The following is a 223,565-nucleotide window of genomic DNA, read 5'->3' on the forward strand; positions in this document are numbered from 1 at the left end:
TCTTGTACATAGGGGGCAGTATTATAGTAGTTATATTCTTGTATATAGGGGGCAGTATTATAGTAGTTATATTCTTGTACATAGGAGCAGTATTATAGTAGTTGTATTCTTGTATATAGGGGCAGTATTATAGTAGTTGTATTCTTGTATATAGGGGCAGTATTATAGTAGTTATATTCTTGTACATAGGGGGCAGTATTATAGTAGTTATATTCTTGTACATAGGAGCAGTATTATAGTAGTTATATTCTTGTATATAGGGGGCAGTATTATAGTAGTTATATTCTTGTACATAGGGGGCAGTATTATAGTAGTTATATTCTTGTACATAGGGGCTGTATTATAGTTGTTATATTCTTGTACATAGGGGGCAGTATTATAGTAGTTATATTCCTGTACATAGGAGCAGTATTATAGTAGTTATATTCTTGTCCATAGGGGCAGTATTATAGTAGTTTCATAAGACACTGACACACTGAATACAAAGAATAAACATGTCACTTTATTTGGTGTAACATTGCACTATAATAACACATATTATATACCTTTATTTTCAGAACCACAATATAGAACATAATCTCCAGCCTTACACGTTCTGTACTGAACACTGACATTTCCCATTTATATCAGCAGCTCAATAAATAAATGATAGGTGACCCTTTCTTAATCCTGGGCGTCATTTACAAGGACCAGGCGTTAGGCAAGCAGCCAATCACAACCGTCCTGTAATTCTGGACTCTGATTGGTTGTTAGCGGCGCCGTGCGCAGTTTATAAATGAGGTTTAGGAACATTAATTTTTGTTTTTTATGGAGAATATGCTGAAAAATATCTGGATAATTTATAGACTTTCTCTGTTAAATATAGATTTTATTGTAAAAAAATAGGACCCTGCTATAAAACTCTGGAAAGCGCGGTGCGATATTTATATATATACTGTGTATCACATTCAATAATTTATGATTACGGGATTATTTTCGGCTCTTTATGTGCTTTGAAAACCAATGGACCTGTTGAATATATATATTTAAAAAAAAAAAAAAAAAAAGCGAAACGCGTTTCTTCATCATCGACGTTCACATTCCCGGTCGGCATGCGGTCGAGTCCGTCACATATCTTAGCACACAATTCACACATGTCACACGTATCACGAAATGCAAGCGATTGACACCCTGAACCCACACGCGTTTCACGCTCCTGCATTCCCTTGCTGTATGCATATTGCACTGATAAACGAGGCCACGGAAAGCGCTGAGCTGCTATTTGTTTTCTTGTCAAGGTATCACCTCGGACTAACTGTGATCTGAAATCATCTGATGTCCGAGGCTCAGTTAAATGCCTTTTATCTCCGCCATACTTTACACTACAGCCCTGCTCGTTGTGCATAGTGTGTTCTAGTGTGTGTACATTATAGGAGGTGGCGGTGGCTTTATGCACTGCAAACAAATTTAAGTCTATGAAAAAGCAAAGCAATTCGGGCGATTAAATGACCCCTGAAGTTACAGTATTCAAGGGGTCTCAGATGGACACGGAGATGCTGAGCTGCTCTACAACCGATCCATGGATCCCATGAGTCCTCAGCCCGAAGGATCTTGTAAAGTCAGTAAGTCTCTTCCTGGCACTGACCACTGCAGACGCTCGTCTCCCCTCTCTACCTTCGTACCGTTCTCCCGAATCTTTGATCTTTAGTGATTCCGCTCCTATTATTGGATTTTTTCCTCGTTTTTAACCTCTTCTCCTCCGCCATCCTTCCATTTAGTCTCTTGTAACTTACTTTCTAAGCGCTGAAGTTTGGCAAGGTTTTCTCTCAGTAATTTGCTGTCGGGGTCCAGCGTGGCGGCCTTCTTATAATAGGTTCGGGCAGCGTTATAATCCCCCTGGAGGACACATATATAGTGAGAAGGTCAAAAATGTAATAAAGTGAAGGCGTCTGTACAAGCTGTATGGATCTTAAGCTACATTCACATCCAAAGCTGCAAGAGAAGATCAGCTCTGCCAGCAAATTTTGTCTCTATCAGGAACGGTTACCCCTGTAACTTGGGCTCTTATGAATGCCCAAGTTACAGTAGAAAAAATGCACCGTAAAGTAATAAATATGGGGGGGCGATGCATCAAGATCGGCAATTCTCTCACCGGTCTTGATGAGGGGGCAGTTTGGATCAGATGTTCCTGATTTAGTAAGAGGCGTCACAAAAATATAAAGGGTTTTTTTAAAAAATATTTTATATATATATATATGAACTTCTATATACCACATGCAGCTTTGGAAGTGACTGAGGTACAGGCCACTACGAGACTCAAAATCCCTAAGAAACAAACTGTAAAGTTGTCAGGTTATTTCTCCATTAGATGTTCCCACATGATGATAAAAGCCAATAGCATAGGAGAAACAGTCAGTAAGCTGGTATCAGATTGGTCTTTAGGGTTTACCTGAATGTGCTTGATGCCCCCCATATTCATCCAGGCCTGGGCTTGTTTGGGACTCAGATCAGTCACACGACTGTAGCTCTAAGAGTCAAAAGGGAGAAAATGTCACCTGGAGCGTTAGAACTGTAGATTATAAGGTGATTGTAATACACCGGGGGGAGGTACCTGGAATGCCTCGTCCAGCCGGTTCAGCTCCCGCAACTGATTCCCTTTGGTGAAGTACAGCTCTGAGATTATTTTAGAATCCTGAGATTTCATCTGCAGAGCAATGTCAATCATGTCCAGAGCCTGAGGAAAAAGAGAGGAGAGGGTCCATCAGAGAGAGCAGAGTCTGTCAGAGAGGAGGGTCCATCAGAAAGACGAGCGTCCGTCAGAGAGGGAAGAGTCCATCAGAGAAAGGACGGTCCATCAGAGAGAGGAGGGTCCGTCAGAGAGAGGAGGGTCCGTCAGAGAGAGGAGGGTCCGTCAGAGAGAGGAGGGTCCGTCAGAGAGAGGAGGGTCCGTCAGAGAGAGGAGGGTCCGTCAGAGAGAGGAGGGTCCGTCAGAGAGAGGAGGGTCCATCAGAAGGAGGAGGGTCTGTCAGAGAAGGAAGGGTCCGTCAGAGACGGAAGAGTCCATCAGAGAGAAGAAGGTTCATCAGAAGGGGGAGGTCCATCAGAAGGAGGAGAGTCCGTCAGAGAAGAGGGTCCATCAGAAAGGAGAGGGTCTGTCCTAGAGAGGAGGGTCCATCAGAGAGAAAAAGGTCCATCAGAAGGGGGAGGGTCCATCCTAGAGAGGAGGGTCCATCAGAGAGAAGGTCCGTCAGAGAGGAGAGTCCATCAGAGAGAAGAAGGTCCATCAGAAAGGGGAGGGGTCTGTCCTAGAGAGGAAGGTCCATTAGAGAGAAGAAGGTCCATCAGAAGGTGAAGGGTCCATCCTAGAGAGGAGGGTCCATCAGAGAGAAGAAGGTCCATAAGAAAGGGGAGGGTCTGTCCTAGAGAGGAGGGTCCATCAGAGAGAAGGTCCATCAGAAGGGGGAGGGGGTCCGTCAAAAAGAAGAGGAGGGTTTGTCATAAAGAGGAAGGTCCATCAGAGAGAAGGTTGCCCTCTATCGTGCTAAAGCATGTCAATGTGAAACACATGACATATGAATAGCAATACGGCTTCTGAATACTAGGTAAAAAAAATATGAGACACTTTGCACATAATTTGGCCAAATCATGCCTGCCCATCAACCAACGTCAAGGTGGTCTAAAAAAAAACTGATGGGTCCCTACATGTACGAATACCTCTCCTAGGCTGATGTCTGAATTCCTGGGTGAGTGTGGACTCCTCTCTCAGCAATGTCTTTATGGGTAGGTAGGATCCTGCTGTAATTAAAATCACCACCTGGTGAGAGGCGGAGTGCTCGGTCAGAGAGCCAACATACAAAGGACTGACTGGCACATCCAGACCAGTGTGAATAGACCTAAGAGAAGTATTCATACACGTAGGAGCCCACCAGTTTTTTGAGACCACCTCGACATTGGTTGATGGGCAGCCATGATTTGGCCAAATTATGTGCAAAGCATCTCATATGTCTTTCCTGGTATTCAGAAGCCGTATTGCTATTCATATTTCATATATTTCACATTGACATGCTTTAGCACGATAGCGTGGAACCTATATTTGTATATTGTATATGGAGGCGCCTGCGCATGGTATGCAACTATTCAGACTAGTTTGGATGTGCCAGGCAGTCTTATGTTATTCAGAGAGAAGGGTCTGTCAGATTGAAGAAGATTAGTGAAGGAGAGGAGGGCACGTCAGAAAAAGAAAGGTCCTGTCATTGGGATAAGGTGACAGAGAGGGGCCAGAAGATTGAGGCATCAGGTTTCCTAAACTCCTGCACTGGTTAGCGTACTTCACCATCTTATTAAACGGTGCAGATGTTTTCCTTGCTGGCAGTGCAAGTGTTATTCAGTTCAGTGGAGTTCCTGGAGCTCTCCTACCTGGATTGTCTCAGTTGTTCAGTGCTGGCCACTTCCCTCTGCTATATAAGCTCACCTCTAACGCTTAGGAATTGCCAGTGTTATTTCTTACTGCCTGGTTCTGGAATTGGAGGTGGCGTTTAGAAATTTGTTCAGGAGATTGTTGCTTGGAGTTTTTGCACATCCTCATCCTCTATTTGGTTTCTTCTTCCTTTAACTCCCCTGTGTCCCAGTCTGTTGTTTTGTGAGTGTATTTTGTATGATTGCTATTTTCATTTATCCCTGTCCATCTTCCCTTGTTTGTCTGGTTAGTGTTATCTTATACACTTCAACTTCCCACCACCCTGGATGGAGAAGGGGACAGATAAGGATTGATACAGGAATGTAGCAAGGAATGAGAGTCCGGTGTCTCCACCTTCAGGAGTTATCCGGGGGACAGGGATAAATTAGGGCGCCCCTACTCCTACAGCCAGGTAAGCGCTCACAGTCCCAATTCACTGCATGACAGGTCCATCAGAGAGAAGGGGCTGTCAGATTAAAGAGAATTAGTCAGAAAGAGGAAGGCCCGTCAGAAAGTGGGGCATCTGTCAAAGAGAGGAGGGCCCATCAGGGAAACGAGGGCCCACCAGAGAGAGAGGAGGATCCGTCACAGAGAGGAGGGCCATCCGACACATGATGGCCCATCAGAGAGAGGCAGCAACTTATCCCAGCTCCCTGTTGCCGCTTATCTTCGGTGCATTATACAGAAAATCACAGCAATCAGATATGATCTGTTGGGAAACCTGGCAGCAAGTGCCCAATTTCACGACCCCCCATAGGTGAAGGGAAGTATTATATGCCCCTAGAGAAATAATGAGCTGTATATGTCGGATCCAGAAAAAGATGTTCTGGCTAATAGATGGGGGGGGGCAATCCGGACCCCTAAGTTAGAATATAAGTTAGTGGTGTCTACGACATTTGACAGAAGATTCGTCACCTTTGAGTGTTCTTCTTGTTTGCTGTAGATTGCGCTAAGCAGCCGGAAACATTCAGTACAGTCAGGAACCTCATCCGCTATGTGACGGGCAAGACCCTCGGCCTCATCTGTCAGACCCATCACAGCCTGGACCTGCGCCTGCAAAAATCCACAATACAGGGGTTACCTCAATACCAGGCAGACTGTGCGCGGGTAACAGCCACACCCAGCTGTCAGCTCACCAGTGACAGGCGTAGCTGCACGCTATGGGGGTGAAACGCTGTCGCCTCCTTGTACAGACGCAGAGCTTCATCGTATTGTCCTGTGTTATAATATAGAGCTCCAAGTGGGGCGATCACATCAATATCCCGGGATAACTGCAGAGCCCTATAGTGAGAAACGAGCAGAGAAAGTCACTAGATGGAGCCAAAATCTTCACGTCTCTATGTAAGCAGTGTGCTCCCCCTAGTGGTGGCTGCAGACAGGAGCTTATCATGTATCTCTGTATACAGGGGGCTCCCCCTAGTAGTGGCTGCAGACAGGATGTTATCATGTATCTCTGTAAACAGGGAGCTCCCCCTAGTGGTGACTGCAGACAGGATCTTATCATGTATCTCTGTATACAGGGAGCTCCCCCTAGTGGTGACTGCAGACAGGATCTTATTATGTATCTCTGTATACATGGCGCTCCCCCTAGTGGTGGCTGCAGACAGACAATCCTCCATAGTTCTTACTTTTTGTACCACATCTCTGCCTCCGAATTTTGGTTGAGGGAACGATACAGGCGACCAAGATTGAGCATAGCCACGTGATGATTGGGGCGCAGTTGTAAAGCAAGAAGATAATGAGAAACACCCTTTTGTGGAGCTCCTGGAAAATAACATCAGCTTTGTAAGTGAGAAATAATTTGCGTTTACAATGTATTTAACAGTCTAATCCCATCCAAACCAGCAAAAAAAAAAAAAACAAAAAAAAAAACTCCCACTCACCCACATCCACAAGAAACACCCCATAATTATTCTGCAGGTCTGAACTCTCGGGGCAGTTCTTGATTCCAGCCAGATACACCTCCTCAGCTTCCTCATATCTCTTCTGGGTAGGGAATAAGAAATAACAGTAAAAAATTTGGAAGCCTGATGGGGGACGTAGCAGAAATTTAGATTTTTCCCCTACCCATGATTCCTTGTATTTGACATGACCCAATATATCAATATTCTCTTTAAACAAAACACCTAAACAGTTACTCAGGGGTGGAGTTTGCCTGTAGTGAACCTCCAGGGAGGTCTCATTCTCACCCAATAGTGCTATGTGATTGGATGTTGAGGTGAAGGGGACGGACAATGGATGTTACTGATGGGAGTTAAGACTGAAACATTGAAGTCAGAAGTAATCCCCCATTTTATACACGAGGTACATAGCTACTGCGTACTAGGGGAGTACGTTCACTTCCTCTTCATCAATATTGTATCATATCAGTGATGCTTCTGAGACAATTTTATTATTACATTCCTTATGGTAGTCTGTGTATAGCATGGGTTGCTCCTCGGGGGCGGGCATAAATCAAGCAGGAAATGCTGCCACCCTGGAGGTCATAAAGAGTGTAAACCATAGAGTCTGGTATGTTAGAGAGAAGCATAAGAGTTTTTTAAATCCTCAGCCAACAACTCATCCTAGACGCAAGTGCTTCCTGTTTGGTGGTAGTCCTCTGCTCCTGCAGGGAGGGTCGACGACACAATTACATCATCAGCAGGAGGAGGAGTCAGCACAACATACAGGGCTGAATATACAGACGCGCGTCGCAATCTCACCTGATCAGCCAGCAGAGACCCCAGACTGGAATATGCATCGGCAAAGTATGGACCATGGAGAAGAGACTCCTTCAGAATGACCTCAGCTTCTTCATTCCTGCCCTGAGTCCTGCAGAAAATATGCATAGGCTGCACTACTGAGAGATTCTGATGACAGCATACTTCATTACAGGCCCAAAGTCTGAGGCTGCACTACTGATTGTAAAGACAGCATATCTTCCTACAGACACAAGGCAGCACTACTACATCCTTCTGAAGGCAACCTATCCCTATACCGGCCCAAAGCTTGAGGCTGTACTACTGAGATTATTAGGACCTAATATTATTTTTCATGTCCTAAGTTTAAAGCTGAATTTCCGAAAAAAATTTATGACATCATATTACCTTCCATGTCCAACGCCTGAGGCTGCACTACTGAGAGTTTCTAATAGCAGAAAAGCCTAAGGCTGCACTACTGAGAGATTCTAATAACAGAAAACCCTGAGGCTGCACTACTGAGAGATTCTAATAGCAGAAACGCCTGAGGCTGCACTAGAGAGAGATTCTAATAGCAGAAACCCCTGAGGCTACACTACTGAGAGATTCTAATAGCAGAAAAGCCTGAGGCTGCACTACTGAGAGATTCTAATAGCAGAAAAGCCTGAGGCTACACTACTGAGAGATTCTAATAGCAGAAAAGCCTGAGGCTGCACTACTGAGAGATTCTAATAACAGAAAACCCTGAGGCTGCACTACTGAGAGATTCTAATAACAGAAAACCCTGAGGCTGCACTACTGAGAAATTCTAATACCAGAAAACCCTGAGGCTGCACTACTGAGAGATTCTAATAGCAGAAACGCCTGAGGCTACACTACTGAGAGATTCTAATAGCAGAAAACCCTGAGGCTGCACTACTGAGAGATTCTAATAGCAGAAACGCCTGAGGCTACACTACTGAGAGATTCTAATAGCAGAAAACCCTGAGGCTGCACTACTGAGAGATTCTAATAGCAGAAACGCCTGAGGCTACACTACTGAGAGATTCTAATAGCAGAAAACCCTGAGGCTGCACTACTGAGAGATTCTAATAGCAGAAACGCCTGAGGCTACACTACTGAGAGATTCTAACAACAGAAAACCCTGAGGCTGCACTAGAGAGAGATTCTAATAGCAGAAAACCCTCAGGCTACACTACTGAGAGATTCTAATAGCAGAAAACCCTGAGGCTGCACTACTGAGAGATTCTAATAGCAGAAAACCCTGAGACTGCACTACTGAGAGATTGTGGGGTCAGGAGGGGGTCTTTGATGAGTCGCTTACCTTAGTAAATTTCCCAGATTAAACAGTGCCCGGCTGTGATGCGGGCTGATCGCCAGCGCTTTCCTGTAATATTCCTCAGCCGCTGTAACACTGGAGGTCAGGGTGCCAAGGTTGTTGAGAGCGCTGGGGTGCTGCGGATACAACCTACGGCGGAGAGGAAACCCATCAGAAAACAATCTGTACACTGAATTTTTTAATACTGACTCCAGTCATATCCACAGCTGAAGTCACAATGCTGCTGCCTTCCTGTTAGCTCTCAGGACAAACACCTGATAGAATGCAGAGCAGCGTCGATCTGAACCTCAGCGTTGTATCGACACATTCGCGACTTTTGAATGCAGTTTTGGTGGTGACTGGAGCAGTGAGCTTGATTGTAAGCTCTATGGGTGACTAGCGGCCATGCTTGTACCTTAGGACAGTTTTGTAGTGTTTTATCGCCTCCTCCTTCCGATTCTGGTCCTTAAGGAAATTGGCGTAGTTGTAATGCGCTTTAGCGTTATGCGGCAGCGTCTGAACTCCGGATCTGCGGCAGACGAGAGTCACCGATGAGCGATGACGGCAGCACGATGCTGCGTTCTACGGCTCCACTACATACCTGAACAGCGACTCCCGGGAGCGCCAGCACTCGCTCTGCGACACCGACTTACAGGAGAAGAGGACGAGGAGGAGGAGGAAGCTGAAGGTGGTGGCAGACGAGCCTCCAGGACCCGCCCGGGCAGACAGTCTCTTCAGTCCATGGACACAAAGAATACAGAAGCCCATGCTGAAGATGGAAGAAGCATAGACCATGATCACCCCAACAAAAGTATTCATACCCCTGTATATAGTGCGTCCCAAATCAGATCCCTCCCCCCCCCCAAAAAAAAAAAAAAAATCCATGCACTTTGTAGTCCGGCTCAGACTTCTGTATCTTGTGTCGCAGGTTTTCAGACTTTGAATAAAAATAATTAATGTTTTCATTCACCGACAGCAAGCAGAACTTTACCTTGTCAATTCGTACCTGGGCATGTAGAGGACGCGTTCGGCCACCACGAAACCAACCCTGAAGAAAAGATTACTGGCCGGTAGGAAAGGGAAAATCAGGAAAAGAAGGCCGACTGTGACTTCCCGATGGCCCGTCCTCTGAGGAATGTTCCAGAAATACTTATTATGTTACAGGAGGTCATAGAAAATACTCAACATTTTTATTAAGTCTTGGCGAAGGATAATATGTAATATACACATAGATGTGAAAGTCACATCACACAGTGATTACCGGATGGATCCTCAGGGGTGGAGCTTGGGCAGATTTGCATAAAATTTGGCATGTTTGGGTAATCAGGCAGAATTGTGAAATATATATATACATATATATACACACACACACACACACACATATATATACCACACCTACATATGTATATGGATCATATCTTCCATGATGTGCCTTATTACATCATTATGTGACAAGAATAATAAAAAAAAAGTGTATTTCTCTTACCCTATAATATAATAAAAAAAATCTGAATTGTTCCGCAGCGAACAGGCATTTTAGGCAGTGATACACTGACATATGTTATATATACACACACAGCAGAACATTCACAGCAGAACATTAAAGATATGATCCACGTATGGATGTCATAGTCCTACTACTCCTCAGGGGAGGAGCTTAGGGAGATTTGCATAAAATGGGTTTTATCTGGGAATTTGGCAGTATTACAGTCAGAAAGATGAAGTTATATTATATACCCCCCCTTTGGGGGGTGAAAAGGAAGTAGAGACATTATTTGTTTTTATGAATATACATACACACAACATTCTAGAAAAACTTATTATATTCCAGAACAATATGAAAAATACACACACCTTTTATTTATTCTTGGCAAAGAATGATGTAATGAGGCACAACTCTGAGGATAATATAATTCACAGTCACAGAAATCAGTCATACCACCTAATAATTGTCCGGATGGAACCTCGGGGGTGGGGCTTGGGCAAAGTTGCAATTAATGAAACATAGCTGAAAATCTGGCGACATTTCAGTCTGAACGGGAGAGTTGTATCATGGTGTGTGTGTGTGTATGTATATATACACACACACACTGTATATATATTTTCATTCCTCATGTATCAGTATAGTACTACTCATATTTGCTTTCCAGGAGTACATGAATGATGGGTGACATTAATTGTATTACATTCTGAAGAAATTCTGATAAACTGCTCGCTTAGCAGGAGAGAAGGTGGGTGTGAATACAGTCAGAGCAATGCCTTAAGAGCCGAACATAACCAGATCATCACGCGGCAGTGACCCGGGGTCGAGGTTATTAATACAAACACCAGCGGGCGGTGTCCGCACCAATCAGATAAATTCTGTAGAGGGTGTTGGAAAATATGGAGTTTACAGGCAGTTATTTAACAGCATGAACTCTGCTTCCTGCTCAGACAATAACGATCGCATACGAGAAGGAAACTCAAGAGAGGAAGAATTGATTCTTCGGGTGGTTATTCACTGGCGGTGGCGCTATTGGTCAGGGTGTGTTAATTACAAGTTATACACAATTCCAGCATGTAAAATAACCTTAAAGGGACAGTAATCCTAAAAAGAAAGGAGAAAATCTAATAAAAGTATTGTAAAGAAAAAAAAAAAATGTATGCTCAATTTGCAGAGAATATGTAATCAACTACAATACACATTTCTGCCACTAGAGGGCAATATAAAGGGGTTCCTGTGTCTCAACAGCACACCCCATGGTTAGGAGTGGTATTGCAAGTATTGTAATCAAATGTCTCTTCCTGCAGATCTGATGATAATAATGCATTAAAGAAATAAAAAAATACCTTGCTCCCAGTCAAGCAGCGCAGGCCGAGGGAGAGGAGGACGGCTAGCAGCAGGAAAGTAGACATGTTGCGGATGTCCAAGATGGAGTGGACGAGGGGGATGCTGCCCACCTGCCAGTCATAGCATAGAGTGAGAGGGCCGAGCAGCAGACAGGCATTGAACACAAGGAGGTAGGAGAAGGTCAGGAATCTGCAACACAAAAGAAAATGTGATAGAAATGAGTACACCCCTAAGTGAAAATGGCCAAAGTGTGCCCAATTATCCAGTTTCCATCCCTGGTGTCATGTGACTCCGAGTTACAAAGTCTCAGGTGTGAATGGGGAGCAGGGATGGTAAGTTTGGTGTTATCGATCTCATTTTGGTCACTGGAAGTTCCACATGGCTCATCATGACAAAGAACTCTCTGAGGATCTGAAAAAAGAATTTCTGCTCTATATAAGACAAGTAGACTAAGGACATAGACTGCTGGAACCATGTCCTCTGGTCTGATGAGACCAAGATAAACTTATTTGGTTCAGATGCTGTCAAGCGTGAGTGGCAGCAATCAAGTGAGGAGCACAAAAGACAAGTGTGTCCTGCCTACAGTCAAGCATGGTGGAGGGAGTGTCATGGTTTAGGGATGCATGAATGCTGCAGGCTGTGGGGGGACTACAGTTCATTGAGGGAAGTATGAATGCCAACATGTACTGTGACATACCGAAGCAGAGCATGATCCCCTATCTTCAGAAACTGGACCACAGAGCAGTATCCAACATGATAATGACCCCAAACACCTTCAAGACCGCTGCCTTGTTAAACATACTGAGGGTACTGGCCAAGCATGTCTCCAGACCTAAACCCTATTGAGAATCTGTGGGGCATCCTAAAACGGAAGGTGGAGGAGCACAAAGTCTCTGATGTCCACCATCTCCGTGATGTCGTCATGGAGGGAAGAAGATCATGTGAAGATCTAGTGACTTGCATGGCCAAGAGAGGTAAGGTAGTGCTTGAAAATAATAGTGGCCACACAAAATATTCACACTTTGGGCACTATTTGGCCATTTTCCCTTAGGGGTGTACTCACTTTTGTTGCCAGTGGTTTAGACTTTAATGATTGTGTGTGCATTGTATCACAGGGTCAGATCTCCAGTGTTGTCCCAAAGAACAAAAGATTTTTTATAAAAAGGGTGAGGGGTGTACTTATTTTTGTAATATACTGTAGAAGTAATAAGATCTATATTAATTTTGTCTCTGACGAACATGGAGATTATCATTGGTTGCATCAGGTTACACACTGTACAGCACACCATTGTACGGTTTTATTCACACCCGGACATTACTGGATTACACGTCCCACTCCCATTCCCAGAACCTGCAGTGACGAGACGGCTCTCACCGCACAATGAGAATCCATGCTGGACGCCGGCCACGTACCTGCTGAGGAGGTAAGGAGAGAAGGAGGCCGGGTTGTCCTGCTCCGAGAACAATGGCATCGACCCTCCCATGATAAAGACACGGAAACCCAACACCACAATCACCTGCGAGACACAAACATCAGTGCAATGTAAAAACCATTCAAGTAGTTATATTCTTGAACATAGGGAGCAGTATTATAGTAGTTATATTCTTGTGCATAGGGGCAGTATTATAGTAGTTATATTCTTGTACATAGGGGCAATATTATAGTAGTTATATTCTTGTACATAGGGGCAATATTATAGTAGTTATATTCTTGTACATAGGGGCAGTATTATAGTAGTTATAATCTTGTATATAGGAGCAGTATTATAGTAGTTATATTCTTGTACATAGGGGCAGTATTATAGTAGTTATATTCCTGTACATAGGGGCAGTATTATAGTAGTTATAATCTTGTATATAGGAGCAGTATTATAGTAGTTATATTCTTGTACATAGGGGCAGTATTATAGTAGTTATAATCTTGTATATAGGAGCAGTATTATAGTAGTTATATTCTTGTACATAGGGGCAGTATTATAGTAGTTATATTCTTGTACATAGGGGCAGTATTATAGTAGTTATATTCCTGTACATAGGGGCAGTATTATAGTAGTTATATTCTTGTACATAGGGGCAGTATTATAGTAGTTATAATCTTGTATATAGGAGCAGTATTATAGTAGTTATATTCTTGTACATAGGGGCAGTATTATAGTAGTTATAATCTTGTATATAGGAGCAGTATTATAGTAGATATATTCTTGTGCATAGGGGCAGTATTATAGTAGTTATATTCTTGTACATAGGGGCAATATTATAGTAGTTATATTCCTGTACATAGGGGCAGTATTATAGTAGTTATATTCTTGTACACAGGGGCAGTATTATAGTAGTTATAATCTTGTAGATAGGAGCAGTATTATAGTAGTTATTTTCTTGTACATAGGGGCAGTATTATAGTAGTTATATTCCTGTACATAGGGGCAGTATTATAGTAGATATATTCTTGTACATAGGGGCAGTATTATAGTAGTTATAATCTTGTATATAGGAGCAGTATTATAGTAGTTATTTTCTTGTGCTCTGCGTTTTATGAGGGTGAATGACTGAACAGAAACCAATATTGCACATTGCACTCACATGGAAGGAAATCAGCAGAGCTCTCTTCAGGAAGGGAGCAGCCACATCCCACATATTTCTGGATTGTTGAGCAGATGAGGCCCTAAATGTCAGAGTGAAGGATAGGGCTCGGTGAGCCGTAAAGACAAATAGCATGTCAGAAATACAGAGAATTCTTTGAGACGTCTTTATTTATTTCTTATATCTGTTTCTGGCCTCCACTACAGCTTAATAATAATAATAAATTTTATTTTTATAGCGCTGACATATTCCGCAGCACTTTACATTTCAGAGGGGATTTGTACAGACAATAGACATTACAGCATAACAATAATCACATACAGTAGATTATAACAAATACCAAGAGGAGTGAGGGCCCTGCTCGCAAGCTTACAGTCTATGAGGAAAGAGGTAGACATGAAAGGTGGGTGGTAACAGTTGCCCTGATTGTAAGGACCAGCCATAATGTTAAGTGTGTAACAGTACGGACACAGAGGGCTAATGGATGCATAAAGCATGTGGGAACATGATGCTGGGAACCTGGTTATGGTAAAACTTTTGGCTGTGCCACACAGGGATAGATTGGGTTAATGTGTTGAGGCGATAGGCCAGTCTGAATAAATGCGTTTTCAGGTCACGCTTAAAATTGTGGGGATTGGGGACTAATCGTATTGACCTGGGAAGTGCATTCCAAAGAATTGGCGCGGCACGTGTAAAGTCTTGGAGACGGGAGTGGGAGGTTCTGACTATTGTGGATACTAACCTCAGGTCATCAGCAGAACGGAGGGCACGGGTAGGGTGGTATACTGAAACAAGGGAGGAGATGTAGGGTGGTGCTGAGCCATGGAGGGCTTTGTGGGTGAGGGTAATAAGTTTATACTGAATTCTGGAGTGGATGGGTAGCCAGTGTAATGACTGGCACAAGGTAGAGGCATCGGTGTAACGATTGGTGAGGAATATGATCCTGGCTGCAGCATTCAAGACAGATTGGAGGGGGGAGAGTTTGGTAAGAGGGAGACCGATTAGAAGAGAGTTACAATAGTCGAGACGAGAATGAATAAGAGAAACAGTAAGAGTTTTTGCAGAGTCAAAAGTAAGAAAAGGTCGAATTCTAGAAATGTTTTTGAGGTGCAGATGACAAGAGCGAGCCAGTGATCGAATGTGGGGGGCAAAGGAAAGCTCGGAATCAAGTATGACCCCAAGACAGCGGGCATGATGCTGGGGAGTAATAGTGGAACCACACACAGAAATGGCAATGTCGGGTGTAGGTACATTAGTAGCGGGAGGAAACACGAGAAGTTCAGTCTTTGACAGGTTCAGTTTCAGATATAGTGAGGACATGATATTAGACACAGCGTTTAGACAATCGCCGGTGTTTTCTAGAAAGGCTGGTGTGATGTCAGGAGAAGAAGCGTATAATTGGGTGTCATCAGCATAGAGATGGTACTGGAAACCAAATCTACTGATTGTTTGACCAATAGGGGCAGTGTACAAGGAGAAGAGAAGGGGGCCTAGAACCGATCCTTGGGGGATCCCAACAGTAAGGGGAAGGTGAGAGGAGGAGGAACCGGCGAAAGATACAGTAAAGGAGCGGTCGGAGAGATAGGAGGAGAACCAGGAGAGAACGGTGTCCTTGAGGCCAATGGAACGGAGCATAGTGAGGAGGAGCTGATGATCCACAGTGTCGAATGCTGCAGAGAGATCCAAGAGAATTAGCATGGAGTAATGACCATTTGATTTAGCTGTTAGCAGATCATTAGAGACTTTAGTGAGGGCAGTTTCAGTGGAGTGTAAAGAGCGGAAACCGGATTGGAGAGGGTCGAGAACAGAGTTTTCTGAGAGATAGCGGATAAGACGGGAGTGGACCAGGCGTTCCAGGAGTTTACAGATGAAGGGAAGATTAGAGACAGGTCTATAGTTAGCGGCACAGTTTTGGTCGAGGGATGGTTTTTTAAGTAGTGGATGTATGATGGCATGCTTAAATGAGGAGGGAAAAATACCAGAAGAGAGAGAGAGAGGTTAAATATTTTAGTTAGGTGAGGGGTGACAGCAGGGCAAAGGGACTGGAGGAGATGTGACGGAAATGGGTCACTGGTGCAAGTAGTTGGGCGAGAAGATGCAAGGAGCCTGCTTACTTCTTCTTCTGTGACTGGTTCAAAATGAGAGAGTGAGTTAGATGCAGTGGGGGAGGGAGGACAGTGCATGGTATGAGGTGACTGGGAGATAATTTCCTGTCGAATCTGGTCAATTTTTTCTTTGAAGTAATTGGCCAGATCGTCAGCTCGGAGCTCCGTGGTTGGGGCCTGCACTCTTGGATTGAGTAGAGAATGAAAAGTGTCAAAGAGACGTTTCGGGTTTTTGGACAGTGAGGTGATGAGGGTGTTGAAATAGGTTTGTTTGGAGAGGTGAAGGGCAGTGTTGTATGTTCTAAGCATAACCTTAAAATGGATGAAATCTTCGTGTAGATTGGACTTTCTCCATGTAAATCAGCTTTCCTAGCAAACAAAGAATGGAGTGAGGAATGTATCGCTGAACAGTGTGGACCAGGGTCGGACTGGGGTGTCCGGGGCCCACAGGGGGAGCTGACTCTAGGGGCCACACTACAACTATATGCAAATACCTGTAAGTCGTTATCTCCATTATGGTGGATCGTCGGCTGTAACACACAGGCGGCTCCTGCACATCGACTGTGCGTCACCTTATCTGAGATGTACAATTACAGTAATTTGCATTAAAACAAGTTATCACTGATCCATGGGCTCCACAGGAAAGGTGATTGCTGAGGTCCGACCATTAGAGACTGCACCGATCGGATGCAGGTGGGATGTCTGACCGCAGCTCCATTCATTCTCTTTGGGGCTTCCAGTAAAAAAAACAAGAGCAGCAACTGAGGGAATGAATGGATCATAAAGAATCTTCTCCTAATATCAGAGAGAACAAATGACCGCCATACACAACACAATCCCCTATACCAAGACCAATAATACCACATACAGGGAACAAATACCGCCATACCATGACTAGACCACATATCACCACAAAGTGACCTAATAAACTACATATTACCACCACACCAAGACCGAATACCACATACAAAGAACAAATACCGCCATACAGTGACCAGACTACATATAACCACCACATAGTGACCGAATAATACCACATACAGGAGACAAAGACCACCACACTATGACTGGACCACATATATCCATCATTAGTGATGGTACATATCCATCCTGGTCCCGCCATATATCCATCCTGGTCCCGCCATATATCCATCATGTCCCCCCCTATATCCATCCTGGTCCCGCCATATATCCATCCTGGTCCCGCCATATATCCATCCTGGTCCCGCCATATATCCATCCTGGTCCCGCCATATATCCATCCTGGTCCCGCCATATATCCATCCTGGTCCCGCCATATATCCATCCTGGCCCCCCATATATCCATCCTGGCCCCCCATATATCCTTCGTTGCCTCCCATATAACCATCCTAACCCTCATATATCCATCCTGTTTTCCGCACCATGCCGCATCCACAGAAGTAAGAAAAAAAGTTCCACGTTAACTGCCTGCGCTTCCGGCAAAGTATGGCGTCCTCCTCCTCTCCAGAACCAATGCGATCATGCACAAATGGCTGCCAACCTAGCAGAGGCTGGCAGCTGACGTGAGTGCGCCTGTCGCAGGCAACATCACTGTCATACGCCGTCTGCAACGGGTGCGCGCACATAAGTCAGCTGTCTGCCTTAGCTGGGTCGGCAGCCTATTGTGAAGGAGCAATACATGCAGGCCCTCTGAGTCTTGCTCGGGGACTCGCCAAAACCTCAGGGCCCACCAGAGACTCCTCCAGTGTCCCGGTGGGCCAGTCCAACCCTGGTGAGGAAGAATAGTTATTCAGAACTTTAGCTAAGCAAAGTGAAGAGTCATATGGGGTCTGTATAGGCGGCCATATTATCAGTCTTAATATTAGCATATTAATAGACTTATAAGCCGCGATTATCATTAATGGTTGGAAGAGACAACTCCGGTACATTCTAATAGAGAGCTCCGACCCAAGCAAAATATCCAAACACCTTCTCTGACAAACCTTCGAAACCTTCTCAGACACAGGATTTGGAGATCGTACACCACACAGACCCCAAACACCGTGACACCCGTTTCCTTCACCAGCATGGCGCAGGTCCCCAGGAACAAACTGAGCAGCAGGAGGAGGGGAGAAGAAGTACCGGGGAAACAATTGTGGGGAGGATTGTCTTCTACGCTCCTGGAAAAACAATATAGTAGTTATATTCTTGTACATAGGGGCAGTATTATAGTAGTTATATTCTTGTACATAGGAGCAGTATTATAGTAGTTATATTCTTGTACATAGGAGCAGTATTATAGTAGTTATATTCTTGTACATAGGTGGCAGTATTATAGTAGTTATATTCTTGTACATAGGGGGCAGTATTATAGTAGTTATATTCTTGTACATAGGGGGCAGTATTATAGTAGTTATATTCTTATACATAGGAGGCAGTATTACATTAGTTATATTTCTGTATATAGGGGCAGTATTATAGTAATTATATTCCTGTACATAGGAGCAGTATTATAGTAGTTGTAGTCTTGTACATAGGAGGCAGTATTACAGTAGTTATATTTCTGTATATAGGGGGCAGTATTATAGTAATTATATTCCTGTACATAGGAGCAGTATTATAGTAGTTGTATTCTTGTACATAGGAGGCAGTATTATAGTAGTTATATTCTTGTACATAGGGGGCAGCATTATAGTAGTTATATTCTCGTACATAGGGGCAGTATTATAGTAGTTATATTCTTGTACATAGGGGGCAGTATTATAGTAGTTATATTCTTATACATAGGAGGCAGTATTACAGTAGTTATATTTCTGTATATAGGGGCAGTATTGTAGTAATTATATTCCTGTACATAGGAGCAGTATTATAGTAGTTGTATTCTTGTACATAGGAGCAGTATTATAGTAGTTATACTCTTGTACATAGGAGCAGTATTATAGTAGTTATATTCCTGTACATAGGGGCAGTATTATAGTAGTTATATTCTTGTACATAAGGGGCAGTATTATAGTAGTTTACTCTTGTACATTAATCTCGTTGTACCATTTATCTAGTTCATTATCCTACAGCAGGATGACACGGAGCACAGAGATGTCCTACCTTATGTAACAGAGAAATGCCAATAAGAAAAGTGCACAAGACATGACGTCCGCTCGACCAACAATTCCAGCCACCTGCAGGGAACCGAAAAAGAAATTTAAGATCTTGTTATTTTTATATTTTGGATATTACTTTTTTTTTATCATTGTTGTACTATAGCAGTTTACATGTGACATATATGAACATTCAATTTACTGAAAAATGTCGGTTTTATTTATTAGTCTTCTTTTCCAGAAAGATATAATGTAGTATCCACAGATTTTACTGTACTTACCGCCTCTGTGTGCACGGGGTGAACAGCGAAGAGCAGGGCTGAGGCCACCGCTTGCCTCCCGTCATCAAACACGGCGGTTCTGCAGACGTACCCCAGCAGAGCGCTCACCATACAATGTAACGCCACATTCACTGCATGGAAATAAAACGGCTCCAGGCCGCTCCAGTACACGTTTACTCTGAAGGAGAAAGGAACAGAAAAGTTATTATTGGCTACTGGATGATGAATTTACTATGTTGTTCTCCTGTGCAATTGACGATTTAGAGAGATTTTCATAACACTTCTTTTATGTGATGGATAGGAACCCGGTCGCTGATACTTTATGGCTGACAAAGTGGGTGGGGCTAATACAAGCAGTGTGGCTTATTATTACACTACTATTGCAACAATGTTAAGATCTCTCCACAGGGGATCAATGGGATTTAGATCCCGACTCATTGCTGTCACTTCAGAATTCTCCAGTGCTTTGTTCCAATCCATTTCTGGGACCCATGACCGAGGACGGAAGCCCAGCTTTCTAACTACATTGCCACCCAAAATCCTTTGGTAATCTTTATATTCCATAATGCCTTGCACACAGTAAAGTGCCAGAGGCAGCAAAACAACCCTAAAACATCTTGATCCTCCACCATATTTTACTGTAGGTATTGCGTTCTTTTCTTTTTAATTCTCATTATGTTTTCGGTAAATAGTGCTTTTTGGTAAATTACATAATTATACTATCTTGGTCTCATCTGTCCACAAGATGCTTTTCCAGAAGGATTTTGACTTACTCATGTACATTTTGGCAAACTGCAGTCTAACTTTTTTTTTTTTCTTTTCAAATAATTTTATTGCTTTTTTTTTTAGAAATAAACAGGATAGGGAAAGGAAGGTAGGTAGGAAGGGGGGGAAAGGGAGTGGGGAATAAACAACCTTGTACAGGTACAGAAAAAAATTTAAAAACTAGAGAACCCACAAATAGGCATAAAATACCATATCGAATAACAACATAAAAGGAAAGAAAAAAAAAAAATCGACAATCCTTATTATGGGGTAACATTCTTGGAGTCTAACTTTTTTTTAAATATCTGTGTCAGCAGTGGAGTCTTCCTGGATCTCCTGTCATAGTGTTTCATTTAATTCACATGAGGATGGATTGAGTCAACTTCTCCCCTGTTTATCTGGTTTCAGGTGTGATTTTCATATTTCCCACACCTGTTACTTGCCACAGGCGAGTGTGAACGAGCATCACATGCTTGAAACAAAGTTGTTTACACACAATTTTGGAAAGGTGCCAACAATTTTGTTCTGTCTAATTTTGGGGTTTTGTGTGAAATTATCTCCAATTTGCCTTTTTTTCCCTCTGTTTTTTTTTTTAAATTTGTTGTTCTCATACATAAACGAAATAAATATGTGTATAACAAAACGTGTGCAATTGCAATAATTTTCTGGGAAAAAATAGTTCATTTTCTCGAAGAATTTTGCGGGTGCCAACAATTTTCGTCATGACTGTAAATGGATGAGTTGAGAATTGTCATTATTATTTGATATACGGAGGGGCCGGTCTGGTGACACCTGGAGTGGAACAAGCATCAGCTTTCACAGACGCGGGATCTTGTTACGCAGAGGATAAAACCCGATACCATGTTACCTGGAGGCGAATCATGAGTCAGGAGTCACCCAACTCATCTGCAAAATCGGATCTTCCCTTCTTTCCGATCGGTTGCTGATTTTAACCCCTTAAATACGGGGTCATTCAATGACAGCAGCATGTAAGGCTTAGGAGTACATCGGACCCCACCAGCAAATGGAATCGCAGGGTACAGATGGGTTGCCATTGGAAGAGGTACCATGCACCATATTGGTCCACCTGGGGAGCCCAGCTACACCCTTAGGGAGACTTAAAAAAAAAAAAATAAAAAGTAACACAAATACAAACAACATAAAACTTTCCTTTACCTTAAGCATTAAGTAAAAAAAATGAATAAAAAAAACAATAATTAACATTAAATATAAAATTGTTCACGCATACTGTACGTAAAAAAACAACGTTACGGCTATTTTTTTTTTACACTGCTTCTCCCATAAAAAAAGGTTTTTTTAACTCACTAAAATACTAAAACTTCGGTATGATCACCGTAATACTGACCTGGAGAATAGAAGAATCGTGTTGTCAGGTCATTTTTACCCCAAAAATGAAAACCATAAAAAGAAAATTCCACAAAAAAACAATAAAAATTCAGGTTTTTTTTCTATTTGGAATTTTTTTCACATTTTATGGTAATGTGAATGGCGTCATTCGAAACTACAACTCGTGCCGTAAAAAAAACGAGCCCTCGTACGGATGGATCTTGGAAGACGGGGAGTAAAAAACAACTAAAGGAAAAAATGGCCGAGTCCTTAAGGGGTTAAGAAGAGATAAATCAACAGTGGGAGCGCTCTAAGGCTGTGTGCACACGCTGCGGTTTTTGCTGCGGTTTCACACCTTTAACATAGTAGAGGTGTGTGAAACCGCAGGCCAAACCGCAGGTCACTTTACCTGCGGATCCGCGCGGAAAAACCCGCAGGTGAAACCGCAGCATGTGCACATAGCCTAATTCTGGTGCTGGTACAGGGGCAGCGCAGGGGGTTAACTGGACAAATATTTCAGAAATGTAAGCATGGAGGACGCTGGCGTTCTGGAGTGAAAGGCTCGGCCTCCTCTACAAACAAACCCCATATTTTTACTAGTCGATAACCGGCCTGCGCCGCCCCTTTAAGTGGTTGCAGATGTATTTTGCTTCTCTATAAACAATCTCTTCCCCCTTCTCTACTGGAGACTTTTATGTCTGCACCAAACCCTCAGCTGTGAGGAGACGGGGTTTTAGGTGGATATTTAGCATCTGGGGCAAAGCAAACTTGTTCCTACTGACAGCAAGCAGAGATCTTGAAAATAATAAACATGGAAGTTTAGGCCTCACTTCTCTAATAGTAAAACATGCCTTTACTGCCCATAACAACCAATCGGATCGCAGCTTTAATTTTTCCACAGCTGTTTAAAAAATGAAAGTTGAGCTCTCATTGGTTGCTATGGGAGACAGATCCCAGAAATGAGGCCTAAATGTCAACAGATCCCAGAAATGAGGCCTAAATGTCTACAGATCCCAGAAATGAGGCCTAAATGTCTACAGATCCCAGAAATGAGGCCTAAATGTCTACAGATCCCAGAAATGAGGCCTAAATGTCAACAGATCCCAGAAATGAGGCCTAAATGTCAACAGATCCCAGAAATGAGGCCTAAATGTCTACAGATCCCAGAAATGAGGCCTAAATGTCTACAGATCCCAGAAATGAGGCCTAAATGTCTACAGATCCCAGAAATGAGGCCTAAATGTCTACAGATCCCAGAAATGAGGCCTAAATGTCAACAGATCCCAGAAATGAGGCCTAAATGCCTATAAATCCGCACACACCGGAGATATTGCTGTAGTTGGCGAGTCAGGTTCTTCTCACAAGGTCTCCATGCCAACACTGCACCTGACAGGAATCTCTCAGTAGTGCAGCCTCAGGCTTCAGGCCTGTAATTTCATGTGCTCATTTTTCAGCCTAGAAATAAGATATTAAGGCGCAGTTTCCACCGTACAGTAATGGAGTCACATCCTTTTGTCACGCTGTGGCCGTATGTCGTCATATAGTCCGACAATATATAGGACTTACTTCTGGGAACTTTCGGGCCTCGTGTTTTCACCCCATTGCCCCATTTGTGAAATATCACTTCCTCAAAGCCCCCTCTAATCCTCTACCATGCTCCCTGAATGTGACTCTGCCCCCCACACCCACAATACGTATAGAAAACCTTACAGACACAATGTCTTCCAGGAGATTTTGGTGGTGCCTAGTTCCTCGTGGAGTCCTGGAGGTCTCGACTTTTTCTACTACAGGGGGATGTAGTATTTGCCCATTACTAGTTCGATGCCCACCCTGACCCCAGTGCCCAGAATTACCTGAAGCTGAGGACACACAGGGGTCGGTAGGACTTATGGCTCGTGTTGTCATCCATGGCCTTGCCCCAGAAGTCATTCTTAAAGATGGTGGACAGGTTGGTCTCTCCTCGGCTGTCCGGATTATTGAGTATCGCCCATACATCATCATGGACGAACTCGCCAAACAAAGACCGGGCAAAGCATAGACCGGCAACAACAGCTGGAACTGCAAAAACCCAGATGCCAAGGTTCTCCACCATTGGAGGTTCTCCAGTCCTCCTGGACATCCCTTTGGAATCGGCAATTTGGGGTCGACCCATGTACTGGGTCTTGGATAATCCATTGGTGGTGGGTTTTGGTGTCATTCCACCACCAGTGTGACCTCCATGGGTGGTGCTGGTGATACTGCGCCCGTTTCCAGGGGGCAACATTCGGAGGTTCTTATGACTTCTGTGGTGGGCGCCGTTGCTCGATACTTGTCTTTGGCTGTTGTTTCTTCCATCGTTGGCCATGTTGTATGGTTTCTCCTTAACAACGTCTTGCACTTGATCATAGGAGACATTTTCAAGGATGACTTGGCCAACACTTCTCATACTCTCCAAGGTAGGTGTTGTCTCACATATTGAGGGGGAAGTGTCCTTCATCCATCATGATTTTTTTCACGTTCGGAGGTCTACTTCTGCTCTCCGAGGAATGAACCCAAGCGTCTCATCCTCGAAACCACAGGGTACATCTGGTGCCCAACAATTCGATCGTTACCCTTCATCGGCATTCCAGAATTTGCACCTGAAAAATATTATATCTTATTATCAACTCTCTTAAAGGGGTGTTCCACATTAAATAATTTTTGTTGCATGGTGACGTCTCGTGAACCAGTAGCTTCCCACCTTTCCATGGATTCCCAAATCTAATGCTGTTGAAAAAGTTTCTAAACCCCTTCCTGTCTAGCCAGAGATTCCCATTATTCAACCCACAACTCTTCCAGACATAACTGTTCTGCTGTCTCCCTTATTCTGGGTGGCTACCACAGGACAGCTGTCTACGGGCGAGATGTCACATATGATCATCAGACACTTCTAAAGGAAAGCTGTCTATGAAATAGGATCACTCTAATCCTCAGCTGCCCTCTCTGACACCAGTTCTGACTTTACTGTCTCTTTAAATCAGCTGTCAGCTCTTCATAGTCCAGCTGTCTCTACAGACAACCACAATATACACATATATACCTCTATGTATACAATGTATCAGTGCTGTCTCTCCAGCAGTCCTTATATATACACAATGTATCAGAGCCGTCTCTCCAGCAGTCCTTATATATACAATGTATCAGTGCCGTCTCTCCAGCAGTCTGTATGTACAATGTATCAGAGCTGTCTCTCCAGCAGTCCTTATATATACAATGTATCAGAGCCGTCTCTCCAGCAGTCCTTATATATACAATGTATCAGTGCTGTCTCTCCAGCAGTCCGTATATACAATGTATCAGTGCTGTCTCTCCAGCAGTCCTTATATATACAATGTATCAGTGCCGTCTCTCCAGCAGTCCTTATATATACACAATGTATCAGAGCCGTCTCTCCAGCAGTCTGTATGTACAATGTATCAGAGCCGTCTCTCCAGCAGTCTGTATTTACAATGTATCAGAGCTGTCTCTCCAGCAGTCCTTATATATACAATGTATCAGTGCCGTCTCTCCAGCAGTCCTTATATATACACAATGTATCAGAGCCGTCTCTCCAGCAGTCCGTATATACAATGTATCAGAGCCGTCTCTCCAGCAGTCCTTATATATACAATGTATCAGTGCTGTCTCTCCAGCAGTCCGTATATACACAATGTATCAGAGCCGTCTCTCCAGCAGTCCGTATATACACAATGTATCAGTGCTGTCTCTCCAACAGTCTGGATATACAATGTATCAGAACTGTCTCTCCAGCAGTCTGTATGTACAATGTATCAGAGCCGTCTCTCCAGCAGTCCGTATATACAATGTATCAGTGCTGTCTCTCCAGCAGTCCTTATATATACAATGTATCAGTGCTGTCTCTCCAGCAGTCCTTATATATACAATGTATCAGTGCTGTCTCTCCAGCAGTCCTTATATATACAATGTATCAGTGCTGTCTCTCCAGCAGTCTGTATGTACAATGTATCAGAGCCGTCTCTCCAGCAGTCCGTATATACAATGTATCAGTGCTGTCTCTCCAGCAGTCCTTATATATACAATGTATCAGTGCTGTCTCTCCAGCAGTCCTTATATATACAATGTATCAGTGCTGTCTCTCCAGCAGTCCTTATATATACAATGTATCAGAGCTGTCTCTCCAGCAGTCCTTATATATACAATGTATCAGAGCCGTCTCTCCAGCAGTCCTTATATATACAATGTATCAGTGCTGTCTCTCCAGCAGTCCTTATATATACAATGTATCAGTGCTGTCTCTCCAACAGTCCTTATATATACAATGTATCAGTGCTGTCTCTCCAACAGTCTGGATATACAATGTATCAGAGCTGTCTCTCCAGCAGTCCTTATATATACAATGTATCAGAGCTGTCTCTCCAGCAGTCTGTATATACAATGTATCAGTGCTGTCTCTCCAGCAGTCTGTATATACAATGTATCAGAGCCGTCTCTCCAGCAGTCCGTATATACAATGTATCAGAGCTGTCTCTCCAGCAGTCCGTATATACAATGTATCAGTGCTGTCTCTCCAGCAGTCCGTATATACAATGTATCAGAGCTGTCTCTCCAGCAGTCTGTATATACAATGTATCAGAGCCGTCTCTCCAGCAGTCCGTATATACAATGTATCAGTGCTGTCTCTCCAGCAGTCCGTATATACAATGTATCAGAGCCGTCTCTCCAGCAGTCCGTATATACAATGTATCAGAGCCGTCTCTCCAGCAGTCCGTATATACAATGTATCAGAGCTGTCTCTCCAGCAGTCTGTATATACAATGTATCAGTGCTGTCTCTCCAGCAGTCTGTATATACAATGTATCAGAGCTGTCTCTCCAGCAGTCCGTATATACAATGTATCAGTGCTGTCTCTCCAGCAGTCTGTATATACAATGTATCAGAGCCGTCTCTCCAGCAGTCCGTATATACAATGTATCAGAGCTGTCTCTCCAGCAGTCCGTATATACAATGTATCAGAGCTGTCTCTCCAGCAGTCCTTATATATACAATGTATCAGAGCCGTCTCTCCAGCAGTCCTTATATATACAATGTATCAGAGCCGTCTCTCCAGCAGTCCTTATATATACAATGTATCAGTGCTGTCTCTCCAGCAGTCCTTATATATACAATGTATCAGTGCTGTCTCTCCAGCAGTCCTTATATATACAATGTATCAGTGCTGTCTCTCCAGCAGTCCGTATATACAATGTATCAGAGCTGTCTCTCCAGCAGTCCGTATATACAATGTATCAGTGCTGTCTCTCCAGCAGTCCGTATATACAATGTATCAGAGCTGTCTCTCCAGCAGTCCGTATATACAATGTATCAGTGCTGTCTCTCCAGCAGTCCGTATATACAATGTATCAGAGCTGTCTCTCCAGCAGTCCGTATATACAATGTATCAGTGCTGTCTCTCCAGCAGTCTGTATATACAATGTATCAGAGCCGTCTCTCCAGCAGTCCGTATATACAATGTATCAGAGCTGTCTCTCCAGCAGTCCTTATATATACAATGTATCAGTGCTGTCTCTCCAGCAGTCTGTATATACAATGTATCAGTGCTGTCTCTCCAGCAGTCCGTATATACAATGTATCAGAGCTGTCTCTCCAGCAGTCCGTATATACAATGTATCAGTGCTGTCTCTCCAGCAGTCCGTATATACAATGTATCAGTGCTGTCTCTCCAGCAGTCCGTATATACAATGTATCAGAGCCGTCTCTCCAGCAGTCCGTATATACAATGTATCAGTGCTGTCTCTCCAGCAGTCTGTATATACAATGTATCAGTGCTGTCTCTCCAGCAGTCCGTATATACAATGTATCAGTGCTGTCTCTCCAGCAGTCTGTATATACAATGTATCAGAGCTGTCTCTCCAGCAGTCCTTATATATACAATGTATCAGTGCTGTCTCTCCAGCAGTCTGTATATACAATGTATCAGAGCCGTCTCTCCAGCAGTCCTTATATATACAATGTATCAGTGCTGTCTCTCCAGCAGTCTGTATATACAATGTATCAGAGCTGTCTCTCCAGCAGTCCTTATATATACAATGTATCAGTGCTGTCTCTCCAGCAGTCCGTATATACAATGTATCAGAGCTGTCTCTCCAGCAGTCTGTATATACAATGTATCAGAGCTGTCTCTCCAGCAGTCCTTATATATACAATGTATCAGTGCTGTCTCTCCAGCAGTCCTTATATATACAATGTATCAGTGCTGTCTCTCCAGCAGTCCGTATATACAATGTATCAGTGCTGTCTCTCCAGCAGTCTGTATATACAATGTATCAGAGCTGTCTCTCCAGCAGTCCTTATATATACAATGTATCAGTGCTGTCTCTCCAGCAGTCCGTATATACAATGTATCAGAGCTGTCTCTCCAGCAGTCCTTATATATACAATGTATCAGTGCTGTCTCTCCAGCAGTCCGTATATACAATGTATCAGTGCTGTCTCTCCAGCAGTCCGTATATACAATGTATCAGTGCTGTCTCTCCAGCAGTCCGTATATACAATGTATCAGAGCTGTCTCTCCAGCAGTCCGTATATACAATGTATCAGTGCTGTCTCTCCAGCAGTCCGTATATACAATGTATCAGTGCTGTCTCTCCAGCAGTCCGTATATACAATGTATCAGTGCTGTCTCTCCAGCAGTCCTTATATATACAATGTATCAGTGCTGTCTCTCCAGCAGTCTGTATATACAATGTATCAGTGCTGTCTCTCCAGCAGTCCGTATATACAATGTATCAGAGCTGTCTCTCCAGCAGTCCGTATATACAATGTATCAGTGCTGTCTCTCCAGCAGTCCGTATATACAATGTATCAGTGCTGTCTCTCCAGCAGTCCGTATATACAATGTATCAGTGCTGTCTCTCCAGCAGTCCTTATATATACAATGTATCAGTGCTGTCTCTCCAGCAGTCTGTATATACAATGTATCAGTGCTGTCTCTCCAGCAGTCCGTATATACAATGTATCAGTGCTGTCTCTCCAGCAGTCTGTATATACAATGTATCAGAGCTGTCTCTCCAGCAGTCCGTATATACAATGTATCAGTGCTGTCTCTCCAGCAGTCCGTATATACAATGTATCAGAGCCGTCTCTCCAGCAGTCTGTATATACAATGTATCAGTGCTGTCTCTCCAGCAGTCCGTATATACAATGTATCAGTGCTGTCTCTCCAGCAGTCCGTATATACAATGTATCAGTGCTGTCTCTCCAGCAGTCCGTATATACAATGTATCAGTGCTGTCTCTCCAGCAGTCCGTATATACAATGTATCAGTGCTGTCTCTCCAGCAGTCCTTATATATACAATGTATCAGTGCTGTCTCTCCAGCAGTCTGTATATACAATGTATCAGTGCTGTCTCTCCAGCAGTCCGTATATACAATGTATCAGTGCTGTCTCTCCAGCAGTCTGTATATACAATGTATCAGAGCTGTCTCTCCAGCAGTCCGTATATACAATGTATCAGTGCTGTCTCTCCAGCAGTCCGTATATACAATGTATCAGAGCCGTCTCTCCAGCAGTCTGTATATACAATGTATCAGTGCTGTCTCTCCAGCAGTCCTTGTACTGTTGTCTCTGACTGTCTGTCGGTCTCTCTCTCCTCTCTATATAGTCCAGACTGTCTCTATGTGCAGTCCCTGCAGTCCATAAACTGTCCCTAGAGAGAGCAGTCTCGCTGCTACATCAATGTCTCTCTCTTCCTATAGGTGCAGTCTCTCTAATGCCCGTGCGTAACCCTGCAGTCTCCTCATCCAGGTGAGGTCTCTCTACCGCAGCCTCTGTCTACAGCAATGTCTTCATGTCGGTGCGGTCTCTTCCATGTAAACGGTCTATATCCAGTGCACCTATTGTGCTGTCTCTCGATGTAGGTGTCGTCTCTCCTGTGACAGTCAGCTCTCTGTGATCTCTGTGGATACCTGCAGTCTCGGAGCTGTCAGAGGTTACGGTGCTGGCTGCAGTGTCGCAGGTGTCTCGGTGCAGGTAGAGGCCTCAGAGGAGTCTCTGTGGGACCTGCAGTCTCGGTGCTGTCTCTCTCTCTCTCTTCTCCTCCCCGCACAGCTGCAAACACATCAGCCGCCTCCTCCCCGCGCATCCTCAGTGCAGCCTGTGCAGGGGCCTGGACTCAGGAGCTGTGCGGGAACTACAAGTCCCAGCCTGTGTCTGTGCGCCCTCTATATACAACTACAACTCCCAGCCTGTGTCTGTGCGCCCTCTATATACAACTACAAGTCCCAGCCTGTGTCTGTGCTCCCTCTATATACAACTACAAGTCCCAGCCTGTGTCTGTGCGCCCTCTATATACAACTACAAGTCCCAGCCTGTGTCTGTGCTCCCTCTATATACAACTACAAGTCCCAGCATGTGTCTGTGCTCCCTCTATATACAACTACAAGTCCCAGCCTGTGTCTTTGCTCCCTCTATATACAACTACAAGTCCCAGCCTGTGTCTGTGCTCCCTCTATATACAACTACAAGTCCCAGCATGTGTCTGTGCTCCCTCTATATACAACTACAAGTCCCAGCATGTGTCTGTGCTCCCTCTATATACAACTACAAGTCCCAGCCTGTGTCTGTGCTCCCTCTATATACAACTACAAGTCCCAGCATGTGTCTGTGCTCCCTCTATATACAACTACAAGTCCCAGCATGTGTCTGTGCTCCCTCTATATACAACTACAAGTCCCAGCATGTGTCTGTGCTCCCTCTATATACAACTACAAGTCCCAGCATGTGTCTGTGCTCCCTCTATATACAACTACAAGTCCCAGCATGTGTCTGTGCGCCCTCTATATACAACTACAAGTCCCAGCCTGTGTCTGTGCTCCCTCTATATACAACTACAAGTCCCAGCCTGTGTCTGTGCACCCTCTATATACAACTACAAGTCCCAGCATGTGTCTGTGCTCCCTCTATATACAACTACAAGTCCCAGCATGTGTCTGTGCTCCCTCTATATACAACTACAAGTCCCAGCATGTGTCTGTGCTCCCTCTATATACAACTACAAGTCCCAGCATGTGTCTGTGCTCCCTCTATATACAACTACAAGTCCCAGCATGTGTCTGTGCTCCCTCTATATACAACTACAAGTCCCAGCATGTGTCTGTGCTCCCTCTATATACAACTACAAGTCCCAGCCTGTGTCTGTGCTCCCTCTATATACAACTACAAGTCCCAGCATGTGTCTGTGCTCCCTCTATATACAACTACAAGTCCCAGCATGTGTCTGTGCTCCCTCTATATACAACTACAAGTCCCAGCATGTGTCTGTGCTCCCTCTATATACAACTACAAGTCCCAGCATGTGTCTGTGCTCCCTCTATATACAACTACAAGTCCCAGCCTGTGTCTGTGCTCCCTCTATATACAACTACAAGTCCCAGCCTGTGTCTGTGCTCCCTCTATATACAACTACAAGTCCCAGCATGTGTCTGTGCTCCCTCTATATACAACTACAAGTCCCAGCATGTGTCTGTGCTCCCTCTATATACAACTACAAGTCCCAGCATGTGTCTGTGCTCCCTCTATATACAACTACAAGTCCCAGCCTGTGTCTGTGCTCCCTCTATATACAACTACAAGTCCCAGCCTGTGTCTGTGCTCCCTCTATATACAACTACAAGTCCCAGCCTGTGTCTGTGCGCCCTCTATATACAACTACAAGTCCCAGCCTGTGTCTGTGCGCCCTCTATATACAACTACAAGTCCCAGCCTGTGTCTGTGCGCCCTCTATATACAACTACAAGTCCCAGCATGTGTCTGTGCTCCCTCTATATACAACTACAAGTCCCAGCATGTGTCTGTGCGCCCTCTATATACAACTACAAGTCCCAGCATGTGTCTGTGCTCCCTCTATATACAACTACAAGTCCCAGCATGTGTCTGTGCTCCCTCTATATACAACTACAAGTCCCAGCCTGTGTCTGTGCGCCCTCTATATACAACTACAAGTCCCAGCCTGTGTCTGTGCTCCCTCTATATACAACTACAAGTCCCAGCATGTGTCTGTGCTCCCTCTATATACAACTACAAGTCCCAGCACGTGTCTGAGCTCCCTCTATATACAACTACAAGTCCCAGCACGTGTCTGTGCTCCCTCTATATACAACTACAAGTCCCAGCATGTGTCTGTGCGCCCTCTATATACAACTACAAGTCCCAGCCTGTGTCTGTGCTCCCTCTATATACAACTACAAGTCCCAGCATGTGTCTGTGCTCCCTCTATATACAACTACAAGTCCCAGCACGTGTCTGTGCGCCCTCTATATACAACTACAAGTCCCAGCCTGTGTCTGTGCTCCCTCTATATACAACTACAAGTCCCAGCACGTGTCTGTGCGCCCTCTATATACAACTACAAGTCCCAGCCTGTGTCTGTGCTCCCTCTATATACAACTACAAGTCCCAGCATGTGTCTGTGCTCCCTCTATATACAACTACAAGTCCCAGCACGTGTCTGTGCTCCCTCTATATACAACTACAAGTCCCAGCACGTGTCTGTGCTCCCTCTATATACAACTACAAGTCCCAGCATGTGTCTGTGCTCCCTCTATATAAAACTACAAGTCCCAGCATGTGTCTGTGCGCCCTCTATATACAACTACAAGTCCCAGCCTGTGTCTGTGCTCCCTCTATATACAACTACAAGTCCCAGCCTGTGTCTGTGCGCCCTCTATATACAACTACAAGTCCCAGCATGTGTCTGTGCGCCCTCTATATACAACTACAAGTCCCAGCCTGTGTCTGTGCTCCCTCTATATACAACTACAATCCCAGCATGTGTCCGTGCTCCCTCTATATACAACTACAAGTCCCAGCCTGTGTCTGTGCGCCCTCTATATACAACTACAAGTCCCAGCATGTGTCTGTGCGCCCTCTATATACAACTACAAGTCCCAGCATGTGTCTGTGCGCCCTCTATATACAACTACAAGTCCCAGCATGTGTCTGTGCGCCCTCTATATACAACTACAAGTCCCAGCCTGTGTCTGTGCTCCCTCTATATACAACTACAAGTCCCAGCCTGTGTCTGTGCGCCCTCTATATACAACTACAAGTCCCAGCCTGTGTCTGTGCGCCCTCTATATACAACTACAAGTCCCAGCCTGTGTCTGTGCTCCCTCTATATACAACTACAAGTCCCAGCCTGTGTCTGTGCGCCCTCTATATACAACTACAAGTCCCAGCATGTGTCTGTGCGCCCTCTATATACAACTGCAAGTCCCAGCCTGTGTCTGTGCGCCCTCTATATACAACTACAAGTCCCAGCATGTGTCTGTGCTCCCTCTATATAAAACTACAAGTCCCAGCATGTGTCTGTGCTCCCTCTATATACAACTACAAGTCCCAGCCTGTGTCTGTGCTCCCTCTATATACAACTACAAGTCCCAGCCTGTGTCTGTGCTCCCTCTATATAAAACTACAAGTCCCAGCATGTGTCTGTGCTCCCTCTATATACAACTACAAGTCCCAGCCTGTGTCTGTGCTCCCTCTATATAAAACTACAAGTCCCAGCATGTGTCTGTGCTCCCTCTATATACAACTACAAGTCCCAGCATGTGTCTGTGCTCCCTCTATATACAACTACAAGTCCCAGCCTGTGTCTGTGCTCCCTCTATATACAACGACAAGTCCCAGCCTGTGTCTGTGCTCCCTCTATATACAACTACAAGTCCCAGCCTGTGTCTGTGCTCCCTCTATATACAACTACAAGTCCCAGCCTGTGTCTGTGCTCCCTCTATATACAACTACAAGTCCCAGCATGTGTCTGTGCTCCCTCTATATAAAACTACAAGTCCCAGCATGTGTCTGTGCTCCCTCTATATACAACTACAAGTCCCAGCATGTGTCTGTGCTCCCTCTATATACAACTACAAGTCCCAGCATGTGTCTGTGCTCCCTCTATATACAACTACAAGTCCCAGCCTGTGTCTGTGCTCCCTCTATATAAAACTACAAGTCCCAGCCTGTGTCTGTGCTCCCTCTATATACAACTACAAGTCCCAGCCTTTGTCTGTGCTCCCTCTATATACAACTACAAGTCCCAGCCTGTGTCTGTGCGCCCTCTATATACAACTTCAAGTCCCAGCATGTGTCTGTGCTCCCTCTATATACAACTACAAGTCCCAGCCTGTGTCTGTGCTCCCTCTATATAAAACTACAAGTCCCAGCCTGTGTCTGTGCTCCCTCTATATACAACTACAAGTCCCAGCCTGTGTCTGTGCTCCCTCTATATAAAACTACAAGTCCCAGCCTGTGTCTGTGCTCCCTCTATATACAACTACAAGTCCCAGCCTTTGTCTGTGCTCCCTCTATATACAACTACAAGTCCCAGCCTGTGTCTGTGCGCCCTCTATATACAACTACAAGTCCCAGCATGTGTCTGTGCTCCCTCTATATACAACTACAAGTCCCAGCCTGTGTCTGTGCTCCCTCTATATAAAACTACAAGTCCCAGCCTGTGTCTGTGCTCCCTCTATATACAACTACAAGTCCCAGCCTTTGTCTGTGCTCCCTCTATATACAACTACAAGTCCCAGCCTGTGTCTGTGCGCCCTCTATATACAACTACAAGTCCCAGCACGTGTCTGTGCTCCCTCTATATACAACTACAAGTCCCAGCCTGTGTCTGTGCTCCCTCTATATACAACTACAAGTCCCAGCATGTGTCTGTGCTCCCTCTATATACAACTACAAGTCCCAGCACGTGTCTGTGCTCCCTCTATATACAACTACAAGTCCCAGCCTGTGTCTGTGCTCCCTCTATATACAACTACAAGTCCCAGCCTGTGTCTGTGCGCCCTCTATATACAACTTCAAGTCCCAGCCTGTGTCTGTGCTCCCTCTATATACAACTACAAGTCCCAGCCTGTGTCTGTGCGCCCTCTATATACAACTACAAGTCCCAGCCTGTGTCTGTGCTCCCTCTATATACAACTACAAGTCCCAGCCTGTGTCTGTGCGCCCTCTATATACAACTTCAAGTCCCAGCCTGTGTCTGTGCTCCCTCTATATACAACTACAAGTCCCAGCATGTGTCTGTGCTCCCTCTATATACAACTACAAGTCCCAGCCTGTGTCTGTGCTCCCTCTATATACAACTACAAGTCCCAGCACGTGTCTGTGCTCCCTCTATATACAACTACAAGTCCCAGCCTGTGTCTGTGCTCCCTCTATATACAACTACAAGTCCCAGCATGTGTCTGTGTGCCCTCTATATACAACTACAAGTCCCAGCATGTGTCTTTGCCCCCTCTATATACAACTACAAGTCCCAGCCTGTGTCTGTGCTCCCTCTATATACAACTACAAGTCCCAGCATGTGTCTGTGCTCCCTCTATATACAACTACAAGTCCCAGCCTGTGTCTGTGCTCCCTCTATATACAACTACAAGTCCCAGCATGTGTCTGTGCTCCCTCTATATACAACTACAAGTCCCAGCATGTGTCTGTGCTCCCTCTATATACAACTACAAGTCCCAGCCTGTGTCTGTGCTCCCTCTATATACAACTACAAGTCCCAGCCTGTGTCTGTGCGCCCTCTATATACAACTACAAGTCCCAGCCTGTGTCTGTGCGCCCTCTATATACAACTACAAGTCCCAGCATGTGTCTGTGCTCCCTCTATATACAACTACAAGTCCCAGCACGTGTCTGTGCTCCCTCTATATACAACTACAAGTCCCAGCCTGTGTCTGTGCTCCCTCTATATACAACTACAAGTCCCAGCATGTGTCTGTGTGCCCTCTATATACAACTACAAGTCCCAGCATGTGTCTTTGCCCCCTCTATATACAACTACAAGTCCCAGCCTGTGTCTGTGCTCCCTCTATATACAACTACAAGTCCCAGCCTGTGTCTGTGCTCCCTCTATATACAACTACAAGTCCCAGCCTGTGTCTGTGCGCCCTCTATATACAACTACAAGTCCCAGCCTGTGTCTGTGCGCCCTCTATATACAACTACAAGTCCCAGCATGTGTCTGTGCTCCCTCTATATACAACTACAAGTCCCAGCACGTGTCTGTGCTCCCTCTATATACAACTACAAGTCCCAGCCTGTGTCTGTGCTCCCTCTATATACAACTACAAGTCCCAGCATGTGTCTGTGCTCCCTCTATATACAACTACAAGTCCCAGCACGTGTCTGTGCTCCCTCTATATACAACTACAAGTCCCAGCCTGTGTCTGTGCTCCCTCTATATACAACTACAAGTCCCAGCCTGTGTCTGTGCGCCCTCTATATACAACTACAAGTCCCAGCATGTGTCTGTGCTCCCTCTATATACAACTACAAGTCCCAGCACGTGTCTGTGCTCCCTCTATATACAACTACAAGTCCCAGCCTGTGTCTGTGCTCCCTCTATATACAACTACAAGTCCCAGCATGTGTCTGTGTGCCCTCTATATACAACTACAAGTCCCAGCATGTGTCTTTGCCCCCTCTATATACAACTACAAGTCCCAGCATGTGTCCGTGCTCCCTCTATATACAACTACAAGTCCCAGCATGTGTCTGTGCTCCCTCTATATACAACTACAAGTCCCAGCATGTGTCTGTGCTCCCTCTATATACAACTACAAGTCCCAGCCTGTGTCTGTGCGCCCTCTATATACAACTACAAGTCCCAGCCTGTGTCTGTGCGCCCTCTATATACAACTACAAGTCCCAGCCTGTGTCTGTGCGCCCTCTATATACAACTACAAGTCCCAGCATGTGTCTGTGCGCCCTCTATATACAACTACAAGTCCCAGCATGTGTCTGTGCGCCCTCTATATACAACTACAAGTCCCAGCATGTGTCTGTGCGCCCTCTATATACAACTACAAGTCCCAGCATGTGTCTGTGCTCCCTCTATATACAACTACAAGTCCCAGCATGTGTCTGTGCGCCATCTATATACAACTACAAGTCCCAGCATGTGTCTGTGCTCCCTCTATATACAACTACAAGTCCCAGCACGTGTCTGTGCTCCCTCTATATACAACTACAAGTCCCAGCCTGTGTCTGTGCGCCATCTATATACAACTACAAGTCCCAGCACGTGTCTGTGCTCCCTCTATATACAACTACAAGTCCCAGCATGTGTCTGTGCGCCCTCTATATACAACTACAAGTCCCAGCATGTGTCTGTGCGCCATCTATATACAACTACAAGTCCCAGCATGTGTCTGTGCTCCCTCTATATACAACTACAAGTCCCAGCATGTGTCTGTGCTCCCTCTATATACAACTACAAGTCCCAGCATGTGTCTGTGCTCCCTCTATATACAACTACAAGTCCCAGCCTGTGTCTGTGCTCCCTCTATATACAACTACAAGTCCCAGCCTGTGTCTGTGCTCCCTCTATATACAACTACAAGTCCCAGCCTGTGTCTGTGCGCCCTCTATATACAACTACAAGTCCCAGCATGTGTCTGTGCGCCCTCTATATACAACTGCAAGTCCCAGCCTGTGTCTGTGCGCCCTCTATATACAACTACAAGTCCCAGCATGTGTCTGTGCTCCCTCTATATAAAACTACAAGTCCCAGCATGTGTCTGTGCTCCCTCTATATACAACTACAAGTCCCAGCCTGTGTCTGTGCTCCCTCTATATACAACTACAAGTCCCAGCCTGTGTCTGTGCTCCCTCTATATAAAACTACAAGTCCCAGCATGTGTCTGTGCTCCCTCTATATACAACTACAAGTCCCAGCCTGTGTCTGTGCTCCCTCTATATAAAACTACAAGTCCCAGCATGTGTCTGTGCTCCCTCTATATACAACTAAAAGTCCCAGCATGTGTCTGTGCTCCCTCTATATACAACTACAAGTCCCAGCCTGTGTCTGTGCTCCCTCTATATACAACTACAAGTCCCAGCCTGTGTCTGTGCTCCCTCTATATACAACTACAAGTCCCAGCCTGTGTCTGTGCTCCCTCTATATACAACTACAAGTCCCAGCCTGTGTCTGTGCTCCCTCTATATACAACTACAAGTCCCAGCATGTGTCTGTGCTCCCTCTATATAAAACTACAAGTCCCAGCATGTGTCTGTGCTCCCTCTATATACAACTACAAGTCCCAGCATGTGTCTGTGCGCCCTCTATATACAACTACAAGTCCCAGCATGTGTCTGTGCTCCCTCTATATACAACTACAAGTCCCAGCCTGTGTCTGTGCTCCCTCTATATAAAACTACAAGTCCCAGCATGTGTCTGTGCTCCCTCTATATACAACTACAAGTCCCAGCCTGTGTCTGTGCTCCCTCTATATAAAACTACAAGTCCCAGCCTGTGTCTGTGCTCCCTCTATATACAACTACAAGTCCCAGCCTGTGTCTGTGCGCCCTCTATATACAACTACAAGTCCCAGCACGTGTCTGTGCTCCCTCTATATACAACTACAAGTCCCAGCCTGTGTCTGTGCTCCCTCTATATACAACTACAAGTCCCAGCATGTGTCTGTGCTCCCTCTATATACAACTACAAGTCCCAGCACGTGTCTGTGCTCCCTCTATATACAACTACAAGTCCCAGCCTGTGTCTGTGCTCCCTCTATATACAACTACAAGTCCCAGCCTGTGTCTGTGCGCCCTCTATATACAACTTCAAATCCCAGCCTGTGTCTGTGCTCCCTCTATATACAACTACAAGTCCCAGCCTGTGTCTGTGCGCCCTCTATATACAACTACAAGTCCCAGCCTGTGTCTGTGCTCCCTCTATATACAACTACAAGTCCCAGCCTGTGTCTGTGCTCCCTCTATATACAACTACAAGTCCCAGCCTGTGTCTGTGCGCCCTCTATATACAACTTCAAGTCCCAGCCTGTGTCTGTGCGCCCTCTATATACAACTTCAAGTCCCAGCATGTGTCTGTGCTCCCTCTATATACAACTACAAGTCCCAGCATGTGTCTGTGCTCCCTCTATATACAACTACAAGTCCCAGCCTGTGTCTGTGCTCCCTCTATATACAACTACAAGTCCCAGCACGTGTCTGTGCTCCCTCTATATACAACTACAAGTCCCAGCCTGTGTCTGTGCTCCCTCTATATACAACTACAAGTCCCAGCATGTGTCTGTGTGCCCTCTATATACAACTACAAGTCCCAGCATGTGTCTTTGCCCCCTCTATATACAACTACAAGTCCCAGCCTGTGTCTGTGCTCCCTCTATATACAACTACAAGTCCCAGCCTGTGTCTGTGCTCCCTCTATATACAACTACAAGTCCCAGCCTGTGTCTGTGCGCCCTCTATATACAACTACAAGTCCCAGCCTGTGTCTGTGCGCCCTCTATATACAACTACAAGTCCCAGCATGTGTCTGTGCTCCCTCTATATACAACTACAAGTCCCAGCACGTGTCTGTGCTCCCTCTATATACAACTACAAGTCCCAGCCTGTGTCTGTGCGCCCTCTATATACAACTACAAGTCCCAGCATGTGTCTGTGCTCCCTCTATATACAACTACAAGTCCCAGCACGTGTCTGTGCTCCCTCTATATACAACTACAAGTCCCAGCCTGTGTCTGTGCTCCCTCTATATACAACTACAAGTCCCAGCATGTGTCTGTGTGCCCTCTATATACAACTACAAGTCCCAGCATGTGTCTTTGCCCCCTCTATATACAACTACAAGTCCCAGCATGTGTCCGTGCTCCCTCTATATACAACTACAAGTCCCAGCATGTGTCTGTGCTCCCTCTATATACAACTACAAGTCCCAGCATGTGTCTGTGCTCCCTCTATATACAACTACAAGTCCCAGCCTGTGTCTGTGCGCCCTCTATATACAACTACAAGTCCCAGCCTGTGTCTGTGCGCCCTCTATATACAACTACAAGTCCCAGCCTGTGTCTGTGCGCCCTCTATATACAACTACAAGTCCCAGCATGTGTCTGTGCGCCCTCTATATACAACTACAAGTCCCAGCATGTGTCTGTGCGCCCTCTATATACAACTACAAGTCCCAGCATGTGTCTGTGCGCCCTCTATATACAACTACAAGTCCCAGCATGTGTCTGTGCTCCCTCTATATACAACTACAAGTCCCAGCATGTGTCTGTGCGCCATCTATATACAACTACAAGTCCCAGCATGTGTCTGTGCTCCCTCTATATACAACTACAAGTCCCAGCCTGTGTCTGTGCTCCCTCTATATACAACTACAAGTCCCAGCCTGTGTCTGTGCTCCCTCTATATACAACTACAAGTCCCAGCATGTGTCTGTGCTCCCTCTATATAAAACTACAAGTCCCAGCATGTGTCTGTGCTCCCTCTATATACAACTACAAGTCCCAGCCTGTGTCTGTGCTCCCTCTATATAAAACTACAAGTCCCAGCATGTGTCTGTGCTCCCTCTATATACAACTACAAGTCCCAGCCTGTGTCTGTGCTCCCTCTATATAAAACTACAAGTCCCAGCATGTGTCTGTGCTCCCTCTATATACAACTACAAGTCCCAGCCTGTGTCTGTGCTCCCTCTATATAAAACTACAAGTCCCAGCCTGTGTCTGTGCGCCCTCTATATAAAACTACAAGTCCCAGCATGTGTCTGTGCGCCCTCTATATACAACTACAAGTCCCAGCATGTGTCTGTGCTCCCTCTATATACAACTACAAGTCCCAGCCTGTGTCTGTGCTCCCTCTATATAAAACTACAAGTCCCAGCATGTGTCTGTGCTCCCTCTATATACAACTACAAGTCCCAGCCTGTGTCTGTGCTCCCTCTATATAAAACTACAAGTCCCAGCCTGTGTCTGTGCTCCCTCTATATACAACTACAAGTCCCAGCCTGTGTCTGTGCGCCCTCTATATACAACTACAAGTCCCAGCACGTGTCTGTGCTCCCTCTATATACAACTACAAGTCCCAGCCTGTGTCTGTGCTCCCTCTATATACAACTACAAGTCCCAGCATGTGTCTGTGCTCCCTCTATATACAACTACAAGTCCCAGCACGTGTCTGTGCTCCCTCTATATACAACTACAAGTCCCAGCCTGTGTCTGTGCTCCCTCTATATACAACTACAAGTCCCAGCCTGTGTCTGTGCGCCCTCTATATACAACTTCAAGTCCCAGCCTGTGTCTGTGCTCCCTCTATATACAACTACAAGTCCCAGCACGTGTCTGTGCTCCCTCTATATACAACTACAAGTCCCAGCCTGTGTCTGTGCTCCCTCTATATACAACTACAAGTCCCAGCACGTGTCTGTGCTCCCTCTATATACAACTACAAGTCCCAGCCTGTGTCTGTGCTCCCTCTATATACAACTACAAGTCCCAGCATGTGTCTGTGTGCCCTCTATATACAACTACAAGTCCCAGCATGTGTCTTTGCCCCCTCTATATACAACTACAAGTCCCAGCCTGTGTCTGTGCTCCCTCTATATACAACTACAAGTCCCAGCCTGTGTCTGTGCTCCCTCTATATACAACTACAAGTCCCAGCCTGTGTCTGTGCGCCCTCTATATACAACTACAAGTCCCAGCCTGTGTCTGTGCGCCCTCTATATACAACTACAAGTCCCAGCATGTGTCTGTGCTCCCTCTATATACAACTACAAGTCCCAGCACGTGTCTGTGCTCCCTCTATATACAACTACAAGTCCCAGCCTGTGTCTGTGCTCCCTCTATATACAACTACAAGTCCCAGCATGTGTCTGTGCTCCCTCTATATACAACTACAAGTCCCAGCACGTGTCTGTGCTCCCTCTATATACAACTACAAGTCCCAGCCTGTGTCTGTGCTCCCTCTATATACAACTACAAGTCCCAGCATGTGTCTGTGTGCCCTCTATATACAACTACAAGTCCCAGCATGTGTCTTTGCCCCCTCTATATACAACTACAAGTCCCAGCATGTGTCCGTGCTCCCTCTATATACAACTACAAGTCCCAGCATGTGTCTGTGCTCCCTCTATATACAACTACAAGTCCCAGCATGTGTCTGTGCTCCCTCTATATACAACTACAAGTCCCAGCCTGTGTCTGTGCGCCCTCTATATACAACTACAAGTCCCAGCCTGTGTCTGTGCGCCCTCTATATACAACTACAAGTCCCAGCCTGTGTCTGTGCGCCCTCTATATACAACTACAAGTCCCAGCATGTGTCTGTGCGCCCTCTATATACAACTACAAGTCCCAGCATGTGTCTGTGCGCCCTCTATATACAACTACAAGTCCCAGCATGTGTCTGTGCGCCCTCTATATACAACTACAAGTCCCAGCATGTGTCTGTGCTCCCTCTATATACAACTACAAGTCCCAGCATGTGTCTGTGCGCCATCTATATACAACTACAAGTCCCAGCATGTGTCTGTGCTCCCTCTATATACAACTACAAGTCCCAGCACGTGTCTGTGCTCCCTCTATATACAACTACAAGTCCCAGCCTGTGTCTGTGCGCCATCTATATACAACTACAAGTCCCAGCACGTGTCTGTGCTCCCTCTATATACAACTACAAGTCCCAGCATGTGTCTGTGCGCCCTCTATATACAACTACAAGTCCCAGCACGTGTCTGTGCTCCCTCTATATACAACTACAAGTCCCAGCATGTGTCTGTGCGCCCTCTATATACAACTACAAGTCCCAGCACGTGTCTGTGCTCCCTCTATATACAACTACAAGTCCCAGCATGTGTCTGTGCTCCCTCTATATACAACTACAAGTCCCAGCATGTGTCTGTGCTCCCTCTATATACAACTACAAGTCCCAGCCTGTGTCTGTGCGCCCTCTATATACAACTACAAGTCCCAGCATGTGTCTGTGCGCCATCTATATACAACTACAAGTCCCAGCATGTGTCTGTGCTCCCTCTATATACAACTACAAGTCCCAGCATGTGTCTGTGCTCCCTCTATATACAACTACAAGTCCCAGCATGTGTCTGTGCTCCCTCTATATACAACTACAAGTCCCAGCCTGTGTCTGTGCTCCCTCTATATACAACTACAAGTCCCAGCCTGTGTCTGTGCTCCCTCTATATACAACTACAAGTCCCAGCACGTGTCTGTGCTCCCTCTATATACAACTACAAGTCCCAGCCTGTGTCTGTGCTCCCTCTATATACAACTACAAGTCCCAGCCTGTGTCTGTGCTCCCTCTATATACAACTACAAGTCCCAGCATGTGTCTGTGTGCCCTCTATATACAACTACAAGTCCCAGCATGTGTCTGTGCTCCCTCTATATACAACTACAAGTCCCAGCATGTGTCTGTGCGCCCTCTATATACAACTACAAGTCCCAGCATGTGTATGTGCTCCCTCTATATACAACTACAAGTCCCAGCACGTGTCTGTGCTCCCTCTATATACAACTACAAGTCCCAGCCTGTGTCTGTGCTCCCTCTATATACAACTACAAGTCCCAGCCTGTGTCTGTGCGCCATCTATATACAACTACAAGTCCCAGCCTGTGTCTGTGCTCCCTCTATATACAACTACAAGTCCCAGCCTGTGTCTGTGCGCCCTCTATATACAACTACAAGTCCCAGCCTGTGTCTGTGCTCCCTCTATATACAACTACAAGTCCCAGCCTGTGTCTGTGCTCCCTCTATATACAACTACAAGTCCCAGCATGTGTCTGTGCGCCCTCTATATACAACTACAAGTCCCAGCACGTGTCTGTGCTCCCTCTATATACAACTACAAGTCCCAGCCTGTGTCTGTGCTCCCTCTATATACAACTACAAGTCCCAGCCTGTGTCTGTGCTCCCTCTATATACAACTACAAGTCCCAGCATGTGTCTGTGCGCCCTCTATATACAACTACAAGTCCCAGCATGTGTCTGTGCTCCCTCTATATACAACTACAAGTCCCAGCATGTGTCTGTGCGCCCTCTATATACAACTACAAGTCCCAGCATGTGTCTGTGCTCCCTCTATATACAACTACAAGTCCCAGCATGTGTCTGTGCTCCCTCTATATACAACTACAAGTCCCAGCATGTGTCTGTGCTCCCTCTATATACAACTACAAGTCCCAGCATGTGTCTGTGCGCCCTCTATACACAACTACAAGTCCCAGCATGTGTCTGTGCTCCCTCTATATACAACTACAAGTCCCAGCATGTGTCTGTGCGCCCTCTATATACAACTACAAGTCCCAGCATGTGTCTGTGCTCCCTCTATATACAACTACAAGTCCCAGCATGTGTCTGTGCTCCCTCTATATACAACTACAAGTCCCAGCATGTGTCTGTGCTCCCTCTATATACAACTACAAGTCCCAGCATGTGTCTGTGCTCCCTCTATACACAACTACAAGTCCCAGCATGTGTCTGTGCTCCCTCTATATACAACTACAAGTCCCAGCACGTGTCTGTGCTCCCTCTATATACAACTACAAGTCCCAGCCTGTGTCTGTGCTCCCTCTATATACAACTACAAGTCCCAGCACGTGTCTGTGCGCCCTCTATATACAACTACAAGTCCCAGCATGTGTCTGTGCTCCCTCTATATACAACTACAAGTCCCAGCATGTGTCTGTGCGCCCTCTATATACAACTACAAGTCCCAGCATGTGTATGTGCTCCCTCTATATACAACTACAAGTCCCAGCACGTGTCTGTGCGCCCTCTATATACAACTACAAGTCCCAGCATGTGTCTGTGCTCCCTCTATATACAACTACAAGTCCCAGCATGTGTCTGTGCGCCCTCTATATACAACTACAAGTCCCAGCATGTGTATGTGCTCCCTCTATATACAACTACAAGTCCCAGCACGTGTCTGTGCTCCCTCTATATACAACTACAAGTCCCAGCACGTGTCTGTGCGCCCTCTATATACAACTACAAGTCCCAGCATGTGTATGTGCTCCCTCTATATACAACTACAAGTCCCAGCATGTGTCTGTGCTCCCTCTATATACAACTACAAGTCCCAGCACGTGTCTGTGCTCCCTCTATATACAACTACAAGTCCCAGCATGTGTATGTGCGCCCTCTATATACAACTACAAGTCCCAGCATGTGTCTGTGCTCCCTCTATATACAACTACAAGTCCCAGCACGTGTCTGTGCTCCCTCTATATACAACTACAAGTCCCAGCATGTGTCTGTGCGCCCTCTATATACAACTACAAGTCCCAGCCTGTGGCTGTGCTCCCTCTATATACAACTACAAGTCCCAGCACGTGTCTGTGCTCCCTCTATATACAACTACAAGTCCCAGCCTGTGTCTGTGCTCCCTCTATATACAACTACAAGTCCCAGCCTGTGTCTGTGCTCCCTCTATATACAACTACAAGTCCCAGCCTGTGTCTGTGCGCCCTCTATATACAACTACAAGTCCCAGCCTGTGTCTGTGCTCCCTCTATATACAACTACAAGTCCCAGCCTGTGTCTGTGCTCCCTCTATATACAACTACAAATCCCAGCCTGTGTCTGTGCGCCCTCTATATACAACTACAAGTCCCAGCACGTGTCTGTGCTCCCTCTATATACAACTACAAGTCCCAGCACGTGTCTGTGCTCCCTCTATATACAACTACAAGTCCCAGCATGTGTCTGTGCTCCCTCTATATACAACTACAAGTCCCAGCATGTGTCTCTGCGCCCTCTATATACAACTACAAGTCCCAGCATGTGTCTGTGCACCCTCTATATACAACTACAAGTCCCAGCCTGTGTCTGTGCTCCCTCTATATACAACTACAAGTCCCAGCCTGTGTCTGTGCGCCCTCTATATACAACTACAAGTCCCAGCATGTGTCTGTGCTCCCTCTATATACAACTACAAGTCCCAGCCAGTGTCTGTGCGCCCTCTATATACAACTATAAGTCCCAGCATGTGTCTGTGCTCCCTCTATATACAACTACAAGTCCCAGCACGTGTCTGTGTTCCCTCTATATACAACTACAAGTCCCAGCATGTGTCTGTGCTCCCTCTATATACAACTACAAGTCCCAGCATGTGTCTCTGCGCCCTCTATATACAACTACAAGTCCCAGCATGTGTCTCTGCTCCCTCTATATACAACTACAAGTCCCAGCATGTGTCTGTGCACCCTCTATATACAACTACAAGTCCCAGCCTGTGTCTGTGCTCCCTCTATATACAACTACAAGTCCCAGCCTGTGTCTGTGCGCCCTCTATATACAACTACAAGTCCCAGCATGTGTCTGTGCTCCCTCTATATACAACTACAAGTCCCAGCCTGTGTCTGTGCGCCCTCTATATACAACTACAAGTCCCAGCATGTGTCTGTGCTCCCTCTATATACAACTACAAGTCCCAGCATGTGTCTGTGCTCCCTCTATATACAACTACAAGTCCCAGCCTGTGTCTGTGCGCCCTCTATATACAACTACAAGTCCCAGCCTGTGTCTGTGCTCCCTCTATATACAACTACAAGTCCCAGCCTGTGTCTGTGCTCCCTCTATATACAACTACAAGTCCCAGCCTGTGTCTGTGCTCCCTCTATATACAACTACAAGTCCCAGCCTGTGTCTGTGCGCCCTCTATATACAACTACAAGTCCCAGCCTGTGTTTGTGCTCCCTCTATATACAACTACAAGTCCCAGCATGTGTCTGTGCGCCCTCTATATACAACTACAAGTCCCAGCCTGTGTCTGTGCTCCCTCTATATACAACTACAAGTCCCAGCACGTCTCTGTGCTCCCTCTATATACAACTACAAGTCCCAGCATGTGTCTGTGTGCCCTCTATATACAACTACAAGTCCCAGCATGTGTCTGTGCGCCCTCTATATACAACTACAAGTCCCAGCCTGTGTCTGTGCTCCCTCTATATACAACTACAAGTCCCAGCATGTGTCTGTGCTCCCTCTATATACAACTACAAGTCCCAGCATGTGTCTGTGCTCCCTCTATATACAACTACAAGTCCCAGCATGTGTCTGTGCTCCCTCTATATACAACTACAAGTCCCAGCACGTCTCTGTGCTCCCTCTATATACAACTACAAGTCCCAGCATGTGTCTGTGCTCCCTCTATGTACAACTACAAGTCCCAGCATGTGTCTGTGCTCCCTCTATATACAACTACAAGTCCCAGCATGTGTCTGTGCTCCCTCTATATACAACTACAAGTCCCAGCACGTCTCTGTGCTCCCTCTATATACAACTACAAGTCCCAGCATGTGTCTGTGCTCCCTCTATATACAACTACAAGTCCCAGCACGTGTCTATGCTCCCTCTATATACAACTACAAGTCCCAGCACGTGTCTGTGCTCCCTCTATATACAACTACAAGTCCCAGCATGTGTCTGTGCTCCCTCTATATACAACTACAAGTCCCAGCACGTCTCTGTGCTCCCTCTATATACAACTACAAGTCCCAGCATGTGTCTGTGCGCCCTCTATATACAACTACAAGTCCCAGCATGTGTCTGTGCTCCCTCTATATACAACTACAAGTCCCAGCACGTGTCTGTGCTCCCTCTATATACAACTACAAGTCCCAGCACGTGTCTGTGCTCCCTCTATATACAACTACAAGTCCCAGCACGTGTATGTGCTCCCTCTATATACAACTACAAGTCCCAGCATGTGTCTGTGCTCCCTCTATATACAACTACAAGTCCCAGCATGTGTCTGTGCTCCCTCTATATACAACTACAAGTCCCAGCACGTGTCTGTGCGCCCTCTATATACAACTACAAGTCCCAGCATGTGTCTGTGCTCCCTCTATATACAACTACAAGTCCCAGCACGTGTCTGTGCTCCCTCTATATACAACTACAAGTCCCAGCATGTGTCTGTGCTCCCTCTATATACAACTACAAGTCCCAGCACGTGTCTGTGCGCCCTCTATATACAACTACAAGTCCCAGCACGTGTCTGTGCTCCCTCTATATACAACTACAAGTCCCAGCACGTGTCTGTGCTCCCTCTATATACAACTACAAGTCCCAGCCTGTGTCTGTGCTCCCTCTATATACAACTACAAGTCCCAGCCTGTGTCTGTGCGCCCTCTATATACAACTACAAGTCCCAGCCTGTGTCTGTGCGCCCTCTATATACAACTACAAGTCCCAGCATGTGTCTGTGCTCCCTCTATATACAACTACAAGTCCCAGCACGTGTCTGTGCGCCCTCTATATACAACTACAAGTCCCAGCACGTGTCTGTGCGCCCTCTATATACAACTACAAGTCCCAGCACGTGTCTGTGCGCCCTCTATATACAACTACAAGTCCCAGCACGTGTCTGTGCTCCCTCTATATACAACTACAAGTCCCAGCCTGTGTCTGTGCTCCCTCTATATACAACTACAAGTCCCAGCCTGTGTCTGTGCTCCCTCTATATACAACTACAAGTCCCAGCCTGTGTCTGTGCGCCCTCTATATACAACTACAAGTCCCAGCACGTGTCTGTGCGCCCTCTATATACAACTACAAGTCCCAGCACGTGTCTGTGCTCCCTCTATATACAACTACAAGTCCCAGCACGTGTCTGTGCGACCTCTATATACAACTACAAGTCCCAGCATGTGTCTGTGCTCCCTCTATATACAACTACAAGTCCCAGCACGTGTCTGTGCTCCCTCTATATACAACTACAAGTCCCAGCACGTGTCTGTGCTCCCTCTATATACAACTACAAGTCCCAGCACGTGTCTGTGCGACCTCTATATACAACTACAAGTCCCAGCATGTGTCTGTGCTCCCTCTATATACAACTACAAGTCCCAGCACGTGTCTGTGCTCCCTCTATATACAACTACAAGTCCCAGCACGTGTCTGTGCGACCTCTATATACAACTACAAGTCCCAGCATGTGTCTGTGCTCCCTCTATATACAACTACAAGTCCCAGCACGTGTCTGTGCTCCCTCTATATACAACTACAAGTCCCAGCACGTGTCTGTGCTCCCTCTATATACAACTACAAGTCCCAGCCTGTGTCTGTGCGCCCTCTATATACAACTACAAGTCCCAGCCTATGTCTGTGCTCCCTCTATATACAACTACAAGTCCCAGCCTGTGTCTGTGCGCCCTCTATATACAACTACAAGTCCCAGCACGTGTCTGTGCGCCCTCTATATACAACTACAAGTCCCAGCACGTGTCTGTGCTCCCTCTATATACAACTACAAGTCCCAGCACGTGTCTGTGCGACCTCTATATACAACTACAAGTCCCAGCATGTGTCTGTGCTCCCTCTATATACAACTACAAGTCCCAGCACGTGTCTGTGCTCCCTCTATATACAACTACAAGTCCCAGCACGTGTCTGTGCTCCCTCTATATACAACTACAAGTCTCAGCCTGTGTCTGTGCTCCCTCTATATACAACTACAAGTCCCAGCCTGTGTCTGTGCGCCCTCTATATACAACTACAAGTCCCAGCCTATGTCTGTGCTCCCTCTATATACAACTACAAGTCCCAGCATGTGTCTGTGCTCCCTCTATATACAACTACAAGTCCCAGCACGTGTCTGTGCTCCCTCTATATACAACTACAAGTCCCAGCCTATGTCTGTGCTCCCTCTATATACAACTACAAGTCCCAGCATGTGTCTGTGCTCCCTCTATATACAACTACAAGTCCCAGCACGTGTCTGTGCTCCCTCTATATACAACTACAAGTCCCAGCCTGTGTCTGTGCGCCCTCTATATACAACTACAAGTCCCAGCACGTGTCTGTGCGCCCTCTATATACAACTACAAGTCCCAGCACGTGTCTGTGCTCCCTCTATATACAACTACAAGTCCCAGCCTGTGTCTGTGCGCCCTCTATATACAACTACAAGTCCCAGCACGTGTCTGTGCGCCCTCTATATACAACTACAAGTCCCAGCACGTGTCTGTGCTCCCTCTATATACAACTACAAGTCCCAGCACGTGTCTATGCTCCCTCTATATACAACTACAAGTCCCAGCATGTGTCTGTGCTCCCTCTATATACAACTACAAGTCCCAGCCTGTGTCTGTGCTCCCTCTATATACAACTACAAGTCCCAGCACGTGTCTGTGCTCCCTCTATATACAACTACAAGTCCCAGCCTGTGTCTGTGCTCCCTCTATATACAACTACAAGTCCCAGCACGTGTCTGTGCGCCCTCTATATACAACTACAAGTCCCAGCATGTGTCTGTGCTCCCTCTATATACAACTACGAGTCCCAGCCTGTGTCTGTGCTCCCTCTATATACAACTACAAGTCCCAGCACGTGTCTGTGCGCCCTCTATATACAACTACAAGTCCCAGCACGTGTCTGTGCTCCCTCTATATACAACTACAAGTCCCAGCCTGTGTCTGTGCTCCCTCTATATACAACTACAAGTCCCAGCCTGTGTCTGTGCTCCCTCTATATACAACTACAAGTCCCAGCCTGTGTCTGTGCTCCCTCTATATACAACTACAAGTCCCAGCCTGTGTCTGTGCTCCCTCTATATACAACTACAAGTCCCAGCACGTGTCTGTGCTCCCTCTATATACAACTACAAGTCCCAGCCTGTGTCTGTGCTCCCTCTATATACAACTACAAGTCCCAGCCTGTGTCTGTGCTCCCTCTATATACAACTACAAGTCCCAGCACGTGTCTGTGCTCCCTCTATATACAACTACAAGTCCCAGCCTGTGTCTGTGCGCCCTCTATATACAACTACGAGTCCCAGCACGTGTCTGTGCGCCCTCTATATACAACTACAAGTCCCAGCACGTGTCTGTGCTCCCTCTATATACAACTACAAGTCCCAGCCTGTGTCTGTGCTCCCTCTATATACAACTACAAGTCCCAGCCTGTGTCTGTGCTCCCTCTATATACAACTACAAGTCCCAGCCTGTGTCTGTGCTCCCTCTATATACAACTACAAGTCCCAGCATGTGTCTGTGCTCCCTCTATATACAACTACAAGTCCCAGCATGTGTCTGTGCTCCCTCTATATACAACTACAAGTCCCAGCATGTGTCTGTGCTCCCTCTATATACAACTACAAGTCCCAGCCTGTGTCTGTGCTCCCTCTATATACAACTACAAGTCCCAGCACGTGTCTGTGCTCCCTCTATATACAACTACAAGTCCCAGCCTGTGTCTGTGCTCCCTCTATATACAACTACAAGTCCCAGCCTGTGTCTTTGCCCCCTCTATATACAACTACAAGTCCCAGCCTGTGTCTGTGCGCCCTCTATATACAACTACAAGTCCCAGCACGTGTCTGTGCGCCCTCTATATACAACTACAAGTCCCAGCCTGTGTCTGTGCTCCCTCTATATACAACTACAAGTCCCAGCATGTGTCTGTGCTCCCTCTATATACAACTACAAGTCCCAGCACGTGTCTGTGCTCCATCTATATACAACTACAAGTCCCAGCACGTGTCTGTGCTCCCTCTATATACAACTACAAGTCCCAGCCTGTGTCTGTGCTCCCTCTATATACAACTACAAGTCCCAGCATGTGTCTGTGCTCCCTCTATATACAACTACAAGTCCCAGCATGTGTCTGTGCTCCCTCTATATACAACTACAAGTCCCAGCATGTGTCTGTGCTCCCTCTATATACAACTACAAGTCCCAGCCTGTGTCTGTGCTCCCTCTATATACAACTACAAGTCCCAGCCTGTGTCTGTGCTCCCTCTATATACAACTACAAGTCCCAGCATGTGTCTGTGCTCCCTCTATATACAACTACAAGTCCCAGCCTGTGTCTGTGCTCCCTCTATATACAACTACAAGTCCCAGCACGTGTCTATGCTCCCTCTATATACAACTACAAGTCCCAGCCTGTGTCTGTGCTCCCTCTATATACAACTACAAGTCCCAGCCTGTGTCTGTGCTCCCTCTATATACAACTACAAGTCCCAGCCTGTGTCTGTGCACCCTCTATATACAACTACAAGTCCCAGCATGTGTCTGTGCGCCCTCTATATAAAACTACAAGTCCCAGCACGTGTCTGTGCTCCCTCTATATAAAACTACAAGTCCCAGCATGTGTCTGTGCTCCCTCTATATAAAACTACAAGTCCCAGCCTGTGTCTGTGCGCCCTCTATATACAACTACAAGTCCCAGCATGTGTCTGTGCGCCCTCTATATAAAATTACAAGTCCCAGCATGTGTCTGTGCTCCCTCTATATAAAACTACAAGTCCCAGCATGTGTCTGTGCTCCCTCTATATACAACTACAAGTCCCAGCATGTGTCTGTGCTCCCTCTATATACAACTACAAGTCCCAGCCTGTGTCTGTGCTCCCTCTATATGCAACTACAAGTCCCAGCATGTGTCTGTGCTCCCTCTATATACAACTACAAGTCCCAGCATGTGTCTGTGCTCCCTCTATATACAACTACAAGTCCCAGCATGTGTCTGTGCTCCCTCTATATAAAACTACAAGTCCCAGCATGTGTCTGTGCTCCCTCTATATAAAACTACAAGTCCCAGCATGTGTCTGTGCTCCCTCTATATAAAACTACAAGTCCCAGCATGTGTCTGTGCTCCCTCTATATAAAACTACAAGTCCCAGCATGTGTCTGTGCTCCCTCTATATACAACTACAAGTCCCAGCATGTGTCTGTGCTCCCTCTATATACAACTACAAGTCTCAGCATGTGTCTGTGCTCACTCTATATAAAACTACAAGTCCCAGCATGTGTCTGTGCTCCCTCTATATAAAACTACAAGTCCCAGCATGTGTCTGTGCTCCCTCTATATAAAACTACAAGTCCCAGCATGTGTCTGTGCTCCCTCTATATAAAACTACAAGTCCCAGCCTGTGTCTGTGCGCCCTCTATATAAAACTACAAGTCCCAGCACGTGTCTGTGCTCCCTCTATATAAAACTACAAGTCCCAGCCTGTGTCTGTGCTCCCTCTATATACAACTACAAGTCCCAGCCTGTGTCTGTGCTCCCTCTATATACAACTACAAGTCCCAGCCTGTGTCTGTGCTCCCTCTATATACAACTACAAGTCCCAGCATGTGTCTGTGCGCCCTCTATATAAAACTACAAGTCCCAGCACGTGTCTGTGCTCCCTCTATATAAAACTGCAAGTCCCAGCATGTGTCTGTGCTCCCTCTATATACAACTACAAGTCCCAGCCTGTGTCTGTGCGCCCTCTATATACAACTACAAGTCCCAGCATGTGTCTGTGCGCCCTCTATATAAAACTACAAGTCCCAGCATGTGTCTGTGCTCCCTCTATATAAAACTACAAGTCCCAGCATGTGTCTGTGCTCCCTCTATATACAACTACAAGTCCCAGCATGTGTCTGTGCGCCCTCTATATACAACTACAAGTCCCAGCATGTGTCTGTGCGCCCTCTATATAAAACTACAAGTCCCAGCATGTGTCTGTGCGCCCTCTATATAAAACTACAAGTCCCAGCATGTGTCTGTGCGCCCTCTATATACAACTACAAGTCCCAGCCTGTGTCTGTGCTCCCTCTATATACAACTACAAGTCCCAGCATGTGTCTGTGCTCCCTCTATATACAACTACAAGTCCCAGCATGTGTCTGTGCGCCCTCTATATACAACTACAAGTCCCAGCCTGTGTCTGTGCTCCCTCTATATACAACTACAAGTCCCAGCCTGTGTCTGTGCGCCCTCTATATAAAACTACAAGTCCCAGCATGTGTCTGTGCTCCCTCTATATAAAACTACAAGTCCCAGCCTGTGTCTGTGCGCCCTCTATATACAACTACAAGTCCCAGCATGTGTCTGTGCGCCCTCTATATACAACTACAAGTCCCAGCCTGTGTCTGTGCTCCCTCTATATACAACTACAAGTCCCAGCCTGTGTCTGTGCGCCCTCTATATAAAACTACGAGTCCCAGCATGTGTCTGTGCTTCCTCTATATACAACTACAAGTCCCAGCCTGTGTCTGTGCGCCCTCTATATACAACTACAAGTCCCAGCATGTGTCTGTGCGCCCTCTATATACAACTACAAGTCCCAGCCTGTGTCTGTGCTCCCTCTATATACAACTACAAGTCCCAGCATGTGTCTGTGCTCCCTCTATATACAACTACAAGTCCCAGCATGTGTCTGTGCTCCCTCTATATACAACTACAAGTCCCAGCATGTGTCTGTGCTCCCTCTATATACAACTACAAGTCCCAGCATGTGTCTGTGCGCCCTCTATATAAAACTACAAGTCCCAGCATGTGTCTGTGCTCCCTCTATATACAACTACAAGTCCCAGCACGTGTCTGTGCTCCCTCTATATACAACTACAAGTCCCAGCATGTGTCTGTGCTCCCTCTATATACAACTACAAGTCCCAGCCTGTGTCTGTGCGCCCTCTATATAAAACTACGAGTCCCAGCATGTGTCTGTGCTCCCTCTATATACAACTACAAGTCCCAGCATGTGTCTGTGCTCCCTCTATATACAACTACAAGTCCCAGCATGTGTCTGTGCTCCCTCTATATACAACTACAAGTCCCAGCATGTGTCTGTGCGCCCTCTATATAAAACTACAAGTCCCAGCATGTGTCTGTGCTCCCTCTATATACAACTACAAGTCCCAGCACGTGTCTGTGCGCCCTCTATATAAAACTACAAGTCCCAGCACGTGTCTGTGCTCCCTCTATATACAACTACAAGTCCCAGCACGTGTCTGTGTGCCCTCTATATACAACTACAAGTCCCAGCACGTGTCTGTGCTCCCTCTATATACAACTACAAGTCCCAGCATGTGTCTGTGCTCCCTCTATATACAACTACAAGTCCCAGCATGTGTCTGTGCTCCCTCTATATACAACTACAAGTCCCAGCCTGTGTCTGTGCACCCTCTATATAAAACTACGAGTCCCAGCACGTGTCTGTGCTCCCTCTATATACAACTACAAGTCCCAGCATGTGTCTGTGCTCCCTCTATATACAACTACAAGTCCCAGCACGTGTCTGTGCGCCCTCTATATACAACTACAAGTCCCAGCCTGTGTCTGTGCTCCCTCTATATACAACTACAAGTCCCAGCACGTGTCTGTGCGCCCTCTATATACAACTACAAGTCCCAGCACGTGTCTGTGCGCCCTCTATATAAAACTACAAGTCCCAGCATGTGTCTGTGCTCCCTCTATATACAACTACAAGTCCCAGCACGTGTCTGTGTGCCCTCTATATACAACTACAAGTCCCAGCACGTGTCTGTGCTCCCTCTATATACAACTACAAGTCCCAGCATGTGTCTGTGCTCCCTCTATATACAACTACAAGTCCCAGCCTGTGTCTGTGCACCCTCTATATAAAACTACGAGTCCCAGCACGTGTCTGTGCTCCCTCTATGTACAACTACAAGTCCCAGCATGTGTCTGTGCTCCCTCTATATACAACTACAAGTCCCAGCACGTGTCTGTGCGCCCTCTATATACAACTACAAGTCCCAGCCTGTGTCTGTGCTCCCTCTATATACAACTACAAGTCACAGCATGTGTCTGTGCTCCCTCTATATACAACTACAAGTCCCAGCCTGTGTCTGTGCTCCCTCTATATACAACTACAAGTCCCAGCATGTGTCTGTGCTCCCTCTATATACAACTACGAGTCCCAGCACGTGTCTGTGCGCCCTCTATATACAACTACGAGTCCCAGCACGTGTCTGTGCTCCCTCTATATACAACTACGAGTCCCAGCACGTGTCTGTGCTCCCTCTATATACAACTACAAGTCGCAGCATGTGTCTGTGCTCCCTCTATATACAACTACAAGTCCCAGCATGTGTCTGTGCTCCCTCTATATACAACTACAAGTCCCAGCACGTGTCTGTGCTCCCTCTATATACAACTACAAGTCCCAGCACGTGTCTGTGCTCCCTCTATATACAACTACAAGTCCCAGCATGTGTCTGTGCTCCCTCTATATACAACTACAAGTCCCAGCATGTGTCTGTGCTCCCTCTATATACAACTACAAGTCCCAGCCTGTGTCTGTGCTCCCTCTATATACAACTACAAGTCCCAGCATGTGTCTGTGCTCCCTCTATATACAACTACAAGTCCCACCATGTGTCTGTGCTCCCTCTATATACAACTACAAGTCCCAGCACGTGTCTGTGCACCCTCTATATACAACTACAAGTCCCAGCACGTGTCTGTGCTCCCTCTATATACAACTACAAGTCCCAGCATGTGTCTGTGCTCCCTCTATATACAACTACAAGTCCCAGCACGTGTCTGTGCTCCCTCTATATACAACTACAAGTCCCAGCATGTGTCTGTGCTCCCTCTATATACAACTACAAGTCCCAGCATGTGTCTGTGCTCCCTCTATATACAACTACAAGTCCCAGCACGTGTCTGTGCTCCCTCTATATACAACTACAAGTCCCAGCATGTGTCTGTGCTCCCTCTATATACAACTACAAGTCCCAGCCTGTGTCTGTGCGCCCTCTATATACAACTACAAGTCCCAGCACGTGTCTGTGCTCCCTCTATATACAACTACAAGTCCCAGCCTGTGTCTGTGCTCCCTCTATATACAACTACAAGTCCCAGCATGTGTCTGTGCTCCCTCTATATACAACTACGAGTCCCAGCATGTGTCTGTGCGCCCTCTATATACAACTACGAGTCCCAGCCTGTGTCTGTGCTCCCTCTATATACAACTACAAGTCCCAGCCTGTGTCTGTGCTCCCTCTATATACAACTACAAGTCCCAGCATGTGTCTGTGCTCCCTCTATATACAACTACAAGTCCCAGCACGTGTCTGTGCTCCCTCTATATACAACTACAAGTCCCAGCACGTGTCTGTGCTCCCTCTATATACAACTACAAGTCCCAGCATGTGTCTGTGCTCCCTCTATATACAACTACAAGTCCCAGCATGTGTCTGTGCTCCCTCTATATACAACTACAAGTCCCAGCATGTGTCTGTGCTCCCTCTATATACAACTACAAGTCCCAGCATGTGTCTGTGCTCCCTCTATATACAACTACAAGTCCCAGCACGTGTCTGTGCTCCCTCTATATACAACTACAAGTCCCAGCACGTGTCTGTGCTCCCTCTATATACAACTACAAGTCCCAGCATGTGTCTGTGCTCCCTCTATATACAACTACAAGTCCCAGCATGTGTCTGTGCTCCCTCTATATACAACTACAAGTCCCAGCATGTGTCTGTGCTCCCTCTATATACAACTACAAGTCCCAGCACGTGTCTGTGCTCCCTCTATATACAACTACAAGTCCCAGCACGTGTCTGTGCTCCCTCTATATACAACTACAAGTCCCAGCACGTGTCTGTGCGCCCTCTATATACAACTACGAGTCCCAGCACGTGTCTGTGCTCCCTCTATATACAACTACAAGTCCCAGCATGTGTCTGTGCTCCCTCTATATACAACTACAAGTCCCAGCATGTGTCTGTGCTCCCTCTATATACAACTACAAGTCCCAGCATGTGTCTGTGCTCCCTCTATATACAACTACAAGTCCCAGCACGTGTCTGTGCTCCCTCTATATACAACTACAAGTCCCAGCACGTGTCTGTGCTCCCTCTATATACAACTACAAGTCCCAGCATGTGTCTGTGCTCCATCTATATACAACTACAAGTCCCAGCATGTGTCTGTGCTCCCTTTATATACAACTACAAGTCCCAGCATGTGTCTGTGCTCTCTCTATATACAACTACAAGTCCCAGCACGTGTCTGTGCTCCCTCTATATACAACTACAAGTCCCAGCATGTGTCTGTGCTCCCTCTATATACAACTACAAGTCCCAGCCTGTGTCTGTGCTCCCTCTATATACAACTACAAGTCCCAGCCTGTGTCTGTGCGCCCTCTATATACAACTACAAGTCCCAGCATGTGTCTGTGCTCCCTCTATATACAACTACAAGTCCCAGCATGTGTCTCTGCTCCCTCTATATACAACTACGAGTCCCAGCCTGTGTCTGTGCTCCCTCTATATACAACTACAAGTCCCAGCATGTGTCTGTGCTCCCTCTATATACAACTACAAGTCCCAGCCTGTGTCTGTGCGCCCTCTATATACAACTACAAGTCCCAGCATGTGTCTGTGCTCCCTCTATATACAACTACAAGTCCCAGCCTGTGTCTGTGCGCCCTCTATATACAACTACAAGTCCCAGCACGTGTCTGTGCTCCCTCTATATACAACTACAAGTCCCAGCATGTGTCTGTGCGCCCTCTATATACAACTACAAGTCCCAGCACGTGTCTGTGCTCCCTCTATATACAACTACAAGTCCCAGCATGTGTCTGTGCGCCCTCTATATACAACTACAAGTCCCAGCATGTGTCTCTGCTCCCTCTATATACAACTACGAGTCCCAGCATGTGTCTGTGCTCCCTCTATATACAACTACAAGTCCCAGCACGTGTCTCTGCTCCCTCTATATACAACTACAAGTCCCAGCCTGTGTCTGTGCGCCCTCTATATACAACTACAAGTCCCAGCACGTGTCTGTGCGCCCTCTATATACAACTACAAGTCCCAGCATGTGTCTGTGCTCCCTCTATATACAACTACAAGTCCCAGCCTGTGTCTGTGCGCCCTCTATATACAACTACAAGTCCCAGCACGTGTCTGTGCTCCCTCTATATACGACTACAAGTCCCAGCATGTGTCTGTGCTCCCTCTATATACAACTACAAGTCCCAGCACGTGTCTGTGCTCCCTCTATATACAACTACAAGTCCCAGCCTGTGTCTGTGCTCCCTCTATATACAACTACAAGTCCCAGCCTGTGTCTGTGCTCCCTATATATACAACTACAAGTCCCAGCCTGTGTCTGTGCTCCCTCTATATACAACTACAAGTCCCAGCATGTGTCTGTGCTCCCTCTATATACAACTACAAGTCCCAGCACGTGTCTGTGCTCCCTCTATATACAACTACAAGTCCCAGCCTGTGTCTGTGCGCCCTCTATATACAACTACAAGTCCCAGCCTGTGTCTGTGCTCCCTCTATATACAACTACAAGTCCCAGCATGTGTCTGTGCTCCCTCTATATACAACTACAAGTCCCAGCCTGTGTCTGTGCGCCCTCTATATACAACTACAAGTCCCAGCACGTGTCTGTGCTCCCTCTATATACATCTACAAGTCCCAGCCTGTGTCTGTGCGCCCTCTATATACAACTACAAGTCCCAGCATGTGTCTGTGCTCCCTCTATATACAACTACAAGTCCCAGCCTGTGTCTGTGCGCCCTCTATATACAACTACAAGTCCCAGCATGTGTCTGTGCTCCCTCTATATACAACTACAAGTCCCAGCATGTGTCTCTGCTCCCTCTATATACAACTACGAGTCCCAGCCTGTGTCTGTGCTCCCTCTTTATACAACTACAAGTCCCAGCATGTGTCTGTGCTCCCTCTATATACAACTACAAGTCCCAGCCTGTGTCTGTGCGCCCTCTATATACAACTACAAGTCCCAGCATGTGTCTGTGCTCCCTCTATATACAACTACAAGTCCCAGCCTGTGTCTGTGCGCCCTCTATATACAACTACAAGTCCCAGCATGTGTCTGTGCTCCCTCTATATACAACTACAAGTCCCAGCATGTGTCTGTGCTCCCTCTATATACAACTACAAGTTCCAGCCTGTGTCTGTGCTCCCTCTATATACAACTACAAGTCCCAGCATGTGTCTGTGCTCCCTCTATATGCAACTACAAGTCCCAGCCTGTGTCTGTGCGCCCTCTATATACAACTACAAGTCCCAGCACGTGTCTGTGCTCCCTCTATATACAACTACAAGTCCCAGCATGTGTCTGTGCGCCCTCTATATACAACTACAAGTCCCAGCACGTGTCTGTGCTCCCTCTATATACAACTACAAGTCCCAGCATGTGTCTGTGCGCCCTCTATATACAACTACAAGTCCCAGCATGTGTCTCTGCTCCCTCTATATACAACTACGAGTCCCAGCATGAGTCTGTGCTCCCTCTATATACAACTACAAGTCCCAGCCTGTGTCTGTGCTCCCTCTATATACAACTACGAGTCCCAGCATGTGTCTGTGCTCCCTCTATATACAACTACAAGTCCCACCATGTGTCTCTGCTCCCTCTATATACAACTACGAGTCCCAGCACGTGTCTGTGCTCCCTCTATATACAACTACAAGTCCCAGCATGTGTCTCTGCTCCCTCTATATACAACTACAAGTCCCAGCATGTGTCTTTGCCCCCTCTATATACAACTACGAGTCCCAGCCTGTGTCTGTGCTCCCTCTACATACAACTACAAGTCCCAGCATGTGTCTGTGCTCCCTCTATATACAACTACGAGTCCCAGCCTGTGTCTGTGCTCCCTCTATATACAGCTACAAGTCCCAGCCTGTGTCTGTGCTCCCTCTATATACAACTACAAGTCCCAGCCTGTGTCTGTGCGCCCTCTATATACAACTACAAGTCCCAGCATGTGTCTGTGCTCCCTCTATATACAACTACAAGTCCCAGCATGTGTCTGTGCTCCCTCTATATACAACTACAAGTCCCAGCCTGTGTCTGTGCACCCTCTATATACAACTACAAGTCCCAGCATGTGTCTGTGCTCCCTCTATATAAAACTACAGCTCCCAGCCTGTGTCTGTGCTCCCTCTATATACAACTACAAGTCCCAGCATGTGTCTGTTCTCCCTCTATATACAACTACAAGTCACAGCATGTGTCTGTGTGCCCTCTATATACAACTACAAGTCACAGCATGTGTCTGTGTGCCCTCTATATACAACTACAAGTCACAGCATGTGTCTTTGCCCCCTCTATATACAACTACGAGTCCCAGCATGTGTCTGTCTGCCCTCTATATACAACTAAAGTCACAGCATGTGTCTTTGCCCCCTCTATATACAACTACGAGTCCCAGCATGTGTCTGTGTGCCCTCTATTTACAACTACAAGTCACAGCATGTGTCTTTGCCCCCTCTATATACAACTACAAGTCACAGCATGTGTCTGTGTTCCCTCTATATACAACTACAAGTCCCAGCATGTGTCTGTGCTCCCTCTATATACAACTACAAGTCCCAGCATGTGTCTGTGCTCCCTCTATATACAACTACAAGTCACAGCATGTGTCTCTGCTCCCTCTATATACAACTACAAGTCCCAGCATGTGTCTGTGCTCCCTCTACATACAACTACAAGTCACAGCATGTGTCTGTGCTCCCTCTATATACAACTACAAGTCACAGCATGTGTCTCTGCTCCCTCTATATACAACTACAAGTCCCAGCATGTGTCTGTGCTCCCTCTACATACAACTACAAGTCCCAGCATGTGTCTGTGCTCCCTCTATATACAACTACAAGTCACAGCATGTGTCTTTGCCCCCTCTATATACAACTACAAGTCCCAGCATGTGTCTTTGCCCCCTCTATATACAACTACAAGTCACAGCATGTGTCTGTGCTCCCTCTATATACAACTACAAGTCCCAGCATGTGTCTCTGCTCCCTCTATATACAACTACAAGTCCCAGCATGTGTCTGTGCTCCCTCTACATACAACTACAAGTCACAGCATGTGTCTGTGTGCCCTCTATATACAACTACAAATCCCAGCATGTGTCTTTGCCCCCTCTATAAACAACTACGAGTCCCAGCATGTGTCTGTGCGCCCTCTATATACAGCTACGAGTCCCAGCCTGTGTCTGTGCTCCCTCTACATACAACTACAAGTCCCAGCATGTGTCTGTGTGCCCTCTATATACAACTACGAATCCCAGCATGTGTCTGTGCTCCCTCTATATACAACTACGAGTCCCAGCCTGTGTCTGTGCGCCCTCTATATACGTACAACTACAAGTCCCAGCATGTGTCTGTGCGCCCTCTATATACAACTACAAGTCCCAGCACGTGTCTGTGCTCCCTCTATATACAGCTACGAGTCCCAGCCTGTGTCTGTGCGCCCTCTATATACAGCTACGAGTCCCAGCCTGTGTCTGTGCTCCCTCTACATACAACTACAAGTCCCAGCATGTGTCTGTGCGCCCTCTATATACAACTACAAGTCCCAGCACGTGTCTGTGCTCCCTCTATATACAACTACAAGTCCCAGCATGTGTCTGTGCGCCCTCTATATACAACTACAAGTCCCAGCACGTGTCTGTGCTCCCTCTATATACAACTACAAGTCCCAGCATGTGTCTGTGCGCCCTCTATATACAACTACAAGTCCCAGCATGTGTCTCTGCTCCCTCTATATACAACTACGAGTCCCAGCATGTGTCTGTGCTCCCTCTATATACAACTACAAGTCCCACCATGTGTCTCTGCTCCCTCTATATACAACTACGAGTCCCAGCATGTGTCTGTGCTCCCTCTATATACAACTACAAGTCCCAGCCTGTGTCTGTGCTCCCTCTATATACAACTACGAGTCCCAGCATGTGTCTGTGCTCCCTCTATATACAACTACAAGTCCCACCATGTGTCTCTGCTCCCTCTATATACAACTACGAGTCCCAGCATGTGTCTGTGCTCCCTCTATATACAACTACAAGTCCCAGCATGTGTCTCTGCTCCCTCTATATACAACTACAAGTCCCAGCATGTGTCTTTGCCCCCTCTATATACAACTACGAGTCCCAGCCTGTGTCTGTGCTCCCTCTACATACAACTACAAGTCCCAGCATGTGTCTGTGCTCCCTCTATATACAACTACGAGTCCCAGCCTGTGTCTGTGCTCCCTCTATATACAGCTACAAGTCCCAGCCTGTGTCTGTGCTCCCTCTATATACAACTACAAGTCCCAGCCTGTGTCTGTGCGCCCTCTATATACAACTACAAGTCCCAGCATGTGTCTGTGCTCCCTCTATATACAACTACAAGTCCCAGCATGTGTCTGTGCTCCCTCTATATACAACTACAAGTCCCAGCCTGTGTCTGTGCTCCCTCTATATACAACTACAAGTCCCAGCATGTGTCTGTGCTCCCTCTATATAAAACTACAGGTCCCAGCCTGTGTCTGTGCTCCCTCTATATACAACTACAAGTCCCAGCATGTGTCTGTTCTCCCTCTATATACAACTACAAGTCACAGCATGTGTCTGTGTGCCCTCTATATACAACTACAAGTCACAGCATGTGTCTGTGTGCCCTCTATATACAACTACAAGTCACAGCATGTGTCTTTGCCCCCTCTATATACAACTACGAGTCCCAGCATGTGTCTGTGCTCCCTCTATATACAACTACAAGTCCCAGCATGTGTCTCTCCTCCCTCTATATACAACTACAAGTCACAGCATGTGTCTGTGTGCCCTCTATATACAACTACAAATCCCAGCATGTGTCTTTGCCCCCTCTATATACAACTACGAGTCCCAGCATGTGTCTGTGCGCCCTCTATATACAGCTACGAGTCCCAGCCTGTGTCTGTGCTCTCTCTACATACAACTACAAGTCCCAGGATGTGTCTGTGTGCCCTCTATATACAACTACGAATCCCAGCATGTGTCTGTGCTCCCTCTATATACAACTACGAGTCCCAGCATGTGTCTCTGCTCCCTCTATATACAACTACAAGTCCCAGCATGTGTCTGTGCGCCCTCTATATAAAACTACAAGTCCCAGCATGTGTCTGTGCGCCCTCTATATACAACTACAAGTCCCAGCCTGTGTCTGTGCTCCTTCTATATACAACTACAAGTCCTAGCATGTGTCTGTGCGCCCTCTATATAAAACTACAAGTCCCAGCCTGTGTCTGTGCTCCCTCTATATACAACTACGAGTCCCAGCATGTGTCTCTGCTCCCTCTATATACAACTACAAGTCCCAGCATGTGTCTGTGCGCCCTCTATATAAAAGTGCAAGTCCCAGCATGTGTCTCTGCTCCCTCTATATACAACTACCAGTCCCAGCATGTGTCTGTGCTCCCTCTATATACAACTACAAGTCCCAGCATGTGTCTGTGCGCCCTCTATATAAAACTACAAGTCCCAGCATGTGTCTGTGCTCCCTCTATATACAACTACAAGTCCCAGCATGTGTCTGTGCACCCTCTATATACAACTACCAGTCCCAGCATGTGTCTGTGTGCCCTCTATATACAACTACAAGTCCCAGAATGTGTCTGTGCTCCCTCTATATACAACTACAAGTCCCAGCCTGTGTCTGTGCTCCCTCTACATACAACTACAAGTCCCAGCATGTGTCTGTGTGCCCTCTATATACAACTACAAGTCACAGCATGTGTCTCTGCTCCCTCTACATACAACTACAAGACACAGCATGTGTCTCTGCTCCCTCTATATACAACTGCAAGTCCCAGCATGTGTCTGTGCTCCCTCTACATACAACTACAAGTCCCAGCCTGTGTCTTTGCCCCCTCTATATACAACTACGAGTCCCAGCATGTGTCTGTGCGCCCTCTATATACAACTACAAGTCCCAGCACGTGTCTGTGCTCCCTCTATATACAACTACAAGTCCCAGCCTGTGTCTGTGCTCCCTCTATATACAACTACAAGTCCCAGCATGTGTCTGTGCTCCCTCTATATACAACTACGAGTCCCAGCATGTGTCTGTGCGCCCTCTATATACAACTACGAGTCCCAGCCTGTGTCTGTGCTCCCTCTATATACAACTACAAGTCCCAGCCTGTGTCTGTGCTCCCTCTATATACAACTACAAGTCCCAGCATGTGTCTGTGCTCCCTCTATATACAACTACAAGTCCCAGCACGTGTCTGTGCTCCCTCTATATACAACTACAAGTCCCAGCACGTGTCTGTGCTCCCTCTATATACAACTACAAGTCCCAGCATGTGTCTGTGCTCCCTCTATATACAACTACAAGTCCCAGCATGTGTCTGTGCTCCCTCTATATACAACTACAAGTCCCAGCATGTGTCTGTGCTCCCTCTATATACAACTACAAGTCCCAGCATGTGTCTGTGCTCCCTCTATATACAACTACAAGTCCCAGCACGTGTCTGTGCTCCCTCTATATACAACTACAAGTCCCAGCACGTGTCTGTGCTCCCTCTATATACAACTACAAGTCCCAGCATGTGTCTGTGCTCCCTCTATATACAACTACAAGTCCCAGCATGTGTCTGTGCTCCCTCTATATACAACTACAAGTCCCAGCATGTGTCTGTGCTCCCTCTATATACAACTACAAGTCCCAGCACGTGTCTGTGCTCCCTCTATATACAACTACAAGTCCCAGCACGTGTCTGTGCTCCCTCTATATACAACTACAAGTCCCAGCACGTGTCTGTGCGCCCTCTATATACAACTACGAGTCCCAGCACGTGTCTGTGCTCCCTCTATATACAACTACAAGTCCCAGCATGTGTCTGTGCTCCCTCTATATACAACTACAAGTCCCAGCATGTGTCTGTGCTCCCTCTATATACAACTACAAGTCCCAGCATGTGTCTGTGCTCCCTCTATATACAACTACAAGTCCCAGCACGTGTCTGTGCTCCCTCTATATACAACTACAAGTCCCAGCACGTGTCTGTGCTCCCTCTATATACAACTACAAGTCCCAGCATGTGTCTGTGCTCCATCTATATACAACTACAAGTCCCAGCATGTGTCTGTGCTCCCTTTATATACAACTACAAGTCCCAGCATGTGTCTGTGCTCTCTCTATATACAACTACAAGTCCCAGCACGTGTCTGTGCTCCCTCTATATACAACTACAAGTCCCAGCATGTGTCTGTGCTCCCTCTATATACAACTACAAGTCCCAGCCTGTGTCTGTGCTCCCTCTATATACAACTACAAGTCCCAGCCTGTGTCTGTGCGCCCTCTATATACAACTACAAGTCCCAGCATGTGTCTGTGCTCCCTCTATATACAACTACAAGTCCCAGCATGTGTCTCTGCTCCCTCTATATACAACTACGAGTCCCAGCCTGTGTCTGTGCTCCCTCTATATACAACTACAAGTCCCAGCATGTGTCTGTGCTCCCTCTATATACAACTACAAGTCCCAGCCTGTGTCTGTGCGCCCTCTATATACAACTACAAGTCCCAGCATGTGTCTGTGCTCCCTCTATATACAACTACAAGTCCCAGCCTGTGTCTGTGCGCCCTCTATATACAACTACAAGTCCCAGCACGTGTCTGTGCTCCCTCTATATACAACTACAAGTCCCAGCATGTGTCTGTGCGCCCTCTATATACAACTACAAGTCCCAGCACGTGTCTGTGCTCCCTCTATATACAACTACAAGTCCCAGCATGTGTCTGTGCGCCCTCTATATACAACTACAAGTCCCAGCATGTGTCTCTGCTCCCTCTATATACAACTACGAGTCCCAGCATGTGTCTGTGCTCCCTCTATATACAACTACAAGTCCCAGCACGTGTCTCTGCTCCCTCTATATACAACTACAAGTCCCAGCCTGTGTCTGTGCGCCCTCTATATACAACTACAAGTCCCAGCACGTGTCTGTGCGCCCTCTATATACAACTACAAGTCCCAGCATGTGTCTGTGCTCCCTCTATATACAACTACAAGTCCCAGCCTGTGTCTGTGCGCCCTCTATATACAACTACAAGTCCCAGCACGTGTCTGTGCTCCCTCTATATACGACTACAAGTCCCAGCATGTGTCTGTGCTCCCTCTATATACAACTACAAGTCCCAGCACGTGTCTGTGCTCCCTCTATATACAACTACAAGTCCCAGCCTGTGTCTGTGCTCCCTCTATATACAACTACAAGTCCCAGCCTGTGTCTGTGCTCCCTATATATACAACTACAAGTCCCAGCCTGTGTCTGTGCTCCCTCTATATACAACTACAAGTCCCAGCATGTGTCTGTGCTCCCTCTATATACAACTACAAGTCCCAGCACGTGTCTGTGCTCCCTCTATATACAACTACAAGTCCCAGCCTGTGTCTGTGCGCCCTCTATATACAACTACAAGTCCCAGCCTGTGTCTGTGCTCCCTCTATATACAACTACAAGTCCCAGCATGTGTCTGTGCTCCCTCTATATACAACTACAAGTCCCAGCCTGTGTCTGTGCGCCCTCTATATACAACTACAAGTCCCAGCACGTGTCTGTGCTCCCTCTATATACATCTACAAGTCCCAGCCTGTGTCTGTGCGCCCTCTATATACAACTACAAGTCCCAGCATGTGTCTGTGCTCCCTCTATATACAACTACAAGTCCCAGCCTGTGTCTGTGCGCCCTCTATATACAACTACAAGTCCCAGCATGTGTCTGTGCTCCCTCTATATACAACTACAAGTCCCAGCATGTGTCTCTGCTCCCTCTATATACAACTACGAGTCCCAGCCTGTGTCTGTGCTCCCTCTTTATACAACTACAAGTCCCAGCATGTGTCTGTGCTCCCTCTATATACAACTACAAGTCCCAGCCTGTGTCTGTGCGCCCTCTATATACAACTACAAGTCCCAGCATGTGTCTGTGCTCCCTCTATATACAACTACAAGTCCCAGCCTGTGTCTGTGCGCCCTCTATATACAACTACAAGTCCCAGCATGTGTCTGTGCTCCCTCTATATACAACTACAAGTCCCAGCATGTGTCTGTGCTCCCTGTATATACAACTACAAGTTCCAGCCTGTGTCTGTGCTCCCTCTATATACAACTACAAGTCCCAGCATGTGTCTGTGCTCCCTCTATATGCAACTACAAGTCCCAGCCTGTGTCTGTGCGCCCTCTATATACAACTACAAGTCCCAGCACGTGTCTGTGCTCCCTCTATATACAACTACAAGTCCCAGCATGTGTCTGTGCGCCCTCTATATACAACTACAAGTCCCAGCACGTGTCTGTGCTCCCTCTATATACAACTACAAGTCCCAGCATGTGTCTGTGCGCCCTCTATATACAACTACAAGTCCCAGCATGTGTCTCTGCTCCCTCTATATACAACTACGAGTCCCAGCATGAGTCTGTGCTCCCTCTATATACAACTACAAGTCCCAGCCTGTGTCTGTGCTCCCTCTATATACAACTACGAGTCCCAGCATGTGTCTGTGCTCCCTCTATATACAACTACAAGTCCCACCATGTGTCTCTGCTCCCTCTATATACAACTACGAGTCCCAGCACGTGTCTGTGCTCCCTCTATATACAACTACAAGTCCCAGCATGTGTCTCTGCTCCCTCTATATACAACTACAAGTCCCAGCATGTGTCTTTGCCCCCTCTATATACAACTACGAGTCCCAGCCTGTGTCTGTGCTCCCTCTACATACAACTACAAGTCCCAGCATGTGTCTGTGCTCCCTCTATATACAACTACGAGTCCCAGCCTGTGTCTGTGCTCCCTCTATATACAGCTACAAGTCCCAGCCTGTGTCTGTGCTCCCTCTATATACAACTACAAGTCCCAGCCTGTGTCTGTGCGCCCTCTATATACAACTACAAGTCCCAGCATGTGTCTGTGCTCCCTCTATATACAACTACAAGTCCCAGCATGTGTCTGTGCTCCCTCTATATACAACTACAAGTCCCAGCCTGTGTCTGTGCACCCTCTATATACAACTACAAGTCCCAGCATGTGTCTGTGCTCCCTCTATATAAAACTACAGCTCCCAGCCTGTGTCTGTGCTCCCTCTATATACAACTACAAGTCCCAGCATGTGTCTGTTCTCCCTCTATATACAACTACAAGTCACAGCATGTGTCTGTGTGCCCTCTATATACAACTACAAGTCACAGCATGTGTCTGTGTGCCCTCTATATACAACTACAAGTCACAGCATGTGTCTTTGCCCCCTCTATATACAACTACGAGTCCCAGCATGTGTCTGTCTGCCCTCTATATACAACTAAAGTCACAGCATGTGTCTTTGCCCCCTCTATATACAACTACGAGTCCCAGCATGTGTCTGTGTGCCCTCTATTTACAACTACAAGTCACAGCATGTGTCTTTGCCCCCTCTATATACAACTACAAGTCACAGCATGTGTCTGTGTTCCCTCTATATACAACTACAAGTCCCAGCATGTGTCTGTGCTCCCTCTATATACAACTACAAGTCCCAGCATGTGTCTGTGCTCCCTCTATATACAACTACAAGTCACAGCATGTGTCTCTGCTCCCTCTATATACAACTACAAGTCCCAGCATGTGTCTGTGCTCCCTCTACATACAACTACAAGTCACAGCATGTGTCTGTGCTCCCTCTATATACAACTACAAGTCACAGCATGTGTCTCTGCTCCCTCTATATACAACTACAAGTCCCAGCATGTGTCTGTGCTCCCTCTACATACAACTACAAGTCCCAGCATGTGTCTGTGCTCCCTCTATATACAACTACAAGTCACAGCATGTGTCTTTGCCCCCTCTATATACAACTACAAGTCCCAGCATGTGTCTTTGCCCCCTCTATATACAACTACAAGTCACAGCATGTGTCTGTGCTCCCTCTATATACAACTACAAGTCCCAGCATGTGTCTCTGCTCCCTCTATATACAACTACAAGTCCCAGCATGTGTCTGTGCTCCCTCTACATACAACTACAAGTCACAGCATGTGTCTGTGTGCCCTCTATATACAACTACAAATCCCAGCATGTGTCTTTGCCCCCTCTATAAACAACTACGAGTCCCAGCATGTGTCTGTGCGCCCTCTATATACAGCTACGAGTCCCAGCCTGTGTCTGTGCTCCCTCTACATACAACTACAAGTCCCAGCATGTGTCTGTGTGCCCTCTATATACAACTACGAATCCCAGCATGTGTCTGTGCTCCCTCTATATACAACTACGAGTCCCAGCCTGTGTCTGTGCGCCCTCTATATACGTACAACTACAAGTCCCAGCATGTGTCTGTGCGCCCTCTATATACAACTACAAGTCCCAGCACGTGTCTGTGCTCCCTCTATATACAGCTACGAGTCCCAGCCTGTGTCTGTGCGCCCTCTATATACAGCTACGAGTCCCAGCCTGTGTCTGTGCTCCCTCTACATACAACTACAAGTCCCAGCATGTGTCTGTGCGCCCTCTATATACAACTACAAGTCCCAGCACGTGTCTGTGCTCCCTCTATATACAACTACAAGTCCCAGCATGTGTCTGTGCGCCCTCTATATACAACTACAAGTCCCAGCACGTGTCTGTGCTCCCTCTATATACAACTACAAGTCCCAGCATGTGTCTGTGCGCCCTCTATATACAACTACAAGTCCCAGCATGTGTCTCTGCTCCCTCTATATACAACTACGAGTCCCAGCATGTGTCTGTGCTCCCTCTATATACAACTACAAGTCCCACCATGTGTCTCTGCTCCCTCTATATACAACTACGAGTCCCAGCATGTGTCTGTGCTCCCTCTATATACAACTACAAGTCCCAGCCTGTGTCTGTGCTCCCTCTATATACAACTACGAGTCCCAGCATGTGTCTGTGCTCCCTCTATATACAACTACAAGTCCCACCATGTGTCTCTGCTCCCTCTATATACAACTACGAGTCCCAGCATGTGTCTGTGCTCCCTCTATATACAACTACAAGTCCCAGCATGTGTCTCTGCTCCCTCTATATACAACTACAAGTCCCAGCATGTGTCTTTGCCCCCTCTATATACAACTACGAGTCCCAGCCTGTGTCTGTGCTCCCTCTACATACAACTACAAGTCCCAGCATGTGTCTGTGCTCCCTCTATATACAACTACGAGTCCCAGCCTGTGTCTGTGCTCCCTCTATATACAGCTACAAGTCCCAGCCTGTGTCTGTGCTCCCTCTATATACAACTACAAGTCCCAGCCTGTGTCTGTGCGCCCTCTATATACAACTACAAGTCCCAGCATGTGTCTGTGCTCCCTCTATATACAACTACAAGTCCCAGCATGTGTCTGTGCTCCCTCTATATACAACTACAAGTCCCAGCCTGTGTCTGTGCTCCCTCTATATACAACTACAAGTCCCAGCATGTGTCTGTGCTCCCTCTATATAAAACTACAGGTCCCAGCCTGTGTCTGTGCTCCCTCTATATACAACTACAAGTCCCAGCATGTGTCTGTTCTCCCTCTATATACAACTACAAGTCACAGCATGTGTCTGTGTGCCCTCTATATACAACTACAAGTCACAGCATGTGTCTGTGTGCCCTCTATATACAACTACAAGTCACAGCATGTGTCTTTGCCCCCTCTATATACAACTACGAGTCCCAGCATGTGTCTGTGCTCCCTCTATATACAACTACAAGTCCCAGCATGTGTCTCTCCTCCCTCTATATACAACTACAAGTCACAGCATGTGTCTGTGTGCCCTCTATATACAACTACAAATCCCAGCATGTGTCTTTGCCCCCTCTATATACAACTACGAGTCCCAGCATGTGTCTGTGCGCCCTCTATATACAGCTACGAGTCCCAGCCTGTGTCTGTGCTCTCTCTACATACAACTACAAGTCCCAGGATGTGTCTGTGTGCCCTCTATATACAACTACGAATCCCAGCATGTGTCTGTGCTCCCTCTATATACAACTACGAGTCCCAGCATGTGTCTCTGCTCCCTCTATATACAACTACAAGTCCCAGCATGTGTCTGTGCGCCCTCTATATAAAACTACAAGTCCCAGCATGTGTCTGTGCGCCCTCTATATACAACTACAAGTCCCAGCCTGTGTCTGTGCTCCTTCTATATACAACTACAAGTCCTAGCATGTGTCTGTGCGCCCTCTATATAAAACTACAAGTCCCAGCCTGTGTCTGTGCTCCCTCTATATACAACTACGAGTCCCAGCATGTGTCTCTGCTCCCTCTATATACAACTACAAGTCCCAGCATGTGTCTGTGCGCCCTCTATATAAAAGTGCAAGTCCCAGCATGTGTCTCTGCTCCCTCTATATACAACTACCAGTCCCAGCATGTGTCTGTGCTCCCTCTATATACAACTACAAGTCCCAGCATGTGTCTGTGCGCCCTCTATATAAAACTACAAGTCCCAGCATGTGTCTGTGCTCCCTCTATATACAACTACAAGTCCCAGCATGTGTCTGTGCACCCTCTATATACAACTACCAGTCCCAGCATGTGTCTGTGTGCCCTCTATATACAACTACAAGTCCCAGAATGTGTCTGTGCTCCCTCTATATACAACTACAAGTCCCAGCCTGTGTCTGTGCTCCCTCTACATACAACTACAAGTCCCAGCATGTGTCTGTGTGCCCTCTATATACAACTACAAGTCACAGCATGTGTCTCTGCTCCCTCTACATACAACTACAAGACACAGCATGTGTCTCTGCTCCCTCTATATACAACTGCAAGTCCCAGCATGTGTCTGTGCTCCCTCTACATACAACTACAAGTCCCAGCCTGTGTCTTTGCCCCCTCTATATACAACTACGAGTCCCAGCATGTGTCTGTGCGCCCTCTATATACAGCTACGAGTCCCAGCCTGTGTCTGTGCTCCCTCTACATACAACTACAAGTCCCAGCATGTGTCTGTGTGCCCTCTATATACAACTACGAATCCCAGCATGTGTCTGTGCTCCCTCTGTATACAACTACGAGTCCCAGCATGTGTCTCTGCTCCCTCTATATACAACTTCAAGTCCCAGCATGTGTCTGTGCGCCCTCTATATAAAACTACAAGTCCCAGCATGTGTCTGTGCGCCCTCTATATACAGCTACAAGTCCCAGCATGTGTCTGTGTGCCCTCAATATAAAACTACAAGTCCCAGCATGTGTCTGTGCGCCCTCTATATACAACTACAAGTCCCAGCATGTGTCTGTGTGCCCTCTATATACAACTACAAGTCCCAGCATGTGTCTGTGCTCCTTCTATATACAACTACAAGTCCCAGCATGTGTCTGTGCGCCCTCTATATAAAACTACAAGTCCCAGCATGTGTCTGTGCGCCCTCTATATAAAACTACAAGTCCCAGCATGTGTCTGTGCTCCCTCTATATACAACTACAAGTCCCAGCATGTGTCTGTGCGCCCTCTATATAAAACTACAAGTCCCAGCATGTGTCTGTGCGCCCTCTATATAAAACTACAAGTCCCAGCATGTGTCTCTGCTCCCTCTATATACAACTACAAGTCCCAGCATGTGTCTGTGCGCCCTCTATATAAAAGTGCAAGTCCCAGCATGTGTATGTGCACCCTCTATATACAACTACCAGTCCCAGCATGTGTCTGTGCGCCCTCTATATAAAACTACAAGTCCCAGCATGTGTCTGTGCGCCCTCTATATACAACTACAAGTCCCAGCATGTGTCTGTGCTCCCTCTATATACAACTACAAGTCCCAGCATGTGTCTGTGCACCCTCTATATACAACTACCAGTCCCAGCATGTGTCTGTGCTCCCTCTATATACAACTACAAGTCCCAGCATGTGTCTGTGCGCCCTCTATATAAAACTACAAGTCCCAGCATGTGTCTGTGCGCCCTCTATATACAACTACAAGTCACAGCATGTGTCTGTGCTCCCTCTACATACAACTACAAGTCCCAGCATGTGTCTGTGCGCCCTCTATATACAGCTACGAGTCCCAGCCTGTGTCTGTGCTCCCTCTACATACAACTACAAGTCCCAGCATGTGTCTGTGTGCCCTCTATATACAACTACAAGTCCCAGCATGTGTCTGTGCGCCCTCTATATAAAAGTGCAAGTCCCAGCATGTGTATGTGCACCCTCTATATACAACTACCAGTCCCAGCCTGTGTCTGTGCTCCCTCTATATACAACTACAAGTCCCAGCATGTGTCTGTGCTCCCTCTATATACAACTACAAGTCCCAGCATGTGTCTGTGCGCCCTCTATATAAAAGTGCAAGTCCCAGCATGTGTATGTGCACCCTCTATATACAACTACCAGTCCCAGCCTGTGTCTGTGCGCCCTCTATATACAACTACAAGTCCCAGCATGTGTCTGTGCGCCCTCTATATACAACTACAAGTCCCAGCATGTGTCTGTGCTCCCTCTATATAAAACTACAAGTCCCAGCATGTGTCTGTGCGCCCTCTATATACAACTACAAGTTCCAGCATGTGTCTGTGCTCCCTCTATATAAAACTACAAGTCCCAGCATGTGTCTGTGCGCCCTCTATATACAACTACAAGTCCCAGCATGTGTCTGTGCGCCCTCTATATAAAACTACAAGTCCCAGCATGTGTCTGTGCGCCCTCTATATACAGCTACAACTCCCAGCATGTGTCTGTGTGCCCTCTATATACAACTACAAGTCCCAGCATGTGTCTGTGCGCCCTCTATATACAACTACAAGTCCCAGCATGTGTCTGTGCGCCCTCTATATACAACTACAAGTCCCAGCATGTGTCTGTGCTCCTTCTATATACAACTACAAGTCCCAGCATGTGTCTGTGCGCCCTCTATATAAAACTACAAGTCCCAGCATGTGTCTGTGCTCCCTCTATATACAACTACGAGTCCCAGCATGTGTCTCTGCTCCCTCTATATACAACTACAAGTCCCAGCATGTGTCTGTGCACCCTCTATATAAAAGTGCAAGTCCCAGCATGTGTATGTGCACCCTCTATATACAACTACCAGTCCCAGCATGTGTCTGTGCGCCCTCTATATAAAACTACAAGTCCCAGCATGTGTCTGTGCGCCCTCTATATACAACTACAAGTCCCAGCATGTGTCTGTGCTCCCTCTATATACAACTACAAGTCCCAGCATGTGTCTGTGCACCCTCTATATACAACTACCAGTCCCAGCATGTGTCTGTGCTCCCTCTATATACAACTACAAGTCCCAGCATGTGTCTGTGTGCCCTCTATATACAACTACAAGTCACAGCATGTGTCTCTGCTCCCTCTATATACAACTACAAGTCACAGCATGTGTCTCTGCTCCCTCTATATACAACTACAAGTCCCAGCATGTGTCTGTGCGCCCTCTATATACAACTACAAGTCCCAGCATGTGTCTGTGTGCCCTCTATATACAACTACAAGTCCCAGCATGTGTCTTTGCCCCCTCTATATACAACTACAAGTCACAGCATGTGTCTCTGCTCCCTCTATATACAACTACAAGTCCCAGCATGTGTCTGTGCTCCCTCTACATACAACTACAAGTCACAGCATGTGTCTGTGCTCCCTCTATATACAACTACAAGTCCCAGCATGTGTCTGTGCTCCCTCTACATACAACTACAAGTCACAGCATGTGTATGTGCACCCTCTACATACAAATACAAGTCACAGCATGTGTCTGTGCTCCCTCTACATACAACTACAAGTCCCAGCATGTGTCTGTGCTCCCTCTACATACAACTACAAGTCCCAGCATGTGTCTGTGTGCCCTCTATATACAACTACAAGTCCCAGCATGTGTCTTTGCCCCCTCTATATACAACTACGAGTCCCAGCATGTGTCTGTGCGCCCTCTATATACAGCTACGAGTCCCAGCCTGTGTCAGTGCTCCCTCTACATACAACTACAAGTCCCAGCATGTGTCTGTGCGCCCTCTATATACAACTACGAGTCCCAGCATGTGTCTCTGCTCCCTCTATAAACAACTACGAGTCCCAGCATGTGTCTCTGCTCCCTCTATAAACAACTACAAGTCCCAGCATGTGTCTGTGCGCCCTCTATATAAAACTACAAGTCCCAGCATGTGTCTGTGCTCCCTCTATATACAACTACCAGTCCCAGCATGTGTCTGTGCTCCTTCTATATACAACTACAAGTCCCAGCATGTGTCTGTGCGCCCTCTATATACAACTACCAGTCCCAGCATGTGTCTGTGCTCCTTCTATATACAACTACAAGTCCCAGCATGTGTCTGTGCGCCCTCTATATAAAACTACAAGTCCCAGCATGTGTCTGTGCTCCCTCTATATACAACTACGAGTCCCAGCATGTGTCTCTGCTCCCTCTATATACAACTACAAGTCCCAGCATGTGTCTGTGCGCCCTCTATATAAAAGTGCAAGTCCCAGCATGTGTATGTGCACCCTCTATATACAACTACCAGTCCCAGCATGTGTCTGTGCTCCCTCTATATACAACTACAAGTCCCAGCATGTGTCTGTGCGCCCTCTATATAAAACTACAAGTCCCAGCATGTGTCTGTGCGCCCTCTATATACAACTACAAGTCCCAGCATGTGTCTGTGCTCCCTCTATATACAACTACAAGTCCCAGCATGTGTCTGTGCTCCCTCTATATAAAACTACAAGTCCCAGCATGTGTCTGTGCGCCCTCTATATACAACTACAAGTCCCAGCATGTGTCTGTGCGCCCTCTATATACAACTACAAGTCCCAGCATGTGTCTGTGCGCCCTCTATATACAACTACAAGTCCCAGCATGTGTATGTGCTCCCTCTATATACAACTACAAGTCCCAGCATGTGTCTGTGCTCCCTCTATATACAACTACGAGTCCCAGCATGTGTCTGTGCTCCCTCTATATACAACTACGAGTCCCAGCATGTGTCTCTGCTCCCTCTATATACAACTACAAGTCCCAGCATGTGTCTGTGCCCCCTCTATATACAACTACAAGTCCCAGCATGTGTCTGTGCTCCCTCTATATGCAACTACAAGTCCCAGCATGTGTCTGTGCACCCTCTATATACAACTACAAGTCCCAGCATGTGTATGTGCGCCCTCTATATAAAACTACAAGTCCCAGCCTGTGTCTGTGCACCCTCTATATACAACTACAAGTCCCAGCATGTGTATGTGCTCCCTCTATATGCAACTACAAGTCCCAGCATGTGTCTGTGCACCCTCTATATACAACTACAAGTCCCAGCATGTGTATGTGCTCCCTCTATATACAACTACAAGTCCCAGCATGTGTCTGTGCTCCCTCTATATACAACTACGAGTCCCAGCATGTGTATGTGCTCCCTCTATATACAACTACAAGTCCCAGCATGTGTCTGTGCTCCCTCTATATAAAACTACAAGTCCCAGCATGTGTCTGTGCGCCCTCTATATACAACTACAAGTCCCAGCATGTGTCTGTGCTCCCTCTATATACAACTACAAGTCCCAGCATGTGTCTGTACGCCATCTATATACAACTACAAGTCCCAGCATGTGTCTGTGCACCCTCTATATACAACTACAAGTCCCAGCATGTGTCTGTGCGCCCTCTATATAAAACTACAAGTCCCAGCATGTGTCTGTGCGCCCTCTATACACAACTACAAGTCCCAGCATGTGTCTGTGCTCCCTCTATATACAACTACAAGTCCCAGCATGTGTCTGTGCGCCCTCTATATACAACTAATAGTCCCAGCATGTGTCTGTGCGCCCTCTATATACAACTACAAGTCCCAGCATGTGTCTGTGCTCCCTCTACATACAACTACAAGTCCCAGCCTGTGTCTGTGCGCCCTCTATATACAACTACGAGTCCCAGCATGTGTCTCTGCTCCCTCTATATACAACTACAAGTCCCAGCATGTGTCTGTGCTCCCTCTATATACAACTTCAAGTCCCAGCATGTGTCTGTGCCCCCTCTATATACAACTACAAGTCCCAGCATGTGTCTGTGCTCCCTCTATATACAACTACAAGTCCCAGCATGTGTCTGTGCGCCCTCTATATACAACTACAAGTCCCAGCATGTGTCTGTGCTCCCTCTATATAAAACTACAAGTCCCAGCATGTGTCTGTGCGCCCTCTATATACAACTACAAGTCCCAGCATGTGTCTGTGCTCCCTCTATATACAACTACAAGTCCCAGCATGTGTCTGTGCGCCATCTATATACAACTACAAGTCCCAGCATGTGTATGTGCACCCTCTATATACAACTACCAGTCCCAGCATGTGTCTGTGCTCCCTCTATATACAACTACAAGTCCCAGCATGTGTCTGTGCGCCCTCTATATAAAACTACAAGTCCCAGCATGTGTCTGTGCTCCCTCTATATACAACTACAAGTCCCAGCATGTGTCTCTGCTCCCTCTATATAAAACTACAAGTCCCAGCATGTGTCTGTGCGCCCTCTATATACAACTACAAGTCCCAGCATGTGTCTGTGCGCCCTCTATATACAACTACAAGTCCCAGCATGTGTCTGTGCGCCCTCTATATACAACTACAAGTCCCAGCATGTGTATGTGCTCCCTCTATATACAACTACAAGTCCCAGCATGTGTCTGTGCTCCCTCTATATACAACTACGAGTCCCAGCATGTGTCTGTGCTCCCTCTATATACAACTACGAGTCCCAGCATGTGTCTCTGCTCCCTCTATATACAACTACAAGTCCCAGCATGTGTCTGTGCCCCCTCTATATACAACTACAAGTCCCAGCATGTGTCTGTGCTCCCTCTATATGCAACTACAAGTCCCAGCATGTGTCTGTGCACCCTCTATATACAACTACAAGTCCCAGCATGTGTATGTGCGCCCTCTATATAAAACTACAAGTCCCAGCATGTGTATGTGCTCCCTCTATATACAACTACAAGTCCCAGCATGTGTCTGTGCTCCCTCTATATAAAACTACAAGTCCCAGCATGTGTCTGTGCGCCCTCTATATACAACTACAAGTCCCAGCATGTGTCTGTGCTCCCTCTATATACAACTACAAGTCCCAGCATGTGTCTGTACGCCATCTATATACAACTACAAGTCCCAGCATGTGTCTGTGCACCCTCTATATACAACTACAAGTCCCAGCATGTGTCTGTGCTCCCTCTATATAAAACTACAAGTCCCAGCATGTGTCTGTGCGCCCTCTATACACAACTACAAGTCCCAGCATGTGTCTGTGCTCCCTCTATATACAACTACAAGTCCCAGCATGTGTCTGTGCGCCCTCTATATACAACTAATAGTCCCAGCATGTGTCTGTGCGCCCTCTATATACAACTACAAGTCCCAGCATGTGTCTGTGCTCCCTCTACATACAACTACAAGTCCCAGCCTGTGTCTGTGCGCCCTCTATATACAACTACGAGTCCCAGCATGTGTCTCTGCTCCCTCTATATACAACTACAAGTCCCAGCATGTGTCTGTGCTCCCTCTATATACAACTACAAGTCCCAGCATGTGTCTGTGCCCCCTCTATATACAACTACAAGTCCCAGCATGTGTCTGTGCTCCCTCTATATACAACTACAAGTCCCAGCATGTGTCTGTGCGCCCTCTATATACAACTACAAGTCCCAGCATGTGTCTGTGCTCCCTCTATATAAAACTACAAGTCCCAGCATGTGTCTGTGCGCCCTCTATATACAACTACAAGTCCCAGCATGTGTCTGTGCTCCCTCTATATACAACTACAAGTCCCAGCATGTGTCTGTGCGCCATCTATATACAACTACAAGTCCCAGCATGTGTCTGTGCGCCCTCTATATACAACTACAAGTCCCAGCATGTGTCTGTGCGCCCTCTATATAAAACTACAAGTCCCAGCATGTGTCTGTGCTCCCTCTATACACAACTACAAGTCCCAGCATGTGTCTGTGCTCCCTCTATATACAAATACAAGTCCCAGCATGTGTCTGTGCGCCCTCTATATACAACTAATAGTCCCAGCATGTGTCTGTGCGCCCTCTATATACAACTACAAGTCCCAGCCTGTGTCTGTGCGCCCTCTATATACAACTACAAGTCCCAGCATGTGTCTGTGCTCCCTCTACATACAACTACAAGTCCCAGCCTGTGTCTGTGCGCCCTCTGTATACAACTACAAGTCCCAGCATGTGTCTTTGCGCCCTCTATATACAACTAATAGTCCCAGCATGTGTCTGTGTGCCCTCTATATACAACTACAAGTCCCAGCATGTGTCTGTGCGCCCTCTATATACAACTACAAGTCCCAGCATGTGTCTGTGCTCCCTCTATATACAACTACAAGTCCCGGCCTGTGTCTGTGCGCCCTCTATATATAACTACAAGTCCCAGCATGTGTCTGTGCGCCCTCTATATACAACTACAAGTCCCAGCCTGTGTCTGTGCGCCCTCTATATACAGTCAGCTACAAGTCCCAGTATGTGTCTGTGCACCCTCTATATACAACTACATGTCCCAGCATGTGTCTGTGCGCCCTCTATATACAACTACAAGTCCCAGCATGTGTCTGTTCTCCCTCTATATACAACTACAAATCCCAGCAGGTGTCTGTGTGCCCTCTATATACAACTACTAGTCCCAGCATGTTTCTGTGCTCCCTCTATCTACAACTACAAGTCCCAGCATGTGTCTGTGCGTCCTATATGTATACATACCTCATAGGACACTCTGAAACTCTGCTGAATATACACCACATAGGAGACACTGAGACTTCTGAATGTATATCACATAGGAGACGCCATGACTGATGCATATACATCACATAGGAGATACTGAGATTCTGCTGTGTATGCATCACGTAGTAGACATTGATACTGCTGAATATACATCACATAGGAGACACAAGACTGCTGTATATACATCACATAGAACACACCCTGACTGCTGTGTATACATCATAGGAGACAACGAGACTCTGCTGTATACTAAGGAGACACGGAGACTGCTTTATTTACATTACATAGGAGACACTGAGACTGCTGTATATACATCACATAGAAGACACTGAGACTGATATATACATATCACATAGGAGATACTGAGACTGCTGGTATACATCATATAGGATACACTGAGACTGCTATATATACATCACACAGGAGACATTTAGGCTGCTGTACATACATCATTGGAGACACTGAGATTGCTGTATACATCATAGAATACACTGCTGTATAAAACAGATAAGAAATACTGAGACTGCTGTATATACAAAAGTCTTAGTGTCTCCTATGTGAGTTATCCTATGATGTATACATCACATGGGAAACACTGAGACTGCTCTATACACATTACATAGCAGAAACTGAGACTGCTGTTTAGACAACACATAGGAGACACAAACTACTGTATATACATCACATAGAATAAACTGAGACTGCTGTCTATACATCATATAGGAGACATTATGTGATGTATATACATCAGCCTCAATGTCTGCTACATGATGTATAGACAGCAGTCTCAGTTTCTTCTATGTGATGTATATACATCAGCCTCATACATCACATATACATCACATAGGAGACACTCAGACTGTTTTATACACATCACATAGGAGACACTGAAACTGCTGTATATGCCTCACATAGGAGACACCTAGACTACTGTGTGCATATATATATATATATATATATATATATCACATAGGTGACACTGAGAAGCTGTTGTATATACAGTACATCACCTAAGAGCCACTGAGACTTTTCTGTATATACATTACGTTACATAGGGAACATGATGCTGCTGTATCCACAATCCATAGGAAATATTGAGACTGCTGTAAGTGTATTCTAGTGTAACCTATGTGATGTATATAGATTATATAGGAGATACGAGACTGCTGTGTACATCATGCGATACACTGAGACTGTGGTATATAGACTCACTCAAACCCTAGAAACGCAAAGCTACGGGGCTACAGAGCGGCAATGGTGGGAGCGGGACAACCGAACAGAGCGTGTTAAATCCATCCTCAAATTAAGTCCTGAAGATTGCACTTTGGAGTCTCAGACGAAATCCAGTCTTCTGTGCGTGCACAGTTCTCTCTGCAAAAATGAAACAGCCGGAAGTTGAAAAACTGAGTCTGCGGCCCACTATGCGTTTAAGCATTGCAGTCCATTGGAAATCTGTCTTGGGCTGCATTAACAGCCATCTTGGGTAGTGTGTGGACCGCGGGCCGCAGGTTGCACACCCTTAGTGTAGACATTGCTGTGATAAACATTGATAAATATGAGAATATGCTCAGGAGCGGTCTTAGAGGTGTGGCCATTGTATTCAGGAGTGGGGCTTAAGTTTAAAAAGACCCACCAGAAAAGCTGAGGCCAAAAAATATTCAAAAGTCAGTGCAGTTTAAGTAAAACCAAAAAAAAAAAAAAATACAAATCACTTAGAAGAAAGAATGGTGAAAAAAAAAGCACAAACATCCCTAGTTAAGGTTTAGGTGCAGAGAGACACATCTGACCCTCACTTGTTCAGACCCTCGTGCTTCTTGGATCATGGTGGTTGGCAGGACCTTCTATAACAAGGGTCCACTCTTTCAGGCTATGGGCCCAACTTGTTTATTTAACAAAAAAATGAGAACTTAGAAAACTAGAAAGTAGATCCTTAACCCATCCTACTTGCCATTTTTTTATGGTTTTCTTATAATTTCAACCCACATAAAACACCATATAGTATACATCTTCCAAGATCGTTATTTAATACCAACATGGCTAGATGTTACCAGGGTCACTAAATACTGTCATGGGTCATCACGTCCTATCCAAACTAGACCACAGGACAGATACTGCCAATACCACTAGATACCACCAAGACCACTAGAAATTGCCAAGACCACCAGATATTGCCAAGACAACCAAATACTATTGGGACCACCAGAAATTGCCCAAATAACTAGATACTACAAGAACCACTGGAGACTGCATAGACCACTAGATACTACCACCACGTGCTTTTAAGACTGCTAGACACTACCGCAACCACTAAATGCTTCCAAGACCACTAGATTATATATCAGGACCACCAGAAACTGTCAAGACCACTAGATATTACAAGGACCACCAGATGTTTACAAGATCACTAAATACTACAACGACCACTAGAAACTGCCAAGACCACTATATCCGACGACCTGATAATGCCAAGACCAGTAGACGTTAGAACTACCAGCAGATATTATTAGCACCACCAGAAATTACCAACACCATTAGATCCTACAAGGACCACCACATGCTTCCAAGACCAGTAGATACTACCAGAAGTACTAGAAAATGACAAAGCTTCTAGCTACTACCAGGACCAACAGATGCTTCCAATAGCATTAGATACTACCAGAACATCAGAAACTGACGAGACGGCTAAATACTACCCAGGACCATCAGATACTTCCAAGATCGCTAGATACTACAACAATCACCAGATACTTCCAGGTCCACCAGAAACTGGAAAGACCAGTAGATACCACCAGGACCACCAAAAACTGCCAAGTCCACTAGATACTACAACAATCACCAGATACTTCCAGGTCCACCAGAAACTGCAAAGACCAGTAGATACTACCAGGACCACCAGAAGCTGCCAAGACCACTAGATACTACCAGGATCACAAGATGTTGTCAAGGCCAGTAGAAGTTAGACCGACCACCAGATACTATTGGACTTACAAAGACTATGAAATAATGCCAAGGACATCATAATCTACCATGTTTAATAAAGACCACTTGATATTTGCCAGTACTATGAGGTACTGTAAGGTCTACTACACATAACATAATATCAAAGTCGGACACTACCTTGATCAGGAGATGTTGCCAAAATGAGGAGAGAGTACTAAGACTATCAGACACTAGGACAATGAGATGAAAATCAAGGTAATCACGTTATCAGGTCCACCAAGGGAACATGGTATGTAGACTACTAGATACCACCAGGATAGTCAGCTGCTTTTAAGACTAGTAGAAACTACCAAGATCACTAGATACTATGAGAACTGTGAGAGAAACCCCAAAACAAGTCAGTGCAGTTTAAGTAAAACCAAGACACAAGAAATGAGAAGTGACGTGCAACAGTAGAATCCGACAGAAGGAACTTTATTGTAGAGTAAAAACTACAATCCAGAGTTTTCTGTGATCGACAGATCCCGAACGCGATGACGGAAAAGTTACCACATCTAAAAGTCACCATATTTACAAGCAGAGATGTAACCGGCCGTCCTGCAGCTCCATCTCCCCCTCTCCCCTCTTGCACATTAGTAGAGACCAAGAGTCCTGAGCATCATCCTCTCCACGCCGGTCATCTGATAGCCGTTCTTGTTAGCTGGAAATGTAAAGGATGGAGTTAGAAATATGCAAATCCCGAGGTAAGCCTCGATATCTAGGACAGCACGATGTAAACCAATGTGGCCGCCATTGCTGCTCCTACAGAGGTTACCACTTACATGTTCATCATGGAAAGTCTGCCAGTTAACTGCTAAACTAGGACTAATTCCCAGAATGCACTGAAGTAAATATGACCCCTCGGGGGCGGCGTAGAGTGGTGTGATGTCATCAGGAGGCGGAGCTAGTGCCACAACTATATGTCATCTAGACTACATCAGGTCTATATATATGACCAGAAGGGATGAATGTCTTACCGTATGCAGAGCTGCTGAATCCCCACCTGTAGAGGGAGGGACACAGGATTAGATACACAGCTCATCTGCTGCATCACACAGGATAGGATTAGATACAGCAGCTCAGAAGCCACAGGTCCTATACTAACCAGTCCCAGCATCCGTTGGGGTTGGACAAGTTGGACTTGGCCTGAGGATACAGGATGATGAAGTTGTTCAGATCGGCCACCTGGTTGTACCCGGTGTATCTGGCGTATTTGTCACCAAGTTTTTCCCTGTAAAACAAAAAGAAATGTGTCTTGTAATTATGCATCATCTGCACCGAAAACTGCTATGAAACTACAACTCCCAGGATACACAGAGACCACGACCTAAAAGGGATGTGTCATCAGAACGTGAACTATTCTTTAGATGATGTGATGTCACAGCTCACCTCCTCCCCCTCCTGTAATGACTGATAACACCTTTATGTACAGTAGATAACAGGATTCACTATTCACAATAGGTAATGTCACAGCTCACCTCCTTCTCGTAATATAATGACTGATAACACCTCTACATACAGCAGATAACACAGGATCCATTATTCACAATAGGCGATATCACCGCTCACCTCCTCCCCCTCTTGTACAATGACTGATAACACCTCTATATACAGTAGGTAACATTGGATCCATCATTCAGCACAGATAATATCACAGCTCACCTCCTCCCCCTCCTGTACAATGACTGATAACAGCTCTATATACAGTAGGTAACATTGGATCCATCATTCAGCATAGATGATGTCACAGCTCACCTCCTCCCCTTCCCTTCACAATCCCCTTTGCCCAGATTACAGTTTGCCCAGTTCATACTTGTATCTCAGTCAGTCTTTTGCTTCTAATGTCTCTGTACAGAACATGAAGTACGAGTCCAACAAATCATGTCAGGGCTGTTCTCACCTTCCTTGCAGGCAGCCGTGGAAGACAATATGGAGTTTGCATTCTGAAAAAAAAAATACAAATCACTTAGAAGAAAGAATGGTAAAAAAAAAGCACAAACATCCCTAGTTAAGGTTTAGGTGCAGAGGGACACATCTGACCCTCACTTGTTCAGACCCTCGTGCTTCTTGGATCATGGTGGTTGGCAGGACCTTCTATAACAAGGGTCCACTCTTTCAGGCTATGGGCCCAACTTGTTTATTTAACAAAAAATGAGAACTTAGAAAACTAGAAAGTAGACCCTTAACCCATCCTACTTGCCATTTTTTTATGGTTTTCTCATAATTTCAACCCACATAAAACACCATATAGTATACATCTTCCAAGATCGTTATTTAATACCAACATGGCTAGATGTTACCAGAGTCACTGAATACTGTCATGGGTCATCACGTCCTATCCAAACTAGACCACAGGACAGATACTGCCAAGACCACTAGATACCACCAAGACCACTAGAAATTGCCAAGACCACCAGATATTGCCAAGACAACCGAATACTATTGGGACCACCAGAAATTGCTCAAATAACTAGATACTACAAGAACCACTAGAGACTGCATAGACCACTAGATACTACCACCAGATGCTTTTAAGACTGCTAGATACTACCGCAACCACTAAATGCTTCCAAGACCACTAGATTATATATCAGGACCACCAGAAACTGTCAAGACCACTAGATATTACAAGGACCACCAGATGTTTACAAGATCACTAAATACTACAACGACCACCAGAAACTGCCAAGACCACTATATCCGACGACCTGATAATGCCAAGACCAGTAGACGTTAGAACTGCCAGCAGATATTATTAGCGCCACCAGAAATTACCAAGACCACTAGATCCTACTGGGTCGCCCTCCCAGGGCTGTGGGGTACTCGGTATCGGGCCGGTGTCAGGGAGATGTGTCACAGCAGCAGTGACCCGGTCCGTGGCCCTGGGCGCCCAAATCAAGGGTGGTTTTCGTGGTTAATGGAATTGTTCGTGACGCCACCTGTGGTGTTCGGCAAAGGAGGTGTTAAGCCGACGCTGCATGCAGATCCGCTGGGACTGATAGTGTGGTGCAGCAAAGATGGTGCAGCTCCCCACAGGTGGAGCTGTAGTCCCAGGGCAGTGTAGATGTGATTGGCACGGGGATGTAGCAGTGCCGACAGGGTAGGAAGCAGACAAGACACAGCGGGGTGAAATTTCTGTACCTTTACTTGATAACTGCAGACCAGGGTCCTGATTACAGATGGTAACAGAGCAGGCTAGCCTGGAAGCAACTCAGGGATTCTCGCTCACAGAAGGGCTGTGCAGTCTCCTTCCTAGCGCCTTGTAGTGTGAAGCACTCCAGTACTTAGTTACTCTAGAGTTCCTCCTGTCAGATGTTCTCAAGAACCTTACTTGCACGGCAGACAGCTGTAGCCTATCTCGGGGGCTCCTTTCTCCTGAGTCCCGGCTCTCTATCCAAGCTGCTGTTGTGCCTCAAGTCTTAGATGGGAGCAGGGCATTTACAGCTTCCTACTCCTCTGGTGTCTGTTGCAGGACCTTTAGTATCCATACAACCATGGAGACCAGGCTCCAGTTCATGCGCTCTCAAGCTGAGGGAGCTCTCCTTCCTAGCTCAACCTCCAGCTTCTCTCTCCACGTCTGCACACTTCACCCCCCGCAGACTAACTACTCCTTCCTCCTGGCCCACAGAGAACTCCTCCCCTTAATCCTGGTTCAGAGTTACCCCTGCTGGCCTGGAGTGGAACTGTGTTGCATGTATGGATTGACTGTGAGAGAGACCCATCATTGCCTCCAAGCCTGGCATTACCCTCCCCTGGAGGAAGGCAAAGCCACTGTGGTGGCCATACTCCTGGGGGCGCCACATTACCAGGACCACCACATGCTTTCAAGACCAGTAGATACTACCAGAAGTACTAGAAAATGACAAACCTTCTAGCTACTACCAGGACCAGCAGATGCTTCCAATACCATTAGATACTACCAGAACATCAGAAACTGCCGAGACCGCTAAATACTACCCAGGACCATCAGATACTTCCAAGACCGCTAGATACTACAACAATCACCTGATACTTCCAGGTCCACCAGAAACTGCCAAGACCTGTAGATAAAACCAGGACCACCAAAAACTGCCAAGTCCACTAGATACTACAACAATAACCAGATACTGTACTTCCAGGTCCACCAGAAACTGCAAAGACCAGTAGATACTACCAGGACCACCAGAAGCTGCCAAGACCACTAGATACTACCAGGATCACAAGATGTTGTCAAGGCCAGTAGAAGTTAGACCGACCACCAGATACTATTGGACTGACAAAGACTATAAAATAATGCCAAGGACATCATAATCTACCATGTTTAATAAAGACCACTTGATGTTTGCCAGTACTATGAGGTACTGTAAGGTCTACTACACATAACATAATATCAAAGTTGGACACTACCTTGATCAGGAGATGTTGGCAAAATGAGGAGAGAGTACTAAGACTATCAGACACTAGGACAATGAGATGAAAATCAAGGTAATCACGTTATCAAGTCCACAAAGGGAACATGGTATGTAGACTACTAGATACCACCAGGATAGTCAGCTGCTTTTAAGACTAGTAGAAACTACCAAGATCACCAGATACTATGAGAACTGTGAGAGAAACCCCAAAACAAGACCATGAGATACTACCAGGACAATCAGATACTGTTTTAGGCTTCTGATAACCACATTCCACCAGGGACTCTAGACACTATCAAAGTTATAAGACACTGCAAAGACCATAAGATACTGTCACAACTATCAGATACTACCAGAACCATAGGCTAAAACACTATGGGCTAAAAAACCATGGTGTAAAACAATGACCAGAAGATACTATCAGGACAAACAGATACAACCAGGATCATTAAATAACACAAACACCATCAGATGCTACCAGGAGGAGCAAATATTACAAATAACATCAAGCAACACCAGGGTCAACACAAGACATTTACATGTCCGCCACAATTCAAACCACCAGTCACTGTGTCGCGGTGGTAGCACACACACATTCCCAACGCCGTGCTACTAACTGTGTTTGCTGCTCTGTTCCTCCCAGTGTCAGGCTGCCTGCCCTGAGTCTGCATGCTGAAGTCCTTGTCTCGTTTTCCATCTTTCTGACTTGGCTGGTTTACGCATTGTGTCTGACCTCTCCACTCCTTACCCTGGCTATGCATAGTGAAACTGTTCTGCCTGCCCCGTCCTCTGAACGTCTGACTACGCTTCTGTATCGCCTTTCTGTACCTCGTATACCTGCTCTCGCCCCTGGGTTAGCTGCTGCAGGTCCGGGGACTGCCCTGGAGTGACAACTGATTACTACCTGCAGCAAAGCCTATCCTCACCACCAAATGTAGTAACTTAGTCATGCCACTCCAGTGGAAGCCCGACCCATGGCCCAGTGATTCCACACCCATCGCCATCACATTCTGCCACCAAAGTCAATCCCTTACGCGCTCCACTCTGGCATGATGAAGGAACGTAGACATATCCAGCAGTGTCCATTCCGTAAGTTGAAGGAGCAGCAAGTTTAAAGAATTCGACCTGGTCAAACAAGATCAGCTGCAAGACAAAAGACAGAGAGAGTTGAAGAATTCTGAAGGACAGGAATGAATAACTAACGTCTTTTAAGGTCTCTCAGACAGACCAGATACAGAGGCTTTCCACCTACAAGTATTAGTGTGGCAGTAAGAGACAGAAAAAGTCCTGCTAAGACTCTGCCTCTGTCTCTGTCAACTATTTAGCGCCTTTATATACTGTGGGTAGATATTGTAGATTTCAACCAATAATCATTAGTGATAAATTTGTGGATAATGATGAAGAATAGTTAAAGCCAATAAGATTTCCAATTAGCACCAAGTACTCTGCTTCTTCTTCCTAAGGAAAGGGGTTGTCTTCAATAGTTGCTCTTTAAGGGGCTATACTGTGAATCATGGTTCCCTGGATAGATAAGCAACTGTTTTTGGAAGAAGGCAACCATAACCATTGCCCACCACACATGCGTCTATCGATCCTCTTTTAGCTTCATTAAGCAGTGCAGAAACTGTTCATAGGACTCATTGCTCTGTTTCATACGAATGTGGAAGAGTCCTTTTTTGTTATGAGATAGATGAGGGACTGACTTCATTTCGGTACCTAATCTGGACTTCTATGGAGGTAGATCCCGCTTAATCAACAAAAAAAAGTTCCAGAACAACCACAAAATTAGAACGATGGAGGCGGTCTCTTTTTCATAGGTGGATTAGAAATCTCAACATCAAGGTTTTACATTTAAATCTGGGATAAACTAAACTTCCTGATAGAGAATCTAGGTATTTTGGGTAGAGTTGTTTCTCGAAATGCTAAGTCAGACACAATCCTTCTGATAGAACTTTTTACCTGTCCAGTAAATGCTGCTCCGCTGCTTGGTTTCTGTGATGAGAAAAAGGGCAGAAATATAAGTAATACAGCTTTGTCTCAACATAGACCTTCAAATCATACAGAGATCGAAGACCTCCTCACCTGCAGCCCCCCTCCATAGATATGATTGAGAGCCTCATAAGCCCCATTATAGTTACAGTTGTTGATGTAATCGAGGTTTGTTGACTCGCAGACTCCTCCGTAGCTGTCCGTGGGCTGTAAGCAACCATAAATACCAGAAATCATTAACTACATTACTCACGAATGTTCATTCAACGGTAATGAAAAGAAGCTTATCCCAAAAGGAAATATAATTAATTCAACCTGGAGTGTCCCTCAATAGGTTCCACCCAATGTCAACCCCATTAGCGCATAGATATAGGCGGATACGACTCTCACCATTCCATGCTGAGCAGCAACGTCGTACACAGTCTTGAGAGCTCCGGAACTGGTGATGTAGGATGCGTAATATTCCTCCAACTTTTTCACCACACCTAAAATAAACAATAGTGGATCATTTGGCATCACCTACAAATAAGGTTCCTTCACCTAGAAGTAGCTCCTCACATGCTGCTCCCATGCAGAAGGAAATAATCTAAAAAAAAAGTGGTCCAGACCAGACAAATCTGTCTGAAGAATAGTAGAAGAAACTACAAAATAAACCATAGACACTTCATAGAACTTTGAGGGTCTACTCATTGCCCAAAAGGAAATTAATAAACCCTGGTATCTTATCGGGGTTGATTGTATATAGGCAGCCCTAAGACAATTAAGGGTTACCTCTTCCACTACAAGTAGATGATGGACTCCAATGGCAGACGTCTACGTGAATAGCAGATATTCTAGGGTATACACTCAGCTAAAATTGGTTGCCCATGGTTGGGTCAAAGAAGACTAAAAATGCATCTTTATTATTTTACTCACCTGGAACTACTATAGTATCACGTGTTCCAGAAAAGATGTACACTCTGCTGTTGGCGAGGTTGGACAAGGGGTCGAGGAGTCCACTGTTGGCGTACGTTTGAGTCTTGGACTTCAATGTGGCGACGTTGATGCTTGCGGGTAGTTTCATACAAGCATTAGTTGCAGTGAGCATGTTTCCTTGTGCACAATAGTATGGTCCTGTGGGGACATCGAAAGAGAAGGTATCATCAGAAAGAACCTTACCTATATAATAGCATAAAAGTGTGACATTCCCTTGAAGGATATTCTTTGTACCTCCAGCAAAGAGGCCAGCTCCAATGACTCGTTTAGACTGGGCAACATGGAACTGGTTAGCCATGTAGGATCCCGAGGACAGTCCAGATACAGACAAAGCACTTTCGAGATTGTACTTGGCTGTCAAAAGAAATATTAAGTTTAGGACACGGCATTTAGAAGCAGAACCATTTCACTTCGGGTATTGAAATTGACTATTCCTTCTAAACACAGAAAAATATAACCTACCAAGCTTTGACTGCCCATAGCAGATGCCAACCAGAGAGAGCAAGATGATGAAAGCCTTCATGTTTTCTGCCTTAGGATTCTTTGAGGAGAAAGTCCTGGCTAATGAAAGAGATATAGGGTTTTATATAACGGTCAAAACAAGTCTCAACCTTGTCGCGATAAGGACCTGATTTGAAGTCCTTGAAAAACATCTGTGTGAGCAGCTTTAGCTTTAAATATAGGTTCATTCTGATATAAGATTGAGGAAAGTAAACAAATAATCCATACTCATTAAAGGCACATTAATCTTTTCTGTCATGGGGTTGATAAAACAAATTTGAAAGCAACCAGGAAATTTTAGTTTAACAGAAATTGTTTTTTTTTTAATGAGTTAAGATATCTCAAGTTCTTTGTAGGTTGTTATAGTCCATGAAACTTTTCCAGTAAATATTTACAGTATGAACTATTCCTTTTCTATTACATGGTATAGCTACCGACATAGCATAAAACCATAACAAAGGTTAAATTCTATTCACAATTAGCAAATAGAGGATTTTTGAAGGATATATCACAATTGCAAAGTAGCTGGATTTGTTATTTTGTTACTTTTTTTGTATATATATAGCAGAACAGGCATGTGGTATGATCCCATTGCGGTTCCATGTTAGTAATTCCTAACTTATACCTATCCATGATATCTTAAAGAGAAAAATGTAATTGCATTTCATAAATTATAGCCAAATCTATAACGATGTTCATTACTACTATACTCAGAGTGTGTATTAAATCTGGCAGCATCAATATTATTTCAACTCCTATTTTGGTGAAACAATTATCTTGTTTGATTACACTCATATTTTACTCATAATCAGTAAAAAGAGACCTGTTGTAAAGGTTAATTTCACCCATAAAATGTGCACTTAATTTATTTTTCTGTGTTTTTGTGATAGAGTAGGTGTGTGGTTTGATCCCATTGCGGTTCCCTTTATGTACCTCAGACCTTATATCTGTACATAATAAATCTACAGCAATGAGCGAAATATACTTAATATTGACTGATCAATGTTCTTCATCATCTACTTACCCTTCTGTGGCCTCCTGTATATATAGAGCTCTTCAAGCCTCCTTTTATGCTAGCTGATTGACTGAATTGGTAATACAACAGTCTATTAATACCTACCCAACCTTGGATCTAAAAATACAATGCATTATATAGTGCATTTTTATTACAATTTAACTGGTCCTGCTAACACACAGATAATTATCTGATCCCTTCCTTGTAAACTGATCCATATTAGATGTGCACCATTAGGTTGTTGTTGGCTTTGTCTTGTATTGGTATATGTCTTTACAAGAAGGATATATCAGGATCACCACTCTATATATTTTTCAGGCAAGCTCTGAAGAAAAACCTTATAGAGGGCCTCCAGATGTACAATTTATTTTTTCTGTCTTAAGTGATGGAGAAGTCAAAAACTTGAGCTCAGTATCCCACTAAGTGAAGAATACATACAATTTGCAACTCCATCACAACTGGTTCAATAGTGGTCTGGGCTGGAAGAGCGAAGGAGGAGACTGTCTTTTCTAGGTAAGATGGAATTTCACTGTTGCAACCTATTATTTGCCGCTGGCAAATAGGTAGAAAAGGAAGCGAGGAGATCAGAAGGGGACACGTCAGTCTACCTCCTTGGTCAGCCAATCATAAAGCTCCAATCCCAAGTGTAAAAAAATAAAAAATAAAATAAAATAATAAAGACTATTAACTAAATATATCTGTCTCATGAGGAGGTAAGCTGAAAATTACCTCCAATTTCCTCTTGAAAAAAATATATTAAAATTCAGATACATTTGAGACTTGGAACATCTTTTTTTTCCATTATTTATATTTTTAAATGTTTACTATATTGAAAAAAAAAAAAAATAGAAAAAAAAAAATCTTCCCATGTGAACCATTCCATAGAGAAACAAATACTGAGCAGGTGTAACGAGGCCACCATACATTGCTCCTTATCTGTAAATTACAACCTTGATGGCCTCATTAATGAGATACCAATTCCACGCTTTTGATAACTTGCAGTCAGACCCCACTGATCCCAAGAACGGAGCCTTAAAATGCCTTGTCCAAATGTACCGTTGACCGCTCATGTGCACCACCGCTCCGTTCTTTCTTTATGGGACGGCTGCCACCCTACTCGCTGTGGTCATCGACCTGATCTCCACAGTCGCGGGCTGTCTCGCTAAGCTGCCTTTTGTAGCATTTCCAACACTGCTACATCCTCCTGTTGCTGTTAAGTCTCCAACTGGCTATAGTAAGGCACGGCCACTTCCTACAGGCATTTAGCCCCATCTTGTCCTGCAGAGTTGAGATCCTCTTGCCTATCCCCAAGCGGCAGGGATTTTATTAATTTTATTAGACAGCTCTTCCACCACTCCTCGCCTGATCTAAGGTTCTAGTTCAGTCTCTGTCTAGATTCTTGTAAAGGTCTGTCTTGTTTTGTCTCTCCTATTTTCTGACCCGACTTGACTACCTGTTTATCCTAACCTCTCCGCTCCTGACCTCGGCTACATATATTGAAGCCGTGCTGCCTGCCCTGACCTAGGATTGTCTGACCACGTCTTTGCCTCATTACACCTGTACTTCGTACCCATGTCTCTGACCTTCTGGTCAGCTGCTGCAGACCTGGGAACTGCCCTGGAGTGGTGCATGGTGGCTACCGTCAACCAGGTCTATCCCCACCATCAGAAGCTCTAGTGAATACCTGATAGTCACGACCCTCCAGGGTAAGCCCGTCACGTGGTGCAGTGGGTTTTCACCCACCAGTGTTACAGTTCGATCACGCCATTGACCCGGCTGACAATTCAGAACCCATAATTCCATAATTCCCAAGTCTAATGTGCAAGTATTATACAAGGAGGTCTGCTCTCAACAAGGATGGCAGGACTAGATGATTCAGGCTATCAATATGATGGCAACCCGGTTGTAGGGTCATTCTGCCGCCATGTCCTCCGCCTCAACGATGTCTCACCAACCCTCCTCAGGACTGTCAGTTTTCTCGATGAAACTGCCTAAAGCCTGTTTCTGGTGGAATTGCCAAGCTTCAGCTTCCACTTCCTTCCTGCTATAATGGAGATTCCAGGGAGAGCCGCAGCTCCATTAAACTATGTCTTATCCATTTCAAACTGTGCATTCACCTCTTTTCTTCTGACCAAGATAATCTAATAGATAAAAAAAGGGAGACACAAAGCGCAATAGTGTCTTATCCGATAGTAAGTTAGCACTTTTTAAGTAGGAAGCTGCTCACCTGGTATTAGGTGGTTAAAGCACATGTAGGAAAGGCTGCCGCAGATCCACAGGTCGGTCAATGACCCGACAATACCATACACTGAAGAGAAGATGTGGATTCCAGTCCCCGCTGGCCAAATAATAGATTTCCAAGACGTAGAAACAGTTATGAAGTGGTTTAATCGATGCGCTTCAGGGTGAATACCACCCCTTCCTCAGGAAAATACCACATACCATATATAGCTTCAGTTTTGCACCACCCCGATCCCAACAAGCAGTTTCTCATGGAGGTAGAAGCCTCTTCTATTAGTGCTGGGGCAGTGCTCCTGCAAAGATCTTCTTTGGGGAAGTCTGTCTCTCACGATTTTTTTCTCCAAAATGTTTTTGCCGGCCGAGTGTAACTATACCACTGGGGATCGTGAGCTTCTGGCCAATAAGATGGTGCTCGAGGAAGGGCGACATCTACTGGAGGGCACAAGCTCTCTGGAAGTAATATGCACGTGCTTCTCACAAAATTAGGATGTCATCAAAAAGTTAATTTAATTCAGTTCTTCAATACAAAAAGTGTCTGACTTCTGGACATGTCAGGTCAGCAGTCTTCCCCATGATTGTGGAGCTAAACAGACTAAGGAACCTTTATAAACACTTAGGAGCCTTTACAGGTGTTTATTGTTAATTATTCTAATTTACTGAGATAATGACTTTTGGGTTTTCATTGGCTGTAAGCCATAATCATCAACATTACCAGAAATAAACATGTGAAATAGATCACTCTGTGTGTAATGACGCTATAGAATAGAGGAGAGTCACTTCTTGTATTGAAGAACTGAAATAAATTCACTTTTTGATGATATTCTAATTTTGGGAGAAGCATCTGAACATGGACCATGAAAATCTGACCTTCCTTCAGTCCACCCAGCGATTAAATCCTCGTCAAGCCAAGGAGGCACTCTTTCGCTCTTTTCACGTAACTCAAATTACTCTTCCATCCTGGAAAGTATGTCAAAGCAGATCCTCTGTCTTGATCCTTTGATGTGACCGATTCTCTGGAGGATCCTCAGCACATCATTGACCTGGACAGGATTATTGAAACAGCTCTGGTACTTTTAAAAGACATTCCTTCAGGCAAGACTTTTGTCCCTACTGCTAGGACAAGGGGAATTAGGTGCTGGGGACACGACGTTGGCTGGTCATATGGGCATATGCATATCTACTGAGCCAATTGCTCTCCACTTCTGATGGTCCTTGCTGGTAAAGAATGTCCGGGACTTTGTAACGGCCTGTCCACAACATTGCAGATGCAAGTCTTCCAGGATTTAATCACAGACCTGCCTGTCTCTGAAGGCTGCAACACCCTCTGGGTCATGGTGGATCGGTTCTCTAGGATGGCTCGCTTCTTTTCACTGGTCGGCCTTCCCATCGCACTTAGGCTCACCATGCAGTTCTTCCAGCTTGTATTTAGTCTCCATGGCCTTCCTCTCCACATAGTCTCTGACCATGGAATTCACTTCACTTCAAAAGTCTTAAAAACGCTTTGCAAGCTGATGAGCATACAGCTGGATTTTTCCTCTTCCTCCACGTACCATCCACAGTTCAAAAGGCAAGTGGTATGGGTTAAACAGATTTTTGAAAATAACCTTCACCACTTTATCTCTGCCCATCAAGATGACTCCGTACAACATCGCCTCTCGGCGGAAGTTTCCTACATCAACCACATTGGAGAGTCTTCCACAATTTCTCCATTCTTCATTGTATACTCCCAGCCTCCTCAAGTGCGCTCTCCTATGTTTACTCCTCAGTAACATAGCTACCGGAGGAACAGAGGGTGCGGTCACCCTGGGCGCCGAGCTCAGAGGAGCCCACCCGGAGCTATGCAACCCTTAACTGTATCGGCGTGCAGAGGCGCCAATACAGTTAATCTCCATGGCAGAGCAGAGAGACACAATCTCCCCGCACTACCGCGCTGTTCTGTAGACCACAGAATGTTTTACCCTGCGGTCTACAGAACGTCCGAGGCGCCAACGCACGTGAAGGAGGCCACATTCCCGACTTCGTGAGGTCATAAAGCCTCGCGGGAACTCTGTCATAGCAGCAAAGCACACACAGGATGTCAGTGTGTGGGTTTGCCGGAGCCTCGTGTTTGTAGTGGAGCTGTGGAGACATCATAGGTCGGGATCACACATGCGACAAAACACGGCCGAGACTCACATGTTAATACCCGGCACTCGGGAGCGGAGCGTGCGGCTGCATGTATTGCTATGTGGCCGCACGCTCTGATCCGAGTGGCGGCGGCAGTTACGGGAATTAACATGCGAGACTTGGCCTTGTTTGTCCCATGTGTGATCCCGACCATACTCTGTATAAGGGAGGTGTGGGCCCACCATACTGTGTATAGAGAAGCTGTACATTGGGGGACACAAAGGACATTATTAAAAGTTAGGTGGGCACTTAAGAATTATTGTTATAAGGGCACTTACATAATTGTGGCCGTCAAAGGGATACAATGTGGACACTTATCAAGGGGCATTAATATTTCCTAGGGAGAAATTTTACCATCTACAGCAGAAGACACAAAGGAGGCATTATTATATGGGGAGCTAAGAGGAGCGCTGTTATTGTGTCAAACTACAGGTGCAGTAATAAGGACACGTGAGCAGCGGCTCAGTATTGTGGTAATAGTAGGATCACGCATTTGTGCAGGTTGGGGAAAGATGAGGACGGTCCTGGAAATATGACAAATCAGATGTGTCTTTGTTGTAATCTCTGCAGACCAGTGGTGACTGGAAGAAACTGCCATGTCGGTCTGGGCCAGGTGGAAAAGACGGGAAAAGTGATCGATTCCATCAGAACGTCAGCTGTAAGTTGCACGTATAACTGTAGGGTAATCACTACTATAATACTGCTCCTATGTACAAGAATATAATTACTATAACACTGCCCCTATATACAAGAATATAACTACCATAATACTGCCCCTATGTACAAGAACATAACTACTATAATACTGCCCCCTATATACAAGAATATAACTACTATAATACTGCTCCTGTGTACAAGAATATAACTACTATAATACTGCTCCTATGTATAAGAATATAACTACTATAATACTGACCCTATGTACAAGAATATAACTAGTATAATACTGCTCCCTATGTACAAGACTATAACTACTATAATACTGCCCCTATGTACAAGAATATAACTACTAGAATACTGCCCTATGTACAAGAATATAACTACTATAATACTGCTCCTATGTACAAGAATATAACTACTATAATACTGCTCCTATGTACAAGAATATAATTACTATAATACTGCCCCTATATACAAGAATATAACTACTATAATACTGCTCCTATGTACAAGAAAATAACTACTATAATACTGCTCCTATGTACAAGAATATAACTACTATAATACTGCCCCCATATACAAGAATATAACTACTATAATACTGCTCCTATGTACAAGAATATAACTACTATAATACTGCCCCCTATGTACAAGAATATAACTACTATAATACTGCTCCTATGTACACAAATATGACTACTATAATACTGCCTTCTATGTACAAGAATATAACAACTATAATACTGCCCCTATGTACAAGAATATAACTACTAGCATACTGCACCCTATCTACAAGAATACAACTACTATAATACTGCCCCCATGTACAAGAATATTACTATAATACTGCCCCTATGTACAAGAATATAACTACTATAATACTGCCCCTATATACAAGAATATAACTACTATAATACTGCCCCCTTTCTACAAGAAAATAACTACTATAATACTGCCCCCTATGTTCAAGAATATAACTACTATAATACTGCCCCTATGTACAAGAATATAACTACTATAATACTGCTCCTATGTACAAGAATATAACTACTATAATACTGCCCCTATGTACAAGAATATAACTACTATAATACTGCCCCTATGAACAAGAATATAACTACTATAATACTGCCCATATGTACAAGAATATAACTACTATAATACTGCCCATATGTACAAGAATATAACTACTATAATACTGCCCATATGTACAAGAATATAGCTACTATAATACTGCTCCTATGTACAAGAATATAACTACTATAATACTGCTCCTATGTACAAGAATATAACTACTATAATACTGCTCCTATGTACAAGAATATAACTACTATAATACTGCCCCTATGTACAAGAATATAACTACTATAATACTGTCTCCTATGTACAAGAATATAACTACTATAATACTGCTCCTATGTACAAGAATATAACTACTATAATACTGCCCCTATGTACAAGAATATAACTACTATAATACTGCCCCTATGTACAGTCATGGCCAAAAGTATTGACACCCCTGCAATTCTGTCAGATAATACTCAGTTTCTTCCTGAAAATGATTGCAAACACAAATTCTTTGGTATTATTATCTTCATTTAATTTGTCTTAAATGAAAAAACACAAAAAGAATTGTCCTAAAGCCAAATTGGATATAATTCCACAACAAACATAAAAAAGAGGGTGGACAAAAGTATTGGCACTGTTCGAAAAATCATGTGATACTTCTCTAATTTGTGTAATTAACAGCACCTGTAACTTACCTGTGGCACCTAACAGGTGTTGGCAATAACTAAATCACACTTGCAGCCAGTTGACATGGATTAAAGTTGACTCAACCTCTGTCCTGTGTCCTTGTGTGTACCACATTGAGCTTGGAGAAAAGAAAGAAGACCAAAGAACTGTCTGAGGACTTGAGAAACCAAACTGTGAGGAAGCATGAGCAATCTCAAGGCTACAAGTCCATCTCCAAAGACCAGAATGTTCCTGTGTCTACCGTGCGCAGTGTCATCAAGAAGTGTAAAGCCCATGGCACTGTGGCTAACCTCCCTAGATGTGGACGGAAAAGAAAAATTGACAAGAGATTTCAACGCAAGATTGTGCGGATGTTGGATAAAGAACCTCAACTAACATCCAAACAAGTTCAAGCTGCCCTGCAGTCCGAGGGTACAATAGTGTCAACCCGTACTATCCGTCGGTGTCTGAATGAAAAGGGACTGTATGGTAGGAGACCCAGGAAGACCCCACTTCTTACCCCGAGACATAAAAAAGCCAGGCTGGAGTTTGCCAAAACTTACCTGAAAAAGCCTAAAATGTTTTGGAAGAATGTTCTCCGGTCAGATGAGACAAAAGTAGAGCTTTTTGGGCAAAGGCATCAACATAGAGTTTACAGGAGAAAAAAAGAGGCATTCAAAGAAAAGAACACGGTCCCTACAGTCAAACATGGCGGAGGTTCCCTGATGTTTTGGGGTTGCTTTGCTGCCTCTGACACTGGACTGCTTGACCGTGTGCATGGCATTATGAAGTCTGAAGACTACCAACAAATTTTGCAGCTTAATGTAGAACCTGCAGGGCACAAATCAGATTATCTAAAGCTGAAAATGAGCTGAGGCTTGCAAGAGATGTCAAAAGCAATAATAAAGGATTTTGGGGATATGTCAAAAGTAAAAGAAAAGTCAAAGATGCTATAGGATTTTTACAGGATGAAAATGATGAAATGGTAAGACAGGATGTTGAGAAGGCTGAACTTTTAAATTCCTATTTTGCATCTGTTTTCTCTCAGAAAGGAAATGCAACATCAACTGTTATTCACTGTCCTATTAAGGGAATAGAAAAATCCAGGATATCTATAAACAGATAGTGAGTAAACACTTAGCTAACCTAAATGAATTCAAGTCTCCAGGTCCAGATGAATTACACCCCAGAGTACTGAAGGAGATAGCAGAAGAAATTTTTGAACCCCTCTCCATAATCTTTTAAAATTCTTGGAGAACAGGAGAAGTGCCAGAAGACTGGAGAAGAGCAAATGTTGTTCCTATCTTCAAAAAGGGGAAGAAGGTGGACCCAGGAAACTATAGGCCGGTGAGTCTGACTTCTATACCAGGAAAGATCTTTGAACAAATTATTAAACAACATGTATGTCAATACCTGGATAAGAATGAAGTGATTAAACAGAGTCAGCATGGGTTTGTAACTAATAAGTCATGTCAGACTAACTTAATTTCCTTCTATGACGGTATCACTGATTGGGTGGATCAAGGAAATGCTGTAGATATAGTATATCTTGACTTCAGCAAAGCATTTGACAAAGTCTCTCATACAATCCTTATTGAAAAAATGACTAAGTATGGAATGGACAAGGCAACTGTTAGGTGGATTCATAACTGGCTTAGTGATCGGACCCAAAGAGTGGTTGTAAATGGCTGCACATCCAGTTGGAAGAATGTCTCAAGTGGGGTACCACAGGGCTCTGTCCTGGGCCCTGTATTGTTCAACATCTTTATCAATGATTTAGATGAAGGAATTGAGGGTAAACTGATTAAATTTGCTGATGACACAAAGCTAGGAGGGATAGCTAATACTAGAGAGGAGAGAGGATTCAAAAAGATTTAAATAAACTGGAGAAGTGGGCAGCAACTAACAGAATGGTTTTTAACAGGGAGAAATACAAAGTACTACATCTGGGCAATAAAAATGAAAAAAGCATATATAGAATGGGAGGAATAGGGCTAAGTGACAGCACATGTGAAAAAGACTTGGGTATACTAATAGATCACAGACTGAATATGAGTCAACAGTGTGATGCAGCAGCAAAAAAGGCAAATGCAATTCTAGGATGTATTAACAGAAGCATACAGTCTAGATCACGTGAAGTCATTATTTCCCTCTACTCCTCTTTGGTCAGACCTCATCTGGAATATTGTGTCCAGTTTTGGGCACCACATTTTAAAAAAGACATCAACAAACTGGAGCAAGTTCAGAAAAGAGCGACCAGAATGGTGACCGGTCTGCAAACCCTGTCTTATGAGGAAAGGTTGCAGGATTTGGGAATGTTTAGTTTGCAAAAGAGAAGACTGAGAGGAGACTTAATAGCTGTCTACAAATATCTAAAGGGCTGTCACATTGTAGAAGGATCAACTTTATTCTCATTTGCACAAGGAAAGACTAGAAGCAATGGGATGAAACTGAATGGGAGGAGACACAGATTAGATATTAGAAAAAACTTTTTGACAGTTAGAGTGATCAATGAGTGGAACAGGCTGCCACGAGAAGTGGTGAGTTCTCCTTCAATGGAAGTCTTCAAACAGAGGCTGGACAGACATCTGACTGGGATGATTTAGCGAATCCTGCTTTGAGCAGGGGGTTGGACCAGATGGCCCAGGAGGTCCCTTCCAACTCTACGATTCTATGATTTAATGTAGGGCCCGCTGTGAGAAAGCTGGGTCTTCCTCAGAGGTCATGGGTCTTCCAGCAGGACAATGATCCAAAACACACTTCAAAAAGCACTAGAAAATGGTTTGAGAGGAAGCCCTGGAGACTTCTAAGGTGGCCAGCAATGAGTCCAGACCTGAATCCCATAGAACACCTGTGGAGAGATCTAAAAATGGCAGTTTGGAGAAGGCACCCTTCAAATATCAGGGACCTGGAGCAGTTTGCCAAAGAAGAATGGTCTAAAATTCCAGCAGAGCATTGTAAGAAACTCATTGATGGTTACCGGAAGCGGTTGGTCGCAGTTATTTTGGCTAAAGGTTGTGCAACCAAGTATTAGGCTGAGGGTGCCAATACTTTTGTCTGGCCCATTTTGGGAGTTTTGTGTGAAATGATCAATGTTTTGCTTTTTGCTTCATTCTCTTTTGTGTTTTTTCATTTAAGACAAATTAAATGAAGATAATAATACCAAAGAATTTGTGTTTGCAATCATTTTCAGGAAGAAACTGAGTATTATCTGACAGAATTGCAGGGGTGTCAATACTTTTGGCCATGACTGTACAAGAATATAACTACTATAATACTGCCCCTATGTACAAGAATATAACTACTATAATACTGCCCCTATGTACACGAATATAACTACTATAATACTGCTCCTATGTACAAGAATATAACTACTATAATACTGCTCCTATATACAAGAATATAACTACTATAATACTGCTCCTATGTACAAGAATATAACTACTATAATACTGCTCCTATGTACAAGAATATAACTACTATAATACTGCTCCTATATACAAGAATATAACTACTATAATACTGCCCCCTATGTACAAGAATATAACTACTATAATACTGCCCATATGTACAGAATATAACTACTATAATACTGCCCCTATGTACAAGAATATAACTACTATAATACTGCCCCTATGTACAAGAATATAACTACTATAATACTGCCCCTATGTACAAGAATATAACTACTATAATACTGCACCTATGTACAGAATATAACTACTATAATACTGCCCCTATGTACAAGAATATAACTACTATAATACTGCACCTATGTACAGAATATAACTACTATAATACTGCCCCTATGTACAAGAATATAACTACTATAATACTGCCCCTATGTACAAGAATATAACTACTATAATACTGCTCCTATGTACAAGAATATAACTACTATAATACTGCCCCTCATGTGCAGGAATATAAAAATTTGTTCACAGGATATCCAAGTTACAAACCTTGTTGTTGCTTATATTTCATGAATAACTCGGAATAAATTAGACTTTGAAGATTTTTATTTTGCAATGAGCCAAAAATGTAAGTAAAGTGCGTAAAATTAAGATCCAAGCTCTATATTACTGACGTAGGAGGGTTGCGGATGAAGAATATGAAGAAAATAAGATTATTATAGGATAATTCACCGATACATTTACAGAGATAAAGAAGGAAACAAAAGAAAATTACAGAAAAAAAATGTTTTAAAAAATAAAATAAAAAATTGGTAAAGTTACAAAAACCATAAACCACGGGGGGGGGGGGGATGGATATATGAGCGATTCCCTAATATAATAAAATGGCCTTAAAGGGAAAGTACGGATTTATTATAATCAGATGACATGGGTATCTTGGTCGGGGGTCTTCTCTGTAATGGGGGTAGTAACGATGGTGATCCTTTAATATTGCCCCATAGTTCTCAGCATCATTCTCTGCACCCCCGTCACCTGGAAGGAGTTCTTAGTGGCTAGGAGAGAAAAAGAATATAGAAAACTGGGTAAGAAACATAAAATACTGATGAATTTGGCTTTTATATCTTTCACAGTGATCTCCCAAATTTTGGATAATCAGCTCAATGGCGCCCACAAGGCTCGGACAGGGCAAATGATGGTCGGTTAGCCCTTTAGTCATCACATATCAATTTCTCATATTCTCCTTACTAATTGATTGTCTTACCATAGACCAAGCCAGTGTAGCCCCACCTAAAAGGAAAAAAAAAATTTGGTAATTTGCAAAAAAAAACAAACCATGGATTTTTGTGAGTACTCACCGTAAAATCCTTTTCTCCGAGACGCTCATTGGGGGACACAGATACTGTGGGTGTATGTTTCTGCCGCTAGGTGGCTGACACTAAGTGAAAAAAAGGTTAGCTCCTCCTCCGCCGTATACACCCTCGCCCCTATTGCGGGCGGAAATCAGTTTGGTGCCAAAGCGGTAGGAGGACAACAAATCAGCCTAAATACAGGTACAACATGTCCAAAGGGAAACACCACCCTTATATCAAATAAGTAAAGACATTCATTTAAACAAGAGCCAACTGGCTAATAGGGTGGGTGCTGTGTCCCCCCAATGAGCGTCTCGGAGAAAAGGATTTTACGGTGAGTACTCACAAAAATCCATGTTTCTCCTTCGTCTCATTGGGGGACACAGATGCTGTGGGACGTCTTAAAGCAGTCCCTGTGTGGGAGATTGACTCACCGATCCAAGCTACATGCACCTCCTGTTTAAAGGTGCGCCACCGTTGCTTGGAGAATCCTTCTACCCAGGCTTGCATCCGCCGAGGCCTGAGCATGGATATTATGTTTGGCAAATGTGTGCAGGCTGGACCAGGTTGCTGCCTTGCAAACCTGTTCTGTCGAAGCCTGATGCTGAAGCGCCCAAGAGGCGCCCACCGCCCGGGTAGAGTGCGCTCTGATCCCTGCTGGAATCGGCGTGCCTCTAATGCAGTAGGACTCCTGAATAGTCAAACGAATCCATCTGGCTATGGTCGACTTTGAGGCAGCGAGTCCCTTCCTGCGTTCTTCAGGGAGCACGAACAGCGTGTCCGTCTGAGGAAAGTGTGCCGTCCGCGACACGTACCTCCGGAGGGCTCTTACCAGGTCTAACGTGTGAAGAGCCTTCTTCCACACGGTGCACCGGTGCTGGACAAAATAAAGGCAAAACAACATCTTCCTTGATGTGAAAAAGAGGACACGACCTTCGGCAGAAAAGGAGGGGCTGGTCTGAGGACCACCTTATACCTATGGAAAGTGAGGAACGGAGCTCGACAGGATAGAGCCGCCAGCTCTGAAAACCCGACTGATGGCCACTAGGGGAACAACTTTCCAGGAAAGGTACCTCAAAGCGATATCCTGAAGCGGTTCCAATGAAGCTTCCTGCCGAACACTTTGGACCATGTTAAGAACCCAGGCGTCCATCGGCGCCATATAGGGAGGTATCAAGTGGGACACTCCCCGGATGAAAAGTTTTCACCTGCAAATTGGTAGCAACCCTGCACTGGAACAGGACGGAAGGCCAACATTTGTCTCCTGCGGAAACCTGGGGCAAAGCCCGAGTCTAATGCTCTACCGACTGAGCTATCCGGGCTCTCTGAGCCCGACTGGAGAAAAACCAAGATGTTGGAGATCGAGAATCTTAGCGGAGAAACACCGCGGCCTCGACATCAAGCAAAGAACACCTTCCAGGTGTGGTGGTAAATTCATGCAGAAGCAGGCCTCCGGGTGCTAATCGTTGTAGCGACCCCTTGCTCCCGAACCCTGCCTGGGTTAGAATCCAAGATTCAACGGCCCTGCCATCGAACACAGGGTCCGTGAGTTCGGGTGGCAAATTAGCCCTTGAGACGGTAGATCTGGGCGCTCTAGCAGGCGCCCAGGAACATCGGCGAGCAGCTGCCTTAGATCTGCTTACCACGCTCGACGGGGCCAGTCTGGGGCCAGCAGAAATCGCCAGCCTCCCTTCCGTCTTGATCCCTTTGCTGACTCTCGGGAGTAGTGGCAGTGGGGGAAATAGATATGGGAGGCGAAACTGGTTCCTTGGCAGAACCAACGCGTCCACCGCGAATGCCTGCGGGTACCTGGCCCGAGCGACATATGTGGGCACCTTGGCATTCACTCTGGAAGCCATCAGGTCCACATCCGGAGCTCCCCACAGTTGACAAATCTGTTGAAGAACTTCGGGATGTAGAGACCACTCTCCGGATGCAACACCCTGCCGGCTGAGGAAGTCTGCCGCCCAATTTTTCACGCCCGGGATGTGGACAGTGAAATCACCGAGTAGTTTGCTTCGGCCCACTGAAGAACATGCTCCACTTCCCGCATGGTTGTTCTGCTGCGGGTGCCCCCCTGACAAATTATGTAAACCACCGCCGTGGCGATGTCCGATGGAATCCGGACGGGGCGGCCTGCTAGAAAGTGATGAAACTTCTGCAGAGCCAGCCGAATTGCTCGTATCCCCAATAAGTTGATCGGGTGGCGTGTCACATGTGGCGACCACCGTTTCTGGGTTGTGTGGTGGCGAAACAGCGCTCCCCAACCGAGGTGACTGACGTCGATTGTCATTATCAGCCCCTGACATGGGGGGAAAGGTTTCCCCTAGGCCAGAGAGGAACTGGTTATCCACCATCCGAGCGACTGCCTGACTTGAGAGGACAGTTTGCACCGCCGATCGAGCATGAAAGGATTCTTGTCCCAGGCTGACACGAGGCGTGCTGCAGGGGGTGAAGGATGGAACTGGACGAAAGGTATCGCTTCGATTGCTGCCACCATTTTCCCTAGGATCCTTATCGCGGATCGGATGGTATGAGGGACTGGTTGGCGTAGTGTCCGGACTCATTGCCGGAGACTAGCGCCCTTTCCTGAGGGAGAATTATCAACCTTCAGCAAGTGTCGAAGATCATTCCTAGGAAGGAGATCCTCTGAGCTGGCACAAGCGATGATTTCTTTACATTGACCAACCATCTACGCGGCAAGAGTATCTAGCGTGTCTGTCGGCACCTTCCTCACATGCCCGTATTGACGGGCCCTTGACCAAGAGGTCGTCCAGATAAGGCAAGACGACTATGCCTCGAGAATGCAGTGTGGCCCTGACAATTGCCATAACCTTTGTGAACACTCTGGGAGCCGTGGCTAGCCCGAAGGGTAGCGCTACGAACTGAAAATGCTGAACGCTGATGGCGAAGCGTAGCCGCCTCTGATGAGGAGAAAAAAATGGGAATATGCAGAAATGCGTCCTGGCTGTCAATTGAGGCCAAGTATTCTCACTGCTCCATGACCGCTATGACTGAACGGAGACTCCATCCGGAAATGTCTGATCCTGATGAATTTGTTCAGAAGCTTTAGGTCCAAAAACAGGCCTGACAGACCCGTCCTTTTTGGGAACCGCAAAAAGGTTGGAATAGAACCCCTGAGCTCTTCTGTGTTCCGGCACTGGAACAATGACTCTGTTGTGCAGGAGTGACTTGATGGCTCCCAATAGAGCCCTTACCTGGGTATCCACCCTGGGAAGCCGGGAAAGAAAAAACCATCTTGGAGGGTATCTGATAAATTCAATTTTGTAACCTGAGAACACCAATTCTTTTACCCATGCGTCGTGAGCGATGTTGGCTCAGACGTGGTGAAAACAGAGTAGGCGGTCGCCCACCTTGCTGGTGTCGTCTGGTAAAGACCTCGAGTCATTTGGCCGATGATCCTTAGGATCTGGGTCCCCTCGATCTGACCTGTTGAGCACGCATTCTCCCCAATGGGTTGGCTCTATATGACCTGCCGCTCCCTATCCTGGTTGGGGCGGCCTGAGGTGGCGGAATTGGTAGTCCACCCGGAGTCTTTTAACGCATGACCCCGGACCGGTCTCCTATTCGGGTCCCGGACCAGGCTCAGGCTGCTTAGCGGCCGCCACCTGACCAATGCCGTCACGCCCGGCCTAGAATGGCCGGTTGCACTGCGAAAGGCCCGAAAACGTGCCTGAACCGGTTGACGAAAAAACGATTTAACCTTCTGTTGAGGGAGAAACCCGCTCTTTCCTCCTGTGGAGTCGGAGATAAGTTGATCCAAAAATAGGCGGGGAAGTCAAGGACTTCTTGGAAGTAGAATCGGCCCGCCATCCTCAACCATAGGGCTCTTCAGATAGAGATTGCATTAGCGGCAGCAAGTGCTGAACAATTGGCCGCATCCAAAGACGCATTCAATACATAATCTCTGGCTATCGTCATCTGACATGTGACAGCCGAGATCTCTGCAGGTAGATCCTGGTCCTGCGCGACCTTGTTTAATGTTTCTGACTATGATATCATAGCCTTGGCTACCCAAGTTGCTGCGAACGAAGGAGCGAGTGCAGACCCTGACGCCTCATATACTGAACGAGCTAGGCTCTCAATAAGGCAGTCCATGGGATCTTTAATCGAGGAAACACTAGGGACAGATAACAGGGTCTTAGTGGCCAGGCGTGAAACCGGAGGATCCACTATCGGGGATTCCATCCATTGTTTACGGAGGTCCGGATAACGCGTTTCGAGTGCCCTCTAACCCGAGAGAAATGCTGTTTTGGACGTTCTCTATGCCGCTGCACTATGTCCTCAAACTCAGGGTGAGAGGAAAAAATTCTGTGCGGCCGCTTCACTCGTTTACAGGCCACTTTATGCCCTGTAGCCGCTGCGGTATCATCCTCAATCCCCAGGGTCTGATTGATGGCTTCTATGAGGCTGTCTTCACGTGACTCTGGAGTGTCCAGGTCAATGGGCTCGACTGAGTCGCAATCTGAGGTCTGCTCGCTATCAACCACTGGTGACGGGGAGCGAGAAGCAGATCTTACGGATGCCGAAGGCACCGGATGGACTGGGCGACACCGTGTGGATTAGTTTCCCCCAGGTCTGCCTGGAGTGAGGGCGGCCCCTGCAGGCCGGAGGCTCCTGTGAGGTGGAGGTTCCCTCTAAAGGCGGCGAGACACTGTCCCTGCCCCTATCTGGGGCTTGAAGGGATTCTATTGCTCTCGTAAGCGCCGCCATGTACTGTGACAGTGATCGGGCCCACTCCGGGGGATTTGACACATTGGTCGCGGTCGCAGGGGAGGGCTCCTGGGCGCATTTGGATTCGCAGGCTTCGCATAAATGCTGGCTCTGCGCCCGCGGAAACGCAGCCCGACAAGAGATGCATGCCGCGTAAAAGAACGTGTGCGTCTTTGCTTTTTTTTTTTCGGACATGCTGTATCTGTCCTCTGCTGGGGATATGGGGAAGAGGTGGCCTCTCGGGCAGCACTTACCCCAGTTCTGCGCCCCCCCGACCTGGATGCTTCCTTTAAATCGCGCGCCGACATCTGTGGCGCACACCAGCCTGTAAAATCGCTCTAGGGGCGGTACTCCCACTTTGCGGCCTAGCCCGTGCTCCGAAGCCGGGGCCTCGATTTTTACCGCCGCCGAGTGCGGGCTGCCGGAAGTGACACGCGGCCCCGAGGGCGGAACTTCCGGCCGCGGCCTCGATTTTTCCCCTACCCAACCGGGGGGGGGGTGGGTGCGCAGTACCAAAAGTGGCGCTACTGACCGGCGCAGCGTTCCTGTCCTGACGGATCCAGCCCCTCTCTTGCATGGCTAGTGGACGCCGCGAGGCGTGCTGTGGCTGTGGGCTCCAGCCCGAATCTTCACAGGAGCCCTCCCCGACCCTCTCCTCACCGATGATCCTCTTCAGCCTGAGCGCAGGTATGTGAGGGGGTCTTTGATAAAAAATAGGATGGTGCAGGCACCCTAGCTCCATCCAACCCCTTCAGGGGGTGAGGAGAGGGACCGTCCGCCACCTTGCAGCACCGCCGTCTAGTGTTGGTGGAGCAGTGGGGGCCGCACGGACTAGTCTTGTGCCTCTGTGCAAGCCCATGGTTTCAATACCTAGGGGTGGTCAGGGCCAAGTCTGGCATAATGTCCCACGTCGCGGGAAAGGATACGTGGAGGGGCACTCGCACGTGCTCGCCCGTTGATGGTTTGGGGAAATCGGATCCTTTCAATAGGGTTGCGTTGCCCCTGTCTCATCTTCATAAAATAACAAACAAAAATAGAAGTCTGGTGAAAAGTCCCAGATATGTCCCTCGGTGCGGGAAAGTATACGCGGAGACGATACTCAACGCATGCTCGCCCGTTGATGGTTTGGGGAGATCGGACCCTTTCAATAGGATCCGTCGCCCCTGTCTCATCTTCATAGAATCATAGAATCGTAGAGTTGGAAGGGACCTCCTGGGCCATCTGGTCCAACCCCCTGCTCAAAGCAGGATTTGCTAAATCATCCCAGTCAGATGTCTGTCCAGCCTCTGTTTGAAGACTTCCATTGAAGGAGAACTCACCACTTCTCGTGGCAGCCTGTTCCACTCATTGATCACTCTAACTGTCAAAAAGTTTTTTCTAATATCTAATCTGTGTCTCCTCCCATTCAGTTTCATCCCATTGCTTCTAGTCTTTCCTTGTGCAAATGAGAGGAACTACTTTCTACTTTACTTCATAGTAAAGTAGAAAAAAAATAGAGAGATCCAGACTGTGTGTGCCTCCATAGGACACTAAGCTAAAAACTGATTTCCGCCTGCAATAGGGGAGAGGGTGTATACTGCGGAGGAGGAACTAACCTCTTTTTTTCACTTAGTGTCAGCCTCCTAGCGGCAGAAGCATACACCCACAGTATGTGTCCTCCAATGAGACAAAGGAGAAAAACAAAAACAAACTTCAACTAGAGCAACAAATATCCAAAGATCCAATGCGAATCTGCACACGGGTCTACGTGATGCATCAGAGGACAGAAATGGTAAAAGACAAACAGGACAACAAAGAGGAAGAGGATGTCTAGAAATATAGAGGAATACAAAAGATGAAGAAGAGAAGAAGGGGAAAAAAAAAAAAAAGAAAGAAGCCAAGACCATGAAATTAACAGGGAAGAAGAGGAAGGTAAGAAAGATGGTGTGGTAGAGGGAGGCGAGGAAGAAAGAGGGAGGCGAGGAAGAAAGAGGGAGGCGAGGAAGAAAGAGGGAGGCGAGGAAGAAAGAGGGAGGCGAGGAAGAAAGAGGGAGGCGAGGAAGAAAGAGGGAGGCGAGGAAGAAAGAGGGAGGCGAGGAAGAAAGAGGGAGGCGAGGAAGAAAGAGGGAGGCGAGGAAGAAAGAGGGAAGCGAGGAAGAAAGAGGGAAGCGAGGAAGAAAGAGGGAGGCGAGGAAGAAAGAGGGAGGCGAGGAAGAAAGAGGGAGGCGAGGAAGAAAGAGGGAGGCGAGGAAGAAAGAGGGAGGCGAGGAAGAAAGAGGGAGGCGAGGAAGAAAGAGGGAGGCGAGGAAGAAAGAGGGAGGCGAGGAAGAAAGAGGGAGGCGAGGAAGAAAGAGGGAGGCGAGGAAGAACAAGACAAATATTGGAAAACAAAGTGAAAGAATAAGATCAGGCAGAACTAGAGAAATAATGGAGACATAAAAGATAAAAAAGGAGGACATTGAAGATCAAGAAGAGAAGAAACAAAAGCACAAGAACATGACAAAAATGAAGCTGGAGGTAAAAACGAAGAAGTGCAAGACAAAAAAAACAAAAACAAGAAAGATACATTAAAGAGTAAAAAAAAAAAAGGGAAGAAGAACGAGCCAAGGAAGAACAACCTGAAAATAAAGAGGAAGGGGAAGAATAAGAGATAAGAAATAAAAGGATGAGGAAGACAAAGACTAAGAAAAGCATGTGGAAGAAATTAAAGTAAGTAAAGAGACAAAGAAAAGGGGGATAACTACAAAAATAAGATGTAAGAATATGAAGAACTAGGAGGAGGGAAGGAGTCCAATGAAAGATGGAAGTCCAATGGAAGAAGGAGGAGGAGAACGATAAGGAGAAGTCCAATGGAAGGAGGAGGAGGAGAACGATAAGGAGAAGTCCAATGGAAGGAGGAGGAGGAGAACGATAAGGAGAAGTCCAATGGAAGGAGGAGGAGGAGAACGATAAGGAGAAGTCCAATGGAAGGAGGAGGAGGAGAACGATAAGGAGAAGTCCAATGAAAGGAGGAGGAGAACGATAAGGAGAAGTCCAATGGAAGGAGGAGGAGGAGAACGATAAGGAGAAGTCCAATGGAAGGAGGAGGAGGAGAACGATAAGGAGAAGTCCAATGGAAGGAGGAGGAGGAGAACGATAAGGAGAAGTCCAATGGAAGGAGGAGGAGGAGAACGATAAGGAGAAGTCCAATGGAAGGAGGAGGAGGAGAACGATAAGGAGAAGTCCAATGGAAGGAGGAAGAGGAAGAGGAAGAGAAGGAGGAGGAGGAGGAAGGGAGGAAGGAAGGAAGGAAGAGGAGGAGAAGAAGGAAGAGAAACAGAAAGAGGAGAAGAAGGAAGAGGAGGAGTCAAATGGAAGGAGGAAGGAAGCAGAAAAAGCATGTTGTGGATGAATTCTCTCTCAAACAGGAGAGAGCACTTGATGCTAAAGACAGGAAAGCCCTGTAAGGACCGAGGTCTCTTTTTGTGGTGGTACCCTGGATCTAACACACTAATCTCCATAAATTACCAGTCCCAGCATCCATTGGGGTTGGTTGCAATGGTTCTGGCTTGAGGATACAGGATGATAAAGTTATTGAGATCGGCCACCTGGTTGTACCCGCCGTATCTGGCAAACTTGTCACTAATTTTCTCCCTGCAAAAATAAAATGAAATAAAATAGACAAAAGTCTAAATGACGAGACCATAAAATGTGCAGTGGGAAGCCTCAGGCCCTGCTCTAGGATTTAACACAATTATTAAGTTAGAAGGAAAAATCTTCTTTGGGGATAAACATTCTGTGGATATTTTGTCAACTGCCCCTTTAAGAACGAAAGCCCCTAAATCTTTGAACATCTTATAGGGGCTCGTTGGTTCTTCATTGTTATTTTCCTGCTCTAATGACTGAAGCCATGTAAATATAACCAATAGCACAAGGACCTCTTGTCATGTGACCTCCAAGCCTGTGACTGTGAAAAGGTCACATGACATGGACATCTAATGATGTTACCTTAGCAACCCCAGAGCAAGCAAGTTATTTTATGATTACCACGGAGCGAGAGCGAGGGCCTACTGAGGTGACAATCTAACCTGGGCTCTATTACTTTAGGGGGCACAAAAATGGCACAAATGGACCTTTCCCCCCTTAAAGTTTGCTAGGCGATATTACCTGCCCTGAAGACAGCCGTGGAAAGCAATATGGAGTCTGCACCCTGCAATGAATGGAGGTTTATAAAAAGTCTCATACTCACAAAACTACATAATTTCTTAGAAAAGAGAACTTTTGGGAACTTAAAGGGTCGTTCTGGTATTTGAAAAACATGGCCGCTTTCTATAACATAAAAAAAGTCCCAAATCCCCATGGCACTTACTTGATCCACTACTACAAGCTTTGGGAACGTAAATGTAGCCCGCGGTGTCCATCCCATAAGTAATAGCAGGTGCCAAATTGAAGAATTCTGATTGGTCAAAGAGGATTAGCTGAGAATAAAGCAGAGAATAAAATGAAACTTTCCCTCGTTTCGGAGTCAAGTTAGTAAGGGGGACAATGGACATAGTGCCCATTAATTGATCTCATGGCCTCACTGGAAATGGAGATATTTTACATTTAGGTTGGAGTTCCCCTTTAAATACCCATAATCCTACCTGTCCTGACTGTCCAGCGCTGCTGCTTGGTTTCTATGAAATAGCAGAACAACATAAATAGCATTCAAGAAACTTGGAAAAAAAAAAAAAGCGTTTTAAAAATTAATTATCTCCCCACCCACAAACATTTACCTGCAGGCCCCCGTGGATGTGATTCAGAGCTTCATAGGCCCCGTTATAGTTGCAGTTATTAATATACTCATTGTTCAGGGATCCGCAGGCTCCGCCATAGCTGTCAGTGGGCTGCCAAGGGAACATTTGTCATTGACCAAATCGACAATACTAATTTGAATTATACGTCGCTCCTCGGGGGCGGAGCTTCTTAGATAATATGAAGGTAATAACACAAGAAGGGAGAGTTTAAGGAAAACAGAAAATGGGAACTTTGCTACGCACATCATTTCTATGTATCTAGCGCCGTCTTATGCCCTATACACCAGTCACAACCAAAGCTGAAGTCTGCTGGTCACTGGAGCATTGTAGAAGATAATAGAAAAGTCACACCAGTGATAAGCTGTGAATAAACATGCCTGATAACAGATAAAGGTTCTTTTCTAAAGGTCAGCCAGCAGAACATTGACTGCAGCTCTGGAAGTAGCAAGGAGAGCTCATGAGGACGCAGCTGCGCTCACCATTGAATGCTCCGCCGCAATATTATACACCGTTTTAATGGCTCCAGAATTGATATATGCGGCGTAATAATCCTCCAGTTTCTTGGCCACACCTATAAGAGTGAAGAATAGAATGAAAAAAAAAAAAAACAAACTGCAAAACTGACACAAAAAATAAATATTATGCGAAACGTATCACACATGATGGGATTAGTTACCTAGCTCAGCAGACTGTATCACACATGATGGGATTAGATACCTAGCTCCGCAATCATGTGTGATATAGGATTAGATACCTAGCTCAGCAGAATATCACACGATTGCTGAGCTAGGTATCTAATCCTATTATGTGTGATACAGTCTGCTGAGCTAGGTATCTAATCCTATATCACACATGATTGCTGAGCTAGGTATCTAATCCTATTATGTGTGATACAGTCTGCTGAGCTAGGTATCTAATCCTAACAGTATCGCTCATAATAGGATAAGATACACAGCTCAGTAGACGTATCCAACATTTAAGGCTTAGATACAGCGACACAAGTGCCAACATATATCACGGGTTCGGATCTCACCCTGGACTAGGATGGAGTCCTTAGTTCCGGAGAAAATGAACACTCGGCCACGGGCCAGATTTGATAGAGGATCTATTAACCCCGTACTGGCGCAGGTCTCAGTGTACGCTTTTAGAGGGATCATGCTGATGCTGGAAGGATACTTCATACAAGCATTGGTCGCGGTCAGCGCGTTCCCAATGGCGCAGTAATACGGACCTGTAAGAAAACACATAACTCATGGGATACAAAATAATAAAAATGGCGGACGCGTCATGTGACAACCTAGAAAGATGGCGGCGAGTGACAACGGCGAACCAGCAAATCCCAGTTACCTCCTGCAAACATCCCGGCGCCCACAACTCTGCCAGAATGTGAGACGTGGAACTGGTTGGCCATATACGCCCCCGAGGAGGTGCCCGAAACAGACAGGGAGCTTTCCAGGTTGTAGGAGCCTGCGGACACAAGGCAGAGAGACGCATTTTACAACTTAGGCAGCGAAAATAAATCAAGTACCATCATAATAATCACATCTACATTACCGATACGATGAACAATCCTAATGGCAAATCGGCAGCATGATAGAAGTAGAAAAAAAAAAAAAAAAAAAAAGATCAAAAATAAAAAAATAAATTACTAAAATGTAAAATAATTGTAAAAAGATGTATAAAAAAAAAGGAAAAATGCAGATCAGAATGAAAAAAATGTTAAAGTGTAAAAATACTCAAAAATTGGTATAAAACCACCCAAAAAGTATATAAAAAAAACTCAAATAATGCTAAAGTGAAAAAAACAAACAAACTAAAAAATAGAAGACAAAAATGGTGAAAAAAGTAAAAAGAAAAAAAAAAATCAATATCAAATAAAAAAATAAAAATAGTGGCACTAAAAATAATGGAAAAGGGTAAACCCCCTCCCTGCAGTGCTCTGGGATGAAATATCTTTTAACTGATAGCTACTTTGAGACTTTTGTGATTAACATAAAGCAAAGGATAACCTTTTTGCAACACATCGGAAAGCGAGAGTCACCCTGTTCTCACCCAGTCGTGATTGTCCCGTGCAGAGGCCGATACAGGTCAATAGAAGTATATAGCGCTCCATCTTTGGTGGAGGAGTCCGCTCACCGCATCCGCACACACACGGGTTTTATACCCTCGCACAAACGAGCCGTAATCTCTGTGACCAGGTGTTTACAGGACCATGTGAAAAGCGCGAGCGCAGCAGATTTCCAGCTTCAGTAATGATTAATCACCGCTAACCTTCGTTATATGTCCATGAGGAAAAGTCCTCGAATTAAGAGACTTTATCCCGGCAGCAGATAGAGAGCAAATTGAAATCCATTCCCACCATGGACTGTTTCCATACATCAAACCCCCCAAACTGCTGAGCAAACTTGATCTACATCTGGAGAAGGTGGCAGGGAAGACACCGAAACATGGACGACCTGAGCATCCAATACTGCAAACATGAAGGACTCAGCCAAATGCCTCAAGGGATGGCTGGAGGTAAAAACCACCCACGCACCTTCCCAGACTGGTAGATCAAACTGAAGACATTGCCATTCACCTCCAAATTTAGCTCACAGTTTGCATCAGACTGTAAAGTCATCGAATAGGAGATATTATACCAATTAGAAGACTTCATAGCTCCTCAAGGGCGGAGACACCAAGATCATGTGCAGTCACCATAGCAACAGAGAAAAGAGAAATTCAGGAACTCTACTTCTGAACTCTTCTATGCAAATATTTGCTTTAAGTTAAGAGGAGGACATAGGAATAGTTTTATAGTATATTCTTGTACATAGGTGGCAGTATTATAGTAGTTATAATCTTGTACATAGGTGGCAGTATTATAGTAGTTATATTCTTGTACATAGGGGGCAGTATTATAGTAGTTATATTCTTCTATATAGGAGCAGTATTATAGTAGTTATATTCTTGTATATAGGAGCAGTATTATAGTAGTTATATTCTTGTACATAGGAGCAGTATTAGAGTAGTTATATTCTTGTACATAGGTGGCAGTATTATAGTAGTTATATTCTTGTACATAGGGGGCAGTATTATAGTAGTTATATTCTTGTACATAGGGGGCAGTATTATAGTAGTTATATTCTTGTACATAGGAGCAGTATTAGAGTAGTTATATTCTTGTACATAGGTGGCAGTATTATAGTAGTTATATTCTTGTACATAGGTGGCAGTATTATAGTAGTTATATTCTTGTACATAGGGGGCAGTATTATAGTGGTTATATTCTTGTATATAGGAGCAGTATTATAGTAGTTATATTCTTGTATATAGGAGCAGTATTATAGTAGTTATATTCTTGTACATAGGAGCAGTATTATAGTAGTTATATTCTTGTATATAGGAGCAGTATTATAGTTATATTCTTGTACATAGGGGCAGTATTATAGTAGTTATATTCTTGTATATAGGAGCAGTATTATAGTAGTTATATTCTTGTATATAGGAGCAGTATTATAGTAGTTATATTCTTGTATATAGGGTGCAGTATTATAGTAGTTATATTCTTGTATATAGGGGCAGTATTATAGTAGTTATATTCTTGTACATAGGGGCAGTATTATAGTAGTTATATTCTTGTACATAGGAGCAGTATTATAGTAGTTATATTCTTGTATATAGGGGCAGTATTATAGTAGTTATATTCTTGTAAATAGGGGCAGTATTATAGTAGTTATATTCTTGTACATAGGGGGCAGTATTAGAGTAGTTATATTCTTATAAATATGTCAATATTACAGTAGCTATATGTTAGTCTATGATTACTATATTTAGAATTCTATACATTTTATTGTTTCGGATGGATTTTGACCTCTTTGGTGTTGTATCCGGCAGCATGAAACAGATCTGGAGCAGTTTAGGTTTTCAGCTGCATATGAACACATTTCTTTATTTAAAGGCTCTAGCCTTCAGATTTACATCAGTTAATTAGATTTAAAAGACTTGTAGTTTAGTCCATTCACCGGCTCCTCAGGGGCGGGACCCACAGCACATCACAGTTCTGAAGTGCCGGAGCTGCATTGTTTCAGTCCATCAGTGGCAAATACTGGATGAGAAATGAGTAAAAAAGTGCAGAAAACATAGAATCCGGGATCCCATCTTCATTCTGCACGCAGTCCTCAGTCTGTGGCACAATTGTCAAACTAGAAAAAAAACAGAACACCCTCTTTGTTGTCCGAATAGTCCGGACCTTGGCAAGTAATCTCCTCGTGTCGAGACAATTTACAAAATATGTAAATACAGATGCCCCAGAGTTCCTTGTCATGTCCTCCTTCACTGGCCTACACGATGGGAGGCGCAGACCGTTTGCGTTGAGAGCTGCTGTTCGAGTTTCCGCGACGCTGAAAAAGGGGAAGAAAACCACAAGATTTTTATTATCAGCGGGTCCTGGGTATAAAATCATCATGAAGTTACAGATCGTCTTAAAAAAAAAAAAAAAAAAAGTTCTGCAACTTTCTAAGGTGCTGAAAGAAACAGGAGATGTGTAGTAAAATGGAGGAAATAATACACAGAGCATGCGGGAGAATTGCACTGAAAACTCTGCTGGCTTCCTGTTAGCTCTCAGGCGCAGCCCTCATCATACATCTATGGTATATCACATGTACGGGGGTCCGGGGATTAGGTTTCCGCCTTGTCGCCCCTTACCAACACATCTAGTTTTCCCAGACATAGCTGAACACTTGCTGGCAGCCATGGGCTGATCCTGCCGCCTCCGGTCACTCACCGGCAGCGCTCTTCCTCTGCTCGGACAACGTGTAGATCTCCTGCAGCTGCTTCTTCTGGTCATTGCTCAGCGAGGCGGTCAGGGAGTGATACCAGGCCGGGTCTCTGCTCTGTACACCTGTGAGTGACAGCGGCTCAGGATTTCTACTCTGGGGTTCTGAACGAAGCAAAAGGACATAAATGCCGACACTCACCCAACAAGGAGTCTGTGAAGAGTTGAAACTCATCCAGAGACCCGAGACAGTCCAGGGGGGTGCTGAACGCCTCCAGTGCCGTCTCTTCTAAGGCTTCGTCGTCCCAGTCCTCATCGTCATCCTCCTCCTCGTCCTCCCCGGGATTCTCCTGCATGGCCTGGCCGCTGGACTCCTCCTCGTCACTCTGGATCTCCTCTAATGGAAATATTAGAATTAGCACTGCGCAGCAGCACGCAGCTTGTCACGGGTTTTGCGCAGCTTGCTAGGGGCATTGCGCATGAGCATGCAGCTTGCTAGGGGAGTTGTGCATCAGCACGGAGCTTGCTAGGGGCATTGTGCAGCAGAACTAAACTTGTCACGGGTTCTGCGCAGCTTGCTAGGGGCAGCACGCAGCTTGCTAGGGGCATTGTGCAGCAGAACTGAAGTTGTCACGGGTTCTGCGCAGCTTGCTAGGGGAGCTACGCAGCAGCACACAGCTTGCTAGGGGCAGCACGCAGCTTGCTAGGGGCATTGCGCAGCAGCACGCAGCTTGCTAGGGGCATTGTGCAGCAGAACTGAAGTTGTCACGGGTTCTGCGCAGCTTGCTAGGTGAGCTACGCAGCAGCACGCAGCTTGCTAGGGGCAGCACGCAGCTTGCTAGGGGCATTGTGCAGCAGAACTGAAGTTGTCACGGGTTCTGCGCAGCTTGCTAGGGGAGCTACGCAGCAGCACGCAGCTTGCTAGGGGCAGCACGCAGCTTGCTAGGGGCATTGTGCAGCAGAACTGAAGTTGTCACGGGTTCTGCGCAGCTTGCTAGGGGAGCTACGCAGCAGCACGCAGCTTGCTAGGGGCAGCACGCAGCTTGCTAGGGGCATTGCGCAGCAGCACGCAGCTTGCTAGGGGCATTGTGCAGCAGAACTGAAGTTGTCACGGGTTCTGCGCAGCTTGCTAGGGGAGCTACGCAGCAGCACGCAGCTTGCTAGAGGCAGCACGCAGCTTGCTAGGGGCATTGCGCAGCAGCACGCAGCTTGCTAGGGGCATTGCACAGCAGCACGCTGCAGGCTTATGACCAATTTTTCCTAATTTCTTGTTCCCTTCATTCTAATGCATTTACCGTTCTCCTCGGTTTCGACTTTGTTGGCTCTGGATGACGTCCGCTTGTCTGGATGGTCCCGGTGAGCACGCACATGCTTCAGTCCGAGGAACAGCAGGAGAATCGAAGGCACGATGACGGAGGCCACGGCACTCACCGCAGCGGGTCTACCGGGGAGCTCCAGAAGGATGCTGAGGCCGATTATACACATTTTCCGGTCGTGCAGCCTGCAGGTGAGAAAGACAGGCAAGTCACAAAATGTAAGGCTGTCCACTTCTGTCTCCCAGTGATGGAGACTGCCGAGCCGTCAATGACCGGGACCCCAGGGATGGGAGGACTTACCCCAGGAAGCAGTCCGTGTCGTTGACCCACTGATTGATGAACTGCGCAGTGATCGGCTCCGAGCTGTGGGGGAATCGGATCTGCTCCAGGGTGTTCAGGAGCAGCGCCGGATTGTAGTACAGGGAGGCGATGGCCACCTGGAGGCACATGGTGCGCAGCTCGCTGGATTTTACTCCTCGCGTTAAACGCTCCAGGACCGCCTCCACGAAGAGTGGGATACACTAAGGGAAAACAGCAACAGCCCCAAGGTCAGCGTCCGTCATAGTGGAGAAACGCCATAGGCCGAATCATAGACCTCGCCTTGGATCATTACATAATTCTAGAAAATCCAGAGAAAAAACCCCATTTGCTAAATCCAGAAACAGCGCCATACATGTGTGTGGCCATGTCTGTAAGTGCAGCTCAGCTGAAATGACAGAAAGGGGTTTTGTAGAGTTGAAGGTTGTGATTCCTGGGATCCCCCCCCCCCCCGGGGATCTCCATGTCCGATTCAGATCTTGCTGAATGGAGCACAGGTCGATCAGGCTCGCCGCGCTGAACAGCTCGACCTCCGCTAAATTCAGGAAGGGCTTGGGATCCCAGAGATCGGACCCCCCCAAAAAAACCAAACAAATCTTTCAATCTTCTGAAACCCCTTAAAAGAAGCTTTTAAGCGATTCTTATGCGGACTCTAGCCAAAAACACCAGCAGCATTCCATACATCAGTCGTATAACCGCTGCCACCAATCACTGGCCTCAAAAGTCATGCAGTGAACATTAGAGTTGATGACTGGCAGGATGCTAAGTCAAGGGCCAGCAGACAGAGCCCTGCCAGTTTCCTCCTACCTGCGTCATCCCTGGTGATTTTTCTGGCTTGCAGGCCCGCGGGGTGATGTCACACGTGAATCGCGTTGCCATGTAGTGACGTCACACTTAGCCTAGTAAATGAGAAGCTGCTCTGGGAAGGAGGAGACTATCAGGACTCAGGTCCGACAGCCATGGACTACATATATGGCCGCCAGACCACACATGGCACGTCCGCCATGAGGCCCGTGATCGGCTGCAGCAGTCAGGTGACTGGTAATTAGGAGCTGTCACTTCTGGTACTGGCGGGTACCAGGGGAGCGCCAGCTCTGGAGTTGCAGGAATTTAAAGGTGAAGTTATGCTTAATTCTTTACTTTGGATGGTTTCCGACTCCAGGAAAAAAAAAAAAAAAAAAAGTTTCCCCATTATGTTGGTGAGACGACGGCTCGTCCGTTCCCCAAGGAAAAGAATATAAGCGCAATAGTATGGATTCAACATAAGACGTCACCTGATCGATCCCTCTTCCTTTACACTGCAGGACGATGACCTCCAGGAGTTTGGCTGCGTGACACTCGGCGTCTTCACCGGCGTCTCCCGTCAGCACCTGGAGGGGATACAATCATTGGGTCCCTCGCTGATCACGATGCTGGGTTCGGTGCCCTCGCACGGCCGCCCCAGGCCCCGCCTCACCTTCTTACACATAGTGTAAATAATCTCCAGGTGCTTGGGGTTGGACAGCAGCATCTCCGTATCTACAGTGATGTAGTTGTGCAGCAGCGGCATCATGTCTGCAGCCAAGAGAGAACACGAGGCGCTAAGTCTACGGGAGCCGGGCCGAGATCAGCGGGAAAATCTGAAGGAGCAGAGGCACGACAACGCCGAGTCCAAACCTGTGAAATACTCATAGCAGTCCCTCTGGAAGACTTCAAAGAGGATCCCGAGGAGCTGCCACATCTGCGGGGAAATGGCCTGATTGGTGAGACTGTAAGCCAAGGACAGGATCTCCTCGTAGAACTCTGCAAAGGAAAAAGGGAGATCACACCGGACCCCCAAACCAGGATCACAGGAGTCACAGCTGGATTATCCTCCAGAGCTGCACTCACTATTCTGCTGGTGCAGTCACTGTGTACATAGGTTACTGGACTCCACCAGCAAATAGGAAGTGCAGTTCTAAGTACAAGACAGGATGTAACTAAGAATCAGTAATATAACGTTCACAGTGACTGCTCCAGCAGAAAAGTGAGTGCAGCTCTGGGGTATAATACAGGATGTAACTCAGGATCAGTAATGTAATGTATGTACACAGTGACTGCACCAGCAGAATAGTGAGTGCAGCTCTGGGGTATAATACAGGAGGTAACTCAGGATCAGTAATGTAATGTATGTACACAGTGACTGCACCAGCAGAATAGTGAGTGCAGCTCTGGAGTATAATACAGGATGTAACTCAGGATCAGTAATGTAATGTATGTACACAGTGACTGCACCAGCAGAATAGTGAGCGCAGCTCTGAGGTATAAAACAGGATGTAACTCAGGATCAGTAATGTATGTACACAGTAACTGCACCAGCAGAATAGTGAGTGCAGCTCTGGAGTATAATGCAGGAGGTAACTCAGGATCAGTAATGTAATGTATGTACACAGTAACTGCACCAGCAGAATAGTGAGTGCAGCTCTGGAGTATAATGCAGGAGGTAATTCAGGATCAGTAATGTAATGTATGTGCACAGTGACTGCACCAGCAGAATAGTGAGTGCAGCTCTGGAGTATAATACAGGAGGTAACTCAGGATCAGTAATGTAATGTATGTACACAGTGACTGCACCAGCAGAATAGTGAGCGCAGCTCTGAGGTATAAAACAGGATGTAACTCAGGATCAGTAATATAATGTATGTACACAGTGACTGCACCAGCAGAATAGTGAGTGCAGCTCTGGTGTATAATACAGGATGTAACTCAGGATCAGTAATGTATGTACACAGTGACTGCACCAGCAGAATAGTGAGTGCAGCTCTGGAATATAATACAGGATGTAACTCAGGATCAGTAATGCATGTACACAGTAACTGCACCAGCAGAATAGTGAGTGCAGCTCTGGAGTATAATGCAGGAGGTAACTCAGTATCAGTAATGTAATGTATGTACACAGTAACTGCACCAGCAGAATAGTGAGTGCAGCTCTGGAGTATAATGCAGGAGGTAATTCAGGATCAGTAATGTAATGTATGTGCACAGTGACTGCACCAGCAGAATAGTGAGTGCAGCTCTGGAGTATAATACAGGAGGTAACTCAGGATCAGTAATGTAATGTATGTACACAGTGACTGCACCAGCAGAATAGTGAGTGCAGCTCTGGTGTATAATACAGGATGTAACTCAGGATCAGTAATGTATGTACACAGTGACTGCACCAGCAGAATAGTGAGTGCAGCTCTGGTGTATAATACAGGAGGTAACTCAGGATCAATAATGTATGTACACTGTGACTGCACCAGCAGAATAGTGAGTGCCGCTCTGGGGTATAATACAGGATTAGCATGTGACGGGTTGGCGTTGATCTGGATACAGACCTATTATGTGTTTCTGGAGCACGAGTCCCACTATCTGCAGACAGATTCCCTCCAGTTGCTGCTTCACCTGGAAATAATACCATTAATGACTCATGTGATATAATGGCGGTCGGCGTCGCAGATGATGGCCTCTGGGTGATGCGGTTACTCACTTCTTTGTGATCCTCCACTACGGTCAGTACAATGTCGATGGTGTGCAGGATTCCCATCGCCATCACCGTCTTGTCTTCCAGCTCCTCGTATTCCTCGCTCTGCAGAACTTTCACAAAGATCTCCGCCTTAAAGAGAAACGCACCGGATAGAGGAGCTGAATCTGGTGTGGCCTCAGCTACGAGATCGGACTTATAACAAGAGGACGAGCTCAGCGGCTATCAACCAATGGCATCGCTCACAGCCCAAAACTTCCATTTACCAGGTGGCGGGTCATGTCGACGGCAATGGGCGCCACCTCCTGGCTGTACTCGCAGATCATCTTCTGTATGACACCGGTGAGGTCGTCGTTCTCGGTCTCTCGGACGATGTGCAGAAGTTCCTGCATGACGTGTCGGATGTACGGCCTCATATGCTCCTTAGCTGGGGAGGGGGGATATGAGGATATCGGAGGGGGTTGGTTTGGGGGGTCTCAGGTGCGGGCCTGGCTGACTCCCCATACAACGGCAGCACTTACCGGCGGCTTGGTTGCTTATTAGCGTCTGCATGGCGATGGCGGCCTCCACTTTCACCGGCAGCTCCTTATCCTCCAGCAGGCTCTTCTTCGCCAGCTCCACGGCGTTCCTGAGGTTTAACTCGTTGTGAAATTTCAGCGCACAGAAAGAGTGGAGCACCCAACAGCACTGCAAGAAAGCAGAGGAGTACCTAGGATAGGTCACCGGCACCAGCACCCCACCGATCAGCTGATTGCCAGGGTGAGCACCATGGCTCCTCACACTGTGTAGTGGCCGTTCTCTGGTACTGCGCCTGTGCTCTTATTGAAGCAAAAATGACTTCAGCTGCAGTACCCAGGAATGGCCACTATATAGTATATGGCGCTGTCTTTACTGCACATTCTGTCGCCATGGGACCTGCAAAAGCTGATCAGACCCTGAAGAAGAGTCAGTCCGAGGATTACAAAACTAGAAGTAGGGTCACACATAGGACAAGGTTGGCCACCTTACGGGGCAATATTTTGGTGTGTTATTTTACATAAATACTTGTATTTTGGTGTAAAAAATAATTTTTGCAATTGGGTTTCATTAAATATTTTGCACCGTTTGGCTCTTACCGGCTCTTTTGTTTTCTTGAACCATTCAACTGTGATGTGGTCAGTGATCAAAACCCAGCGGAGAGGAGCTCAGAAAGAGACAATGTTCAGATTGTGCTCTGACATTGTGAACGGTTCCCAAAAAAACAACAACAAACTATCGCAGCCCACTCCAAAAGGAGAAGGGCCCCCAAGAGCCTTCCCCAACCCTCCGAGCCAGGAAGTCACAGTGTGGGTGAGGGGCAAGTGGCCTCCTCTAGCAGAAGCCCGAGGAGACCCAATCTGGCTCCTAAGATCCCACCCAAGGAAAAACTGGGAGCCATTGACTGTCAGCCCCCTTTACGAGAGAGGAGAACCAAGGGTTGTGCAGGTGGGAACCAGATGGCCAGACACTTCAGGACGCAACACGATCCCGAGAAGTCCTCCCGACAGGACATGTGCAAAAAACAAAAACGTGACCGTGTAAGACTGACAGGACCCCCCACTGGGAATTTACAGATTCCCCCCCCATTGTTGCCAGAAGCCCCCGTATAAGGACGTGTGCTTAAAGAAAGTGTTGGGCAAATGTGCCACAGAACTCAGTGTTTCCGATGCCCATGGCGTTTAGGCACTATAGGGTCACCGTTCATGGGGCGGGACGATTTCCCCCAATGATTAGCAAACTGGGGTACTTACAAGTGCACCAAACCCAGTGTGCATAACATATCAATCTACTAGGGCAGCCCAGGCCAAAGAGCTCTTTACGAAGGAGAATATGCTTCATCTTAGCCGAAAATATAACAGAATGACAGACATTCCTGTCAGGACGTCAGGTGAAGACGTCGGCCATTTTCTCTCGCTAGTGCAGATTACCTCACACACTGACCAGCACTTATATCCATACAGGACATGTGACCAGATCAGGCCATGAGCCTCCTCCAATAGGAAAGCAGCTTTCCCATGTGAGGTGTTTTCCTATTGGAGGAGGCTGATGGCCTGATGATCTGCTCACATGCTCCTCCCCCTGCAGCCATTGTGTCGGCCATTTTCTGACAAGAGAAAATGGCCGACGTCTTTTCCTGAGAACCCGTCAGTGAGCTCGTCCTGACAGAAACGTTTCTCAATCTTACCTGAAAATCTCTCAGCTGATTTATGGCCGCACATCATATTAAAGGCCACCATAAAAAAAAAAAAAAAATTTAATTAAACAAAAAGGCCTGAAAATAAATTTACTTTTCCCTCCCTTACAGCTATCTAGTATATATATATATATATATATATATATACACACACACACACACGCACACACTCACAAACCTTTCACATGAGGCCACTGTGATGTACGGATGAAGCTCGCGGACATAACACCAGGGCCTATTCCAGAAGATGAAAGGTTGTTATACATTTTTTTTTTTTTTAATGGAGAAGTGAAAATTTTTAATAGCTGTAAATTAGAAAAATATTTATTTACACGTTTTCTGCTTATATTAAATGCATCTTTTATGGTGGCACAACCCCTTTAAAGTTGAATATGCTGGGGGGGGGGGAAAAGTCTGTAAAAGCAAAAAGGATGCAAAATATCATGAAATTAAACTCAATAGCCTAGATGATTTTTAGCCCAAAATACTGTACATGCATTAGGAGATAAAAAGAAAAAAAAGAAATTGACCCTAAAGGTGGTCAGAAATATGGCAGAAGGATAGGCGACATATAGGACAGTGTGTAATATATAATGGAGGACAGTGACACCGGGAGACTAAGAAGGAGGGAGACAGAGGACAGCGTATAATCTACAATGGAGGGATAATAATACTGGGAGATACAGAAGGAGGAGGGCGACATATAGGACAGTGTGCAATATATAATGGAGGACAGTGACACCGGGAGACAAAGAAGGAGGGAGACAGAGGACAGCGTATAATCTACAATGGAGGGATAATAATACTGGGAAATACAGAAGGAGGAGGGCGACATATAGGACAGTGTGTAATATATAACGGAGGACAGTGAGACCGGGAGACTAATGGAGGGATAATAATACTGGGAGATACAGAAGGAGGAGAGCGACATATAGGACAGTGTCTAATAGATAATGGAGGACAGTGACACCGGGAGACTAAGAAGGAGGGAGACAGAGGACAGCGTATAATCTACAATGGAGGGATAATAATACTGGGAGATACAGAAGGAGGAGGGCGACATATAGGACAGTGTAATATATAATGGAGGACAGTGACACCAGGAGACTAAGAAGGAGGGAGACAGAGGACAGCGTATAATCTACAATGGAGGGATAATAATACTGGGAGATACAGAAGGAGGAGGGCGACATATAGGACAGTGTGCAATATATAATGGAGGACAGTGACACCGGGAGACAAAGAAGGAGGGAGACAGAGGACAGCGTATAATCTACAATGGAGGGATAATAATACTGGGAAATACAGAAGGAGGAGGGCGACATATAGGACAGTGTGTAATATATAACGGAGGACAGTGAGACCGGGAGACTAATGGAGGGATAATAATACTGGGAGATACAGAAGGAGGAGAGCGACATATAGGACAGTGTCTAATAGATAATGGAGGACAGTGACACCGGGAGACTAAGAAGGAGGGAGACAGAGGACAGCGTATAATCTACAATGGAGGGATAATAATACTGGGAGATACAGAAGGAGGAGGGCGACATATAGGACAGTGTAATATATAATGGAGGACAGTGACACCAGGAGACTAAGAAGGAGGGAGACAGAGGACAGCGTATAATCTACAATGGAGGGATAATAATACTGGGAGATACAGAAGGAGGAGGGCGACATATAGGACAGTGTGTAATATATAATGGAGGACAGTGAGACCGGGAGACTAAGAAGGAGGGAGACAGAGGACAGCGTATAATCTACAATGGAGGGATAATAATACTGGGAAATACAGAAGGAGGAGGGCGACATATAGGACAGTGTGTAATATATAATGGAGGACAGTGAGACCGGGAGACTAAGAAGGAGGGAGACAGAGGACAGCGTATAGTCTACAATGGAGGGATAATAATACTGGGAGATACACAAGGAGGAGGGCGACATATAGGACAGTGTGTAATATATAATGGAGGACAGTGACACCGGGAGACTAAGAAGGAGGGAGACAGAGGACATCGTATAATCTACAATGGAGGGATAATAATACTGGGAGATACAGAAGGGGGAGGGTGATATATAGGACAGTGTGCAATATATAATGGAGGACAGTGACACCAGGAGACTAAGAAGGAGGGAGACAGAGGACAGCGTATAATCTACAATGGAGGGATAATAATACTGGGAGATACAGAAGGAGGAGGGTGATATATAGGACAGTGTCTAATATATAATGGAGGACAGTGACACCAGGAGACTAAGAAGGAGGGAGACAGAGGACAGAGTATAATCCACAATGGAGGGATAATAATACTGGGAGATACACAAGGAGGGCGACATATAGGACAGTGTGTAATATATAATGGAGGACAGTGAGACCGGGAGACTAAGAAGGAGGGAGACAGAGGACAGCGTATAATCTACAATGGAGGGATAATAATACTGGGAGATAAAGAAGAAGGAGGGCGACATATAGGAATATAGGACAGTGTGTAATATATAATGGAGGACAGTGAGACCGGGAGACTAAGAAGGAGGGAGACAGAGGACAGCGTATAATCTACAATGGAGGGATAATAATACTGGGAGATAAAGAAGAAGGAGGGCGACATATAGGACAGTGTGTAATAGATAATGGAGGATAATGACAAAAATAAAGAAAAAAGGAGGGTGACATATAGGACAGCGTATAATATATAACGAAAGGTAAATGATACTGGAGATAACGAAGGAGGGGGACATAGGAAAATGTGTAATATATAATATAGGACAGTGATACTAGGAGATGAAGGAGGGGGGCAACATAGGAAAGTTGTAATATATAATGGGGACATACAGAAGAAAAAGGGTGACGTATACGAAAGCGAGTAACATATAAAGCGTGAATAATGACACTGGGATATACAGAAGATGGAGGGTGACATATAGGACAGAGCATGTGATAAAGCGTGGATAATGACACTGGGATATAAAGAAGATGGAGGACGACATATAGGACAGAGCATGTAATATATAAAGCGTGGAAAATGACACTGGGATATAAAGAAGATGGAGGGTGACATATAGGACAGAGCATGTGATAAAGCGTGGATAATGACACTGGGATATAAAGAAGATGGAGGGCGACATATAGGACAGAGCATGTAATATATAAAGCGTGGAAAATGACACTGGGATATAAAGAAGATGGAGGGTGACATATAGGACAGAGCATGTGATAAAGCGTGGATAATGACACTGGGATATAAAGAAGATGGAGGGCGACATATAGGACAGAGCATGTAATATATAAAGCGTGGAAAATGACACTGGGATATAAAGAAGATTGAGGGCGACATAGGACAGCATGTGATATATAAAGGGGGATAATGACACTTGTTTGGGGGGTTAGTGTGTCTCATGTATATACTGTGACACCCCCAGAAACCTGTGACTTACCCGTGCTCGGATATATCCCAGCTCTGACATGAACAGGGGGAAGATGTGGTTCTGGATGAAGACCTCCATCTGGTCCTTGTACACAGATTTCTGTAAGTAATTGTTAATCATCCGGCTAGGTATATAATATACTGCACATGTAATAATGGCATCATTCTACGAGGGCGCAGTACAGGGTCTGATAGAGGATTTACATGTAGCATTAACTGATGCCAGGCAGCAGTTACCTTTAATAAAATGTCTGCCAGGGACCCCAAAACGTGCAGAGCACCGTCTACCTTCCGAGGGTCCACAGAGGACACAGTGAGAATCTGGTAGCAGAAGTTCATCATCTTCGGGAGGACCTGGAGCGGAGACACATAGTGAGCAATCCTCCAGAGCTACGCTCCTCGGAGCATCCGACACCGTCATATGTCACCTCCTTCCGCTTCTTGGAGGCCGTATAGAGGAAATTCTGTGCCGCCGTAGCGGGAGAGACGTAATCTTCAAAGACATCTACAGGGGGCGACAATATACAGCTCATGTCAGGACATCGACTGATGGTGACATGTGACCGGAAGGACAAGGGGGCTCAACACTTACCGAACTTCATGCGGATATACTCATAGGGGTCATCCTGCCACAAGTCCTCATCCTCATCCTTATAGCACATAAGAGGGAAAATCACCTCCTCCGAAATACTCTACAAGAAAGCAGAAGAGTGCAGCTCTGGAGTATAATACAGGAAGTAACTCAGGATCAGTAATGTAATGTGTGTACACAGTGACTGCACCAGCAGAATAGTGAGTGCAGCTCTGGAGTATAATACAGGAAGTAACTCAGGATCAGTAATGTAATGTGTGTACACAGTGACTGCACCAGCAGAATAGTGAGTGCAGCTCTGGAGTATAATACAGGATATAACTCAGGATCAGTAATGTAATGTATGTACACAGTGACTGCACCAGCAGAATAGTGAGTGCAGTTCTGGAGTATAATACAGGATGTAACTCAGGATCAGTAATGTAATGTATGTACACAGTGACTGCACCAGCAGAATAGTGAGTGCAGCTCTGGAGTATAATACAGGATATAACTCAGGATCAGTAATGTAATGTGTGTACACAGTGACTGCACCAGCAGAATAGTGAGTGCAGTTCTGGAGTATAATACAGGATATAACTCAGGATCAGTAATGTAATGTATGTACACAGTGACTGCACCAGCAGAATAGTGAGTGCAGCTCTGGGGTATAATGCAGGGTGTAACTCAGGATCAGTAATGTAATGTATGTACACAGTGACTGCACCAGCAGAATAGTGAGTGCAGCTCTGGGGTATAATACAGGAAGTAACTCAGGATCAGTAATGTAATGTGTGTACACAGTGACTGCACCAGCAGAATAGTGAGTGCAGCTCTGGAGTATAATACAGGATGTAACCCCGGATCAGTAATGTAATGTGTGTACACAGTGACTTCACCAGCAGAATAGTGAGTGCAGCTCTGGGGTATAATACAGGATGTAACTCAGGATCAGTAATGTATGTACACAGTGACTGCACCAGCAGAATAGTGAGTGCAGCTCTGGGGTATAATACAGGATGTAACTCAGGATCAGTAATGTATGTACACAGTGACTGCACCAGCAGAATAGTGAGTGCAGCTCTGGAGTATAATACAGGATGTAACTCAGGATCAGTAATGTAATGTATGTACACAGTGAGTGTACCAGCAGAATAGTGAGTGCAGCTCTGGGGTATAATGCAGGAGGTAACTCAGGATCAGTACTGTAATGTAAGTACACAGTGACTGCACCAGCAGAATAGTGAGTGCAGCTCTGGGGTATAATACAGGATGTAACTCAGGATCAGTAATGTAATGTATGTACACAGTGACTGCACCAGCAGAATAGTGAGTGCAGCTCTGGAGTATAATACAGGATGTAACCCCGGATCAGTAATGTAATGTGTGTACACAGTGACTGCACCAGCAGAATAGTGAGTGCAGCTCTGGGGTATAATACAGGATGTAACTCAGGATCAGTAATGTAATGTATGTACACAGTGACTGCACCAGCAGAATAGTGAGTGCAGCTCTGGGGTATAATACAGGATGTAACTCAGGATCAGTAATGTATGTACACAGTGACTACACCAGCAGAATAGTGAGTGCAGCTCTGGGTTATAATACAGGATGTAACTCAGGATCAGTAATGTAATGTATGTACACAGTGACTGCACCAGCAGAATAGTGAGTGCAGCTCTGGAGTATAATACAGGATGTAACTCAGGATCAGAAATGTAATGTATGTACACAGTGACTGCACCAGCAGAATAATGAGTGCAGCTCTGGAGTATAACACAGGATGTAACTCAGGGTCAGTAATGTAATGTATGTACACAGTGACTGCACCAGCAGAATAGTGAGTGCAGCTCTGGAGTATAATACAGGATGTAACTCAGGATCAGTAATGTATGTACACAGTGACTGCACCAGCAGAATAGTGAGTGCAGCTCTGGAGTAAAATGCAGGAGGTAACTCAGGATCAGTAATGTAATGTATGTACACAGTGATTGCACCAGCAGAATAGTGAGTGCAGCTCTGGAGTATAATACAGGATGTAACTCAGGATCAGAAATGTAATGTATGTACACAGTGACTGCACCAGCAGAATAATGAGTGCAGCTCTGGAGTATAACACAGGATGTAACTCAGGGTCAGTAATGTAATGTATGTACACAGTGACTGCACCAGCAGAATAGTGAGCGCAGCTCTGGGGTATAATACAGGATGTAACTCAGGATCAGTAATGTAATGTATGTACACAGTGACTGCACCAGCAGAATAGTGAGTGCAGCTCTGGAGTATAATACAGGATGTAACTCAGGATCTGTGCAGTAGAAGTTACCACATGCCACTGGTTATACTGGGACTCTTTACTGGTGATTCATGGGTTTTCTGTAGGTCGGTTATCACCTGCATGTTTGGCTTTAGCATCTTCCATGTGGCGGCGTGTGAGACCCCCAGATTCATGTAGTTCAGGGTTTGCTGTAGCACTCGGGGGGCCACGTACTGCTTCTGTCTGTGGAGTTCTAAGACTTTCAGCAGAACCTAGAGCAGCAAGATCGCAGGTCAGCATTCTCCTCGTACTCGATAACATGCAGTGCCATGTAGAAGTTTGGGCACCCCTGGTCAAAATTTCTGTTGTTGTCAACAGTTAAATAAGTTGAAGATGAAATGATCTCTAAAGTGGCTAAAGTTACAGATGACACAGTATTTTAGGCAAAAATAACTTTAAAAACTTACAAAAAGTAAAATGGACCGATGCAAAAGATTGCGCATCCTGCATGGTTAGTACCTAGTAGCGCCCCCTTTTGCAAGTATCACAGCTCGTAAACGCTTTTTGTAGCCAGACAAGAGTCTTCCTATTCTTTGAGGGATTTTCCTCCGTTCTTCCTTGGAGAATTCCTCCGGTTCTGTGAGATTCCTGGGGCGTCTTGCTTCTGCTATTTTGAGGTCTCGCCACAGATTATCAATGATGATCAGATCAGGGGACTGTGAGGGCCATTGAGAAATCTTCAGCTTGCGCCTTTTGAGGTCGTCTATTGTGGAGTTTGCCATGTATTTAGGATCACTACATATTTGTAGACGCCATCTCCATCCTCTTTTCACCTTCAGCTTTTTTCCCCCCAGACGGTGTTATGTTTGCAACCAAGAATTTGTTGAAATTTCACTGAATCTATTCTTCGCTCTACCTGTGAAATGTTCCCCGTGCCATTGGCTGAAACACAGCCCTAAAGCATGATGGATCCTCCCCATGCTTAATGGTTGGTGAGGATGTTCTTTCCTGAAATTCTGTGCCCTTTTTTCTCTACCATTGATCATTGGGGTCAGAGTTCTATTTTCACCTCATCGGTCCACAGAACTTGTTAGATCTTCTTTTGCATACTTCTATTGCTGAGTTTCATGGTGAGGATGCAGGAGAGGTTTTCTTCTGATGACTTCCATGAAGGCCATATTTGTGCAGGTGTATGTTAACAGTAGAACAATGTACCACAACTCCACAGTCCGATGAATCTTTCTGAAGGTCTTCTGCAGTCAAGCGGGGGTTCCGATTTGTCTCTCTAGCAATCCTACGAGTAGCTCTTACAGACCTTTTGCTTGGTTTTCCAGACCTTATCTTGACCTCTACTGTTCCTGGTAACTGCCATTTCCTAATTATATTTTGAATTGAACAAAGGACAACTTGTAAACACTTTGCCACCATCTTATAGCCTTCTCCTGCTTTGTGGCCTCCCGCATTTTCAGTGTTGGAGTCCTCGGAAGCTGCTTAGAAGATCCCATGGCTGCTGGGTTTTGGCACAAGGTTAGAGGAGGCTGGGTTTTTATAAAGCTGGGAAATTTGCATCACCCGGCCTTTCCAAATGAACAAGCCATAACCCCAACGGGCTAATTAAGGTCTGAAACCTTTGTCAAATTTATCTGACCACACAAATCTCCAAGGGTGCCCAAACTTTTACATCAACCTATTTCCTTTTTGTAATTTTTAAAATGTAAAAGATGGAAAAAATCTCTATTTTTTTTTCCCTAAAACACAAAGGAAATGTGTCATCTGTAACTTTAGGCCTTTTAGAGATGATATCACCTTCAGTTTCCATAACTGTTCACAACAGTAGTTTTGACCAGGGGTGCACAGACTTTTGCATGCCACTGTATACATAAACCCTGAGAATATACACATTACCGTCAAGACCCCGACTGCGTACGTCTTGAGGAAGAATTCGGAGAACTCGATATATTCCTTGGTGACGCTCCCAGGACTCCCGTATCTGAAGAGAAAGAAACCCTTGGTCAGAGGAGAAACACTACAAGGGGCGCCACATCCCGACATGTCAAATCTGAAGTCTTAAAAGGGGTTGTCCGGGAGCTGGAAATAATTAGGCTGTCCTCTGGGGTAAAGACCCTGCATACAGCAGCCTGAATTTTAGCTTCCTAGGGGGCTTATGTATAACGCAATGATCACCACCGTTACCGCTCAAAGAGGCGCGTGATGATGTGGTGCGCCCACTTCTTACACTTCCACCACACCAGTTCCGGACGGTCATCTTCATCCACCTGCAGAGTTTCCTGATAGAAAAGAGACAAAATGAGAGAAGGGGAGATCTCTGGCAAAGGTCCGGTCCTCTGTTATTCCTCCTGGAAGACTGGGATTACGTTGAGAACCGAGGCATTATTCAGACGGACCACCAAATTCATGCTTACGGCTAGTGGCGGGCTACGGGGCTGTGACAGGAGGAGCAGTAGGACGGCACTTACTGGAGGGACGTCCCGGTCAGCGATGCTGCTGAATATTCCCATCCACTGTGTCATGGTCTGATTGTTCACCAGCTGGAGCGGCAGCGTGTACTGCGGACAGACACGAGAGCGGTGACAGGTCGGGTCATCGAGGACGGGGGACCGCCTGGGATCTGCTACGTCAGATGGTCTCCAAGCGAGCGGTGATCTCCTACCTGGATCAGAGCGTAGAAGATCTTCAGGATCTGCTTCTGCATCAGGACGGAGTAGTGCGTGGGGTCCGGGAGCAGCTGCACGATCTGCTGCTGGAGGCGCGGCAAGAAGATCTGCATGGCGGCCACCAGGGGGGCGCGCTCGTCCGCCTTCTTATACCTGGAGGAAAGGGCAGAGGGTCAGGAGCCGACAACTGCTCTGACTGGGCACGATGCAATAGTTGTCAGAGATTGTCAACTGCCCCCTCCTCTCCCCAGTTACACCACTCACCGCCCCTCCTCTCCCCAGTTACACCACTCACCGCCCCCTCCTCTCCCCAGTTACACCACTCACCGCCACCTCCTCTCCCCAGTTACACCACTCACCGCCCCCTCCTCTCCCCAGTTATACCACTCACCGCTCCCTCCTTTCCCCAGTTACACCACTCACCGCCCCCTTCTCTCCCCAGTTACACCACTCACCGCCCCCTTCTCTCCCCAGTTACACCACTCACCGCCCCCTTCTCTCCCCAGTTACACCACTCACCGCCCCCTTCTCTCCCCAGTTACACCACTCACCGCCCCCTTCTCTCCGCAGTTACACCACTCACCGCCCCCTTCTCTCCCCAGTTACACCACTCACCGCCCCCTTCTCTCCCCAGTTACACCACTCACCGCCCCCTTCTCTCCCCAGTTACACCACTCACCGCCCCCTTCTCTCCCCAGTTACACCACTCACCGCCCCCTTCTCTCCCCAGTTACACCACTCACCGCCCCCTTCTCTCCCCAGTTACACCACTCACCGCCCCCTTCTCTCCCCAGTTACACCACTCACCGCTCCCTCCTCTCCCCAGTTACACCACTCACCGCTCCCTCCTTTCCCCAGTTACACCACTCACTGCCCCCTTCTCTCCCCAGTTACACCACTCACTGCCCCCTTCTCTCCCCAGTTACACCACTCACTGCCCCCTTCTCTCCCCAGTTACACCACTCACCGCCCCCTTCTCTCCCCAGTTACACCACTCACCGCCCCCTTCTCTCCCCAGTTACACCACTCACCGCTCTCTCCTTTCCCCAGTTACACCACTCACCGCTCTCTCCTTTCCCCAGTTACACCACTCACCGCTCTCTCCTTTCCCCAGTTACACCACTCACCGCCCCCTTCTCTCCCCAGTTACACCACTCACCGCCCCCTTCTCTCCCCCGTTACACCACTCACCGCTCCCTCCTCTCCCCAGTTACACCACTCACCGCTCCCTCCTTTCCCCAGTTACACCACTCACTGCCCCCTTCTCTCCCCAGTTACACCACTCACTGCCCCCTTCTCTCCCCAGTTACACCACTCACCGCCCCCTTCTCTCCCCAGTTACACCACTCACCGCTCTCTCCTTTCCCCAGTTACACCACTCACCGCTCTCTCCTTTCCCCAGTTACACCACTCACCGCTCTCTCCTTTCCCCAGTTACACCACTCACCTCCCCCTTCTCTCCCCAGTTACACCACTCACCGCCCCCTTCTCTCCCCAGTTACACCACTCACCGCTCCCTCCTTTCCCCAGTTACACCACTCACTGCCCCCTTCTCTCCCCAGTTACACCACTCACTGCCCCCTTCTCTCCCCAGTTACACCACTCACCGCCCCCTTCTCTCCCCAGTTACACCACTCACCGCTCTCTCCTTTCCCCAGTTACACCACTCACCGCTCTCTCCTTTCCCCAGTTACACCACTCACCGCTCTCTCCTTTCCCCAGTTACACCACTCACCGCCCCCTTCTCTCCCCAGTTACACCACTCACCGCCCCCTTCTCTCCCCAGTTACGCCACTCACCGCCCCCTTCTCTCCCCAGTTACACCACTCACCGCTCCCTCCTTTCCCCAGTTACACCACTCACCGCTCTCTCCTTTCCCCAGTTACATCACTCACGAGCCCTCCTCTCCCCTTTACACCACTCACCGCCCCCCCTTTCCCCTAATACACTACCCCCTCCTCTCCCGTTACACCACTCACCGCCCCCTCCTCTCCCGTATTACACCACTCACCGCCCCCTCCTCTCCCCAGTTACACCACTCACCGCTCCCTCCTTTCCCCAGTTACACCACTCACCGCCCCCTTCTCTCCCCAGTTACACCACTCACCGCCCCCTCCTCTCCCCAGTTACACCACTCACCGCTCTCTCCTTTCCCCAGTTACACCACTCACCGCCCCCTTCTCTCCCCAGTTACACCACTCACCGCCCTTCTCTCCCCAGTTACACCACTCACCGCCCTTCTCTCCCCAGTTACACCACTCACCGCCCCCTTCTCTCCCCCGTTACATCACTCACCGCCCCCTTCTCTCCCCCGTTACACCACTCACCGCTCCCTCCTCTCCCCAGTTACACCACTCACCGCTCCCTCCTTTCCCCAGTTACACCACTCACTGCCCCCTTCTCTCCCCAGTTACACCACTCACTGCCCCCTTCTCTCCCCAGTTACACCACTCACCGCTCTCTCCTTTCCCCAGTTACACCACTCACCGCTCTCTCCTTTCCCCAGTTACACCACTCACCGCTCTCTCCTTTCCCCAGTTACACCACTCACCGCCCCCTTCTCTCCCCAGTTACACCACTCACCGCCCCCTTCTCTCCCCAGTTACACCACTCACCGCCCCCTTCTCTCCCCAGTTACACCACTCACCGCTCCCTCCTTTCCCCAGTTACACCACTCACCGCTCTCTCCTTTCCCCAGTTACACCACTCACGAGCCCTCCTCTCCCCTTTACACCACTCACCGCTCCCTCCTCTCCCCTTTACACCACTCACCGCCCCCCCTTTCCCCTAATACACTACCCCCTCCTCTCCCGTTACACCACTCACCGCCCCCTCCTCTCCCGTATTACACCACTCACCGATCCCTTCACTCCCCTATTACATACCCAACAATCCCTACTCTCTCTGTTGACCCATGTTGCTCCCTACTCGACGACATGGCCCTGCGCTCCCCCATACTCCCCAGCCGTATTCCGCCCCCGGCAGCCCCGCTCCTCACTCGTATGTCTTCACCAGCTGGTAGAGGCACAGCAGGCTGCCCATCCAGCCCCCCGTACTCGCTGCCTGCAGGTAGAAGCCGATCTTGTCCACCACTCCGGTCCAGCGCCCGGGGAAGTCGTGCTTTATGATGACGCGTAAGCAGAGCGTGAGCTGAGCCCTGCGGGAACATCACACTGTTACCTGAGGAGCAAGATAAAGCCACCACAGCGCCAGCGTCCAGCAGCTCCGCACCTCACAAGGTCGGGGGAGCGGATGATCCCCTCCACTATGTTCTCCCGGATCTGCTGACGATCATTTTCATGGATGTTGAATGGAAAAACGATTTCTCCGACCATGGGCTCCCGGTCCGGCCAGTACTGAGTCACCATGTTCTTCAGGTAGATGGCCGCTGCCACACGAGAAGACACAGGGCAACGTCAGGAGGGCGAGTTGTAGATGTAGCAGAGCTACACAAGCGGAGGTTAATATATGACTGTACATACAACTCTACACCACGGAGGACAAGACATCATCACACTGCGCTGCATTATACCCCAGAGCTGCACTCACTATTCTGCTGGTGCAGTCACTGTGTACATACATTGCATTACTGATCCTGAGTTACATCCTGTATTATGCCCCAGAGCTGCACTCACTATTCTGCTGGTGCAGTCACTGTGTACATACATTGCATTACTGATCCTGAGTTACATCCTGTATTATGCCCCAGAGCTGCACTCACTATTCTGCTGGTGCAGTCACTGTGTACATACATTACATTACTGATCCTGAGTTACATCCTGTATTATACTCCAGAGCTGCACTCACTATTCTGCTGGTGCAGTCACTGTGTACATACATTACTGATCCTGAGTTACATCCTGTATTATACCCCAGAGCTGCACTCACTATTCTGCTGGTGCAGTCACTGTGTACATACATTACATTACCAATCCTGAGTTACATCCTGTATTATACTCCAGAGCTGCACTCACTATTCTGCTGGTGCAGTCACTGTGTACATACATTACTGATCCTGAGTTACATCCTGTATTATACCCCAGAGCTGCACTCACTATTCTGCTGGTGCAGTCACTGTGCACATACATTACATTACTGATCCTTTGTTACCTCCTGTATTATACTCCAGAGCTGCACTCACTATTCTGCTGGTGGAGTCACTGTGTACATACATTACTGATCCTGAGTTACCTCCTGTATTATACCCCAGAGCTGCACTCGCTATTCTGCTGGTGCAGTCACTGTGTACATATATTACTGATCCTGAGTTACATCATGTATTATACCCCAGAGCTGCACTCACTATTCTGCTGGTGCAGTCACTGTGTACATACATTACATTACTGATCCTGAGTTACCTCCTGTATTATACCCCAGAGCTGCACTCACTATTCTGCTGGTGCAGTCACTGTGTACATACATTACATTACTGATCCTGAGTTATATCCTGTATTATACCCCAGAGCTGCACTCACTATTCTGCTGGTGAAGTCACTGTGTACATACATTACATTACTGATCCTGAGTTACCTCCTGTATTATACCCCAGAGCTGCACTCACTATTCTGCTGGTGCAGTCACTGTATACATACATTACATTACTGATCCTGAGTTATATCCTGTATTATACTCCAGAGCTGCACTCACTATTCTGCTGGTGCAGTCACTGTGTACATACATTACATTACCAATCCTGAGTTACATCCTGTATTATACTCCAGAGCTGCACTCACTATTCTGCTGGTGCAGTCACTGTGTACATACATTACTGATCCTGAGTTACATCCTGTATTATACCCCAGAGCTGCACTCACTATTCTGCTGGTCACTGTGTTCATACATTACTGATCCTGTATTATACTCCAGAGCTGCACTCACTATTCTGCTGGTGCAGTCACTGTGTACATACATTACATTACTGATCCCGAGTTACCTCCTGCATTTTACTCCAGAGCTGCACTCACTATTCTGCTGGTGCAGTCACTGTGTACATACATTACATTACTGATCCTGAGTTACATCCTGTATTATACTCCAGAGCTGCACTCACTATTCTGCTGGTGGAGTCACTGTGTACATACATTACTGATCCTGAGTTACATCCTGTATTATACTCCAGAGCTGCACTCACTATTCTGCTGGTGCAGTCACTGTGTACATACATTACTGATCCTGAGTTACATCCTGTATTATACTCCAGAGCTGCACTCACTATTCTGCTGGTGCAGTCACTATGTACATGCATTACTGATCCTGAGTTACCTCCTGTATTATACTCCAGAGCTGCACTCACTATTCTGCTGGTGCAGTCACTGTGTACATACATTACATTACTGATCCCGAGTTACCTCCTGCATTTTACTCCAGAGCTGCACTCACTATTCTGCTGGTGCAGTCACTGTGTACATACATTACTGATCCTGAGTTACATCCTGTATTATACTCCAGAGCTGCACTCACTATTCTGCTGGTGCAGTCACTGTGTACATACATTACTGATCCTGAGTTACATCCTGTATTATACTCCAGAGCTGCACTCACTATTCTGCTGGTGCAGTCACTGTGTACATACATTACTGATCCTGAGTTACATCCTGTATTATACCCCAGAGCTGCACTCACTATTCTGCTGGTGCAGTCACTGTGTACATACATTACTGATCCTGAGTTACATCCTGTATTATACCCCAGAGCTGCACTCACTATTCTGCTGGTGCAGTCACTGTGTACATACATTACTGATCCTGAGTAACATCCTGTATTATACTCCAGAGCTGCACTCACTATTCTGCTGGTGCAGTCACTATGTACATGCATTACTGATCCTGAGTTACCTCCTGTATTATACTCCAGAGCTGCACTCACTATTCTGCTGGTGCAGTCACTATGTACATACATTACTGATCCTGAGTTACCTCCTGTATTATACTCCAGAGCTGCACTCACTATTCTGCTGGTGCAGTCACTATGTACATGCATTACTGATCCTGAGTTACCGCCTGTATTATACTCCAGAGCTGCACTCACTATTCTGCTGGTGCAGTCACTATGTACATACATTACTGATCCTGAGTTACCTCCTGTATTATACTCCAGAGCTGCACTCACTATTCTGCTGGTGCAGTCACTGTGTACATACATTACATTACTGATCCTGAGTTACATCCTGTATTATACTGCAGAGCTGCACTCACTATTCTGCTGGTGCAGTCACTGTGTACATACATTACTGATCCTGAGTTACATCCTGTATTATACTGCAGAGCTGCACTCACTATTCTGCTGGTGCAGTCACTGTGTACATACATTACATTACTGATCCTGAGTTACATCCTGTATTATACTCCAGAGCTGCACTCACTATTCTGCTGGTGCAGTCACTGTGTACATACATTACATTACTGATCCTGAGTTACATCCTGTATTATACTGCAGAGCTGCACTCACTATTCTGCTGGTGCAGTCACTGTGTACATACATTACTGATCCTGAGTTACATCCTGTATTATACTGCAGAGCTGCACTCACTATTCTGCTGGTGCAGTCACTGTGTACATACATTACATTACTGATCCTGAGTTACATCCTGTATTATACTCCAGAGCTGCACTCACTATTCTGCTGGTGCAGTCACTGTGTACATAAATTACATTACTGATCCTGAGTTACATCCTGTATTATACTCCAGAGCTGCACTCACTATTCTGCTGGTGCAGTCACTGTGTACATACATTACATTACTGATCCTGAGTTACCTCCTGTATTATACTCCATAGCTGCACTCACTATTCTGCTGGTGCAGTCACTGTGTACATACATTACATTACTGATCCTGAGTTACCTCCTGTATTATACCCCAGAGCTGCACTCACTATTCTGCTGGTGCAGTCACTGTGTACATACATTACTGATCCTGAGTTACACCCTGTATTATACCCCAGAGCTGCACTCACTATTCTGCTGGTGCAGTCACTGTGTACATACATTACATTACTGATCCTGAGTTACATCCTGTATTATACTCCAGAGCTGCACTCACTATTCTGCTGGTGCAGTCACTGTGTACATACATTACATTACTGATCCTGAGTTACATCCTGTATTATACTCCAGAGCTGCACTCACTATTCTGCTGGTGCAGTCACTGTGTACATACATTACATTACTGATCCTGAGTTACCTCCTGTATTATACTCCATAGCTGCACTCACTATTCTGCTGGTGCAGTCACTGTGTACATACATTACATTACTGATCCTGAGTTACCTCCTGTATTATACCCCAGAGCTGCACTCACTGTTCTGCTGGTCACTGTGTACATACATTACTGATCCTGAGTTACCTCCTGTATTATACTCCATAGCTGCACTCACTATTCTGCTGGTGCAGTCACTGTGTACATACATTACATTACTGATCCTGAGTTACCTCCTGTATTATACCCCAGAGCTGCACTCACTATTCTGCTGGTGCAGTCACTGTGTACATACATTACTGATCCTGAGTTACACCCTGTATTATACCCCAGAGCTGCACTCATTATTCTGCTGGTGCAGTCACTGTGTACATACATTACATTACTGATCCTGAGTTACATCCTGTATTATACACCAGAGCTGCACTCACTATTCTGCTGGAGCAGTCACTGTGTACATACATTACATTACTGATCCTGAGTTATATCCTGTATTATACTCCAGAGCTGCACTCACTATTCTGCTGGTGCAGTCACTGTGTACATACATTACATTACTGATCCTGAGTTACATCCTGTATTATACTCCGGAGCTGCACTCACTGTTCTGCTGGTCACTGTGTACATACATTACTGATCCTGAGTTACACCCTGTATTATACTCCGGAGCTGCACTCACTGTTCTGCTGGTCACTGTGTACATACATTCCTGGTCCTGTAGTATACTCCGGAGCTGCACTCACTGTTATGCTGGTCACTGTGTACATACATTCCTGGTCCTGTAGTATACTCCGGAGCTGCACTCACTGTTCTGCTTGTCACTGTACATACATTCCTGGTCCTGTATTATACTCCGGAGCTGCACTCACTGTTCTGACGGTCACTGTACATACATTCCTGGTCCTGTATTATACTCCGGAGCTGCACTCACTGTTCTGCTGGTCACTGTACATACATTCCTGGTCCTGTATTATACTCCGGAGCTGCACTCACTGTTCTGCTGGTCACTGTACATACATTCCTGGTCCTGTATTATACTCCGGAGCTGCACTCACTGTTCTGCTGGTCACTGTACATACATTCCTGGTCCTGTAGTATACTCCGGAGCTGCACTCACTGTTCTGCTGGTCACTGTACATACATTCCTGGTCCTGTAGTATACTCCGGAGCTGCACTCACTGTTCTGACGGTCACTGTACATACATTCCTGGTCCTGTATTATACTCCGGAGCTGCACTCACTGTTCTGCTGGTCACTGTACATACATTCCTGGTCCTGTAGTATACTCCGGAGCTGCACTCACTGTTCTGCTGGTCACTGTACATACATTCCTGGTCCTGTAGTATACTCCGGAGCTGCACTCACTGTTCTGACGGTCACTGTACATACATTCCTGGTCCTGTATTATACTCCGGAGCTGCACTCACTGTTCTGCTGGTCACTGTACATACATTCCTGGTCCTGTATTATACTCCGGAGCTGCACTCACTGTTCTGCTGGTCACTGTACATACATTCCTGGTCCTGTAGTATACTCCGAAGCTGCACTCACTGTTCTGCTGGTCACTGTACATACATTCCTGGTCCTGTAGTATACTCCGGAGCTGCACTCACTGTTCTGACGGTCACTGTACATACATTCCTGGTCCTGTATTATACTCCGGAGCTGCACTCACTGTTCTGCTGGTCACTGTACATACATTCCTGGTCCTGTAGTATACTCCGGAGCTGCACTCACTGTTCTGCTGGTCACTGTACATACATTCCTGGTCCTGTAGTATACTCCGGAGCTGCACTCACTGTTCTGACGGTCACTGTACATACATTCCTGGTCCTGTAGTATACTCCGGAGCTGCACTCACTGTTCTGACGGTCACTGTACATACATTCCTGGTCCTGTATTATACTCCGGAGCTGCACTCACTGTTCTGCTGGTCACTGTACATACATTCCTGGTCCTGTATTATACTCCGGAGCTGCACTCACTGTTCTGCTGGTCACTGTACATACATTCCTGGTCCTGTAGTATACTCCGAAGCTGCACTCACTGTTCTGCTGGTCACTGTACATACATTCCTGGTCCTGTAGTATACTCCGGAGCTGCACTCACTGTTCTGACGGTCACTGTACATACATTCCTGGTCCTGTATTATACTCCGGAGCTGCACTCACTGTTCTGCTTGTCACTGTACATACATTCCTGGTCCTGTAGTATACTCCGGAGCTGCACTCACTGTTCTGCTGGTCACTGTACATACATTCCTGGTCCTGTAGTATACTCCGGAGCTGCACTCACTGTTCTGACGGTCACTGTACATACATTCCTGGTCCTGTAGTATACTCCGGAGCTGCACTCACTGTTCTGACGGTCACTGTACATACATTCCTGGTCCTGTATTATACTCCGGAGCTGCACTCACTGTTCTGACGGTCACTGTACATACATTCCTGGTCCTGTATTATACTCCGGAGCTGCACTCACCGTGCTGCCGCGCTCGCTGTACATACATTCCTGGTCCTGTATTATACTCCGGAGCTGCACTCACTGTTCTGCTGGTCACTGTACATACATTCCTGGTCCTGTATTATACTCCGGAGCTGCACTCACTGTTCTGCTGGTCACTGTACATACATTCCTGGTCCTGTATTATACTCCGGAGCTGCACTCACCGTGCTGCCGCGCTCGCTGTACTCACCCGCCTGGCGGACAGGGAACTCCACCTCCTCAGACACAATGATCTGCAGTAAGGTCGGGGCGAAGCTGATGATCTTGTAGGACTAGAAGAGAAGTTTGGGGTCAGGGTGACGTGCGGACGCTTCTCCCCCGGGTGACGCAGGGACGTGCTGACTACTCTGGGGACGGACACGTCTACAAGTGTCACTTGAGTTGTCAGACCATTTCTTTGCCTAATTGTGAGCGTCCACCATGAGCATCAGATCCCCCCTAAAACTAATGGAAAGAGGACTCTTCCTGCCTTGCATGTCGTTAATTGCACCGTTTTGGGGCAGGTGATTATTGCCTCTGGGGGGGGATCCATTATCCTCTCTCTCACCTGGTTCAGCTCCGTCTCTGCCGCCAGCCGCATCTTGGGGTCGATGGTTCCCCGCAACGCCTGGATTATCCGGTTCGGATCCATGACGACCCCGAATAGACAATAACAGATAGAAAAAAAATCAAACGGCCGTAAAGCAGGAGCGCATCATCTTTGTGCCTTTCCTTTACAGCTGTCGTAAAATGACAGTCAATAGCCGCTGTTTCAGAATGTGAGCCGAGGGTAGAGCAATAAAGCACAGTACGGGTGGTCACGTGGGACAGTTTGTCCGGACGAAAGAAATAAAGTACAGTACGGTGCAAGGCGTGGGACAATTTGTACGGAAAGAGGCTGTGTGTACGGAAGGCGGCGTGGGACAGTTTGTACGGAACTTGACGCTGTGTACGGATCGTGATTTGAGTCAATTTATAAAGATAATTTCCCGGTCATTGCCAGTGGCACATTTGGGGGAGATGTGACTGTTACAAGTTGCGTCCCCCCACAGTCTTCCCCATATTCACCTGCTTATAAGTTAAACACAAAATTAGTGAAATTAAATATTCACTTGTCAGTGACCTCCACTGGGGCGACTTAAAGTGGCTTTAATAATGTTACACGTAAAAAAAAAGTTAAAAATCCTGTTGGATTTTTTGGAGGGGGAAAGATCCAGTGGGATTTTGCACCTTTTACGCCATTTCTGGGCCTCTACCTGCAGCAAATGGGAGGACTCTTCTCAAGTGTCTGATGGGCGTGGCTAAACAGGGAAAGTCTGGTGTGTGTGGCCAGCGCTCAGCTGTCTGATGGGCGTGGCTAAATATGCTATGTCTGGTGGGCGTGGTTAATGCTCAGGTGTGGCCCCGCCCAGCACAGGTGTATATAGTTAGGGTCAGGTGGGGGTTTGGTAGCTGCTAGTTGATATTTTTCTTGTATGAAGGTCTGGTTGTGGGGAGCTCTCGGCGTCTTGTGACGGAGGACGATCAGTGATTGCTGGTATTTGGCCGCCTGTGGGGTTATTGGGGGTCTCCTTTTATTAATTAGGTTATTTTTAATTGGTTTTTTAACCCTTTATGTTCAGTTTCTGGAAGGTTTTGGTTCCTCCATTGACTAAGTCTGTGGCTTGGTCAGTAATGCGTGATGTATAAAGTGGCTGATAACTGTGAGCAGTAGCAGAAAGGTGCGAGTGCATTAGAACAGAGGCTCGTATTGGCCTGAGTCTGTGTTTGGGGCCCCTGGGTTCTATGTCAGTGCGATATGGGATCCTAGATTGAACATCACAGCTGAGGGTTTGGTGCAATGGAATCTTCTCCTTCAGGAGTTCTGTGGACTTTTTTTTTCTTTTATAATGGGAAAGGTGACTTTGGAGTCACGTTCCCTATTGTGGCTGGGGGTAAACACAATAAGCAAGGGCTGTGGTTCAAGGCATCATTCCTTATGTTAGCTAATGGCTCACAATAGAAGTAGCTAGTTCTTCTGATTTGCTGTGTTGCTTACCCCATGTGCAGGGCTCTGCAGTAGCTTCGATATGACCACTAACATCTAAGCGTCACTGGTTGCATCCATGGATATGGAAGCTACTCATGTCCTTCACATGGTGTAAGAGAAATAGTCAATCAGAAGAACTATACTGTATTTTTAACTGGAGGAATTTTGTAATGCACCAAATTGAGGAAAAAACATGGTCGTCCTCGGTCCCGCCGTACTCCTGCGTCTGTCTCTCCCTGGTTAAACTGATCGGGTTTATCCCCAGTTACATCACTTGTGGTGACAATGAGAGTTGTAGTCTTGCCGCATCGTAACTTTTCATATCCATTTTTGTCCCCAGGCTAGCCTGGCGCCATGGTCCAGCTGTCGCCATCCAGTCCCACGGGGGACGGTAAGCCCCATTCTGAGCGTGGGCTCACCCCGCAGCCTACGGCGCCCCCGCTCCAGGTGTACGAGACGTACATGGAGAATGGCTTCATCAGCCTGAAACACAAGATCCGCAACATTGAGAAAAAGAAGGTAGAGGCCGACGTTGTGCCCCAGGACGGGGTTATTGGGAGTATCGGAGCTTGTTTACTTGTTAGTTCAAAATGGCCGCCTTGTATCCACCATCTTGGTGTTGGCCTAAATAAACCAATCAGAGCGGAGCTTTCATTTTTTTTCCCTGCTGTGAAAAATGAAAGCTGCCTTGTGATTGGTTGCTATGGGCAACAATGGACTGTTTACATAGTTGAGGCCTAGTGTCTGTGAAAGTTGGGATTTTCTGTTTTTTATTTGGGTGGGGGGACACCAAAAACACACTATAAATGTTACAAAATAAAATATATATATTTTTTTTTTTCTTTCAGGTAAAACTAGAAGATTATAGAGAACGTCTTAGAAATGGGGAGATTCTGAATTCGGATCAGCTGGTGTGTCTCCTAATCATAGTTGTGTTCATTATCTTTATCGTTTTTTTTTCTGACCATTTTTGTGTACACAGCTCCTGTGCAAACCTAGGTGTCTCCATGGTAACAGAACACGTCTGCTTCATACTAGTCTTAGGTTGCCAAGGGGTTCATGCCTTTCTAGATGAAGGCCTAGAACTGATTATCTTAGATATTTCTATCAAATGTCCCTCTGACGCTACTTCTGCTCCTGAACAGGAAGTGTTATCATAGGGCATATGTAAGGTTTTTTTTTTTTCCCAAGGAATACCTGTAAATCTCCTGGAAAGTCAGTGCATGCTGGGAGTTGTAGTGTTGCCACAGCTTTGTGTTCACTGTCTTGAAGGAAACGTTGCGTTTCTTGCAGGAGGCCGTGGAGAAGTACGAGGAGGTCGTTCACAATCTGGATTTTGCTAAAGAACTACAAAAAGTCTTCTCCTCCCTGAGCCAGGATGTAAGTCTGAGGTCAGCGTGCTTGATTCCTGAAATACTTTGTGCTGCTGGAGACCCACGAAACGTTTCATAATTCGCTTTTGGTGACTGTCCTGTGACCATTCTCGTCCTGGTTCTGATGTGTAGCTGGGGGTTTGTTACAGTGTATCAGGATCAGTACAGCTGGCCAGACTAACTGCTGGTTTCCTCCCAGTTACTAAAGGCTCAGAAGAAATCCCACAGACGGGAGCAGGTCCAGAAGATTGAGGCGGAGAAGAAGCGTCTGCGCTCGGTGCTGGAGGTCCAGTACTTGTTACAGTCGTTCTGCCAGGATCACGTCCAGCAGGACTTCAAAGATGGCGTCAACGGAGCCATGTACATCTCCTCTAAGGAGCTGGACGGTCTCTCAAAGTTCGCCAAACTCGTGTGTCACAAAAGGTTTCCACACATGAGGTGAGGGTTGAAAAAAAAATTTAAGGACTCCGGCGCTGCACTTGCTATTTTGCTTAGTGTATACATTACTGCTTCTGCATTAGACTCCGGAGCTGCACTCGCCGTGCAGCTGTGTTATTTGTGTTGGTCTCCTTTCAGTCTTGAAGATGAGATGGACCAGTTGTCCATTTATCTCTGGAACCTTCTGGAAGGCAGTGATAAGACGGTGGCTGGGACGAACTGTGAGTAGTCCTGGAATTCTTGGCCTTGGTGTTATGGAGGGGACTTCTATAATATTGGGGTGGGAGATTGTCCTGAGCTCCATGTTGACTCCCTGGGTGTTGTCCATCTACTAGTCATCGCTGTGTGACTTCTAGTCTGAAGTTTCTGTTGTATCCCTTAGATAAGTCCCTGAAGGACCTGGTGGCCCAGATGCTGGACTGTGGATACTTCGAAAACGTGCCAGATCCTCCACCTGAGAAACTGGAAATCTTACCAGAGAAACCATTAAAAACTGAAACCAGCCCAGTGCCTCCAACTAAACCAGGAGACCAAGGAGTAAAGTCCAACATGGCAGCAGGTGACAACCGTTCTAATCACATCGGTCTAAATGGCTATGACTTGTGCAGGGAGGTCAATGGCTCGCTTCCATAATGCACCGCCCATGTCTACCAGCCTTGTTCAGTATGGCAGCTCGGCTCCACTGAAGTGTATGGGTTACCTCTCAACACCTACAAAGAGGATGGTACTTTGTGTGGTTTGTTTTTTGGGCCAAACGACGGACATATTGAGAGGGTGAAATTAACAAGATTCTCAGTATTACATGAAGTGGACTCCTGAGTCTCAGAGCAGAGTACAAACTACCTGTGACAGTACAGCTCAGGTGGAGTCATTGATCATGGTGGTGATCAATATGTCAACTAAATTGCATGTTTTGTCCCTAGAGTCTTCTGTGGTACATGTGAGGTCAGACCCTCCTTCTCTCCAAAAGCAAATGGCGGTGAGTTGGGCAATTAAGCCACTAAGGACACAATTTTTGGCCTATGATAAGTCTATGGCTCGCTTATTAAATTGGGTAAACCTGGTACTGCCATCTGTCTAAAGACCTCCTGATCATGCATGGAGGTGGGGTTTTGGTGTGGCACTGGGTCTGGGAGACCTTCAGTCTCTTAAGGTAGTCTAATCTCTGACCTCTAGTTGTCTTCCTGCTGCCATAACTATTCTCCTGATTTCTAGCCTGCCATCAGGCATTGTGAGCCAAAGATCGAGCAATCGCCTCAAGCTACCGAGATGCCGCAACCAGTGCTGGTAATGAAACCCTGGACGGGTGCCGCTGCTGTGAAGCTACAAGAACAACCTAAGAGGTGGCAGTCTCCATTATCACTGTTGCCTCTGACAAAGCCCTGGGAGGTGAAGAGTGTCCCTCAGCCTGCAGTCCCACAACCAAAGATATGTGAGCTAGAGTCCCCAAAGGAGGTAATGTGGTCCCTGTCTGGTGGCCATCTAGATAGACAATCTAATAGCTGGGGTTTCTTAGATGTGTGGTGGTAACAAATCTCAGTTATGACTTCATTGCCACTGTGATATCATAACCCTGGCATCCTACTATGTCTTCTGGTGCAGGAACATGAATATGGCCTTTTAAAAGGGGCATGGTTTGGTAATCACTAACTCTTAAAGACTCATTTCACCCTGAAGAAAGTCACAACCTTCTTAAGTTCCCTTTTGGGTATCAAGGCCAGTTAAAATTCCTTGACAAATCAAGCTTCCGGGTGTAGGTGCCAGTGAGGCCACTTGGCTTAGATCTGGTACCACCTCCATCCATTTATTTAATTTTTTTTTGTACTACCACTATCCTCCGAGGAGGTGGACAAGACACTCGGTCTTGGACCCATGAGCTACCAGTTGTGCCTTCATGAATGTTCTCTCATTCTAGAGACGAGAGCGGATGCCAAAACATCAACCAGAAGTAAAAGTTGTGACTCTACTCAAGGTGAGGGGGGGGTCTCTTCTGCTAGTTCTGTGGAGACTTCAACTCTTTGGGCCATGGTTGTCTTCAGAGCAAGGAATTCACCAGAGGTGGCACATGAGGAAGACATTCATTCTATCGCCTCCACATCCTCCCCAATTTATGAAATCATTAAAAGAATCCAATGTGATATTCCTTTTATCTCCAGGATCTGAAGATGCCCCCCGTTCATAGTATGCAGATTGCAGTGAAGAGGAGGGAAGTCCCTGCACCCATCTCTATTGCCCACATTTCGTCAGCTGAAAACTGCATCCAGGTCTGTGTTAAATGCTACATGTACGAAAGGTCTAGAGGTGGTCTAACTCCCCCCTTTTGGATTGCTATAATTGGGTGGGCACCATGGGCAAAATAGAGTTTTGAGCATACCATAGCAAACTTGCCCACATTACAAAAGGTACTGTTGTATAGCCTTCAGGCACTGGATGACATTCTGTTTCTACTCTTCCAGCCTCATCGTGTGGCCTCCCAACCAGCAGCTGAATTCTGCTTCTCACCAACTCTCCCGAAGGATCCAGAACTGCGGAAACAGAAACTGGAGGATCTCATCAATGAGATCAAAGGCACCTACAACTTTATGCAGGCAAGACTATCCTGGATGGCTACCAGACTACTCTGAGGGGTGAAATGATTGCTTCAGGGAACATGCTGTACAAATACAATAGTTGAGGCCCATTTATCTTCCTAGGACTCAATGTTGGATTTTGAGTTTCCATCCCCAAGAGCCGCATCCCCAGGGCTTGTGATAGAAGGTGAGCAACTCCCAAAGACAATGTGTAACTTCTTGTTAGCAGCTGGACTAGGTCATGGCTAAACAAGGATTAATGGCTGCACCCTCTTCTCTAATCCACCACCCTTCAATACAACATTATGGATTGCATGAAGGCCTTTGTAGTTATGGAGTATGACCTAACTCTTATTACCATGTGGTGGTTTCTTCTAGTTCCAGCAGTGCCATCAGAAACCATAGAGAGTCTGAAGGACCTGATTGCACCAACTGAAAAGGTAACGATCTCTGGTTGTGTGGCACCTCAGTATAACACACCACACACACACACACACACACACACACACACACACACACACACACACACACTCTGTTGTAAGGCTGCATGTTCTTGGTATTGGCCTACTGAAAGTTCATTCTCTTCAGGTTTCCACCCCACCACTCTCAATAGAACCATCAGTTGCCCCAGACTGTCCTGTTCTAGCTGAACCCAAGGACCTTCCGACACCTATCTGCTCCCCTGTAAAAGTGGGTAGAAACTCCTTCTATTGGTCATTATATAAGGCTTGATGGTGCAGGTTCATGAGCTTCAATCTATCCATAGCAGGTTCCCATCTCTCCAGCCCATAAGGTGGAGGTGCTGACACCAGAGCCGATCTATGTCCCAAGCACTCAGCTCCCTGAGGTTCTTCCAGAGAGAAGTCCGGTGAGTTTGCTGCAGATCTGAGGTTCATGTATTGTCTTGTCATAAAGGATCTACTGAAGATGGTGGTCTGGGAGCTGTTCCTGGTAGCGGAAGGAAAGTTTGGCCTTAAGTTTCTTCTAGATCTCCATAGAGCTATCACCAGATTTTTGACAAGTTTGTAGAGACCTTCCTGGAATATTTGGACTGATGCGTTCTAGTTGCCTTCTGCCATCATGGGTGGTATCATTTATGCAACATTGGGAAGCCCCTGGTGAAGCCTTAGGGTCTTCCATATGGTGGTTCATATTGATGGCATACATTTTGTCCCTCCAGACTCCTGTGCCTCTGCAAACAGAGCCGCTCCAGTCTCCAAAGACTCCGACCAATGTACCGCTCCTACAGCCTAAACGGGAAGGAACCCCATTATCTGCCAGGAGCACCCCAACGTCCACCCACACTTCTCCCTTCCAAGGAATGCAGGCCGTGAGTCTTGGCTATCATGGAGTTGGGACCCTAATGTCAAGAGTCCTGTGCTTCCTGTTGGCATCAGACCAATTGGAGTTGCAGACCTGTAGATGGTTTCCCCCCCCCCCCCTGTCAGTTATGGACTTCTAAAATGTATGGTCACAATACTAGAGAAGTGATTGATCCTAACATGTCACACACCTCCATCCAGGTTTTTAAAGTGAGCCCTCCCTTGCTGGCTCGTAAGGATGTCGATATTAAGGAAGAACCACCATATCCCCTCGATTATCAGCAGACCTACAGCACTGCGAGTACTCAGACTCTTCCTCATGGCTTACTAGACCAAAACAGTGGAGACCTGCCCTCCCTTATACCAGAGCCACTAGTGGGTAAGCTAAGGGATTGGCTTCTCCTGTATGTGACCAGTAACCGACTGGTAGTGCAGTTGTTAGTAACTGGTGGGCTTCTGCTTGCACTCGTGAGTCTGTCCAAACAAATGGAGCTGCAAAATTGGGAGGAATGAGAGATGAAGAGCTTACTTTGCCCACAGAGAAATGAGTGTTCATAAGTCTGAGCCCATTTGTCTCAGCTTGTCTGTCTTCTCTTAGGTGGTCACTATCCTGGAATCCCAACTGTGGGCAATGGAAGCATGCCAGTCTACACATCTACACCCAACCTCCTGCCTCGCATACCCCAGCAATGTATGGGCACCAGAGGTGGGATCTTGAGGGGAACCAGCCGCGGAGCCCGGCTCATTACCAACGGCTATCGCTGCCAGACAAGTTTTAAAGGCAAGTGGGCATGTATTTTGTACATTACCTCATTCTTTACCATAATGAAACTTTCATTATTTGTTGTTCAGGGCCTGAGACCTATAGAGGAACCCAGTGTCCACCTAATGGAAGCTTTGGACACACTCCCTGCCCTGGCAGAGACTACACGATCACACAGTATATACCAAGGGTAAGACTACCTCCATAGGAGGCTGAAATCTACATCTCCTCTCCTTGTGTTCCCTAGTCTTCATGGCTTTGGGTTGGACGTAGTCAAACATTGTTTGGTCTTGTACATGAGCTGTTGACTTTCATTGTGTCTAGATCTTGTGTTCCTTAACTTCTTTGTTCACCGTTTTTAGGATGCCACCTCCCATCTGTGCCATAAGCGAGGATCTGTTGCTCCGGTCAGCCGCTCCACCTTAAGAAGTGAGTACTGCGAGGAGCCTGCTTGAAGTCACTGCTCAACTTTTGAGGCTTTGCTTAGCCCTTGTCGCTGGTCGACGTTTTGTTGAGCTGGCCTTCAGTTGATTGGATGAATTAAGAAGCCATATCAAAATTGAGATGAAGATGAGAACTGAGGCACTGGATACACCTTCTTATTTTTTTTTTTTTAACAGATTGGAGTGATTCATCCCAGCTCGGCAACCCAGAAATGGAAGAAAGTTTCAACAGTACAGACTCCGGACAGGGGGACTCGCGTAGCATGACACCAGTAGATGTGTCCATGAATGGAAACCAAGCTGCCACCATTCTGCCAGTCCACGTCTATCCTCTCCCTCAGCAGATGAGGGTAGCTTTCTCCTCAGCCAGAACATCTAACTTTGCTCCCGGAACACTTGACCAACCAATCGTGTTTGACCTCTTGCTCAACAATCTGGGCGATACCTTTGACTTCCAAGTCGGGCGTTTCATGTGCCCAGTTAACGGCACCTACGTGTTTATATTCCACATGCTAAAACTTGCTGTGAATGTCCCGCTGTACGTCAATTTGATGAAGAATGAGGAGGTAATGGTGTCTGCCTACGCCAATGATGGGGCTCCCGACCATGAGACGGCCAGCAACCATGCTGTCCTGCAACTATACCAGGGTGACCAAATCTGGCTGCGGCTGCACAGAGGAGCCATTTATGGCAGCAGCTGGAAATACTCCACGTTCTCTGGGTATTTACTGTATCAGGACTGACTAGATGTGAATTTTGACCCACTGGTGGGATGGTGAATGGTGGGAAGGACCACAGACTTAACGTTGGACCTTGTGACCTGGATGCAGCTCAAAGATGTTGTGACTTTGCACAGTTGATGCACAATGTAGAGGTGTAGTGATGGGTCAGTGGCATAAATAAAAGATTGCAATCCAGTTGGGTGGTCTTGTGTTCCTAGTGGTGATGTGCCGCCCTATTCCATTCCTTATAATGGAAGGGGAATGTATGGGGAACTTTGCTGTGTAGACTAGGACAGAATCTGCAGGAGATAAAAGAGAAATTAATGACTGCTCTGTAGACCTAGCTAGGGATCAATGTACAGGATGGTAACACTATGTGCCAAGGCGGGGATTGTATGTCCAGTCACTCCTTGGCCTTTAAGGGATGGATCATCCTTAATGCAAAAGGTGACGTTGGACACTTCTCTAACTTCTCCTTCTGTATAGGCATGTGGTGTAATGAATGGAATCTGCTTCAGCATGGCTGCCCCACTTGTTTATTTCTTACACATACTTAAATCTATGACACAAGGAGATCAGATTAATCCTAATCACATGAACTTCTTATTGTGGAGGTGATGAATGTCGGGTTAGTAGATTGGAGTTTTCTCTGCTGCCTTTGTCTTTATGATACCTGTGGGGGGAAAAAAGATCAGGTTTGGAAAAGAGCAAAGTGAACAAGAGGGAGAGACCTGATCCTAAGATATTGCCTGTGCATCTTCCCCCCCCCCCCCCCCCCCCCCCTATGTGCCCACGTAGCGTTTTAAAACGCACACCTTCTCAGAAATCGCATGTTTTTTCCATGCGATTTTACCGCGATTATGACCGCGATTTCCGTGTGCGATATTCAAGCACTTTCCAAGCGATTTGAAGCATCGCGTGGAAAGTGATTGACAGGTTGGTCACACTCGTCATACATAGTGTTTGACAAGTGTGACCAGGTTTTTACTACTGAGGCGGCCTATGCGGCATCAATAGTAAAAGATAGGATGCTAAAAAAATAAAAAATCAGGGTATATTTACCTTCCGACGTCCCGCGCCTCAGCGTTCCCAGTAATGCCTTGCGAGACCTGTGATGACGCAGTCTCGCGTTGCTATAGCGATCTCGCGAGACCACGTCATCACTGGACCATGCCGCAAGGCATTACTGGGAAGGCAGCGCTGGACGCGGGAAGGTAAATATACCCCTTTTTTTTTTTTTTTTTTCTGCGATTCCACCGGAAGAACGCAGCATGTGCGGAATGCATGGGGGGCGTTCTATACATGATTTTTAAACATTTTCACGGCAAAAACTCTTAATCGCATGTAGCGATTTTTAAGCGTTTTTGCCGCGATTTTCAGCATGAAAACGCAGCGAAAACGTTTAAAAATCGTGCAGCATGCTCATTTCTGGGAAGGAGTCCGGTTTTTGGTGTGCGTTTTAACACGCACCGTGGGCACATAGCCTTCAAGTCCAATTGCTTTTGTGCAGGTGATATCACTACTCAGTCTCTCACCTGTGTACTTCTGGCTGTACTTGAGTCTCCATGATTAGAATAAGGGTTGTCAAACTATTACCAAAATCCATCAATGCTCACTAGCTGAGCGAAATTGGTTAAAAAAAAAAATAAGTGTTAAAAGTCTAAACTAAAACAAAATCAAATACTTTTGGCACTTACATCTATAGATGAGAAGTGGCACAAAGGCCAAGGAGCAGATAATGGTGACTCTTATAATGGTGGTAAAGCTTCTCTCAGTCACCACCTGCAATAAAAGCATTGAAGACATATGTTATAACATGATGGGGGTTCTGTCTTCAGCCACCACTACGGGGAGCTCCCTGTATACAGAGATACATAAGATCCTGTCTGCAGTCACCACTAGGGGGAGCTCCCTGTATAGAGATACATAAGATCCTGTCTGCAGTCACCACTAGGGGGAGCTCTCTGTATACAGAGAAACATGATGAGATCCTGTCTGTAGTCACCACTAGGGGGAGCTCCCTGTATACAGAGATACATAAGATCCTGTCTACAGCCACCACTAGGGGGAGCTCCCTGTATACAGAGAAACATGATGAGATCCTGTCTGTAGTCACCACTAGGGGGAGCGCCCATTATACACTTAACTCCGTAATACAGCAGTATATGTTAAGCTCCCACTAGTGGTTCCTACATAGACAGTTATGTAGTAAATTTCTGACGAGAATTTGAAGCTCCTGAGTTAGGGCATTATGTTTCTGACGTTAATCAGCACAGAATTGTGGATCTAATAAAATAAACATCTGTTTGCCCATTCTCAGAAGGGAACTTACTGGAAGCACCTTGCTTGTCGTTACAGCTGTTTCACAGGGTCTTGTGGTCTTCTCTGTAGGCTCCTATAGAAGAACAGAGAACTTTGCTGGATTCCTTTTTTTGTCGATCGGAGTCTTGTATTTAATTTACCTGTTGTGTTCTCTCTCGTTACGGCCCTGTCGGCTCTCCTCTCGCGCGCGCTCGCTCTCTGTCGGCTCTCCTCTCGCGCGCGCTCGCTCTCTGTCGGCTCTCCTCTCGCGCGCGCTCTCGGCTCTCTGTCGGCTCTCCTCTCGCGCGCGCTCTCGGCTCTCTGTCGGCTCTCCTCTCGCGCGCGCTCTCGGCTCTCTGTCGGCTCTCCTCTCGCGCGCGCTCTCGGCTCTCTGTCGGCTCTCCTCTCGCGCGCGCTCTCGGCTCTCTGTCGGCTCTCCTCTCGCGCGCGCTCTCGGCTCTCTGTCGGCTCTCCTCTCGCGCGCGCTCTCGGCTCTCTGTCGGCTCTCCTCTCGCGCGCGCTCTCGGCTCTCTGTCGGCTCTCCTCTCGCGCGCGCTCTCGGCTCTCTGTCGGCTCTCCTCTCGCGCGCGCTCTCGGCTCTCTGTCGGCTCTCCTCTCGCGCGCGCTCTCGGCTCTCTGTCGGCTCTCCTCTCGCGCGCGCTCTCGGCTCTCTGTCGGCTCTCCTCTCGCGCGCGCTCTCGGCTCTCTGTCGGCTCTCCTCTCGCGCGCGCTCTCGGCTCTCTGTCGGCTCTCCGCTCGCGCGCGCTCTCGGCTCTCTGTCGGCTCTCCGCTCGCGCGCGCTCTCGGCTCTCTGTCGGCTCTCCGCTCGCGCGCGCTCTCGGCTCTCTGTCGGCTCTCCGCTCGCGCGCGCTCTCTGTCGGCTCTCTGTCGGCTCTCCGCTCGCGCTCGCTCTCTGTCGGCTCTCTGTCGGCTCTCCGCGCGCGCTCGCTCTCTGTCGGCTCTCCGCGCGCGCTCGCTCTCTGTCGGCTCTCCGCTCGCGCGCGCGCTCGCTCTCTGTCGGCTCTCCGCTCGCGCGCGCGCTCGCTCTCTCTCTCTGTCGGCGCTCGCGCGCGTTCTCTTGTGAATACTATGGATATTTACTATATGGACATGTTCTGTAGACCGTATATGATGGGACTGTTAGATGATAGCAATAATGGATGGTGCTGTTTCCTCTGATGTTTCGCTAGGTAATCGCAGGACCTACAGGGATCCGATGACTTGCACTAATTACACCAGTCTGCAAGCGTAAAATTGTTTGAAAAGTAAGATGTGATCTTTATAGACTTTCCTGTCCCTGAACTCAGTAAAAATATAAAACCAAAATTCCGTCCCGTGCCGTCTTTCACACACTCACGGGCTCCGCAGGCTTCCTCTTACACCGTACTTTGACCCCTTTGTGTGACTTTTAGTGGATAAAGTGAAATTAATGGCTGCTGTGCTGTTATTGGCTGCTGCGGCGGTGTCCTTAGCATCCAATCAGAGCATCTCTTTAATTTTACCTCGGCAGTGTAAGAAATGAAAGCTGTGCTGTGATTGGTTGTTATGGGCAGTAAGGACTGTTTTTTTTTTAGTCAGATTTCATAGGTGTGATGGTGGTGTCCACAGCAACCAATCGGAGCACAGCTTTCACTTTACCTCAGCAGTCTAAGAACTGAAAGCAGCACTGTGATTGGTTGCTAGAGGGAGCAAAGGCAGATATTTTTTCTTTTCATAAGAGTGTGGCGCTGCTGCTTGCCACTGCTCTCCCGGGCTGTCTCACGCTGGGAGGGGAGGTAGCGGCACAGGTGACTCCTCGCAGCGCCTGCTGCAGACGGCGGCCCATCACTTGTGTATAGCAGAGCTCCGTCCTGACGTCGTCATGTCGCTGCTCTTCCCTACGTTGAGCCACAGCAGGGAGAGCAGGGCTGCCCGTCTAACACTGATTGGCTGCACTGCGGCTAATCGGGGTTAGTCTTCTCTGTGTCTCCTCCTCTGCTGTACGGCACAGCTCAGGAGCCATGAGAGAACTTATAAAGAGCGCGCCCCTCCCCGCCCCCGCGCAGCCACAGTGTACGGAGCGAGAAACACCCCACCCTGGCGGTGCAGCACAAAAGCGAGTCTGATCTACGCACCGGACCACCTGAGCGTCACAGATAACTGACTGAGGGCCCCTGCTGAACTTAACAGTAAGTGACTAAAAATGGAGGGGGGCTTAGTCACTTAGGGAGGAATGAAGGCCCCTTTATTTCTCCTATCACCCCTGACTCTGTCCCCTCTCCCTGTTTCACCCCTGACTGAGTGCGTGACCTCCTTCTTTATGACCCTGACTGAGCCCCCTCTCCCCCTGTATGACCCTGACTGAGCCCCCTCTCCCTGTATCGCCCCTGACTGAGCCCCCTCTCCCTGTATCGCCCCTGAGTCCTCTCCCCCTGTATGACCCTGACTGACTGCGTGACCTCCCTCTTTATCACTGTCACAGGGTCCTTCTCCGATATCACATAATTAACAGAGCGAGGGAAGGGTGAACAATCCCAAGACCTTTATTACAGGCAAAATTAGAAGGTCCATAAGCAATCCTCCACACTGAGGATACAATAGTCCAGAACAAGAATGTAGTCCAGTAACAGGATAAAATGTCCAGGGAGACGAGATTCCAAAACTCTAGCACCAGAGGATAAAATGGGTCCTTCTCTCTGAAGTGCAGTCTTTACACGATCCACTCCACACAGGAACTGAACTGACTTGACCAGCTCCTGTTCTCCCCACCCCCTTCCTTGTGTCCAGGGGTAGTCAAACAGGTTGGGGCAGTTCCCAGACCTCCCAGAGGAGAACAAAGGAGCCTTGGGGATTAAAGAACTACAGGGGGTCATCAAGAGACAGATACAGTCAGGCTATAGACATACAAGAAAAACACTATGAAAATAAGTGAAATAGAAATATACACAAAATGATATCCACATAGCCTATCACACCATCACAACCTCTCCCCCCCCCCATAATAAGTGAGCACGCTATGAGGTCTACACAGACCTCTGGCCTGCTCACTTTAGTCCACATTGCTCAACCATTTATAGTTCCTTGTACAGTGGCAGGGGTAGGTCGGCCTGGGGAGCCTATGGTTCTTCTTGTCGAGACAGACCATCGGCGTTCTGGTGTTGGCTTCCCCGCTTGTATTGGATGGAGAAGCTGTAGGGTTGTAAGGACAAGCTCCACCGCAGCAATCTTCCATTGTCCCCTGATACGCGGTTCAGCCATGTGAGGGGGTTGTGGTCTGTAACAATTGTAAAGTCTCTGCCATACAAGTAGGGCTGCAATTTTTTAGTGCCCATACGATGGCAAGGCACTCCTTTTCAATAGTGGCATAGGCAACTTCCCGATCCAGTAGTTTCCGACTGGCAAAAGCAACAGCATGTTCTTCTCCGGCGGCGTTCACTTGGCTAAGCACTGCCCCAATCCCAAAGGTGGATGCATCTGTCTGCACGAGGAACCTGCGCTTATAATCCGGGGCAGCCAAGACAGGAGCAGTGACGAGGGCGGTCTTTAACGCTGAAAAGGCATCCTCGCATGCCGTCGTCCACGTCACATTCCTAGGAATGTTCTTGCGGGTCAGGTCGGTTAGGGGCTTGGCCAAGGTGCTGAAGTTAGAAACAAATTTGCAATAGTAACAAGCAGTTCCTAAAAATGCAAGTACCTGCTTTTTAGTCTGGGGTCTACACCAGTTGCTAATGGCTTCCACCTTGGCAGGCTCAGGCCTTAGTGTCCCACCCTCTACTCTATGCCTGAGGTACTGCACCTCAGCCATCCCTATTTGGCACTTATCAGGGCGAATGATCAGTCCTGCAGTAAGGATACAGTCTAGCACTATGCCCAAGTGTTTAAGATGTTCCTCCCAGGTTGTGCTAAAAATGGCAATTTCGTCTAAGTAAGCACAGGCAAAGTCCTGACATTGCTGTAACAGTCGATCTACCAGTCTCTGGAAAGTAGCGGGGGCAGTTTTCATCCCAAAGGGCATTGCCAGGAACTCAAAAAGCCCAAATGGAGTAATGATGGCCGAGCGCTCCCGAGCGTCCTCCGTTAGCAGTATCTGCCAGTACCCCTTGCTCAAGTCTAACGTGGTCACAAATTGGGCACTGGCCAGACGATCCAATAGATCATCAATCCTGGGCATGGGATAAGCATCACTCTTGGTGGCATCATTTAATCGTCTGTAATCAACGCAGAATCGTGTTGTACCATCCTTCTTGGGGACCAGGACGACAGGAGAGGCCCAAGAACTGTGAGATGGCTGAATAACTCCCAGTCGTTTCATCTCCTCCAGTTCGTTCTTTATCATGCCTTGAACAGCCTCTGGAACCCGGTAGGCAGCCTGCTGGATGGGGCGTTGTCCGGGGGTTTCCACATGGTGGCTGGTGAGAGTAGTCTTCCCCGGCTTTGAGGAGAAAGCAGCAGTCCTCGGCCCTAGTACGGCGACAATATCGTCCTTTTGTATATCCGATAAATGGGAGCCCAGGGGCACTTGTTCCAGAGATCCTCCCGCTTGGGCCACCTGGAGGAGATCGGGGAGATACTCGCCGTCGGCGGTATCACTAGGGGGGTGGCAGACAGCTAGAACAGGCAGAGATCGGTCGTGGTAGTCTTTCAGCACATTAATGTGGACGGTTTTCTGTCGTCGACCACTAGAGTCCAGGGCAATAACATAGTGTTATTAATTTTCTTGACAACCTGATAAGGGCCTTCCCACACTGCTTGAAGCTTGTTGGCAGGGGAAGCAGTAATCATGAGCACTTGCTGTCCTTCCATAAATTCCTGGTTCCTGGCATTACGGTCATACCAGGTTTTTTGTCTGGACTGGACCATTCGCTGATGTTCTTTAGCAAAGGTAGCTAGCTGGGCGAGAAGGTCTCTGAGCTCTAGAACATAGGGAACGATGGGCATTCCGGTATCTGAGATGTCTCCCTCTAAATGTTCTTTCAGAAGAGTGAGAGGCCCACGGACCTTCCGACTAAACAGTAGTTCGAAGGGAGAGAACCCTGTGGACTCTTGGGGAACCTCCCGATAGGCGAAGAGGAGATGTGGCAGGTACTTTTCCCAGTCTTTTTCAACGTCAACAAAAGCCCTCAGCATATTTTTTAGGGTTCCATTAAAGCGTTCACATAGTGCGTTGGTCTGCGGGTGGTATGGGGTGGTGCGAATGGCTCGAACACCACAGGTATGCCATAGGGACTGGACCAGATCTGACATGAACTGAGTGCCTTGATCCGATAATATTTCACTAGGAAACCCTACCCGGGTAAAGATGGTAACAAGGGCCTCGGCTACCTTTACTGCTGTATTACTGGACAGGGCCACAGCTTCAGGATACCTAGTGGCATAGTCCACCACGGTCAGGATATATTTTTTTCCCGACCGGCTGGGGTGGGCCAGAGGACCTATGATGTCGACAGCTACACGTTGAAATGTTTCCTCAATTATGGGCAGGGATTACAGGGGTACCTTATGTCGAGCTCCTGGATGCCGCATTCGCTGGCACACACCGCAGGTGCGGCAATAATGGGCTACCGACTGCGAGACGCCAGGCCAGTAAAAGCTTTGGGTGAGTCTCTTTTCAGTCCTTTTTCTCCCTTGATGCCCAGCCAAGGGGATGTCATGGGCCAGTTGGAGTAGCTGTGCCCTGTTCTTCTGAGGGACAATGAGTTGACGCAACGGTTGCCCTGGTCACTGCCCTTTGTTACACGATAATACAGTTCGTTTTCTCGAGTGAAGCCATCCCCATTATCTCCCATGTGCCCAGTTTCTGCCTTTCGCCTAAGGGCTGCTAAGGTAGTGTCACATTCTATTTCTCTCCTAAACTCCTCTCTGTCCCAAGACTCTCCCAATGTAGTAGCAGCGAACGTATTGCTTACCGACTCTGATGCGGTTCGTGGTGGTTGCTCCCCGGTGAGGTCCGGATGATGTAGTGCTTGAAGGGTCTGTAGTCGGGTGACTGCTCCCACAAATTGGCACTGTAACTCCCCAATGTTGTTACCAAGGAGGATATCTGCAGGAAGTCCTCCCATAACTCCAATCCAACACAGTTTTTCTCCACAACCATAATCCAAGCGCACAGAAGCTCGCTGTATATATTTGCGGGTACCCCCCGCCAAGACAATGGGAATTCCCGGACCCTGGTAAATTGCCTCGGGTTGAACCACACGGGGGTCAGCGATAGTCAAGAATGCCCCCGTGTCTCTAAATCCTGACACTTCGTATCAATCAATTAAGACATTCTGCAGGTGGCATTGCTGTTGCTCTGAGTAGCTAAAGGACTGAGGCCGGAGTCCGTACACTCCAGGAGGAGTATCTATGGTGCCGTGGTCGGTGGTCCACTCTGGTGGGGGTGGTGGTAGCTCTTCCTCAGGTGGGGTGGAGTGCACAAGATGCACTGGACGAGGTGGGGCTGCGTGGAGCTCCCTCTGAATCCTGGAGGGACAGCCAGACTGCAAATGTCCAGGTTGCCCAAACCCATAACACCTCCTTTCTGTGATACCCCCAGGTCATGGTCGGAACTGTTGTGGCCTAGGATTGTGAGGCGTGATTGTCATCGGCTTGCGACTAGGTGGAAGGGCAGATATAATTGGAGAGGGACGGGGCGCGGGAGCAGGCTGTGGTTCATTGTCCAGAAGCCTCCTCCATTGCGGCAGGATAGTAAGGGCTTCATCGGCCAGGGCTGCAGCTCTATCAACGGTACATGGCGTGGGCTCCCGGACCCATTCCCATACCTCTGCGGGGCACTTGGCAAGAAATTGTTCTATAAGGAACGCTTGTATAACATCTCCCACAGTAAAGGCGTTTTCTGCTTCCAGTCATCTCCGACATGCCTGGGACATCTTATGTGCATACATCCTAAACGATCCCCCGTGGTGCATGGGAGGTCTCGGAACGTGGCCCTATATGAGTCTGGGGTGATAGCATGGTAATCCAGGATAGTCCGCTTTACAATGTTATAATCCCGATTCCGAGGTGCGTCAATGGTTCGGTAAGCCTCCGCCATGCTTCCGTTCAGGAGCCCCACTAACAAACGCATCCAGCTAGAGTGGGGCACCTCCATCACAGCACACTGCTGCTCAAAGTCTTTGAAGAACCCCTCCACATCTCTGGAAGCCTCATCAAATGGCTTAAACTCTGTCCGGGTGATCCGTACAGGCTCCCGGATCATTGGGGTTACACTCCACATTGCGTTACTTCCTCTTTCAAGCTCCATTTCTTCCTGTCTCCGCTGTGACTGGCGTGCAGCCTCCTCCTTGTACTCCTGAGAGACGCCGGGGCCCAGAACCGCCATCTCTTCTTCGTACCACACCAACCACTGGCTTTTCTGGATGGGGATCCCTGTCTCCAGTGCTCATCCTTCAGACATCTGGGAGGAGGTGTGTTATGATTGAGTCACCGTAGGAGGCAAAAACAGAAATGCTAGCTAAGTCCAGAAAACCAGAGAAGTTGGCAGCTATCGGATTGCAGACCCCTGAACCTATCAACACAACTAGCAGTAGCCGTGGGGGGTTCCTACGATGCCCTAGACCCCTCGATCACAGCCGGAGAAATAGCTAGGCCTAAAGAAAGTAAGGGGAAAACTAAACTGCCCCAGAGCAGACCCCAAAGCAATAGGCAGCCCCCAACATATAATGACGGTGAAGCAAGATGAAAACACTAACACAGGCAGAAAGATAGACTGAGCAAAGACGGGGCCCAATCTAGCTAGATAGAAAAGGACAGGAAGGCTGCTGTCTGCAATCCGTGAAAAACCCTGTGAAAATAAGAGCCAACAGACTGACAGTGAAAAAGGCCCTGAAGATGCTAGGCTTCAAAAAAGCTATGTCAGTACTCAGGAATATTCTGAAGACAGAGCTACAGGCAAAAGGAGATTCAGCTCACCCCAGCAGGGAATGGCAGAATCCAGAAAAGCAAGGAAAACAAAAACAAAACACTAATGCAAACAGGCAAAGCAGAAAAACTTAGCTTAGAGGAGCAGGAATCAGACTGGTGTCCTAGAAGTCCACAGAGAAATCACCCGCAGGGCAGAAGGGCGTCGGCAGCCTTATATCCAGTCCGTGACTCCACTCAGCCAGTCATCCTCATCAGGTTCAGGTGCCTGATAATCAGGCTCATTACCTTCCTTCACCAGAATAGGGAGTTCACCAGACCTCAGTGACGAATGGGAAAATGAACTCACAACAGTACCTCCCCCTTGAGGAGGGGTCACCGAACCCTCAACCACACCACCAGGGCGATCAGGGTGAGCCCGATGAAAGGCATGCACCAATCTTTTGGCATGAATATCAGAGGCAGAGACCCAGGAATTATCCTCCTGACCCTAATCCTTCCACTTAACCAAATACTGGAGTCTCCGTCTAGCCAGACGGGAATCCAGTATTTTCTCTACCTCATATTCCATGTTACCTTCAACCAATACAGGGTCCGGAGGTGCCACCCCAGGAACAACTGGTTCAACAAACCTCTTCAACAAGGACTTATGGAACACATTATGGATTTTAAATGTGACAGGAAGAGCCAAACGGAAAGAGACCGGATTAATAATCTCCAAAATCTTGTAAGGTCCAATAAATTTAGGCTTAAACTTAGGAGAAGCCACCTTCATAGCAATATTTTTTGATGATAACCACACCATATCACCAATCTTAAACTGGGGACCAAAGGTCCTATGTCGATTGGAAAACCGCTGGGCCTTTTCCTGGGAGAGAGATAACTTATCCACCACTTGGTCCCAGATCTGCATTCTCTCCACCACAGTGTCAACACCTGGGCAGGCAGAAGGCTCCACCTGCCCTGAAGAAAATCGAGGATGAAACCCAAAGTTATAAAAAAAAGGTGACATCAAAGTGGCAGAACTAGCTCTATTATTTAAAGCAAATTCGGCCAAGGGCAAAAATGAAACCCAATCATCCTGATCAGCGGAAATAAAACATCTCAAATACGACTCCAAGGTCTGGTTTGTTCTCTCTGTCTGCCCATTGGTCTGAGGGTGAAAAGCAGAGGAGAAGGACAACTGAATTCCCAGCTTGGAACAGAAAGTTCTCCATAATCTAGACACAAACTGGACTCCTCTGTCAGATACAATGTTCTCAGGAATCCCGTGTAAGTGAACCACCTGTTGCAAAAACAGGGGCACCAACTCAGAGGAAGATGGCAACTTAGGGAGTGGTACAAGATGAACCATCTTAGAGAACCTATCACAAATCACCCAAATAACAGTCATTCTTTGAGAGACCGGCATATCAGAGATGAAATCCATTGAAATATGGGTCCATGGCCTCCTGGGGACAGGCAAAGGCATCAACAACCCACTAGAACGAGAACAAGATTTAGACCGGGAGCAAGTCCCACAGGACTGCACAAAATTCCTGACATCATGAGACAAGGTGGGCCACCAAAAAGAGCGACTCACCAGATCTCTAGTACCAAAAATACCTGGATGACCAGCCAATGCAGAGCAATGAACTTCAGACATCACTCTCTTCTTCCACTGGTCAGGAACATACAACTTTCCACTGGGACAACGCTCAGGTTTGTCCTCCTGGAACTCTTGCAGAGCAAGTCTCAAATCGGGCGAGATGGCAGAAAGAACTACCCCTTCGCCTAAGATGGTAGCAGGCTTGGTCACCACAGGAGAATCAGCAAAGAAACTCCTAGAGAGGGTGTCTGCCTTGACATTCTTAGTTCCAGGAAGAAAAGAGACCACAAAATCAAAACGTGTAAAAAACAAGGCCCACCTAGCTTGTCTAGGGTTCAAGCGTTTAGCCGACTCTAGATAAATCAAATTCTTGTGGTCAGTGAGGACCACAACTTGATGTTTAGCTCCCTCCAACCAATGTCTCCACTCCTCAAATGCCCATTTCATGGCCAACAGTTCCCGATTCCCCACATCATAGTTACGTTCAGATGGAGAGAACTTTCGGGAAAATAAAGCACAGGGATTCATTTTAGCTGTTACAGGATCCTTTTGGGACAAAACAGCTCCTGCACCAATCTCAGAAGCATCCACCTCTACCTGGAACGGGAGTGAGACATCAGGTTGCCGCAAAACCGGGGCGGAGGTAAATCTTCGCTTCAGCTCCTGAAAGGAAGCAACAGCCTCCGGAGACCAATTCAACACATCAGCACCCTTCTTAGTCAGATCAGTCAATGGCTTGGCAATACTAGAAAATTTTGCTATAAATTTCCGATAAAAATTAGCAAAGCCCAAAAACTTCTGGAGGGCCTTCAAAGAAGTGGGCTGAACCCAATCATAAATGGCCTGTACCTTGGCCGGGTCCATTTCAATAGTTGACGGAGACAAAATAAATCCCAAAAATGAAATCCTCTGTACTCCAAAAAGACATTTCGATCCTTTGACATACAGGGAATTCTCCCTCAAGATCCGGAACACAGTCCGAATATGTTCCACATGAGAATCCCAATCCTTGGAGAAGATCAAAATATCATCCAGATAGATCAAAAATTTATCGACAAAGTCTCGGAAAATATCGTTCATGAAGCACTGGAAGACAGAAGGGGCATTAGTGAGCCCAAAAGGCATCACCAGGTACTCAAAATGTCCCTCCGGAGTATTAAACGCCGTCTTCCATTCATCCCCCTGCTTAATGCAGATAAGATTATACGCCCCCCTGAGGTCAAGCTTGGTAAACCAGCAAGCACCTCTAACTCTAGAGAATAGATCCGAAATCAGCGGTAACGGATACTGATATTTAATAGTAATTTTATTGAGGGCACGATAATCAATACAAGGTCTTAATGATCCATCCTTTTTGGCCACAAAAAAAAAACCGGCACCTAAGGGTGAAGAGGATGGTCTAATATGACCCTTCTCCAACGCCTCCTTAATATAGGATCGCATAGCCTCGTGCTCGGGTACAGATAAATTGAAGAGCCGACCCTTGGGAAATTTACACCCCGGGCTTAGTTCAATTGCACAGTCATAACTCCTATGAGGAGGCAAGGACGCAGACTCATTCTCACTAAATACATCATAAAAGTCCGCCAAATAGTCAGGAACATCATGCGACTGAGGAGAGGTAGAAAAAACCGGAGCCTCACTAAAGGTACACCGACAACCCCAACTCACCACAGACACAGATTTCCAATCCAAAACTGGATTATGAATTTGCAACCAGGGAAACCCCAGAACAACGGCATCATGCAGACCATGCAACACCAAAAATCTGCAATTTTCTTGATGGTCTGGGGCGACCCGCATGACCACCTGGGTCCAAAACTGAGGTTTATTTTTAGCCAAAGGAGTAGCATCAATCCCCCTCAAAGGGATAGGCGTCTGCAGAGGTGTCATCGGAAATCCACAACGTTTAGCAAAATCCAAGTCCATTAGGTTTAGCGCTGCTCCCAAATCCACAAAAGCCTTGGCGGAAAATGTGGACAGGGAGCAGATCAGAGTAATTGCCAGAAGAAACTTAGGTTGAACACCACCAACAGAAAACGTGTGTGCAAAGCGTTTCTCTCGTTTAGGACAAACAGAAATAATATGCGAGGCATCTCCACAGAAAAAACACAGCTTATTACGCCTTCTGAACTCCTGACGTTGCGCCTTAGGCAAAACTCTATCACATTGCATAGGTTCAGACGTCTGTTCAACCGGTGGCAACACCTCTCGTGCAATCCTGCGTTCACGTAAACGCCGATCAACCTGAATGGCTAATGAAGACATAGAATCATCCAGACCAGAGGGAACAGGAAATCCCACCATATTAATTTTACGGCTTTTGACAAATCCTTCCGAAAGAGAGCAGCCAAGGCATTATCATTCCAGGTAGTAAGGACCGCCCACTTTCTGAACTTTTGACTGTACAACTCTGCAGAATCTCGACCCTGGTTCAATGCCAACAGGGTCTTTTCAGCCTGATCAATAGCATTAGGTTCATCATACAACAACCCCAAAGCTTGAAAGAATGCGTTCACATTAGTCAGAATAGGATCATCTGGTTTCAAAGAAAACGCCCAATCCTGGGGATCGCCACGCAGCAAAGAGATGACAATTTTAACCTGCTGCACAGAGCTCCCTGATGAGTTAGGCATCAAGGCAAAAAATAATTTACAATTATTTTTGAAACTCAAAAATTTAGATCGATCCCCAAAAAATACATCAGGTGTAGGGATCTTTGGTTCAACAGCATGCGAATGAGCAAGGTAGGCGGAAATTCCCCGCACTTCCTCAGCGAGCTGCTCCACACGATCAGACAATTGCTTTATCTCCATTGAGAGAAAAAAAAAACAATTCCCCCTACGGCCTCAGAGATATAGAGGAAAGAATATACGCACACTTTTTTTTTTTTTTTTAAACACAATTCTTTCCTGCTATTGAGTACCCTAGGATCTGCGGTATGGCGGGTGATTCTGTTATGATTGAGTCACCGTAGGAGGCAAAAACAGAAATGCTAGCTAAGTCCAGAAAACCAGAGAAGTTGGCAGCTATCGGATTGCAGACCCCTGAACCTATCAACACAACTAGCAGTAGCCGTGGGGGGTTCCTACGATGCCCTAGACCCCTCGATCACAGCCAGAGAAATAGCTAGGCCTAAAGAAAGAAAGGGGAAAACTAAACTGCCCCAGAGCAGACCCCAAAGCAATAGGCAGCTCCCAACATATAATGACGGTGAAGCAAGATGAAAACACTAACACAGGCAGAAAGATGGACTGAGCAAAGACGAGGCCCAATCTAGCTAGATAGAAAAGGACAGGAAGGCTGCTGTCTGCAATCCGTGAAAAACCCTGTGAAAATAAGAGCCAACAGACTGACAGTGAAAAAGGCCCTGAAGACGCTAGGCTTCAAAAAAGCTATGTCAGTACTCAGGAATATTCTGAAGACAGAGCTACAGGCAAAAGGAGATTCAGCTCACCCCAGCAGGGAATGGCAGAATCCAGAAAAGCAAGGAAAACAAAAACAAAACACTAATGCAAACAGGCAAAGCAGAAAAACTTAGCTTAGAGGAGCAGGAATCAGACTGGTGTCCTAGAAGTCCACAGAGAAATCACCCGCAGGGCAGAAGGGCGTCGGCAGCCTTATATCCAGTCCGTGACTCCACTCAGCCAGTCATCCTCATCAGGTTCAGGTGCCTGATAATCAGGATCATTACCTTCCTTCACCAGAATAGGGAGTTCACCAGACCTCAGTGACGAAGGGGAAAATGAACTCACAACAGAGGTGGCCGGGCTAGCGCCCACCAGTAGATCGATTAAGGCCTCTTTAGTAAGTCCCTGGTAGTTCAGGCCCAGGTCTCTGGCTCTCTCCTGTAAACTGGATACAGTCCAATTTCTGTACTCACTCTGTGGGTGGTTCTCCATTGGGTTATGCTCTGTTGATCCCACTGCTGCCAACAGTTGTCACGGAGTTCTTCTCCGATATCACATAATCAACAGAGCGAGGGAAGGGTGAACAATCCCAAGACCTTTATTACAGGCAAAATTAGAAGGTCCATAAACAATCCACCACACTGAGGATACAATAGTCCAGAACAAGAATGTAGTCCAGTAACAGGATAAAATGTCCAGGGAGACGAGATTCCAAAACTCTAGCACCAGAGGATAAAATGGGTCCTTCTCTCTGAAGTGCAGTCTTTACACGATCCACTCCACACAGGAACTGAACTGACTTGACCAGCTCCTGTTCTCCCCACCCCCTTCCTTGTGTCCAGAGGTAGTCAAACAGGTTGGGGCGGTTTCCAGGCCTCCCAGAGGAGAACAAAGGAGCCCTGGGGATTAAAGAACTACAGGGGGTCATCAAGAGACAGATACAGTCAGGCTATAGACATACAAGAAAAACACTATGAAAATAAGTGAAATAGAAATATACACAAAATGATATCCACATAGCCTATCACACCATCACAATCACCCTGTCTGAGCCCCCTCTCCCTGTATCGCCCCAGACTGAGCCCCTTCTTCCTTTATTACCCCTGACTGACTGAGCCCCCCTCTCCCTGTATTACCCCTGACTGAGTCCTCTCCCCCAGTATCACCCCTGACTGACTGAGCCCCTCTCCCTGTATCGCCCCTGACTGAGCCCCCTCTCCCTGTATCGCCCCTGACTGAGTCCTCTCTCCCTGTATCGCCCCTGACTGACTGAGCCTGCAATCCCTGTATCACCCCTGACTGACTGCTTCCTCTCTCTCTGCATTGCCCCTGACTGTCTCCTCTCCCTGTATCACCCAACTGCTTCTCCTCTCCCTGAGCCCCCTCTCCCTGGATTAACCTTGACTGAGTCCCTCTCCCTGTATCACTCCTGATTGACTGAGCCCCCCTCCCTGTATCACTCCTGATTCTCTGAGTCCCTCTCCCTGTATCACTCCTGATTGACTGTGTCCCTCTCCCTGTATCACCCATGATTGACTGACTGAGCCCCTCTCCCTGTATCACCCCTGACTGACTGTATGACCTCCCTCTGTATGACCCTGACTGAGCCCCCTCTCCCTGTATGACCCTGACTGACTGAGCCCCTATTCCTGTATTACCCTTGACTGTGTCACCTCCCTCTGTATCACCCTGTCTGAGCCCCTCTCCCCCTGTATTACCCCTGACTAAATGCATCACCTCCCTCTGTATCACCCCTGACTGACTCATCCCCTCTCCCCCTGTATCACCCCGACTGACTGAGCCCCTCTCCCTGTATCACCCCTGACTGACTGAGCCCCCTCTCCCTGTATCACCCCTGACTGACTGATCCCCTCTCCCCCTGTATCACCCCTGACTGACTGAGCCCCTCTCCCTGCATCACCCCTGACTGACTGAGCCCAATCTCCCTGTATCACCCCTGACTGAGCCCCCCCTCCCTGTATGACCGACTGACTGAGCCCCCTTTCCCTGTATCACCCCTGACTGACTGAGCCCCCCTCTCCCTGTATGACCCTTACTGACTGAGCCCCCCTCTCCCTGTATCATCCCTGATTGACTGAGCCCCTCTCCCTGTATCACCCCTGACTGACTGGGCCCCCCTCTCCCTGTATGACCCTGACTGACTGAGCCCCCCTCTCCCTGTATGACCCTGACTGACTGAGCCCCTCTCCCTGTATCACCCCTGACTGACTGAGCCCCCCTCTCCCTGTATCACCCCTGCCTGACTGAGCCCCCCTCTCCCTGTATCACCCCTGACTGACTGAGCCCCCCTCTCCCTGTATCACCCCTGACTGACTGAGCCCCCCTCTCCCTGTATGACCCTGACTGACAGAGCCCCTCTCCCTGTATCACCCCTGATTGACTGAGCTCCCTCTCCCTGTATCACCCCTGCCTGACTGAACCCCCTCTCCCTGTATCACCCCTGACTGACTGAGTCCCCTCTCCCTCAATCACCCTGACTGACTGAGCCTCTCTCCCTGTATCACCCCTGACTGACTGAGCCCCCCTCTCCCTGTATCACCCCTGACTGACTGAGTCCCCTCTCCCTGTATCACCCCTGACTTACTGAGCCCCCCTCCCTGTATCACCCCTGACTGACTGAGCCCCCCTCTCCCTGTATCACCCTTTACTGACTGAGCCCCCCTCTCCCTGTATCACCCCTGACTGACTGAGCCCCCTCTCCCTGTATCACCCCTGACTGACTGAGCCCCCCTCTCCCTGTATCACCCCTGACTGACTGAGCCCCCTCTCTCTGTATCACCCCTGACTGACTGAGCCCCCCTCTCCCTGTATCACCCTTTACTGACTGAGCCCCCCTCTCCCTGTATCACCCCTGACTGACTGAGCCCCCCTCTCCCTGTATCACCCTTGACTGACTGAGCCCCCCTCTCCCTGTATCACCCCTGACTGACTGAGCCCCCCTCTCCCTGTATCACCCCTGACTGACTGAGCCCCCTCTCCCTGTATCAACCCTGACTGACTGAGCCCCCCTCTCCCTGTATCACCCCTGACTGACTGAGCCCCCTCTCTCTGTATCACCCCTGACTGACTGAGCCCCCCCCTCCCTGTATCACCCCTGACTGACTGAGCCCCCCTCTCCCTGTATCACCCCTGACTGACTGAGCCCCCCTCTCCCTGTATCACCCCTGACTGACTGAGCCCCCCTCTCCCTGTATCACCCTTTACTGACTGAGCCCCCCTCTCCCTGTATCACCCCTGACTGACTGAGCCCCCTCTCCCTGTATCACCCCTGACTGACTGAGCCCCCCTCTCCCTGTATCACCCCTGACTGACTGAGCCCCCTCTCTCTGTATCACCCCTGACTGACTGAGCCCCCCTCTCCCTGTATCACCCTTTACTGACTGAGCCCCCCTCTCCCTGTATCACCCCTGACTGACTGAGCCCCCCTCTCCCTGTATCACCCTTGACTGACTGAGCCCCCCTCTCCCTGTATCACCCCTGACTGACTGAGCCCCCCTCTCCCTGTATCACCCCTGACTGACTGAGCCCCCTCTCCCTGTATCAACCCTGACTGACTGAGCCCCCCTCTCCCTGTATCACCCCTGACTGACTGAGCCCCCTTCTCCCTGTATCACCCTTGACTGACTGAGCCCCCTCTCCCTGTATCCCCCCTGATGGACTAAAGTCTTTTTTCCCCACCACTAAGAAAATGAGGCCCTTCATAAAAAGTTATGGCCTTATAGGTAGCATAGAGATTTTTGTAAAAATCAATAATAACACAATACATACAGTAAGTGATCTAGGACCCCCACCACTATTAGTGGGGACAGTCACATAATGCATTTGCTGCAGAATTTCTACCATGAAAATCCCACAGCAAATTAACAGCGGTAATATCCACCTAGATAGTGTGCCGCCATTGTGCAGACATTGCTATGTTTACTATTCTGCAATGATGACCTTTATCTCTGCCCTGATCTTTGTATTTCAAAGGATAAAATCGGTGCTGAATATCCGCAACATGAATTGTTCATGTCAAATCTGTATTTGTCAATTCATGCTGTGGATTTTTCTTAGCGTACGGATGAGATGTCATTAATCCCCGACCATTGCGCTGGTGCTATAAACATTGGATTAGTGGTTAATTTTATTTATTTATATAGCACCATTGGTTCCATGGTGCTGTACATGAGAAGGGGTTACATACAAATTACAGATATCACTTACAGTAAACAAACTAGCAATGACAGACTGATACAGAGGGGAGAGAGGACCCTGCCCTTTCGGGCTTACATTCTACAGGATGGTGGGGAAGGAGACAGTAGGTTGGTGGGTTGCATCAGCTCCGGTGTTGGTTGAGGTGATATTACCGGTAGTGGTGAGAGAGAAGGAGGGAGTGGGGTCATAGCAGGCTGTAGGCTTTCTTGAAGTGGTGGGTTTTCAGGTTCCGTCTGAAGGATCCAAATGTGGTTGATAGTCGGACTTGTTGGGGCAAAGACTTCCAGAGGATGGGGGATATTCGGGAGAAGTCTTGGAGGCGGTTGGGTGAGGAGCGAATAAGTGTGGAGGAGCGAAGGAGGTCTTGGGAGGACCGGAGATTACATGAGGGAAGGTATCGAGAGATTAGTTCAGACACATATGGGGGAGACAGGTTATAGATGGCCTTGTAGGTCAGTATTAGTAATTTGAACTGGATACACTGAGGGAATGGGAGCCAGTGAAGAGATTTGAAGAAGGGAGAGGCGGAGGAGTAGCGAGGAGAGAGATGAATTAGTCGGGCAGCAGAGTTAAGGATGGACTGGAGAGGTGTGAGGGTGTTAACAGGGAGACCACAGAAAAGGATGTTGCAGTAGTCGAGGCGGGAGATGATGAGGGCATGCACAAGCATTTTGGTAGAGTGAGGGTTGAGGAAAGGACGGATTCTGGAAATATTTTTGAGCTGGAGGCAACAGGAGGTGGAGAGAGCTTGGATGTGCGGTTTGAAGGACAGGGCAGAGTCAAAGGTTACTCCGAGGCAGTGGACTTCCGGTACTGGGGAAAGTGTGATGTCATTAATTGTTATAGCTAGGTCGGGTAAGGAAGATCTGTGAGATGGGGGAAAGATGATGAGTTCAGATTTGTCCACATTGAGCTTGAGGAAGCGAGAGGAGAAGAAGGAGGATAAGGCTAATAGACACTCTGGGATTCTGGACAGCAGAGAGGTGATGTCTGGGCCAGAGAGGTAGATCTAAGTGTCATCAGCATACAGGTGGTAGTGGAATCCGTGGGACTTTATGAGTTGCCCCATACCAAGTGTATAGATTGAGAATAGGAGTCCTAAAACAGAGCCTTGAGGGACTCCAACAGAGAGAGGGTGGGATGAGGAGGTGGTGTGGAGTGGGAGACGCTGAATGTGCGGTTGGAAAGGTATGAGGAGATCCAAGATAGGGCAAGGCCTTTGGTGCTGAAGGAGGAGAGGATCTGTAGTAGGAGGAAGTGGTCAACTGTGTCGAATACAGAGGACAGGCCTAGAAGCAGGAGTATAGAATATTGTCCAATTGATTTGGCTGCAAGTAGGTCGTTAGAATTTTGGTCAGGGCTGTCTCAGTGGAGTGATGGGGGCGGAAACCAGATTGTAGATTGTCAAAGAGCAAGTTAGATGATAGGTGGGAGGAAAGTTCAGCATGGATGTTCTGTCCAGCCATATAATTGCTGTCTCGAAAGTCTAGTCATTTTTTTTATGTCTCCAATTATTACAGACATTGTATTTTTGTCTGTATTAATCCTTCACATATTTCATATTGTAAGGTAACAGCACCACCTGCTGGCCGTTTAATGCATAGATTCTAGTTTAATTTGCAATGTCTTGTGGGAAGTTCCTAGGGCATTGTGGGATTGTTTCTGTTGCATCATGGTCTTATTTATGACACTGTGAAGGGAACAGCAGCCATTATTCCTCCATGTGTCTTAGGAGAAACTACACCATTCGTGTTCTTCATGCTCCTTAAACAGCCTGCTCTAAGCATAGTTGGAAAGCACTATCTAGGTGTTATAATCCTGTTTATCAATACGTTTGTTGTACTAAGTAGGTAATCATCAGTTTGTATATTACCTCGTTACCTGTGTATTGTAGACTATTTGTGTTTCATGCTCTCTGCAGTTATATATTCTGAAAAGCTCCTGTTATTGCGTCCTATAGTTTCACCCTTTCCTGTCACATCTGCAATCAATAAAAGGTTACAATTTTACAGCCTCTTTTCTTAAAGAAGACAGGGGGTTTAGCTACATGTCTCATTGCACACCCTGCTAACGTGTATGAGGACAGTATTGTGAAACAACTGCTGAGAACAAGCTCAGAACATCTGACGTTACAGAGCCCGCCATTATCCAAGCATACGGTTATTGCATTCGGATATCGCAGCAACCTCCTAATGGTCGGACTGAATAATCAGACCATACGGAGCCCGCCATTATCCACGCAGAACCGACAAAGGGATATCACAGCGGTCGCCTAACTGTTGAATTTTGTCTCAAGGACGAGCATCCTCTTTCAAGACGAGATCACGAGTTGGTTCCTCCAAGACATCATTCGTCAGCAATGCCGCCGCTATTGCCCGTGCAAAAGCTGAAGCGGCAAAAGCAAGAAGCACCTTTGCTGAGCAAGAGATAGAATTGAAACTACAACAAGCATCCCTGGATGCAGAGAAAGCACGCCAACAAGCATGCCTGGATGCAGAGAAAGCGCGCCTTGAAGCAACATTACAGAAACTTGTTATTGAAAAAGAAACAGCAGCTGCCATAGCAGGAGCAGAAGCCATAGAAGCTGCCATATATTCTGACGACGAACACAGCAGTCGCAGCAGTGTGCTAGGCACACAGCAAGTTACTCACGATCCATTGCAGCGTACTGCAGAGTACGTCCATCAGCATTCCAAATCAAATGACGATCCAGACCCACAGGCGAAGACAGAGCATTCTGTCAAGTCAAGCCAACCAGATAATTCAGACCCCCAGAAAGCCAACTATCAGTCTCCTTACCAAAAGCAAGGAAATACACATTGGGATGATACTGACTACAATAATCTTTCTCCAGAACAGAAGATCCGGAAACTGTCCCAGCTTAAAGAGAATCCCTTCGCTTCAGAAAGGTACTACAGCAGTTGGACCAAACCAGAGACATCTAACAGGTATGATCACACAGCACACATGTACTCTGACAACACTCCATCAGCTGGCATCAGTGGCAATCAAGCCTCGATGGACTTTGCCAAGTTCCTTGCTCGACGTGAGTTGGTCACTAAGGGACTTGTAGAGTTCAGTGATCGCGCTGAAAACTAAAGGGCTTGGCGAGCCTCCTTCAAAAATACCATAAGAAACATAGGTCTATCATGTAGTGAAGAAGTGGATCTCTTGGCCTCAAAAGAATTTGGAATAGACTTGATAAATGCTGAGGCTCAGTAGAGGTTATAGAAAGCGCCTTGTTTAAAAGAATAGAGGACGTTCCTAGAAAAGCGAACAAAGAATTATTCTAAGCTCAGAGCATTAACTGACTTGTTAATGGAGTTGTGTGTAGCAAAAGCAGACGGAGATCTTGTGGGGTTGACATATCTCGACACTGCTAGAGGTGTGAACCCCATAGTTCAAAAACTCCCATATAACCTGCAAGACAAATGGGTTACATATGGTTCTAGGTATAAACAGACTTACAATGTACCATTTCCTCCATTCAATGTGTTTGCAGATTTTGTCGCAGAACAAGCAAAAATTAGAAATGATCCTAGCCTTGATTTCATGCTGTCACGTGCCAATAACTCTGTTAGTAAACCTCGTAGAACAACTGTAGAGGTCCACAAAACTAACATTTCTTCCACAGGTTCAGTTCGCAAAGAGTTCAGCTCCGATCAAGGAGAAGACAAATCCAAGGACCCAAGCAGGCAGTGTCCCTTACACAAGAAGCCACATTCCTTACTTAAGTGCAGAGCTTTCAGAGAAAAGTCATTGGAAGAAAGGAAGGCCTTCCTTAAGGAGAACCGCATCTGCTACAAATGCTGCTCTTCAACATCCCACGTCGCCAGGGACTGTAAGGTTAGTGCAAGGTGTACCAAATGTGACAGCACCGAACATAACTCAGTTCTACACCCTGGACCATCATCGGATGCTTTGCCCCAAGAGCATAGCGGGGAGCTGAATGACTCAAATACTGACACTCCAGCCATTACTTCTAAGTGTACAGAAGTTTGTGGAAATCTCATGAGGCAAGTCCTGCTCTAAAATTTCCCTAGTGAGAGTTTACCCAGCAGACAAAAAGGACAAAGCCATCAAAGTATACGCGATTTTAGATGATCAGAGTAGCAGGTCATTAGCCAAGTCTGCCTTCTTTGATAGCTTTAACGTCAGAGGACCCAGTGCCCCCTACTCTTTAAAAACTTGTGCCGGTATAGTAGAGACAGCTGGTAGAAGAGCAACAGGCTACATAGTCGAGTCTATAGATGGCCAAATGAATCTGCCCTTACCAACCATATTGGAATGTAACCAGATTCCTGACAACAGGTCAGAGATTCCTACGCCTGAAGTGGCATTGTATCATCCTCATCTGAAGCGTATAGAACGCCTGATTCCTAACCTTGACCCAGAGGCTCAAATAGTCTTGCTCCTTGGGAGAGATATTCTACGAGTCCACAAGGTTAGGCAGCATATCAATGGCTCTCACAACGCTCCTTATGCCCAGAGACTCGACCTTGGGTGGGTCATTGTAGGAGAGGACTGTTTAGGAGAAGCACACAAACCGACAGTGGTTAACAACATGCTTACCAGTACGCTTGATCTCTCTCTCCTTCAACCATGTGAAAATCATTACTTCATATAGGAGTTGCTACACAGCACTTCAGCACCAAGTATCTTAGCGAGTCGTGCCAATGATGATTGCATTCAGAATTGCGACCAAGATCACCTTGGGTGTACGGTCTTCCGCAAGACCAAAGAAGATAATCGTATAGCAATGTCATTTGAAGATGGACTGTTCCTAGAGATTATGCAGCAAGGAATGGTGCAGGACAAAACGAAGAGCTGGATTGCATCTCTACCCTTCAAGCCTCAAAGACAACGCTTGCCTAACAACAGCGAACAAGTTTACAAACACTTTGTCTCCCTCATGCACAGCTTCTGTAGTAGACCAAAGATGAAAGACCATTTCTTAACCTTCATGGAGAAGATATGTAAGAACGGTCATGCAGAGTTAGCACCTACACTTCAAGACTTTGAGGACCACTGGCACCATGATAAACACGTCCACACAGCTCTACAGCTAGAGCAGTCGAAGAATATAATTATCCAAGCTGTACAACGGGAAAACTATGCCAAAGAAATCGACTGTGTAACCAATCAACGACCAATACCAAAAGATAGTGCTCTGAGGAAACTCAGAGCAGCAAGAGAACTGCAATTGTCTTCCAACTTGGATATGAGTGATGTAGAAAAATACCTAAGTGTACATGGGTGTACTTGAACATTCAACCCACCACATTCTTCACACATGGGAGGTGTATGGGAGAGAATGATAGGTGTCGCAAGGAGAATCCTCGATTCAGTCTTCTTACAGGAAGGATCTGCAAGACTGACACACGAAAGCTTGACAAAATTCATGGCTGAAGTGTCAGCCATCATAAACGCCAGACCGTTGACTCCAATTTCCAGTGATCCTGATGACCCAACTGTTCTCACCCCCAGCCCTGCTGCTTACGCAGAAGACCGACCCTCATTGGTCTCCACCTGGAGAATTTAATGTTAAAGACCGTTACAGGAGTCGATGGAGAGAAGTACAGAGTCTCTCCAATGCCTTTTGGGACAAGTGGAAAAAACAGTACCTGCCTACTCTGCAACAGAGGAGAAAGTGGCAAACCAGCAAGCCTAACCTCCAGCCTGGCGATATAGTACTAATGAAAGACTGTCAGTCTCGGAGAAATGAATGGCCATTAGGTCTCATTACCCAGACATTCCCAAGTAAGGACGGAATCGTACGTAAGGTGGAAGTAAAAATAGGAAAACAAGGCGAGACCAAATTGTTCTTCAGGCCAGTAGGGGAACTCGTTCTGCTGTTCTCGTCCAATAAACACAATAGTGACATCGGCTGACGTCAAGCGGGGAGTGTTCTGTCCAGCCATATAATTGCTGTCTAGAAAGTCTAGTCATTTTTTTATGTCTCCGATTATTACAGACATTGTATTTTTGTCTGTATTAATCCTTCATATATTTCATATTGTAAGGTAACAGCACCACCTGCTGGCCCTTTTTACGCATAGATTCTAGTTTAATTTGCAATGTCTTGTGGGAAGTTCCTAGGGCATTGTGGGATTGTTACTGTTGCATCATGGTCTTATTTATGACACTGTGAAGGGAACAGCAGCCATTGTTCCTCCATGTGTCTTAGGAGAAACTACACCATTCGTGTTCTTCATGCTCTTTAAACAGCCTGCTCTAAGCATAGTTGGTAAGCACTATCTAGGTGTTATAATCCTGTTTATCAATACGTTTGTTGTACTAAGTAGGTAATCATCAGTTTGTATATTACCTCATGTTACCTGTGTATTGCAGACTATTTGTGTTTCATGCTCTGTGCAGTTATATATTCTGAAAAGCTCCTGTTATTGCGTCCTATAGTTTCACCCTTTCCTGTCACATCTACAATCAATAAAAGAAGGTTACAATTTTACAGCCTCTTTTCTTAAAGAAGACAGGAGGTTTAGCTACATGTCTCATTGCACACCCGGCTAACGTGTATGAAGACAGTATAGTGGACGTGCTGTTCCAAGAGTTTGGAAGCGAATGCGAGCAACGATATTGTGCGATAGCTGGACATAGCGGATGGGTCGAGGGTTTTCTTTTTAAGGATAGGCGTGATTGTGGCATGCTTGAAAGCAGAAGGGAAGGTACCGGACGTTAGTGATAGGTTGAAGAGGTGGGTTAGGGATGGGATAAGTGTGGTGGTGAGGTTTGGGAGGAGGTGGAATGGGATGGGGTCAAGTGCACAGGTTGTGAGGTGCGATTTGGAGAAGAGGCGATTAAGCCCCCTTCAGTGATGTTGGAGAGTGAGGTTATGGGGTTTGGGCATTGGTCTGGTATACAAAGGGGTTGTGGTGGTTGAGTGATGAAGACTTGCCTTGTTTGGTCAATCTTGTTTTTGAAGTGTGTGGCAAAGTCCTCGGCAGAGATGAGGGAGGTTGGAGGAGGCAGTGGTGGGCGGAGGAGGGAGTTAAAAGTTTTGAATAACTGTTTGGGGTTGTAAGATAGGGAAGATATGAGGGTTGTGCAGTAGGCCTGTTTAGCAGAGGTGAGGGCAGATTTGAAATCGAGTGTTGCCTGTTTGAATGTGGTGAAGTCATCTTGCGAATTTGTTTTCTTCCAGCACTGCTCTGCCATCCTGGACACTTGCCGGAGCTTTTTAGTGGTGTTATTGTGCCAGGGTTGTCTGTTGATACGTCGCATTCTGCCATGAACGAGAGGGGCAACCGTGTCAATAGCTGATGCGAGAGTGGCATTGTAGAAAGCAGTGGCACCGTGTGTCCGTCTGTGTGGGTGGCTAAGGAGGACCACTGAGTAAGTCCAAAGGATGAAGAAAGGGACAGGAGTTTGGAGGCTGCTGACTGAAGGGTATCAGTGAGGATGTTGAAGTCACCCATGATGATAGTGGGGGTGTCAGTTGAAAGAAAATGAAGAAGCCAGGTAGAGAATTTGTCAATGAAGGCAGTGGTCAGGCCTGTAGGTCAGTATATGTCGGCCACTTGGAGGTTGGAGGGAGAGTAGATGCGGACAGAGTGAACTTCAAAAGAGGGGAGGATTAGGGAGGGAAGAGGTGGGATTGGGTTGAAGATGCAGTTGGAAGAAAGGAGAAGACCCACTCTTCTACACATCAGGGGACATTTACCATTGAGCCTGCAACAAAATGTGGGCGCCAGCTCTTTCTAGAACATTATGAGTTAGAAAAGTATATTATGGATACTGTGGTGTAAAACTAGGTGATCAGGACGAGTCGTGGGCGCCACATGTTGTGTGTTCTGTTTGTGTAGACGAGCTACAACAGTGGTCTAAAGAGAAGAAAGAGAGCTTTCGTTTTCCCGTGCCGATGATCTGCACTCATAGTGATGGCTGCTACTTTTGTACGAGCAATGTGGACGGATTCGCCCTTATAAATAAGAAGGAAATGATATACCCGGACCTCTCATCAGCGAGTCGCCTGGTGCCTCCTTTCACCTTCGGAGAAACTTGAAGATACACCTGCTTTAGAAGATTCAGAACATGAAGAGCAGGATTCTGATGAAGACTTTCACGCTAGTCGCAACGAGCCAAAAGCTTTTTTTTCACAGCTGAAATTAAATTTAGTGTGGGACTTGGACTCTCCTAAATATTCTGATGAACTTTTAGGCTTTAGTTTGAAGAAAAAGAACCTGTTTTTCATCATACAGAGGCAGAGAAAAGGAATCAATTCCAGACTTTTCTCAAGATGGTGCTCTAGTGTATCGCAGTGATGTTCCTAGGCTGATGGAAAAATGTTTACATTGAGTACTATGTGAGCAAGTGAAAAAAAAAGTCTGAAAGCTGTGCTACTGCACAATGGCAGTAAGTGTGCATCAGTGCCTGTAGGGCATTCTGTGCACTTGAAGGAAGGCTATGAGAACTTAGACTTTATTCTCGAGAAATTTAACTAGAAGAATCAAGGACGGTCAATATGTGGTGACCTGAAAGTTCTCTCTTTGCTCTGTGGGCAGCAAGGAGAATACACAAAGTTCCCATGCTTTTTGTGTGAATGGGACAGCCAGGATAGGACTTGACTGGAGCAGAAAAAGTTGGTCAACAAGAACATCTTTGCAACCTGGACTCAAAAACATAGTTGCAGCAAAGTTTAGTTGATCCCACTGAAGTTCTCCTGCCACCACTCCACATTAAGCTTGAACTGATGAAGCAGTTTGTAAAAGCTCTACCAAAAGAAGGAGAGACTTTTAGGTACCTGTGTACCAAATTTAAGGAACTGTCTGAAGCAAAATTGAAGGAAGGCATTTTTGTGGGTCCAGATATATATATGGAAACTCATGGAGGATGATGTGTTCAAAACAAAAAATGAAAGCTGTTCTTGTTCATCTCAGTTGTACATAATTTGACACTCATTTTGTGCAAAATCCTATGTGATGGTTAAATACAGAAGTGGCTTTTTATATCAAGCCATAAAAAAACATACAAATCAGCAATTTGATTTCAAACAATTTTCATAAACCCAAATTTTACATATCTGTGTTATTGGAAATTCATTCACTTAGGTTTTTGCGGGGCTGCTGGTTGTAACTAGAGATGGGCGAAACCGAACAGTAAAATTTGGGGTCCGCACCGAACACCTACCCCAAACATGACAGCGCGGCAAACACTGTCTCTGATCGGCAGTAAAATCATTACCACCGGTCAGACAGCCACGGTTCACACGCTGCCAAATAATAGCGTGAGCCTGCAGCTGTGATCGGCTGTCTTTTATTTTAAATAAAAAAATTTTTTTCCTTTTTTATTTACAAATAACAAACACCGTTATACTCACCTAACGTCCATTCCACTGAAGCCAACGTCTCCTGTAAAAAAACAAAAATAGAAAACAACCACATCCCTCCCCTGTCCGTTGTTCTGTCCCACACCGCAATCCATGTCTTAGGATAAACAGTTTACAACCTGGACGGTGCCAAGATGCAACTGTCCAGGCTAAGAACCAATGATGAATAAGCTGCTGCGAGATAAGCTTCAGTGACCAGCGGTGACATCATCGAGGTTACTGATGGTGACTGAGGCTGCGTTCCAAGCTGGACCCCGGAACTGCAATGACCTCGGTGAGATCACTGCTAGCACAGCGAGAAAAAGTCTTACGGTGCAGCGCTTAAAGTCAGAGTTCACTGGGAGAAATTAGACATTTTCTCACTATGCTTCCTGTGATCTTACCTGTTTTATTACAGAACATAAGGGCTTCAATTAAATGGGCGTTAGGTGAGTATTACTGTGTTTGTTACTTTTAAATAAAAAATGAGTGTTATTTTTTTATTTCAAATAAAAGATTTTGTGTGTTTATTTGCCATACAACTATAGGATTAGTAATGGATAGGTGTCTTATAGAAGTCTTGGGCTTAATGTCACCAGACAACCCCACAAATATGAACCTCACTTGCCACCGCTATAGGACAAGAGGGCAGAGCCAGCAAAGGGCCAGAATTGGCGCATCTAATAGATGTATCTTTTCTGGGTGGCTGCCGGCTGCTATTATAAGGCTGGGGGAAGACACTATCCATGGCTACTTACCAGCCTGAGAATACCAGCCCCCCGTTGTCTGCTCTAGCTTAGCTGGTTGTCAAAATGGGAGGGAACCAAGCCATTTTTTAAATTATTAATTTAAATAATTAAGACCCCTCTATTCTTGATAACCAGCCTTGCTAAAGCTGACAGCTGAGGCTTGAAGCCCGCAGCTGTCAGTTTTGCCTGGCTGGTTATGAAAACTACAGAAAAACCCACGCCTTTTTTTTTTTTTTTTAACAAATGATTTATTTAGAGCGCAGGTGCCGGCTCATGAATACTTGCATAATCTGCTGCCTGCATTCGCTGTTATTAGCTGCAGGAGGCATAGGCGGATGGGAGCTGTATGATTTTACCGCTGATCGGAGACAGTATATTCCGCTCTGTCATGCACATGTCAGCATGGTAAACACTGGATGTTCGGGCCACCAATCTTTTTTTTAACTGTTCTGCCAAAATCGCTGGACCGGAACATCCAGGGGTCCACTCATCTCTAGTTGTAACCTAACACATTTTCTGGAAAGTTTAAGAAATAAAGTACAAGAACTTAGAATTTTATATAACTCATGTAAGAAGAGAAAATACTGAATACATCTCCAAGGTCTCTCCTGATAAAGAAAGGCCGATACCTCAGTTTCCGAGAGAATCACTTTAGTGAGAGATATTTCGGGTTCTAGAGGAACAAAGACCAAAGCAACTCGAGGACCATTCATATCATCATCATCGTGATCAGCGTCTTCTTCCACATGTTCTGGTCCCAAAATAAAATACATGTGGAAATGTTCATTGCTAATTAATAATTACTGTCAACAATGTACAAGAATACAACTACTATAATACTGCCCCTATGTACAAGAATATAACTACTATAATACTGCCCCTATGTACAAGAATATAACTACTATAATACTGCTCCTATGTACAAGAATATAACTACTATAATACTGCCCCTATGTACAAGAATATAACTACTATAATACTGCCCCCTATGTACAAGAATATAACTACTATAATACTGCTCCTATGTACAAGAATATAACTACTATAATACTGCCCCTATGTACAAGAATATAACTACTATACTACTGCCCCCTATGTATAAGAATATAACTACTATAATACTGCCCCTATATACAAGAATATAACTACTATAATACTGCCCCTATGTACAAGAATATAACTACCATAATACTGCCCCCTATGTACAAGAATATAACTACTATAATACTGCCCCTATGTACAAGAATATAAATACTATAATACTGCTCCTATGTACAAGAATATAACTACTATAATACTGCCCCTATATACAAGTATATAACTACTATAATACTGCCCCTATGTACAAGAATATAACTACTATAATACTGCCCCTATATACAAGAATATAACTACTATAATACTGCTCCCTATGTACAAGAATATAACTACTATAATACTGCTCCTATGTACAAGAATATAACTACTATAATACTGCCCCTAAGTACAAGAATATAACTACTATAATACTGCCCCTAAGTACAAGAATATAACTACTATAATACTGCCCCCTATGTACAAGAATATAACTACTATAATACTGCCCCTAAGTACAAGAATATAACTACTATAATACTGCCCCTATATAAAAGAATATAACTACTATAATACTGCCCCTATGTACAAGAATATAACTACTATAATACTGCCCCTATGTACAAGAATATAACTACCATAATACTGCTCCTATGTACAAGAATATAACTACTATAATACTGCCCCTAAGTACAAGCATATAACTACTATAATACTGCCCCCTATGTACAAGAATATAACTACTATAATACTGCCCCTATGTACAAGAATATAACTACTATAATACTGCCCCTAAGTACAAGAATATAACTACTATAATACTGCCCCCTATGTACAAGAATATAACTACTATAATACTGCCCCTATGTACAAGAATATAACTACTATAATACTGCCCCTATGTACAAGAATATAACTACTATAATACTGCCCCCTATGTACAAGAATATAACTACTATAATACTGCCCCCTATGTACAAGAATATAACTACTATAATACTGCTCCTATGTACAAGAATATAACTACTATAATACTGCCCCTAAGTACAATAATATAACTACTATAATACTGCCCCTATGTACAAGAATATAACTACTATAATACTGCCTCCTATGTACAAGAATATAACTACTATAATACTGCCTCCTAGCTGTGAGGTTGTGTGTCAGTGGTTCTCCTGATGTCTGGAGCAAGCCCAGGGAGGGGCCACCCTGGGCGGGGAAGCTCCCCAAGCAAGGCCCAGGCTTCCCGGCCTACACTGGGAGGAAACTCCCAACCTTCTCATGTGGATGGAAATCCCAGAGTTGCCTCTGGGGAAAATAAACCTCAGAGTGGAAGGCCCAGCAGCATGGAGAAAGATCCTGTGTTGAAGTTCAGCACAGTAAAGAAACAGGAGAAAGTTTTGTCTGTGTGCAAGGATGTTTCTGTTAAACAGTCGGCCAGTCAAGGCAAACAGTGTCCAGAGCCTGGAAGTAAATCCCAGAAGGCATCTTCTGCTGAGAACCTGAGTGCTGGAGGGCAGGTGGCTGCACAGAAGGTGAGGCAGAGTCCATCACCAGCTTCAGGTGTGCAGCTCACTCCAGGCAGACAGAGACGGACATCTCTGGAGAAGCAAACACTCCAGGAGAACCTTCAGCTGGGACATGTGGTGACCAGCATGGCGAGCTCTGGACGCACGAGGTTGCAGGCTGGTGGCAGTGGTAAAAGTGTTGCGGAGGCTGGAGCCACAAAACCAGCGACATTAAAAACCAACGTGTCAACCCCTAAAGCAAGACCCCAGAAGGAGCCGCCGCGTGCCCCGGAGCTACAGCTGGCAGAGGAGATACCAGGATTGGTCAGGAGGATGGGTGAGTTGCAGCAGCAGAGGAATCTTCTGCAAATGGAAATTGACTGCATTTACAAGGTGAAGGCTGCTAATCCTGGGGATCACTCTGTATATGACCAGAGACTGAATGCACTGGGGGTAGAGCTGGCGACTGTGGTGCGGGACATAGACTGTGTGCTGGCGAGGATGGGGCCCCTGGCAGAGACATATAGGAACCAGGAGCAGTTTAAGTCCTGCACGCAGGACTCTGCTGGTTCCCGCACAGACATTGTCCCAGGGGGGACCCGGCAGCAGGTACGGCCGGTGCTGCAGCCCGCTAGCTTCTGTTTTAAGGAGGGTCAGATACTACACCAGCAGCCGCAACTACCTGCGGCAGACCCCAAGCAGGAGCAAGAGGCTCAGATCCCAGCGGTACCACAAGTCCCAGCATGCCCAGCACAACAGCAAGACAGTGGACATGAGACTGCATCTACTGTTGGTGTCCAGGAGAGCACTAATTCTGGGGATATTGATACTGTTCATGTGGGGTTGGGGGCTGAAGGGGGTACAGAGACTGTGGTGGACATTGCGCATCCTGATGATGCTATTGAGATTGATGATGATGATGATGATGATAATAATGTGCAAAATGTCTGTGATTTCCCCCCTTTGGTTTCCAGCACACAAGGTGCAACAGGCCCCTCCGCTGCAGACCCTCGCCCTGTCAGTCAGCCCAGTGTGGCCCCACAGGTCCCTCCCAGTAATGTTTGGAGCCGCGGCGCTCCGTCCTTTACCTCCGGCACCAATTACACCGGGCATGCTTTCAAAAGGAGGAATGTGGTGCGGTTCAGGCACAGAGGTGCCAAGGAGGATCTGCCGGAGAGGAGGCTGGTGGTCAGGGAGCTTCTGTGCCGCCAGATGGGGTTTGCGCCGGTTAATATCTTGGTGGTCATCAATCTGCCAGACAGACAGGGCTATGATATCAGCTGTAAGCTTATGTCTGATCTGGACAGATTCTGGGCCAATTTCCCCAAGTTCAGGGACGCTGATGGCTGGAACAAGTTCAGCTTCATTCCAATATCTAAGCCGGATACCGCCACGGTTAATATCATCTTTTGGAATGAGGCTGTTCCCCCGCAGGACATTGTGGTGTGGCTCCGGAGGCATTGTGACCTTGTCTCCGACCTCACCAAAAACAGGGATGAGGACGGTATATGGACCGGTGGATGGAAGGTGCTGGTGAAACTGCGCCAGCACAACAATATCACGGCTCACTTACCCAACTCCTTCTTTATCGGGAGGGAGAAGGGAGTTTGCTTCTACCCTGGGCAGCCACGAAAGTGTTTTAAGTGTGGTAAAGTGGGTCACCTGGCAAACACCTGTACCGTGGTAAAGTGCAGCCTGTGCGGGGAAGTCGGCCACTTAGCAGCAGATTGCCAGAACATCAAGTGCAACCTCTGTGGGGAGGTCGGCCACCCTCACAGGGACTGTCCTGATGCCTGGCACAATATATGCAAGCTCCTTCCTGATGAGGAGTTAGTGACAGGGACAGAGGCTCAGGAGGAGGAGGCTTTAATGTCAGGGACAGTACTGACCAGGTCAGAGGTCCACCAGGGGTCCGCTCAGGTAACATCAGAGCAGCTTTGCACAGAGGGTACAGAGGGGAGCATGGAGGTCGTCCCTCAGGTCCAGCAGCCACATGTAGCCACTTCAGTATCACCATCTCTAGCTGAAGAAAGTGGCTGTAATCAGGTAAAAAGGAAAAAAAAGGACAAGGCCTCCCGTAAACCTGAGGAGGAGTATGTCACTAGCCAGGGTGGCAGGAAAAAAGTCCAGAGTTCGGCAGGTGTGATGGTCATGTCCAATAAGTTTGATGTTTTGTCTGAGTCTGATGGGGACTTGGAGGAAGAGATAAAAAGAATAGAGACTGAGTATGACAGGGACGTAGCGGACCTTCCCCCTACAAAACGGAAGCCCGTACTTGCTGACACTGAGATACAGTCTGACATGGAGACCGGTGGTAGTCAGAACATCTGTGACCCAGACTTATGATGGCGTCATTTGCATCTCTGTTCCTCTGTTGTGGTATTGTGATGGCAGATTTCGCATTAAAAGTAACATCCAGTAATGTGAACAGCATTAAGGTGAGGAGGACGAGGCACGCTGTCTATGACCATCTCCGATACCTGGACGCAGATGTCATCTTTCTACAGGAGACGCGGCTGACGACTCAGGGGCTCATGAGGGAGGCTGAGAGGGAATGGCGGTCTGGTCCCTCTTTTTGGTAACTGGCTGTGGAGCCGTACGCCGGGGTCGCCATTCTGTTTAACACCGGGCATGTGACAGTACATAGGATGACGGAGGTGGTAATGGGAAGGTGTCTGGTCCTGGAAGTCACTGTCCATGGGAGGCGTCTCCGGCTTATTAACATCTATGGGCCACAGACAGTGACTGACAGGATACAGTTATTTAATGATGTCAAGCCTTATCTGTTCACCTCTCTTCCAGTGATAATGGCGGGGGACTTTAATGCCATACTGACATCAGGTGACAGCTCCTCAGGTAGAACCGTGACGAGGGATGGTAGGATCTTGAATAACATAGTCCTGCAGGCCGGATTAGGGGACGTCTTTAAACGGGGAGGACGAAAGCCAAAATGAACCTATTCCTGCTCCAATAGAGGCAGTAGAATAGATCTGGCTTTTGTAAGTCCCATGGAAGTCATTGGTGCCATGAGTGAGAGAGTCGTCCCATACTCAGACCATCTTGCCCTATATTTCTGCCTGGGGGCCACTAAGCGAGCTGATGTTGGTAGGGGGTTATGGAGACTCAATTCTAGCCTCCTCCATGATGTCTCTGTCCAGAGTTGTGTCCACTCCCTTTTGCAGGGTCATCTACAGAGAGTGGACTTCTATGACACCATGGCCGACTGGTGGGAGGACGTCAAGGATGATATCAGATACCTCTTGAAGAGACTGTCAGTTAAGAAAGGCAGGAGTAAGTATAGCCAGTACCTAAGGCTGCGCAAAGAATTGGAGTCACTCTATTCGGAGGGCGGGGGTAACAAAGAGAAGATCGACCGGTTGAAATCTGAAATAAGGCAGTATCAGTACAGCAGGTATACCTCCTTGGTTCTCGAACGGGATTATGGGGTCTTAGGGGCACCTGATCCCTTTGAGAATTGCCGGGAGCGGGTGGCCAATAAATTGGTCACAGGTCTCATTGACTCCCAGGGTGTATTGCAGGAATCTCGGGAGGGTATCCTGGGGGTTGTGAAATCTTATTATACTGACTTGTTTCAGAGGAAGGCTTTGGATAAACATAAAATGACTCAATTCTTGGAGGCAACTCCAACGCCTGATACTAATGATCTGGACTTTTCTCCTTTGACAGCAGAATTAACGGTGGAGGAGGTTAAGGAGGCCATTGATAAGTTACATCTGAAGAAGGCACCAGGTCCAGATGGTATAACTGCAGAATTTTATAAGAAATTCAGAGACCTCCTGGTTCCAATTCTTGTGGATGTTTACAAAAATTGTCTAGAAAATCACCTGATGCCTCCATCCATGAGAGTGTCCTCATTAATTCTGCTGTCTAAAGGTAAGGAGCCGAGCGACATCAAGAACTGGAGGCCAATTGCCCTCTTGAATGTTGACAGGAAGATTCTGGCAAAGATCCTGTTTTCTAGGTTACTCTGTTTGTCCACGGCACTGTTGGTAGGCTCTCAGTTTGGCACGGTAAAAGGGCGGAACATCTCTGGAGCAGTCATCTCGATACGGGAGATGTTTGAGAGATGTAAAGCTCTGCGGTGTGGGAGATATGTTGTCAGTCTGGACCAGGCTAAAGCCTTTGACAGAGTTGATCATGACTATCTGTGGGCCACTTTGTCAAAGTACGGTATTCCAGGACAATTTGTGGATTGGCTGAAGACTTTGTACAGAGAGGCGGTGAGCTTTCCTCTGATTAATGGTTGGCAGGGTGGCACTTTTGGAGTTGAGGCGGGGGTGAGACAGGGCTGCCCGCTGAGTCCACTCCTGTATGTTTTTGCCATAGACCTGTTTTTGAGGTCACTGCAGGAGTGTAACTTTTGGGGGGTGCCGGTCCCCCACTGCTTGCCTCTGAAGGTGGTTGCCTACGCGGATGATGTGACTCTGGTGATATCTAATCCTCATGAGGTGCAGATGTTGTCTGCGGCCATCAGAAGTTACTCAGAGGCCTCCGGGTCTCTGGTCAACCTTGAGAAGAGTCAAGCTCTGTGGACATTGCAATCTGACCCAGACTTTGATCTGCCGCAGTTTGTTAAGGCCTCCACCCATATTAAGATCTTAGGGGTTAAATTTGGGAGGGACGATAATGCCAGCCTAAATTGGGAGGAAAAATTGGAGACCGGAAATGCAAAGGTTCAGCGATGGAAGAACTGGAGGCTGACTTACAGAGAAAGGGTTGCTATGTTGAAGACTTACCTGGTCCCCGTCTTTTTGTATGTCTCTGTCGTTTTTCCTTTGCCAGAATCCTTCTCGGCGAGGCTCCTCAGCCTGTTCTTCCAGCTCTTGTGGGGGAACAGGATGAACCTGATAATGAGGGGAATAACGTACCGACAGTGGAGTGAGGGCGGGCTGGATATGTTAAATCCAAGGGTTTTCTTTGACTCCTTGTTTCTGAAAGTAAATTTTGGGAGCATGGATTCAAACAGTAGCTCCCTGTGGACGAATAGTATCAGGTATTGGATATTGCCTTTTGCAGAATCTTGGGTGCGAGGCGGCAGTCTCAAGAGGAGGAGATGGACAGGTGACCACCTCCCCCAGTATCTGGAATATGGTCTGAAGTGTGTCAGGAAGTGGGGACTGGAGAAGTCCTACATTGAGAGTAATACGAGGAAAGATCTGTGTGCTCATATATGTAGGACTTTCTTCCACTCTCCACTGGCCCTAAGAGATTGTGCCACCAGGACTCTTCAGGACAGTCTCCGATTCCTCAATGGGAGGCGACTTCCAGCAAAGTTTTTTGACATTGCTTGGCTGTCGCTACATGGGAAGCTCTTTGTGAGGGGAACTTAAAATATTTAAGTGTTTCGGATCGGAACTGTCCCCTTGGTTGTCAGCAGGAGGAAACCATGGAGCATTTTATTTGTGATTGCTGGGGAGGTAGGGAAATATGGACGGAAGTATCGACCAAGCTGAAAATCCCCAGACTGCTGTCCCTGAATTACCCTGACATTGTCTATGGTGTCCCATCCACTGACGGTAACATCGACAGGGGGACAATGTACCTGATCATTACCACCATTAAGTATTACCACTGGCACATGAGAACCCGAGTGTCCCTCCACAGCGAGCCCTTCCATCCCGTCACCGCAGCCACAAAGATACTGTCCGAGCTCAGATGGATGAGAGCGATAGAGATAAAGAAAAGTCAGAGTAATGAGAAACTATGGAGGAATGTGTCTGTGGGATAATAACATGATCGTGTTACTAAAAGTGTTTATTTCATATTCTTCCTTCCACAGGAGTGAACTCTAAGTTACCTTTATTCCTAATGTATTAATTTAGTTCTATAATTATTGTCTGATGCATTCATGAGAATTTATGTTTTGTATTAAGGAAGAATTCTGTTTATTTTAATTGTATTTGTTGGTTTTATACAATAAAAATTGCGCCCTATGTACAAGAATATAACTACTATAATACTGCTCCTATGTACAAGAATATGACTACTATAATACTGCCCCCTATATACAAGAATATAACTACTATAATACTGCTCCTATGTACAAGAATATAACTACTATAATACTGCCCCCTATGTACAAGAATATAACTACTATAATACTGCTCCTATGTACAAGAATATATCTACTATAATACTGCTCCTATATACAAGAATATAACTACTATAATACTGCCCCTATGTCCAAGAATATAACTACTATAATATTGCTCCTATGTACAAGAATATAACTACTATAATACTGCCCCTATGTACAAGAATATAACTACTATACTACTGCCCCCTATGTATAAGAATATAACTACTATAATACTGCCCCTATATACAAGAATATAACTACTATAATACTGCCCCTATGTACAAGAATATAACTACCATAATACTGCCCCCTATGTACAAGAATATAACTACTATAATACTGCCCCTATGTACAAGAATATAAATACTATAATACTGCTCCTATGTACAAGAATATAACTACTATAATACTGCCCCTATATACAAGTATATAACTACTATAATACTGCCCCTATGTACAAGAATATAACTACTATAATACTGCCCCTATATACAAGAATATAACTACTATAATACTGCTCCCTATGTACAAGAATATAACTACTATAATACTGCTCCTATGTACAAGAATATAACTACTATAATACTGCCCCTATGTACAAGAATATAACTACTATAATACCGCCCCTAAGTACAAGAATATAACTACTATAATACTGCCCCCTATGTACAAGAATATAACTACTATAATACTGCCCCTAAGTACAAGAATATAACTACTATAATACTGCCCCTATATACAAGAATATAACTACTATAATACTGCCCCTATGTACAAGAATATAACTACTATAATACTGCCCCTATGTACAAGAATATAACTACTATAATACTGCCCCCTATGTACAAGAATATAACTACTATAATACTGCCCCTATGTACAAGAATATAACTACTATAATACTGCTCCTATGTACAAGAATATAACTACTATAATACTGCCCCCTATGTACAAGAATATAACTACTATAATACTGCCCCCTATGTACAAGAATATAACTACTATAATACTGCTCCTATGTACAAGAATATAACTACTATAATACTGCTCCTATGTACAAGAATATAACTACTATAATACTGCCCCCTAAGTACAAGCATATAACTACTATAATACTGCCCCCTATGTACAAGAATATAACTACTATAATACTTCCCCTATGTACAAGAATATAACTACTATAATACTGCCCCTATGTACAAGAATATAACTACTATAATACTGCCCCCTATGTACAAGAATATAACTACTATAATACTGCCCCCTATGTACAAGAATATAACTACTATAATACTGCTCCTATGTACAAGAATATAACTACTATAATACTGCCCCTAAGTACAATAATATAACTACTATAATACTGCCCCTATGTACAGGAATATAACTACTATAATACTGCCCCTATGTACAGGAATATAACTACTATAATACTGCCCCTATGTACAAGAATATAACTACTATAATACTGCCTCCTATGTACAAGAATATAACTACTATAATACTGCCCCCTATGTACAAGAATATAACTACTATAATACTGCCCCCTATGTACAAGAATATAACTACTATAATACTGCTCCTATGTACAAGAATATAACTACTATAATACTGCCCCTAAGTACAAGAATATTACTACTATTTGGGTGGATCAAGGAAATGTTGTAGATATAGTATATCTTGACTTCAGCAAAGCATTTGACAAAGTCTCTCATACAATCCTTATTGAAAAAATGACTAAGTATGGAATGGACAAGGCAACTGTTAGGTGGATTCATAACTGGCTTAGTGATCGGACCCAAAGAGTGGTCGTAAATGGCTGCACATCCAGTTGGAAGAATGTCTCAAGTGGGGTACCACAGGGCTCTGTCCTGGGCCCTGTATTGTTCAACATCTTTATCAACGATTTAGATGAAGGAATTGAGGGTAAACTGATTAAATTTGCTGATGACACAAAGCTAGGAGGGATAGCTAATACTAGAGAAGAGAGAGAGAGGATTCAAAAAGATTTAAATAAACTGGAGAAGTGGGCAGCAACTAACAGAATGGTTTTTAACAGGGAGAAATGCAAAGTACTACATCTGGGCAATAAAAATGAAAAAAGCATATATAGAATGGGAGGAATAGGGCTAAGTGACAGCACATGTGAAAAAGACTTGGGTATACTAATAGATCACAGACTGAATATGAGTCAACAGTGTGATGCAGCAGCAAAAAAGGCAAATGCAATTCTAGGATGTATTAACAGAAGCATACAGTCTAGATCACGTGAAGTCATTATTTCCCTCTACTCCTCTTTGGTCAGACCTCATCTGGAATATTGTGTCCAGTTTTGGGCACCACATTTTAAAAAAGACATCAACAAACTGGAGCAAGTTCAGAAAAGAGCGACCAGAATGGTGACCGGTCTGCAAACCCTGTCTTATGAGGAAAGGTTGCAGGATTTGGGAATGTTTAGTTTGCAAAAGAGAAGACTGAGAGGAGACTTAATAGCTGTCTACAAATATCTAAAGGGCTGTCACATTGTAGAAGGATCAACTTTATTCTCATTTGCACAAGGAAAGACTAGAAGCAATGGGATGAAACTGAATGGGAAGAGACACAGATTAGATATTAGAAAAAACTTTTTGACAGTTAGAGTGATCAATGAGTGGAACAGGCTGCCACGAGAAGTGGTGAGTTCTCCTTCAATGGAAGTCTTCAAACAGAGGCTGGACAGACATCTGACTGGGATGATTTAGCGAATCCTGCTTTGAGCAGGGGGTTGGACCAGATGGCCCAGGAGGTCCCTTCCAACTCTACGATTCTATGATTCTATAATACTGCCCCCTATGTACAAGAATATAACTACTATAATACTGCTCCTATGTACAAGAATATAACTACTATAATACTGCCCCTATGTACAAGAATATAACTACTATAATACTGCCTCCTATGTACAAGAATATAACTACTATAATACTGCCCCCTATGTACAAGAATATAACTACTATAATACTGCCCCCTATGTACAAGAATATAACTACTATAATACTGCCCCCTATGTACAAGAATATAACTACTATAATACTGCCCCTATGTACAAGAATATAACTACTATAATACTGCCCCTATGTACAAGAATATAACTACTATAATACTGCCCCCTATGTACAAGAATATAACTACTATAATACTGCCCCCTATGTACAAGAATATAACTACTATAATACTGCCTCCTATGTACAAGAATATAACTACTATAATACTGCCTCCTATGTACAAGAATATAACTACTATAATACTGCCCCTAAGTACAAGAATATAACTACTATAATACTGCCCCTATGTACAGGAATATAACTACTATAATACTGCCTCCTATGTACAAGAATATAACTACTATAATACTGCCCCTATGTACAGGAATATAACTACTATAATACTGTCCCTAAGTACAAGAATATAACTACTATAATACTGCTCTTATGTACAAGAATATAACTACTATAATACTGCCTCCTAGCTGTGAGGTTGTGTGTTTGTAGCTCTCCTGATGTCTGGAGCAAGCCCAGGGGGAGGCCACCCTGGGCGGGGTAACTCCCCAAGCAAGGCCCAGGCTTCCAGGCCTACACTTGGAAATAACGCTCAAGTTGTGTCTAAGGTGGATGCAAGTCCCAAAGTTGTTTCTGAGGGAAAGAAAGCTCAGAATGGAAGTAGCAGCAGCAGCAAGAAAGATGAAGCTGTGAAAGTACGTAAAGTAACGGAACAAGGAAAAGCCATGGCTGTGGATAAGAAAGTTCCAGTTAAGCAGTCGGCCAGCCAAGGCAAGCAGAGTGAAGGACAACTAGGAGAAATCCAAAAGAAATCTACTGGTGAGAAGCTGAATGGAGGAAAGCAGCCTGCAGCTCAGGAGGTGCCATCACCATCTTCAGGTGTGCAGCTGACTCCCAGCAGACAGAGGAGAACCTCACTGGAGAGACAGACGCTCCAGGAGAACCTGCAGCAGAAGCATGTGGTGGCCAGCATGGCGAGCTCTGGGCGCACAAGGTCGCAGTCAGGTGGCAGCAGTAAAAGTGCTGTGGAGCCTGGAGCCACGAAACCAGCGGTGGTGAAAGTTAAGGAGACGTCTGGTTTCAAGCATCCAGGGACTTTGCTGAAAGCAGGATCCCTGGAGGAGACACCATGTGCACCTGAGCTTCAGGTCGCAGAGGAGATCCCAGGACTGGTCAAGAGGCTCGGTGAGTTACAGCAGAACAAAGACTTGCTGCAGAAACAGATAGACATGGGCTATAATGTAAAGGCTGCTAATCCTGGTGGGGATCACACCTTTTGTGATCAGACTCTGAACATGCTTGGTATACAGCTGGCAAAAGTGGTGACTGACATGGACTGTGTCCTAGAGAAGATGGGGCCCCTGGCAGAGACTTATAGGAACCAGGAACTGTTTATGTCACACAAGCAGGACTCTGCAGGTTCCAGCTCAGACATTGTCCCAGGTGGGCCCCAGAAGCCGGTGCGGCCAGTGCTGCAGCCTGCAAGTTTTTGCTTCCAAAAGGGTCAAATACTGCAGCCGCAGCAGCCTGCGGCAGACCCCAAGCAGCAGCATGTTATGCAGATTCCAGCAGGTGTACCACAAGTCTCAGAATGCCCAGCACAGCAGCCTGCAGCAGATTCCAAGCAGCAGCATGGACTGCACTTTCCAGCAGAGGGACTACAAGTCTCAGAATGCCAAGCACAACAGTTGGGCGGTGGACATGTGTCGGTCATTACTGATGGTGCCCAGCAGGGCTCTGATGCTGGGGATAACCTCACTGTATCTGGGGGGTTGGGGGCTTGGGGGAGCACAGTATCTTTGGTGGACGCTGCACAGTCTGATACTGACATTGATGATAACAATGTGCATGATAATGTCTGTGATTTCCCCCCTTTAATTTCGAGCACACAAGGTGTGGCTGCCCCTCCTGCTGCAGACCCTCACCTCGTCAGTCAACCAAGTGTGACCCCGCACGGTCCCCCCAGTAATGCCTGGAGTCGTGGTGCTCCGTCCTTTACCTCTGGTACCAATTATACAGGCCAGGCGTTTAAACGGAGAAACGTCGTGCGTTTCCGGCACAGAGGTGCCAAGGAGGACCTGCCAGACAGGAGGTTTGTCATCAGGGAGCTCTTGTGCCACCAGATGGGGTTTGTGCCAGTCAGCATCCTGGCAGTGATTAATCTTCCAGACAGGCAGGGCTATGATGTCAGCTTTAAGCTCATGTCTGACCTGGACAGATTCTGGTCTAGTTTCCCCAAGTTTAGAGACACGGAGGGCTGGAGAAAGTTCAGCTTTATTCCTATCTCTAAGCCAGATACTGTCACCGTAAATGTCATCTTCTGGAATGAGTCTGTTCCCCCGCAGGACATTGTGGTGTGGCTCCGGAGGCATTGTGACCTGGTCTCTGACCTCACCAAAAGCAGAGACAGCGATGGTATCTGGACGGGAGGGTGGAGGGTTTTGGTGAAACTGCGCCAATGCAATAACATCACTGCCCATTTACCCAACTCCTTCTTTATTGGGAGGGAGAGGGGTGTGTGTTTCTATCCTGGGCAGCCTCGTAAGTGCTTTAAATGTGGCAAGGCAGGTCACCTGGCAAATACCTGTACTGTGGTGAAGTGCAGCCTGTGTGGGGAGGTCGGCCATCTAGCTGCAGACTGCCAGAACATCAGGTGCAACCTCTGTGGGAAGATCGGTCACCCTCACAGGGACTGTCCAGACGCCTGGCACAATATCTGTAAGGACTTTCCTGACAAGGACTTGGTGGCAGGGGCAGAGATTCTGGAGGAGGCAGCTTTACTGTCAGGGGAAATACTGACCAGACCAGAGGTCCACCAGGGGTCTACTCAGCTAACACCAGAGCAGCAGGGTTCAGAGAGAGAACAGGGGAGTATGGAGGTTGTACCTCAGGGGCAGCAGTCTCAGGAAGGCATTACTTCAGTGCTACCATCTGTGTCTGAAGAGAACAGCAATAATCAGAAAAGGAAGAAAAAGGACAAGGCCTCCCGTAAACCTGAGGAGTATGACACTGGCCAAGGAGCCGGGAAGAAATTCCAGAGTTCTGCAGGTGTAATGGTCGTATCTAACAGGTTTGATGTTCTGTCTGAGTCTGACGGCGATTTTGAAGATGACCTTAAAAGAATTGATGCAGAGTGTGATAGGGACGTAGAGGATTGTCCTCCGCCAAAGCGGAAGCCCTTACCTGAGGGCACTCGGGTAGAGTCCGAGATGGAGACCGGTGGTGAACAGAAAAACTCCGACTCAGATCTGTGACGCTGTCAACCAGATAATGTCCAAAGTCAGATAGGAAAATCATTAGGAGAAATTAGGAAATGTTAAGATAGAGAAGGATGAGTCACCTTATGAGTCACATAGCTACTATAATACTGCTCCTATGTACAAGAATATAACTACTATAATACTGCCCCTATGTACAAGAATATAACTACTATAATACTGCCCCTATGTACAGGAATATAACTACTATAATACTGCCCCCTATGTACAAGAATATAACTACTATAATACTGCCTCCTAGCTGTGAGGTTGTGTGTTTGTAGCTCTCCTGATGTCTGGAGCAAGCCCAGGGGGAGGCCACCCTGGGCGGGGTAACTCCCCAAGCAAGGCCCAGGCTTCCAGGCCTACACTTGGAAGTAACGCTCAAGTTGTGTCTAAGGCGGATGCAAGTCCCAAAGTTGTTTCTGATGGAAAGAAAGCTCAGAATGGAAGTAGCAGCACCAGCAGCAAGAAAGATGAAGCTGTGAAAGTGCAAAAAGTAACGGAACAAGGAAAAGCCATGGCTGTGGGTAAGAAAGTTCCAGTTAAGCAGTCGGCCAGCCAAGGCAAGCAGAGTGAAGGACAACTAGGAGAAATCCAGAAGAAATCTACTGGTGAGAAGCTGAATGGAGGAAAGCAGCCTCTAGCTCAGGAGGTGCCATCACCATCTTCAGGTGTGCAGCTGACTCCCAGCAGACAGAGGAGAACCTCACTGGAGAGACAGACGCTCCAGGAGAACCTGCAGCAGAAGCATGTGGTGGCCAGCATGGCGAGCTCTGGGCGCACAAGGTCGCAGTCAGGTGGCAGCAGTAAAAGTGCTGTGGAGCCTGGAGCCACGAAACCAGCGGTGGTGAAAGTTAAGGAGACGTCTGGTTTCAAGCATCCAGGGACATTGCTGAAAGCAGGATCCCAGGAGGAGACGCCATGTGCACCTGAGCTTCAGGTCGCAGAGGAGATCCCAGGACTGGTCAAGAGGCTCGGTGAGTTACAGCAGCACAAAGACTTGCTGCAGAAGCAAATAGAAATGGGCTATAATGTAAAGGCTGCTAATCCTGGTGGGGATCACACCTTTTGTGATCAGACTCTGAACATGCTTGGTATACAGCTGGCAAAAGTGGTGACGGACATGGACTGTGTCCTAGAGAAGATGGGGCCCCTGGCAGAGACTTATAGGAACCAGGAACTGTTTATGGCACACAAGCAGGACTCTGCAGGTTCCAGCTCAGACATTGTCCCAGGTGGGCCCCAGAAGCCGGTGCGGCCAGTGCTGCAGCCTGCAAGTTTTTGCTTCCAAAAGGGTCAGATACTGCAGCCGCAGCAGCCTGCGGCAGACCCCAAGCAGCAGCATGTTATGCAGATTCCAGCAGGTGTACCACAAGTCTCAGAATGCCCAGCACAGCAGCCTGCAGAAGATTCCAAGCAGCAGCATGGACTGCACTTTCCAGCAGAGGGACTACAAGTCTCAGAATGCCAAGCACAACAGTTGGGCAGTGGACATGTGCCGGTCATTACTGATGGTGCCCAGCAGGGCTCTGATGCTGGGGATAACCGCGCTGTATCTGGGGGGCTGGGGGCTTGGGGGAGCACAGTATCTTTGGTGGACGCTGCACAGTCTGATAATGACATTGATGTTGATGATAACAATGTGCATGATAATGTCTGTGATTTCCCCCCTTTAATTTCAAGCACACAAGGTGTGGCTGCCCCTCCTGCTGCAGATCTTCACCCCGTCAGTCAACCCAATGTGACCCCGCACGGTCCCCCCAGTAATGCCTGGAGTCGTGGTGCTCCGTCCTTTACCTCTGGTTCCAATTATACAGGCCAGGCGTTTAAACGGAGAAACGTTGTGCGTTTCCGGCACAGAGGTGCCAAGGAGGACCTGCCAGACAGGAGGTTTGTCATCAGGGAGCTCTTGTGCCACCAGATGGGGTTTGTGCCAGTCAGCATCCTGGCAGTGATTAATCTTCCAGACAGGCAGGGCTATGATGTCAGCTTTAAGCTCATGTCTGACCTGGACAGATTCTGGTCTAGTTTCCCCAAGTTTAGAGACTCGGAGGGCTGGAGTAAGTTCAGCTTTATTCCTATCTCTAAGCCAGATACTGTCACTGTAAGTGTCATCTTCTGGAATGAGTCTGTTCCCCCGCAGGACATTGTGGTGTGGCTCCGGAGGCATTGTGACCTGGTCTCTGACCTCACCAAAAGCAGAGACAGTGATGGGATCTGGACGGGAGGGTGGCGGGTTTTGGTGAAGCTGCGCCAGTGCAATAACATCACTGCCCACTTACCCAACTCCTTCTTTATTGGGAGGGAGAGGGGTGTGTGTTTCTATCCTGGGAAGCCTCGTAAGTGCTTTAAATGTGGCAAGGCCGGTCACCTGGCAAATACCTGTACTGTGGTGAAGTGCAGCCTGTGTGGGGAGGTCGGCCATCTAGCTGCAGACTGCCAGAACATCAGATGCAACCTCTGTGGGAAGATCGGTCACCCTCACAGGGACTGTCCAGACGCCTGGCACAATATCTGTAAGGACTTTCCTGACGAGGACTTGGTGGCAGGGGCAGAGATTCTGGAGGAGGCAGCTTTACTGTCAGGGGAAATACTGACCAGACCAGAGGTCCACCAGGGGTCTACTCAGCTAACACCAGAGCAGCAGGGTTCAGAGAGAGAACAGGGGAGTATGGAGGTTGTACCTCAGGGACAGCGGTCACAGGAAGGCATTACTTCAGTGCTACCATCTGTGTCTGAAGAGTATAGCAATAATCAGAAAAGGAAGAAAAAGGACAAGGCCTCCCGTAAACCTGAGGGGTATGACACTGGCCAAGGAGCCGGGAAGAAATTCCAGAGCTCTGCAGGTGTAATGGTCGTATCTAACAGGTTTGATGTTCTGTCTGAGTCTGACGGCGATTTTGAAGATGACCTTAAGAGAATTGACGCAGAGTGTGATAGGGACGTAGAGGACTGTCCTCCGCCAAAGCGGAAGCCCTTACCTGAGGGCACTCGGGAAGAGTCTGAGATGGAGACCGGTGGTGAACAGAACAACTCCGACTCAGATCTGTGACGCTGTTAACCAGATAATGTCCAAACTCAGATAGGTAAAATCATTAGGAGAAATTAGGAAATGTTAAGATAGAGAAGGATGAGTCACTGGGTAGGAACATGATGAGCTCTGTTTGCAAAGTGTTTTTTTTTTTTTTTCTATCCTCAAACTAGGAGTAGGGACTCTAAGTTAATTTGATATGTATAAACTGGATATGTAATGAATGTATCTACAATCCTAGTGAATTCAGTTTTGTATTATTGGAAGAATGTTATTTGTATTTGTTTTGTTTTTACAATAAAAATTGCCCCTATGTACAGGAATATAACTACTGTAATACTGCTCCTATGTACAAGAATATAACTACTATAATACTGCCCCTATGTACAAGAATATAACTACTATAATACTGCTCCTATATACAATATAACTACTATAATACTGCCCCTATGTACAAGAATATAACTACTATAATACTGCCTCTATGTACAAGAATATAACTACTATAATACTGCCCCCTATGTACAAGAATATAACTACTATAATACTGCCCCTATGTACAAGAATATAACTACTATAATACTGCCCCTATGTACAGGAATATAACTACTATAATACTGCCCCTAAGTACAAGAATATAACTACTATAATACTGCCCCTATGTACAAGAATATAACTACTATAATACTGCCCCTATGTACAAGAATATAACTACTATAATACTGCCTCCTATGTACAAGAATATAACTACTATAATACTGCCTCTATGTACAAGAATATAACTACTATAATACTGCCTCCTATGTACAAGAATATAACTACTATAATACTGCCCCTATGTACAAGAATATAACTACTATAATACTGCCCCTAAGTACAAGAATATAACTACTATAATACTGCCCCTATGTACAGGAATATAACTACTATAATACTGCCCCTAAGTACAAGAATATAACTACTATAATACTGCCCCTAAGTACAAGAATATAACTACTATAATACTGCCTCTATGTACAAGAATATAACTACTATAATACTGCCTCCTATGTACAAGAATATAACTACTATAATACTGCCCCTATGTACAAGAATATAACTACTATAATACTGCCTCCTATGTACAAGAATATAACTACTATAATACTGCCCCTATGTACAGGAATATAACTACTATAATACTGCCCCTAAGTACAAGAATATAACTACTATAATACTGCCCCTAAGTACAAGAATATAACTACTATAATACTGCCTCTATGTACAAGAATATAACTACTATAATACTGCCCCTATGTACAAGAATATAACTACTATAGTACTGCCTCTATGTACAAGAATATAACTACTATGATACTGCCTCCTATGTACAAGAATATAACTACTATAATACTGCCCCTAAGTACAAGAATATAACTACTATAATACTGCCCCTATGTACAAGAATATAACTACTATAATACTGCCCCTATGTACAAGAATATAACTACCATAATACTGCCTCCTATGTACAAGAATATAATTACTATAATACTGCCCCAATGTACAAGAATATAACTACTATAATACTGCCCCCTATGTACAAGAATATAACTACTATAATACTGCCCCCTATGTACAAGAATATAACTACTATATTACTGCCCCTATGTACAAAAATATAATTACTATAATACTGCCCCAATGTACAAGAATATAACTACTATAATACTGCCCCCTATGTACAAGAATATAACTACTATATTACTGCCCCCTATGTACAAGAATATAACTACTATAATACTGCCCCTATGTACAGGAATATAACTACTATAATACTGCCCCTATGTACAAGAATATAATTACTATAATACTGCTCCTATGTACAAGAATATAACTACTATAATACTGCCCCTATGTACAAGAATATAACTACTATAATACTGCCCCTATGTACAAGAATATAACAACTATAATACTGCTCCGATGTACAAGAATATAACTACTATAATACTGCCCCTATGTACAAGAATATAACTACTATAATACTGCTCCTATGTACAAGAATATAACTACTATAATACTGCCCCTATGTACAAGAATATAACTACTATAATACTGCCCCTATGTACAAGAATATAACTACTATAATACTGCCCCTATGTACAAGAATATAACTACTATAATACTGCCCCTATGTACAAGAATATAACTACTATATTACTGCCCCCTATGTACAAGAATATAACTACTATAATACTGCCCCTATGTACAAGAATATAACTACTATAATACTGCCCCTATGTACAAGAATATAACTACTATAATACTGCCCCCTATGTACAAGAATATAACTACTATAATACTGCCCCCTATGTACAAGAATATAACTACTATATTACTGCCCCCTATGTACAAGAATATAACTACTATAATACTGCCCCTATGTACAGGAATATACCTACTATAATACTGCCCCTATGTACAAGAATATAATTACTATAATACTGCCCCTATGTACAAGAATATACCTACTATAATACTGCTCCTATGTACAAGAATATAACTACTATAATACTGCCCCTATGTACAAGAATATAACTACTATAATACTGCCCCTATGTACAAGAATATAACAACTATAATACTGCTCCTATGTACAAGAATATAACTACTATAATACTGCCCCTATGTACAAGAATATAACTACTATAATACTGCTCCTATGTACAAGAATATAACTACTATAATACTGCCCCTATGTACAAGAATATAACTACTATAATACTGCCCCTATGTACAAGAATATAACTACTATAATACTGCCCCTATGTACAAGAATATAACTACTATAATACTGCCCCCTATGTACAAGAATATAACTACTATAATACTGATAGATAGTGAAGAAACACTTAGCTAACCTAAATGTATTCAAGTCTCCAGGTCCAGATGAATTACACCCCAGAGTACTGAAGGAGATAGCAGAAGAAATTTTCGAACCCCTCTCCATAATCTTTGAAAATTCTTGGAGAACAGGAGAAGTGCCAGAAGACTGGAGAAGAGCAAATGTTGTTCCTATCTTCAAAAAGGGGAAGAAGGTGGACCCAGGCAACTATAGGCCGGTGAGTCTGACTTCTATACCAGGAAAGATCTTTGAACAAATTATTAAACAACATGTATGTCAGTACCTGGATAAGAATGAAGTGATTAAACAGAGTCAGCATGGGTTTGTAACTGATAAGTCATGTCAGACTAATTTAATTTCCTTCTATGACGGTATCACTGATTGGGTGGATCAAGGAAATGCTGTAGATATAGTATATCTTGACTTCAGCAAAGCATTTGACAAAGTCTCTCATACAATCCTTATTGAAAAAATGACTAAGTATGGAATGGACAAGGCAACTGTTAGGTGGATTCATAACTGGCTTAGTGATCAGACCCAAAGAGTGGTCGTAAATGGCTGCACATCCAGTTGGAAGAATGTCTCAAGTGGGGTACCACAGGGCTCTGTCCTGGGACCTGTATTGTTCAACATCTTTATCAACGATTTAGATGAAGGAATTGAGGGTAAACTGATTAAATTTGCTGATGACCCAAAGCTAGGAGGGATAGCTAATACTAGAGAAGAGAGAGAGAGGATTCAAAAAGATTTAAATAAACTGGAGAAGTGGGCAGCAACTAACAGAATGGTTTTTAACAGGGAGAAATGCAAAGTACTACATCTGGGCAATAAAAATGAAAAAAGCATATATAGAATGGGAGGAATAGGGCTAAGTGACAGCACATGTGAAAAAGACTTGGGTATACTAATAGATCACAGACTGAATATGAGTCAACAGTGTGATGCAGCAACAAAAAAGGCAAATGCAATTCTAGGATGTATTAACAGAAGCATACAGTCTAGATCACGTGAAGTCATTATTTCCCTCTACTCCTCTTTGGTCAGACCTCATCTGGAATATTGTGTCCAATTTTGGGCACCACATTTTAAAAAAGACATCAACAAACTGGAGCAAGTTCAGAAAAGAGCGACCAGAATGGTGACCGGTCTGCAAACCCTGTCTTATGAGGAAAGGTTGCAGGATTTGGGAATGTTTAGTTTGCAAAAGAGAAGACTGAGAGGAGACTTAATAGCTGTCTACAAATATCTAAAGGGCTGTCACATTGTAGAAGGATCAACTTTATTCTCATTTGCACAAGGAAAGACTAGAAGCAATGGGATGAAGCTGAATGGGAGGAGACACAGATTAGATATTAGAAAAAACTTTTTGACAGTTAGAGTGATCAATGAGTGGAACAGGCTGCCACGAGAAGTGGTGAGTTCTCCTTCAATGGAAGTCTTCAAACAGAGGCTGGACAGACATCTAACTGGGATGATTTAGCGAATCCTGCTTTGAGCAGGGGGTTGGACCAGATGGCCCAGGAGGTCCCTTCCAACTCTACGATTCTATGATTACTGCCCCTATGTACAAGAATATAACTACTATAATACTGCCCCTATGTACAAGAATATAACTACTATAATACTGCCCCTATGTACAAGAATATAACTACTATAATACTGCCCCTATGTACAAGAATATAACTACTATAATACTGCCCCTATGTACAAGAATATAACTACTATAATACTGCCCCTATGTACAAGAATATAACTACTATAATACTGCCCCCTATGTACAAGAATATAACTACTATAATACTGCCCCCTATGTACAAGAATATAACTACTATAATACTGCCCCTATGTTCAAGAATATAACTACTATAATACTGCCCCTATGTACAAGAATATAACTACTATAATACTGCTCCTATGTACAAGATTATAACTACTATAATACTGCCCCCTATGTACAAGAATATAACTACTATAATACTGCCCCTATGTACAAGAATATAACTACTATAATACTGCCCCTATGTACAAGAATATAACTACTATAATACTGCCCCCTATGTACAAGAATATAACTACTATAATACTGCCCCCTATGTACAAGAATATAACTACTATAATACTGCCCCTATGTTCAAGAATATAACTACTATAATACTGCCCCTATGTACAAGAATATATCTACTATAATATTGCCCCTATGTACAAGAATATAACTACTATAATACTGCTCCTATGTACAAGATTATAACTACTATAATACTGCCCCCTATGTACAAGATTATAACTACTATAATACTGCCCCCTATGTACAAGAATATAACTACTATAATACTGCTCCTATGTACAAGAATATAACTACTATAATACTGCTCCTATGTACAAGAATATAACTACTATAATACTGCTCCTATGTACAAGATTATAACTACTATAATACTGCCCCCTATGTACAAGATTATAACTACTATAATACTGCCCCCTATGTACAAGATTATAACTACTATAATACTGCTCCTATGTACAAGAATATAACTACTATAATACTGCCCCCTATGTACAAGAATATAACTACTATAATACTGCCCCATGTACAAGAATATAACTACTATAATACTGCTCCTATGTACAAGATTATAACTACTATAATACTGCCCCCTATGTACAAGATTATAACTACTATAATACTGCCCCCTATGTACAAGAATATAACTACTATAATACTGCCTCCTATGTACAAGATTATAACTACTATAATACTGCCCCTATGTACAAGATTATAACTACTATAATACTGCCCCCTATGTACAAGAATATAACTACTATAATACTGCCTCCTATGTACAAGATTATAACTACTATAATACTGCCCCCTATGTACAAGATTATAACTACTATAATACTGCCCCCTATGTACAAGAATATAACTACTATAATACTGCCTCCTATGTACAAGATTATAACTACTATAATACTGCCCCCTATGTACAAGAATATAACTACTATAATACTGCCCCCTATGTACAAGAATATAACTACTATAATACTGCCTCCTATGTACAAGATTATAACTACTATAATACTGCTCCCTATGTACAAGATATGGAATTGATCATGTTTCTTTACCTTTATTCACATAGATGTTGCGCTTTATGTCATTGAATAGCCCGGGGATCGCCACTCGGCAGCAGTAAGTCCCCGCATCCTCTTCTGTCGCCCCGATGATAGAGAGGGTCACGTCCCCTTGATCTATGTTCCCCAATATCTGGTATTTGTCAGACTTTCTCCAGGTCACTTTGTCACCTTCGGTGTTGATGATCCCATCATTACACCCAAACACTGGACAGAGCCCTCTTCCCCAGCAGACGCTGTGTGTCCACTTGTGTACCGTATACGTGCAGGGGAGCCTCACAATACCGCCATATGACTGTACCTTGTCTGATCCCAAGAAAGCTGTGGAAAAACTCCGCTATTGAATGGGTTCTGGATGAGCTGAATTGGAAACATTTTTGAGCTCTATATTAGGGGAAGCATAAGGAATACAAGGCTGGGTGATGCAGTCCTACCTGGGTGAAGCAGGAGGATCAGTCCAACAGTGAGGAGGTCCTGGTGCACCATAGTCTGTGACAATATGATCAGTGCTGGGGGCCATTGTCGTGTGATGCATGTTACATGCCGGAAATGTGGTTGCAGTGGTTACCGGTCAGACAGCCACCATCAGAGCACAGGATGTGTGTGACTAATGCTCACATTATATAGGGCATCTATGTGATGGTTCGTCTACAGGGTCCAAACCACAGACCCCCAGACTCTACCCAGCTCCGTCTGTGAATTCTGAGGAATCGGCGTCAAAAAGGAATTCGTACAGATTTAGTAGGGGCTGTCACTCGGCTTCCCCAAATCTGCTTACTAAGGCTCTGTATTAATGGAACAACTGTCTGACAATGTCCTTGATGGTGGAAGCACTCACTATGTTGGGTGTCACTGTGGTCACATGAAGCTGGAAGCACTCACTGTGTTGGGTATCTCTATGGTCATTGGATGGTGGAAGCAATCGCTGTGTTGGGTATCTCTATGGTCATTGGATGGTGGAAGCACTCGCTGTGTTGGGTATCTCTATGGTCATTGGATGGTGGAAGCACTCGCTGTGTTGGGTATCTCTATGGTCATTGGATGGTGGAAGCACTCGCTGTGTTGGGTATCTCTATGGTCATTGGATGGTGGAAGCACTCGCTGTGTTGGGTATCTCTATGGTCATTGGATGGTGGAAGCAATCGCTGTGTTGGGTATCTCTATGGTCATTGGATGGTGGAAGCACTCGCTGTGTTGGGTATCTCTATGGTCATTGGATGGTGGAAGCACTCGCTGTGTTGGGTATCTCTATGGTCATTGGATGGTGGAAGCACTCGCTGTGTTGGGTATCTCTATGGTCATTGGATGGTGGAAGCACTCGCTGTGTTGGGTATCTCTATGGTCATTGGATGGTGGAAGCAATCGCTGTGTTGGGTATCTCTATGGTCATTGGATGGTGGAAGCACTCGCTGTGTTGGGTATCTCTATGGTCATTGGATGGTGGAAGCAATCGCTGTGTTGGGTATCTCTATGGTAATTGGATAGTGGAAGAACTCGCTGTGTTGGGTATCTCTATGGTAATTGGATAGTGGAAGCACTCGCTGTGTTGGGTATCTCTATGGTCATTGGATGGTGGAAGCAATCGCTGTGTTGGGTATCTCTATGGTAATTGGAAAGTGGAAGCACTCACTGTGTTGGGTATCACTGTGGTCACTTGATGGTGGAAGCACTCGTTGTGTTGGGTATCACTGTGGTCACTTGATGGTGGAAGCACTCGTTGTGTTGAGTATCATAGTGGTAAGTTGTGTAACAACTCTGCTGGCATCACTGCATGGCCTCTCATCCCCCACGCACCAACTTACTGCTCCAGGCCTTGCTGTGACTTCTGTCTTCTGCTCGCTCCATGCTGTGTGCCTCTTGCTTGCTACCTGCTCTCTGCATGCTTCCTGGCTGTGTGCATAGGGGGGCGGCGCCAGCACTCTCTGGTTCTTATGGAATCAGTGTGCACCTGCCAAATGTACTCCCAGCCAATCACCAAGAGGCCTCTAGTATTTAGGGCAGCTCCATCCAGTGGAAGCTGCCTGTGCAATGTCTTAACTCAGTTAGTGTCTTGCTGCTGAGTTGAGAGGTCATGTTCTGTGTTTCGCCTTCTCTGGAGGTTTGATTCCTAGCTTTGCCTTGTACCTGTCTTTCCGCCCTCCAGGAGGCAGAATATCCTGGTACCTGTGCTATTGCTCCCTGCCTTGTCTCATACCTAACCTCTCTGCCAATTAGGAGGCAATATATCCTGGTCCCTGTGTCTTTGGTCCTCTACCTTGTCTCGTACCGTTACCTTGTCTGAACTCAGTCCTACCAGTCTATCAGTTTTCTTGTCTGTGGCTCCTTTCCCTGCTGTCTTTCCTTTTGTCCTCAACATCTGCCTGTGCTCCGCACTCTTGCGGCTCTGCCTATGCTCCGCACTCTTGTGGCTCTGCCTGTGCTCCGCTCCCTTGCGGATCTGCCTGTGCTCCTTACTCTTGTGCTTCTGCATTGTTGTGCTTCTGCTGTTGCAGAACCTCTTGCCGCTATCTGCAGCTCTTCTCCGCAGCCTTGCGGTTCTCCTCCAATTGTGAACATGTTCAAAACTGTTCCTTCATACTCCACTCCTTCCTGCCAGTACCAGCCATGCTCTCCTGCCTGTCTGCCAGTCGCCTGCACCTGCTCTAGTGTTCTGTCTCCCCGTGTGGGATAGGCAGGCACAGCCAGGCACCACCCTGGAGTGGCACCTGGCAGCTACCTGTCGCACAAGCCTGACCTCACCATCAGAGGCTCCAGTGATGACCAAGGTAGCTGTCTTACTCACGCCCCTTCCAGGGTAGTCTGGTTTATGGCATATTGGGGCCACAACCCCTTGGCTCGTGCCAACCTGCCAAGGCGTGAGTGTGACAAGTTGATGGTGGGAGCACTCTCTTTGTTGGGTATCATAGTGGTCCCTTGATTATGGAAATAGTTGCTGTGTTGGGTATAATAGTGAACACTTGAGGGTGGAAGCACTCGCTGTGTTGGGTATCACTGTGGTCAGTTGTGGTGGAAGCAGTCGCTGTGTTGGGTATCACTGTGGTCAGTCGTGGTGGATGCAGTCGCTGTGTTGGGTATCACTGTGGTCAGTTGTGGTGGAAGCAGTCGCTGTGTTGGGTATCACTGTGGTCAGTTGTGGTGGAAGCAGTCGCTGTGTTGGGTATCACTGTGGTCAGTTGTGGTGGAAGCAGTCGCTGTGTTGGGTATCACTGTGGTCAGTTGTGGTGGAAGCAGTCGCTGTGTTGGGTATCACTGTGGTCAGTTGTGGTGGAAGCAGTCGCTGTGTTGGGTATCACTGTGGTCAGTTGTGGTGGAAGCAGTCGCTGTGTTGGGTATCACTGTGGTCAGTTGTGGTGGAAGCAGTCGCTGTGTTGGGTATCACTGTGGTCAGTTGTGGTGGAAGCAGTCGCTGTGTTGGGTATCACTGTGGTCAGTTGTGGTGGAAGCAGTCGCTGTGTTGGGTATCACTGTGGTCAGTTGTGGTGGAAGCAGTCGCTGTGTTGGGTATCACTGTGGTCAGTTGTGGTGGAAGCAGTCGCTGTGTTGGGTATCACTGTGGTCAGTTGTGGTGGAAGCAGTCGCTGTGTTGGGTATCACTGTGGTCAGTCGTGGTGGAAGCAGTCGCTGTGTTGGGTATCACTGTGGTCAGTCGTGGTGGAAGCAGTCGCTGTGTTGGGTATCACTGTGGTCAGTCGTGGTGGAAGCAGTCGCTTTGTTGGGTATCACTGTGGTCAGTTGTGGTGGAAGCAGTCGCTGTGTTGGGTATCACTGTGGTCAGTTGTGGTGGAAGCAGTCGCTGTGTTGGGTATCACTGTGGTCAGTTGTGGTGGAAGCAGTCGCTGTGTTGGGTATCACTGTGGTCAGTTGTGGTGGAAGCAGTCGCTGTGTTGGGTATCACTGTGGTCAGTTGTGGTGGAAGCAGTCGCTGTGTTGGGTATCACTGTGGTCAGTTGTGGTGGAAGCAGTCGCTGTGTTGGGTATCACTGTGGTCAGTTGTGGTGGAAGCAGTCGCTGTGTTGGGTATCACTGTGGTCAGTTGTGGTGGAAGCAGTCGCTGTGTTGGGTATCACTGTGGTCAGTTGTGGTGGAAGAAGTCGCTGTGTTGGGTATCACTGTGGTCAGTTGTGGTGGAAGCAGTCGCTGTTGTCATGACTTGGGATGGGCATCTCTGTCATCAGCTGAGCCACAGCAGGTTCTGTTGCTGTCCGGGTGCTGATTACATTTTGCCTTTGTCTATTCTTTAAGGACAGCAGGTGTTTATGTGGCGCCCCTGAGGGTTCAGATGCCACAGAGGTACTGCATCTCCTCCTGAGTTGTAGTATCCCACTTCCCAGGTAAGATGGTGACACCTCACCAGACTCCAACACCTACATCCAGCACAGATTAACACCTTCTTAACACCGGCTTAACACCTTCCTTGCCAAGCACCACAGGTGGCGTCACAAACTACCTACCTATAAACTCTATTCCATTTCATTCAACCCATTTTACATTGGACACCCGGGGCCACGGATCGGGTCACCACCACCGTGACAGGTCCCTCTAAGACACCGGCCCAGTACCGAGTAATGCCACAGCCCTAGGGGTGATCCAATTTTGGCGTCAGGAACAGGATTATGAAGCCTGGTGCCCCCGGGTCCTGTGTACCGAAGATTTGACTGATTTGAGAAATGCTAAACCTGAAATGTGCAAAGGAATTGATTTATTGAACTGTGACTTTGACTGTAAAGATGGCCGCCATGGAGGTGAAGTAAGGTGTGCCTTTGTGGGCGGCACCCAAGAAAGCGCGAAACGACATGAACCTCCCCTGCCTGTACTTCTATGCTACTGCCTCATGGCCGACCCAGAGAGGGGTCCGGATCTTAGCCTGGTATGGCGGCAAAAAGACAAAGCCCCTCGGGGGCGGAGAGAAGCTCCACGGCGGGAAAAGGAGCGGAAGAGAAGAGGAAGCCACAGTACCAGGAGGCCATGATGGCGAGCAGCAGGAGGCCCGTGGAGCACAGTGGAGAGGAGTCAGTATCTCCCGGCTCTGGAGAATCGGGCTCTGGACGCTCACCACTTTCCAACCTGTCGCAGCTGGAGGAAAAAATAGCGGAGCTGCACAGGAAACTCCAGGACAAGCAGGCTCTGCTGGAGCAGAAACGCCAGGCCGTCCAGGAGGAGGGGGTGATCCATTTTTCCTTTGTTATCTAGCCTGTCCTATCACACTGCAGGTGATACTATATAAACCTACCCCTTGCTGGTCTTCTGTGCTGGTGATAGTCTTTAGTGGATTCTGCTTGGAGATCTAGTCCTACTTCTTAGCATCAAGGCCTGTTAGGTAAGTGGGATTGTGACGGGGTCCTTCTCCGATACCACACAATCAACAGAGCGAGGGAAGTGTGAACAATCCCAAGACCTTTATTACAGGCAAAATTAGAAGGTCCATAAACAATCCACCACACTGAGGATACAATAGTCCAGAACAAGAATGCAGTCCAGAAACAGGATAAAATGTCCAGGGAGACGAGATTCCAAAACTCTGGCACCAGAGGATAAAATGGGTCCTTCTCTCTGGGGTGCAATCTTCACGAAGCTCTCCACACAGGAACTGAGTTGTCCACCTCCTCTCCTCCCCACCCCCTTCCTTGTGTACAGCTCCTGTCCTCCCCAGCCCCCTCCTTATGTCTAAGGGTAGTCAGACAGGTTGAGGAGACAAAGGAGCCTTGGGGATTAAGGAACTGCAGGGGGGCATCAAGAGACAGATACAGTCAGGCTATAGACATACCAGGCAACAAGAAAAACACTATGAAAATCAGTGAGAAATATACACAAAATGATATCCACATTGCATATCACACCATCACAGGGATTATATTTTATGCTGCACTCTCCTTCGATTCTTAAGTAGGCATGTGAAACATTCGACGGTCTGTATATTCTTGTACATAGGGGAAGTATTATAGTAAATATACAAAAAAGTTTAGTGTCTGCTCACCTTCTCCTGGAGCGCACGGATCCTGTTGTTCGGCAAGTTTTCAGAACTTAGAAAAAATACAAAAATATAATCAGACGCACGGTTTTTCGTTGAAATGCGTTTGATTTTAATGTTTTCGACTATGACGTAATTGCTTTTATACTACTGGAAGTGATGGAATAAAAGAAAAATGGATTTTATGAACTTACAGCGCTGGACTTATCTTTTCTCAGTATTATAGTTATATTCTTGTACATAGGGGGCAGTATTATAGTAGTAAACCAGGGGAAGAGTCTTGAGGAGATCATTTGCATATTCCCAGTGCCTTCTGGGATAAGTGAAGAGTCTCCGCGAGCTCAACGATCACTGGGTTTTGGCGGTTGCAGCTGAAAAGAGGAAATCGGAAAAACCGCGCGCCGATCGGCGAGCGAATTTTGGCTCATCTTTCATCGTTTTTAAGAAATCTCAAGATGGAAGAGGCCAGGAGCCATTTGGTGAGCTGCATTTCTTGCTACATGTTCACAGATTTACCTGTGGAAAAGCCAAACTTCACGTGCCACAAATGCAAGCTTGTGTCCCTGTTGGAGGAAAAGTTGCAAAATCTCGAAGAGCGGTTAGCTACGTTGAAGATCATTAAGGAAGGTGAAGAGTTCTTGGACAGAGCACAATTATCTCTTCATGTTACAGAAAGAGAAGAAATTCGAAGTGCACCTGAAGAAACAGAGGAATGGAGACATGTGACCCAGAGAAGCAGGAGGATCAGGAGGCAGTCAGCACCCATACTGCTCAGAAACCAGTACCAGGCTCTCACGCAGGAAAACGATGAAGAAATACATCAGGATAAGACTTTGCCAACAAACAGCAACCTTGTACGCCTTCAGAGTCCTCCTGGATGGAGAAAGAAAAATGTTGTCAAGAAGAAACGGAGAGTGGTGGTCATGGGGGATTCCCTGCTGAGAGGAACAGAGGCCGCTATCTGCAGACCGGATATAACTTCAAGAGAAATGTGCTGTCTTCCAGGTGCAAAAATTAAAGATGTGTCTGACAGGATATCAGGACTCTTCAGACCTACAGATGACTACCCATTCCTGCTACTACATGTGGGGACAAATGACACCGCAAGAAACGACCTGGAAACCATCTGCAGAGACTTTGAAGACTTAGGCAAGAAAGTGAAAGAACTGGGAGCGCAGGTGGTCTTCTCTTCCATCCTCCCAGTGGATGGCCATGGAACAAGGAGGTGGAATAAGATTCTGCAGGTGAACAACTGGCTACGTCGATGGTGCCGTCAGCAACAATTTGGATTTCTGGATCACGGAGTGAACTACTTATACGATGGACTACTTGCTAGAGATGGGGTGCACCTTACGAAGACTGGAAAGCATGTATTTGGAAGTCGCCTTGCTACACTTGTAAGGAGAGCTTTAAACTAGAACAACATGGGAAGGGAAGCAAAAGACCAGAAAAAGCCATACACCTGACAAATGCTATTGAGAACTCTGCTATTAGAAGTGGAAAGGAAGAACAAAGACGAAAGAATCTAATTAATAAAAATATTGGAGAAAGAGAAACCAATCACAAACTAAAGTGTTTCTATACTAATGCACAAAGCATGGGCAACAAACAAGGAGAATTGGAACTACTAACACAGGAAAAGAAATATGATGTCATTGGAATCACTGAAACTTGGTGGGACAATACACATGATTGGAATACAAGACTAGAAGGATACAACTTATTTGCAAGAAACAGACTTGATAAACGAGGAGGGGGTGTCGCATTGTATGTTCGAAACGCGTATATCTGCACAGAGATTGAAGCTTCAGAGACTGGGAGTTCTGTGGAAACTGTTTGGGTAAGAATACAAGGACAGAACAATGGAAAGGACACCATTGTAGGCATTTACTACAGGCCGCCTGTGCAAGCCGAAGATATAGATGAACTCTTTATGCATCAGATGGCCAAGTTCTCCAAAAAATATGACATAGTTGTCATGGGAGATTTCAACTATCCAGACATTTGTTGGGAATCTCTCTCAGGCAAAACTAACAGGTCAAGGAAATTCTTATCCTCTCTTGCTGACAACTTTATCTTCCAAAAGGTAGGGGAGAAAACAAGGGGAACTGCTACCTTGGATCTAATCCTTATAAACAGGGAGGAAATGGTTGAGGAGGTAAAAGTGGCTGGGACCCTAGGAGGTAGCGACCATGCTATTTTAGAATTTTGGATAACTAGAGGTGGAAGACCTGTGAAGACTCAGACGTCAAGGTTAGATTTCAGAAAGGCAGATTTTAAGGGATTCAGAAAGAGAATTGGAGGGATCCAATGGCTGGATATCCTTAAAGACAAAAATGTCCAGGAAGGATGGGAAATCTTGAAAAATGAAATTCTCAAAGCACAGTTGTTAACAATTCCGAAAAGAGGGAAGAATAGGAAGCATTTAAGGAAACCAGGATGGATGAACACAGAACTTAAGCACATGCTAAAAAGGAAGAAAAAAATGTTTATAAAATGGAAAGAGGGAGGCATATCTAAAGAAGAATATAATGCTGTCTGCAGAACCTGCAGGGCACAAATCAGATTAGCTAAAGCTGAAAATGAACTGAGGCTTGCAAGAGATGTCAAAAGCAATAATAAAGGATTTTGGGGATATGTCAAAAGTAAAAGAAAAGTCAAAGATGCTATAGGATTTTTACAGGATGAAAATGATGAAATGGTAAGACAGGATGTTGAGAAGGCTGAACTTTTAAATTCCTATTTTGCATCTGTTTTCTCTCAGAAAGGAAATGCAACATCAACTGTTATTCACTGTCCTATTAAGGGAATAGAAGAATCCAGGATATCTATAAACAGAAAGATAGTGAGGAAACACTTAGCTAACCTAAATGAATTCAAGTCTCCAGGTCCAGATGAATTACACCCCAGAGTACTGAAGGAGATAGCAGAAGAAATTTTTGAACCCCTCTCCATAATCTTTGAAAATTCTTGGAGAACAGGAGAAGTGCCAGAAGACTGGAGAAGAGCAAATGTTGTTCCTATCTTCAAAAAGGGGAAGAAGGTGGACCCAGGCAACTATAGGCCGGTGAGTCTGACTTCTATACCAGGAAAGATCTTTGAACAAATTATTAAACAACATGTATGTCAATACCTGGATAAGAATGAAGTGATTAAACAGAGTCAGCATGGGTTTCTAACTAATAAGTCATGTCAGACTAACTTAATTTCCTTCTATGACGGTATCACTGATTGGGTGGATCAAGGAAATGCTGTAGATATAGTATATCTTGACTTCAGCAAAGCATTTGACAAAGTCTCTCATACAATCCTTATTGAAAAAGTGACTAAGTATGGAATGGACAAGGCAACTGTTAGGTGGATTCATAACTGGCTTAGTGATCGGACCCAAAGAGTGGTCGTAAATGGCTGCACATCCAGTTGGAAGAATGTCTCAAGTGGGGTACCACAGGGCTCTGTCCTGGGCCCTGTATTGTTCAACATCTTTATCAACGATTTAGATGAAGGAATTGAGGGTAAACTGATTAAATTTGCTGATGACACAAAGCTAGGAGGGATAGCTAATACTAGAGAAGAGAGAGAGAGGATTCAAAAAGATTTAAATAAACTGGAGAAGTGGGCAGCAACTAACAGAATGGTTTTTAACAGGGAGAAATGCAAAGTACTACATCTGGGCAATAAAAATGAAAAAAGCATATATAGAATGGGAGGAATAGGGCTAAGTGACAGCACATGTGAAAAAGACTTGGGTATACTAATAGATCACAGACTGAATATGAGTCAACAGTGTGATGCAGCAGCAAAAAATGCAAATGCAATTCTAGGATGTATTAACAGAAGCATACAGTCTAGATCACGTGAAGTCATTATTTCCCTCTACTCCTCTTTGGTCAGACCTCATCTGGAATATTGTGTCCAGTTTTGGGCACCACATTTTAAAAAAGACATCAACAAACTGGAGCAAGTTCAGAAAAGAGCGACCAGAATGGTGACCGGTCTGCAAACCCTGTCTTATGAGGAAAGGTTGCAGGATTTGGGAATGTTTAGTTTGCAAAAGAGAAGACTGAGAGGAGACTTAATAGCTGTCTACAAATATCTAAAGGGCTGTCACATTGTAGAAGGATCAACTTTATTCTCATTTGCACAAGGAAAGACTAGAAGCAATGGGATGAAACTGAATGGGAAGAGACACAGATTAGATATTAGAAAAAACTTTTTGACAGTTAGAGTGATCAATGAGTGGAACAGGCTGCCACGAGAAGTGGTGAGTTCTCCTTCAATGGAAGTCTTCAAACAGAGGCTGGACAGACATCTGACTGGGATGATTTAGCGAATCCTGCTTTGAGCAGGGGGTTGGACCAGATGGCCCAGGAGGTCCCTTCCAACTCTACGATTCTATGATTCTATGATTCTAGTTATATTCTTGTACATAGGGGCAGTATTATAGTAGTTATATTCTTGTACATAGAGGGCAGTATTATAGTAGTTATATTCTTGTATATAGGGAGCAGTATTATAGTAGTTATATTCTTGTACATAGGAGCAGTATTATAGTAGTTATATTCTTGTACATAGGAGAAGTATTATAGTAGTTATATTCTTGTACATAGGAGAAGTATTATAGTAGTTATATTCTTGTACATAGGGGGCAGTATTATAGTAGTTATATTCTTGTACATAGGAGCAGTATTATAGTAGTTATATTCTTGTACATAGGAGAAGTATTATAGTAGTTATATTCTTGTATATAGGGGCAGTATTATAGTAGTTATATTCTTGTACATAGGGAGCAGTATTATAGTAGTTATATTCTTGTATATAGGGGCAGTATTATAGTAGTTATATTCTTGTACATAGGGGCAGTATTATAGTAGTTATATTCTTGTATATAGGGGCAGTATTATAGTAGTTATATTCTTGTACATAGGAGCAGTATTATAGTAGTTATATTCTTGTACATAGGGGGCAGTATTATAGTAGTTATATTCTTGTATATAGGGGGCAGTATTATAGTAGTTATATTCTTGTACATAGGAGCAGTATTATAGTAGTTATATTCTTGTACATAGGGGCAGTATTATAGTAGTTATTTTCTTGTACATAGGAGCAGTATTATAGTAGTTATATTTTTGTACATAGGGGGCAGTATTATAGTAGTTATATTCTTGTACATAGGGGGCAGAATTATAGTAGTTATATTCTTGTACATAGGGGCAGTATTATAGTAGTTATTTTCTTGTACATAGGAGCAGTATTATAGTAGTTATATTCTTGTACATAGGGGCAGTATTATAGTAGTTATTTTCTTGTACATAGGAGCAGTATTATAGTAGTTATATTCTTGTACATAGGGAGCAGTGTTATAGTAGTTATTTTCTTGTACATAGGAGCAGTATTATAGTAGTTATATTCTTGTACATAGGAGGCAGTATTATAGTAGTTATATTCTTGTACATAGGGGCAGTATTATAGTAGTTATATTCTTGTATATAGGGGCAGTATTATAGTAGTTATATTCTTGTACATAGGGGCAGTATTATAGTAGTTATATTCTTGTACATAGGGGGCAGTATTATAGTAGTTATATTCTTGTGCATAGGAGCAGTATTATAGTAGTTATATTCTTGTACATAGGGGCAGTATTATAGTAGTTATTTTCTTGTACATAGGAGCAGTATTATAGTAGTTATATTCTTGTACATAGGGAGCAGTATTATAGTAGTTATATTCTTGTACATAGGGAGCAGTGTTATAGTAGTTATTTTCTTGTACATAGGAGCAGTATTATAGTAGTTATATTCTTGTACATAGGAGCAGTATTATAGTAGTTATATTCTTGTACATAGGAGCAGTATTATAGTAGTTATATTCTTGTACATAGGAGCAGTATTATAGTAGTTATATTCTTGTACATAGGGGAAGTATTATAGTAGTTATTTTCTTGTACATAGGAGCAGTATTTTAGTAGTTATATTCTTGTACATAGGGAGCAGTGTTATAGTAGTTATATTCTTGTACATAGGAGGCAGTATTATAGTAGTCATATTCTTGTACATAGGAGGCAGTATTATAGTAGTTATATTCTTGTGCATAGGGGCAGTATTATAGTAGTTTTATTCTTGTGCATAGGGGCAGTATTATAGTAGTTATATTCTTGTAGTTAGGGGCAGTATTATAGTAGTTATATTCTTGTACATAGGAGCAGTATTATAGTAGTTATATTCTTGTGCATAGGGGCAGTATTATAGTAGTTATATTCTTGTGCATAGGGGCAGTATTATAGTAGTTATATTCTTGTACATAGGAGCAGTATTATAGTAGCTATATTCTTGTACATAGGGGCAGAATTATAGTAGTTATATTCTTGTACATAGGGAGCAGTATTATAGTAGTTATATTCTTGTACATAGGGAGCAGTATTATAGTAGTTATATTCTTGTACATAGGGAGCAGTGTTATAGTAGTTATTTTCTTGTACATAGGAGCAGTATTATAGTAGTTATATTCTTGTACATAGGAGCAGTATTATAGTAGTTATATTCTTGTACATAGGGGGCAGTATTATAGTAGTTATATTCTTGTACATAGGGGGCAGTATTATAGTAGTTATATTCTTGTACATAGGGGCAGTATTATAGTAGTTATATTCTTGTACATAGGAGCAGTATTATAGTAGTTATATTCTTGTACATAGGGGGCAGTATTATAGTAGTTATATTCTTGTACATAGGGGGCAGTATTATAGTAGTTATATTCTTGTACATAGGGAGCAGTGTTATAGTAGTTATTTTCTTGTACATAGGAGCAGTATTATAGTAGTTATATTCTTGTACATAGGAGCAGTATTATAGTAGTTATATTCTTGTACATAGGGGGCAGTATTATAGTAGTTATATTCTTGTACATAGGGGGCAGTATTATAGTAGTTATATTCTTGTACATAGGGAGCAGTGTTATAGTAGTTATTTTCTTGTACATAGGAGCAGTATTATAGTAGTTATATTCTTGTACATAGGAGCAGTATTATAGTAGTTATATTCTTGTACATAGGGGGCAGTATTATAGTAGTTATATTCTTGTACATAGGAGCAGTATTATAGTAGTTATATTCTTGTACATAGGGGCAGTATTATAGTAAATATACAAAAAAGTTTAGTGTCTGCTCACCTTCTCCTGGAGCGCACGGATCCTGTTGTTCGGCAAGTTTTCAGAACTTAGAAAAAATACAAAAATATAATCAGACGCACGGTTTTTCGTTGAAACGCGTTTGATTTTAATGTTTTCGACTATGACGTAATTGCTTTTATACTACTGGAAGTGATGGAATAAAAGAAAAATGGATTTTATGAACTTACAGCGCTGGACTTATCTTTTCTCAGTATTATAGTTATATTCTTGTACATAGGGGGCAGTATTATAGTAGTTATATTCTTGTACATAGGGGGCAGTATTATAGTAGTTATATTCTTGTACATAGAGGGCAGTATTATAGTAGTTATATTCTTGTACATAGAGGGCAGTATTATAGTAGTTATATTCTTGTACATAGGAGAAGTATTATAGTAGTTATATTCTTGTATATAGGGGCAGTATTATAGTAGTTATATTCTTGTACATAGGGAGCAGTATTATAGTAGTTATATTCTTGTATATAGGGGCAGTATTATAGTAGTTATATTCTTGTACATAGGGGCAGTATTATAGTAGTTATATTCTTGTATATAGGGGCAGTATTATAGTAGTTATATTCTTGTACATAGGGAGCAGTATTATAGTAGTTATATTCTTGTATATAGGGGCAGTATTATAGTAGTTATATTCTTGTACATAGGGGCAGTATTATAGTAGTTATATTCTTGTACATAGGAGCAGTATTATAGTAGTTATATTCTTGTACATAGGAGCAGTATTATAGTAGTTATATTCTTGTACATAGGGGAAGTATTATAGTAGTTATTTTCTTGTACATAGGAGCAGTATTTTAGTAGTTATATTCTTGTACATAGGGAGCAGTGTTATAGTAGTTATATTCTTGTACATAGGAGGCAGTATTATAGTAGTCATATTCTTGTACATAGGAGGCAGTATTATAGTAGTTATATTCTTGTGCATAGGGGCAGTATTATAGTAGTTATATTCTTGTAGTTAGGGGCAGTATTATAGTAGTTATATTCTTGTACATAGGAGCAGTATTATAGTAGCTATATTCTTGTACATAGGGGCAGAATTATAGTAGTTATATTCTTGTACATAGGGAGCAGTATTATAGTAGTTATATTCTTGTACATAGGGAGCAGTGTTATAGTAGTTATATTCTTGTACATAGGGAGCAGTGTTATAGTAGTTATTTTCTTGTACATAGGAGCAGTATTATAGTAGTTATATTCTTGTACATAGGAGCAGTATTATAGTAGTTATATTCTTGTACATAGGAGCAGTATTATAGTAGTTATATTCTTGTACATAGGGGCAGTATTATAGTAGTTATATTCTTGTACATAGGAGCAGTATTATAGTAGTTATATTCTTGTACATAGGGGCAGTATTATAGTAGTTATATTCTTGTACATAGGGGAAGTATTATAGTAGTTATTTTCTTGCACATAGGAGCAGTATTATAGTAGTTATATTCTTGTACATAGGGGGCAGTATTATAGTAGTTATATTCTTGTACATAGGTGCAGTATTATAGTAGTTATATTCTTGTACATAGGGGCAGTATTATAGTAGTTATTTTCTTGTACATAGGAGCAGTATTATAGTAGTTATATTCTTGTACATAGGTGCAGTATTATAGTAGTTATATTCTTGTACATAGGGGCAGTATTATAGTAGTTATTTTCTTGTACATAGGAGCAGTATTATAGTAGTTATATTCTTGTACATAGGGGCAGTATTATAGTAGTTATATTCTTGTACATAGGGGGCAGTATTATAGTAGTTATATTCTTGTACATAGGTGCAGTATTATAGTAGTTATATTCTTGTACATAGGGGCAGTATTATAGTAGTTATTTTCTTGTACATAGGAGCAGTATTATAGTAGTTATATTCTTATACATAGGGGCAGTATTATAGTAGTTATTTTCTTGTACATAGGGGCAGTATTATAGTAGTTATTTTCTTGTACATAGGAGCAGTATTATAGTAGTTATATTCTTGTACATAGGGGGCAGTATTATAGTAGTTATATTCTTGTACATAGGCACAGTATTATAGTAGTTATATTCTTGTACATAGGTGCAGTATTATAGTAGTTATATTCTTGTACATAGGGGCAGTATTATAGTAGTTATTTTCTTGTACATAGGAGCAGTATTATAGTAGTTATATTCTTATACATAGGGGCAGTATTATAGTAGTTATTTTCTTGTACATAGGGGCAGTATTATAGTAGTTATTTTCTTGTACATAGGAGCAGTATTATAGTAGTTATATTCTTGTACATAGGGGGCAGTATTATAGTAGTTATATTCTTGTACATAGGGGGCAGTATTATAGTAGTTATATTCTTGTACATAGGCGCAGTATTATAGTAGTTATATTCTTGTACATAGGGGCAGTATTATAGTAGTTATTTTCTTGTACATAGGAGCAGTATTATAGTAGTTATATTCTTGTACATAGGGGGCAGTATTATAGTAGTTATTTTCTTGTACATAGGGGCAGTATTATAGTAGTTATTTTCTTGTACATAGGAGCAGTATTATAGTAGTTATATTCTTGTACATAGGGGGCAGTATTATAGTAGTTATATTCTTGTACATAGGCGCAGTATTATAGTAGTTATATTCTTGTACATAGGGGCAGTATTATAGTAGTTATTTTCTTGTACATAGGAGCAGTATTATAGTAGTTACATTCTTGTACATAGGGGCAGTATTATGTACAATGTATAACAGCAAGTGAGATAAAATATAACTTTTAATGCATAGCTTAAAAATTACCAGACCTAAAGTGTCACCAAAATAGTGATTAAAATGAGATGCCCATACACTGGGTGATCCCCAAGGGATAATTGAAAACACCCAAAAGCATCAAATAGGAATAACTTGTTCAGAAGTGCCACAGTGCTAAAGCTAAGAGACATACATCCTCCTGCTCTCAATGCTATCTGCTATATCCAATATATATAGATTGCTGTTTGGATGTTATACTAGCTCCATTCTATATTCCTATTTGATGCTTTTGGGTGTTTTCAATTATCCCTTGGGGATCACCCAGCAGTGGCGTATCCAGGGGGGGGCAGCCGGGGCAGTTGCCCCGGGCGCAGGCAGCAGGGGGGCGCAGTCGGGCCGCCCGGCCGCCTTGCAGCGGTCGGCAGTGTCTCCTCCCCGGCGGCTGCGTTCTGCCGCCCACTGTCCTGTGTGTTGGCTGTTCTCTGTGTCGGCTGTCAAGCTCACAGCCGACGCAGAGGAGGCCGCGCCGACTCCCAGGCAGCAATTGTACTGGCGTCTATAGACGCCAGTACAATTGAAGCTCTGACCGCCGTCAGAGCGACGTCAGCAGAGTGATCAGGTCATGTGATCACGCTGCTGACGTCACTCCCCGGCGCCCAGAGCGAACGCTGGTGGTAAGTGTGCTCCTCTGTGGAGCTGAAGAACCACCGAAGATAGGAGATTGGGGGGGGTATTCACGAGTGGAGATGGGGGTTAATGTGGGGATGGGGCCAGGGGGTTACTGAGTGGAGATGGGGGTTAATGGATGGAGATGGTGGTTAATGTGGGGATGGGGGTTAATGAGTGGAGATGGGGGTTAATGTGGGGATGGGGGTTAATGAGTGGAGATGGGGGTTAATGTGGGGATGGGGGTTAATGAGTGGAGATGGGGGTTAATGTGGGGATGGGGGTTAATGGGTGGAGATGGGGGTTAATGTGGAGATGGGGGTTAATGGGTGGAGATGGGGGTTAATGTGGGGATGGGGGTTAATGTGGGGATGGGGGTTAATGAGTGGAGATGGGGGTTAATGTGGGGATGGGGGTTAATGAGTGGAGATGGGGGTTAATGTGGGGATGGGGGTTAATGAGTGGAGATGGGGGTTAATGGGTGGAGATGGGGGTTAATGTGGAGATGGGGGTTAATGTGGGGATGGGGGTTAATGAGTGGAGATGGGGGTTAATGTGGTGATGGGGGTTAATGGGTGGAGATGGGGGTTAATGTGGGGATGGGGGTTAATGAGTGGAGATGGGGGTTAATGTGGGGATGGGGGTTAATGAGTGGAGATGGGGGTTAATGTGGTGATGGGGGTTAATGGGTGGAGATGGGGGTTAATGTGGGGATGGGGGTTAATGAGTGGAGATGGGGGTTAATGTGGGGATGGGGGTTAATGAGTGGAGATGGGGGTTAATGTGTGGAGATGGGATTGATGTGGTGATGGGGGTTAATGTGTGGAGATGGGGGTTAATGTGTGGAGATGGGGGTTAATG

General features: G+C 45.7%; 6 protein-coding genes across 10 annotated transcripts; 1 reads left to right on the plus strand and 5 right to left on the minus strand.

Moving 5' to 3' along the window:
- Window positions 1-480: 480 nt before the first annotated feature.
- On the minus strand, window positions 481-29,714 carry TMTC1 (transmembrane O-mannosyltransferase targeting cadherins 1). Of its 2 annotated transcripts, none has more exons than XM_073544257.1 (20): window positions 29,341-29,714; window positions 23,249-24,013; window positions 19,284-19,461; window positions 19,010-19,083; window positions 17,911-18,087; window positions 13,842-13,923; window positions 12,675-12,778; window positions 11,261-11,450; window positions 9,423-9,559; window positions 9,033-9,200; window positions 8,847-8,960; window positions 8,438-8,581; window positions 7,138-7,246; window positions 6,319-6,421; window positions 6,064-6,199; window positions 5,572-5,716; window positions 5,351-5,488; window positions 2,591-2,713; window positions 2,429-2,506; window positions 481-1,875 (listed from the first exon to the last, which is right to left on the minus strand). In XM_073544257.1, exons 2-20 carry the CDS (start codon window positions 23,869-23,871, stop codon window positions 1,702-1,704), a joined length of 2,997 nt encoding a protein of 998 aa, XP_073400358.1. In that variant the 5' UTR covers window positions 23,872-24,013; window positions 29,341-29,714; the 3' UTR covers window positions 481-1,701. The 2 variants fall into 2 exon arrangements, with proteins under 2 accessions (XP_073400358.1, XP_073400359.1); XM_073544258.1 differs by having other exon boundaries at window positions 9,438-9,559; window positions 29,341-29,712.
- A 53,235-nt stretch (window positions 29,715-82,949) lies between these two features.
- Window positions 82,950-87,964, minus strand: LOC141048570 (uncharacterized). Its single transcript, XM_073544287.1, has 5 exons — window positions 87,859-87,964; window positions 84,334-84,376; window positions 83,539-83,664; window positions 83,411-83,436; window positions 82,950-83,094 (listed from the first exon to the last, which is right to left on the minus strand). Exons 1-5 carry the CDS (start codon window positions 87,908-87,910, stop codon window positions 83,027-83,029), a joined length of 315 nt encoding a protein of 104 aa, XP_073400388.1. The 5' UTR covers window positions 87,911-87,964; the 3' UTR covers window positions 82,950-83,026.
- Window positions 87,965-102,106: 14,142 nt separating this feature from the next.
- On the minus strand, window positions 102,107-116,126 carry LOC141048556 (poly(3-hydroxybutyrate) depolymerase-like). 2 transcript variants are annotated; one of them, XM_073544262.1, is made up of 11 exons: window positions 114,408-116,126; window positions 113,703-113,822; window positions 113,389-113,586; window positions 112,835-112,926; window positions 112,335-112,445; window positions 112,203-112,235; window positions 111,929-112,037; window positions 111,727-111,769; window positions 111,088-111,213; window positions 102,780-102,805; window positions 102,107-102,570 (listed from the first exon to the last, which is right to left on the minus strand). In XM_073544262.1, the coding sequence occupies exons 1-11, from the start codon at window positions 114,466-114,468 to the stop codon at window positions 102,503-102,505; spliced, it is 987 nt and encodes a 328-aa protein (XP_073400363.1). In that variant the 5' UTR covers window positions 114,469-116,126; the 3' UTR covers window positions 102,107-102,502. The 2 variants fall into 2 exon arrangements, 1 of the variants encoding a protein (XP_073400363.1); XR_012220086.1 differs by lacking the exons at window positions 111,088-111,213; window positions 111,727-111,769; window positions 111,929-112,037; ... (4 more) ...; window positions 113,703-113,822; window positions 114,408-116,126 and having other exon boundaries at window positions 102,780-111,082.
- A 126-nt stretch (window positions 116,127-116,252) lies between these two features.
- Window positions 116,253-144,357, minus strand: IPO8 (importin 8). The gene is made up of 25 exons (XM_073544259.1): window positions 143,620-144,357; window positions 143,263-143,344; window positions 136,604-136,760; window positions 136,371-136,529; window positions 133,369-133,525; window positions 133,175-133,264; window positions 132,891-132,985; window positions 132,603-132,687; window positions 130,835-130,969; window positions 128,462-128,561; window positions 128,298-128,374; window positions 128,107-128,223; window positions 127,880-127,969; window positions 122,751-122,916; window positions 122,496-122,656; window positions 122,236-122,361; window positions 122,084-122,150; window positions 120,402-120,527; window positions 120,202-120,299; window positions 120,020-120,115; window positions 118,728-118,948; window positions 118,407-118,612; window positions 117,314-117,508; window positions 117,121-117,237; window positions 116,253-116,737 (listed from the first exon to the last, which is right to left on the minus strand). The coding sequence occupies exons 1-25, from the start codon at window positions 143,701-143,703 to the stop codon at window positions 116,670-116,672; spliced, it is 3,075 nt and encodes a 1,024-aa protein (XP_073400360.1). The 5' UTR covers window positions 143,704-144,357; the 3' UTR covers window positions 116,253-116,669.
- Window positions 144,358-144,477: 120 nt separating this feature from the next.
- CAPRIN2 (caprin family member 2) lies at window positions 144,478-152,906 on the plus strand. 2 transcript variants are annotated; one of them, XM_073544260.1, is made up of 22 exons: window positions 144,478-144,588; window positions 145,421-145,599; window positions 145,929-145,991; window positions 146,374-146,460; window positions 146,653-146,891; window positions 147,030-147,112; window positions 147,274-147,450; window positions 147,815-147,870; window positions 148,107-148,346; window positions 148,807-148,863; window positions 149,048-149,155; window positions 149,348-149,479; window positions 149,585-149,648; window positions 149,840-149,901; window positions 150,050-150,151; window positions 150,228-150,329; window positions 150,642-150,791; window positions 150,985-151,162; window positions 151,382-151,564; window positions 151,636-151,736; window positions 151,909-151,975; window positions 152,167-152,906. In XM_073544260.1, the coding sequence occupies exons 2-22, from the start codon at window positions 145,435-145,437 to the stop codon at window positions 152,730-152,732; spliced, it is 2,982 nt and encodes a 993-aa protein (XP_073400361.1). In that variant the 5' UTR covers window positions 144,478-144,588; window positions 145,421-145,434; the 3' UTR covers window positions 152,733-152,906. The 2 variants fall into 2 exon arrangements, with proteins under 2 accessions (XP_073400361.1, XP_073400362.1); XM_073544261.1 differs by having other exon boundaries at window positions 150,231-150,329.
- Window positions 152,907-153,231: 325 nt separating this feature from the next.
- Window positions 153,232-206,661, minus strand: LOC141048557 (hepatitis A virus cellular receptor 1 homolog). 2 transcript variants are annotated; one of them, XM_073544264.1, is made up of 6 exons: window positions 206,606-206,661; window positions 206,166-206,492; window positions 182,771-182,892; window positions 155,044-155,106; window positions 154,409-154,493; window positions 153,232-153,384 (listed from the first exon to the last, which is right to left on the minus strand). In XM_073544264.1, exons 1-6 carry the CDS (start codon window positions 206,655-206,657, stop codon window positions 153,341-153,343), a joined length of 693 nt encoding a protein of 230 aa, XP_073400365.1. In that variant the 5' UTR covers window positions 206,658-206,661; the 3' UTR covers window positions 153,232-153,340. The 2 variants fall into 2 exon arrangements, with proteins under 2 accessions (XP_073400365.1, XP_073400366.1); XM_073544265.1 differs by lacking the exon at window positions 155,044-155,106.
- Between the last annotated feature and the right edge of the window lie 16,904 nt (window positions 206,662-223,565).

The sequence above is a fragment of the Dendrobates tinctorius genome, unplaced genomic scaffold (assembly GCF_039654945.1).
Source record: "Dendrobates tinctorius isolate UK_male_01 unplaced genomic scaffold, ASM3965494v1 ptg000136l, whole genome shotgun sequence".
Lineage (NCBI taxonomy): Eukaryota > Metazoa > Chordata > Amphibia > Anura > Dendrobatidae > Dendrobates > Dendrobates tinctorius.

Excerpts from the sequence above, each read along its gene's own strand:
- LOC141048557 (XM_073544264.1), bottom strand. The coding sequence starts at position 206,657 with ATGGTGCACCAGGACCTCCTCACTGTTGGACTGATCCTCCTGCTTCAC. Across the intron at positions 206,493-206,605 it reads GATCCTCCTGCTTCACCCAG|CTTTCTTGGGATCAGACAAG; the intron begins GTAGGACTGCAT and ends GTTTTTCCACAG. Across the intron at positions 182,893-206,165 it reads CAACATCTATGTGAATAAAG|AACATGTGGAAGAAGACGCT; the intron begins GTAAAGAAACAT and ends TTTTGGGACCAG.
- TMTC1 (XM_073544257.1), bottom strand. The coding sequence starts at position 23,871 with ATGAAGGACACTTCCCCCTCAATATGTGAGACAACACCTACCTTGGAG. Across the intron at positions 7,247-8,437 it reads AATCTGGGAAATTTACTAAG|GACTCAGGGCAGGAATGAAG; the intron begins GTAAGCGACTCA and ends TATTTTCTGCAG. Across the intron at positions 6,200-6,318 it reads GGTGTTTCTTGTGGATGTGG|GAGCTCCACAAAAGGGTGTT; the intron begins GTGAGTGGGAGT and ends GTTATTTTCCAG.
- LOC141048570 (XM_073544287.1), bottom strand. The coding sequence starts at position 87,910 with ATGGACACTGCTGGATATGTCTACGTTCCTTCATCATGCCAGAGTGGA. Across the intron at positions 83,437-83,538 it reads CCCAACGGATGCTGGGACTG|GTGGGGATTCAGCAGCTCTG; the intron begins GTTAGTATAGGA and ends CTCCCTCTACAG. Across the intron at positions 83,095-83,410 it reads ATTCAGCAGCTCTGCATACG|CTAACAAGAACGGCTATCAG; the intron begins GTAAGACATTCA and ends TTACATTTCCAG.
- CAPRIN2 (XM_073544260.1), top strand. The coding sequence starts at position 145,435 with ATGGTCCAGCTGTCGCCATCCAGTCCCACGGGGGACGGTAAGCCCCAT. Across the intron at positions 145,600-145,928 it reads GCAACATTGAGAAAAAGAAG|GTAAAACTAGAAGATTATAG; the intron begins GTAGAGGCCGAC and ends TTTTTCTTTCAG. Across the intron at positions 149,480-149,584 it reads GCACCTACAACTTTATGCAG|GACTCAATGTTGGATTTTGA; the intron begins GCAAGACTATCC and ends TTATCTTCCTAG.
- LOC141048556 (XM_073544262.1), bottom strand. The coding sequence starts at position 114,468 with ATGGAGCGCTATATACTTCTATTGACCTGTATCGGCCTCTGCACGGGA. Across the intron at positions 113,587-113,702 it reads CGCCGGGATGTTTGCAGGAG|GTCCGTATTACTGCGCCATT; the intron begins GTAACTGGGATT and ends GTTTTCTTACAG. Across the intron at positions 112,038-112,202 it reads GCGCTGGACAGTCAGGACAG|CTAATCCTCTTTGACCAATC; the intron begins GTAGGATTATGG and ends CTTTATTCTCAG.
- IPO8 (XM_073544259.1), bottom strand. The coding sequence starts at position 143,703 with ATGGATCCGAACCGGATAATCCAGGCGTTGCGGGGAACCATCGACCCC. Across the intron at positions 130,970-132,602 it reads ACGCAGTCGGGGTCTTGACG|GTTCTGCTGAAAGTCTTAGA; the intron begins GTAATGTGTATA and ends TTGCTGCTCTAG. Across the intron at positions 118,613-118,727 it reads GACACGGACTGCTTCCTGGG|GCTGCACGACCGGAAAATGT; the intron begins GTAAGTCCTCCC and ends TCTCACCTGCAG.